The sequence below is a fragment of the Carassius gibelio genome, chromosome A15, assembly GCF_023724105.1.
Source record: "Carassius gibelio isolate Cgi1373 ecotype wild population from Czech Republic chromosome A15, carGib1.2-hapl.c, whole genome shotgun sequence".
Taxonomy (NCBI): domain Eukaryota; kingdom Metazoa; phylum Chordata; class Actinopteri; order Cypriniformes; family Cyprinidae; genus Carassius; species Carassius gibelio.
In genome coordinates this window covers 15,455,608-15,696,353 of record NC_068385.1, presented here as the reverse complement: position 1 = coordinate 15,696,353, position 240,746 = coordinate 15,455,608, and the positions used below count along the sequence as shown (strand labels likewise).

General features: G+C 37.5%; 15 protein-coding genes, 1 long non-coding RNA gene and 1 other non-coding gene across 48 annotated transcripts in view; 10 read left to right on the top strand and 7 right to left on the bottom strand.

The window, feature by feature from the left end:
* The first annotated feature begins 5,473 nt into the window (after positions 1–5,473).
* On the top strand, positions 5,474–11,966 carry LOC128029333 (lysophospholipase D GDPD1). 2 transcript variants are annotated; one of them, XM_052617077.1, is made up of 10 exons: positions 5,474–5,939; positions 6,408–6,450; positions 6,690–6,825; positions 6,954–6,999; positions 7,518–7,639; positions 7,750–7,839; positions 7,929–8,062; positions 9,748–9,807; positions 10,018–10,069; positions 10,242–11,966. In XM_052617077.1, exons 1-10 carry the CDS (start codon positions 5,804–5,806, stop codon positions 10,368–10,370), a joined length of 948 nt encoding a protein of 315 aa, XP_052473037.1. In that variant the 5' UTR covers positions 5,474–5,803; the 3' UTR covers positions 10,371–11,966. The 2 variants fall into 2 exon arrangements, with proteins under 2 accessions (XP_052473037.1, XP_052473038.1); XM_052617078.1 differs by lacking the exon at positions 9,748–9,807 and having other exon boundaries at positions 5,523–5,939.
* Positions 11,967–12,683: 717 nt separating this feature from the next.
* LOC128029332 (protein yippee-like 2) lies at positions 12,684–23,504 on the top strand. 2 transcript variants are annotated; one of them, XM_052617076.1, is made up of 5 exons: positions 12,684–12,850; positions 18,027–18,256; positions 18,498–18,541; positions 19,005–19,113; positions 20,920–23,504. In XM_052617076.1, the coding sequence occupies exons 2-5, from the start codon at positions 18,140–18,142 to the stop codon at positions 21,007–21,009; spliced, it is 360 nt and encodes a 119-aa protein (XP_052473036.1). In that variant the 5' UTR covers positions 12,684–12,850; positions 18,027–18,139; the 3' UTR covers positions 21,010–23,504. The 2 variants fall into 2 exon arrangements, with proteins under 2 accessions (XP_052473036.1, XP_052473035.1); XM_052617075.1 differs by lacking the exon at positions 12,684–12,850 and adding an exon at positions 12,956–13,160.
* A 10,060-nt stretch (positions 23,505–33,564) lies between these two features.
* Positions 33,565–77,867, bottom strand: LOC128029331 (huntingtin-interacting protein 1-like). 2 transcript variants are annotated; one of them, XM_052617073.1, is made up of 31 exons: positions 77,471–77,867; positions 61,185–61,248; positions 60,257–60,399; positions 59,107–59,163; positions 57,226–57,306; positions 54,061–54,137; positions 53,875–53,936; positions 51,985–52,125; positions 50,574–50,631; positions 50,379–50,454; positions 49,888–50,025; positions 49,706–49,803; positions 49,527–49,599; positions 48,761–48,944; positions 47,815–47,903; positions 46,990–47,106; positions 46,798–46,899; positions 42,920–43,114; positions 42,637–42,784; positions 42,442–42,528; positions 41,611–41,718; positions 40,974–41,110; positions 39,786–39,896; positions 39,619–39,677; positions 39,255–39,348; positions 39,076–39,176; positions 37,314–37,419; positions 37,106–37,229; positions 36,567–36,628; positions 36,373–36,490; positions 33,565–36,173 (listed from the first exon to the last, which is right to left on the bottom strand). In XM_052617073.1, exons 1-31 carry the CDS (start codon positions 77,588–77,590, stop codon positions 36,163–36,165), a joined length of 3,141 nt encoding a protein of 1,046 aa, XP_052473033.1. In that variant the 5' UTR covers positions 77,591–77,867; the 3' UTR covers positions 33,565–36,162. The 2 variants fall into 2 exon arrangements, with proteins under 2 accessions (XP_052473033.1, XP_052473034.1); XM_052617074.1 differs by lacking the exon at positions 77,471–77,867 and adding an exon at positions 69,699–70,066.
* A 4,403-nt stretch (positions 77,868–82,270) lies between these two features.
* On the top strand, positions 82,271–86,008 carry LOC128029329 (perilipin-2). Its single transcript, XM_052617070.1, has 8 exons — positions 82,271–82,364; positions 82,487–82,549; positions 82,672–82,867; positions 82,954–83,036; positions 83,331–83,604; positions 84,219–84,391; positions 84,520–84,597; positions 85,386–86,008. The coding sequence occupies exons 2-8, from the start codon at positions 82,520–82,522 to the stop codon at positions 85,737–85,739; spliced, it is 1,188 nt and encodes a 395-aa protein (XP_052473030.1). The 5' UTR covers positions 82,271–82,364; positions 82,487–82,519; the 3' UTR covers positions 85,740–86,008.
* Positions 86,009–86,116: 108 nt separating this feature from the next.
* Positions 86,117–99,792, bottom strand: LOC128029330 (uncharacterized). Its single transcript, XM_052617072.1, has 6 exons — positions 99,666–99,792; positions 93,289–93,329; positions 92,834–93,181; positions 91,332–91,601; positions 86,594–86,644; positions 86,117–86,445 (listed from the first exon to the last, which is right to left on the bottom strand). The coding sequence occupies exons 1-6, from the start codon at positions 99,680–99,682 to the stop codon at positions 86,366–86,368; spliced, it is 807 nt and encodes a 268-aa protein (XP_052473032.1). The 5' UTR covers positions 99,683–99,792; the 3' UTR covers positions 86,117–86,365.
* A 773-nt stretch (positions 99,793–100,565) lies between these two features.
* On the top strand, positions 100,566–109,901 carry LOC128029327 (putative lipid scramblase CLPTM1). Its single transcript, XM_052617069.1, has 14 exons — positions 100,566–100,715; positions 102,571–102,704; positions 103,422–103,545; positions 104,618–104,776; positions 104,958–105,075; positions 105,260–105,345; positions 105,449–105,569; positions 105,679–105,923; positions 106,849–106,942; positions 107,014–107,204; positions 107,304–107,399; positions 107,498–107,633; positions 108,410–108,577; positions 108,694–109,901. Exons 1-14 carry the CDS (start codon positions 100,662–100,664, stop codon positions 108,870–108,872), a joined length of 1,905 nt encoding a protein of 634 aa, XP_052473029.1. The 5' UTR covers positions 100,566–100,661; the 3' UTR covers positions 108,873–109,901.
* Positions 109,902–112,121: 2,220 nt separating this feature from the next.
* LOC128029328 (uncharacterized) lies at positions 112,122–118,476 on the top strand. Of its 2 annotated transcripts, XR_008187362.1 has the most exons (7): positions 112,122–112,697; positions 113,258–113,290; positions 113,384–113,477; positions 113,559–113,666; positions 113,752–113,780; positions 116,120–116,205; positions 117,238–118,476. It is a non-coding gene; the product is annotated as an uncharacterized LOC128029328 (long non-coding RNA). The 2 variants fall into 2 exon arrangements; XR_008187361.1 differs by lacking the exons at positions 113,752–113,780; positions 116,120–116,205; positions 117,238–118,476 and having other exon boundaries at positions 112,468–112,697; positions 113,559–113,703.
* Positions 118,477–120,811: 2,335 nt separating this feature from the next.
* On the top strand, positions 120,812–129,140 carry LOC128029326 (transcription factor RelB-like). The gene is made up of 11 exons (XM_052617068.1): positions 120,812–121,214; positions 121,776–121,790; positions 122,119–122,282; positions 123,936–124,241; positions 124,861–125,021; positions 125,134–125,225; positions 125,397–125,528; positions 125,626–125,730; positions 125,822–126,037; positions 126,997–127,071; positions 127,156–129,140. The coding sequence occupies exons 1-11, from the start codon at positions 121,178–121,180 to the stop codon at positions 127,635–127,637; spliced, it is 1,785 nt and encodes a 594-aa protein (XP_052473028.1). The 5' UTR covers positions 120,812–121,177; the 3' UTR covers positions 127,638–129,140.
* Positions 129,141–130,511: 1,371 nt separating this feature from the next.
* Positions 130,512–134,449, bottom strand: mrpl28 (mitochondrial ribosomal protein L28). 4 transcript variants are annotated; one of them, XM_052617063.1, is made up of 6 exons: positions 134,294–134,449; positions 132,389–132,691; positions 132,130–132,282; positions 131,026–131,163; positions 130,832–130,921; positions 130,512–130,754 (listed from the first exon to the last, which is right to left on the bottom strand). In XM_052617063.1, exons 2-6 carry the CDS (start codon positions 132,674–132,676, stop codon positions 130,659–130,661), a joined length of 765 nt encoding a protein of 254 aa, XP_052473023.1. In that variant the 5' UTR covers positions 132,677–132,691; positions 134,294–134,449; the 3' UTR covers positions 130,512–130,658. The 4 variants fall into 4 exon arrangements, with proteins under 4 accessions (XP_052473023.1, XP_052473025.1, XP_052473026.1 ...); XM_052617065.1 differs by having other exon boundaries at positions 131,026–131,160; XM_052617066.1 differs by having other exon boundaries at positions 130,832–130,918; positions 131,026–131,160.
* An 87-nt stretch (positions 134,450–134,536) lies between these two features.
* On the bottom strand, positions 134,537–134,623 carry trnastop-uca (transfer RNA opal suppressor (anticodon UCA)). Its single transcript has one exon. It is a non-coding gene; the product is annotated as a tRNA-Sec (tRNA).
* Positions 134,624–136,413: 1,790 nt separating this feature from the next.
* cul5a (cullin 5a) lies at positions 136,414–148,380 on the bottom strand. Its single transcript, XM_052617062.1, has 19 exons — positions 148,225–148,380; positions 146,656–146,765; positions 146,462–146,561; positions 146,193–146,369; positions 145,967–146,108; positions 145,743–145,888; positions 145,520–145,600; positions 145,242–145,335; positions 144,363–144,493; positions 144,064–144,171; positions 143,752–143,816; positions 142,342–142,474; positions 142,123–142,254; positions 141,905–142,028; positions 141,585–141,760; positions 141,315–141,476; positions 140,410–140,528; positions 140,178–140,301; positions 136,414–139,802 (listed from the first exon to the last, which is right to left on the bottom strand). Exons 1-19 carry the CDS (start codon positions 148,240–148,242, stop codon positions 139,608–139,610), a joined length of 2,337 nt encoding a protein of 778 aa, XP_052473022.1. The 5' UTR covers positions 148,243–148,380; the 3' UTR covers positions 136,414–139,607.
* A 1,567-nt stretch (positions 148,381–149,947) lies between these two features.
* LOC128029322 (integrin alpha-E) lies at positions 149,948–210,704 on the bottom strand. Of its 19 annotated transcripts, none has more exons than XM_052617043.1 (42): positions 165,477–165,615; positions 165,214–165,316; positions 165,024–165,103; positions 164,808–164,881; positions 164,009–164,120; positions 163,873–163,926; positions 163,710–163,778; positions 163,443–163,564; positions 163,187–163,338; positions 162,907–163,060; positions 162,498–162,642; positions 161,979–162,100; positions 161,721–161,872; positions 161,450–161,603; positions 161,038–161,182; positions 159,754–159,891; positions 159,304–159,375; positions 159,059–159,180; positions 158,796–158,947; positions 158,508–158,661; positions 158,141–158,285; positions 157,416–157,486; positions 157,062–157,182; positions 156,805–156,935; positions 156,339–156,476; positions 156,044–156,241; positions 155,478–155,605; positions 155,203–155,333; positions 154,970–155,112; positions 154,620–154,736; positions 154,059–154,129; positions 153,826–153,949; positions 153,643–153,729; positions 152,645–152,724; positions 152,290–152,370; positions 152,109–152,184; positions 151,932–152,036; positions 151,800–151,832; positions 151,620–151,700; positions 151,452–151,538; positions 151,264–151,374; positions 149,948–150,995 (listed from the first exon to the last, which is right to left on the bottom strand). In XM_052617043.1, the coding sequence occupies exons 1-42, from the start codon at positions 165,502–165,504 to the stop codon at positions 150,942–150,944; spliced, it is 4,617 nt and encodes a 1,538-aa protein (XP_052473003.1). In that variant the 5' UTR covers positions 165,505–165,615; the 3' UTR covers positions 149,948–150,941. The 19 variants fall into 19 exon arrangements, with proteins under 19 accessions (XP_052473003.1, XP_052473004.1, XP_052473005.1 ...); XM_052617044.1 differs by having other exon boundaries at positions 159,772–159,891; XM_052617045.1 differs by having other exon boundaries at positions 163,891–163,926.
* LOC128029325 (uncharacterized) lies at positions 201,757–203,869 on the top strand. Its single transcript, XM_052617067.1, has 7 exons — positions 201,757–201,963; positions 202,050–202,382; positions 202,503–202,598; positions 202,701–202,784; positions 203,243–203,284; positions 203,404–203,454; positions 203,564–203,869. The coding sequence occupies exons 1-7, from the start codon at positions 201,912–201,914 to the stop codon at positions 203,575–203,577; spliced, it is 672 nt and encodes a 223-aa protein (XP_052473027.1). The 5' UTR covers positions 201,757–201,911; the 3' UTR covers positions 203,578–203,869.
* A 3,966-nt stretch (positions 210,705–214,670) lies between the features above and the next one.
* Positions 214,671–217,799, top strand: LOC128029321 (uncharacterized). Its single transcript, XM_052617042.1, has 10 exons — positions 214,671–214,798; positions 215,088–215,420; positions 215,852–215,947; positions 216,085–216,141; positions 216,224–216,289; positions 217,052–217,081; positions 217,199–217,261; positions 217,340–217,399; positions 217,489–217,548; positions 217,663–217,799. Exons 1-10 carry the CDS (start codon positions 214,747–214,749, stop codon positions 217,686–217,688), a joined length of 843 nt encoding a protein of 280 aa, XP_052473002.1. The 5' UTR covers positions 214,671–214,746; the 3' UTR covers positions 217,689–217,799.
* A 3,465-nt stretch (positions 217,800–221,264) lies between these two features.
* dhx40 (DEAH (Asp-Glu-Ala-His) box polypeptide 40) lies at positions 221,265–228,336 on the top strand. Of its 2 annotated transcripts, none has more exons than XM_052617035.1 (17): positions 221,265–221,681; positions 221,853–221,998; positions 222,535–222,654; positions 223,666–223,893; positions 223,980–224,046; positions 224,226–224,357; positions 224,467–224,566; positions 224,697–224,783; positions 225,055–225,237; positions 225,327–225,407; positions 225,747–225,904; positions 226,758–226,872; positions 226,974–227,082; positions 227,163–227,254; positions 227,331–227,400; positions 227,516–227,744; positions 227,824–228,336. In XM_052617035.1, the coding sequence occupies exons 1-17, from the start codon at positions 221,504–221,506 to the stop codon at positions 227,940–227,942; spliced, it is 2,214 nt and encodes a 737-aa protein (XP_052472995.1). In that variant the 5' UTR covers positions 221,265–221,503; the 3' UTR covers positions 227,943–228,336. The 2 variants fall into 2 exon arrangements, with proteins under 2 accessions (XP_052472995.1, XP_052472994.1); XM_052617034.1 differs by having other exon boundaries at positions 221,266–221,681; positions 227,160–227,254.
* LOC128029320 (uncharacterized) lies at positions 228,335–237,343 on the bottom strand. Of its 5 annotated transcripts, none has more exons than XM_052617036.1 (11): positions 236,948–237,343; positions 232,355–232,487; positions 232,048–232,258; positions 231,558–231,834; positions 231,291–231,468; positions 230,679–230,755; positions 230,407–230,587; positions 229,541–229,789; positions 229,234–229,405; positions 228,997–229,145; positions 228,335–228,851 (listed from the first exon to the last, which is right to left on the bottom strand). In XM_052617036.1, the coding sequence occupies exons 1-11, from the start codon at positions 237,251–237,253 to the stop codon at positions 228,742–228,744; spliced, it is 2,043 nt and encodes a 680-aa protein (XP_052472996.1). In that variant the 5' UTR covers positions 237,254–237,343; the 3' UTR covers positions 228,335–228,741. The 5 variants fall into 5 exon arrangements, with proteins under 5 accessions (XP_052472996.1, XP_052472997.1, XP_052473001.1 ...); XM_052617037.1 differs by having other exon boundaries at positions 232,048–232,246; XM_052617041.1 differs by lacking the exon at positions 236,948–237,343 and adding an exon at positions 235,506–235,547.
* The window catches only part of cltcb (clathrin, heavy chain b (Hc)), a 24,568-nt gene continuing 19,768 nt past the window's right edge, over positions 235,947–240,746 (top strand). Inside the window, exons 1-2 of one of the 2 annotated variants that reach the window (XM_052617032.1) lie at positions 235,947–236,511; positions 238,888–239,095. In XM_052617032.1, coding sequence (XP_052472992.1) covers positions 236,470–236,511; positions 238,888–239,095 — 250 coding nt within the window. In that variant the 5' untranslated portion in view covers positions 235,947–236,469. The remainder of the gene's footprint in view (positions 236,512–238,887; positions 239,096–240,746) is intronic. The other variant, XM_052617033.1, reaches the window with a different exon arrangement.

Sequence of the window (240,746 nt, the reverse complement as noted above, 5' to 3'; positions counted from 1 at the left end):
CTTGACCATTACTGTTCTTAATATTTAAAACAGAGTAAACATCTCAAATAAACCATGCTATAAGCAGGGTTGTTATCGTAATCTAAAACCATTTTTTTTTATTGCAATAAATAAAATAAAAAAATAAAATAACTACAAAAAAAATTAATAAAATTATTGAAATATCAAACGTATTAGATATTTAAAAAAAATCTAATTGAGCATTTTTTTCTTAGTTTAGTGTTAATGTAATTTTGCATTCTGCCTTTGTCTGGTGCTACAGAAGTCGTTTAAGGAAACAAAATAGCAAAATAGCCTTAGAGTATGCAATTAATGCAAAATCCCATCCAGGTAATTTGTCATTTATGCTCAAAGAATGAATATTTTTTTAACAACAGGTACTTTGAGATCTGAGAGGTGATATTAGTGAAGGTTTTGTTTACTGATAAACTTTTCTGACTGTTTCTGATATCAGATGGCCACTTTGCATAACCAGGATGAAGCATACTTGCTTGGAAGCAAGGACGAATCTTAAACAGGTTGTAAGCTTCTGTCCGTTGGCGATGTTCTTCAAGTATGTCAGCACTGAATGGCATGAAGCATGAAGCACCAGTGCAGACCATGAAGGAGGTCCAAGACTTTTGGGAAAAGGCCTGCATTCCCATAAGTTGTTTTCAGCATGTGGTGAAGAAGCTCAAAGACCTTGTAAGAAAATAAGAGGCCATGAAGAAGAACAAAAGGCGAAGGACCAAAACAACTGCAGAATGAAGAAGAATTCAGGAAGACCTTGAATGATCTTTTTGACATTACTCACCAAGACGCACTGAAGATGATTAAGATCACTGAAGATGGGCCATTTTTGGAGGCACAGTGTGAAAAGGGAAAATGGGAAAGCATGGTGGGAGCTAATGTAAAGCTGGCCAAGCAGAAAGAGATGAAAGCAAAGCATGAACAGATGATGATGAAGTGGATTGAGAATAATGTCATGCTGGAGGCCTCTGCTTCTAGTTCCTCTGCCGGAGAAAGAGAGGGGAAAGGAGCTGCTGCAGCAGCTATGAGGAACTGTACGAGGGGAAGGAAGAACATTCTCAGTCTGGACGTCCTTTCAGCAATAGATCAAACCAAAATTAAAACGATGGTTACACAGTATATACACTGTCTGCTGTGCTCCATGCTTCTGGTCAGCGGGTTGAGGAGTTCAATATTAACCACTCTGCTGTTCAGCCAGCTCCTCATCAGTACCCTAAGGATCGCTTTGCGGAGCTCACGTCAGGTTTGGAGAACTGGATTCGGTCTATTTACTTCGACACAACCTCAAGCAATCCAGGCAGGAAGAAGGGAGCTTGCAGTTGTTTGAGTGGATACTGGGAAAAGATCTACTGCACTTGGCTTGCCGCCACCATATTCATGAGATCATGTTGGAGGAAGTCTTTCCCATAACCATGGGTCCATCAACCAGTCCAGCTTCACTGATTTATTCCCTGAAGATTTTTGCCTTGAGTCATCTTCCCGCTCACACGAGCTAAAAGGAATGAAGGAACTATGTGTCTTTGGGGTGAAGGACTATGTAAAGTCTTGGTTCTGCTTCCGCCTCCCAATCGTTGCACCCAAAAAAAGTCAATGGCTGCTTCAAATGACAGAGCGGCAAAGCGTGCCTCGATAAAGCTGGTGAACCACCTCTGTTATTTCAAGGAGGAATTGGTTGCACTGGCCCTGTTTGATCCAGATGTCACAGTGCAGGAAAAAACACAATGGTAGCTGCAATGGAGACAGGAGCAAGAGAAAAGAGTGCACGTACACCTACAAAGCATTGGAATGAAGGATTTGAGCAACTTGATCTCAGCTTGATCTCCATCAGGACTTCCTACATGAAGATCATGTTACCTGAGCACACGATGCAACCTACATCACAGCTGAGGTGATTGCCGAGAGCCTGACGGTCCTACTAATGGTCTTGTACAATGCTTTTATGGTCATTAAGACCAAATTTTGTTGAGCACACCCCAAACATAGTCCAATATGAGAGAAATTAGGTTTGTTTCCATTTCGCATGAAGGGGAGCTGACTGGGCGGGTGAGAGCGGAAGATTTCAAAAGTCCAAAATAAGGGCCACCCTTATGTCAGTGAAAATGTTTGCAATTAAAACAGCCTAGACATGCATTTTAGCCTGTAAATGTTATCAGAGTAAGTGGTAATTAAAAGATATGAATCTCATAGTTATTCATGTGATATTCTTAATACTAAAAAAGTGAAATACTCATGCAAGCATGACAGATCCTGGAGCTTAAACCATCCAAAATCCAAAAAATTCTGAAGAAGTTATAATCAGCCTGTATGGGGCCAGTGAAGCACATGCTACGCTCACCTCCTCAGCTAGTCTGTCCTCGGGGTCGTACTCTTTCATATCTATAACTTCACACTGGATCCCCTGAGTACTGACGTCTCCAGCAAAGCTCTTTTGCAAAACCCTAGGCAGAGTTGAAAATAGTAGTTTACAACCACATCCCACAGTTGCATGTAATTTGCGCTAATTTATTAAATATATATATATTATAATAATTAATTTGAAGGTCAAAAATTTGAAATACAATTTTTATGGTTTTGAAATAATTTAACATTTAAAAAAAAAAAAATTCTTTGATGAATAGAAAGTTTAACAGAAAAGCATTTATTTGAAATAGAAATCTTTTAACATGAACATTATACCATTTAACATTTTTAACACTTTTTATAAATTAAATGCATCCTTACTGAATTTTCTAAATATATATTTTTTTTTTATCTTACTCCACACTTTTGAATGGTAGCATATGAAAATTAAAAATATTGACCAACACAGCCGTTTTCAACATTGATAATAATAATAATAATAATAATAAATGTTGCTTGAGCATCAAATCAGCATTTTAGAATGATTTTTGAAGGATCATGTGACACTGAAGACTTGCATAATAATGCTGAAGATCAGCTTCGTATCAAAGGAATAAATTACATTTTAAAGTATACTGAAATAGAAAGGTTATTTCAAATTGTAAAAATATTTCTGTTTTAATCAAATAAATGCAGAACTAGTGAGCACAAAACATTTCTTTCAAAAACATCCCTATTATTCCAGTCTTTTGATCAGCAATGTATACAAACCTTTCCTGTTCCTGTCTGTGATCATGTGATTCTTCAACACTTTGACCCCAGAAACATGAATGACTTTTTCTGTTTCAGCTGAAAGCTCCTGCTTTCTTGCAGATTTATAAAGCCAAGGGCTTACAGGGTTGACCGTATTTTTCTATAAAGCACATTTCAATCTTATAAGTAGGTTGTGTGCTTATCATTTATAAGCAACCAAAAAAAAAAACTAACAAATATTTTAAATAGCAGAGAGGCTTTAAGAGTAAACATGCTTAATTACCTTTTTGAAAAGCATGTTCACAGTAAAGCAGACTCCTATGAGAAAAGCAGCAGCAGTGAACACATATAACCTGTTCTGCCACACAGTCAGCAGGTAGCTCTCAGTGAAATCCCACACATCATTCAAAGCACCTGTAAAGAAAGACGAGGGAATAAAGTTTGCACACTTGACTTGTTGGGAACAATGTAAACAAACAATAAGTGACGTCAGCTATTGATGAGATTGACCATCGCTATAGAACAATACTGTCTCACAACTTCGAGAGCTGCCTAGAAAGAAGGTTTACTATGACAGCAGCGTTTAAACACTGGAGAGGTGCCTGGGTTGTCCAAGAACGCTGTCTAGGTAGGATGCTCACTAGGTTTTGAAACACAGCATAACCGAGAAAAGTACGATATGCGTGCATGTGCAATTAAAGCACAGCCGTAATGTTAAACGATGATCTATGATTAGCAGTTTTAATTTAACTCGGTTCTGATGCTCACTTATCAGCTATGCATTGATATATTGTCCTACCTGACATTTCTGCGCCGTCTGACAACGATAACATCGTTAAAAACAACATCTTCTGCAATTAAACAGAAGCAACTGTTTATAAAATCCTCTGCCGAGGATCTTACTTCATAATGTCGCAAATAAATAACAGGCTAACTTTACGATTGCATGTCGAAGGCCGCTGCCAAATTGTTATGACAGGAATGCTGGGAAAATGAGTTCTTCTTTACTAAACACAAAATGCATTCTGAATGTTTTCTGAATGACAAAAAACACATTTAGTATGGATTGTTATGTAAGACACCTTATTAACTTAAATCTGCATATTTTGTAAAAAAGAAAAAGAAAAAGAAAGATTTATATATTTATACAAATATACTGTAAACTACTGTTAAATATGACTTAAAGAAGTCTATAATGCTCATCAAGGCTGCATTTACTTGATGAAAACACAGAAAAAAATACAGAAATCTTGCAAAATGTTATTACAATATAAAAGAATGGTTTCTATTTTAATATCCTTTAAATTGTAATTTATTTATGTGATGCAAAGCTGAATTTCAATCAGACATTACCATAAAGTGTCACATGATTCTCAAGAAATCATTTTAATATGCTGATTTATTATTAGAATTATCAATGTTGGCAACAGTTGTGCTGCCAAATGTTTTTTTTTTTTTTTCAGGATTCCTTGATGAATGAAAACAGCATTTATTTAAAATGTAAATCTTCTTTAACAATATAAATCTTTGTTATCACTTCTTATCAATATAACACATCCCAGTTGAATAAAAGTTGTAGTTTCTTTCAAAAAAAAAAAGAATAAAAATTTACTGACCCCAAACTTTTGATTTGTAGTATATATTGTTAGAAAAGATTTAGATTTAAAATAAATGCTCTTCTTTTAACGTTTATTCATCAAGGAATCCTGATAAAAATATATCACAGGTTCCAAAAAAATATTAAGCAGAACAACTTTTTCCAGCACTGATAATAAATTAGCATATTAGAATGATTTCTGAAGGATCATGTTGATCCTGAAAATTCAACTTTGCATCACATGAATAAATTACATTTTAATGCATATATAATTTTTTCATGCAGCCTTGATGAGCATAAGAAACTTCTGTAAAAAAAAGTATAAAAAATCATTCTGATCCCAAGTTTTGAACAGTAGTATATATATATATATATATATATATATATATATATATATATATATATATATATGTATGTGTGTGTGTGTGTGTGTGTGTGTGTGTGTGTGTGTGTGTGTGTGTGTGTGTGCATTAGTTAAAAGAATTATAGAAAATTTTGGTGTTTTATATATTTAAAGCTAGTGGGGAAAAAAAGAAGATTAAATTAATTTTTATATTTTTTATTTCTATTTAAAAGGCATAATTCAAATGATAAGCAGGAATTCCATTTTTGGATTAACTACCCCTTTAATCACCTTCTTTCACTGACCATTTGTTGTCAAATTAATTTGTTTAAAGCGGAATGGATATGACATGAAGGATTTCAGATATTTAATATTTGTCCGTGAGCATCCTCTTGCGTTCAGTCGCGTCATCAGACGCATGTAGCGCGCATGCGCGTTCCTGCGACTTTAGTTTTATTATTGACACAAGCAATATGTCAACTGCGCAGAGGGGTGGGTAGCGTTGGCCCATGGGTGGGTTTACCGATAAATCCATGACGAGTCATTTAAAGGAGGATCTAATCAGACTGACACACGGCATATTCTTTGGTTAAAGCTTCGCTCGGCTGTCTTCTGACCCCTGTTACAGTGCGGCAGCGGCGGATGGCCAGCGGTGCTGATGATACCGGCCGGTGTGTTGACTTCAGAAGAGACACGGTGGCCTGTCACAACGCTTTTCAATGACTTGTAGTTAAATAAGTGGCTTTACAGTAAAAGTAAAAATGAGCGTCGCGGTGTATGTTATATCCACGGTTACCGGATATGTGCTCTCCTCGGCATTACTGCTCAAGTATCCGTCTCTGCTGCACCGGCGAAAGAGAGAAGCCTTCCGGAGCAAACACATCTCACACCGCGGCGGTGAGTGAACCGAGCTACATCAACTGTACAGCAGCCCGAGGCTTCCTTCACTGTTTCTCCTTGTAGTTCAATAGAAACCTTGTGAGCTGTAATGTACAAAATGCTGACTAGGTAGGAAGCTCGCTAGGTTTTGACACACAGGCGATGAATCTTACAGGGTTACATTCATAAGATTGCTGACTGAAGCCTGAAGTCATCCATTTTTTTCTTTTATGTAATGAAAAGCCTGTTTATTTTTTTTTAGGTCATATTTCATAATCCTTCCACGTTGTTGGTTCAGAGGGTCCATCATTGACTTTATTGACTGGAGTGTGGACTGTGAACCCAGAATACTGTAGAAGCTACATACAGTCTTTAAGATAAACACCAGCTGAAGTAGTTAGTTGACTGACAAAAGTAAATACCAAGCATTGCTATAACATGCATTTTGTCCTGGTTCTTATTATTGTGTTCTTTCTTCATCTCCAGGAGCTGGTGAGAACTTGGAGAACACAATGGCAGCCTTCAGGCAGTGAGTTTCTAAATGGGGCGCTGTTTTATTGCTTGGATTTGCATTGATGATTGTGAATGTGCTTAAACCTAACATGATTGGTTAACTTTGTATGCGTGATCTTGACGAATTCAGAGTGTGTCTCTTAATGCAAGTGACATCATCAGTCATACATTTTACGAGCATCTGGATGAAAATGATCACGACTTATGGACAGATGCTTCCTTAACTCATCTGTTGTACATCCTCTTCTTCCTCAGCGCTGTTCAGCTTGGCACTGACATGCTGGAGCTGGACTGTCATTTGACCAAGGATGAGCAGGTGGTGGTGTTGCATGATTCAAACCTGAAGCGGTCGACTGGAATTAACGCGTACATCTCTGATGTGGCTTACGCTGTGAGTGGAGAAACTCCAGACATCCTGTATTCACAATCGCCGTCCATATGTTTCAAGCCTTGACTAATTTGAAGAAGGGCTAAAACTCTGACGTCTGTATGTAAGTGTTTGTGTGTTTGTCTTCTTAGGATCTTCCACCTTACCTTTGTAAGCTTGGGGTGACTTTCACACGGGGTGAGTGTACAGTCCAGGTAATGTTCAGATATAATCAAGAAAAAAATGGCTTTGCTTATAAATTGCTAGTAAGTTTGATGAATAATAACAAGGAAATAACACATTTAATTAATCATTACATTTTATGTAGAAATACTGAAATCGTATTGTCTTACATTCAATCATTTTTCTTAATTTGTTTCTTTTCTTTTTTTATAGTGTAATTGAATCATGAAAACAAGTTGTAGTATTCGGAAAACATTTTTTATTTTAAATAAGTTGCCATAATGTAAATTGAATAAGATAAAACTTTTTCTGAGCTCTATAATCAAATGAAAGTAGATTGTTAACACCGATCACGTGAACAGAAGTGCATGCACTTCTATAGTGAAATTAATTTTCTCGACTTTTCAGTTCATCTTTCACTCAAATTTCAGTTCATCTTTTCACTAAATTAAAATCCAAAACCGATGCAAACGTGTTTTTCAAGCCACTGTATATGTTTCAAATATATATTTTGTATTCCTGATGTGTTTCAGAGTGCTACTGTGAAGGAGGAGACGACAAACGCATGCCTCTGCTACGAGACGTGTTTGAATCCTTCCCAAACACCCCTGTAAACATCGACATCAAGGTCAACAATGACACTCTAATCAAGAAGGTTTGTGAGGCCCATTCATTTCCTCGAATCCTCTGTCTGTGCTCAAATGAACCAGGTTGGTGAGAAGAGTTCAACAGACGCAAAATAGAGTTTTTCCTTTGTCCTGTCAGGTGTCCGAGCTGGTGGTCCAGTACAACAGGGAGCACCTGACCGTCTGGGGAAACTCCAGAAACGAAATCGTTAAGAAATGTTACAAAGAGGTGATACGCTGGTTATTAGTAAACAACGGACTTGAACAATTAATTGCCCAAAGTATGCAAAATGTCCAGTTTTTCTGTTTGTTTTGTAGAATCCACAAATCCCGATCTTGTTCAGTTTGCCCAGAGTGCTGCTGTTGCTCGGTCTTTTCTACACGGGACTCCTGCCCTTCGTCCCGCTTAAGGAACAGTTCCTGGAGATTCCCATGCCTTCAATCATTTCCAAGTGAGGAACATATGTGACCCTGGACCACAAAACCAGCCATAAGGGGTCCATTTTTCGAAATTGAGATTAATACATCATCTGAAAGCTGAATAAATAAGCTTTCCACTGATGTATGGTTTGTTAGGAAAGATTAATATTGCAACCGAGATATAAATATTGGAAATTCCAAAATTTGAAAATTCAAAATATTGAGTAAATCGCCTTTAAGGTTTTCCAAATGAATTCTTAGCAATGCATATTACAAATCCAAAATTACCTTTTAATATATTTACTGTAGGCAATTTACAAAATATCTTCATGGAACACAATCTTTACTTAATATCCCAATGATTTTTGGCATTAAAGGGGGGGTGAAATGCTATTTCATGCATACTGAGTTTTTTACACTGTTAAAGAGTTGGATTCCCATGCTAAACATGGACAAAGTTTCAAAAATTAAGTTGTACGTTTGAAGGAGTATTTTTGTTCCAAAAAAACCTCTTCCGGTTTGTCACAAGTTTCGGAAAGTTTTTTTCGAGTATGGCTCTGTGTGACGTTAGATGGAGCGGAATTTCCTTATATGGGTCCTGAGGCACTTCTGCCGGAAGAGCACGCGCTCCCGTATAGCAGAGCACTGAGAGGCTGAGCACAGCCTGATCAGAGCGAGAGCGTCGCGAAAAGTCACAAAAGAAGTGTGTTTTTGGTTGCCAGGGCAAGACAACCCTGCACAGATTACCAAAAGAGAAACAGCATTAAGGGACCAGTGGATGGAGTTTATTTTTACAGAGCATCAACGGAGTTGTGCAAGTGTTTTTGTTTGTTCCCTGCATTTCGGATTTGCGTATCGTTTATTTCTGAAGGATAATGCAGTCCCAACGGAAAAGGGTCACGATTGTGTGTTGGAACCACATGCGGTGAGTAAAACTGCTTCAAATATCTCTGTTGTTAACTTAGCTATCAGCGCGTAAGCACATCAAGTAAACAACATGCGATGTTGTCATCAAACTGCACTTTCCACATGTACAGCTTAAAAAAAAAAAAAAAAAAAAAAAAAAGACGACATAAAGTGGAACTTAGTCATTTTCCAAAACCGCTAAGCAAATATATACAGTTTCAGTACATACCACATAGCATACCGCCTTTGCTGATGCTGCTCTTGTTAAATTTCAGCCTCTGGATCTGTGTCACAGCTTCCACATGCTCTCAACTCAAAAGCCTACTGGCGCTCGTGATTCTTTAGCTCCGCCCACACGTCACGCCTCTAGGCGCTCGTGTTTTTCCGGGAAAAATCGGTACAGACTATCTTTCTCTTATAAATATAATAAAAATAAAGACTTTTTGGAGTTATGAAGGATGCAGTACTACTCTATAGGTACTCAAGATTAACAGGATATTGAGTGAAAACGAGCATTTCACCCCCCCTTTAAAGAAAAATTGATCATTTTGACCCATACAATGTATTTGTGGCTATTGCTACAAATATACCCCGGCGACTGGTTTTGTGGTCCAGGGTCACAAATGCATTTTAGTCACGCTTACATGCTCCTATATTTTTTCTCCTTCCAGTATAAAAAATAAATAAAATTGATTTGGTCCTTCGTAGATTCAGGCTCATCAGATGAACGTTGTATGCTCACAGAACTAGACATTCTCTCTAAAGATTTAGTTGGAAATCTAAAAAGTGATAAAGATTTCGTCTCTTGCAGACTTAAAGATCCCGAGCGTCATAAACGAAGTCAGCGTTTCATAACATGGCTAGCAGACACGTAAGTTTATGTGCAATCTGGCCTCAATAAACCTTTTACCCAAATATTTACTAAACATGCTTTAAGTGTTTCTTATGGGACAGTAGTTAACTGCCTGCTTTAGCGTTTTTGCACATTCTGGCCTTATTGATGGAAGTAATTACAACCATTACAAGGCTTAAACTTAGCCCATGTTATTCTAATACTTACTAGAGTCGGATGTGTTTTCAGGCTCCTCATGAGAAAAGCATTATTCGATCATCTGACAAGCAGAGGAATACAAGTGAGTATGAGATTTAGGTCATACGACACATGCTCTTGATGGGTAAGCGTCGCTTTGAGTGCTATGATGTGCATGAGCAGATGGCAGGAGCTTTGAATGGAATTTCGCTCTTGACTGAAATGTCATCATGGAACTTTTCCACTGGTCTTTGTTTTTTCCTTTCTAACCGCAGGTGTATGTCTGGGTGCTGAACGACGAGGAGGACTTCAAACGTGCCTTTGACCTTGGGGCTACAGGGATAATGACAGACTTTCCCACCAAGCTAAAAGAGTTCATGGAGAAAAACAACTACACTAAATAAGACTTGGCAGCCAAAGTAATGATCAATTAGATATCCCGCTGATATTTGGCCTCTAAATGGGCCTTTGAATTACCCAGCATTCTTCGATGTTTATGGTTATGAGTGTAGGTGTGGCAGCTATCAGTTTTGCGTTTATCAGCATCAGAGCCGTTTTAGAGCGTACAGGATGTCTTGAAATCCTTCTGTAGTTTAAAGTTCATAGCAATACACATGAGCCATAAAAGGTTATGATGAAATATCAGTCATGTAGGGGTGATGTCATGATCGTCATGACGTGTCTGTGACTTTTACTCGACAGGCACTTTCATTGTTTCATTGACTTGCAGTTGATTGGTTTATTACAGTGCATCTGTTTCTGCAATTATAACACTGAACTCACTAAAGAGTGTATTGTCTAAATGACTAGACGGAAGCTGCATATGTTTTTCCAAGACACTAAAAATAAAAGTTAGTTTCAGGGGGGTGTACCGTGGAATTGTTGAGAGACCAATAATAAGAAAATATTAGAGATTTTTACATTTATTGTCATGTGTATATTTTGTTTTGTACATTTGTTTCTTTGTCAATTTTATGACGAGTTGTGGCTTAAAAGATGCTGAACTACTGCTTGAACCTTTATATTTAGTTTAATACATGACCAGTCAGAATTTTGACACACCAACTCAACTATGTCAACATAACATCTTTATAATATTACAGTAATCAAAATAAAATAAAATAAAACTTTAATTTAATACCATTAAAAACATGTTATACAAGTGAAATTGCATGTTATACCTATTGCATTGTAAGGTATGCAATGAAATTGCTTTGCATTTCTTACAATGCAACCTGTTTGTAATTGTAAGAAATGGTTTTTAAATTGCTTTAAAACCTATTTCTGCTTTTCCTTTAATATCCACTCCAACTCATCCATATATAATAATCAAAATACATATAGGTACAATTAGTGAACAAAATTATGCATAGGGACATTTTTGTTTGTCTTTAAAACCAATTTAATGTATTTAAGCAATAGCGTTTAGATCAAAAGGTTTTGTGATCATGAAAAACAATGTCAGTCAAGTGTGTCCAAGCTCTTGACTGGTTGTGTATATTGTACACTTGATGAATGAAGTCGTGGTGGAGTGTAACTGGGTCACAAACAAGTGTAGCATGTAGGGGTCATGTGACATTTGATTGTTCTTTTGCAATAACAGGAAAAGATTTTAACTTAAAAATGTTGGTGGTTTTGTTGTATTGAAAGGGAAAGGTAAACAGAAACATTTTCTCACTTTTTTAAGGATTTCCTATGAAAAACAGATGGCATTCAAAATTGGCATGACATTAACTCGCTCCTGAATAGAGGTGATCTTAAGACTTTGGATAATCAAGCATGAGTGGAGTTTAGATGTTCCCCATCTTTTGTGAAGTGTATATGGATACAGTAACTTTGTGCTGTGTTTAGTTTTGTCTAAACTGTGTTTAGTTTAAATGTAAATGATAGTCCTGTTATTCAAAGATGAGTTATTATAGAGAGAAGAGATTTGCTATCAGCAGCACAGTTCTGTTTATATTTGTGAATATACATGCCATTAAATCTATTTTATAAATTCATTTAAACCGACTTATGTTTTGCCTTTGTGTTTCTATGGGCTATCAAACCAATTAAAAAACCTCCATAAAACTCTTTTGGGCCTGTGGACTTTTACGATATCTCTTCAAGCACACTTTCCAAATTCCCATAGTTTAAAACTTATAACAGTGGATAAAAATGTGTTACTTTAAAAATTAACCCCTTGTACATGAAAGTGACCCTAACTGGAGCAGTTTTGGCCAGAAGGGGGCGCTCTAAGATAACCAAAACTTGCTCTAAGCAATCAATCATGTATGAAATATAAGCACTGTTTTTGAACGTATATCATTTTACACATATACGTAATATAACACAATATAAATAATGCATTGAACATGAAATCTTCTTTAATCTTACATTTAATTCCTCGAAATAGATTATATACGCCTTCTTGCTCTTTCCTAATGAGTTATTACTTCAAGCTTAAAATATTTACATAGACGTATTTAGTAGGACCTTTAAACAATTTAATCACCTAATGAACATAATGAAGTAGCTTGTACCTTCAACCCCAAAATAAAATAAATACTCAACTAAATACTGAGTTTTGCCTTAACTCAGCTCTGCAGGTTAAATACCAGCCTAAACGATGATTGGTTGTTTTTTGCACGCTCTGACCGATCGACGTAGTGTTGCTGTGCGTTTGCCCCTCAGTGATTGGTGGAAACAGCTGTCATTCGTGTTGTAGGTGATGTACAGTGAGATCGTGCCCAGACAAAACTTGGTTTACATGCGCCACTTCCACACTGACCGCGAGAGAAACTGGTCGTAATGCACGCGCAAAGTTTACCGTGAATCGTGCTTGACTGTCACGGAAGAGGAGCACTTGCTATTATCTCACAACCTCGATTTCTTCTTTCCAAAGGTAAGCGCTAGACATTTTAACGAGTGGTCAAATGTGAAAGTTTGCTGAAGTCGTCTGCTTTGTGTAAAGATGTGAACTGCTGTTTACAGTGAGCTGTGTGAGCGCGTCAGGTCATGATGACAGTGTTGTGTTAGATCTGTGCTGGAGATGCTGGATGGTGTGATGTGCCGCAGGTCCGCAGTGGTACTGCTCATGATGATGCGTGTTTATCTCACACCTCCGCTGTCACTTCCACCAGCAGCATCAGCATCACTGCAGCAGTGGAGCATTTCTGACAGTGAGCTCCTTAATCGCTCTGTTTGCATGACATGTAAGTGTTATCAGTCATGAACCAAGACATTTCTGCATTTAGAGCGGCATTAGTGCGCACTTTATCCATTCTGCGTCATGTCTGAGTCATCCGCGAGATAAACATTGCAGTATTTGATTTGATTAGAGACCAAATTTTATATATATATATATATATACATATACATATATATATATATATATATATATATATATATATAATTTTTTTTTAATTTAATTTAATTTTTTATTTACAAAATATGTCATTATGAATTTATCAACATTCAGTAACATTCAATACTTAGAATATTTCGTGCAGTATTCAGTATTTAGAATATCAATATAAGATTTTCAGAATACGTAATAAAATGTTATACAACATTCAGCATAAGATGTATAATTAAATAGAACTGAATAACATTTTTATATTTATATAAACATTTTTAAAATAAAATTTCAGTAGAAGGTTCAGTATAAACAGAATTGATTATTTGATAGAATAACATAACCAAAATATTTTATATTTAGAATTTTTTTGATTGAATGTTATCTAATTTAATAAAACTGAATACAATTTGTATACGCAAATTTTTTATATTTATGTAGCACATTTTTTAAAATCTAATTTTTATAAAATATTCACTATAAACAGAACTGATTATCTGATAGAATAGCATACGCAAAAAAAAAAAAATCATATTTAGCATTTTTTGACCAGATGTTATCTTATATTCAGAAAAATTAAAACACATTTAATAGAATATTTAGTTTAACTAACCCACGCCACTATAACATTACACTTCATGACCACACATATTTAGCACTTTTTTGCTATAAAGGACTTATACTATGTTGGCTGTGTTTCAATACTTAGTAAGATCCCTAACTAGACAGCATTGATGGGTTTGAATTAACAGTACTTGATGACAGTTATACTGCAGCACTGACCAGTAGGTTCAATTATTTTTTTGTGTGTGTTGATTTGCTGTAGTATGTTGTAATAAACTCAAAAAAAGATTCATTTTAAATGCTGTTAATGGTTCTGTTCTCAGGGGTCAAATTTGAAAGCATGCTTGAGCTGCCATGAGGAAACAGTGCCAGTAGTGCAGTGTGGCTGAAATCCAGTCCCACATACTGTCTGCTGTCAGTACATGAGGTTTAGTACAGCACAGCACTCAATCAGTCAGTTATTACATAAAACAATAAGAAGAATTGATTACTGTTTTATATTCAACAATCTCTCTCACTCTTACACCATTGAGTTCAGAGAGCGTTTTATGTCATTTCTGAAATGCTGTCAAATTCAATCCGGTCTGCAGAGATTACATTTTTTAATAGTATTTCCTGCGTGACCTTAAGCTACTGTACTATACTTTGACACTCCGTGCATAATAAACGTGCATTTATGAATGCAAATACAAGCCCTCAGAAATGAATGATCACAAAAAGCGGAACATTTTATTTTTCATTTAGGAAAATACAAGGGCTGTTTAATCATTGCGATATGATGTAACATCATATTACACCATTTTCCAAAATGATTAAAGTATGGTTGTGGGGAGGAGGTTGAGTTAATGCATCACAAAAAAAGATGCTAGAGGCTGGACAGCCAGTAAAGGATGGGATGCCACACGAGGACACACATTTTCCCATCTTCTATAGCTGCTGTTATCCCCATCAGCGCTGTTTCGGGTTATATAAGGAAGGTCCTTATGTTGCACAGACCTTGAAGTGATGATTGCTACAGCCCTCTGTCACAACAAATGCATCAGGGCACTTAGCAGTAGAAGGTAAAGGGGAAATTAACAAAATGAAAGGTACGGTTAAAAAAAAAGAGAGAGAGAGCGAGAGAGAGCGAGAGAGAGAGAGAGAGAGAGAGATGTCAGACATAAATTCCGGTATTTTTTCCATGGAATGCAGAATTAAACATCCTAATGCACTTTTTCTACTAGTTTAATAATGCTTTGGCCATTGCTGCATCTAAATGTGTCTACGTCCATACTATTTAGTATGCAAAAAGAGTGAATGAGTTTTTCCAAATTGATTCTAAGTTTTCGAAAAACAGTGGGCGAAAAGTAGTATGCATTCTGTGAACACTTTATTATCCCATGAGGCCACAGGAGAGGAGTTGTGAATAGTAGCTGGTCATGTGACAAGTGATGACATCGTGGATAATGTTTTTCTGGATTTCAGACATATATAGAATGTTTTTTTTTTTTAAATGGTACTGAAGTTAAGTTTTGAACAAATGTTGAGCATTGCAGAAAGCAGAAAAAAAACACTTAGAACATCTGAAAATAAACCTTTATGACTTTCTAAATAAATAAAGTCATACATTTTTATAAAAACTTGAGGAGGAATAAATGGTGACAGCATTTCCACTTTGGTATGAACTATACCTTTACACTTGATAAAAATGATTAAAAAGCATCTTATAAGATGTGAGGCTTTCCATCTAGCTTGTGTCCAGCTCTGTGATCTGTAGCACAGTTTATGTGTTGCTTCAGTGGTCAGTATTTGAACTGGTTGAGCCTGTAGCTTCATCAGTGTTCACGGTTCAGAGCTCATCTGATGTGTTTTTGTCATGACTCTCTCCCTTCGCTTTAATCGATCCGCCTGTTTTGGCAATACAAAACCAGGATTTTGTTTACAGCTGCGTGAATAAAATGAGTGAAAGTGATGTGAGATGTAACCAATGATGGTTTCTCATGCTTGGAATTTGTGCTCTGCATTTATCCCATCCAACTGCACACACACAGCAGTGAGTAGTGAACACACACAAGCACACACACAAATAAACACACACCCAGAGTAGTCACTACCTGATTCCCCTTTGTTGTAATTTATTGATGTTTTCATACAAAATAGCTTATATTTCAGTTTAAATATAATATTGAGACCGAATCCAGTATGAACTTTGAACAAGTAAAAGCCACTTAGTCTCTCCCAAAGCTTCTGTGAGAGAAAGAGAAATCCATTATCTCATCTATTATGTAGTTATCATACCATTGTCACCAAATGCATCGTTTGGTTTGGAGCAAACTGTAAGAGAACACCACGGGGTCCTGAGCAAACTCCTAAAATACCAAAACAGGTCAGGGTGTGGAACTGGGGCGAGACCGGGTCACCAGAATGCTAGATGGTTTATTTGTGGATGTGTCGCAGTATGTGTGCGTTTGCCCCAGCCCACGGTTGTGTGTTTGTGTGGGAAAGTGCTTCGATCTGTCAGTAGACTCTTTATTGTCCAACCCCACGCTTTGGCGGGGAAACAATGGACAGAACATAAGAGCTGCTTTTTGCTTTGGACTCTTAAGACAGGCTCACCCCAGCCTTAACAAAGCCTTCTGACTGAATGAGTAACATGACCATAAAGCAGACTGGTGCATGCAAACACACGTGCTGACCGCTGGACATTCTTGAAGGTGAAGTGTGCAATATCTGCATTACTAGTGAACAAAATGGAAAGAGGGTTTGATCATGCAGAAACGGCCACCATTAAGTTAGGGTGTGGTGGGTGGCTGTCAGGGCATTGGCCCAAACTTAAAGAGCCTACACCAAAATATCTAGATATCTACTGTATATCAAACATCATTCTACATCTATATCCCTTTTATTAAAAAAGTAATAGCACAACTTTCTTCAACAAGACACACAATTAAGTAGTAGTATTATTATACTAATATTAATTAATGTTTTGACTAATTAGCTTTTATTTTTATGTTTAAAATTTTAAAAATTTCTTGTAATTTAAGTACTTCAACTTTATTTCAGTTAGCTGCCAATGCAACTTATCCAATTTTCTGTTTTTTAATCTTAAATTTACATTTGATTTTATTTCAGCATTTAATAACAGAAATTATTTTAGTTTTAGTTAACAAAAAATACTGAATTTGAGGCATTGTTGATACTGTGTAAATTTTGTGGGACAAGTTTTGTGTATACAAAGTTTAGCGGAAGTTTTAAGAAATTAAATGTTTCCAGTTTGCTCTTTAATATTTACAAGGTATTTGCAGATAATAAATAAATAAAAACAATTAAAATTGCTAAATTATATGCATTTTGCCTGCTCCATAATTTTTCTATCTGTTTATTATTTTTGTTATCTGAAGTGTTGAGATTTCTAGAATGCACATTGGCTTGTTTTCAATCAACTTACAAAAGAAATTCTGTCATTTTTTTGCATTGGTCTGAACAAAGCAGCAGACCAGCAGAATGAAAATGTAAATCCACTCTCTGTCAGCAGGTGGCGCTTATCGAACAGCAGAAATAGAGCTGTTTCCCTGGTAACCACTGTAAACAAAGCAGGAGTGTGTTTATAAAAACTACCTTATCATCACGGCTAACATAAATTATACTTAATAATTATATTTCAGATAGCCCAAGCAAAACTAAAACATATACAAATACAAATAATATATGGTAACATATATCATTGATTCATTTATTTGATAAAATATTACTGACAAAATTTTTATATTTATATTTATCTACATATGAGCAATCAATTAATAACTACACTGATTTAAATCTTGGTGGTTGTAAGCTGTATGTGTTTGATTTACTTAAAGAAACCTGACTCATTTGTTAGGTAATCATTTGGACTACAATGGCTGCACCTTCTTATAAGATTATTTCTTTTAGGAATTGTATGATTCACTCTGTAAATTCATTGGTATTATAGAAACTAAATAATAATAGTTTCTTGGTTCCTAATCTTAACAAAGTACTAAGTTATAGCGATAGTAATATAACCTTGTTCAATAGATAGTCCCGTCCCAAACTCAAACTGGTTGACTCAGAGGTCACTCAAACAAACAATGCATCAGATGTGATACTCACCCCAGGATATCCTGTGTGTGTGTGTGTATGTGTGTGTGTGTGTGTGCAGGTGTATACCTCCCACCCCGCCCCACCACGGCCCTAACCTGTGTGTTGCGGTGCTTCCCTTGTGAGCCGACCTGGGCCGGCAGCCCCTTCTTGCACCGCCCGCCGACCCGGCCCATGGTCACCATGACGCGCTCCAAAACTTTCCAGGCATACCTGCCCAGCTGCCACCGCACCTACAGCTGCATCCACTGCAGAGCACACCTCGCCAACCACGACGAGCTCATCTCCAAGGTAATTAATGAGCCCAAAATTAACGACCTGGCAGCATGTGCAGGAACAGGACACGAACAAACATGCTTGTTAAGAACATAAAGCTCACAGATTAGAAGATCAACACGTGCTGTTTAATGTCACTTCAGTTCTGCCCGGATGAAAAGCTGCTCTTTAGTACAGTACAGATACTGTAGTTTCAGATTAAAATTTGAATGTGATATTACATGCAACTCTCTATGCATTTTTTTTCTTCTTTTAGTCCTTTCAAGGAAGTCAAGGCAGAGCATATCTGTTCAACTCGGTGTAAGTTGTTTTTATACAGGTGTTTGATTGTGCATTTCTGGTATTAGAAGGAGTTTGATATGTAAGTGGTATGTTACACACACACTACTATTCAAAATTTTGGGGTTGTGTTTTTGAAAGAAGTCTCCTATGCTCACCAAAGCTGCATTTATCTGATTTAAAATACAGACAACATTGTGAAATATTTTTAAAAAAGAACTGTTCTCTATTTGAATATATTTTAAAATGTAATTTATTCCTTAGATGGCAAAGCTGCATCATTACTCCAGTCTTCAGTGCCACGTGAGCCTACAGAAATCATTCTAATATTTTGTGGCAATGTAAGTCTTAATCAATTTAACGGAATAAAAGTATTAATTTCCTCCTGACCCCAAGCTTTTGAATCTTAGTGTATAAACTCTGTTCATGTCTACTGTGCTTCCACAACCTAATACCTAATTGTAGCTTCCTGTGGTTTTGTCAGGGTGAACGTAGGATGTGGTCCTGCAGAGGAGAGGGTTCTGCTCACGGGCCTTCATGCAGTGGCAGACATCTACTGCGAAAACTGCAAAACCACCCTGGGGTGGAAATATGTAAGGAAACACTCACAACACATGGAAAGTTCAAGTACATGTAGAAAAAAAGTGACGTCACATCATAACCCAAGTCATTTACATAAAGTAGTCTTAAAGGTACAGTAGCAAAAAAAACACTTTGAGAAAATAGCACCATGGCTTTGCGAGTTAAAGCTTGCTCATAAAGGCTTGTCTAAGCAGGACACATTGCTTGCATGCCATCCATTATTAATCAGCAGCTGTGCCGCATGCCAATAGTTTTTTTGGTACTAGTGGATTTCCGGTCGCCCTTGACATGGAGTCTTGACCGATGCAAACACCAATAAGCACACAAACAAGTATACGTTCCCATAGTGGCCTGGTTATTTATAAGCACATCAGATATTTATGTCAGTATGAATGCAGACGTTTCAGAGTAGCAGAGAAGTTTGACCCAGTGCCCTTCTCCAGAAATCTGATGAGTGCTCCCTGCTGCCTGCATCCGTCAGCCAGAAAAAGAAAAGACAGAAGGGGTCATAAATGCATTAGTGAAACTTGTTTGTCCTATCTATTAATTGATTGGAAAATACACTAGAATGCAATTTATAAAAACATGACTTGAATACACTGCTTCTATGCGTGTTGTAGCGGCAGCCAGTAAACGCTAAGAGACTGAGTAGAGGGAGTAAATGATGAAGCGTTTCCACTGCAAATCCTATGATATATAGAAACATCAAATAACAGTAAAGTAAACAAAACAATGAAATGAAATGAAATGAAATGAAATGAAAACGGTCAACAGAAAGTGAGCATCCCAGCTACCCACCCCCTTCCTACCTCCTAACCACACGCAAACTAACAGATAATATGCACCTGTGTCAAGTGACATCACAAATTGAAAGAGAATTTCAAAATAAAAGACATCAATCCAGAACTGGCACCTACACGTTTTTTTTTTTCTTAATAAAGATTTTTATATTTTGGTGAAGGGGAATAACATCATAGATGTCAGAGATAAAACTGTCCTGATATAAAAAATTAAGGAAAAAAAAGGTAACTGTTTAAGTTGAGGTTCCATTTGTTAACATAAGTTAACTACATTAATTAACATAAATAAACTTCTAAAGCATTTATTAATTGTAGTTCATGTTGACTTCAACATTTACTCATTCTGTACATAATTAAAATCAAAAATCATATCTATTCATGTTATTTAATGGACCTGGGCTAAAATGACCTAACAATGATCAGTATTAACTAGCATTCAAAGATTCATAAATATTGCAAAAAATATATTGCCCATTGTTAATGTTATTTAATACACTGAAATATAATTAACAAATAAAACCTTATTGTAAAGTGTTACCAAATAACATATATAACACCTGCAGACATACTTGACATAATTTTATGTTTTATGATAAGGCAAGGCAAGTTCAGGTTGTAAAAATGTCATGTGCTGCGACTCTCCATAAAACATTATAATATTTTAATTTAATAATTCATGATATTTGAAAAATTAAAATTAGCCTTAAAAAATATATTTATTTTTTTGAAAATAATGATTAACATGTTTACACTCAATTGTATGGTGGAATGAAAATAATGTTATTACTTTTATTTGATGGTTTACACCCCGTGGCATTTTTAGTCATTAAATCGTAACTTTTCTAGAAAATGGCATTGAAAAAAAAACCGAAACTATATGAAATTAAAATGATTTTTTTTATTTATATATATTTTCTTACCATGGACCGTCTATTACTGACCTACAAATGATGACAAGTTTCACATCCAAGTTTGTTCTTCAGTCAATATGGTTTCTGGCTTTCCTCCTGCCCCCAGGAACATGCCTTTGAGAGCAGTCAGAAGTACAAGGAAGGCAAGTTCATTATCGAGCTCGCCCACATGATCAAGGACAACGGCTGGGACTGAGCGGGCGTCCTGGAGAGAGCGGCGGGTGGATGGTGAATGTGTGGGTGAAGGACTCACTTTGGTTCGCCATTACACTCTTAAACCCTCTTCTACCCTCCATCTCCTGCTGACACACACACCCTTAGCCGGAAACGAAACCAGGAGAGCGGGCCGCCCCGGGGGGCTTTGTGTGTCTGGAGGAGAGCGTGTGCATGTGTGTGTGTGTCCGCTCCAGCACATGGGAGCACACTGAGATACATGAATGCATACACAAAGTGTACAGACATAGGTATGTTAAAACAACAGCATATCGCATGTCACGCTCATCTCAGCCTGATGGTTTAAACTACAAGCGGCTCTATTCATACTTGTATATGACATACGGCAGGGCTCAGAGGGCGCATTGTGCTTGGAAGGATCTAGGTCACGAGTTTGCTGAGCTGATAGGGCTTTCTCCACTTTGTGTCAGTGAGAAACTACCAGGCTGACCTTTCCAAATTCAGATTGGTGCCAGAGAGGAGGACTGGCATGGAGAAATCTCTGAATGGAGCTCTGATGGACCAACAAACAGGGCTTGAAGGAGTAGTTTATCCAGAAAACTAAATTAATTTCTTTCAAAATGGGGATGAGTTTGTTTCTTCATCGGAACAGATTTGGATAAATTTAGCATTATGTCACTTGCTCCCCAATGTATTCTCTGCAGTGAATGGGTGCCGTCAGAGTGAGAGTCCCAACAGCTGATAAAAACATCACAATATTCCACAAGTCATTTGTGGGGGGATTTGCTTTGATGGATTTGTTTCTTAGAAACACACAGCTTTTCACTTCACAAGATGTTAAATAATGGACTGGAGTCGTGTGGATTATTTGTGGATTATTGTGATGTTTTTATCAGCTGTTTGGACTCTCATTCTGACGGCACCCTTTCATTGCAGAGGATTCACTTGGTGAGCAAGTGATGTGATGTGATGCTCAATTTCTCCAAATCTGTTTTGATGAAAAAACAAACTCATTTAGATTCTGGGTGGCCTGAGGGTGAGTAAATTTTCAGCAAATTTTCATTTTTGAGTGGATTATATGAGAATTATTTCTTTAAAGTGCTCCTATTATGCCATTTTTACAGTTCCTAATATTGTTTTGGGAGTCTCCTACAATAGGATTACATGGTCAAAAAAACATTGAAATTTTCTCAAAATTTGCATTTAATATCACCTCATTTTCCAACGATTCTTAAATGATTCGTTCGGTTCAAAGATTCGGACTCTCTAAACCGCTCCTTACCTTGAGCCTGCTCTGCTCTGATTGGTCAGATGGCCTAGTCTGTTGTGATTGGTATACCGCGTACAGCGCGTGTTGTAAACAATACATCTATTTCAGTAGTTCTGTATTTTGAACAGTCTATAGAAAATGTAAACATCTATTATTTATAATACTTACAGGTGGGTTGTGATTCGGTGGAGCAGCTGGTCCAAATAAACCAGATACTGATCCGTCTTTCAACAGCAAGCATTTTGTGAATCCATCATTGAACTCCCTGAAATTAAAATTAGGAATTAGAATTAGGCGTGCATTATGCATGGAGACGTCACGGAAGTGGGATTCAAATTACTAATGACTCGTTTCAGCTATACAGAGCCGATTCTGTGTTGAGGGAGGCAATAACTTTATTTAACATGCACTTTCAGCTTCACAACATTACAGATCGCTTACATTCACATAAAGCTACATTACACACTGCATGAAAGGCAATATTGGAAATGGCACAATAGGGGCACTTTAAACCATCTAAGAAAGGTCAAGTTTACCATCATGCTTTCTGCATAAAACTACCATCTTACTGATTTTGGATGAAACATGAATTAAATGAATGTAAACCTTTGTGTATAGCAGTTTACAAGGTGTTGCATCTGAACATCTTTGTGTCTGCGTTCCATGTTCCAACAGTTTGTGCTGTTCTCAGTCTCACTGTGTTCATTTGTACTGACTGTTCTTGCTTGTTAGTGGACTCCTTGGGGTAATAAGGACATAAGGACAAAAGATGAGACTGTACACTGCCTACCCATTAGGTTCTTTAAAATAAATACAGAATTCATCATAGCTCCTCTCAATCTCCAAAAATCACCAAAGATCCAACTGCAAATTAATTGACTTAACAAAACTGGCTTTTTTGTTTTATTGGAGTGCAGAGAATGGTATCCTGTGGGATTGTGTGTAGTTGAAAAACAAGCTTCTTGACATGTTTTACCGACACATAATTTAAATTACATATGGTGATATATATGTGCATTAACATATTTATTCACCATAACTGATTGTTATCTGTGTCAAGGATTAAATTGTTGCATTTGTTATCTGAGCATTATCATACTATATGTCTGGACACCAAACTTTACTACTTTTGTATTCCAGTTAGAAGTTTCAGCTGTAGTGTATTTTATACATGGATGAGAAGAGGATAATGTTACTGGAACTCCAATCAACATTGATATAAAATGTCAATAAAACTAAAAAAAATATTGCTTTGCCTGATGTTTTTATTTTTGTAGACACTTCTTATCAAAACTACATGCTCTCTGTAAAGAATACACTCAAAAATCAACATTTTGACTTCTTTAATCTAAATGTGATACTACACAAAAGGAGATATTTAGCCTATCCAAGCCGCTCTTTTCAGTATACCGAAAGTGGAGCAGGGCTAAAATGTACAGTACACCAAAATGTTAAAGGTGTTATTTGTAAAAAAAAAAAAATAAAAAAAAAAGTCCTATTCACAATAATAATTAACAAAATGTTCCACAGAAGAAAGTTGTACAGTTTTGGAATAGGCTTTTTGTTTTTTTAAATTGTATGGAAAAGAGCAGCTTTGACATTTTGCTAAACTTCTCTTTTTATGTTCTACAGAAGAAAAGATTATCTAACAAGTTTGGAATGAGATTAGTTTAACTAACCTAAAGGGTACATACAGAGTTTCACCTAATCTCATGTTAATCTTGAGTACATATAGAGTAGTACTGCATCCTTCATATCTTTTTAGTTTTATCATATTTATAAAGAAAAATACACCTTTACGATTCTCTCTGGAAAAAGCCGAGCTCCTGGAGGACTGCCATGGGAGGAGCTATAATATTGATGTTTCATGTTGTTTCCATTCACATATATTCACTATGTGCTAATTTCCATGTTTTTTGTTTTGTTTTGTTTTTATCACTGGGACCACTTCCACTCCATTTTTAACAGCAAATGATGTGCAAATACATCATCGACCTGGGCCTTGTTTATGAAACATTCATCAGTAAAATGACCAGAACACACAAAGGCACTTGATACAGTCCTTTGCTGCCTCGGAAAAAACAAACTGCATCCACTGTTCGTGTAACGCTGGGTTCTTGTGGAAGCTGAACACCATAAACTTTACCTTACATCCAAAAACACACTTATTTGGAAACATCTATATCACTAAACTGCTTCGATTGAACTCTCTCTCACAACAGACACAGAAAAGAAGACAATGCTGAATAAAGTCGTAGTTTTTGCTATTTTTGGACTGAAATGTATTTTCGATGCTTTAACAAATTCTAACTGACCCTCTGATGTCACATGGACTACTTTGATGATGTTTTTCTTACCTTTCTGGACATGGACAGTATACCGTACACACAGCTTCAATGGAGGGACTGAGAGCTCTCGGACTAAATCTAAAATATCTTAAACTGTGTTCGGAAGTTAAACAGTGGTCTCACAGGTTTGGAACGACATGAGGGTGAGTCATTAATGACATAAGTTGGATTTTTCGATGAACTAACCCTTTAAGTAAATCATTTTCATTTTGTGTGAAATATTGCTCGAAGGACTTCTATGTTTTGTCTTTAAACTAAAAGTTTAACATTTTAAATTCAGGCTTTACTAGATTAGCAGATTAGCACACTTAAGTCCTTCAACACTGCAATTGTGTTAAAAATCCAGATGCGGGCTCACTCTTGCAAACAGAGCGTTATTTCATTATGGACAAGCTTAAAATACAAGATGGTGGCTGCTCTCCATTCCTCTGTTGTTCCAGGGAGTGTGCCAACCTTTCAGTTGCCCTTCGTCTCCGCTTTACACAGACAGATGGCTCTGTGTTTGCACTGGGGGCGTGTCTCCTAGCAACTGGCTCTCTCTCTCTCCTCAAGTTGCGTTGGAGGCAGTGCAAGTGTGTGTCTGTGGAGGGCTCGTGTCTTTCAGTGTCTGGGCCCGTGTTTATCTGACGGAGCCCACTGCCTAAGGTTATTTAAGGTCTGGCAGGGGCTGGGTGTTGCTCTGCTGGGTGTGTGGGCGAATAATATCACCTTCAGTTGATTGCCCAGCTCTCTGGTGGTTGATGGATGAATATGCGGAGGTGGAAAGCAACTAATTACAAATACTTTCGTTACATAACTCGAGTAAAAAAAAAATTTACTCTTAAATACATTTTAGACTAAATACACTTTTCAAACTGTTAGGGTTCAAACCACGCTACTGCAAAATAAAAATAGTTTTTTTTAAAACACTATTTCTGTAAAATGGGTTGTTATATATAACTTTGTTTTTCTAACTTTCCTTTTGTATTCCACAGAAGAGAGGAAATCAGAGGTATGGGACAAAGGGAGATGAGTTAATGATGATGCATTTTTTTTTTTTAAGCGAATAAATGCAGGAATATGAGCAGCACACAGAAGCAGAGGTGCTGTATCCAGCCCTAGGATGAAGTGTGTAGTGACTCAGCAGAAAATCAAACAAAGAACATCAAGTGCTCATGTTTCTGAAACGCCAGACTGCAGCAAGGAATGATGGCGCTCCGAACAGATCGGGTTCAGTTTATTGGCTTATGAATGTGCAGTCCTCATGGGAGAACCGTCTTCTTTTGGACAATGACCTCACATCTGCATCTGCCTCCTTGTCCAGCAGCAGCGCTTTTGTGTAACATTTACTCTGAACATAAGACTGTGGGCAAAAGCAAACTCTTAAAGAAATAGTTCCCTCAAACATAAAAATGAAAGTGAATGGTGACCAATGGCTGTCAAACAAGATTTTCAATGAATAACACTTTAAATGTCAGCATGTTTCTCTATTATGCTTATTTTTGTCCCTTTTAGAGTTTGTCAGCCCCAGTTCCCATCCACTTTCATTATATGGAACTGAGCAGCATGAACATTCTTCAAAACTTGTATTTTTGTCTGTTTTGTGTTGATCATTAATTATAACGGTGCATAAATGCTTTTTTGGTGAACTATCCCTTTAAAATGCCAGAGCTTGGCATAGTCTGATATTTTTACGGTAGGTTGACTGTTTTGAGTGACCACCCATCCCCACCCTTCCTATTTAACAAAGACAACATTCACAAGCATCTTTCCGTAAGCAATCCTTTCTTCTCGTTTCGGCGTTCAGCTTTTGTGGTGAAGGCAAGGCTCGCTGTAACCTGATGGAGTGTGAGCTGCAGAGGCTAAAAATAGCCGAGCTGTTCAGTGAGTCAAAACTCTGCAGCAGAGACTCACACAGACTTGTGCATTGACACAGTGAACAGAGAAAGCACAAGAGACTCAAAGACTGACATGAGATCAGCAAGTGGCAAATTGCAGTTATACTAACTCGCTGAGATCTGATTGTGGGCATTCAAGAGGACTTTATCTTGAACCTCGGAGATACGCTAATGTCATGTTTTTATTTCAATAACTTAGATCAGAAAATCTCAAATATCTCTGGGCCCTGAAGCAAAACCAGTGTTCACTAAACCATATACTTCAGCCAAGTCTGTTGTAAACAAGCTCACTGGGAGGCATAGAAATAAACAGGGCCGAACTATATTTTCCCTGTGGATTAAGGATTGTGGTAATCTCTGTATTTGTTTAAGATTATAGGCCTACAGATTGATTTATTCCTGTGGTCTACACTGAGTGCTGTGGAGAGTGAATGTGATCGATGGATAGACAGACAGACAGACTTTACATTTCATGTTCAGAATAGTGTAAAGACTGGCATAAGCATAGCAGGATCCTTTTTTTGTAACCCTTCAGATCTTGGGTCTCGGCACTATTACAGATTCTTCACTCATGGTAGAAGTAAGTAGGTACTTTATACATAAGTATACGGACCGAGACTGTGAGCCACGAATCCTTAAAACTGATTCCTAACCAGCCCATCATTGTCACTAAACCATCTCTTGTTTGTCAGCAATGATGGCATTCTAGAAATGAAAGACTTAAACACTTAAGAAGATGAAAGATTTTAAACACTTTCCAGTTAAGAAATATAAGAATTTACTCACGATACATAATAACGCACTACCAATAATGTCCAAAAGATGGCACGATTTCCTCACAATGTGGCATTATTTTTTCAGTATATGTACAATAAATGTATATTCCTGAGAGAAAACGTATTGTCGTGAATAAGGTTAAATATAATTTTCTGATTTTCATTAAAGAACATGTATTTATTTCAAATGATTAGCAAAAGGCAGTGATTTTTTAGGAAAGATTGCATGTGTCAGTAATTTTATAGACAGCTGCAAAACAAAATCAAAGCTCTCTTCAGTCTTTAGTCTATAGCTGTCTGACAGGCCATTAGGACAGCAAATTACAGCAGTCATTATACTTCTTCCCTTTTGTATCACTTTTACTTTCAAGAGCATCTGCCAAATGTCTTGAATGCAAAGACCATTATGCTTGGATGCTTTATACGGAACAGAAAATAATTAATCAAATTAATAATAATAATAAATAACAGGTGGCTACAGCACTGACATTAATTATTAAAGGAGAGTCCAGGCCTAGTATCAATCACACCTGGTTGATACATGCTATATGTTTTTATTTTTCCAGTGTTTTCTTATTTGAGTGTAAATAAGAACCATAATTATTCTTATTTGAGCACACAGTCAATAAGGAAAGCAGAAGCAGATGCAGTCTATCACGGATAACTCTTCTCATTCAATTGATATCAATGCCATTGATCTGTCCTCTCACCTCCTTCATGTTTATTTGAACACCCAGGTTCAAATTAATTACTAATTTAAATCATGTATGTAAATTAGTAATTTAACACCTTAGTATATTAAATCATAAATCATATAAATCAAGTTTTTCATTGAAATTGTGACAGATATTTCATTAAAATAAATCTTAATGATCAGAATCAGAATCAGAATCAGAAAGAGCTTTATTGCCAAGTATGTTTGCGCATACAAGGAATTTGTTTTAGTGACATAAGCTTCCAGTACACAGAGACACCAACACACAGACAAAAAAAAAAAAATGTAATGTAGCCAAATAAATAAGTGTATAAACAATTGTGCTATAAATGATAATGGGATAGGATTGAAAAAGATGCAGGGATGTACTAGGATGGAGGGGTAACAAATAAATATAAGGATGTTGCACTTTTGTTTGCATAAGCATAAGTGGGGAACATTTAACTGTTCATGAGGTAGATTGCCTGGGGGAAGAAACTGTTCTTGTGCCTTGCTGTTCTGGTATTTGCGGCTCTGAGACGCCGGCCAGATGGCAAAAGTTCAAAAATGGGGTGACTTGGATGTGAGGGATCTAGAGTGATTTTATGAGCCCTTTTCCTCACTCTGGATGTATACAGTTCTTGAAGGGTGGGCAGGGGAGCACCAATAATCCTTTCAGCAGTCCGAACAGTTCTCTGTAGTCTTCTGATGTCCGATTTTGTTGCTGAGCCAAACCAGACAGTTATAGAAGTACACAGTACAGACTCAATGACGGCTGAGTAGAACTGTTTCAGCAGCTCCTGTGGCAAGTTAAACTTCCTCAGCTGGCGAAGGAAATACAACCTTTGTTGGGTCTTTTTTACAATGGAGTCAATGTGATTGTCCCACTTCAGGTCCTGAGAGATGGTGGTTCCCAGGAATCTGAATGACTCCACTGCAGTCACAGGGCTGTTCATGATGGTGAGTGGGGAAAGTGCAGGGGGGTTTCTCCTGAAGTCCACGATCATCTCCACTGTTTTGAGCGTGTTCAGCTCCAGGTTGTTAAGACTGCACCAGACAGCCAGCTGCTCAACCTCTTGTCTGTAAGCAGACTCATCACCGTCCTGGATGAGGCCGATGACTGTAGTGTCATCTGCAAACTTCAGGAGCTTGACAGAGGGGTCTTTAGAGGTGCAGTCGTTGGTGTAAAGGGAGAAGAGCAGAGGGGAGAGAACACATCCCTGAGGGGCACCAGTGTTGGTGGAGCAGCTGTTTGATGTGAATTTCCCCAGTCTCACTAACTGTTGCCTATCTGTCAGAAAGCTGGTGATCCACCGACAGATAGAGCTAGGAACAGAGAGCTGGGCCAGTTTGGTCTGGAGGGTTGTTGGGATGATGGTGTTGAAAGCCTAACTAAAGTCCACAAACAGGATCCTCACATAAGTCCCTGTTTTGTCCAGATGTTGCAGGATGAAGTGCAATCCTATGTTGATTGCATCATCCACGGACCTGTTTGCTCGGTAAGCAAACTGCAGGGGGTCCAGTAGGGGTCCAGTGATGTCCTTCAGATAACCCAGAACCAGTTTTTCAAACGACTTCATGACGACAGACGTTAGAGCCACAGGTCTGTAGTCGTTAAGTCCTGTTATCTTGGGTTTCTTAGGGATGGGGATGATGGTGGAGCGTTTGAAGCAGGAAGGTACTTCACACAACTCCAGGGATCTGTTGAAGATCTGTGAAAAGATGGGGGCCAGCTGGTCAGCACAGATTTTCAGACAGGCTGGTGTAACACCATCTGGGCCTGGTGCTTTTCTTCTTTTGTTCTTCTTGAAGACCTGGCGCACATCATCTTCACAGATTTGAAGAGCAGTAGGTGTGGAACGGGGGATTGCAGGAGGTGTTAATGGTTGTGCAGGGAGATGGTCAGAATGGGTGTTGGGGGTTTCAAATCTGCAATAAAACTCATTCAGGTCGTTAGCAAGCCGTTGATTAGCCTCAGTGCAAGGGGATGGTGTCTTGTAGTTTGTGATGGCCCTCAGTCCTCTCCAAACTGCAGTTGAGTCGTTGGAAGAAAACTGGTCTTCCAACTTTTTAGAGTAGGTCTTTTTAGCCACTCTGATCTCTTTGTTCAGTGTGTTCCTGGCCTGATTGTACAAGACCCTGTCCCCATTTCTGTAGGCATCCTCTTTGGCCTGACGAAGATGTCTGAGTTTTACTGTAAACCATGGCTTATCGTTGTTGAATGTTAAATAAGTCCTGGTAGGAATGCAAACATCCTCACAGAAACTAATATAGGATGTTACAGTCTCTGTGAGTTCGTCCAGATCGGTGGTAGCAGCTTCAAAAACACTCCAATCAGTGAGGTCAAAACAAGATTGTAAATCCTGCTCCGTTTCGCTGGTCCATCTCTTCACAGTCCTTACTACAGGTTTAGCAGAAGTTTCTGTTTGTAGGATGGTATAAGATGAATCAGACAGTGATCAGAATTTCCCAAAGCTGCTCGTGGAACAGAGTGATATGCGTCCTTTATTGTGGTGTAGCAGTGATCCAATATATTACTGTCTCTGGTGGGACATGTAACATGCTGTCTGTATTTTGGCAGTTCACGGGAGAGATTGGCTTTATTAAAGTCCCCCAGAATGATTAAAACAGAGTCCGGGTGTTGTTGTTCTGTCTCTGTGATCTGATCAGCAAGTTTCTGTAAAGCTGAGCTCACATGTGCTTGCGGAGGGATGTAAACACTGACCAGAATGAACGAGTGAAACTCCCGCAGCGAATAGAACGGCTTATGCATTTCTAGATCAGGACAGCACATCTTCTTTAACACAGTTACATCTCTACACCACCGTTCATTGATGTAAAAGCATGTCCCGCCGCCGCGCGATTTCCCCGTGGATTCTGATTCGCGATCCGCTCTGAACAGCTGAAAGCCCGGCAGATGGAGCGCGCTGTCTGGTATGGCGTCATTCAGCAAGGTTTCCGTGAAACACAGAGCAGCAGAGTGAGAGAAATCCTTATTTGTCCGAGAGAGCAGAAGGAGTTCGTCTGTTTTGTTAGGTAGAGAGCGGAGATTTGCCAGATGGATGCTAGGCGTTCGAAATATGCGCTTCCTGAGTCTGACGAGCGCTCCCGCTCGTTTCCCCCGTCTGCGCGTCCTGAAGCGTTTGATCAGCGCCGCCGCTCCTCCGATAACAACGTTCAGTAAAACGTCTGAATAATTTAAATCTGGTAAAAGATCTTGTGGTGTGTTCTGCCGAATGTTCAGCAGTTCATCCCTGGTGAAACTGATAGTGTTTGTTAAACAAAAAACAGGAAAAACGAACAAAAACAGTACAAACACTGGAGAGCCAAGCACTGAAGCAGCCATGCGCGGCGCCATCGAGTACTTATCTTCTATACTATTAATATTAACAAAATTACAAATTATTTTCAGATGACAAGTGCAAACAAAAACACAAATACTAAAAACAAATAGTATAAAAATGGTAAAATACTTTCTCTAAGTATGAGCCTGCCAGAAAGCTGAGGACCAATCATGAACAGGGGTCTGTCCAAAGGCTTGGGCCTGACTGGAAGCAGAAGGCTGGGTTGAGTCTCATTACTCAAACTCATCTTCTGGAAGGTTGAAGTCAGTTCATCAATGGAGGATGATGGGTTTTTAAACCCACAGTGCACAGTTAACCCACCACTCTGACCAAAAGCAGCAGTTAGGCCAAAGAAAACCTGCCTTGATTGCTGGATAAAGGCAATCTGACTGAAGTCAGGTAGTCGTCTGAAGATTACTCATTGCACTTTGCTGGGAAAAGATGCGGCTATAAATTACTGCACTGGGAGATTTACTCAATAGTTATTCGTTCTCAGTACTCCACTTCATTGTCCTTCTTTATTCCATACAACATACTAGCAATCTGCATAAGCGAAGATTCTATTTTAGAACTGTCAGTAGGCTATATTTATTGATTGAGGCTTCATGTTAAGCAGTCACAAGTAAAACCTCTGCCATATTGGGATTTCCACACAAATAAGTATTTTTTTTTCTTTCTGAAAAACATTAGCATACCTAACCAGTCAGTAATTTGTATTTCAGGTTTCCCTTCTTACAACACAAACATCCTAAGCATGTGATATTTAACTTAAAAGTGAGAGCGAGTAAAGTTACATTTTTTCTTTATTATTATTTTATTACAGTAGCGAACATCAGATCAGCAAATGAACACTTTTATGTGTATTACATTTACATGAGAAAGTTTTATTCCAAGACCCAATTCTTATGCAAAGTTATGCTAGGTACAACATATTGCGTTGTAGATCTTGAATTTTAAGTACAATTATTAATTATAATGCAATAATGAAATAGAGACGTGCATTGAAATATTAATTGAAATCTATTTCGTCTAATAATCCCAGATATGTGTTCATATTAAACATCTTACATTTTGTGTGGGGTATCCGTGTCGGCAGTAGGCCTAGACATATTAACTATTTCTAAACATCGCTTATACTGCACAAAAAGACCATACAAATAAATTCCAAATAGCATCCAAAGTAAACCCTGCGAAAGAGGTCATTAGTCGAGCTTTTGGCTGTCAGTCAATGTTGCCCTCTGGTGGTTGGGAATCGAAATATTATATATAATTTAAGAAAATGTCTAAGTTTTGAACTAATCAATATACTACGTAGGCGAAAATTAAAACAAAACATATTTGTACTCTCTGGTTGTCAAACATCCCTGTTGAAAACCCCTCCCAGCATATTCTGGTTAGGTATGTTTTGAAGCTGGTTTGAGCTGGTCTTAAACTGGTCCAACCATCTTAAGACAAGCACATGACCAGCAAAAACCAGCTTCAAAACATACCTAACCAGAATATACTGGGGTTTTTTCAACAGGGATGTCTGATGTTCATGTAATGCACCACTACAGTGCATGATAAACAACTCCCTTGACTTGATCTGGTGTGTGTAAAAAAATATATATATATTATATATATAGGCTATATGACTTATTCTAACTTAAATTGCCTTTTTAAGAATGGTCCAGGGACAATAGATTAAATATTGGGCTTACAGTCCACTTTCTGATGAGGACAATGTACAAAACTGTAATTGAGGTAGTATCGTTTCAGAGGAAGCTACTTTGTAAAAAACAATAATATGTACTTTGAAGGTAAAAATACGGTTTAAGAGTAAATAAGCAACAAAGATGTACAGTAGGCATATGTTAGCTAGTAGAAATCAAACGAACAAGCACATATGCATCTATGCTTTTCTTAATTACATGCTGCTTTTACCTGCTGTTCTGATATTCACATGTGAGAGAGGACACAGAAAATCCGAGTTGAAGAATGTGTTACAGTGTAGCTTTAGACTAGACTTCTCTGAGCTGTATGAACTCAGGCGGCATTATTTCCTGACACCTGGTGGGATAATCTACAAGTCAACAGGTTCAGTCGTTGCTCGAACAAATCATTTTACATAACTGAATAACTCAGCGGTTGCTTAATCTGAATAATTACACAAATTTACGTCAAAGAATTTTCCCTCTGGCCCCCAAACACCTCAACAAGGCAGACTGTAATATCAATTATTATGACATAACACACACATCTACGCAAGCGGAATCAAGACAAACCAACTAGCATTGATATTTATTTAAAAACTGAAAAATAAAACAAACCCACACAGTTTTAGTAGGCCATATATCATACAATGATATTCTCCAAAATGTTACGGCGCGGTCTTGTGTGTGTGTGTGTGTGTTTCCATTAACAAAAGTGAGAGGCAGTTTAGAGGCTGGCCGAGCTGGTAAGACTAGACAACCGAATCGAAACGGTGAAATAAACCATTACCAGAGGTGATGAAGACACTCCAAAAAAAAAAAAAAAGCAAATTAAATACCCAGTGTCGCAACTTAACATAACAGCTAAAGCAGTGTAATGAGTGAAACAATATGAGGGCAGTAAGACATAACAACAAATGGGATATACATTATATATAATATCTCAGTCACACAGCATCCACCCAAACACACACACGTTATATTAGTATTAAAGGACACAAACGCACACAGTTTAGTCAACGTATGTTCAGACGGAGTCCACTCAATCATTTTCTCTTTTGTAGTTACAGACTGGTAGTTTGTGGAGAAGTTGAGGTAACCCTGCTGAGAGCTGTGCTGCTGGCAGACAGTGCTGGTCTACAAGGCTCTGTGGTGGTCTACATTGCTTTGACAGAAGTGGACAGACTTCTTGAGCCCAACACATTTTACTTAACATTCTTCATGCATTTTGTGCTAATCTCATGAAACCGGTCAAGAAATGTCCAAAAATCCCCCAAAATGACTTCTAGTTTGCAAAAGAAAATTACTGTATAAAAATTACTGCATACTGTATATATTTTAATTTCACATGAATTTAAGCATGTGCGTGTGTATATATACACACACACACACACAATTCTCCCTTTAGTTCATGTGAAATTTAAATATTAGTATAAATAAAATTACAAAATTGAAACTGTAAAGTACACTTGTAAGTAGCTACACATCATGGTAATATTTGTACTGTATATCATGATAAATATCTATAATTCTAAAACCGCTTTAATTTAATGTTTTATTATTAATTTCTACCCATGTTATGGAGAAAACTTGCTTCGCTTGACTCCGCTTCTTATAGAAACTGCACTTCTTTACAAAACATTTGCATTTCCTAGAGAAACGTTTTGTGTTTGTGTTGTGATGGGAGTAATATGAGGTGGATGGAAAAACTATATTTCTGTTATTTTGCAAGTGAACGCAACAGATTCGCAAGCGAAGGCAGTTTCCCAGGGGAATTCAACCCTTTTATCAGAGAACAGTGAAATGTCATTTTTCCTCCAATCATATTTTTCTCATCACCATGTCCCCTTTAGGAGCCCCGTACCATTTCTTCTTTCTTTTAGATATCCAGTTGTAAAAGGGAAGCTCAAAAATCCCAATGAAACACACCAGAGTTGAACACAGGGGTGGCTACATCTGTTCTCACATCACACTCTACTGATCTCATGATCTCAGTTCACAATACCAGACTACAACTTTAGAAACACTGTCCTAATGCTACTCAGATCACCATTTTAAATGTTTTTTGAGGGAATGTGACCCTTTTTCCCTTTTGAAAGGCACAGATGTCTCTCCTCGCTGCAGTGTGAAGAGGTGCGCGTATGTGGAGCTGGAAGAAGACAACAGGAATTAACAGATATTGTCGTATTAACAGCATGTAAACCGTACAGGACCATTCTATGGACCGTTACGAATACAATATGGTGCCATATCTATCTGTGCTGAACTATGACCTTAATAAAGCTATTACGACAAAAACAATGAGCTTCAGCCTCACAAAAACAGTCAGTTCATATTCAGTCATGGACTTGAAACTGGTGAATCGCATCAGGACACAGTTTTGCTGAAATATCATATGTTAGATGAGCAGTTTGTCCTAGAAGACAACATGGTGGAACAGTAAAAAGCCAGTGGATTAAATGTGTTCAGGGTTTCTTATAAAGTGAATTTCCCTTCAGAACAATCAAAGGAAAGCTTAAGAAGAAAAGTGAGCCTCGGTTGAATTTGCTAGTGCTTTAAGGTGTTAGTCCACAGTAGGTCTTCAGCTGTTATGTCCAAAGCACTCTTTTTAGTCCAGTGACCACTGCTAAGGGACTTGTGAAATATGGACCCAGACATTAAGGAATGCATTTGAGAGCTGGATGTCGCACACTGCTGCTGTTTATAAAAGTCGAGTCCGGAAGAATCACAGCACAGTGTCATATCCTGCAAAACGGGGTGAGTCACCCTTGTGCAATGCATCATGGGATGTTTCACGGATAGACAGGATTGTTCTAAATGGTTGGGGATGGGAAAGATTCTCCATTCCGTATGAAGAGGACACGAAATACTCAGACAGTTCAGTGAGCCTGCACATCCCTCTCTGTCCACTATGTGGTGTCTCATCCTTCCTTCCTTTATCTCCCTCTCGCTTCGTCACACAATACAGTCACACTCCTCACGTCTCCAGACTCCACAGGCCGGGGGAAGGAGCAGGTTAGAAAAAAAAGTACCTTTTATTTGGCTTTAATGTACAATAAAGAAATCAAAAAGAGTTAAAAAGTACAATAAAAGGGAGAAGGGAAAGATACTGTGTGTGTACAAAGACGTCAAGCATCCCCCGTTTGTAGGGCTGCTGCACAGAACACCATGAGTCTCAACCCGTTCCTGCGGACAAACACAAAAGAAAGACGAATTATGTACAAGCAAACACGACACCCCATCTGCAACACTAATTCACTTGATACTCCATTGTAAGCCTGAAAACTTTCAATCCACTCCATTTGCTAGGGAATTCTGGGATGATTTCTGAGGAGGAAGATGGTCAGACGGTATTGTGTTGTTGTGCTGTTATTGGGGGTCTTACCCTCTTCCTCTCCTCCCCAGCCCTCTGCGACGCCAGCGAGCTCGTAATGCTTCTTCCTCAGTTCTCCCAGTCGCTCCCTCTCTTTCTGCAGTCGGGTCTCCAGCTCCAGCACCAGCACCTGACACACGTTTAAACGGTCAGATTTCTTCACATCCTCGCACAAATACATGAGGAACAGAGGAATACACTCTCACCTGTGCGTCCATCTCTTGCCTCTTGATCTGAGTCAGTGTCATTGCGGAGAAGTCCATCGTTTCTGAAACAGAGAGAATTGAGCGTCGAAAATGAAATTTTATGGCTTTTAATTCATGTCTAACAGCTGGTCTGGATATAAAAGGACACACAATGTCCCTGACTCCATGTGACTGGTCAATGTTGTTTAAATGTCTTGCCTCCAGAGAAGAGCGTCAGCATGAGAGAGGCTGACTGTATAGACCTGCTAATTTCTGTATCTCTGGAGGGCACCATAAACCAGTTCTCATAGCTATAGTTAAATATGAAATGGGGCAATGTGACTGTGGAGGTCAATGAGAAGTGAAATGAGGCTGCTGCCACTTTTAATACTTTCTTCAGGCTCTCATTTAATGAGTAATGGAGAAATGACAAGAAATTATGGGGGAAATGTTGCAAGCATAATCTGAACCTGAATTTCCCAAATGAGCAGCAATGTTAAACGTTTCTGAGGATGTTGAGTCAGGAGGGTGAGCTGAAAAGGCTGTGCTGTAAACCTCACCTGTGTCCTCGATCTGAGACTTGCCAGACTTGGTTGATGCCACGACTCCCGCAGTGGCCTGGGTGACTCCTTTGGAGGCCTGCCGAAGACGGGAAAGGTTTGGACTGTCCTTGTCAGCTTTTACCTGAAGAGATCAAATGGATTATATATATCATCCTTAACATCATAGTGCTTCAAAGTGAATTCAAGTGCCAATTGGTTGTTGTACCTTAGATGCAGCGACCAGCTGAGCCGTGCTGGCAGCGATCTCATGTGAACACACCATCAGCTCCTCAAACTTGCCCGTGCCTTGCACCATCTGATCAGCTGCATCACTGCAGAAAGAAAAAACTCTTTAATGGAAGCAGCACAATGGGGATAGTTCATAGATCAACTAGTTTAGGATTCAAACCGTAGGGCCCAGTGTGGAAAATGCTAAATCCAGTCATTTAAATGGAATTTACCGTATACTGTGAAATGTCACAGAACTGTGCAATTCTTGGACACACCTGGATATGCACTAATGTCTTTGATTATAAAATCGCAAAAAGAAATATAAAGTAGTGGTCGACCGATATTGATTTTTTTTTGACAGATGCCGATTCCGTTCTTGGAAAGCAGGGGGGGCGATATAAAGCTGATATTTACATTTTTTTTTTTATTAATATTTAAGAAATTTTAAATCAACTGACAATAGATTATGAAATAAATGTGTAAAATAAACATACTTATACTTCATATGACAAAGTATTTTTCACAAATAAATAAATATTTAACACTAATATAATTAAAAAGGAAGTAAACACTGTAACAGGGCACTCAGTGTTCTGGGAAGTTTGTGTGAACTGTGATCACATTTTTTAAATAAAGCCAGGGTAACACTCATTTTACATACAACACACAGTGGAAATTACATGAATATGACTGTGGGCAAATGCATAAAGTGCAGCATAATTTTAAAACACAAATGTAAAGTTTAAAGTAGTCAATTCACAAGGACTGACCATCACACAGAGAACACGTGATCATGCTGGATATAAAAATGCACACTTCACAAGATCTCACAGCTGGATTCGAATAAGTTTATAAGGTTTGTGAAATTAAATTTTCATTAGTTTGCATTTCTATTACTAATAATATAAAAGCAATCGTTATAATATTTTTGTATACATTAATTCCTTTGCTTAACAGTTCGATCTGATTATCAGACAGACTTCTATTTGTATTAGACAGAACTGTTAATGATGACAGTGAACAAGAGGGAGGCACTGTCTGCACTCAGGTGATGCTGTTCTCAGCACCATCAAAATAAAAGTCCCGCCTCGAAAACACTGACCAAGCAGAAAAACTTATCGGCCAATGACGACATTTGAAGAATGCCAAATATCGGCCGATATATCGACTTTGGCAATATATCGGTCGACCACTAATATAAAGTCTACATTTTCTATGCAACAGAGTGAATGAACTGAAATTTAATTTAAATTTATATAGTAAACCTCTGTTGTGCAGCACTTCATTTGTCCAAAATAAAAATGCTATGTTTTGTTATATATTATTTTTTTCATATTTTCATCTGATTACAAGTTTTATAGATTAATTTGAAGGCCACATTTTTTTTATTACACATTTGCTTAAAACATCTTAAAACATATCTATAAAATATATAAAAAGTAAAGCAAAATATTTTTATTTTCTTATTTTTAATAGGGTCCTGTTATTAAATGTTTTATACATTTATTTAATTGTTAAACTTTTATGATTTAAATTCAAAATGAAGAACACAGAATTTGAGAAGAAATAAAAACAGAATTTCTATATATAAAAACAAACAAACACAAATAAATAAATAAAATGGAAACATAAAACTTATTTTATAGGGTCCTAAAACCTATAAGGTTTCTGTAACCCACTGAGATTTTTTTATAATTATGTAATAGCATCCCCCAAAAATGACGCATTTTTATTTTTTCTCCGTCTAAAATACTCACACCAACATGGTTGCACCCCAACCCACAGCCTTGGAGGCGGAAATGAGACCCTCTGTCCATCGGGAATTCTTGACGTAGAACTCCTTCATTGATGCGGCCCCCTGTGAACACTTCATTAACACCTGTTTCTGCTAATTTAAGCTCGAGGTTTCTTAAAACTTCTAGATACGTTGACTCACCCTGCCGCTCTCCACGATGTCCCTCTGCAGGTCTTTGGAGGACAGCACCAGCACTTTGATGGCCTGCATGAGATCTGTGCAGGACGCCAAGATCCTGCAGGGGGCGACGGAGAGCAACATTTAAATACTCACAGGCCTGTTTTGTATGCACCTGGGTGGGTCTGCTAATGCGTCTGGGTGAATGCAAACGTGCAACGCTATCCAAGTGAAATAAGCTCAGCATGGAGACATTTTGATCACTGAATACCCAAATCCACTGAGGAACATCAACTAAATAGAACCTGTAAAATCGCTTTTGTAACTGTAACAGTAATCTTAAAAACATAATTTATATGAAAAACACATTTGGCTTAGTCTGTCTGACCTTTCATTGACTTCCATTTTGATTCCAGTGTCAACCGCCCTGGACTTATTGAGCATTTCCTGTTTTGAGAGCAAAGGGGAAAAACATTAGAGGAGTAGATTGGAGCGCTTCATGTTTTATTAAGTATCTGTCTGTAGGACAGGGAGAGCAGGGAGCCGTCTGATTACCTCAATCCTGGCGGCGGCTGACTCCACAGCTGCCGATGTGGCTGCCATCTCCTGCTCCACCAGATCTCCCAGCTCCCCTTGCTGCAGTTCCAGACCCCGAGGACGCAACTTCTGCTCAGAGAAAACAAAATAGCATACTACTATTTCTGCATTATGAAATATGAATACTCATGGAATACCTGGTGGATACATTCTGAGTGCTAAAATGTGCAGCATGTAACCAGAGCACACTGTGTGGATTACAGTATCCCACAATGCAATATGCTTGACCTTCCATCTGCAGCATAGCCAATAATCATCTGTGATATTAAAATCCCTTTCTTGACTCTTAATTGTTCGGAGTGCCAACTATTAAGACAAATTAGACATGACTTTCTATTTCTAATGGAAAAAATTAATCTGAATACCAGTTCAGATCAGATGGCAACTTGGTGAATTAAGTATATAATGTGCCATAATATTCTCACTGATGTTTATTATTGTATAATGTTGTTAGCTAAAACGGTTACAAATTTGTGTTAACTGAAATCACATAAAATATTAAAATAAAATAAAAACGTACAATTAGATGAAAAACTTAGAAATGTTGCATTGGCAACCAAGTGAAAATAATTTACAGTACTAATAAATTACTAGGATAATTAAGAAATATTTCAAATTAATAATAATTTTTTTTTTTACAAAAGCACATAAAATTACTAAAATTAACAAGAAAACTGAAAATAAAATAAAAAACTGGTAACACTTTATTTTGCAGTGTCCTTGTTAGTAGCTACAGTAACAATAATAAATTATGCATAATTACATGCAACTATAAATCAAACCCTAATCCTAACCAAATAGTTAGATCATCTTATTAATTAATATCACTCAGAATTTAAATGTATAATTACACTGCAAAAAAAAAGTGCATCCTAAAAGCCAATTCACAATATAAATAAATACTATAATAATATATAAATAATACTAAAATAACACCAGGTAGTACACAGAATATAACATACATTATGTAGTAAACACAAAACAAGTATTCCATATTAGTTTTGGCTTAATTCAAATGACTCGGAAATAAATAATAATTAAAATAATAATAAAAAGAGATTCTCTCTGCCAATTACATGCTGTTTTTTTTTCAGTCCACAGTGTTACTATACTAAAACAAGGACCATCTCTCAGTGTCTCGCTCACCTCGCCCAAGACCATCACAGTATCCAGAGCCGCCCTCAGCCGGCTGCAGTCTGCCGTCCCCACAGACTCCTGCTCCTTGAGCTGGCAGAGCAGCGCCAGGGCCTCCGCGCCACACTCCTTCACATTGTCTGCCAAAGCTGCCCACACACAGACAAAGACAAAGAGAGAACGTAGAGAGCAGTCAGACGAGCCATCTGTCACCTGCAGACACTCCACATACGCTCGGACTGACACACATTTCCTGCCATGTCCGGCTGTGACGTGATCGCTCATGTGCACGGGAACCACACATTTAGCCGGTTTGAGTTACGTCAAGTTCCTTTAATACAGCTCTACTGAAAACATCAGACCTCCAGGGAAGGAGTTAATAACAGAACCGAAGTGACACTAATGACCTTCCTGATGTATGGAGACCAACTCAAACAGAAAGTCATATTCTTGGACGGCTCTCTATATGTGGATACAGTTTAATAATAGAAATGACATTTATGCTGCCTATATCAATCAGATAGTTCTGGATGCTGATTGGTCAGTACAGTGTCAATATATGTGTCTTTAAAGAAGTATTAACATCGAGCTGCATCAGCTGTGCTGTTATGAATATGTAGTGTTGGGGTGATTGGCGTCTTGTGCTCACCGTCAGCTTGCTCCACCGGCACCATGTGGGAAGTGGCGCTGCCCTGCACGATGACATCGCCCACCAGGTGAGCGAACTGAGTCACCGCCCGCACCAGTCCAGACACATCTATCAAACACATAAAGGGAAATCAGTGAGAAATATATGACCGCCTCTCATCTCAATAGACTGAGTGTTAACAAAAGTGATGGAAAAGTCTCCATGCATTCACGTTGAATCATTTTTGGTAATGGATTTTTTAAAAGGTACATCCTTAGTTGAATTGTGTGGGGTTTTTTATTTTTGAACTTGTGCATTTTGAGTGTAGAACAGTGATGGAATAAAAATAAAAGTTTTCAATACTGTTAAAAGTAGCTCCGCTGCCTTTAAAATTGTGTAGATTTGACTCAGTACGGAGTTTTTCCAACATTTAGCAGAGTAGCATGACAAATCAATACATTATGGATGTGTCACAATATATTGTGCAGCCTCGGTACTATCATCTCAGTGTTGGATCAGATATGGTTTTAATGTTTCAGTTTCAATAATAAAAAAAAACTAGACTCCACATATATATGGTGAAAAAAAAATCACAATAACTGTTACCATTGTATTTTACTTTATACTTTTAATAAATGCAGACTTTTTGAAAATAAGGAACTTACTGACCCCAAAATATGTGAATGTTAATATATAGTTTGTCTTTGCTGTTCTTCAACTACTTTAAATGACGTGTTACTTGTATCTTGTAAAACTACAGTTTCAAAGCAACACTGCTGGAGTCAATGGTACATTGATGAATACTAGTTGTAAATGAGTGTGTGTGTGTGTGTGTGTAACGTAGTAATTCACCTGTGTTATCTGATACAAAGCCGTCTCTGGCTGACTGCAGCCTCTCCACGCAGTCCAGAGCCACCTGGCACCTGCACACCAGGTAATCTACACACACAAGAAGGTCTTTTAATATATATTACGCTCTCGTAGGGCTATTCCTGCTGTGTGTATAATCAGTGGGAGGGTTTAGGGTCATTTGAGCTGGTCGCTGACCGGCTGAACTGGTGCAGCTTATGTGTGCGGGGTCCTCTAGCTGATTCAGGCAGTCCTGTACGATCCTTCCCGCCTCCTCCAGAGCTGCTCGCAGAGCCACCCAGCGCAGAGAGACCAGCTCGCTCTCCAGAGACTGCTCACGACTCTCCTACAGATAGAAAGACAATGAAAACAGGCATTTTAGACACCATGTTTATTATATTTACAGCATTCTTCTGGTATAATGAATCTGAATGCTGCAAAGCCACTATTGTAAAATGACAGTAAACAAAGAATATTTCACCTTCTCATTGAGTTGGTTCTGCAGGGCCTCAGTAGCTTTCACACCACTCTCCCTCTCATTGGTCAGACTGCTCTGCACACGCTTTAACTCCACCCCCAAACTGGCCAGCTCCGCCTCCTTCTGAGAAACAGTCTCTATAAGCCCCGCCTTCTCAGCCTCTAGAGCAGACAGCTGAGTACTGAGCTGCTCAGTCGACTATACGAAGAGAGTGAATAAAGTTGTCAGTTACAAGATTTAATGTGACATTTTACTGAAAACAGAAATCATGAAATCACAAAAAACTAATGTTACTGTTAACTATAACTATTAAAAATAATTTTCATTCATTGAAAAAGCTGAAATAGAAATTACTAAATTACTAAAACTAAAATGAAAACCTAAAAATAGAAGCTAAATCAAGATATTCATATTTATTATAATAGTATATAAATAATACTAAAATAGAAAAAGAGAATGAGGGTTAGGCATGAAAAAAATCAGATACTGAAAATAATAGTGTTAGGGACCATTTATACAGATCGCATCTTTCCATCTAAAAACGCAAATGGTTTTTAAAAAGCACAGCATGACGCCTCCATCATGTTGCAGTCAAATTAAACTGTTGCCATGCTAACTTTCTAATGTGAACAAAACTTCACAACACTTGCCCCACGTGGGATCTTCTGATCTTTTGGCAATGACATTGATGAGCTGCACTGCATGTAAAAGCTGAAATTATTTTTGACTTGACACGGTGCATTAATAACACGGACGTTGCAAAAAATGTGAGACACTGCTAAAGGTGTGACATACACATCCGTCATAGTTATACCATTAAAGCACTGCATTGTTGACATACTTGCATGCGCCTTCCCAGCTCACCCTGGTTCCCTCAACAAAATCCCCCAAAAATAAGCTCCGCGACCAACAATATTTTATGAATCATACATATTTTGCTCATCAAGATAAACTCCACAAATGAACTTTTGGAATTTTGAAGTCTAGATAAAATCTCCAGAAGTCGTGGCCTAATGGTTAGAGAGGCGGACTCCCAATCGAAAGGTTGTGAGTTCGAGTCCCGGGCCGAAAGGAATTGTAGGTGGGAGGAGGGCATGTACAGTTCTCTCTCCACCTTCAATACCATGACTTAGGTGCCCTTGAGCAAGGCATCGAACCCCAAACTGCTCCCCGGGCGCCACAGCATAAATGGCTGCCCACTGCTCCGGGTGTGTGTTCACAGTGTGTGTGTGTGTGTGTGTGTTCACTGCTCTGTGTGTGTGCACTTCGGATGGGTTAAATGCAGAGCACAAATTCTGAGTATGGGTCACCATACTTGGCTGAATGTCACGTCACTTTCACTTTCACTTTCAAGTAAAAAGTTAAATACCGAATATAAACAAACTACATCATGGTCACGAGACATCAACATCATTCACCATTAAACATTAATTTTGATTGGCATGATCATGTTTAATTACAGCGATTTAATTAATTAATTACCGATACAGATATTAAGGAGTACAAAAAGGCAGATATCGATATCGGACGATATTCTTTGTATATATTACAGAACAGTACCAGTCAAAAATTTGGACACTTTCCCATTCGAGTGGTACAATATATAGAATACAGTATATACATACAAATAATATATATATACACACACACACAAACACATTTTTTGCAGTGATCACTCAAATATGGTAATCAAACACTTAATGGAGGCAGGGCAGTTAACAATTTATCAATAAACTTTATTATCCAAAATGGAACTGACATCAGCGCACTGAACAGTAAAGTTGAAGTTAATTCAACTTTAATTCAATTCTATTCAACTTTATTCTGTTGTAGTTTATTTCACTTCGGAACATTCATTCACAGATTTGCGCTACTGCCTTCACACACAGATGAAACTTATTAGAGAAGTTATAATATACCTTTGTAAATAAATACAATATAAACCCACGTCTCGTGCACTTTAATAATGCCCTTTGAATGTAACGTGTACGTTCCCTTGGATCTGGAATCATGGTGGAATTTCTGAAGTTATCCTCCGAATTTGGTGCAGATTCGCAGCGCCTTCACGGAGGTATGGCAATTTCAATGGTTTTCCATAGACTTAAGCCTTTAAAGCTTTTCATCCAGGTCACCAGTAGCAAACAATGGAGCGTGATCTGGTGGACAATCTAAGTAATTACACCATTTAAAGCATTTTATCTGCATTATATGTTAGTGTGACGAGTGGGGCGGGGCCGAGGGATGTGGGAACGAGGAGTGAGGCCGGTGGAGTGATTGGGAAATGAGCTACACCTGCGACCCACCACCGGTCTCGAGTCCCACATAGGAGATGGAAGGATATAAAACTAGAGCGACGACAGTGAAGGACGAGAGAGGACCAGGCCTGGGCTTTAGTTTATGTTTTACTATTTGTGTGCATCAGTTGTCCGTGAGGGGCAGATGCGCTGTTGTGTGTTTATTTTTGTAATTAAAGTTTAATTTTGATTGTTCGCCGGTTCCCGCCTCCTTCTTCCCAATGATTAGGAAGGTTTTATTATTACAGTTAGTAAAAAAAAAATCAAATTGGCGGCATATTCACTGATTACCGATATATCGGCTTTACATTTAATGTCACCGACAATCTCTCTCTGTAGTCCCATTTAGCGGCTTTTTTTCAAAACAGCTTGTTAACCACAGACCACAGAAGAATTAACCACATTAACCACAAATATTTCATGCATTTAACCGAAAACCCACTGACTTCAGAATGATAGAACTGGAAGTGCTAGATTGCTACTTTTCTCGGGTTTTGACCTACAAAACTACATCATCCCTGCAACACTCTATAAAGTTTATTAAAAGTGAAACTGATACAGTCATGCTATAGATGTTAACCATGTTTTGAGGACAGATGCCTTGAGCTGAGTCAGCTGCTAGAGGCAGCAGTGGAGGTGCTGCAGCAGGTGACAGAAGGAAGAGGGATGGAGGGGGCCGGCGGGGGGACATATCGAATCCCACATGCAGTCTGGACACATTAACTTAGGTAATTCAGCACAGAATCACCATGTCCACCTGCACTAGACTAACCGCAGAGACAGTGATACATGAAACCTGTGCTGGGCTGAGCTCTGAACGGGTGTGTATGGAAGAGCGTTAAGATTCAATATTTCTTTATAGGGGTCATGAACTGAGAAATGAAACTGTAAGAGTTTATTGTACTACAAAAACATCTCGTAAGTTTCAAAACTCAACACTTCCTTGTCAGTCCAAAAACAGCTTGTATTGAAACCAAGCTGATAAAACAGCAATTAATTTCATATTTCACTTCAATATGATGTCATAGAGTGACAAAAGAACGCCTCTGAAGAAGGTCAATGTCTACGTCTACATTTCTGCCTCTTGTTTATTGTGTTTGAAATGGTTTCTTGGCATTTCTCAAGGATCTGGTAATGTCACAAGTCTGAGTAACACTGTTTTTTTCCATATGTCTCTATTGCTTTGTCTGTTACAGATTGTTTGATATGCACTGAGTATTTATACAATTTTAAACAAAATGATTCATATTGTTTTCAGAGTACATAACAGCAGTGTCCATCTATTATTTTAATATGCAAAACTGTTAGCTAATCATAGCCACGGGCATTCACTTCCAAGCGTGGAATGCAGCATGTGATCAAAACGGCGTGCATCAAAGAGAGGGTCAAAAATAGAATCGAATATTAACCCATTATGCTGATTTTTAATTTATAAATCTTCCTAACATTATAAGTTGACCTCAGAGGAACATTAAACAATTAAAAAAATGCAGTTCATTACCTCTTTATACACGATTAGGGCAAAGAATGGAGATGGATTCATGAGGTGAAGAGGAAGAGAAAGATGGGTAGAGGGTGAGGTCCCACCTGTTGGGAGGAGGTGATGGTACTCTTCAGGGTCTCTAGTTCAGATCTGCTGGACATGAGCTCGGCTTGTAGAGCTTGAAGCTGCTCTAACTGAGTCTTCTCCTACTCGTGTATATACATGAGGAAAGGGAAGTGTAAGACAAGCATACTAAGGTTACATCAAGCAGAGGGAGTGTGTGTGTGTGTGTCCACCTGCTGACTGGTAGCATCCTGAGCAGCCTTCAATCTGTCCTGCATCTCTTTTTTTACATTCTCCACCTCATCCTGGGCAGCACAGGCCACCGTCATCTGACGCGTCACCTCGGCATTCTGAGAAACACATAGACATGTACAGTTTAGCACAGAGCCAAGACTGTTGGCTGACCCAGATCTTTTCCCAAGGACGTGGCAGCCACTGTCGGATGTCTCTGTGGTGGGATCAGAGCATGCTGCTGAATGGCAGTGAGTGTGATGACAGCTTCTAAGCATGAAGGCAGAAGACCAGAGTGCCAAGTTTCATCTGTGTAAGAAATAGAGCAGAGTCTGCGGAGAAAAAAGTCTGGTGAAGAAGCTAAACCACCTGCAGGTATACTGAGAGGCCTGACACTGGAGCTCAAGTGAGCAGTATAAAGTGCGCACACTGTGTCTGTGCAGAATGCAAATTTCTCCATCTACTATTTACAAGGAAGACACAGAACACCAACTGCATTTGCCAAAACAAGCACGCTGAGTAACATACTGTATCCCACAACCCAATGTGCTAAACCTTCCATTTCCAGTGTGAAGGAAATGTGGAAAAAATGAAATACAAACACACACACATATATTGTTTTCCTGTCCCTTCCCTTTTTAATTGAAACTTTTATTTGGCAAGGATGCATTTAATTAAACTTTTGAATGGTGGTGGTAAATATATATAAATTTGCATTAAACACTTTTTAATGCTTTAATTGCATGCATTAATGTGATCATTTGCCCTTGAAAAATATACATATACAGGCAGTGTGTGAACTAAATGTAGGTGTAACATCAATTCACCTTCCTCAGCAGGTCAGCGTGGCTCTGGACCAGCTCTGTGTATTTCTCCTTTAACTTGGTGTAGCGTTGCTCATTAGCTTGTGCTTTTCCTACAAAAAACACACACCCGAAATACCTACATTAACTATCAAAAAACCCAAGTCTTGATATGCCTCAGACCATGCTCTCTGCATCACAGAACAGTTAGCACCACTGAGAGCCTCAGCACAGGCCTGCATGCTGGTGAATTGGACTGTGCACTATATGGTTTATTAGCATATGATTAGAGGCTGCAGTGAACTGGCTGTGTTCCTCGACTCCAGAGTGTAAACAGACTGTCTAATGAGTATCCATTACTGTCCTGCATCTGAACTGACTCAGCACAGACCTTTAAAGGCATAGTTCACCCTAAAATGAAAATTCTGTCATCATTTTCAAGTTGTTCCAAACCTTCAATGTTGGTAACCCAACAGTTGACGGTAGCCATTGACTTCCACAATATAGACAAACAATACAATGGAAGTCAATGGCTAACAGTAACTGTTTGATTACCGACATTCTTTAAAATAACTTCTTTTGTTTTACACCGATAAAGGAAAACTTGAGGGCAAGTAAATTGCAACAGAATTATTATTTTTAGGTGAAATATCTCTTTAATATCCTGGCTATAACACTGTATTTATGCCATTATTTATGCTGATTTATGAAAGGATAACTCGTGTTCCAAAAAAAGCAACAGTTTGGGGTGAACCACTGAGTGTAAATTAACCAAAAAGGAAGAAAAGCCTGTTTCTTTTATTTGCAAAAGAGGAACAGGTCAGTCTTGAAGCCCTAACTTACAGCTGTCAGTCCAAGTTCTCTAAATATTAACAGGGTCGTGAATATCTTATATAATAATTGAAATAAAAAAAAAAAGTAGATTTGTACTCTGAAAATATTGTAAATCGGTCCAACAACAAACTCTTACTCTCGATTTCGCTCAGGCTGCGCTGCTCTTTCTCAGTGTCTTCTTTGACCCTGCGCAGGTCGTCTAGCTCCACCCTCAGGAACTCGCTCTCACCCAACGCCTGCTGCTTCAGGTGAGTCTGCTCCGCAAGCTCCGCCTCCAGCTCGTTCACACGCCCCCGGAGCGCTTGACACAGACGGCCACTCTGAGAAAGACCAAAAGTTTGTTAAGTGGCATATAGCTTTCATTTCCACTTCTCTTCCACTCTACAGGACCCTTTAAAAGGTTGGCGGCAGTAAAATATTTTAAAAGAAGTCTCTTATCAAAAATACAGTAGAAAATATTGTTAATCGTAATTGTTAATAATCCTAACTAAAATATTGTGAAATATTATTACAATTTAAAATAATTGTTTTCTTTTAAAATAATTGATTCCTTTGATGGTAAAGCTGAAATTTCAGCATCATTACTCCGGTCCTTCAGAAATCATTCTAATACGCTGAGCTGATGCTCAAGAAACATTTCTGATTATCAATGCTGAAAACAGTTGTGCTGCTTAATTTTGTGGAAACCATGATTCTTTCTTCAAACATTTTTTAAAGAACATAATTTATTTGAAATAGAACTCCTTTGTAACATTATAAATGTATTTGCAATTACTTTTGATCAATTTAACACATCCTTACTGAATAAAAATATGAATTACTTAAAAAAAAAACATTTCTGACTGCAAACTTTTAAGCGGTATCTTATCAGATTTGGCCTCCTCTCATCTCCCTCTCTTTACCTCCAATCTGAAGGACTCCAGCTCCTCTTTCACGGCCTGCAGCTCCGCTGTGAGCTGCTCAATCAAACGGTCTCTGAGATGAGAGATACATATTCCTTTGTTATAATTTGTTCTAATAAACTCAAAGAGCTTCCTATAACGTATTTATTCTATTCTCCAACAGTCTTTCCAAGTCTTACTTCTCGTCTTTGCGCATGCCGTTCTGATTGTTGAAGTTGAATGGGTCTGTAGCAGCCGAGGTGCCAAAAAGGTCGTCGAATTTGCTGTCCACAGTACTCTAATGGAGAAAAAAAATATTCAAAAACTTGAGATGGAAGGAAAGTATACGGACAAATTTGGAAAGTGAGATTTTGTGTGGTACCGCTAAAGGTGGGATGTCCGTGTCCACCAGGTCTTCTGTCTCTACTACATGTTCACTCTCAGGGGACTCCGCTGGAATCACCACCACTGGACTGATGTGTTCGGAGAGGGCTGACGCCCGCAGGAAGTTTGGCGGATTCTGAAGAGAGATGTGAAGAAAGGAAGCTACTAAAATATGCTTTCACGCAGGTTTCCCTCGTATGCTATTGGTGAAGAAAACGGATAGCCCTGTCCTAGTCTCACACCATTGGTTGAGCTGATGTCACAATGTTGTAAACATGATGCTCAAACAAATTAAAAATAGCTCGCTGTGCCTTTAAATGTTGTTTTATAGGGCAGCCTGCAGTAATTTTTCAGCAGAGTCCAGTTGAGAATCCTAATGCTAGAAAACGAAGCAGGCAGATATGCAAATGAGTTACATAATTTCTTTCCACTAGCAGCATTTTTGGACTTGGGTCAGGCAGGAATCTGTTTGGTATGCAGGAGTCTCACCTCAGGAAGTTGAGGGATCTGAATCAGTCTCTTGAAATACTGCAGGTTACTGGAGCGATAGAACAGACTCTTCAGCCTGGAAAGAGAGGGGCACGGAGCGAAGAGAAAAGATTGAGAGAGTGAGAAATACAAAAGAATAAACTAGTATCAGTCTGCGTGACTCTGTCCTGACTGGATAGTGACTGACAGACTCACTTCTTAAACTGCTCCTGGAAGCGATCCCTGTGACCCTGCAGAGTATCTGCTGGCAGACCTGGAGGAGAGCACACTATTTTCAGCTCTATTTTTATTACATTTCAGTATAATATTCAAAGGACCAATGCCAAATACAGAACAATGACAACTTTCCTAACAGAAAACATCAATAAAATTATTAAAAATATTAATATTAGTGTTTTCAAATGTGTCCGCGTGTTACAGCGTTATAAATATTTAACACTATTAACGCAGGGGCGGAGCTAGGGTTGACCACCCCACTTATATCTGCTGCTTTGGTCTCTTTTTCTTTACAAGAATTGTGTGTTTATTAAGATGCAGGTCGTCTTTAAGAACGAATCAAACAGGAGGCTTTTCAGACGCACAATCCAGCTTCGCCTTAGCATCAGGCACTAGTCAAATGAGTGAGGAAAAGCTACAGATGACGAGGAGCTCAGTAGAACAACAGTGAACTGTGGTCAGATGAGATGCCTCCAGGTCATATATCAGTAAAATCTAGTTTTCCTGTCCTGACAGCCAGTATACTCTGTTCGTAGCATGTGCTCTTCAATTTCACACACAAATATCATCAGATCTGCATCAGATCTGCGTCATGTTCAGTTCATGTTCGAATTTAGTGTTTGATAACTTTATTCAATTTCCTACATGCTGAAGGGCACAGGTAAATATGACATTACAATGGGTTTATGTGAAGATTGTTTTAAGTTCACTTAAATAAGAAGCTGCTATTTTTTAAAAGTCTAATAATGTTAAAATTGACAGCTAACAATTATACTGTAATGTTAAATGTTCAATTTAAACAATGGTTAAATATTAGAAAAAGAAAGAAAAAAAACTTTCATAGACATCAGTAGTATTGGTTTCAGTCATACTCACCGTCAGTCAAAAAAAATATGCCATTAAACAATATTAAAAACATACTGTCTGTGTTGTTTCTACACTGATTTGAGGACGATTGCAATATAAAAGAAGATTAATTTTTTTTTATTCATTTAAAAATTAATTTATATTTAATGTTAGGTGGGTTTAATAGCGACTGTTCACATTTTATGAACAGAAAAAAGCAGATTTGGTCCACTTTTGTCTGCAGTCTGAACGTAGCCTTTGATGGTGAGCGTGATTTCACCAAGTACAACATCCTTGTTGATGCTGGAACAACATTCCAATCAACCAATCAGAACTGAGATATAACTTTTCAGGAAATGTCCGTTTTAGGCTTAAAATCAGGGTTAGGTGCTTCTACACTCTTGTTAATCAGTCTTCATTACCCACTGATTTTAGGAATAAATTATGATCCAGGATCATCAAAACATATTTATCCAGGAACATGTCTTACTTGGCAAAATCACGATACTCCTTTGTGTGAGAGAGATGTGATTTATGGACTCACATGAGTGGAGTTTGAAGAGCAGTTTGACGGTGTAGTCGTACAAATGACTAGAGTCCAGAATGACCTGGATAAGAGGAGCCAGACGACACTGACCCGCTGCTGTCACTGACACGGAGCGAGACATATCCAACGAGCTGAACACTGTGAAGAAACAAACACCAAATAAAGCCATCATTTCAGAGATACTAAAACCCCTTATAACATAAGTATCTTTTCTCACGCTCTAATACAAAATTATAATTATATTATATTGTTATAAATTGTGCATATAAATAATTTATATTATCCATTTATAATAATAATAATAATGATAAATTATTATAAATAGTTTTGTGTAAATGTTATAATATGCATATATTCATTTACAATAATGTATATCCAAACATTTTGGACATTTTTTTTCTTTAGAAACTCTGTGCATTATATATCAATAACTTATAAGATATTTTCTTTTCTTTTTTCTCAAGCAAAATATATATATCTAAAACAAAATAAATGTGTTGCAACATTTACGCATTTAGCAGAAGCTTTTATCCAAAGCGACTTGAGTAAATAGACAAATAGAAACATTTGTGGTTTACAAGCCAGCCAAATATGACTCATAAAAAATGCCAAGTAAATAAAATAATTTTCAAAATCTTGAAAAAACGAGCAGTATTCTCTGCTCCCAAATGCTGGGGGTGTGTCCGCTGAAACCACGCCCACTTGTGGGAAAGCTGCCACCTCTCTCATCGGTCAAATACTTCTACAGACTGAATGGATGCTCTTTAGCAGCTTAATTTAAAAAGACCAAGCTTTTTTGTAAATAATCGCAACCAGGTAATATGCATTTACGTGTCAAAGGCATAGCTAGTATGTAGTAACTAACTGTAATAAAAGTAACTCACGACAGCACTGCATAGACCGATCAATACATCACATCAAAGTACCACGAGAGCGATTTGAAAGCATAAGGCACTATCTGATCTCTATAGCTCTCGTGGTACTTCAAGATGTCCTACAAAAATCCATCAAATCGAACACACCTCTTTATAGTGTGAGCAGAGGGGCCATGCTCACTGACTCCAGTGCATGACTGAGACATGATTTCAGCCCCACCCAAAAAAACCTCTGAACACAAAAATAGGGAAAAACTATTTAACGCTCTAATTTATACTGAAATATATACTTATTTATATGCTTTGGTTATTAATAATATATTTTCCCTACTACCTAAATACATTTGTTTAAAATACTCTAAAAAGCATCAATTCTCAATTGGCAAGATGTTTGCTTTCATTTTATGAATCCTTCTTTCATGCCATTCCCTTCAACGTGCTGTTTTTCTCAATCAATCCCTTTCATTGCCCATTTCCTCATTCACATTCATCCCCACACTCCCTCCCTGCCTCCGTCCGTCCGTCTCTCTGGTGATCAGTGATGCAGGCTCCTGTGAGACCCCGTCTTCTCAGCACACAGAGAGGTGTGGTTTCCTGTGCCAGGGAGCTGCATTTCAGCCAACAACACTTGCATTAACTTCTCCCTAATGCTTTCAGCACAGGCACACTGATCTATCAGTGTTTCAGCTTGATTTCACTGCCTTTTTCAGCAGAAATATCTATCCCCATGGAGGTGTCATTTGTTTTTTTTTTGCTCTAGAATACACATTACTATTTCTTTCCTGCAGCTTTGAAGTTTAATAAATGACACATTTTATTGACCTTACTCAAAAAGAGTCTTGAAAAAGAGATTTTAGCCTTTCTCTGTTCAAGTAGATTGAAGCTGTATTTATCTGGCTACTATCTACTTAGAAAACAGCTGCTCTGTGGCATAACCAAAATGACCATCAGGTGAACTAACTAAAGGGACTTTTCTGGGGTCTCAGGCACCTGCACTCCACTTTAAACTTACCGCCCAAGAAAAGGTTCAGCTCACAATCCAAGTAATCAAACATCTCCACTGTCAGCTGGAAGCTACATGTGTTGAGAGGAGAGGAAACATGATTAAGTCACATCCCACAAACACACAGAGCAATTTTGGAGCTTTTTTTAATAATAAAAAAAGAATAAAAAAAAAAAAACACAAAGCAAAACTCACAAATTATTGACGTCGTTCTCACCCGCCTCATCAAGCTGTCTGTTTGACATCTGAAGGTTGCCTGGGAAACGAGGATTCTGGAAAAGCAAGTGGGGTAAATGTTATTTTTGTGAGAGTCTGACAGCATATCCTTTTAAAATACCCATGAAATGGCTTGAAAAATGTAATTTTCAAGTATTGATGCATTTCATATTGACACAGGAAGCTATAAATATATAATATAATATATATTATAATCTAGGTAATAGGCTATATTTACACCTACGATCAAAAAATGATTATTTATTATTATTATTTCAAATGTTTATTTATTTTAATTTTGATGATTATAACTGACAACTAAGGAAAATCCCAAATTCAGTATCTCAGATAATTTGAATATTGTGAAAAGGTTCAATATTGAAGACACCTGGTGCCACACTCTAATCAGCTAATTAACTCAAAACACCTGCAAAGCCTTTAAATGGTCTCTCAGTCTAGTTCTGTAGGCTACACAATCATGGGGAAGAGTGCTGACCTAACAGTTGTCCAAAAGATGACCATTGACACCTTGCACAAGGAGGGCAAGACACAAAAGGTCATTGCAAAAGAGGATGGCTGTTCACAGAGCTCTGTGTCCAAGCACATTAATAGAGAGGTGAAGGGAAAGAAAATATGTGGTAGAAAAAAAAAAGTGTACAAGCAATAAGGATAACCACACCCTGGAGAGGATTGTGAAACAAAACCCATTCAAAAATGTGGGGGAGATTCACGAAGAGTGGACTGCAGCTGGAGTCAGTGCTTCAAGAACCACTGCACACAGACGTATGCAAGACATGGGTTTCAGCTGTCGCATTCCTTGTGTCAAGACACTCTTAAACAACAGACAGCATCAGAAGCGTCTCGCTTCAAAAAGAACTGGACTGCTGCTGAGTGGTCTGAAGTTATGTTCTCTGATGAAAGTAAACTTTGCATTTCCTTTGGAAATCAGGGTCCCAGAGTCTGGAAAAGAGAGGAGAGGCAAACAATCCATAGCCGCGTTTCCACTGGCGACCTTAAGCCGGGCATGCTAGTGCGTGCCAGGGCCAGTCGTGTTTCCACTGTCACTTCCGGGGCTTGATCGTGCCTCGCTGGGGCTTCCTCGGGGCCAACGGCCAGGGTTTTTTGGCCCGACGAAAACCTTGGGCCAAAGCGGGCCAGCTGGGGCTAGAGGAGGGGTTATAAACATAGGCGGAGTTTCTTCGCGTCTAAAGAGCTCAGCGCTGTGGATCATTTCAGAAAGATAACAGCTTTAACACCGGTTTTAAAGACTTTTTAAAATAAGTTAAGTTCAAAACTCACTTTCAGTCAGCAACGAGTGTTTGAAATAACTTGATCCAATGTGTATTATAATCACCATACAAGGCAGAAATATTTATAAGCGATGCAAATGTCTGTGCACGCTAGGCAATAACATTACCATAGTAAACATGGTAAATATCACCGTTTGAAGAAATCAGACGCCAGCTTCGTCTCATAAAAAAATATAATAATGTTTTTGTTCGGGAGCTTTTATAAAAATAGAGATATTATCATTCAATCTAAATGTGACGGCTACTGTGGCTAATAAACAGAAACAGACTGGACTGAATAAGCAGGCTATTTTCATAAGCGTTTTTATAGAGTGATTATAGAGTGACGCATTTATGTGTGATTAATTTTTAGTCCTGATAAATTAAATCAATATGATCAATGTATAACTTATTCTACATTGATGCTTTTGAATTTGAATATATAACAAAGCATGCACACAAACGGCTGCTTTTATCATGTTAGTTTTGTGATCGCGCATGTTCCAGTGACTTATTTCTTAATTTTTTGATAACTTCTCTTTGTTGGTGAAATGATGAGGTTGCATGACGTTGTTCTGAGAGGCGTGTAAAGGTCGTGTTTTAGTGATGGGCAGTGGAGCTTCAGGCTCCACTGTGGAAACCCTGCGCTATTCTGGCCTTGGTGCTACTGGCCCGGGGCTATGAGCCCCGCCCAGCCTGCTTTAAGCCCTGGCTCGCACTGGCCCGACAGTGGAAATGCGGCTCACATTGCTTGAGGTCCAGTGTAAAGTTTCCATAGTCAGTGATGGTTTGGGGTGCCATGTCATCTGCTAGTGTTGGTCCATTGTGTTTTCTGAGGTCCAAGGTCAACACAGCCATATACAAGGAAGTTTTAGAGCACTTCATGCTTCCTGCTGCTAACCAAAATTAGGCAGATGCAGATTTTATTTTCCAACAAGACTTGGCACCTGCACACAGTGCCAAAGCTACCAGTACCTGGTTTAAGGACCATGGTATCCCTGTTCTTAATTGGCCAGCAAAACCCATAGAAAATCTATGGGGTGTTGGGAAGAGGAAGATGTGATATGTCAGACCCAACAATGCAGAAGAGCTGAAGGCCACTATCAGAGCAACCTGGGCTCTCATAACACCTGAGCAGTGCCACAGACTGATCGAATCCATGCCACGCCGCATTGCTGCAGTAACTCAGGCAAAACTAATTCAACTAAGTATTGAGTGCTGTACATGATCATACTTTTCATTTTCATAATTTTTTTAAATCTTGGCCAACTTAAAAGTATGAAAATTAAAAGTATGAGCATGTACAGCACTTAATACTTAGTTAGGGGTCCTTTTGCCTGAGTTACTGCAGCAATGCAGCGTGGCATGGAGTCGATCAGTCTGTGGCACTGCTCAGGTGTTATGAGAGCTATATATACATACAACAATTCAAATTGTTTTATTAAATTATTCTTTATAATTATATTAGAATTATATTATTATATACTTTATCTAAATTCTAGATTCTTTATCTAAATTGTATATATTTATTATTTAAATACCTAAAATAACTAATGTATATTTAATATAAACAGCATTCATTTTCATATTATTATACAATTTATATATATATATATATATATATATATATATATATATATATATATATATATATATATATATATATATATATATATATATATATATATATAATGTTTGTGAATTTTCTTTTTTCTTTCTTTTTTTTTCTTTAGGATTAAAAAAACCCAAACAATTGTCATGGGGTCACAAAATAACTGAATAAAGACTGGAAAGTCTGGGAATTAAGATCCGAGGAGGCGAGTTCGAAGACAGATGTTCTGCTTCAGTCACTCACTTTGATGTGAAACTCCATTTTGGTTATGAGCAGTTTGAGGTAGATGCTGCACAACTTGCCGTAGCCTTCACTCAAATGACCCTGAGAAAAAAAGAGAGGAGCATGAGGGCGAGAAAAACACTCAACGCTTCAAAAGGAAATTACACCTTTGCCCTTCCATAGCATCAGTAGCAGCAAATGAGTCCTCGTCTCATTCTCAGCTCATCAGCTCACTTCACAGTCCAAAGTGTGAGTCACTGTGGGTAGATTAAGGTCATGTTTGATGCTTATTAACATGTCTGGTGTACACACATAATAGAACCAGCTGCAGGTCAAGTTAATGATCTTTTTCTGTCACTTCCTGTTCCATTCACCACTTACTGTGACATCATAACAGGAAGGGGGCGGAGCTGTTTGCATGAAATGTGTCTCGAGTTTAATCGTGCAGCACGCTCTCAGCAAATACTCAGGAGGGATGCAAACTAAAGTCTTTCCAGTAAACAAAAGTTGCAGCTCAGCATGTTGCATCTGACCCTTCATGTTTGCTAGCGATACACAGCTAATTGTAAACGGCATTAGAAACACTTCCATTGTTGACAATAATGCTAAAGTCAACATGTAATGGCATCCACAAGTTACTGTATTAGAGCTACTCTATTAATATAAATAAATCTGAAATCCAAATATGGTTTAGTGTGATTATCAAATCACAACGTCTATGATTAATTAATGCGAATACATAGCGTGTTTCACAGCGAAGTGCAGCACTGTGTTATACACGTTCTTGTGATCCTGTGTTTTCAGTGACTCAGATCAGCTCGGTTTACAGTAAATTCTGCTCTATATAATCTCATCTATGCATCTCTGCATCTGGTCTTAGTTTGTGATGCTTATAACATGCATTCAGAAACTTCCCATCTTCCCAAACTTGAAAAATGAGAAGCGTTAATAAACAGACTGTTGACAAGCTTTAAGGATTTACAATGATTTCACACCAAAATAAAAGTTTGCAGGTAAAACTTTTGGAAGTAAATAAATAAAGATGGTCATAAACATTTAGTATTGTTGCATAATAATGTTGCATTTGTATAATAAAATAAAAATATTAATACTTTAATTATTTAACTTTATAGACGATTTGCTTATTTGATAGTGAAATATTACAACAATATCCCTTATTTTATTTAGTAACAACAACAATTATTTTTTAATTATTGTAAATCAGCACATTAATATATAATCACAAAATATTCTGCTAAACTAAGTTTTCACCCCAAATCTGTAATGCGACAGCTAAAGATTTTCTTTCTTATATAAACACCCATTTATTCTATGTAAGAAAAACAATTAAAAAAAAACTTTTACACTGTATTTAATAAAGAAAAAATATAATCTGAATATTTTGCAATCAATTTGTCTTTAGTATTAAATGTCAATATATCAATCAAAAAAATCTAAAATTTATAAAGCACAATATAAACAACATTATTTGACCATCGTGCTGAACATCAAATATAAGTTCTAGATAAAAGACCAAAAAAAATAAAAACATCCAACAAAACGCACTTCATAAAAGCATTTGATAAGATTTCAGGGATGTCTGACTGCTACACTCATAACAAGCTCCTCCAGAGTGACACACGCTCACGTCATCGTCAGATAATTACAGATCATCTCTGCGCTGAGGTTAGTGTGTCTGACTCATACACAGAACGCCAAGCTATTTAGTTGTCAATCAGCAGTAACGAAATGGCTTGCTGACTGACACACTGACAGTTTCCACAATGAGATGAGAACTCCACAAGGCCTCATTCAATACGACACAGAGTTATATTGAGCGAGCCTCAGTTTTAGTGGGAAATCATTCAAACCAGCAGCAGAAACTCGTGTTCACATGCTTACCCACATCCTGCTCATGTCGTTCAGGTCAGCCTTGTGCCGCATGGAGTCCTTAATGACCTGAGACAGAGAGACAGAGACAGCATTCTAGATACCTCCAATTCTCTCCTTTAAACCTCATCAAATAAGAGACCTCATTTTACCCTCAAATTAGATCAAATAAAATACATACCTCATATAAGATACCTCAAAATCAAATTAAATACAAACCTCTAATTACCATCAAATAAGATAAAGTCTCAAAATAGAAAAAGATACTGCATATTAACCATAAATAACCCCAAATAAAATAAAATAAAAACAAGTTTAAAATTCCTTCAAGTTTAAAATACAATAAAAATGCCTCATATTATCCTCAAATAAGATACCTCAAAATCTAATTCAATAGAAACCTCTAATTACTATCAAATAACATCTCAAAATAAAAAAAGATACCGCATATTAACCTAAAAATAAAACAAAAAATAAGCTTAAAATAAAAATGCCACAAATTATCATCAAGTAAGATACCTCAGAATAAATCAATTAAGATAAAATAAAATAGGTACCTTGTATCTCAGAATGATTTATCTAAAAATAGGCCAGTTATTGGCCAAAAATGTATTTAAATAAATGTAAATTCGTTTAAAATGTCTTAAAATATACATAAAATAAAATAGTCCAAAGAGCAGGGTGTTTTATGGCCAATATTTGATACAGTTTAAACATAGTACACACAAATATTGGGTAAAACAGCTTCTTATTATTTAAGCTGAATTGTTGTTATTGATCATTTTCTGTATGAAAGGAAATTTCCGAATGTACTTTGGGACTGCCCACTCTGCATAGGTTATATACAGCACACCCCTTGAACAGATTTTGGGTAAGGATACAGCATATGGCACCTAAAGATGCTGTCTAAGTAGACAGCTGATTAGTAGATAACTCTCACAGGGCTTGTGAGAGTTGATGTGGAATTGCTTAATATGGATCACACACACACACACATTGTGTGTTGCTGATGCATACAGCGTTTACTATGGGGAGCTGATTTGAGTGTGTGAGAAAAACTAATTTATCAAAGGGAGAAGCAGATATCAAGAAACTAAGCGCTTGAGAGATAGTGAGGATGAGGTGCAATTAGATGTTTAAGAGATAATTTGGCTGTACTCACATTTGGATGGCCATCCCTCAGCAGCTTGTGGAAGACATGACAAAATTTCCAGCAGAGCACTGCATTGCTGGAAAGGGGAAGGCGGTTGACAGCAAGCCAGAATGTGTGAGCCCCCTTCTCATGGTGCGTGCCCAATATGCACGGTGAAGACGCCAGTCAAGGACAAAACTGAGGGGTGTGGGATTTAAAGTCTGCATCTCGGAGATTTCCGCATTTTATTCCAGATACTCTAGATACCTGAACCAACCTTATGGGAGAAGGACTAACCGAACCACATCCTTTCAATGAATATTAAGTAATATAAACCCGATAGCCAATGAATGATACAATTAATTGCATATATTATAATACAATTAATGGGGGATCCAAATAAACAATTGCCAATTATCGGCAGATTAATTGGTATGTCTGGCATATGGGAACATAATATCTGAGGTATCAAATATTTGGCAATAATAATACAAATAAATAAATAAAGCAAGTTTAAATGCTCAAGTTTGTAAAAATAAATGACCCATATTACTCTCAAATTAGATACTTAAATTACATAAAATTAAATAAATTAATTATAGCATGTTTATAAAATAATATACCCTCAATTTAGATTCTTCAATATATTTAATAGAAATTTAATAAACAAAAACAAAAAAAGCTAATTTAAAAGCTCTTCAAGTTTAAAAGCAGGCTATTCATGGCCAATACAAAACAAAAACCTAAATAAAATATAAATAAATACAAACAGGTTTAAATGCTCAAGTTTCGATGACCAGAATAAATTGAAACAATGGTTATTTGGTTATTTAGTAATGCCGACGATATCAAGTTGATTTGAATTTTGTCTATCGTTTATCGGGTGATTGCCAAATGCTTATAAAATAAGCATCATAATTCGCATTTCTCTTTCAGGGCAACACAACCAAAAGGATATTCCTGGCATGCTTCTCTTTAACAGCAACCTCCTGTGTGTTGATGGCTTTGTTGATGCTCACCGCCTGTAGAAGAGGAAAAGAGAAGACTATTTATTTTCTGGGCCCTTCGTTTAGCCTTTCTAGAGAGATTAAAGATTAAAAACCAGCTCATTGCAGAAGAGTCTTTCTGTGTGCTGAGCGAAACAGTGAGTTTTAGTGTTTCACTGCAGCCTTATTGGGCAATTTTAACCACCGCTGTGCAACCGCCGCTGAATACTAATGAAGTTGAGCTCAAGGAGTGTATGACAGGCAGCATGACCTTAAACACTACTAGCGCTTGGGCTACATCCTCATAATAGTTTATGATTAATCTCTCAACCAAATACATACTGACAATACTGAGAGCTCTGAAGCAGAACAAACTTGTGAGAGACATCGAAAAAGCATAAGCCATATGTTTTCTTTCCAGTTTCTGTCACAGATGCCAAACCTCCATCAGTTCTCGGTACCTTCACAACGTAAACAGTGTTCCTGTTTAATCAGCCATCTCATTTTCAGCATGGTCAGCTGAATGTAATGAACTCTTATTCGTCCATCAGATAATGCACATGGTTGCATGAGCCAGTTGAGGTGTGGCAGGACAAAAAGCCAAATTATAACCAAATTCTAATGGCATTGCACATATGAGTCATAAAGCAGACAATCCCATGAAGCAATTGCAAATAATGAAGTTTAAAAAAAAAATGTGCAAGATGGCAGACAAGTCAAGCTAAATGACTATTATAAATATTTTTGGTAACACTTTACAATAATTTGTTAGTATAATTAGTTAACTACACAAGTTAACATGAACTAACATTAACACTATACAAAAATATAATATCACAATAACAATAAAAGTTCCGTAGCATTTATTAAATCTAAATGTTAATATCAGCATTTATTAAAATGGTCAGATATTGTACACCTTTCAGGAGTTTTATTTTAGGTTTTGATGTTCTTCAGAATATATATTTGCGGCATTAGTACCAAAAATCATCTCATTATATTTTTACAGCTCCTTTCTCAGGAGGTATGCTAAGAACAGGTCGATTTTAGCCTGTGTAATTAATATTCATGAGCCTCTCTTCTGATTGGCCTGTTGTTTCCTGAGTGACGCATGGCCAGACCAACCACAGGTAACTAGGGTCAGCTGATGTCACTGCGCTAGCTGGAGGCGGCCCACTCAAACCAGCACAGATTCGGCTACGTAAGGAGCTTAAAATATCATCTTGTTGTGATGTTGGGTGACAGAATCAACATAATACAGCCTCAAATTAGAAATTTGATCGCGTATCTGCTGCCACTGCCAGACAAAAAACTGGTGACCGCTGTGGTTAAACACGATAAAACGAGCAGAAAGGACAGAAACTATCGTCAAAAATGCTCGTGTTTGCAGTGCACACTTATCGAAAAGGTTCAATAAAGTACTTCCTTTTGTTATTAAGGACGAGTCTACAGATTTTTTGCCATATGTTTCTTGCATCTCACGACAAAAAATGTTTGTTCATGTGTGTAAAACAACAAGCTGATGATTTATATATAATCATTTGTAATTGTATATACATTGTATATAGTTTAATTGTGGCTGGAACAATAATGTAGATGTAAAAATAGTTGCCTGCTGAAATTGAAATGTATATAAATCTTCAACATGATGTGCTAGAGAGACACAATGAGTTTGTATTTACGGTACTATACACATTAGATGTGATCCACCTCATAGTAACAATCCTGTCAGATCGTCCATCCATACTTTGAGTGAAAGTATAACGTTACAGGTCGGCCGATCTGGTTTTGTGGTTGGAGTTAACCTTTTCGACATGTTTCAGTGCTGTTGTTGCTCAATGCTCAGCAATGGCACGGACGCGATGTTGTCTGAGGGTTTGACAGTAGGAGAGTGGGACGGTGGGCGGTGCTTGGGGTGGTGACTGAAGGAGTGACTGTAGTTCTGACGTCAAATTTTTACAGAAGTCACAACGGTTCGAGAAAAATCACAGAACTTTAAGCAGGCTGTGTGCATTTTACTGTGGACTGACTGTTTTGATATGTATGTAGTAGTTAAATAGCCCCTAGACCTCAATTATCGTGAAAAAAAACACCAAATTTCATGAGACATTTAATACATTTTTGACTACTTTTTAACTGATATTTGCATCGGTCATGTGTTTTCTATGCTTAGAACAGCACTCGAGCTTAGCAGTATGCTAAACTACAATACTGTTCAAAAGTCTGGTTTTAGTAAGAATATTTTCCTTGAAAGAAATAAATACTTTTATTCACCAGGACACATTAAATTGATCCAAACTGGTAATAAAGACAGCTGTTTTCAACATAGATAAAAAATGTTTCTTGAGCAGCAAATCAGCAGATCAGAATGATTTCTGAAGGATCATGTGACACTGAAAATTCAGCCTTGCATCACAGAAATAAATTACATTTAAAAAAATATTTAAAATACAAACCCGTAATAATATTTAACAACTGGTATATTTACTGGTAGATTAGGTTTTGAAACAATACTTTATTTGAATACTTTAATCATTTGAAGCAATACTGCTGCATATTCCACTTTAGACCAAAAATAAATCTGAAACGTTTTGTTGAAGAGGCCAGGGATCATCATGACAAGAAATTCTTGCAAGGATGCTGAGAGAATGCTGCTGTAGGGTGTATAAAGGTGGAGTTCAGTCTTCATCCCTGACACACTGTTAAATGTGACAAGGCACGACTTTGTTTAGACAGAGTCACAGCTGTGATCTCAAACATGAAGACAAAGGTAAAGAAAGGACAGCAGATTGGAAAAATCCATCCAGGTTTCTTATGGTCCAACCCAACAATAATTTTAGCCAATGCTCTTCCTCCAAAAACAGCACCTGTCCTTGAGTCGTCGGTTTCTTCCATCCCTCACCAACAACCAATGATGCATTCTGAGCGAATATATGACTAAAACCTTCCATGAACCATCAAGTCTATAAAAAGATCATCAGTAGAAACGACGTCAACAAATTTCCATCAAAACATAGGAAATGAAGACCTTTCCAAATGAAGGAGCAGAAGAGATCGGGATGCTGATGTGAGGAGAGATGTGACCCAATTTGTCCACACTAGGACTCTGTCGTCTGTGTGAATGAGTTGTGCCAGCTGCCCAGGCCTTTTGGCACTGCTGAGTGAATTTACTGGCATCCCGGCCCATTACCTCTCTCACTAACACAGGCAAATGATAAGATGAAGTGATAACGCTTCTTAAAGGAAGAAGAGAGAAATAAACTGGGAAAGATTACAAGCAGAGATTAGCATAATGTAATCACATACTTAACTCTGTAAAGCCTGACTTATGAAATAATATTCTGAATTTAAATAAATAGAAAAATTCAGACAAACTGTACAGCTAATTTAGTCTGGATAGAGAGCTCATAATTCAAGGAGGAAAAAATAAATAAAATAAGCGAGCAAAAAAAAAATTGTGGCAATTTGGTGCTTACATAAAATGCATCTCTCTCTCTCTATATATATATAAATGCAGCCTTGATGAACATAAGACACTTCGTTAAAAAGTATATATCTTTCATATTTAAATATGGACATTCAAGTAAAATTCAGTTGCTTCAGTCCAGTAATTATTCATCTTGAAATATTACTAACAACATAAGTTATTCTTACATTTTATAAAAATCCTTAAAGATTTCACAGAATATAGTCACATGACCTGAATTGCTTAATTGCTTTATTTCTTCTTGTAAAAACAAGAATGAGTTACTCAATTTCCTACTTCTACATTTCAAAGAAAGCTCCCCAAACAGCTGGTTATGCCACTATTAGTTAATATAATCCCTCGCCTTACAGCAATATCAACCCATTAGACACTTAATTACTGTGGCACTTTTTCTATATTGAACGGACGTAAACTTATGAAGCACAGTCTGTGTGACTGATGATCTGCAAACATCTGTGTTGCAAACCATTCTGACGGTCATGTTGTACAGATCTGCCAAATGCACAGCATCAGTCAAATCGATGAGAGATAGGAGTAATGCACTACAGGGATATTGAGGCCAGCTGTCCTCACGTGACCCATCTGCCTGGAGAGAGACTGTAAGAAAACAGCTCTATTCTTTAACCCATGATGCTCCACAGTTGCATAGGGTGGGAAGCTATTATTTAGAAATAATCAGTGGGCAACAAGTTGAAACCGAACTCTTTTATTTGGGGGTGGGTGAATGTATGCTTGAATGGGGATGAATAGAAAATAAGAGTGTCCAAAATAAAGGAAAGAAAACAGATCACTCTAAATTTTAATGTAGAAGCATGTATTTTCTGTAAAGCTGTTTTGATACTATCTATATTCTGAAAAGTGCTATACAAAACAATCTGAATTGAATTTTCAAAATCTAGTTTTGAGAAAAAAAATAAATAAAAATAAATAAATTAAAAAAAAAAAAAAAAAAAAAAAAAAAAAAAATCACACACACACTATCAACTTGCAAAACAATAAAAAATACTTTAATAGCAACGTTTCGATCGTATGATCGTATGATCTTCATAATGAAGATCATATGATTGAAACGTTGCTTAACCACTTAATATGGAATATAAAACCTAACAAATACTGAATCATTCTGAACAAAAATGGGGTCATTGCCACATCCAGTCAAATCCTGATGCTTGATGTGAGATGATCATCTTAATGTGGACATGTCCATACACTCTCTCGTCTCACAGGGGTCTCCTGATGTCTCTTCTCAATCTTCCCATCTCGGATCATCCTGTCCTGGCCACATCCGGTTGACTGAAGAATGCAGACTCTACCCACAGCCCTCCACAGGGCACTGCGGCCAACACAAACAACTTTCCAAGCTTCCCATTTTGGGTAAACTTACTACTTTGAAGTGGTTCAGAGAATAGTCTAGGAAAAGGATGGCTTGCAGGAGCACTGCTGATAGTGAGCAATGAATGAGGCCTTGGTCTGAGGAGTGGGTGTAAAAACTAAAGTTGAAACAACTAAAAATACCTCTCGACTTCCTGAAGTGGGCCTCTGTTTACACAGGTAGGTCTGAACACCCAGAAAAACACCCTCCAAGAACATACACAGATGTCTCTTTTCCCGATGCCCACACTTAGCCACTTCTGTTTTTTCAGCTAACACAGTCTCCCACACAGCACACCACTCCACCTCTCTTAAAGGTCACAGCAGTGACGCCCCATTCACATGGGGAGTCAGCATCAACGCCTCTCATTTACTTTGAATGGAGTGACATCAAGCATTGCCGGAATTAATTGTGGGTCTGTCGCGTCAGCACAATTGCTTGTGGCAGAAATGTAAAACTTTTCAAGCACCAATGAAGGCATCAGCCAATAAGATCACCTTATGCAAACACCCTGGTGCAGACGCTAGCCAACCATGTTCATGCAACACCAGAAAACGAATGTGATTGGCTGTTGTCACCATGACAGTCGCGTCAGCACCAGGCTTCAGAAACGCCCTTCGTCAAGTGTCCACGCACCATGTGAGTGTATACTGGGAAAGGCAAAAGTGTACTGGGTTATGAAATTACATTTTCTTCCTTTTTTTGATTTGACTCATGTATGATTCAAACTTCCTCTTTCAGGGAACATTCAGTCAACACATAGGGCTCTGGAATGGAAAAAACAACCACCACCATGTCATAACATCACCAGGAAAGTTTTTATAAAAAAAACCAATACCTAGCCAGCAGAATATAGGTCTATTTTTTATATTTATGAGGGTATTTTTTTTTTATATTTTCACTCTGACCAAATACAGCTAATTAACATCAAATGCAAACATATCGTTCATTACTGACGAACAGGTAATTCACACACACTTTATATATCTCTCCAATAACTGCATGTCTGCATTAACAGCTGGCTCAAGCCTCCGTTATGAGCTCTAAAATAATGTTTTGGAATTGAGGCTTGAGATGAGATGCATAAGAAATTAGTCCTACACGCAAGAAAGCCAAGGACGAAAATCTGACAAACATCGAAATACAACGTCTGATCAATATCTTAAGGTGTGGTAACTTACTAGTGTAAGCAGAATAACTGACTTCAGGCTATTGAATTATTGAAAAATAATGGGTGTACATCACATTTTTTCAAATAATTTGATGCTCATGATCAATTATACCTTACAAATTAACACAATAAATGCAATACAACAATTCAACAACACTCATCTTTGAGACAGCAGTTACAGATATCAGACATGCCATGGTCTAAAAGTAAATGTTGTCCATACAATTTAATTTTTTCAATAAAACATTAATATTATTTCCATAATAAATATATATATATATTTGGGCTGTCAAAAATAGCGCGTTAACGACGTTAATTAGTTGTTTGTTGTTAATTACGTCAAATTTTTTAACGCATTTCACGCATGCACAGTGTGACAAATTATTCAGGTCAGGAAAGTCTCGTCGAACTCTGACGATTTCAGCGGAGAGTGCCGCGACAAAAACACCGAAGAAGCTTAAGGTTTTATCCCAGTTACTCTCAAATACATTCATGCCAAGCTCGATAAACAGAGACGACTTTGGTAGTTGATACGCTGGAGCTTCTTCCTGTTATAGCGTCCTGTGTTTCACACTGCGCATGCGCACAACGCCTACATGCAATGCAGCGAAAATTACAGCTGTTTGGAAAAGCATATGCATTTTTACTTGGTTTTACTGGCACTTGAAGCCTTCAGAACGTGAAAATATCGATCCTAAAGTATTGTGGCAGAGCAAATGAACACCTCCCAAAAACAAGAGAGCCCAGAGTGCTGCTTATGTGATGGTGGCGCATGTTTGTGTTTCTGAGTTCATTCTTTCAAGTTTCTCTATGCATAATTTCATAGATATGTGGCTATATTTAACCACTGGTTCACCTAAAACTCTTACACTATCTTTAGTTAAATGGCATGGTTTGATATAGTGCTCAGGTAAATTTTACCTAAGTAAATGTTAAACTTTTAAAATTCAGAAAAAAAGAACCATATATTGATGAATCAATACATGAAAATTATGTATCTGTGTCCTGTTATTTATCTTTTGGTATGCATTTAAGAAAAAAAAATGGTTAGGACTGATTAATCCTGATTAATCCACTGAAAATTATGATTAATTTGATTAAAAAATTTTATCATTTGACAGACCTAATATATATATACATACATACATACAGACATACAAACACACACTTACTTTTACCCTAAAATCTGGTTTAATCTTGCTAAAGGAAACAAGGCTTGTGTTCTAATTTGTCACAGACCAAAAACATCTGCGATGAAGTGGAGCAGGTTTCTGGAAGGGCCTCACAGGCCTTTTAATTTAAGCAAAGGAGCTGAAGATCTCTGACAACAGCACAGCTGAAAGAAACCTTGAGTTTTACGAGCTTGCTGTAAACCTCAAATCCTCTCAAGAAGACAAAGCTCAAAACCAAGAACTGCTCCTGCTTCAGAGCAAATTACATCAATCATTGGCCTTCCAGAAAGCTTGATTTAGCCTCGTGGTCTGTACAAACTATCCCCAGTGGGGCTTCCAGGTCCCCACTCAAGTAAAGACATGTTTTCATGCCATTGTCAAACAGAGCGTGAGGGATTTGAGAACAAGCAGATATCACACACAGAATGTTGATAGCGGACTGAAAGTCAAAGCAAAGAGAAGGACGCAGTGATTCATGTCAAAACAGTGAATCGAGTGTCCAAAAACAGCCTATGTCTCAGATCTCACAAGACCCTAAAGAGACCAACATTAAAGTCCACACTTTAAGTGCTGTGACCCAAAACCCCAGAGTTTGCATTAACTGCACATTTAAAGTGACAGTTCACCCTTAAAAAATAAATAAATAAACCTTATTAAGCGGGCTTTGTTTACTAACCCTATTAACCCTGACTTAAGTTCTTCTACAAAACACAAAAGGTGATGTTAGGGATGATATTCAGGTCTCAGTCACCATTCACGTTCATTGAGTATTTTCTCATGTAATGAAAGTGAATGGTGACTTATTCTGGCTAGCATCTGTTTTTGAAACGCAAATAAACAGTGAGCAAAGTTAGTGAGTAAACAGTGGGTTTAAACGCAATTTATAACTTACTATCCATTTAAGTTGATAAAAACTGTTTTTGTGTCTCTGCTGTTTAAACGCTCAGACATCAGCGGTCCATTTAAACGCATTTTCCCTCCACCAAGGCATATGCTTATATTAGCATTCCTGAAATCCGGGAATGTTGTGGGAAAAGCCTAGTCGAGGAGCCCAAACAATCTAATACTTGCTCAAATGTGCTTTCATATATTTAGCGAGATGCAACTCGCTTAAATGTAACGGTCCAGGGAGTAAACGCTCTAGATCTGAAGTAAATAAACAACAAAACCGTTCCTTCATATCACTCGATACACAACAACCCCTCGAACGGGCACGCGCCAGCCCCCAATACCGCATGAATGCACGAACACCCGCTAAACTTAAAAATTTCGTCGATCACCTACCATTTTATTCGAGTCCATGGTTCAAACGGGGTTACGGACGCGAGGGTGAACCGGTTCCCAGCTCGGGAAGCAGAAGCAGACTGCGAATCCGAGGAGGACGCAGGAACGGTCCGTTAACTCAACATGTGTCCGGTTCAGTATCGAACAGCCCCTCTCTCCTTTCTCCTGATTCCCCCCTCGATTGGCGGATGGCTCGACTCTCAAGAACGCTCTGGAAGAGCCACTGCATGAAGAGCGTTTGTCATAATCGTTTAAGACTCAATATTATGTGACAGGTTCTGAATATAACGCTAGAGGAGGAGTTCTTCGTGCATTGATGTCATTTGCCACAAAAAGCGAGAGCTGAATTATATCAAACGTTACATCACTGAAAAAGAAACAGAAGTGGAAGTGTTTGTATCGCAAGGATGGTGCAACGTCCAGTGAGACGAAAATATCATGATGAATGCTTCTGAAGACAAACAAACTGCACTGGAACTAAATTGCAATAGTACAAACCTCCCATGAGACCCACTGCTGAGGCAAATGCGTTTACGGATGCATTATCTACAGCTGTTTGTTTACTAAATGAGTCGATATATGTAGTTTAACCATCAATGTGCAGAATAGAAGACGTGATTGATGACATCCCAGTGAGGTGCTCTTAAAATACGTGTGCAATGTTAGTGAATGGCTCCCTCATCTGGTTGTGTTTGATGTTGAGGTGAAGCAGCATTATTAAACCAACAGGTGCATGTGTGTAACAGATCTAAAGACACAGGCTTTTAATTCAGAATAGTAAGGATAGAAATAAGTGAGCAAATAATAAATCATTATTAGAAACTTAGTCACTGTATAAAACTTCCCACTTGCACTTTATAAGTGACAAGAACTGTAAATGTAAATTCTGTTCATACTAAATATGCAATGCAGTTTTGTTTCTTTTATTAAAGATCATGTTATCTAATGTTCTCATGGCTCTTTTATATTAAAATGAATTGAAACTAAATTTAAATATAATTTAATGTTTAAAAAAAAAAAGTAAACCAATACAAAAAAAAAATCACAGATGTTTCCGCTATCATATACTAGTATTCGAAATAAATCTCACAAAATGTTTCCACAAAAATATTAAGCATCGCAACCGTTTTCAACATTGATAATAACAAGAAATGTTTCTTGAGCAGCACATCATCATATCAGAATGATTTCTGAAGGATCATGTGACACAGAAGACTGGAGTCATGATGCTTAAAATACAGCTTTGAAATCACAGGAATAAATTATATTTTAAAATATATTAAAATAGAAAACAGTTATTTGAAATAGTAGTAATATTTCACAATATACCGTATTTTCTAGACTATAAGTCGCACTTTTTTTCATAGTTTGGCTATATAAAATACACACATGTATATATTAAAGAAAAATATGTTTTATATTAAATGGATTTATATATAATATAAATTATATGAATATAAAATTTGTAATTATAAATGCATGTAAATATTTTTAAAAAATATATACCGTATGTGTGCATATTTATATATAAATAGTAAATATACAGAGTATACATAAATATATTATGTAGACAAAAACTTTTATAATCATTTGACAGCACTACTAAATACATTTATATTATATTCTCAGAGATGCTGTTCTCTTACATAAATCGCAAATATAAAATCTACTGCAAAATAGATGCCCCAAAAAAGGACACAAGATCAAATGATCTGAACATGATAATGTTTACATAAACTATTCACACCCAAATCACTGAAAAAGGAAAATGGTGGCAGTGGGAAGGGGGGTGTTCTCCAAACAAAGCTTGCTCTAAAGGGCAATCACCTCCTGGTACTATGTGATAGGCCCATCGAGACGGTTTACACTGCCGTGCTTCATTGGTCAAGAATATTCCACCCAGAGAGATGCTATGGCATTGTATATATCTGTGCAGCTCATACTAACCACAAGCCTGGAAACTACAAGCTTACACTCGCCAGTCAATGACAAACCAGTTACTGCCCACTTATATAATGATAATGAACAAAAATAATAAAGTTCCAGTGGATCTGAGCATGCTCGGTCAACCACACCCACAGGACTCTCAAATCTTTTGACCAAGGGATTTTCAGGACTTCTCAAAGACTTCATAAAAAACAGCCATTTCAAATTGCTGAATCATTTTAGCGCTCAAATACCAATTAAAATGCATCATAAAATTATTAAGATCTTAAAAAGTTACTGTAATTTCTGACGACTCAACAAAAAAACAGAAGATAAATGTTTTACAGAAGAAAAAAAACTGTAAGGGGCCATTCACACAGAACACATATTTGTGTCTAAAAATGCGAAATGCAGTGCTCAGGAATGTTTTTTAAAAAGCCCAGCACAGAATGGCTCCTCTGCTATGTTGCCGTCAAATAAAAGGTGCCATGCCAACTTGCTACTGTAAAGAAAACATCACAACACTAGCCGCACATCTGGGATCTCCTGATTGGTCCGCTGTTTTGTAACAGACATTGATGGGTGGCACTGCATGCAGAAGTGGAAATTCGTTTAACTTAAAATGGTGTCTTAAAAATGTGACGCTCATGTGCGAGATGCTAGCCTGTTAATACCAGACTCTGCTACTTCACTTTGCTTCGTAGACAGTACAGAAGCGAAATGAAATTGAGCAGAAGTAGCAAGTCTGACGTAGGCTAGCGAGATGCTGCAAAAGACGCAAACGCAACAGTCATACATCTGCAGCTACATAGAAAAACAATGGAAAGGTAGCACATTAGAATGGAAAAACACTTTCTGTATGAACGGCCCATAAAACACAAACACACACACATGTCAGGTCAAGCATCAAGCTAGGTTTTTCCCATTTGTCAGCTAGAAGTTTTTAATCAGTTAAAATACATTTTAGAATAATCACTTATTCTTTGAGAGTTTGTTGTTCATTTTTACATAAATATATCTGAAATGCTCAATGACGATGGAACATTATGTCCGCCATATTTTTACACTTTATTTTTTACAAGTGATTAGAAATGTTACAGCAGACATTAAGCAGTTATTAAAATCACAAATAAATAAAATCTATTTAGTAAATTTTATTTGGTGCAGACACCAAAACGGGATGTCACATCTTATATACTTACAAAACTTTTTTTTTCTTACTATTTAGCTGAATCAGTAATTAGCACAAATATGGCACTAATGCTTTGGAACAAGATTTATTGTCTTTTATATTATTTATTTTTACTTATCTGATTTACTTGGATTAAGTGAAAATATATTTTTTCCAAAAAATTGCTTTAATTTGAATAACTATAATGCTAAAAAAAAAATTCTCATACAGTATAAATGGGCCTGACTACATTAAAATATACATTTGCCTTTATACTATGGGGATTCATCATAAAGGGGACATATTTAAAGTTAGGCTATGTTTCTGTACACACAATTTGTCACAAAACTAGAAAAGCAACCAACAATCTGCATCTAATTTGACCACATTCCCTGCAGTTATGCATTAATGGTCAGTTTGATAGCAGTATGACACAAACACCGTTTCTAGCACAGACTCTTGGCGGCCCGCCAAACTGCATAGGATTTTTAATCCACAGCGAGCGAATGGAGGCCACATGCCAGGGCCAGTGTTTTCTGCTGTCTCAGGGCTTTTCATACATGCCCTCCTGCTCTCAATGACCCCAACAAACCCTCGTCGTCCTCTGGGCCGCAGGGGGAGCTACAGTAAATGTGCACGTATGAGATAGAAAAAGTTACTTTAACAAGCAAAGAAACAGTCAAATACTAACTTCTGAAAAAAGAAAAACACTAAAAGCTGGTAGGACACTGAAACTACTGAACATAGAAAAAGTGAAATGCTAAAAGTAGAGATTGGCTGCTTAGAGGAAGGTGAGATTACGAGATTGTCTGACTCTGTGAGGGAAAGTCAGAGGGGGGCAAGATTAGGCCCCTCCCAAGAATTCTTCCATGGGCACAGTACCAGCAAAGGAAGGGACACAAGCACCAGAGATGGAGGGTCCTACACTTAACTGCTTTAAAGTGGGATAGATTTGTATAACAAGAAAAGGAAGAGGAGCTATAATGGGACAAACCGTGATGGACCTAAAATAGCATTAAAGCAATAGTTCACTCAAAAAAAAAAAAAAAGAGAGAGAGAGAGATTTGGAGAAATTTAACATTTACTTGCTCACCAGAGGATCCTCTACAGTAAATGGGTGCCGTCAGAATGACAGTCCAAACAGCTAATAAAAACATTACAATAATCCACAAGTAATCCACATTACCCCAGTACATCAATGAACGTTTTGTAAAGCGAAAGGCTGCATGTTTGTAAGAGACAAAACATTAAGGCATTTCTGACTTCTAACCACTGCTTTCAGTCTATTTATAATATTGCTTTCTCGGTCATCTTGTCTGATTCAGGAGAGAAATAAGCACTCTTTACCAGTGAAAACAGTCTAAAACTGTTTTTAACAAATATGTCACTGAATGTTAAGGTGAGGACAACAGGGCTTGTCTTTTTCACTAGAGGAAGTGTTATTATGGATGACAGAAGCATCGTAATGATGGGTTGGTTTCTTACAAACACGCAACTTTTTGCTTCACAAGATGATAGAAGAAGATTCACATAAATGATAGACTGGAGTCGTGTGGATTATTGTGATGTTTTTATCCACAGTTTGGACTCTCAGTCTGACGGCACCCATTCACTGCAGAGGATCCACTGGTGAACAAGTGATGTAATGCTAAATTTATACAATTCTGTTCCGAAGAAGAAACAAACTCATCTACATCTTCGATGGCCTGAGGGTGAGTTGATTTTCAGCTAACTTTTTATGAAAAATTTGAGACCTGAAAAAATGCAAATGACGATGGCCACCTTACAACCTTTTTCACAACTCATTTGACTATGTGATGTGACATATTTCCAAGTGAAACAGGATATTTCGTATTTGGCTTTTAAAAATGTAAGATGGGAAATGTGAATTAATTCGTTTAGCACGTAAAAAGTGCCTACCTACATTGATTTGACTGATCATCTCAAACATTTTGACACAGATGAGCACGATGGCCAGCGTTTTCTTCCACCCTCAATACCACGACTGAGGAGAGACCCTTGAGCAAGGCACCTAACCCCCAACTGCTTCCTGGGTGCAAATATTAAACCATCAAGCTTTCATTTGGACAGAAAAAAACCCCGGAAACAAAGGAAAAACTAATTACTACATTCTGACTGAACGGTTTTATTTGGAAAAACATGCACCAGTGAACAAACTAAATGGGAGCAGTTTTACTTTCACATTGACGGTCTTGAACTTTGCCTGATACGGGATGTTTATAGTGCTTCAGTCTGATTATCAAATGACTTATTCTGGCAACACTCACTTAACATGTTATTTCATCTGTGTGGATTCAGACAGAGGCTGGCCAGAAGTCCCTCTCCTAGACTCCGACCACAACAAAGGTTCCCCGCTTAGATTTCCTCCATATGAAACTCAAGTTAAGAAGACGCTAGTCTCCTAACACCCAGCCACAAGGCAAACCATGCTCATGTCATTACAGAGCACCACACTAACATCCTCTCATTTAAAACAGACTGAACTCACACCACAGAAGGCCTATCAATCTAAACATAGCATTCCAAGTGCAGAAAAGAGACGGGATATTATGGGATCAGACTTCCTCCAGTCAAACTAGCTGATAAGGACCGCTCACAATGGCATTTCCTTCTGAGACCTAATCAGTTTGAGCTGTTTGAAGTGTTATTTTTAGATGTGAACATTCATTTTACGCTTCATAGTTCAACTTTAGCACTCAATGTTTTTGGTTGAATTACAAATCGATCGAATCAATTCGAAAAATAGGAAGAGTCACTGACCCGGTGATCGGTCCTAAAGGAGTTCAAGAGCGCATGCGTCACATGAGTCCCGCTAATCCATGTCACTGTCCTAGTTGTAAACAGGAGGACTGAATATTGCACAAACATGATGCTGCAGATTGCTGACATTGCTATCAAACCAGAAATTAAGTGCATTTTAGTTGCCGCCACAACGTCTAACTCAAGAAACCTTGGCAAGAACGAGGTCATGCTGTTTTTTCAAACACTCTGAAACCCAGCAGTAGGGCAGTCGGCTACAGCTTCATTCGTGTGACCTACTTTTCCTGATTGCGGTGTCTGGATGGGGAGGGGAAAGACCCCCAGAGAAGTGAGAAGAGTGCATGAACAATGAGAATGCATTTCTCTATACTTCACAACGCACTTTGAGCATCAAGCACCCAGATAATGACTGCGTAATTCAATGCATGTGCACTTCAGAAAGGTCACAATAAACAAGAATACACCAAGAATCATAATGCATGACCATCAAACCCAGTGCATTGGTTTTAGTGCTGCATTTCTGAGCTTTTAGATCTGCTCGATGCATGGCCATCAGTTTGGAAACGCAAGACTAAGTGAAACGGGCTTGTATTAATGAGGTAAACCTTTCATATTGCACATTAATGTCATATTATGAAAAACGTCAGCATGTAATTGAATTCTTAATGTCACTTTGTAAAGCATTATCAACATTAGCTTATGCTGACAGGTGCCAGGTAGAACTTTGCTCCTGTCCTGAATCGATGACATTAGACTGTGTGGACTGATAAAATAAAGGTGTGATATGGCCAAAGGTTCATTGAACTGAAAACTGAATTGAACAGGCCATCAGTTATTGTACTGTAAACATGACAGCTTTTATGGTGGAAATAAAAATTATTTTTTTATGGTCTTGAAAATATAAACACACATTATTAGGTGCTTCAGGCACCACACGAAGTGCAGATATTAAGGTAATTTGATGGCAAAAATTGTGCACCTATCAGGTAACCACTATGGGATCCGCTCTGATTTTTGAACACAAAGTGAGAAATCACTTCCAATAGGGTCACATTTTACAAATACATTAAATTAAAAACAAATAATGTCCTTTAACTACCTACTTCATTCCATAGTTTGTCTCTGAGTGCAAGATTTTTTTTTTTTAAAGATGTGGCCAACTGTTTAATATGTATTCCTTTAATAATTAATTTTGTGTTGCTCATAAATTTTAGTATAAAATAAAAAATTAGAAGTAACAGTCTACTAGAGACTACTTTTTCAATTCTGTTAGTATTTATTGGATACCATTACACTGACAAAAATGGTGTAAAAAAATTACTTTGAAACCATTTTTTTGTCAGAAACTGCTACTTAATGTCACAAATAATTACAAAGAAATGGCAAGTAACATTGATTTAAAAAAAAAACAACATTTTGAAGCAGAAAGAATTTATATTTTTTATATTTATATAAAAAAAATCTCCAATAATGTTTTATTTACAAATTTTGGGAAAAAAAAAACTAAAATGTATAGTATTTATTTTTATCTGCAGTATTTATTCCAAAATTGACAAGTATGTGCTAGTATACTATTAGTCACTAGTAAAAACTCCTATACTAGTCATTGTTCAGTCTATACTTGTAACAAATGGCAAACTTGTAAGATTTGAATTGAACTATAAACTACTAAAAATGCATTTGTGACTATTGAGATAAGAAATAATAGCTGATTGTAAAATGTTAACTTTACCACTAGTAAATAAAAGGAATAATAAGTAGCTAGTATCTAACGACTAATAATTGTAGGAATAGACAAAACGTGGCTTGTGGCATACAATGGCATACAATGAGCTTGTTGGCGATGAACTGGCTACATGAAATAACTTGCCCTGTGGTGTTTAGAGTTTCTTACCTGACTACGCTCGAAGTTTTCCTTTTCAGCTTCCAAACTGTTGGCACCGCCAGCGCGACGGCTGAGCACTTTGGGAATGGGGTTGGGGACTTGCTGCATGGAACTCTTGACGCGGTCCATTCTGGAAAGAACATCCAAACTGAGCGAGCGACGGAGACTTCTTAAATTAACATAAATAGAGTGTAGTAAAAAGAGATGAGCACGAAAATTCCAAGCCCTCGTCGTAATCACAAAAGGTCATTTTCTACGTCTGCCGCCCATGAATATCATTCCAGCGCTGTCCGCTGCCTGCGCGAGCACGCAAAACGTGCGTTTCTGCGTACAGATCTGAGAGCGAAGCACAGCAGCGTCAGTTCGCGCGATATACTATAGAAATCAACTCAAGCCCAAAGAGCAGGCTGTCAAAGACTCCTCCCTGAGCTTCAGCACTCTGACTGGAGGAAAACCATTAGCTCCCGCCCTTCAAAACAGTTGTTCTGATTCACACGGTTTACTACAGTCAATATTTCTCAGGGCTGTTTTATTTGATGTTTTTGGTTCAATTTTATTGAACATTAAATAGCATAAGTATAATAAAGTATACTGTGTGTGTGTGTGTGTGTGCGTGTGTGTGTGTGTGTGTGTGTGTGTGTGTGTGTGTGTGTGTATGTGTGTGTGTGTATAAGTAGGCTTAGGCTACAATAAAAATGTTTCTCACTTTGAAAAATTTTAATTGACAAAAAGTTACATTTTTAAAAAAAAGTTAAGATTTTTTTATGATTTTTGGCATTGCCTCAAATTGTTCCAAACCTGTATGAGTGTCTTTTTCCTCTGTTGAACAACAAAAATGTTGGTAGCCAAATAGGTGATGGTAGTCATTTGTTTTCATATATATTTTATTTACATACTGGAAGTCAATGGCTACCGGCAACCGTTTGCTAACATTCTTCAAAATCTTTTGTGTATAACAGAAGAAAAACAAATAATACTTGCAATTCATTATTCAACTTTAGATTGAGTAAAAGATGACAAAATGTTAATTTTGGGGTGAACTATTGCTTTAAGCAGATTGTATGATCTTGCAGATGCATTTATGTTATCACTCGTGACATATAATCATAAGCAATTGCTAACCTTAGAACGATGCTATTGTTTGTTATTTCTCCCTTGACTTTAGACTTATGAGATCTCACTTCTATTCTCTTTGTATTTGCTTCACCAATTAATCAATCACATTGTAATTTTATAAACAAATATGACTGCCGGTTTATTGTCTGCTGATTCCACTTGCATAACTATATTAGCACAGGCACATGAGATCTCTAACTGTGTCCTATCTCTAAATGGGCAGAAGCCAGATTCAATTTCCCTGCGAAGCATATTCTGTCGGATGGCTGAGTCCGAGTTTTGTTTCAATGATTCAGTAGAATGATAGAGTGAAGTCATTTCGGTCTTTGTCCTGAGTGATCATGATCTTTTCAGTTTGTCAGCACAAGATGCCAACAGATCTAAATGATTGCTTTATTATATATACACTGTTCTACATTATGCTAATGTCCCACTTAAAGGAATAGTTCCCCCAAAAATGAATGTATGTTGATAATTTACTCACCCACAGTCCATTCAAGATGAAGATGAGTTTTTTTTTTTTATATAGAAACAGATTTGGGGAAATTTAGCATTACATAACTTACTCACCAAAGGATCATCGGCAGTGAATGGGTGCCGTCAGAATGAGAGTCCAGACAGCTGATAAATAATCCCTAAATAGCCTTTGCTTTCTTTCAGTCAGTGAGCGTCACTGTGTGTCTTTCCAACAACTACAGAACATCATATTTGCTTTTATGGTGTATTATAAAATAGATTCTCCTACATGTACCATCCAGTATAAATAATATAATTTGGTGGCATGATTTGGATGAATGAGGGTAATTCCATATGTTATAGCATTTCTGGTAATTCCTTCTTTACAAATCACTATAATTTTGGGACGTGGAGAGGCTGGCACCGGCTTAATTACTGTTCACTGGATGCTGTTACCGAAATAAAACATCTAAATGTTTGCCCTCTTGTTATTTTCCAACCTGTCAAGGATCCACAATAATCATAGGCTATTTATCATTAAAATATGAAAACAAATTCTGGTTGGTTGTAGACGTCAGTCATAAATTCAGGAAGTATACTGTGGTATGTTTTCTGAAGCACTTAAGTATTCATCATACATTAAATGTATTAATGTTTGTTCCACCAGAGATATTCTTCAAAGAATAAGAAATTGTCAACCAACCTTAGTCTAGCTAGCAGGATACTTACAGAAAATTTCCTTTCTTTTAATTTAGCTACACCTAGTGTTTATACAACGCTACAACACTTATATGACGCACCTATTTCTTGATATGTGTAGGCCTGTTTACAACATAAAAATATAACAAAAGTTTAAGTGTATCAAAAAATTCTGTAGTGAAATTAGGAAATGCTTGCGATCTACAAGCACACCAAACATGATGGAAATGATGGAATTAGTTTTATGTGTCACCAAAGTGCATTCGTGTCCTGCTCAAATACAACAGATAAGATATATTATGATTCTCCAAAAACAAAAACTTTATTCATACGAACATATTTCAGTCAACACACTCTATTACTACAAAGTAAGTGCAAAATACTGCATCCCAGCACACATGACACGATGATGCAATGTGTCTCTCAGTATCTGGTTGACATGACTGTGCATGAAATGTGGTATAACTTTTGTGTCCATGGTGAAAACAAGATGTTCATGCATTGAGTAGTTGGTGTCCTCATGTAATCAACGACACTGTGGTGTTTTATTGGCAGGCATGGTGTACTGGTGTGGTCACTGTGCAGACTCACTGGTTTGATTGAGAGCCAGTGTGAGAGGTCACAGGCCTACAGCAGGGTGTGGCCAAGTGGAAAATAAAGAATCTCAAAAAAATCGCTAGTTTTATTTAAATATAGCTAAAATAGCTCCTTGTCACACACAAAAAAAGTTGCAGCTACAATGAAAAAGTATCTAAGTTTGGTGACATAAATCCCCAAATTGGCAACACTGCTAATAAGGAGAAAAGTTATAGGCTAATTTAATACCTGAATAAATGAATAAATAAATACAAACATGTTAATACATTGATTGTATGACTAATACTGGAAAAGTTGTTTCAATAAATAACATTTTTTTAAACCAGGAGATGAATTTTAGTGTAAATTATACTTAAGAGACAATCTAATAATCACCCATTTAATTACATTTTCTGTAGGTTTTAGGTATTTTATATTCTTCGGGACTGATTTTACCTTAATTTTCCATGTGTTTACACTAAAAGAGCGATGTTGACTTCTTGGGCTGTAACGATGCACCAACAGCCGGCTGAAACTGGATACAAATATGTGACGATTCAAATCGATTGAGATATTAAACTAATCATGATACAACTGGGGTAGACGTTTATATGAATGTATTTCTGATGGGGACTGACTGTCTTTAGAAAAGCAGGTTATTAGATGATATTTTCTTTTGATCTTGTCTCTGTATAATGCATATTAAAGCAGACTTTATAAGTGCAGCACTGCTTTGTTTACAGCAAGGAAATGCTGGATGCTGCTGTTCCATAAGAGCCACCTGCAGTTGGAGAGTGAGTCATTCAGCTGTCTGCTGTTTTTTTCTTGTTAAGATATTTTATATTTTACAGTAATTAAATTAAATTAAATTAAATTAAATTAAATTAAATTAAATTAAATTAAATTAAATTAAATTAAATTAACAGTATTTCAAAAAAATCACTTGTTCTCCTAATTAAAAAAAAAAAATTAGGTACATCTTCTTGTCAATAATCAGACATTCTGATCAAAAAATAGCCTTCTGTAATACGAGGTGATATTTGACTCCTTAAAGTGATTTACAGGTGCGTTTTCTTATTACCTTTGTAATGGTATTTGTTTTATCTTATTTTATTAAAAGTATGTCATCTATGTCAAATTCAAAAATGTATTTAATTAAAACAATATAATAAATAAAAAAATAAGACCAACATATATAATTAGTATAAAAAAATATTTTGTACTACAGAGAAGAACACAAAAGTGGCTTATAGGTACATTTTCAGACATTTAATGAGGCTTAAAAGTGGCATGAGTGCAATAAAATTCATGTTGAGATATTATAGATATAAAATTTGGAGGAAAAACCAACCCAGTCATTCTTTCAGTTGATTCATTTGAACGGCTGATTCATTCAGGAATTAATGACTTTATGAATGGGTTATTTAATACTTTAGTATTAGTAGTGAGAATGAAGCGCAAACAATGATCTTGGCACTCAGCATCTTGGTTAAAATACAGTGGTTGCCAACTTAATTGAAAGAGCACAAAAAGCCTAAGTTTGTTTACATGAAGAGATTTATTCTATTTGTGTTATTTATTTAATTTGTCAGACAGATGACAAAATTTCACAATAACAAAGTCGTTTGTGACGATGGGCTCCTGATAGGGCAAACGTTCAGACTTGTTTGCCCCCCTTCACCTGAACTGACTCTCTGTGTGATCTTTCACGTACATCACTCAGTTATTAAGTCAGTAGAACGGAAGTTGCTGCAATATGTCAGATGCTAATTTTCAGTAATTCTTCACAAGTCACAAGTTTCAGGCGTGAATCGGCTACACAAGCGGCAAGCTGTGAATTCTTTCAACTTAAGTACCAAGAGAATTGTGCATAACCGCTGAATGATCCTTGTAAACACTTTTTATGCCATATCCTACAGTGAAATCCCCGACCTTTGGACTACATCAGTCCTCATGACTCCTATAAAGCCCGGATCCTGCGCTCAATCCTCAACAGAGCACAGAACCTTAAGAGTCAGCTCCTCGATTTAGTTTGCAACCTCAGACAGCACCGCAGGTAAAGAGTTGTTTCTTTATTATTATACTGATATTTAAACCTTTCTTCTTTTCTGAGATGTTATTTACTGGAAATAAAGTCATCTCTATTTTTGTTATGACAGTTTGAATGATCTTTTGCAGATTTTCTGATAACTATACATTACAAAAAGTGACATGGATTCTGTGGACAGTGTGAATAACCAGGTGTGCCATTTTAATCCTCATTTATACAATTTAGACCGTAAAATTAATTGTTAATAGTTCTAAATGGTTATTGTTGGTTAGAATGTCAGTTAATCTGTTCATTCCTGTTTGTTCCTTTCTAGAATGTGTTTGAACGGATAGTTCACCTTCCCTTGTTTATTTCTTCCTATGACTTGGTGTCAAATGTGTACTGTAACACCAAGAACACCCATCCGTACTTGAAGTCTGTGTGTGAGGTGGCTGAGAGTGGTGTGAAATCCATAACCTCAGCTGCTTTTCACGGTGCTTTCCAAATCATCGGCCAGCTAGAGCCTCAGAGTAAGTCGAATGTTGTTTGCAGGTTAAGATCGGGGCTGATTTTAGTGTAAATATGTATTTATCAAAGTTCCTGTGTCTCTCTGTAGTCTCTATGGCAAATGACATGGCATGCAAAGGACTGGATAAGATAGAGAAGACTCTGCCGATCCTACACAAGCCGTCTGATCAGGTATTACATCAACTCTGCTTTTATATGGTCTAAATGTCAAAGTCAGCATGAAAAGTTGCAATCATATTTTCTTCATTTCTTGTGACATATATCCAAATTAAATGGATTCCCAAACAAGAACAGATGTAGGGCAGGGCCTGATCTTGACCATTGGGAGTTGATAGGATCATTGTCAAAGGGAACCAACTAGTCTTATGACTGCAGCACTGTATAGACAGTTTTGATGTCATGTTGACTTTAAGCTTCAATGGTCACCACTCTCCAAGCACTGCTTTAATGGTTCTTCTCTTTAAGATCTTGGCCAGTGCCAAAGAGGCAGTGACAGGAGCAAAGGTAGCTGTCAGCGGTAGCATGAACTGTGCCAAGGAGTCTGTCTCCTTCACCCTCAGTGAAGTGACAGACAGAACACGAGGAGCCGTGGAAAAGACCAAGACCGCGGTGACTGGTGGAGTCCAATCAGTGATGGAGAGCAGGGTGGTCAAACTGATGAGCAGCAGTGTGAACACAGCACTGAGCACATCTGAGACGCTCCTGGAGCAGTACTTACCTGAAACAGAGGAGGACAGAGGTGAGGAGAAGGGAGGGATGGACCGTGTTTACTGGCACTGGGATATTCTGCTGATTTTTAGACTGTGTCTTAAAGTTGCTCAGTTTAAATTCAGCATGAAACAGAAGTTAAAATAGTCTTTTCTTCCCTATTTTGACATATATCCTAGTGAAACAGTTCTTCAAATGAGAAAAAAATATGCATATAAAATTGCTATATATATATATATATAGCCATTTTCAGAGAGTTCAAATAGTGTATGGAATGACATGGGTGTGACTAAATACATTTTTTGGTCTACTATTCCATGAATTGCCCGTAAAAGCCTGTTGAGAACTGCTTGTGATATTCTTGTGATATGCTTCTTGTGAGGTATGGCTTTTTAAGTTACACTGAAAGAATCTGCATACTGTGTGCTCCATTATTAGCATCAAATAGTTCTTGGAAATATTGAATTTTCTGGAAAAGAAATATCAATCCCATTCATGTGTGGAACATCAGATTTAAGCGCATCTCAAAGAGACTGTTGAATAGCAATCTGAAATTAAACGCAACAATAATATTTATAAAATGCCCTTGGAAAATTCTCAAATCTAACAGTTTCTCTGCTTGTCCCTGATTGTAATCTCTCTCAGAAAGTGAAGAGAAGAATTCCAGAGGATTGGAAAATAACAGTGATGCACCCAGTTACTACGTGCGGCTGGGGTCTCTGTCCAGCAGAGTCCGGGACAGGGCTTACCAGAGGGCTGTAGATCAAGTTCATAATGCCAAAGTGTCCATATCTCAGCTGAACCACACGATGGATCTAGTAGGTTCATGAGATCAATTTGGAGATCTTTAATAACAGTCAGAACACTGTCTTCTAATGTAATGTTTTTTATTATGATTTTGTTATTAGATTGAATATAACTGCATAATTTTGATGTGTTTACCCAGAAGCTACATGACAAACTGAGTTCGCTGATGGGCTGGAAGAGTCAGGAAGAAGATGAGATGGTCACACATGAGGCTGAGGTATCCAAGATATCATGTGACTGAAAACTAGGGCTGCACAATAGTGGGGAAAAATGACTTTGCAATATATATATATATATATATATATTTTATACATTTTCACCAGAATGATGTTAATACTTATACTATAGAGGTTTTGTTGTGAAGTGCAAAATAAAAATAATTTTTATGCTGGAAAATTCCTTTTTACGACTTTTTTATTGGCAAAATCCTTTTAGGGCTTAATGATTTAGGAAACTAAAACAAAGATTAGAGTACATTTTACAAGAAAATACTATTTCAGTCATCCTACTTACTTAAACATTTTCTGTTTCTTGCCGTTTTTTGTAATTTTTTGTGAAATGTACAAAATAAAATTAAAGTAAAGCCAACATACAGCAAAAATATTTAGTAAAAAAAATAAAATAAAAAAATAAAGATTTCTTAGGCTACTTTCCCACCAATTCAGTATTTTTCCTTCCTCATATTTTATTTTTATTTTTTAGTTTTTATTGTGATTATTATTAAAACCAAAAGTATTAAACAAAATAAGAAATATATTTTAATTACACAATTGTAGTGTAAAATAATATTTATTTTTACTGTAAAATTACAAAAATATTTATTTATTTATTTTTATTTTGTGGCCAGTCTTGGCGATTTGAAAGTTGCACTATATCATGCAGCCCTACTGAAAGCTATCTCAAAGATACAGGCTGAATTTCTTGTTTTTAGAGACGTGAAGTTCAGTTGCATGGTTGAGTATTTCTCATTCTCTCTTTTGCAAATGTTTTTTTTTTTTCAATCAGCAAATTGAATCACACACATTGACCATTGCCCACTTCCTCAGCCAGCAACTCAAGAGCACATGTGTGGTCTTGGTGTCCAGTCTCAAAGGTCTCCCTCAGCACATCCAGGTTCGGGTCCAGATCTACAGCAGCTTCAGTAAGGTTGCCGCCCTAGAAGGTTTGTCCAACAGCGTTCTCGCCAGCAGTCGATCCCAGCTGAGCAGAATAAGAGATTCCACAGATAACGTCATGGACTACCTGGTCAACAATACACCTCTCAATTGGCTGGTAGGTCCATTTTACCTACGTGTGGAACACGGGAGTGCAGACAGCCCCGAATGTGACAAACCAAGGACCCTTCGAGTCACTGAATAAAGACCGATGAAATTTCAGAATATTAACCATTTGATTCTATCTTAGAAATATATGTGCAATCACACATTCCTGCCAGTAAAAACCTTTTCTTCTTTGAAAGCAGTGATATTTACTGTGATAACAGTCATAATGAATAATATATGTGTCTTTGCTTTCCTATTTTAAACCCGCATATGCCTAATCATTTTAGGTATAAATAGTGCCTTTTTACACACTGTTATCCTTTTATTGTTTGTGTATACATTTCTAATAAAACAATTAACTTATAACATTTTTTTTTTTGTTATATTTCGTTTTCGATAAATCTTTATCAGGAGAGTTGAAATGTTCAGATTTTAAAATGAAAAAATGAAAAAGGTAATTTTTTTGTTGCTGTATTTGTTTATTTATAATCAGTACATTTATTATGCCTTAATTCTATAATTTAAAATTATTTGAATAATTCAGTGTACAGTAAACTATCCACTAGTATCCACACACAGGTTTCAGGTATTCACACATTAGTGAGCTTTCATAGATGCCAAGTCCGAGAACACCAGACTTATGAAATTCAGTATATGAAACAACTTGTCCCATAATATAGTCTAAAATAGTTTCAAGTAATATGGAAAATATAATTTAAAACCTTAATTCATTTGAAGCATTAGATTAAATGTGAGGAAAAGAGTAATGAGGCTTAGAGGAGGCATACTCATTGTAGCTTGACCTAAAGCAAAAAAGTGGGAGGGAAAAATCTATAAATATCAAAACTGAAGGAAACAGTAATTTCTTCCTTCACAGTCAAAGTATGTTTAATCCAAATATGTTTTTATTAGCTTGTGAAGAAATGTTTACACTATTTGTGTACAGCTTACCTAATGCAGACTGCTTTTCCAGAGCCTCTGTTTCTTTTGTGAGCACAGGTTCTACAATTGAGAAAAAGACTGAGATGAACAATTTCGGTCAGAAATACGTTTTGAAATGTTTTTTTTTTTGCTTGACACTTAGTGATTTTTGTGTGGCATTAGCTATGTGAACACAGAAATCATTATTTGGATATGTTAAAGGGTCAAAAAAATAAATAAATCACACTCTACTCCTTCATGGTCAAAAATGACTGACACAGTAAATGAATGGGAAATGCAGGTTATCTAAAGGCTAAAATATAGAAGAGCGTACTGGCCCACTTCAAGCACTGCTTTTTAACCTAAACCCAACCGTCACGGAAAACTTTCTGCATTTTTACAATTTCAGAAAAACTTTTGTTTACTAGTTTAAAAAAAATGAGGACGTCCCCAAATAAAGGTTTTGGTTGTTTTTGTCAGGTTTTGAACACTTTTGGGTACAAATTTGTCCCCAAAATTTGGTTAAATAGGTACACACACACACACACACACACACACACACAGAGGTGCACTCAAGTGCTATAACATTACAACAAAACTGTGACGGTTGGGTTTTGGGAAAAACACAAAGTGAGGGCAGGATCCAATTGCAAGTACGGGTTTATTTACAGAAGGGAAAAAATACAAAATAAACAGTCGTGAGAGACAAAACCAAACAAAAGAGGGAACCGGATGAAACGGATAGGAAACTCGGAGGAACAAGAGGGTAAGGGAAAACTCGGGAGACGAGCACAACTCACACATAGGGTAAGGACTCCATACAGATGACAGAGAAAGACAGCTATACATAGGGAGACTAATGACAGAGGATTGTCAACACCTGTGCGATTCTAATTGGAGTGCAATTACTGTGAAGACACAACCAGACTAGAGGAATTAAAGTGCCTATGGTGAAGTGCCTAAGGAGAAGTGAGCTCACTAGGGAACACCCAGGAAAACAGAGACTGAGAGCGTGACATTACCCCCTCCCCTACGGAGCAGCTCCCAGATGCTCCACCTGAAACCCAAGAAAACCCAACAGAAAGAGGTAGGAGGGAGGTGAAGCGGCGGCGGACTAGGGGGAGGGACGGAGGGTCAGAAAACAGGGACAGGAGAACCAGATAGAGTGGACAGAGACAAACAACCAGGTGGAATGGAGAGACAAAAGACAGGACAACCAGGTAAAAATGGAAAAAACAGAGACTGAACAACCAGATGGGATGGAAAGGCAGAGACAGGAAGGTGTAACACAAAACAAGGAGTCCAGGAGGGTGGTGGACCGGCGGAGGGAAAAAGGGGAGGGACGGAGGGCCAGGTCCAAAGGAGGAAATAGACAAACAAATGCAAACAAAAACATGGGTAAAAGGAGGACATTAGGTGATGCCCACCCGGGCGGAACAGAGGGCCATCACATTCATGTGGTCAAGGCAGAAGCCCCCCCAGGGCGGAGCGGAAGACCACCACATCCTCGCAGTCAAGGCCGGAGACCCCCAGGGCGGAGCGGAAGACCACCACGTCCTCGCGGTCGAGGACGGAGTTCCCCAGGGCGGAGCGGAAGACCACCACATTCTTGTGGCCGACCCCATGGGAGGACGAAGATCACCGGTGACTTGACTCAGTCCTCGAAGATCACCGGTGACTAGCCTTGTCTCTGGAAGGCCATTTATGACTAGCCCTGACTCTGGAACGGCCTCGGCCTCCGGAACAACAGCGGGCACCGCCTCGGCCTCGGGAACAGCATCGGGCTCGGCCTCGGGAACAACAGCGGGCACCGCCTCGGCCTCGGGAACTGCATCGTGATCGGGCTCCGCCTCGGGAACTGCATCGGGCACCGCCTCGGCCTCGGGAACTGCATCGGGCTCCGCCTCGGGAACAGCATCGGGCACCGCCTCGGCCTCGGGAACTGCATCGGGCTCCGCCTCGGGAATTGCATCGTGCTCCGCCTCGGGAACTGCATCGGGCACCGCCTCGGGAACTGCATCGGCCACAGCATCGGGCACCGCCTCGACCTCGGGAACTGCATCGGGCTCGGGAACTGCATCGGGAACTGCGTCGGGCTCCGCCTCGGGAACTGCGTCGGGCCCCGCCTCGGGAACTGCGTCGGGCCCCGCCTCGGGAACTGCGTCGGGCCCCGCCTCGGGAACTGCATCGGGCCCCGCCTCGGGAACTGCATCGGGCACCGCCTCGGGCACCGCCACCGCCTCGGGCACCGCCTCGGCCTCTGCATCGGGCACCGCCTCGGGAACTGCATCGGGCACCGCCTCGGCCTCGGGAACTGCATCGGGCACCGCCTCGGGAACTGCATCGGGCACCGCCTCGGGAACGGCATCGGGCACCGCCTCGGGAACTGCATCGGGCACCGCCTCGGGCACCGCCTCGGCCTCGGGAACAGCGTCGGGCACCGCCTCGGGAACTGCGTCGGGCACCGCCTCGGCCTCGGGAACTGCATCGGGCACCGCCTCGGCCTCGGGAACTGCATCGGGCACCGCCTCGGGAACTGCATCGGGCACCGCCTCGGGAACTGCATCGGGCACCGCCTCGGGAACTGCATCGGGCACCGCCTCGGGCACCGCCTCGGCCTCGGGAACAGCGTCGGGCACCGCCTCGGGAACTGCGTCGGGCACCGCCTCGGGAACTGCGTCGGGCACCGCCTCGGGAACTGCGTCGGGCACCGCCTCGGGAACTGCGTCGGGCACCGCCTCGGGAACTGCGTCGGGCACCGCCTCGGGCACCGCCTCGGCCTCGGGAACAGCATCGGGCACCGCCTCGGGAACAGCATCGGGCACCGCCTCGGGAACAGCATCGGGCACCGCCTCGGGAACAGCGTCGGGCACCACCTCGGGAACTGCGTCGGGCACCGCCTCGGGAACTGCATCGGGCACCGCCTCGGGAACTGCATCGGGCACCGCCTCGGGAACTGCATCAGGAACGGCATCGGGCACCGCCTCGGGAACGGCATCGGGCACCGCCTCGGGAACAGCATCGGGCACCGCCTCGGGCACCGCCTCGGGCACCGCCTCGGGAACAGCATCGGGAACAGCATCGGGCACCGCCTCGGGAACTGCATCGGGCACCGCCTCGGGAACTGCATCGGGCACCGCCTCGGGAACTGCATCGGGCACCGTCTCGGGAACTGCATCGGGCACCGTCTCGGGAATGTCCACCTGGACGGCAGCGGCCCGCTCGGGAACGTCCTCCTGGACGGCAGCGGCCCGCTCGGGAACGTCCTCTGGACCTTGAGGAACGGCAGACGCCCGTCTCCTCCTCCGTCCTTTATGATGGCGAGTCGGTGGCACCTTATCAGGAGACTCAGCCGTTGAATTGGTCATCTTGTACTGTGGCGCTGGACTGGCGGCCATCTTGTACTGTGGCGCTGGACTGGCGGCCATCTTGTACTGTGGCGCTGGACTGGCGGCCATCTTGTACTGTGGCGCTGGACTGGCGGCCATCTTGTACTGTGGCGCTGGACTGGCGGCCATCTTGTACTGTGGCGCTGGACTGGTGGCCATCTTGTGCTGTGGTGCTGGGTTGGCGGCCATTTTGTGCCGATGCACAGGACTGGCGGCCATCTGGTTCCACGGCGCTGGCTCGGCCGACCTGCGTCTCCCCTCTCCTCTCGGGACAAACTGGGGAACTGGCAGCCCCCAACCGAATCCCGGGTCAACGGTTGCCCACAGTGGAGATCGCTGCCGGACCTCCTCCCGGCTGTTTGTTCCGGAGCGACCTCCCCTGGTTCCCCGGAACACCACTAGGCGAGAGCCCTCGAAGCCACCCTTCTCCCGCTTGCTGGCTGGGGAGAACATGGCAGCAGACAAACCGCTGGATCCTTGTTTGATGGAGTCCTTCTGTGACGGTTGGGTTTTGGGAAAAACACAAAGTGAGGGCAGGATCCAATTGCAAGTACGGGTTTATTTACAGAAGGGAAAAAATACAAAATAAACAGTCGTGAGAGACAAAACCAAACAAAAGAGGGAACCGGATGAAACGGATAGGAAACTCGGAGGAACAAGAGGGTAAGGGAAAACTCGGGAGACGAGCACAACTCACACATAGGGTAAGGACTCCATACAGATGACAGAGAAAGACAGCTATACATAGGGAGACTAATGACAGAGGATTGTCAACGCCTGTGCGATTCTAATTGGAGTGCAATTACTGTGAAGACACAACCAGACTAGAGGAATTAAAGTGCCTATGGTGAAGTGCCTAAGGAGAAGTGAGCTCACTAGGGAACACCCAGGAAAACAGAGACTGAGAGCGTGACAAAAACTGATACAGAAAAACCTGACACTTTAAAATAACATTTCAAGCAAAAAAAATAAAAATAATAATAAAATAATCTTGGAGAGTGTCTAAATACAGTATATATCCAAATCCACAATTTAATAAAAATCAGAAGTAATTATGTCTAAAAAAAAAAACACTAGAGAATGTTTGCCTTTTATGTATCTAGTGGTCAAACCATGGCATTACATATGGATTTCCTTTACCTCCCACCACAGATGACACTAATCTGCTTTCTAAAATGTAATTATTCTGTAACAAATATACTATTTTCAAATTGAAAAATTATCATAATTATTTTAATAAATATTGTGTAAATACTATAAAATTATCTTAAAAATATATATATATTGAGCAAAAAAAACCTATTACACTGTAATAAAAAAAAGTTACATTTCACTGCTAAATGTACATAACATGTAAAGACTCAACAAAGGTTTTCTACCTGTAACTTTGACCTTCACTGTGCTGAGAGCCAAACCCTCCAAGTCAAGAACTTTGTATGTTCCAGAGTTGCTGTTCGTAACCTTCCTTAGAATCAGCTTGTTGTCTCTCTTTTTCAGATAATCTTTGTTGTTTATGAGTCCATCTTTCTCCCACAGGACTGTCCAGTTGGTTTCAGTACTGTTTTGAAAAATCACTTGCTCAGCTTGATGTGTATACAGATCCAGGATCAGGTCTGCCCCAGTCTCCACAGATTTGATGGCCTTGTGATCTACCATGGGAAGAGCATCAGTTTAGAGTTAATCATTATAGATAACAAAAATAAGTATATAGAATTATTATACTTAACTAAAACTAAAATCGCAAAACAGAATTTTCGTTACTAGAAATAAAATAAACATTAACTTGAATAAAATAAAATATTTTAACTTTTTATTCACTTTTATTTTGCTTCAGCAAGTTGCAATGGCAACATTTCTCATGTACGTATATTTAACTTATTGTACTTACATTTTTTTTTATTAAAAATAAATAAAAAATAAAAACAAAACAATATTACTAAAACTTTAACTAAAAAAATATTATAATTCTAAATATTAATATAAATTAATAATAATATATATATATATATATATATATATATATATATATATATATATATATATATATATATATATATATATATATATATATATATATATATATATATATATATATATATATATGGATTGTGATTTATACTGATCTATTTATTCCAGGTTCAATACAAAAGAAACTCAACAACATTGTGACATACTGTCAATTACCAAAAAAAAAGAAAAGAAAAGAAAATCCAACTTAACCTGTGCTTTCGTTGAAACTTGCAAAAAAGCTAAACTTGAGGTAATGATGAGGCACTTACATTGGTAGTTAAAGGGACCACATTTTGGAGGATTTAGCACAAATGCACATCATAATTTTATAAAAGAACTTTAATTCTTCAGCTAAAACATGCATTATGTGAGCTGAAAATATTTTAAATATTTTAGGTGTTAAGTTATCATGCCAATTCACTTTCCATTCACTAGTGTCTCACTCTAACCTAGATTTTTGCTATATTTATTAAAGAAAAGGAAGAACAGTCTAAATATTTTTTTCTCCTAGTAATAAATATACATTGTAATGATTAGTAAATCAAAGATTATTGGAGTATGTTTTGTGAGAAAATACATTTCAGTTTTTCTACTTCAACATTTTTTATTCAATGTTTTTTGTAACTGATTGTCAAATTTACTACACATTTCTAAGTGAAAATTTTTTCTACTTCATTTTTTTGTCAGTCTTATATAATACAAGTGATGTCGATTGAGCTTAACTTTTACCAAACACAGAATATTTATTTAAAACTGCTATGAATATAGATTATTTATATCTTTGTTTGTGTTTTCTGAACACACACATGTGAATGTTTTGCCTTTGATATACTTTGAACAGTGCTGTGTTCAAGTGTTAAAGTGCCCTCACCAATAACTGCAAGATGGACACTCTGAATGAAAATTCGGTTCTTGATATTGGATTCACCATACACCAAGTAACTCTCATAAATGCCTGCATCACTGAATCTGACATCCTGCAAGAACAAAGAGCAGTTTCCTCTCACAAGCAGTTCCTCTGGGACATCTGCCCGGTCTCTATAAGCCTCCCCCTGAAACTGATCCTGTCCCATCCTCTCCAACACTGAATAGCTTATGGTATGCCATTGAATGTGAGGCGTGTGATCAGACTCCAGGTGTGATGCCACAGAACATGGCAGGACGGCTGGCAGACCAACTTTTGATGACGTATGTACAACCCCTGAGAAGGGAGAGGAGCCTATAAGCACAAGTTCAATGAAATAAAAATTATTATTTGACATTGAAATAAAGAGCAAAATGATTATAAATAATAAAGTTGTCATATTTTTGTCATTGGCTACTTACTGGCACAAATGATAAGCCATAGCATCAGAAAGGCTGAAATCCTAAGAAGAAATGTTATAAAATATAATTACTGAGAACAGAACCATGAGAACAAAATTTAATTTCACAGCATTGTGTTCTATTAAGTGCTTCCTATGGCAAGCCCTATTAGCTTTTAATGTAACTGCATTTTTACTAGTAACAATTCAGTTTGACAGCTCTTCAATTCAATTGTTACTAGTAACAATTCCCATTAAAGAGCTGTATAAGTCCCGATTGCATTAGAGATCTCTGTAATTGAATTAGAGTAATTGAATTGAATATTTACTCTCCATATCCAGCCATATGCAAGCTGGGAACTAACAATCACTGCCAAAATAAAACTGTAAAATTGAGCTAATTCTATTAAATAAATTAGATAAATTTTTTCAGTGTGCAAAGCTTTAGAAATATATATATAAAATGCAACTACAACCAGCAATGCTGGGTTTATTTAAAGTGCCCATATTATGCCATTTTTAAAGTTCCTAATATTGTTTTGAGGCTCAAAGTTTACATGCATGCAAGGTCAAAAAGCACTTTTGTTTTAATTTCACTGCATTTCTCAATGATTTGTAAATGATTCGTACAAAGCAGCTCTTAAGCCAAGCTCACGCAGTGCCATTTTTAATAGTCCTTTGTGATTGTTGCTTGTCACAGTATACAAACATGATCCCCAGGACACAATAAAATGGATGTTCACAAAAAGACTTGTCTGGGGTTTTATGTCATCAGTCCATGACCTGCATTCTCTCACTATGTTAGCTGGCAAACAAAAGCAACATGTAGCTTTAGTTTTGTTAATTACATGCCATGATTAAATAAAGAATTAAAAATAAATAAATAAATGAAGATGACGTGTGGAGCAAGTCATGGCTGGGCAAAAGGGGACTTTATGGACTTCCAGTTCAACAGAGAGAACTTGAGGAAATGTTGTTATTAAAGTTTAAACTCAATACATTTTTCTTCTTCTTGTACTGTCCACCTGACTCATTTCCACTGAGTTGGTTTGAAGTTGTCGTGCTGTAAGGATAAAAGAAACTCAGAACTTTGATCTCCTGAGAAACAGGCAATACAAACATACACAGGCATCTTCGAGACACCCCACAGAGTAGAGGTGCAGGAAACACCTCTCTCACATTATGTTATCAGTTCCTTTTCATCCCCTTCCTTTCCCATCCCCCCTCCACTCAGTTCACTCAGAATGGTCAATAGTGTAATGTTCTACATGAATGCAAGTAATATTTTCAGTCATGTCTGGTATCGTTTGAATAGTGTCAGGGTGAGTGGTACAATGGTCTCAATCTTACAAACGTAGACTAAAAGATCCTAAGATATTTTGTTTACTGTAACGGGAGTGCCATTTTTTCAGGGTCTTCCATGTAAATTACATTCTGTTCCCTTTGAGTTGTAAACTACCCTGGTCTGGGACCTTGGTTAATGCAAATTCCAATTGTTTGTACGTGCCTTCATGTACGGGATGTTTTATTATGTTTTTGTATTTAAAGGATTGCGGCAAAAGGATCAGGGCCTTCTGTAGCAAGAATGAGCCCATAGCATGAAGTGTGTCCACACATGTTATATTATGTATTTTTCCAAAAGTCAGGAATGAATCTTTTATTCTTAGATTAATCTTTGAGAATTTGATGTCTTGTATTGATTTGATATCTCTGAATTGGCTTTGTAATTGGCATACTTACCTGACTCATAATAAATTGTTACATTTGATTTACTCTGAAATTATTTTCTCAAGTAGATTAAGTGAAGGCGTATGTTACCGCAAATCTGCGTCCAGGGTTAGTACATACTAAATCTCAGGTTTGATGGCGAACAAGGCACATCAGGTGAAATTATAGCTTCCTGACTAACTGCTTGACTTTAGTTAAGTTGTTATGCAGTTGCATTAATTATGGGGGGCTAGAGAAAATTCTATTGAAGTATTAGCATGGTTTGGGCATATTTATAGTACTAGCCATAAACTCTGGTTATTGTCTCACTATATTCAAGTTGTTATATAATTAGATTAATTATGGGGGCTAGGTAAAACACGATTGGAATAGCATATTTCACAGTGCTAGCCATAACCTCTGATTATTGTTTGAGCTTTAACTAAGTTGTTACAAAGGTGACTGTAGGGGGCTAAACAGAACCACTATTTAAAGAATGACAAGCATTAGGCGGTCTATTAAATAGTTAGTCATAACCTCTGACTAATGATCAGAGTGGAGGGTTTGGGATCATGGGGTACATGTATACTGTACATTGGCCGGCATGATACACCCTGAGTGACATAGATTCCTAATGAACGAGTAAATATAAAGTAAAGAGTTAACTAGAATAATCAAATGTCAGAATAACAAGTTTGCTTTAGTTTATGTAGGTGCACTTGTGGAACTGTATCAGAATGCCAAGTGAAGGTGAAAACCTCTGCTGCGACAAAGTACGACAGGTATTAGTATTATTTTTCTGCATTTGGGTCATTCTCACGAAACAGTTGAAACGCCATGTCACTAGTGATTTTAGATATTAAACATGCAATTTAGTAATATATAAAACACCATAATAAAGACAATACTGTTCTCTACCTTGCACAAAGAGTAATTTCAAAAGAGGAATTAATTATTTTTGCATTTTATTGCATTTTCTGCTGAAATTCTCATTACCGCAATGCGTCCAGCTGTATCTTAACTTATGTTATGTTGTCATTTAAACAAACTACAATTAAATATTCTGAAAAAAGTAAATGGATATGCTTCTATAATTGTTCACATAACAGAAAAATGACAGACTGAATATTCATGTATAATAATAATGATACAATAGTGGAAATATAAAGTGTCCATGACTAATGTTCTCATCCTCCGCAATATTTTTTGAGGGTCATTTACGCACACAAATTTTTTTAAATATAAATCTTGATTTTAAATTAAGCAACACATGAGGCAGAACCTTCAAAATACCAACAAGATAGGCAGATATCTTCATATTGTTCAAGTTAAAAGTGTAAAATTCTCTTGTCAGAACGTGTACACGACAAATTGATTATCATCACCGAAACGGGTAGTTTTCCACATTTAGAAAAATATTAGATTACAAATTTTCTATGAAAATATACTTCATTAATGACTGATTATATACACAGAGTAAAAATTTAGCTAAATTATCATGGCTTCTCTGTTGTTAGCAAAACATGCTAAGACACCTCATCCTCCGCAACACCATTTTCACTCACCGCAACAATTTAAGGCCAGTTGCGGTAGAGAGAACCTCTTTTTCGGTAATGAGAATTTAATCATACAGACTATTGTTAAATATATATAATGAGTTATTAAATTAAATATTATTTAAAAACAAAACAAAAAAACTTAAGCAAAGGCTAGGGTGACCAATTTCAGAGAAAACGTTTATACCAACCCACCAAACCCCAGGAAGGAGAGCGACATTATGGGTTAGAGGTTACAGCAGGAGTAGTTATCAAAAATTGTTGGGAAGCCTACACAAATGTTGGTGCATCTATCATTATGAGGACTTTCTATAAGTGTAATGATTTTTATACTGAGCAACAGAACTTGATGAGCAGAAGAGGCTTTAAAAAAACTTTTTTTTATTTTTTATTATTGATGCTAAACTTTTGAATGGCAGTGTATTTAAATATGGAAAAATGCAGCAGTTTTAAATTCTAATTCAAAAACAATTATTATAGAATGGTTAGGGTTAAATTGAATGAGAAAAAGAAAAATATATTGTGAATCATCTTTTTAGGAATGAGCAATTTTGGAAAAACTTTAGGTTCACACTTGGGTATACTCTTTACCAGAACCAACTCTTTCAGTAGAAAGAAAAAAATCCACTTGAGTTATCATAGACTACATTCCCACTGTCAATGACTATTAATAAATAGTTATTACATAATTATATGATTATTACATAAAATATAAAATAAAATAAGAAACATTATTTTGTAATAATGTATTGTGAATAATTTTTTAATAATAAAACTAAAATTACAAAACTAATATTAGTCTTTTTTGTTTTCTAACATTACACTATTAAGTATTTATTTTTGCGGAAAACCACAGGGTACCCTTTAAACTGCTTCTCATAAAACCTATTCATAAAGCAGCTGTGACAGAATTTTACTAAGGAATGGGGAGAAATCTTAAGCTAAGAAAAAGAGTGAGGATGACCTTTTTGGTATGGATGATGTCAGCATGATTACTAACTACACCCACAGTGATTGGCTGATAAGGGATGGGTCTCTGTCAGTTATTTTATAATAGAAATATTGTCGAATGAGATATCATGTTGCCATAATCAAATAAAGATTTCAAAATAAAAATGTTGCAATATTCAAAGTTTGAACTAGAGTGTCACTAATTAAACAAGCATATGTTCAGCTAATTGTCAGCTTCTACATGTCTGCATCTTATAAATAATTGTTATATGTATAAGCAGCCTTTTAATTAACAGACTAGAATTATTATGGCTGATATGACAGTAAGATTTAGTACAAAGGTAAAAGAAATCCAAACTGGATTGCTGTGGAAACAGCCATTTTAGGATTGTTTAGGATTTGGTCTTTGTGATTTAGGTGTCCTCTTGACTACCACTAACTTTTCACAGATTTAAGAGCTGATTTTTACATAAAAACACTTTATGAAGTACTCGAAGAAGAAGCGAAGAGTCCTAAAGATGTAGAGTTAGGAGCAACATTTAGTTTCACTTAAAATATTTTGTGAAAATGGCCCCTGGTGTTTATACCCTATGTTATCTAGTTATGAAGCACTGCAAAATAATTTATGCCAATATTATCTAATTTATTTTCTACATTAAATATTATTTGTTTGACTATACCAGCAGGTATTGCGGTAATGAGAGAAATAATTGAAAATGACATAAAAATGTTATTATAAAAATATATTTTATTCCAGAGTTTCAAGTAACTGTGCATGACTGTTAATAAACCATTTTTAAAAATGTGAAAATGTATTATTTTTCCCCACATCACTGGACTTTTCAGAGTGTTACGGTAATGAGATTTTTAAGGACATGTTTTGGAAAATATGTTCAAAAAGTTGTTAAATTGTCAGTAAAACTTTTTTAAATTTATGGTCACTGACACTTCAGACCCGGCTCTTAATGCTTAAAAAGAAAATTTGTTGATACAAACATTTTTTTAAATGTCATGTATGAAATCTTTGAAACTACAATTTCGTGAGAATCACCCATTTGCTGAGCATTAGATGCCCCTTTTATGATGAATAAAATGTAAAATGAAGGTCAACCACTGATTCTTTGGAGCCTCATCATTTGGAAGTGAAAATAAAACAAATTTACTTTCACATTGTAGCACACACTTAGTCTGGTAATACCAAACTCTGCTACTTCGCTTTGCTTTATAGACAGAGTCTTCTTGTTCGGGCTTCTGTTTGCAAATGCCGGGAATATTCTCCACAACAGAGTGAATAGCATCCCGTGTCTTCATGTCCGCTGTCGTTTTCGATTTCCCTAACCTAAACTACAATCCTAAATTCGGCGCTTAGCGTCTACGTCACGGCTCTCAGTCCGCCCTCTGTTCGTTGATTGGCCGGCTGGTTTGGAGCCGGAGGAAAACTGGGAGATGGTTTGCTATCTCAGACGGAGTTCAGAAGCGAACTAAAATTGAGCTGAAGTACAAAGTACGTAGTCAGGCTAGGACGCAGTGTCTTCTCAACATAATTGTAACACACAGAAATGCTATTTCAGAGCGGGTCAAGTTGTTTGAGGGCGCACAACATAGAACATAGGCAGGCATTATACAATGTATTGCCGAGTGACATTTAGCCATCACGTGGGATTCAAACTTGCTGGCAACTCCTTTAGTTGATTTGAGTAGATTTTTTTTTAAAGAAATAATAACTTTATTTACCGTCCACTGTCGGGCTTATAACTTTGCATATAGTTTACATTCACAGACACCTACATTACACACTGCATGAAAGTCATTATTAGAAGTGGCACAATAGGGGCATTTTAACGCTAAGTCGGCTTGCCATACGCTCCGCATGCGTTTGAACGCGATTTGCGCCCAGTTTCAGATTCCTGGAGCAGCAGCTGCGTTGATGACGGACGAAACGAAATTTACACTCAATCTAGACCTCAGCCTAAAAGCAAACCAGCAAAACCAGAATATATCTGATAACAATCCGTTGGCATGAATATTCGGAGGAAGAAGCAAATGGCAAATAAATTGTTTTCATGATTATATATCCATTCTCTTCAACGTTTATATCGATAAACCTATTTTATTCATTAAAAAATTAACACAGATTTCCTCAGAATATCATGTAGTCTTCTACTGCTATAAAGACGTTTCTTACCAGTTACTTCCGTCCATCTCGCATTTGTGTCCTGTTTCTGGCAGGGATGTAAATGAGTGTAAATGGACCAGAAGCGAATATAGGCTAGGCTATAAATCTCTCTATTCCCCAAAAACGAAACTTACACGTGTGATTCAGTCAAAACGGTTTTGAGACTATAATTTGATCTAATTTCGTGCCTCTGGAAAAACATTGTGACATTGTATTAAAGTCGAACTAAATAAGGATTTAGATTTGTGTGGAGTGTGGAGTTTTTATTTGAAGTGAAAAAAAGAGAATGTTTTTATTTAATGGTATTTTTTATAGAATAATGCTTTGTCAAGCCAACATAGCCTAATTAAACAATATATTATTTAAGATTAATCTTCTTCTTCTTCTTCTTCTTCTTATTATTATTATTATTATTATTATTAATACTAGCTATATTGAAACGCCAATAATGTATTGCATGCATGCAGGACTTGACTGGGATTCAAATTTGGCCCTTGACAAATAGGCTACAGCCCATCTTGCCGACAAGTTGCCCGTGAATGTTTTGCTTCGTTATAGGGCCTTCAATCGGAGTAAATAAATGAATAAATAAAACTGAGGAAGACTAAAATAATTAAAGACATTAGGCCCACTAAATTAAATGCACATCAAGTTAATAATGCAAATAAAATGCACTTGACAGTGAAGCATTGATTTTTAGCAAGAATGCATAACATTTAATTTGTCATCATTTCCTCACCCTCATTCACAAAAACAGCGCTTTTCTCGTTTGCCTCGGCTGTTTCAATATAAACTGACTTAATTGGTTTAATATCACATTGCTATTCAAAAATAAAGGGATGCAAATGTAAACTAAATAATAATTTAAAATAAATAAGAAAAAATATTTATAAAAAAAAACGTTTCAGCGTTTTTGAGACGAGATGTTTGAAACAGAAAATCTCGCGATATATCAGATTACAAAACCACACTGAACCACATCAGTGTGCGATAGAGACAGGTAAGATGGCGGCGCAGGAGACTCAAGCAGCACAACAGCCGTCCGTGAGCAACGGAGAGGTAAGAATAGACGTGTCAACGGACAGCTTTAATATAACAGTTAGTCCACACGTTCACGAAAGCAAATACTTGTTTCGTGTCAATTTAAGAAAGAAATCCAGATTGCCGGTCTGAATCAGCGACCGTTTCAATTCGGCTTGCTTTGGGGCAGAAATGCTACGTTACCTGAGTCACGAAGGGTCTGTCAGATTGTAGGGCTCATTTTTACCGGCACATGCCATTTTTACAAAACAGATCTCAGTTTATACCACTGATCTACGACAGAGAACGTATATATATTTATATATATATATAAATATATAGGCCAGTGGTTTATACCATCAATCTATTTCACAGGCTGTATGTCAAAGCCTAGTTAACTGCTTTATTGGGGCATCACCATTTTTAAACGCGCGTGTGTTGTCCTTAAACGCTGGTAGACAGCTGACGAGGCTTTGAGAAAAAGCATATGTTATAGACTGCTGTTCTTATATTTATCTACGTAGTGTTATTAGCTGATGTCTGTGAGTTTATTAGTGTTAGCATGCTGGCTAACTAGCTGCTTCGCTCCTCTGTTAGCTTCACATGTCAAAGCAGTTTAGAGATGGCAGTATTGTGCCACCCTGGTCATTAATCCGCCAGTTAGACCTTATTGTGACAAAATAGCACGTGTCTTGGTGTAGATAGAGGAACTGTAAGTGGTGGTGAGACGTTTTGTAATGATTGTAGCGTGTTGTGTGCAGTCAGCTCTTTGGGTAATTGGTTTAGGTCAGGGGTGATCAGTCCTGTTACTGGAGATTTGCTTTCATATAGAGATTTATTGGAGTCGTGTTCCTGTTGATATTTTCTAAACAGATGTGAGCTACCAAATGTAAACGAGTGGATAACAGTTTCTCAGAATTTATTTTGTAATCTCATGCTTGTTAATTTTATGGAAAATGCAGAAAACTGTTCTGATGTCCTTCCATGACCACGAAGCATCAGGTTCTCCACGTTTTCCAGATAGGCCTTTCCAACACCTGGGATTGGGTTGACCTCAGCCACTTCATCAGAAAGCTACAATGGATTTTTGTTTTGGGTGCATATGGTAAACAATAGAGGTCTCAGGACAGAGCCCTGGGGTACCTCATATTCAGAATTAGGAATGGCAGTGATTGACTGTCCACATTCACTGTTTGAGGGTTCAAACAGTAAGTTCAAGACTCACTAATACCGGGTTTTAGGAAAATATACTCCACTCCAGTGCATAAACACAAACAGTGATAGCAACCAAAGGTCGATTATACATGTTGTTGCCTTCGTACTAGGGCTGTAGAATTAATTGAATTTCTAATTGTGATTACAGATACAGATGCTACAATTATGAAATCGTTCAAAGTGGCAATTAATTGTTAAAAGTCTACTTATGTTATTCTGCATGCTTTAGTGTTTTTTCTTGCTAAAGGTTATTTTAAAGGGTTTTCCATTGGTTTAATTTTCAGTTTTAGTATAACATTATAATAACATTCATATTTTAACTTTTTTTATTTAAAGAAACCAGTCGAATGTATACTTGACATTTGAGGCTTAAGACTATAAAAAGCAATACAAGTTTTTTGAGTTAAAGTGTTTTAAGCTTATTTTCATATAAAAAATATGGCATGCAGTTTCTTCAAACAATGGTATATAAGTATCATTCAGAGTAAATTGTGATAATCGTAATTAGCTAATAATCACAATTCATAAAAATGCCAAGAATAATTTAAAGCAGAAAGATAAAACTATCAACTTGTGGTTAAAAACAAATCAAGGATCAGAGCTCTGAAACTGACATGGTCTTTATATTACAAAGAATACTAAATCTTTATATATAGTAAATCACAAATTCTCTGTGCAGGTGAGCAGTAATGGGACAGCTGCCTCAGGTCAGGTAGCTCTGACAGATGCGACTGCAGAGGACCCCCAACAACAACAACAACAGCAGCAACAGCAGCCCAATGCCTGGCAGGTGATCAAAGGTGTCCTCTTCAGGTGAGTCCTCAATGATGTGCATTTAAATGTTTAATCAAACGTCATAATTGTTTTTTTCCTGTCTTAATGTGTACTTCAAGAACTCCCTGAACTTTGGTCTTTATTTGCCGGAGGTGATTTGTTTTTGACCGTTGTAAAACTGTGATGTGCTTGGTACTTTTAATAATCATATGGTAGTGTTCAAGCTAGGTGTGCTGTTTGCCAGTGCATTTGAAGAGTTTATTTGGTAACAATTATTAATGACGACATCTGGGTTTCTGTAGAATCAAACTAGGTTTGAGAATTGTCAACTTTGACTGGAATTGCCTACTGAAGTTTTGATATTGTTACAAGCCCAGCATGAGCCCTGAGGGAGCTGTATTACTAAACCGATATCCCGTGAGAGGAAAGCAACTGAACTCCTGAGCTGTTCCGGGTGCTTTAATTGATGTCAGGGGGGTTTGTTAACTTGTGTTAAAATCTATACATGCAATGCATTAAGTTTGTCACAATTACAGTATTTACCTTCTCCAGCGATGTTTTTATAAATTAACTTTTCTCTTATTTAAGGTGGGGTGCTACATGCTGTATTTCACACACACAAAAAACTCAAATCTGTTTCATATCATTGATGATAGTGTGTGGCAACAGCATTGCATCATGAGTTTGGGGATTATGCTTTCAGAACATCATAGTACAAGTCTAATGTGAGTCTGCTCTTGTGTTTGTATCATCCAGGATTTTTATCATCTGGGCTATAAGCAGCTGGTTCCGCAGTGGTCCATCAACTCCAGATCCTAACACTCCTGCTGGAGCTGCACGACTGCCCAGCCGAAACCTCTTCCCCAAGGACACCCTTATGGTATTCATAATCCAGACTAGGGTTGTGACAGTGATGAAATTTTCCCACCGGTTAATCAACGTGTGACAGCACCCCTAATACCGGTATCAGCAGGGCTGGTGGTGGGGGCTTGTGTTCGTTGGACTTTTCTCTCTTTTCCTTGCTTTCCTTCACTTATTAATGGCTTATAAATGCTTGTGCACATTTTACTTCCAAATCAATTGCTTGAACGGACGACAACAGAACAATGCAATGCCAAACTCTCTTTTAAGGCTTTATGAAACATAGAACTATATTAAAGGGGTCATCGGATGCCAGTTTTCCACAAGTTGATATGATTATTTAGGGTCTTAATAAAAAGTCTGTATCATAGTTTGGTTAAAATTTCTCAATGGTAGTGTAAAAAAGTAGTGTTTTTTTTTTTTTTTTTACCCTGTCAAAAACAGCTCTTTTCAGAGCAAGTAATTTTGTAGCATTTTCCTTTAAATGTTAATGAGCTCTGCCGACTCCGCCCCAACCAATGACCCCTTTAACAAAACAAATAAAAATATACCATGCTATAGGCCTAATAAAAAATAACTTAGACAAAGTTGAAAAAAATTGAAAATCAGCAAACACAGTGGAACCAAATAAATAAGAAATATATAGCGCTTATTAGCAAAACGAATAAGAAAGCTTGGAGGCACAGCATACACTTTAAAAAATAAAATAAATAAATTGCACAAACTTTAAATAAAGTAAAAATCAACAATAGACTGTAGAACCAAATAAATAAGAAATTAATATATATTTTAAAAAAATCCACAATCACCTTGGTTAAACGGGAAAACTCAACAGGCTTTTTAAAATCCCAAATATCGCCAAAGCAGCGCTTTTGCATTGCATTATGAAATGCCGCGATGGGCAAGTGACGTAACCATTGTTGCAGCTTAACACCAGTAACAGTGTCAACGTCCACTATCTCAGCAAGCCTAATCAAGACCTTTCCCATCTGCCTTTAACATGTATAACATGAGCAGGATCTCTAATCAAGCATTTAACCAAATTCTCAGGTTTGTAGCTGCTTTGGTAATTATTACCTGTCTTTTCACAGGATTTATATGTATATATCTCTGAGAATGAGATATTTACAGATTTTAACAATACAGAAGCCCTGTTCTGGTACCAGCCAGATCTGGTTTATGGAGATTGGACCACAGGGGAGTCGGGGGATGGCTGCTTCGAGCGTTACCAAGAGCTGGACATCTCTGAGGTGAGACGCAAATGCTTTCTAGAATTATGAACGGATTCGATCTGAGACTTGCATGGTTGTTTAAGAAGTAACATTGATTTTTGATTTGTACATGTTTAGTGGCAGTGTCGAAATCCAAGAATACGCTTCTCTTTTTTTTTTTGACATGATTTGCTTATAGTGTGCCTGTTTGTTTGCTCAGAGTGTGAAGCAGAATGGCTCTATATACATCCACATTTACTTCACCAAGAGTGGCTTCCACCCAGACCCCAAACGCAAGGGCCAGTACCGCAGGCTATCCACGGTCCATGCCACTCGAAGTGAGTGTGTCCAGTTGTTGCTTAAGTTACTTGTGTTTCATGATCTCTCACTCACCTCTGTTACACTTGTGTTTTTGCTGCGGACACATTTGACTATCAAAAGGCCTTAAATAACACATTATCAGTGCATGGTGAACCCTCTTTAAAGCCTAGAGCTTGTTTTCACACACTCCCTCTTCAACAGTGCTCAACAAGTACAAGAGGAGGAAGTTCCTCAAGACCAAGAACCTGTTGACGGGAGAAACTGAAGCTGATCCAGAAATGATCAAGGTAGGTAGATTGCTCTTGGCTTGTCTACCACCATATTTTTCGGCGCTGGGATTGCCTTCTCAGTGATTGACATGTATCTAAAGTTCTGTTTGTAATTTCTCAGCGGGCTGAGAGTCATGGGCCTGTGGAGATCATATCCCATTGGCATCCCAATCTCACCATCAACATGGTGGACGATCACACAGCTTGGGTGAAAGGGTCTGTTCCCCCACCTCTTGACCAGCGTAGGTTTTTTTTGCTGCTAAACTTCCTTATATTATTGAAACAATTTACCGGGCCGTAGATGAATCCAGAATCGCCTCTGGTTAACCTGGGCACTTCTTTTCCTCTCAGATGTAAAGTTTGATGCAGTGAGTGGAGACTACTATCCCATTGTTTATTTCAATGACTACTGGAACCTGCAGAAGGACCACCACCCTATAAACGAGACCCTGCAGAGTCTGCCCCTTCGGCTCACCTACTGCCCCCTCTCCTTGTGGCGCTGGCAGTTATACGCCGCCCAGAACGCCCGCTCCCCCTGGAACTTCCTGGGAGAGGACACTTACGAGCAGTCAGATGACGATCAGGATTCTGTGAAGGTCTGTTCTGCACTTCAAGAGAATATTTTTTATCGTTTTATAGATGCCAAGTTTCTTTTACCAGATATGTTTATAGCTGTATGTTTATGGATATTGGAATGTATAAAATGTGAACCTGATTTAGATTTTTCACAAATGTCAAATATAAAAATGAAATCTTATTTGAATTGATTGCTAATTGGATAATTTGTATTTAAATAATTTTTTTTTGTAAGTATAGATACATGACACAATTTGGTTGGTGTCAAAAGAATAGTAACCCACTGTTAAAACCCATTAAATCACAATTATTTAATAATTTGATTAAAATTGTTGATTTGGACCATTTAGATCACAATGGAAAAATGAAAAAGAAAAATCATTATTATAATAAGATTAGAATATTTAGCATATTAAATAATGATTATTATAATTATGGTTTTGGCTATTATGGTAAAATGCAGAAATAAAGTTCATTTTGGCTATTGGAAGCATTTGGAATCAGTTGATTGGTTGTCATAATGCATAACCATTTCCGGGTCCAGACCTGTATCTGATGCCAAAACTGCTGCTAATATACATTCCTAGTTTGCTGAAATACTATCAAAAAGTCACGATCCTACCCTTTATTTCCATAGTGAAATTTCAAATAGCTAGACGGTAATTCATCTTTCATGAAATATTAATTAATCAAAATATTGGTGTCCAGGATGCAGTGTACCCAGAGGCAGTAGTGCACACTGTGAGTTTTTAAAAGCTTGAATGTGCAATATGTATAAATAGTTTGCTCCTGTATTTTCAGTTCAGACATGAAAGAATCCCAATAAGCAGAAAATCTTCTCAGCCTGGATCATGAATGTTAATAAGATGATGTAATGTTAAAACTACAAGCAGAGTAACTTCTTTGAGAATTGGCTTAAAAGTATCTTGCTTGTTGTCTCAACAGGTGGCTCTGCTTGAGACCAACCCCTACCTCCTGGGAGTGACTATTGTTGTTTCCATCGTCCACAGCATTTTTGAGTTCTTGGCCTTCAAGAATGGTAAATGAATGCTGATGTATGTGTGTGGTAATCGACTTGAGGCTTGTGGGTTCATATCTATTTCTCTGCAGATATCCAGTTCTGGAACAGCCGTCAGTCTCTGGAGGGGCTCTCTGTGCGCTCCATCATATTCGGGGTGTTCCAGTCTCTGGTAGTGCTGCTCTATATCCTGGACAATGAGACCAACTTTGTCGTCCAGGTCAGCGTATTCATCGGTCTGCTCATCGACTTCTGGAAGATTACCAAAGTCATGGATGTCAGGGTGAGTTGATGCCGCCGCCAGGCATTTTAAATCGCTTCAATTAAACGGCTAGGCTTGAATTCTTGGATCTGGATGTTGATTTTTGTTTTCTTTTCCTAGCTGGACAGAGAGAACAGGATTGCTGGAATTTTCCCACGATTGACATTCAAAGACAAGTCCACGTATGTGGAGTCTTCAACCAAAATCTATGATGACGTAAGAGATCTTCCAGCTGCAGTTTAGAGGCGATTCATCAAATATACATCATTTATACCAGTGTTACGATTAATGTCTGTTTTGCTTTTCCCCCCTAGATGGCGTTTAAGTACCTGTCCTGGCTGTTGTACCCTCTCTTTGGGTGCTATGCAGTTTATAGCTTATTATATGTGGAACATAAAGGCTGGTACTCTTGGGTGCTCAGTATGCTTTATGGGTTCTTGTTAACCTTCGGTAAGTATAACTTTACTTTTCTAATGGCTGCATTCAACTGCATTTCTCACAATCGCAAAAATGCTCAGTCTGTAGCAACTTGTGTGACTAGTGACTAGATGCTTGAGGAAAAGGTCACAAAGGGGAATTCCACTTTTGCACCTTCAAGGCCCGAAGGATTTTCTACAGCTCTGTAAATCGAATAAGAGACCGTGCTGTCGTGTGTGAAATCCACTCATTAGCCTGAGGGGTGTGAATGCATGTTGACACATTCATATTTAATGGGTTTCAAAGTGAAATTAACAGGAAAACTTTTAGTCTTAATCCTCCGATGTAGCTTTTTGCCATGTTCCGAGTTAGTTTGTACTTTACGTTCATGCAGTTGGCAGATGCTTTTATCAGGATTTCTGTGGGTCATACATCTTAATTCACCCTTGCTTAAATCAGAATAGAAGGTCTTAAATTCATACATTTTTGGCATTAAATGTTGCATGCATTGCAACATGCATTAAAAGTTATAAAAAATTATATATTTTAATATATTTGAGCACAGCCATTAAAGCTATACTCCCATCAGGAGCATTGGATTTTTCTGTTGGCATGTGACGTTAAAAAGTGGTTTAGTTATTTCCTCAAGTCCTTTAGTTCTAGTCCTCAAGACTGACTAGTTGTTCAGGCGTCCCACTGATTTTACATTTGTTTCACACATTCATATTTTTCATTAGTTTTTATGAAGTGTCCAACTGTAAAAATTCAACTTGCCTATAATTCAAATGATAAATGTTTTTTTTCTAAAGGGTTCATCACAATGACACCACAGCTCTTCATCAACTACAAGATGAAGTCAGTGGCCCATCTTCCCTGGAGGATGCTCACCTACAAGGCCCTGAATACCTTCATAGATGACTTGTTTGCCTTCGTCATCAAGATGCCAATGATGTACAGAATAGGTTGTCTCAGAGATGGTGCGTGCTTATAAGTTTCCCTCCGACACTTTGGATTTCTCAATGTGATTGCTTCAGTTTAGTGTTATGTTAAACGATATGTAGTGTTAATTGGATGTCCCACCATTTCCCTACAGATGTGGTGTTCTTCATCTATCTGTACCAGCGCTGGATTTATAGAGTGGATCCCAACCGTGTGAATGAGTTCGGGACCAGCGGAGTGCAGCAAAGCAAGGACAGCCCAGGCCAGCCAGCAGCTGGCGACACAACCGCTGCCATCACAGATAAACCAGAGGGGGAGAAGAAGAATGATTAACCCCTTCCAACCCCCTCCCTTGCCCTCTGGTCTTGTGAAGGTGTGATAAGGCATCTTCAAGGCTGAGTTTATGTTTAATTGTCAGGGAAGGGAACTGGATTCATGGTATTACGTAAAAGACTGCAGGAAAAAAAAAGTTCAGTTCAGCGTTACTCCTTTGTGTGGAATCCACAGGGGGAAAAATATTTAATGTTGACTTCCTAAAATCATTCTTTTTCAGTCTCCCATATTTTTGCAGTCAAAGTGAAGTAAAATGTGATGTACTGTTTTGTATATTTTTGGGTTGGTAACACTAATCATTTGAAGGGTTAGGTGGTCCGTAATTAAATCCTATTGGCTGGAGTGAATAGGGCGATTGCAGTACATATCATTTAGTTTTTTGAAGTACAAGAGCGAGGAAAAGAGGCCAAATGCAGCCTCGCCAGTCTCCTGATTCTGTGTACTTATTTTCTGTTCATTCCATGTGTGAAGGGGGACCAGGAAGCCCTTGTGTAGTGTAGGACGGAGGTGGCCAAGAAAAAAAGAAGCCAATTCTGTTCAAATGCTACGCATGCGCGACGGAGACTTTCCGTGTTTTTAAAACAAGAATTGATGTTGCAAACTTGAACAAAAAATAAAGAAATAACAGCCTTGTAGGTATTAATATATAATTATATTAATATTATTAATAACTATGATGATTTCTTTTTTCTCTTAAGCCTCTGAATTTTCTTTAACCTGTCCTAAAACTGTATAGCATCTCAGCTTGTAAAACTTAATCATCCTGACATCAACTTGTCTAGCAATAGCTGAATTGCCAGTCTTCTCAATGCGAGCTAGTTCCATTACATTCACACTCCACGGCCGGACCACCATGAGTCACATCCTGGTTCTGCAACACATTGACAGTCCGATGCGTGAGATAAAATGTCTGGTTTGTCCTAATTTTCTTTGGTGCCGTACTTCTGAATTGATTGGGCTTTCTTTTTTGGTACGTTCCAAAATTAAATCACTCATGTTTATAGTAAAGCGTAAGTGCAGTTCAAATTTTGACATTGTTTTATTCATGTCTCAAGAGTTGTTAATTTGTATATTTGTCTTTTAAAAGGTGTGACATTGATCTCATTTTATATATATATATATATATATATATATATATATATATATATATATATATATAAATACCTAGGGAATAGTTAAAGTTTTGTTTACACCATATGAAGTGCATATTTGCTTCTCTGGTTTAGCATGAATCTCTGCCTTAAAACAAATGTTTTGTGGTTTCCAATGCAAATACTTTTGCTAACGTAATTACTTTTTTATATTTAAATAATATTAAATATTAAATAGTGTTCAATAATACTAAAATTGCTTGAACAGGTTGGTTTTGGTATAAACTAGCAGATTTACATTTTGTTGGACAAAAACAAAGCTCACGTTGTGAATTAATTGCCTATTTGTAGTGTTTTTACAACTTTGAAGAACGTGGACCATAAAAATAATTTCTGCAAGGCTTTGGCAGAATTTTGGATGATACACAGTCACCAGTCATGTGTTCTGCATTCTCACCTACTGAAGGATATAATCTAAAAATGGTCCAGGGAGCTGCAGAAAGCCAATTATGTTTTATAGAGCTGTTTTAATATTCACAAATGTAATCATGTTTAATATGCACTTAGATATTTAAGTTGTCTTAAAAAGGCAATTTACTGAAATCCTATTTAAACTTCTTCTGATACTAAATTTTAAAATGTATCTCCTCCTAAAGCTTTCAAGCTAGAACCACCAAACTCGGGTCAGACCTTCAGACTGGTCTGACTCTGGTTGCTATATATTTTCTAACTGATCCGGCTTACGGTTTTCGTAAACCAGACTATCAAATCCACCGAAAATCCCATAGACTTTCATTGAGAGGGTGAAAATTTTATAAGACTTATAATGTATTTTAGCTGTCTACTACCATGGCAAACCTGAAAAACCCTCTACTGAGAATACAGCTAAAACCAGCCTAAGCTGATCGGTTTCTTTGGCTGGTCTCCCAAGCTGGTGGTTTTAAATTGGTTTTGGCTGCTTTCACGCTGGTCTTAGCTGTTTTTTTTACTGAACCAACTGGTTTTAGACTACCATCACACTTGCTAGTCATGCTAGCAAAATGCTAGAGACATGCTAGTCATACTAGCATCATGCTAGTCACTTGCTAATTTTGCTAGCAACATGCTAAAGACATGCTAACAACATGTTAGAGACGTGCTAGCAACATGCTAACAACATGTTAGAGACATGCTAGTCATTGCTAATCATGTTAGCAACATGTTCGTCACTTGTTGTAATGTTAACAGCATTCTAGTCACTTGCTAATCTTACTAACAACATTCTAGTCACTTGCTAATCATGCTTACAACATGCTAGTCACTTGCTAATCATGCTAACAACATGTTAGTAACTTTGCTAATCATGCTTGCAACATGCTAGTCACTTGCTAATGACATGCTAGACACTTTCTATTCACATGCTAACTTCAATCTTTCTGGCTAGGCTTTTTCATGCCAACTTAAAGTTTGACCACAAACTTTACTATCTAGTTTTATTTGGTGTAATAACACCTGGTGACATAAATGCAGTATCACGTAAAAGTTTTCAGTCACCGATGTCATACGAAATGCTCTCTTTGCACTCTATTTGTATTGGTTAATTTATTCTGCTGTCAAGATGGTCCATTAACAAAGCAGTTTCCGAGATAAAGTGAATAATATTCAACTGTTCAATATGGTGGCCCCTTTAAGGCTACCTGCTTTATGTAAAATTAGTCATCATGCATCATAATTGTCAAATGATTTGCTCCTTACTTTGTGGTTAAAACGTGCTTATTTCAGAACAAAACAACTTTAACAACTTTTTACTAATAAATTTAAGTTAAACAAACTCTTATTTGAAAATCAAATGTTCACCTCATAGTACACAAAGCAATATTTATTACGTTATACTACATATTATACCTGTATATTATTAAGAAATATTCCAAATCACAGAAAAGGCCCACTTTAAACAAGAAAACGTTTAATTAAAGTTCTTTTGACATTTAAAATTAATTTTGCTTCTGACAACAAAAGGTGACACAATTAAACTTACAAAACATAATAATAATAATAATAATAATAATAAGACATCAAGACATTTCGTGAGTCTGGAGGGTCAATATGGTGCAAATTCAGATTAAAATGGAGAGTTCAGTTCATTGAGCTGATCTGGGTCTCAGCACAGGCTGCTCCCCAGCAAACACAGAACGTTGTGAGGACGTTGCCAGTTAGTCGTCATTTGGTCAGCGCGACATTACTTTATGGCAACGTTGTGAGGACGTCGTGGTAAAGTTCCATTTTTTTAAATCTTGGCTAACTTCCCAGAAACGTCGTGGGCACGTACTCAAAAGACGTCGCTAGTTAGTCCCATTGGGGACGTTGTAGCGACGTGGTCAGCTGGTCTTCAGATAACTTTTAATATTATTGCACTAGATGTATTATTATTATTAAGATACCATTTGAACAGCATATTCTTTGGGAAATATACAAAAAAATTAATCAAGCATGTTAAAATAATTATATATATATATATATATATATATATATATATATATATATATATATATATATGCCATCAGTTTAAGAACAATAAAATAAACAATTTACTTAGCAAATGGTGATAATGTTTGTTAATGAAAGAGAGTACGGGACAAATTAACATTTAAACCTTAAACTAGCAGCGCACGTCACTTTCTGAGTGAAGTGCGCGACGTGCGCGTGCCCGTCATTTTGTAACGGTCAACTTCCAGCAGACGGACACGGAGCAAAGGTAAGTCCTATAAATCTACTTTTATTCATAGATTTTAACTGATTTAACGTTAAATGCCATCAAAGAGGAGTAGTGTTTTGTATTTTTGTAGGTTTTCTCTTTCAATTTAATAAATAAATGCTCTGTTTGGTTAATTAGCTCAAAAGCAGTCTCAGAGGTGGTCTAAGGTAACGGTAACTGTTAAAATCGAATATAACCTTACCTGTTTTAAATTATTTGAAATTTATAACTATAAACTATACAGTATTAACTTTCTAATAATTAAATTTTTAACCGTAGTAACGTTAATTAGTTTGTTTGAATACCTGCTGCTCGAGCTTGATGATGCTCATGCTAGCCATGCTGTGAACTTGAATATAAACCGATATAACGTTAAATATAAAGTTTAACTTTAATTAGACCGAGGCTGCCGAAATCATGTTCAGTGTAACGTTATGTGGGATTAATAATTTCCCCTTTTCTCCCTCAAGTGGCAGGCTTGTAAATTCTGTCATCTGTCATCTCAAATTGATCTGATACTTTCGTTTCACAAAAAGTAAACAAATTGTTCACTTTCTTAGGGCCTGACAACCACCAGTTGAGTCCATGATTCAGTGAGTTCCTTATAAGGAAATATATTTGTTACCACCTAGTAATTTAAATGTATTATTTATTGCTTTAAAATGAACACATATATTTATCATCAGGGGAAGAGACAGTCTGGGCAGCAGCAACAAGACAACTATTACAAGTAGAGATGGGTTTCAAGAACTGGTACTAATTTGGTTCCTGACTTGTTCGGTACTGAAAACATTTACATAAGTTACAGGATCAATAGTGCTGCTATCAGTATTCTTGTAACATTGATTCATTACCCTTTAGACACAACCACATATCCTCCAAATCATCTCTGCGTGGATGGCAGCAAGGATCCAGGATCAAGAGATCATTCTTCATGGAGACTGTTCCACAGGAAGCAGTTTCTCCTGGGTGAAAAACTAAACCTGGTTGTTTCAGCATCACTCAGGCAAGACTAAATACTTTTAAATTGATTTCAGTTGGTTATGTGTTTCAGGTCATCCTGACCATTCTGCTGTCCTGGATGTAAGTCCGTGCAGGAACTACATTTCTAGTTGTTGAAAGATTTGTGCAGCAGTATCCAGACATATAACGCCCCATCACACGGGGCGTCAACGCCTCTCGTTTACTTTTAAATGAAGTGACGTCAAGGATGGTGAAATTAATTCTAAATAGAAGTTGAAGACTTCTCAAGCGCCAATGCAGCCGTCCTCCAGTCAGAACATCTTATGCAAATACCCAAGCGCAGACGCAAGCCAATCAAGTGCATGCAATACCAGAAAACTAATGTGATTGGCTGTCACTATGAGAAGAGACAGTAATTCTGATCCGATATCAGTGTCGTGTTTTGCAAAAAAATTTTTAAATCAATGTAGAATTTTCTATACTTCTGTGTAGGGATGTCAATTTTCAATCATTTCCATGATTGATCGTCGTTTAAATTAATGATCAAATAATCGATTAATCGTTAACCTTAATGCTGCAAAGTCTATTGCAGTAACACCCAGTCACTGGTATGACAGGATGTGCAAAAGTGTGTGTGTGTGTGTGTGTGTTTGTTTGTGTATATATATATATATATATATATATATATAAAAAAAACTGTAAAATATATATTTTACAGTAAAGACCAAAAGTTTGGACACACCTTCTCATTCAAAGAGTTTTCTTTATTTTTATGACTATGAAAATTGTAGATTCACACTGAAGGCATCAAGGGCTATTTGACCAAGAAGGAGAGTGATGGGGTGCTGCACCAGATGACCTGGCCTCCACAGTCACCGGACCTGAACCCAATCCAGATGGTTTAGGGGTGAGCTGGACCGCAGACAGAAGGCAAAAGGGCCAACAAGTGCTAAGCATCTCTCGGGGAACTCCTTCAAGACTGTTGGAAGACCATTTCAGGTGACTACCTCTTGAAGCTCATCAAGAGAATGCCAAGAGTGTGCAAAGCAGTAATCAAAGCAAAAGGTGGCTACTTTGAAGAACCTACAATATGACATATTTTCAGTTGTTTCACACTTTTTTGTTATGTATATAATTCCATATATAATTCCACATGTGTTAATTCATAGTTTTGATGCCTTCAGTGTGAATCTACAATTTTCATAGTCATGAAAATAAAGAAAACTCTGAATGAGAAGGTGTGTCCAAACCTTTGGTCTCAAACTGATATATATATAAATATATATATTAGACAGTTTCATCGGATGCACGCGCCTGGACCTAAGTTAACTTCCGGTCTGTGTTGTGTATATCGGTCTGGCTGCGGTGCCATCTACAAACGCAGTTAAAGGCAAGGTGATGAGTAGACTGAAGTTGGGCTCAGGTGGTTGTGCTGCTTCGTTGAATAAACATGAGTAACGTTACGTACTGCACGTTTAATAATTCCTAACATTTATATGTTTAAATATCAAAACGAGGCACAGGTGTTTTTATATCGCTGTATTTCTGAAGAAAGACTTGCATGTTATATGCCTGATAAAGCAGCGTGTGAGCGTAGCAGCTCTGCTTTGTTTACAGCTGTTACTGGGGAAACCTCTATTTCTCGCACTTTATGTCTATGCTTTAAAACATCTCCTGCTGGCAAAGGATGAATTTGCATTTTCATTAAGTCCGCCTGATCCACGCAGCAAACATATTTTGTTTGTTATCAAAAAATATCTACTCTAGAGGGACTTGGCTGTTGTTATTGATTCTATTTGGAAGTCTACCGGTTAGGTTAGGTCCACAAAAGCGCGCATGCGCAGTAACGTTTGTTTATGTTGTTGCCGTTGAAACCGTCTATATATATGTGTGTGTGTGTGTGTGTGTGTGTGTATAATGTATGTGTGTGTAAAATACATTTCTTTTAAATTTATAGCACAGTAATGAAGGCAGCAACATGTGGTAGATGGGACAGAACAAGAATCTATCATTGTGCTAATGTATTATAATACGAAAGGGAATGGCTCCTATACAGCGTGCAGCACGTAAACACAACCAGTGCTCAGAATGATGCACTTGAAGCAACACAGAGTCACAGCGTGTAGCATTACTCACAGAAATGTTCAAAACACCAAAGGAAGAAATATTGTTGTGTATTATATGTGTGCAATATTTTGAGCCTTTTCTTTTAACAGTTTTAAATATCAGTTATTGTGCGCTCTTGAAGAGAGTTTCATTGTTTTGACTGTAGTAACTAGGGCTGGGATGATATGCTAATCTGCCAATTCAATACTATCCCGATACTTGTGTGCCGATTCAATATATATTTATATATATATATATATATATATATAATTTAGCATTGTGATTATAGTTATATAACTATTGCAATTCGTGACTTATCCAAATTGTCTGTAAAATGATGTTTGTTTCTGTAGATTTGAGGGAAAGATTAAAAACAAGGAGGTCTGGGAATGACTGAAGGGAACTGACAGCAGTGAGGGAAGGAAGTTATCACCAGAATGTAAGTTCTTTGAGAATGTGTGCTTTGTTTATTACAAGTTGAGTTTTCATTTAAATGTGGCAATGTACACAACTGGTCAAACGTTTTAAATATATTTTAAAAGTTTAATTTATTTCTATAATGCACAGCTATATTTTCAGCATTAATTACTCCAGTCTTCAGTGTCACATGATCTTCAGAAATCATTCTAATATGATGATTTACTGCTCAATACATTTTTCTGATTATTATCAGTGTTGGAAACAGTGGTGCTGCCCAAACATTTTGTCTACACTACAGTTATATTTATTTATTATTTATTTTATTTATTTATTTTATTTGGGGGTGGTTGGCTAATAGCAAGAATGCATAAAATTGAAAACCAGTGGTAGAGAAGACTTTTGTAATTTTACAAAAGATTACCTTTTTTTCAATGTTTTGAACTTTGTGTTTTATAAAATAATAATGAAGAAAAAATTCAACTTTCCAGAAATGCTAAGTTTTCTTCCCCATCATTTCTAATATGGGGTGCGTTTCCCTAAAACCAACTTTGGTCACAAGTTCCTTCTTTACCAATAGAGTTCAGTGGAACTAACAACCGTAGTAAGCTAACTGCAGATGTGATTTACATCATGTATGTCATGAGCAGATGTACACTTTGATCTTAGCGGCAATAATGCGATTGGGTGCATGTAAATGCACTGATTTGTGATAATCAGCAATGTTTCCCGATCAGCAAATCAGTATATGAAAAAGATCATGTGACACTGCAGACTGGAGTAAAGTTACTGAAAAATTCAGCTTTGCCTCATAATTATTTCAATAAATATGTTTAAGTATATTCAAAAAAGAGTATGAAAACTGTTATTTCTTTCTTTCTGTTTTCTTTTTTTTTTTTTTTTACAATTACTTTAAAAAAAATTTTTTATCAAATTAATCTAGCCTTGGTGAGTAGAAGAGACTTCTCTTGAAAACCATAAAGAAAAGATTCCAGATTTTTGACTGGTTGTGAACATACATGAGCAACATTAACAAGATGATCCTCCCTTTCAGCTCAGAGAAGGATGTTGACAGTGCAGGTCCAGGATGAAGAAGAGGAGGAAGAACACGTTTAACAATTTTCTCATAAGCTTGCCATGTGTTATAATAAAAACAATGAACATGGCTACAATAATATGCTAAATGTTATTAAAAGATTCCAGTTTGCAAGAAGTCTGAGTGTCTGACTCTACACTAGAGGAACTCTTTTCTGAAGAAGATCAGGTGCTGAGAAGAAGCCTTGTTCTACAGCACAACACTGCAAGCATCCTGTCCTTCCCTCAGAAGAGCCTGTCTTCTGCTGCTGGGGTAAGAAACACCCTCTTCCTCTTCTCTATCAGCTGTCCAGCACCTAACTCTGCCTCCTCAGCACTGTCTGAAAGAGTCTTCTCCACAGTCAGTAATCACAGATCCTTCTGAGAAAGTCGATATGCTCATTTTCTTAAAAAACTTTGTTTTTTCGGGTGGGACAAATAATACAGGAGAGATGCTAGAAATCTCTATATTGTTCATTTTTCATATCTTTACGCTTTATGAATGTTTTTCTTCTGAGAAGCTCAAAAATTATGGTTCTTTGGTAATTGTTATATTGTTTAGTTTTATCCTCTGATAGTGAGCACAGAGCCCTGATCATGACATGCAAGAAAAAGAAAGAAATCATGTCCATGATTTACTAATTCGTTCCCTCTATGTACTAAACGTGCACGATTACTTTTACATTTCATTGATTTGCTAAATCGTATGCACAATTTACTAATTCGTTCTCTTGATGTATAAATAGTGTACACGTTTTAGCAAATCGAGGGAATGAAATAGAAAATCGTGCGCATGAATTAGCCTAAATTTTTTCCTGCATGTCGTGTAATTAAAGCACATCACCATCAGACATTTATACCAGGAGCCTCATATATGACGCTCACAGTTTTACTTTGTGCAGTATCTCGGTGCAGTATCTGCTGAATTGTTTCATATCTATTTATCATGTATTTTTTGTTGCACTAAATTATGTTGTATCAATAAGTTTAATGATAATTATTTTTAATTTTCACTAATAACGTCATTAACCATCTCCCCATCTTTAAGACAAAAAATTTCTATTGTTTATATTGTGTAATCTATGAATTGATGTGTTTAGTTTTCTGTGCTCATAACTTAGTAACATTTTGCATGTTTAAAGAACAGGTGCGATGTTCAAAATGTTTTGGCTTCGTATTTGTACAAAGTAGTGCTGAATAAATATTGATTTGTGAATGACTGCAGTGTGTTTTTGTCTATTTTATATTAGAATGTAATGTTTTTGTATTTGTTTGCATTGCATGTATGTAATTAATGTATTAACTATGAATCCCCTATAATTAGATTACAATTAGATTTCATAAGGTTTATTTTTTGCACCAGAGATGGATTGAGTTTATTAGTTCTTTATGTATTTCAAGGTAATGGTGAGGTGAAAATATGAATTACCAATATGATCCTGTAATGTCACGTCCTCATAACGTGCCAGTTTGGTCGTCAGGACATACTCATCACGTTCCAGCGACGTTCCACTATAACGTCGCCATGACGGATATGGGAATCACAAAGTTACGTCACTGGAACGTTATGTGGTACGTCGCTGAGACCAATATGGTATTTTATAGGAACGTCCTCATAACGTGACAGTTTGGTCGTTGGGACGTACTCATCACGTTCCAGCGACGTTCCACTATAACGTCGCCACGACGGATATGGGAATCACAAAGTTACGTCACTGGAACGTTATATGGTACGTCGCTGCGACCAATATGGTACTTTATAGTAACGTTCTCATAACGTGCCAGTTTGGTCGCTGGGACGTACTCCTCACGTTCCAGCGACGTTCCACTATAACGTCTCCACGACGGATATGGGAATCACAAAGTTACGTCGCTGGAACGTTATTTGGGATGTCGCTGCAACGAATATGGTCTGGTCCAGTTACGTCGTCACAACGTAACTGTGTTAGCTGGGTCAGTTTTTGACACTTCTGTCCAAGAGCAGACTGAATAAAAACATCCCCAGGGATGGAACGAGCCACTGATTCCACTCAGGTGCGTCACAGTATTGCATTTACTTGATCGTTTGAAAGAGCACCCAAAATCTGCGAGCGTATAAACATCCTTTTCTGATACTAAAGCATTCGCAGGTTTTAAATCCGGAGTTCGCTGTGCGCGTGCGAGGTCCACTTAATATTTTACGCACTTGTCCACAGGCTAAGGGTCCGTGAGTCCGACCGTAAATGACTATCACCGGCTGTAAGTTTAGCACGGCGGCGAACTTATTACAATCGTCTCAATCAAAATGTTGTCTTTGGTACTGCGGTGCGTAGGAGTGCACGTGGTAGCCGACCGTGGGCTTCTGCGCGTGCCAAACTCCAGCCCAAATTCCCAAACCGTGACGTGAACCCAAAACAGCTGTCTTCTAAATTTTGGTCTCTGCTTCGCGTGGGAGAATTCACGTGCTCGTTTTATGCATGTCCGTCATATGACTATCACGGGCAAAATGTCAGGCGTTTAATTTGTATGTTTATGAAACTGTGCTCTCGGTGTGTAGGCGGCATATTTACATACTCCATCCTTTTAAATAAAACAAGGTAGTTTAACCAGTACTGTAAATCACCCGAGTGATTTGCGGCTCAGATGTAAATCTCTTTTCTGCCTTACTAATGCTGTATTATCAAAGGCTGACGCAATGCTGAAACCAACAGCTCGGTGTGCACTCATTACACCCATTTACTAGAGATCACGTGACTATTTCAGACCGCTCACTCTCCAAACAAGTACTCCGTTTATATGGGTAAATGTATAAGGACTGCACAATTAATCAGATTTCTAATCGCGATTACAATTACGGATGCCATAATTACGTAATCATTCAAAGTGGCAAATAATCGTTCAAAGTCGACTAATGTCATTCTGCACGCTTTAATTTTTTTTCCCTACGTATTATCTTGAGTCCCCCAATGTTTTAGTATAACATTATAATACCATTCATCATTTTATTTTTATTTTTAATATAATTTAAAGAAGAAACCAGTCCGATGTATATTTTACATTTGTGGATTAATACTCTTAATAGAAAAGCACTTAAGTTATTTTCATATAAAAATACGGCATGCAGTTCCAAGAGGAAAAAAAAACAATGGTATAAACCATTCAATGCAAATAATGCTAATCGTAATTAATAATCGCAATAACGATTTCAAGGGATAGACAATTATGTTTTTTTTTTCATAATCGAGCAGCCCTAATATGTATATGTGTGTGTGTAGCTTATATAAAATAAAAATATTATAATTAGAATTGTTTTATATATATATATATATATATATATATATATATATATATATATATATATATATATATATAAAATAAACATCCAGTAGTACATTTTAATTCGATTTCGATTTTATATAATGGAATTTATTTATTACTATCTATTATTACTTCATCGTATCGGTTATTTTAGGCTGTTTGTGTGTTTGTAAGTTACTTGTTATTGTTGCGCTTTCTTGAAACTCACCTGTTGTTAGTCGTTGTCATGGTGATGAATCTTGGGGTTTCCCCAGTTGTGACGTAGGGGGATTTCCACCCACCCGATCAGACCTCTAGTACCCAGAAAAAAAAGGGTGGAAGAAATACGCAGCGAAGGTGTTTCTGTTTGTCATGTCACAGTCGTCTAGTGGCTGAGGAACAGCTAAGCGGTCTCGCATTTTATCTCGGGATTTATTTTTCAAAAAATCTTCCGTTAAATTCAGGTTTCCAAAAAAAAACAAAAAACAGGCGAAGCACCCGGAAATGAGTCCATAACGCGGGACTGATGATCTGATCGCTGTTTAGGAGGATTGCGATTCAACACAAGAGCGTGTAGGAACCAAGAGACTCCTTTAAATAATTTGTTCTTCTTCTTCATCATCATCATCATCATCGTCCCAGCAATGAGAAACATGAGCGCTCGGAACGGCACAGCGGGAGGTCAGTACAGTTCTCACTCGTTCACCTCGGCCCTGTTGTCTCTGATTCAGCAGGTTTTAAGAATATTTGCTCCACATTACTCCTTAGCGATACATTATGTACCCATTATGCACTAAACTCGAACGGCAGATTTCACCACATCACTTTATATTACGTTTTATGACACAAAAGTCCACGGGGTCATCAAAACTAAGTTGTTTTCTTAGAGAAGTGGGTGTTTTCTAAAGTTACAGGCCTGTGTTGAAACAATAATACAGGCCCGCGAAAGTCTTTCCTGTTTTACTGTCGCAAAAAAAATATATATTTTAGGATGTTTAGTATGTGTTGAGAAGTATGTTTATCATATGATCATGTTTCATGACTCGTTTTAGCGCATTTGTTTATTAGCTGATAGCTGATGAAGTCGAGCTGCCGCAGACACGTTTATCAAACGACGTTGTCATCAACTGCTCGTTTTGTGTTAAATAAACAAATAAAAAGTTGCTTTCAGTTTCGTTTTCCGGAAATGCGCATATGTTTAACTGGTTTTCTCTCTATTTCTCCCATCATGCCTCCCATCAGCAGACCTTTATCTAGGTGAGTGCAGGTGTGACGTCACCTTGGTTGTCCACATTGTTTCTTTTTTCATACATTGCATGTTTTATAGTTTTTAAGGGATAATTCAACAAAACATTTGGTCATTATTTAGTCACCTTTAAAACCCAGTGGCTTCCCATGGAACACAAAAGGAGATGTTGTGCAGTCCAGCAGTCACCATGTTGTTTTCCATGCAGTAAAAGTACACAATACTGCCATTCTGCCTAACATCTGATTTTGTGTTACATGGGGGGGGGGGGGGGTATATTTTAAAATGTGATGTCTTTAACAAGAGCTCTTGTTTATATTGATTAAAACTGTCCCTCAGATATTATAGATGAATACCTCACAGAGAAAACGGTCAAAGAGCGGACCGTAACGCTCCCTGGTCCTCCTCCTCCACCGGTGGACCAGGACGTCCAGCCAGCTGGTCCTCCGTCTAGAGGCAGGAGAAGCGCACCGGTGCTGGTCTCCAGAGGAACAGCTCCACATGTGAGTCTTTCTGCTGTCACACTAAATTGAACCAAAAGAGCAGTTGTTGTATCAGCTGCTAAAGCAGGCAGGCATTACTAATATTACTGTACATACTTTCTGAAACCCTTAAAAGGATATTTCACCGTCTCAACGTTATGTCATTCCAAACCTATATGAATGACTTTCTTCTGTGGAACATGAAAGAATATATTGAAGAATGCTGGTAACCAGATGACCATTGACTTCCAAACACAGAGACATTTCTCTAAGTATCTTCCTGTGTGTTCCAGAAAGTCATTTTATATTTAGATTACAATTTTAATTTTGGGGTAAATTGTCCCTTTAACACTAACGCTATTAGGTGCGTAACTCATCCTGCATTGTTTGTGCTATGGACAAGATTGATGCCTCATATTCTGTGGCATATTGATTGTATTTGCTCTAACAGCTCACTAGACTTGTTTTTTTTTTTTTTTTTTGGTAGATATCGAAACTTGTTATTCATGACATCAGGCTTTTTTTTTTACTCTCAGAAGGGTGATTGTAATTCGATGCCTACGTTCAGTTGGCGTTCTCTCCCCTATACAAAAGAGAGTCAGGCACATACCCTCCTCTCTGCTTCTCTCTTTCTCATTGGCTGATATTTCGTCCAGTGATGTGAGCTTCCTGTTTCTTCACCATGCTTCTTCTGGCTCTTCTCAGCGGCTCTTTGTGTAAGCGATCTGAGTCCATCCTCAGGCATGTCCAGACTTGGTGTTTGTCTGTTGTCTTCTCAAAAATGCAACATTCTGATACTTTTTATTCCTCTGTTATTATAATTGTGCTCTTTGTGTTCAATATCTGCATGTCTCAAACAAACTGTTACTCACTCTCTTTCTCCCTCTTTTACCACACGCTCACTTTCTCTTTCTCTCTTGCTGTTTTTTTTTTTTTTTTTGTGGTGGCATAGATTTTTTTAATGCAGAGAGTGAGCTGAAGATGAATCGTTTGTCTTTCCATTAATGATTTCAAATACTGGAAAGTCAGAGAGGGAACGTGTGATTTCAGCTTAGTAATAAAACAAGCTAATGTGGTTTTTCTCAATTCTTGGTGTTGCTGCTTCATTACGTGGGGGTTTGAAAATAAATGATTCAGTGACTGCCTTTAAAAAAAAAAAATCTTAAACATGTAAACCCTTTTGGCGGATCTTCATCAATCTTTTTGTTGAAATATTTTGTCTCTTGCTCTATTCAGTTGTTTGTTCATTTATTTGTTATCTGAAAATCTAGCTGCCAAAGTTTTAATATTCATTCTATAACTATATTGATAATTATGCCAATAATGACCCAGAGGAATTATAGCGTTAGGATCACTTTTTGGCATCACTTTTTTTAATAAACAACAACAATGAAGCTAATAAAAATTCACCCGACTTTAAAGAGCTACATCAATTAGAGTGGCACACAACAAAGCACATAGTGCAACCATGCAATTGAACGATGGATGTGCTAAAAATCTGTCAAAACACTTTATCAACTCCCTGGAAACCTTTAGGACACTATAGATCCTGTATAGCATTTGCTAAAAGTGATCAGAAATATTTGCAACTGTATACCAATGAACTTTTCTACAGATGAGCACCATTTATTTTCTTCATATTTTCAAATGTAGCTTGCATCTCCCTTTTCACAGAACCCATACATCCTTGACCAGACCCCAACGGTGCACACTGATGGTATGGCACCAATGCATTCCATGCGAGGCCAAAAAGTGGCTTCTCAGCGACGTGGACAGTCATCTGTAGCGCAACACAGACTTCATCCAACGCAGACTGGAACAGAACATCTGGAGCGCTTCCTGGAAAAGCCAGAGCTGGTGGTGGTGGAGCAGCCAAAGGAGCGCGGCATGCGATTTCGCTATGAGTGTGAGGGACGATCCGCGGGCAGCATACTTGGAGCCTCCAGCACTGACTCCAGCAAGACTCTGCCTGCCATTGAAGTGAGTCAGAGGAAGAAGGTTTGGGATGGATGCTAATGAATGAGTCAACGTCTATTTTTAGAAGTTAACTAATGTAACTCTCTAAAACGCTTCCTTTTTAAAATGAGTCTTTAAAAAAGTCAAAAAAATAGTTGTGTTTTCTTGTTGAGTATCATACTTGATATATATCAGGCTTTTCTGGCTCATATAGTATGATATAGAAGAAAATGGAGCTCATACTATAGGAGAACAAACCCCCAGTTTTATTCATGTTTCAATTCACGTTTTTAGATGCCATAGAAATCAGTGTTGTTAAAACAGTAGGGTTAAGAAATGTTCATCAGTTAAACCTTGTGAAACTCTCATTTCATTTCCATTGTGTCATATTTTTCCACTTACATGAATTACAAATTTATTTGCCCTCCTTAGAGTGGGCGTGTCTGGAATGCACCGACTATCCCATAACAGTGGGGCATCCCCCATCAACTCAAACTTTTAATTGCAGTTAAAAATGAAAGTTCCCTGGGGAGTTGTGCGACGTGTGGGCAGACAAACAAACATGTTCAACCACAAAGAACCGATTTCAGCAGTGTTAAGAAAACAAAAGTAAAACTGTATTTTGTCTTTTCACCTGTTTTAGATTCAAGGCCCCATTGATAATATCAAGAAAGTGATGGTCACCGTGTCTCTTGTGACGAAGGACATCCCGTACCGCCCACATCCACACTGCTTAGTCGGGAAAGACTGTGCGGATGGCATCTGTGTCATCCACATCAATCCCCACAGCGCTCGTCGACACAGGTTTGTTTCTGACAACGTCAATGTTTTGGGCAATATGGGACAGTATGGTCAGTAGAACATGATCGGAGAGTAAAAATGTTATTTCCTGCCTGAGTGTGTTGGTGTTTTCCAGCTTTGCGAATCTGGGCATCCAATGTGTGCGGAGGAAGGAACTTGATGCCTCACTGCAGAAGAGGAGGAATAAGAATATCGATCCGTTTAACAGTGAGTTGTTGAATGATATTGCAGACCGAATGACTCTGTTCTGAAGTCTTTGAAAACCTATGATTCCTCCATAAGCTGCGCATTAGGTTTTGTAGCAGGTTCTTATTAATACTCTTCCACTGTAGCAGAGTATGGGCATTTTTTGAATGTTTTTGGCTTGTTCTCCACCAGCGGGTCACTCTAAGAGCATCGAGGACATGGATATGAACGTGGTGAGACTGTGTTTTCAGTGTGAGCTGGAACGAAAGGATGGCGACCGAATTCCCCTCGCCCCTGTGGTTTCCAGCCCCATTTATGACAAGAGTAAGAGCAAGATATATGTTGGGCAAGAAACTTACTCTACTCAAGTACACAGAGTCCTGGTAGATAATGTTTGGATTGTTTCTATTTGTCTGAATAGAGGCGACCACAACAGCAGAGCTGAAGATCAATCGGCTTAATGTTGTCAGAGGCCCCTGCACAGGAAAGACTGAAATTTACATGCTCTGTGACAAAGTGCAGAAAGGTAACTGGACTCCTATTTAGTTCACAGCATCTCATTTTGCCAATACAGCTGGGCTGAAATAACTCATGTGTGTATCTGGAAACCTCCATAGATGACATTGAGATAATCTTCAGCAAGGACGACTGGGAGGCCAAGGCGGAGTTTGCTCAGACTGATGTCCATCGACAAATCGCCATCGTCTTCAAGTCCCCACCCTTCAGGGAGCAGAACATAACCGAGGAGGTGGAGGTCAGCGTGTGTCTACGCCGCATCTCTGACCGGATAGACAGCGAGCCGGTCAATTTCACGTATGTTCCAGACAATGCAGGTGAGTTATCAGACACCATAAAGACAAGATTATTAGATAACATAAGGTGACAGATGTGAGGGAATATCTGGGGTTTATTTTACTCTAAAATCAAAGGATACAAGTATTATAAATCTTAAATGAATAAAATATTATGGTGTTAGAGAGGAAGTTTGAAGAATAGATAGGTGAAAGGATTATAGTGTATAAAAGAAGTAATTATATAAATCGTTTACAAAGTATATATATCCATCCATTCAAAAATTTTGTGTCAGTTTTGAGATCATTAAATAATAAATAAAATAACTCTATTTTAATATATTTTAAAATGCTGTTTATTCCTGTGATGGCAAAGTTGAATTTTCAGCGTCATTACTCCAATTTTAAGTGTCACGTGATCCTTCAGAAATCATATCACTATATGCTTGATTTACACAATGCATTTATTCCAGGAATCTTTAAAGAAACAAAGTTCAAAAGAACAGCATTTGAAACCGAAATTTAAAAGTCTTGATTCTTTATCAACATTTATAAGCCATTTAGTGCATCCTTCCTGAAGAAAAGTATAGAAATATATAAATAAAAAAGGTGTAATGGTCCCAAAAATGTTAAATATGTGTCACTTTCAGGTTTCTTGAGTTTAAAAGTGATTTCATACAAAAGAAGACCAGTAGAACGGTTAACTGAAGCAAAACGCCTCACATCCTAGAAATGAATCAGCTTTTCTCTTGCTAGTTTCTAAAATATTATAAAAAGAGGGTGTGTCACCATGTCAGTTTTTCATTATAAATGGCAGCATTATAATCGTTTAAACTGAAAGTATGCATGAGGAAACTGATGCTTTATAATAGGTCTTCTGTTGTCACCAAACACAAACCATTCTGTTGCAATCAGTGCCTTTTTAGTCAGCCCCATCACATGCTTCTGTCACCCTGTAACATGAAAGGAAGGTTAATCTGAGTGGCTCTTTTGATCTGCAGATCCCTACGAAGTGAACCGCAAGAGGAAAATGAAATCTGATGTTAAGTTCAGCGAGCCATGCAGCGTTCCTCAAAGTAAGGATGTTTGTAAATTAAAAAGACCTTAATATTCTATCAAACTTTGACTACATTAATTAAGTAAAATCCCTCCTCTCTCAGATCAAGACACTGTGAATGAACTCAGCATGCCACAGCATTTTGAAAACCCATTCTACAACACTCCCGATTTTAACATTCCGGGTGCTTCCATGGCAGTCCCTGTTATGGATGCGGGCGCCCACGTGCCATCCCAGGTTATGGAGGGAATCCATTATAATGAAGACTTCAAACAAGAGGACGGTTGTGTTAGCATGGACCAGGACACTTTAGATACTGTCCTCCAAGGCATCAGCAAATGCTTGGCTCAGCCAGGTTCAGACCAGCTTCTTAATCAGTTGTTTTTTCCCGGCGATCTCAACTTTGGGTTAGATAGCACAGATATGAAATTGAACGTCAACCAACCGATGATGAACATGTCGTCTATAAACGACGTGCACTTCAGTCAGATGGTGAATGAGAATCAGGTCTATCCAGCAGATCTGGAGAACATCGACGGCCTCATTTTCTCCTCTGTGAAGAACGAGAACAACCTGGACCACTGAATGCCACTGGGACTTTGTACTTACAGTCAATGTTGACTGTAAAATAATTTTGGACTAGGAAAAGACACTGACTTCAGAAGTCAAACTTGCTGTTGACTGCCAAACCTGTTCATCTGGCACTATCTGACTTCCTGTTTGGTAGTATGAACATACTAATGAAGTAAATATCCTGCTCAGCCGCTGGTCTTATGGATGGACAAGACACTGAGGCAAATGAAAAGTAGAAAAGATGTAGCCATTGTGTACTTTAGTAAAAAGGGAGCAACAGCTGCTGCTCAACTGCTTGTGATGTGCCAGTTCTGAAATGTGATCTGTCATGCATTCGCTAATTTATTGTGTGGGTTTCAGAGCAGAACCTATTAGTATTGTGTAGATGGTCCCAGACCCAAATTCACTTCATATTTAAGTGTTATATAACACAACATTTCAGAATAGTTCATCCACACAGGGATTTCAGTTCACAGCATTAAGGGGAGAAAATCAGACGTTTAAACATAATTCATAAAACATAGTTGGATTCATTCATACCAATCTGATACCATGATCAAGCTAGGTGTGACAAAACGGTAGAAGCCATCTAATCGACAACAATAAAATCCTGCATTGAATTATCTGCCCGCTGGTTGAAGTTTGTAACTCCTGATTAAACAAATAATACAAATAGTGCGTTATTGTGATATTTGGTTAACCAGGCTTTTAGGAGCTGTTCACACATAACACGTTCTTCAACTTCACTGTGACGCTTTTCCATTGTCTTTCTATTTTATCATGCACAAGACGGATGTGTTTGATCTGTTGCACTTGTGTCTTGTGCATGACATAATGTTTTTTTTTTAAACTTGAGTTAAAAGAGTTCCGCTTTTTAAATCGCGTCTCTAGTCCTTGTGCTTTTGATTTAGTTTTTTCATTCTACTGCCTGTGTCTCGTGTTTTTAAACACTAGGAAATCTGTGTGAATGGCTTCTAAGCTTGCAAATTCTAACTGAATTGCAAATTAAGTGGAAATTTTTAATTTCTTTGGCCTTGGTAATATGTTTATGCAATTTAAAGTACATTAATTAACACATTTTATAGTGTTATTATAGTGAAATTTGGATTTGAGCCCCACCCACAAAGAAATCTCATTGGTCTTAAGTTGTATATTAAACAAGTTCAGATTGGCTACTTTGCACAGGATTTTATTTATCCTGGAAACTTGACCTGTCACGCCTGGTCATGATGTGAGGTTATGGGAAACTGAAAAGGATGTAGTTGAGTCAGTGGCAAAAGGATTTTAGTGACTTTTATCTGTCATATCAATGTTTGAAGGAAGCTTGGTTCACGATCATAACCATTAGAAAGCATTTTGTTCAAGTATACACATATAATGTCTGTAATACTGCTGTGAATTTTTAATGTGCTGTGTAAAAATCATTTAATTGCATTCAAATATCATCCCATTCTGCTTCTTATCGTGTGTTGTTGCTGTCGATATTAAAATCATGTGTTCTGGAAAATGACTAAATTTTGTCTTCCCTTAGTTTTCTTCATTAGTCACCATCTAATTCATAATCCCTGTCATGGCTCCAGTGTTGGGGAAAGTTACTTTTAAAAATAATGTATTACAATATCACGTTACTCCCTAAAAAATAACTAATTACATTACTTGGTTACTTTTTATGAAAAATAATGCGTTACACTACTTTTGCGTTACTTTTTTAAATGAGCAGATCTTGATTGTTTTTAATAAAATAAGTTTATACTGTAGCAAATATAAAAGCTCATACTGTAGCAAATATAAAAGCTCTTTCATGCCCAAAAGTGCAATGAAACCTCAGACTGAAGGAAAATAAATTCACGTATGTACAGTAGAACACAGGAGAAGGTTCAACACTCTTCAGCAATAAAACAATGAAGCACAATTGTTAGTTTATTTAAAGTCATTTCAAATGTCCATCGGTCTGAAAGGAATTCAAACCTTGATTTTATGCCATTTATGTTTTTGTATTTAAGAGCTACAGGGGAATCAGTCACTTCCTCATTCACTACAGCTATTGTTGTGCTTTGTTGCACTTCTGTGATACTATATATAGAGTTCAGAGCTGTCGCTACACGCATTCAACATGCCACAATCTCTGACAGATCGACTTCCAGTCTTTCGTCAGATTTTAAGAATTATGCTTAAATTGTTGCTTTAAGTTATTTTATTCAAGCTTTCATTATTACCAACTAGCCTAATTTCAGTTACTTTAAACAAAAGTTATTTTTATGTGTGTGTGTGTGTGTGTTGTGGCTCCCGTGAGAAGTGATTTCACACCTCGGTTCACATGACTCAAGATGACAATGTGGACAACATCTCTCTGTCTGTATGTGTGTGTGTGTGTGTGTGTGTGTGTTGCAATGCTGTAAAGCCTCAAAGAAAGTCCAGTATTGTGCAATGGGACTGTATGCTGCCAAAAGGAAGGCTTTTAGACACCACATTTGAACTCCTAAAAAACTACTTGCTTTAATTATTTTGCAATGTGAATTCATGATTTTGAAGTTATTTTTTTCTATAACATACAAAACACTATATAGTTTACTACTACTAAAAAAAAAAAAAAAAGCACTATGGGAAATAAAACCATCTCAATTTGTAAATCGTAATAATAAACATCCTCATTACATGCTGCATCAAGCTAACAGTTTATAATTCCCACAGCCAGAACCTTCCGGGAAAGTTCTGATAGTTATAAATAAAGAAATCTATAATGAACCTTTTCTGAAATTCTGAGAACATTAGAGAACATTCCTAGAAAGTCCAGATTTGGTTTCTAAAGGGTAACGGAATGGGAACCAATGTTAGTAGGACATTCCGGTTTCCAAACAGCCAGAAAATAAGGAAATTCCAGTCAGATTAGCTGATGCAATTTATTCTGAAATAAAAATGCCATATGTACAGAAAATAAGCATGTTGTTGGTGATGTTAGTACAAAATAAATACATTATTGTTTACTCTTCAGTCTGTGTGACTGACATGGAGGATGGAAGAGAAGAGAACAGATCATTTTTTCTCCACAATCTGAGGCTCTGAGAGCTTCTTAATGGTGAGCTCCTCCACAAGCTTCTTCACCAAACTGTGGTGAAGAGGCTCTGGATCCTGAGAACGAGAAAACGGAGTATTATTTAACTGATCAGACAGCGATCGGACATGCAGTGACCATCTTTCATATTCACCTTCTTTTCCAGTAGCCTCTGTTTCTCTACGGCTTCCTCTAGACTCAAGCCGACCCATTCAGCCTCCTCCTCCGGGATCTCAAACTGCTGCTTGTAAGAATTGAGAGAAAGGAAGAAAACACACAGGAGGATCATCAACAACATATGGCTGCAAATATACATACAGAACCACATAATAAATAAACTCATCTCACTTTGTAGCGGTTGTAGATTTTTTCCCTGCGAGACGGATCATCGGGGTACAAATCCGTGTCTTTCCGGGCCAGACGTAACAGCATTGCACGTTTTAGATCCATTCCAAACTTGGAGTTCAAATCTTGTTTTGGGGTCTGCTTTAAAAGAGATACACAATATATATGGACCACATTTTGCTATAAGATTTTTTCGTATAAATTACAAATATTTATTATTATATTAATGGTTACAACACACTGAAGCGAGTGACCCTTTACACATAAGAATATTAAATGTATTCTATATTTAGTAAATTACATTTTACACAACAATGTAATAATTAAATAAAATTAAAAATTAAATTAAATTAAATTAAATTCATGCATTAAGCAGACGCTTTTATCCAAAACGACTTACAGTGCATTCAGGCTATCAATTTTTACTTATAATTTTTACTTAATTTTTAATTCCTTACCTCTACCACTTGAGCTACAGGAACACTAATAATAATAAATATGATAAAAATATATATATCTATATAAATATAAAACTATTTAAATTCATCCAAAATAATAAAACATTAATAGCCAAAGACTTGTGAGGACTTGGAATAGTTAAAATAATTTTATGCAAGATACATGAATATATATAAAAATATATATATATATATTTTTTTTTTTTTTTTCTTTTTTTTTTTTCTATCTATCTATATATATATATATATAGTTTTGTAAAATAATAAGACTTACTAAATGCCACAGATATGTGTACTTCATTTTTTATAAAATAAAATTATATACAATTAAATACATTTTATACAGTATATTCCATAAGCACATATTATTATATAAATTTTTGTATGTATTTTTGTAATGCCAAATACCACTTTCTTGTATATAATAATAAATACACAATTAAAAATGTATATAAAATAATATTACTATCATAAACATCAAACTTAAATTTTAAATTTGTGAAATTTTAATTTTTTTAAAATGATAAAACACATTTTAAAAAAACTTTTTTCTGAGGACCTCTCAAAAAATAAAAAAATTAAATTAAAATAAAATAAAAACTTTTATAGTAAACCAACTTTTGAGGAATGCTCCCCAGATGAGCCTCACCTTCAGAATGTAGAAGTCAAAGCCAAAAGCAGCGTCAATAAGGTCCAGTGTGCGAGCGGTGACTGTTACAGTGAACTTTTGGTCGAGGATCTCACTGTACAGCTCTCTGTTAAACAGCTGCGGCTTCCAGGTTTTGCGCAGTCTTGTAGAAAGCTGGTGTGAAAAGTACATAATACATTCTGAGATGTCGTCTTCAGAAAACATTCAGATTTATCCACTATTCAAATCAATATTCAGTATTACTGTCGTACAATATTACCTTGTCATCTTTGGCATATCTGAAGCCAGATATCCAGCCTTCTCCCCCCCAGAGTCCGCTCTGTGATTCAGGCGGATAATAAACAGGGACAGGCACATCCTGGACTCGCTCTCTGTTTCCAGTTTTAGGACTGAGTCTGTATTTGACACCCAGTGGTTTCCAGTGCACAGGAGTAGGAGGGGTGGTGTCCTGCAGAGAACGCAGGTAGTGCTGGGGTAAACGGGCGTAGATGCCCTTCTGCAGCTTCAGGACTTCCCAGATTTTTGGTGGATACTTGTGTAGAGGCATTTTATTGGACAAAACCTTACAAAGAAGGGTAGAGTAGGTACATAAATCACACACATCCATGCATTGCATATATATATATATATATATATATATATATATATATATACACACACACACACACACACACATAGATATATATACGCATATATGTACATATAAAAAATAATAAGAATTTGTGTACACAAATTGTATAATATCCAAGGTACATATTTATAGTAACTGTGCAGTTAATTCTCATATTGTATTTTCAGAATGTTTTGGAATATTTGTCCTCTCCACAAATTTGTCACTACTGAAACACAGTAATAATAATTTAATTATTATTTCAGTTATATTATTGACCTATTAAGAGTTCGCTTACATCTACATTGCAACTTTTTTTTTTTTTTGCTATTTACATTTTTTCAGAGGTAAATCAATAATTATATTTTTAACAATATTTCAAGTTTAATTTATGAGATTTGTTGTATTTTTTTTAATCTAATTTTCTTTGTAAAAGGCAAAAGTTGATCAGACTGATTTTAAAGTTAAGGATTCATTCGTTTGAATTTACATTGAACCAAGTCATATCACCTTAGTTGATAATTCAGTATACTTGACAAAGCATCCCATGTTTCAGTAGTGACAGTAATGCTTTGGTAGTGAACACATCACATTACAGAATTTTAACTTGCATACAAAAATTTAAGTTAAAAAATACAAAAACTTCCCCCAAATATGACGATTGTGTGTTCCCTTGCGTCACTCCTGAAAAAATGATGACAATGTTTCGGTCCTGGCTGTTTCGGTGGTGACAATTTTATGGGATAACAACCCCCCCAGAAAAAAACAAAAACAAAGATGTCACTACCAAAACTTTAGATACTTTTGATCTCAAAGATGCTAATCAGCACATGGTTAACTAGCACGGTTCTGATCAGTTGTAAATTCATAAAAATTGTATTATAACAATAACTCCCCAAAAAAGTGTGCCTAACTGCAGGAAAAAGGTGTTCGGTAGTTATGCTCATTAGATTTACACACATATTTTTCAGACTTCTGAACAAATTTAGCTCAAAATGATGGGGTCTATATCTACTCCCCTGTAGCTATAAGAGAGATGGACACACGAATATGTCCTGATCATAAACGTAGGAGTGTAACTTAGTTCATTTTAGTCTCAGCCAATGGACTAAAACATACACTGTTTCGGTAGTGACATGGAAAATGCAGGACACTTTTTTATTTAATTTACAAAGAATTCATTTGAATAAATATTTGTTTTGAGCTTGTTTATATGTTTAAAAAGAACAAAGGAAAAAAAAAATGACTTCAATTTAATAAAGTTGAAAGTACCCAATACATTGTTTTACAGGTTCTATATTAAGCTTAGTGATATTTTAAATATTATAGTATTTTTCAATAGATAATAGAAGGATCTTAGTAAATATCTAAGATTTGAATACGCTTTTTTAATGTGTTTTTTGGTTGTGGGATAGCAGTTGTAGAATGGCCCATTTATGATAAGCTAACTGTTACAGCCAGATATGAAAATATACACTTTATAATATAACAAATCTAAAGATTAAAAACTAATAACGATAAGGGAAAGGCATGTATACAGTTCAGCATTCTTACCGTGCAAAGACGCGAACGGAGAATAATTGATTAATTTTACATGCTCAGTGTTAGCCTGCTAGCCTCTCAGTGCAGCACGCGCTGTCAAGCTAACCAAGGACAGCTCACGTCATTTCCTGTGACACACTGGAGGTTGGTGGCTCGGCTGAGCTTCCGGAGGTTTGCCAGCAGGGGTCTACACATAGGGTCTACAACATTAGCATTTTACCAAAAACACACGTGAGAGACGCTTCTTTCCCAGCACGCCCGAAAGGTGGAATTGAACCACTCTGCCGCTAGGCAGCTACAGGTTTGAAGCCTGCACCCCGGACCACCGAGGTTCATCCGGGCATTTTACACAGGTGAGTCCGCGTCAATATAAAGCTCGCTGCTGCGCAGTTTGTTACAACCACGGTGAGAGAATACTGTGAACCTGTATTTAACAGCATATCATAATTACTTTATCATATGTTGATGCCTTCTGTAGTATGAAGTTTAAAGAAGTGCGGAATGTGCAGAAATTCTACATTAAAACCAGTTGCAGCACATGCTAATTTATTACTTTCTATTGGTTCAGGAGTTGGGCGGAGATTTACACACTTCCCTTGTTTTGGTTAATCATTCTTTGCTGTGAATTAAAACCAAAACAAATATTTTTCATTATATAATGTTATTTTTAGATTTAAGAAAAGATAAAATAAAATACAAAAAATTAAATTTTACTAAAATAATAAAATAATTACATTCAATTAAAAGATAAAATAAAAGCATTTTAGCATCAGCAAATGTGTATTAGGGTGAATAAGGATGATGGGACATAAGGTCAAATGGGACAGTAGAACTATATAGAATTTATTTTCTCAAATAATAAGTGAAAAATAAAAAGGTTTTTCTTTTCTTTTATCTTTTCTGAGCCCTAGTTGTAAGACCACATAATTAAAATGGGATGCCCTCATAGAGATGGGCGAGGCTGGCATCAAACAAAAGTTGAACTTGAAATGAAGGAACTGAGGAAAGTGACATAATCTTTAGCTATTTTCCATAAGGTCCTAAAATTGTCATAGCTATAACATACAAACTTTAGTTGGAAACATAAATATGATGCCCAACTTCTACTAAACTAGTACAAAATGTGCTAATATCATGTTTTATTTTCAGAATTAGCTTGTTTTTAATTTTGTCCCATCCAAAGGTTTTGCTAATTAAGAAAATGATTGACCTTGTAATAGTGAACCATTGTATATGCTTTGTATGCTCTAAATAATGGTTCAACCGTTTTTTTTGTGCAAACCCTAATCAACAACAAAAATATTAACAAACTAACTGGATTTTGCTAAAATAAAAATTCAGAATTTGAAACCTTCTAAAAATAAAAGAATTGTGTGTATATACATATATAACACGTGTTAAACGTGTTAATTGGTGATGGGGCCACCCAATTTTTTTTTTTTTTTTTTTTGCTTGTCTATTTGATTTGTAAAAGTTTTCAGTGACTCTTGTACCACTTGCATGTGTTGTATTGTATGAACTGTGGATGGATTAATGAATTAAGAGATAAAAGTTTAACCGAAATAAACATAGACTCGTAATGATGATGACCAGAAAAGGAAATATTGCATATAAAATTATATCAAGGTATAAACTATAAATTCTTATAAGAATATTTACTGAATTGCACAAGTTAGTGTATACACTACCCTAAGTCAATGACAAAATGTGCTGTCCCAATCACCCAAATGTTACCTAAAAAAGATTTTATGGCTCAGTTTACAGAAAGGTGTCCGTCGCACATCTTTTCATTATAATTTAACATTGTTTCCTCCTTAAATGGCTAGTTAACATCTTCTACATAACTGAAATGTATCATGTGTTGGGCTGATATTTTTAATTTATGGCAAGAAACCATGCACAAGATAACTGATTAAGACTCAAAAGAGCATTTAGTTCAATTTGAAACTATCAACTCATTCACAGTCAAATGCTGTTGTTTCTAAATATGCTATATTCAATTTTGTCAGTTTTTAAGAAAAAAAAAACCTTTAATTGATCATGAACTAATTTGACTCGCTAAAACATTCTAACATCTAAACATGCTTTAAATTATTTGTTTAGGGTATAGTGAAAAAAAACTCATATTGGCCTCATTCAAATGGTTTATTTCTTCAGTAAATAAATTATGCAACATTACAAAAAAACAAAAATAAATAAAATGAAAATAAAATGGAAAAATCCATTGCATGAAAATGGTTCACTCACACTGCAAGAAACAGCATCCATTCCAGATATTGGCTGTACAATGGCACACATTCACCTCATACTTATCATTAATTCCCAAATATTCTTGAAGCTTTCAAAGCTCCAGGCAAGAAATCTTGAAAACACAGTCACAGGCAGAGCATACGCTCCTTCTCAGAACTACACTCACATTTGACTTGTTGAAACAGCAGTGTGTCACACTACAGGGAACTAGTGTGTTCAGTTTTCTACTGAACCGTTTACCAGAAAGTGTTTGTGGGAAGTTACCGCGGAACTGTCTTCATCTGTAATACATATTAATACTTCTAACTGTCCAGTTCACTATGAATATTAACCATCACCAGAACATATCTGTATAAGTATAAAGTGACCTGATTAATGATGATGTTTCTAAAAATAAAAACAAAGACAAACCTTTACATTTTAGTCTGTTTGGATCAGCTGTAATGAAATAAAATTCTTAGACTGTGACAAAGATAGAATACACGCTACAAAACAGCAGTGATAAATAAGACACAAACGACTCTGACAGAAGGCAATACTGTTGTTACTCATGAAATAAAATTTCAGTATAATATAATCAATAGTGTGTTTGCAACTTTATTAGAGAAAATTCCATCAACATATTTAAATAAAAAAAATCTTCTTTCACGCTCACTTATTGCATTATACCACTAATGTTGTGCACACCGACTTTATTACTGGAACATACCATGTGCAACAGAGAATATGTATACATTTGCAAACAATAAAGTATAATTCATAATTTCATGTAGCATTCCCCGCAAGGTCATTCACAACATTTTATTCAGTTTCATCATCTTCCACTACAATGAACTGAAATTTCAGCTTTTGGGACTGGATTTCATTTGATGGCTTACACAGAAAACCCCAGCTGTCTTAAGAATAACACAAGCACCCACAAAACTCCAACTGTTATTGATAAATATGAAAATCATAGTGCTTGTCCTAATAAAATTATATGTATTTACCTAGAGAATTTGCTGGAGGAAAACATACATCCAGAAGAAACATTGATTTTAAATTCCAAAAATTAAAATGCATAAACGTAACAGGATATGACAGCACCCTGTTGTAAAAGGCTCCTAAACGCGCGCACACACACACAGACACACACTCTCAAACATGCTTAAGTTATCAATAAATAAAGTGGAAAATCAAATAACACAATGTTCTCAAACACTGTTGTACATCCGGATCTTATAAAGAACAGCTTTTCAATACAATCGAAGGGAATCTTTTCACCATTTTGAATTACAATGTGAAATTAAACAATTAGGATACAAATGAGTGGCTGTGCGGCATTAAAAACAGACAAAAACAAACATAATTGACAGAAAATGCCATAGTGGAGATGGACAGTTGAACTGCAGCAATGTTATAATAACATCAGTGAGCATTTTATTGGGAGCCATCATGTTCTCCTCATTATTCACCTCATTAGATTGAGTGTTTTGAGGTTGGATATGAATGTTCAATCATATCTAGACGTCTAAATTATATTTTTGTTGTTCCTTTTTATTGAGGATACACTGGCAGGCTGATGTATAGTAAACACATTGGTTTTTGATTGAACCATGACCCTAAACCCAATGGAAAAACTACATCTCAGACTGACCAGACATATCAATATATGAAATCTGCCTGCAAAATAAGAGTTAATACTTTTTTGCACTTATTTAAATGCTAATAATCAGGAGACCGTTCATTTGATTATAATAAACAGCTGATCAGTAATTGCACAAGCTTTTGTTCATACTCGGTCACAATAGGGTAATAATGAGTAAAGAAAACAATGACTTTAATAGATCCAACGTTATTTGATTTTGAGATCAGCACTCTTGTGCTTTGCTTTGGCAATATGTGATTAGCAAGAACCGCAAGGCAAATTAAAGTTAACACAACCTACTTTTAAAATAACGCTGCTCCACTTTACCTGAGGTTGAAGCAGTGCTTGCTTTATTCGGACTCCTGTAACCGTGCTTTACTGCTCGTTTACAGTCAGCCATGATGGGGCGATGAGAATAAATCAGAGTTGTGGCTAAAATTCATCAGGTTTGATGAGTAGGCAATGTTACAGGACCTTAGTGGGGCCACCTCATCACAAGCTCATTATACAATCAGTTGGCATCTCAGTCGCTATTTGAAACCGATAACGGAAAATTTGAAAATGATCTAAAAGTGTAGTAAACACAAAAAAGAAACTGCAACTGTTACACTGATGTTTTGACCAGGTGCACAAAAATAAAGCATGAACACTGAAAAAAACAAAACATGGCAAACCCCACAGATTTTCTCCACAGACGTTGACCCTTTGTGACACCTGAGTGCCAAGTTGACTTTTCCTGGCATTCTAAAGAGTAACAATGTCGTCTAAACCGATCAAATCTTTCATTTGCGGTATTTTGACAAAGAAAATTAAAACAATGTGAAAAACAACCCAAATAAATCCATGCTGACATGTTGTGGCGGAGAGTGTGAAAAGTGCTAATGCTAGTCCACCACCCCGGCCCGTGCTCCTCAGAGACTCCAGTGTCGTCATGCAAGGCCAGGTGTTTGCGGATGCGATGGTGGGACGGCGTTCACTTCCGGTTGCACAGTGAAGATGGGACAGGGCGAGGTCCAGACGGAAGATGTGGGAGGGGGAAAAAAAACACTCGTAGCACAGCACACACAAATAAGTCCTGGGATGAATGTGACATTCTCACTGACCGCATGCTGCTGGAGATGTACACTTACAAAATGCAAACGGCCCACCATGCATACTGACTACCAATGGCAAAAATAGAATCCTTTTGTCACTTTTCCCATTTTTTTAAGTCTCCTATCCCACTTGTCTTCACTGTAAGGTAAGGCAGGGATTATATTATTTTTTTGTTTTAAATAAATTTTTTTTATCTGATGTGTGACTGTCTGTCGTTAAAACAAGCTCATGACTACACCACCAGAACAGCAGCCGAAGCAGTATCTTCATCACCACCCCTCCCCCGCTGCTGATCCTCGACAGGTACGCCGTCCTCCAGAACGGTCACGGATCATCTCCGAAGTTATTTCTGTGTTACGCCATGTAGATGAACGTGTTAATGTCCGTTTCGTCTCTCTTGATGTACTTGTGCTCAATGAGCCACTCGATCTGTTCCTTGATCATTTTCTTCTGAGGGAGGAACATGTTCTTCAGGATCTCCACCAGCTCGGTCTGCAGCTGAGCGTTTGTGATCTTCTTGCGCATCTTCATGATCTGAATGATGGCCTCCTGAGATGTTGCAGTAGAAGAAACAAACGCATTAAGTGGAAAGTACACATTAAAGTACCATTGTTTATAGTTGAAAAAGAAATGAAGGACATGTAACAATAGCGCAAAGCCATTTTTATCGGCATAACTTCTGTAGAGAATTAGCACAGACGCTGAACAAGGAAACTTTCTAGATTTTCATCTCGAGTGCCTCTGTTCGCGCACACAGCCTACGATCAAATAGAGTAAATTTAGAAAGGCTACACATTAGGCTGTATGCTTACGCTAAGCATTCACATCAAAACTGAAGTATACTTTGGATAAATTTTGGGAAGTATACAAGTGACTACTGTTCATGAAAAAAGAGGACTAGTAATGTTTTTTGATGTTTCATACCTGTGTTCTTAATATTCTAAGTTGGACGATGCCTTCGTTCTCCTCTTCTTTCATTCGCTCAGTCGTCAGCTGTAATCGGCCAATTAGGTTTATTTTCCCCCTCTTTTGAACCTTGGTGTTTTTTCTGAGGAGAAACCAAAATATTATTATTATTATCATCATCATTATTTCCAAATAAAAGAACAACTTCTAAGTAAATGAAAGAGCAAGCAAGGAGAGGATATGTTCTTACATCAAGGAGAATTCCTGGTTAACGAAAAACAATGTACTGTCTGTGAAGTCTTTGGGAGAGCTCACTTGAGGTTCATATAACAGCACTTGGCGTTTGAGCTTTGGGAAGGCAACGAGAGACTGTACAAAAAGACAGAAAAAAACAAAGCTAGACAGCTTTGACAGTACCGTAAGGTTGTCAAAAGTACCGACTTCGGTACCAGTCGGTACTGAAATGTATCATATTTTCCGCACTATAAGGCGCACCGGATTATAAGGCGTACCTTCAATGAATGGCCTATTTTAGAACCTTTTTCATATATAGGGCGCACCGGATTATAAGGCGCATAGAATAGAAGATACTGCAGTGAAACGTTTGACTGGGTTTGCGTTATGCATCCACTGGATGGAGCTGTGCTAAAGGGGGTGTCAACATTTTGTCATATTTTGAGAAAATTAAAGGCTTTTAAGTGTGCCTTATAGTGCGGTAAATACGGTAAACAATGTGATAATACCAGCATTTCCAGCTAGCATTTTGAGCGGATTCTTAAACGCCTCTGATTGGCCATTGGCTACAGTGATCAGCGTTTTACGCTTTTCACCATCTTATCAGCTGATCCCTAATAGATTATCCCTGCTTATAAACGGATTTGCTGATAGACGCGGCTTTCAAACTCTCCTGTGTGTATCTTTGTGAGCGCTCGGTGAAGAGTGTGAAGCGCTGATCTTCGTAGCCAATCACAGCCAAATCTGTTAAGCATGTGAACACAATGGCCAATCAGAGGTGTTAAAGAATCCACTCACCAGCGCTAGCGGGAAATGCTGGTACTGTCACATTTTTTAAAAGTCTGTACTTCTGACAACACTACAACAAATATCATAAATATCTAATGGAATAAAACACAATATATCCAGTCATAATCCTACCCAGAGAGTTCGTCTCAGTTCAGCATCAGGCAGCTCAGTGGCAAGTTTCAGGTTCTCAAAACTGATCTTCTCTCGTGGTCTTTGGTTCCAGGCAAAAAGTACAGCCAGCTGAAAGGTCGTGACCTCCAGGTCGTACTGCCCTACTTCATTCTTGAAAGTGATCTACCGGAGAGCACACAGACTGATTAGATGCAAGCCACTACATATCACTACTAAGCATTTAACTTAATGCTTAAACTTAACTTAAGTTTATGCATAAAATAAACCCACAATGCCATTGGACATGAGGTGGTGCCAGTGGAGTTTGCGGCCGCTGTGGTTCTTCTTGTAGAAGTCTTCCACCTCAGGAATGAGGTCTTCCAGCTCGGTGGGCAGAGACACAAACACTTTCTCTGAGCTGCGCGACCACGCTCCAGCATTTAAGATCTTTATGTTGACCGAGTCCGCTGGGTAACCGAAGGGGTGTGAAAGAAACCACTTTTGATATATTTAATGCATCCTTGCTGAATATAAATATTAATTTATTTTAAACCCAGGTTAAAAAGCTAGTGTAAATCATAAATAGAGAGACAAATGGGCTTGTAGGTCACCTGGTAAAGCCAGCTTGTTGTGTTTGTGCATTTCCTTGAAAACCTGGTTAAGATCTTCGGACACTTTGATGTCCTGGAACATTCTAGCTAGCTTGTTCACATAGTCAGCAGGCATCCCAACTTCCTGAAACACACCAGAATGAAGCAAACAGTCAACCATTTGAGCATAAATAATTCAAACTGAACTTCAGTCAAGCTTATTTCTCTTTTATTCTTACCCTGAGCCACTCGACCATGTTCTCCTCAATCTCACTGTCCGCTGAGATGTCCAGGATCAGACGTCTGGTCAGGTGGGCTTTGTGGTACCTCATGAACACATCCTTATTCTGGACGTATTTTAGCACGAGTAGCTATAGGAAGAAAGATTTCAAAACACTTGAGGACAATAACACAAGCACGAAGTCAACAACATGTGACTTTTTACAACAACCCCTTACCACTTCCTTCAGTTTGAGCTCGATCTCTTCTGAGGTCAGCTTTTTGCTGAGTGGCGTCTTTCTTAGCAGCATGTCACAATAGTTAGCCAGCAGCTCCGGACACTTCGATTCTGGTTGTGTTTTCAGGCCCACTCTGCATTTAAAAACATCAAACACAAGTTGATACAATACAGAAATATGAACCACTAACCCTCACCTGCAGGATGATTATATTTAATACTAAGACCAAAAAATAATTTGTTACTGGAAATAAAATTTACTTTAACTTAAATATGAAAAAACAGCTCATCTTATTTCAGCTAGTTACCACAGCAACTTCTCATTTTCATTTAGTTTATGGTCATGTACTAAAATAACTAACTAAAATAAAATAATGTAACTAAAATAAAAATGAACTGAAATAAAAGTGGAATAATGAAAACCATAAGATGTAAGATGTAAACAAAACATAAAAATTTAAACCAATTCAAAATATTAATAAAAACTACATTATTATATCAATGATACTAAAATAAACTGTTAACTTACAAAGGGTGAAGACATATTTCCACAATTAATTTAGTAAATGTAATGTTTTCTTATTCTTTCTATTTTTTTTTAAGTTTAATATAAATTTATAACAATACAGTTTGTATTATATTTAACTTTGCATTACATTACAGAAAACTGGTTTAGAGGCCGTTCGCATATCGCGTCTTTTGTACGCTCAAGTTCGTTATTTCCAACGTAGGCGTGTGGTATGCGCGCTCATAATGGAAGCGACGCGACGCGCTCGTTTTTTCCAGCCGCGTCCACACTGCGTCGAGTTAAAAAAAAAACATCTCAACTTTTCAGAATGCCGCAAGTGCACCGCAGGTCACGTGACAAGAACTAACCAATCAGCTTCATTCTTTCCCGTATCAACGTTGAAAGCTCAGCCAAGATGAAGGAACAGCTGATCATAGCTGTATATGGATTGCCATTTTGAAATAAATTTAGTAGCAGAGCTACTGCAAGCGATTTTTAGTGCTGCAAATCAATTTATCCTTTGCTGAAATATCATGGAGAGAGCACGTCATGGTTGCTTAGCAACAGCAGACGCCTCAGGAGCGCAACTGCCCAAGAGCTTTGGAAAGCGGCGTGCCTAACGTTTTCCACGCGTTTTTAGGCGCGATATGTGAACGGCCCCTTATTCTGCTTCAAGAGTATTTCTAAAACAACGGTTGAGGGACTGACAGCAAATCTGATATCTCTCTCCATATTTTCTCCTATTTTGTTAATATATTTGTAGAGTAAACCTCTCCGCCAACTTTGACTTCAGCTTCTGAGCTGCCTGTTAGTGTGTCTATCAGTTAAGCAGAAATAAGGTTATTCTGCGCATCTCCCTTCAATGGACGGTCAACAGAAGCCCAGAAGGCAGCTGTTACTCACCCCTTCTGTTTCATTGGCAGCTCCAACTTAAATATTGTGGCATCATTCACAACTGCTTTGTACGCCTGCAGAGAAATGTAAAACTATATGTTAAACATCATTTAAAGATACAAAAACTTCTTTCGTTCAAAATAATAAACTCTATTCATTACAACATTTCAAATGGAGTTATTGTTATATAACCTTCCACTGTATTCCTGTGCCATCGCAGATCTCTAGTAACCATCTGCGGTGTGATCTAGTCATGCAGGCTCCTTACTGAGACCAACTGTAAGACAGTGAGAATGAATACGGAAAGGGTGGCATGCTCACTTTGTCTCTGGCTGTAAGGAACCGAGGATCATCGTGGAACGCTTCCTTCACTAATTTACTAAATCGATTGAACAGAGTCAGGAGCTGCTCCACATACTTCTCAGAGTCCTGAGGAGAAACATCAGCACAAACCTCAACACCAGATGGGAATAAATCAAGTAAAACCAGGACCATTAATCAAATATTCATCTCATCAACAGTTCTCCTTTATTAATATTGTGAATAACAAGAGCCAGCTGATGCTTTAAAATTCATAAAACTCACAAATTGCATAATAATTCTGCAAATGTTGTGCTCACAGTTGTGATGGTCTCGGCAGCGGCCACCATGTCTGCCAGTCCAGCACTGATGATGTGCTCCTCCAAGTCTTTCAACATGGGTTCAATCCCATTGGGCACTTTATCCATGAGAGAGAACATGAGGTGCAGCTCTGTGGAAGAGGAGTTCACAGAGGTAGAAAAGATTATATTTAGAGATATTATACACCTACGCAGTATGCAAATTAGGAATGCAAAGTCTATTTTTGTGGAAAGCACAGGACCATTTAAAAGCTTTGGGCCATTAAGTTTTTGTGATGAAAGAAATGGATGTTTTTATTCTGCAAGAACATTTAAATTGATCACAAGAGACTTATATATTTTTCAAATAATTGCTGTTCTTTTGCAATTTCTATTCATCAAAAAAAAAAAAAAAAAAAAAAAAAAAATTATATATATATATATATATATATATATATATATATATATATTGTATTTTATATACATATATATATATATATATATATATATATACATATATATATCAGTTGCCCACAAAAATATGAAATAGCACATGTTTTCAGATTACTCTTGAACAGCAAATCAGCGTATTAAAATGATTTCTGAAGGATCATGTGACACTGAAGACTGGAGTCATGATGTTGAAAAATGAGCTTTGCCATCATAGGAATACATTACATTTTAAAATATATTCAAATTCAAAACAGCTATTTTAATTGGTCTATTTTAAACCTCACAATATTAGTGTTTTTACTGTATTTTTGATCAAGTAAATGCAGCCTAATTGAGCATAAGAGACCCTAAGGACCCCCAAATTTGGAAGGGTAGTGCATCTAAAGCCCAAAAAGGTCATTTTAGATATCGATCTAATATAAGATTTCAAAGTAGTCTCATACTCACTGTCAGTCTCATTTCGTTTGATCATGCCTGGACATTCAGCCAAAATAGTTTCTTTAAATGATGTCACCAGTGCATTCACACAACATTCCATAAGCTGAGGGAAAAAGAAAAAAATACATATTAAACATTAAAAATAATGTTACTTTTTACTTATTTTTACACGGAAAAACTGTAAAATATTTTAATGACCGAAGCCCTATTTTATGCAAAAGTGTTTAATTCACTTACTTATTTCTACACACAATCTACCATCATATAAAAGCCAATCATATACTCACTGCTTGTACAGAGTTACATTCACGTCTTGTCTCTAAATATCGTAGTGCACGTTTCTCCTCTTCTCTTAATTTAGCGTCTGCCTGTAAACAGAGACATGAGAATACATGGCAGTGAACACAAAAGCAGAGTGTTAGCATAACTCTCCTCTCGGCTATGCAATCGGATCCAGTCTGATTGGCAGAAGATCATGTATTCTTAAATCTGAAGTCTGGCAGGCCGTACATATTTCATGTAGTTCTGTACTCCGTTCTGCTGCAGGTAGGACGGCGCCTGGGTCCTGTAGAACCTCTCAGTGGAGTCTAGGTAGGCTTTCTCGAAGTTATCCCTGTAGATCTGCAGCTTATCATCAGGATTGGAGCACAGGTTCACTGAGAAAGAGATTCTTTTCAGTTTTCACGAATACAAAGATTCACTGGAGCCAGTTAAAAATGCGGAGTGGATCTCACCATATGATTCTCTGACTCCAATGACCAGCTGCGAGTCGAAAGCTTCTCCCAGCCGCTCGGCATGGACCAACTTCATCGCACTATCCTGCAATCTATTCTTGATGTTGGAGAATATCGATTCGTTCCAAGTATCCAGCATCAGCTTTGAAAACATAAAAAGGCAGAACAGGCCGATGAATCCCATTCAAGGAAATCAACCTAAAAATCCCGCTTTTGTCTCACTCACCTTCCTAACAATGCTGTCCTCCACATTGGACTTCTTGTTGCTGCCCTGTTTGCCCATCAGGGTGATCTCCAGCTGGCAGAACGGTTTGGGCAGAATGTCACACTGCGTGAAGAACTTCCTCCACTCCACGATGTAAGCCTTGAGGAGCGCCGTGTCATCTTGGTGACTGAGCACTCGCTAAACACCAACGTTCAAGAATATGATTATATGAAGAGACATGATTCTGCTGAAGAACATCAAGAGGTGGCTTACCCCTGAACCTCTCTTACCGCTTGAGCTTGTTTAATAAAATCTAAGATGTCCTCTTTGAGGGCCTGGTGGATCTTTGCCGGTCCTTTGTCATCCCATAGACAAACTGCATGAACATCTCTGTGAGAACCAAAGAGAACAGAGGACTGACTTGAGCATTCAGACTGCAGTTAATGTGCAGGATATAAAAAGATCTGAATTCATAGGGCCTTACGAGAAAAGATCAAACCACTGCTGCTTCGTTACAGACTCTTGGCGGAGCAATTTAAGGACAATGGGGCGCATAAGATCCCACTTGTCCTCAAACTGGAGGGAACCCTTGTTCTAAGCAAAAGGACATGGAAGAGGACACAGACAGTTAGAGAAAAACAGTGCGAGTGCATTCACATATAACACAATGAACCAGACATAATGGAAGACCTCTCTGTCTAAACATGACCAGGAAATCAGAAGCCTGGTTGGAAATGCTTCTCAAAAAATAGAATTAGACAATTCTTCTAATGTCTCTAAGAAACGTTTGTCTTAAGAGTTGTTTTTATTTTTTTGTTATTTAAATTAAATGTACTAAAACTTAAAATAATTTTTGTATTATTATTTGTAATTTTAACTTTTATTTATTTATTTCTTTATTTTCATTACTTTCTTATTAAGCTTTCAACATACATAAAAAGAAAAAAGTAAAATAATTCAAATTCACATGATTTCATTAACAAATAACAAACACCTCAACTGTGGTTTAATATCCTAAATACTGCCACTAATATTTTTTTTTTCTTTTTAAATATTGTACTTGTTTACCAAGGAGACGGAGAAGAGCTTGAAATGAATTATGAGATATGACAACGACAAAACAAAACAAAAATGGATAAATATCACTTGTGAACAGAATATTTTAGTGTGCAGAATTTCCAGTTACATTAAAAGTGAACAATTATTTTATTTTACCTATACAAGATGAATCAATGCTAGCTAATTAGTTTTAGCAAGAAAAATAAGTCTATGTTTTTTTAAAATGTCAAGCCCAACACAGACAGATAGTAAGTAAGCAAATTATCAAAAGACAGAAAGGTTTTTAATAAAAGCTTATGACTTAATTTTTACAGATCTGCACAAATAGACAGCATTTTGGACATGGTGCATTTGAAAACATCTATGATGCAAACAATGTTGTCTAGGTAGGCAGCTCACTGGGTTTTAAGTCAAAGCCACTGTATTGAACTGCATAAAATCACACTTCAACTATACGAATGGAATGACTCTAATCTTTATTCATACTCCCTGAATGATTTCTTGACATATTTTAAGTACTTATAATATCTGACACTAGTGATATGACATGCGCATCTCTTCTTGGCTTACTACAACATGAAACTCTACACAGTAACGGCACAGATTCACATTATATTAGCTCAACTGTTAGACTCAGTGTCATTTAATCATTGGCCAAGCTAACAACATGCGCGCTAACTGTCATCGGGAACATGCCCCTTTATCATATATATATTTATAAACAACATAACAGCAAAGTTCAACACCCACTGGAGTGATCGTGACTTTAACTCGTCTGCATGCAGTGCAATATTATTGTGATTATTAGCTTTATTAATCTCAGCTAGCTCACAGCCTGCTAGCTAAACGCAGACTCTCTTATAAACTCATTGGACGTGCTCATCCGAGTCCGAGCAAGCCGCTAAATCACAGTGGTAACAACATAAACATTTGAAAGATATAGGCATGACTGTTAATGGAGAATTCGGAGGCAACGATCTTAAGTGTTTCTTACCTTTAACAAATTAGACATCGCCGTGTTTCCTTAACTTATCCCCTCGCCCGTTCTCGCGAGATTTGGTTCGGTATCAGAACTGATGGGATCTCCAATTCATTTCTGCGATTGGACACTGTCTATGGTCTCAATGTGCCTACTTATACTACGCTCCTAAAGTATGTATTCTCTCGGTGAATAAAAAGTACACACTTTTGAGTGTGTAGTAGAAGAGTAGGAAAGCTTTGGGACATACTATCACGTCACGCACCCTGTCACCGTAAACTGACCTGTCAATCATCTTGTAACGTTTTACATCCTTCACGTCATTTCATTTAACCTCCTACAGTACTGGAGAGAGAAAAGAAGTAGCCACTGATCTATAATCAGTGGAAGTAGCTAACTTAGTTAAAAACATATGTCGTGAAAGTATTTTTTGCATAATGATGCATTTATATACATACAATATAGTTCACTTTGCAGATTAAATATGATACTGATTACAATAAACAAATATACAGTCTACATATATTTTTTAACAGGTTAAATGTTGATTATTATTAGTAACCCCTGTAAACTTGTAAATTTCTCTACTTAATCGTCGATCGCGCGCATCCGCCACATTTGTAGTTTTTCTTTGTAGTTCTGGACCGAATCCTTTGCATGTTTCCACACAACAAATGATGTGATAAAAACAAAAATAGTTAATTTGTAATAAAATTTAATCCTGAATTTATATTTTAAATTACTGTTTTCCTTTATGTTATTATTTTACATTTATTTTTATTCTTTTAAACGTTTATTTACTTATACTTTCCACAAGGACCGCCTCCCTCATTTCAATGTTGCACATGGAAAAGTAAAAATTAATAAACAAATCTGGAAATAAATACATGTGGGAATAAATAAATAGCCTACATATAATAAATAAATAAATGCATGAATAAATACATTTTAAAATAAATAAGTAAATTAAATAAATATAAAAATGAATGAAAGTATAAGTAAATAAAAGTTAAAAAGAATAAAAATCAGTGTAAAATGAATACATAAAGGAAAAAGTAAGTTTAAATGTAATTCAGGATTACATTTGATTTCAAATTAACTATTTTTGTTTTTATCACATCATTTAGTTAATTTTTTTCCTTTTATTTATTTATTTTTAATTTCTGCAGGTTTGGTCCTCCATTGTGACATTCAGTAGTCAGATGCAAGACTAAACATAGCCATACATGTGAGAGCTTGAGCATATCACATGACCACGTGTATGTACGTGTGACTGTTTATGTATATGTGTGTGAGTGTGTTTACACCATGTGGAGGTGAATGACCAGTTAAAAGACTTAATTTCCAGTGTCAAAAGTGCATAGTGTCTCTTCTGGTCTCTCAGCCTGGGCAAGTCAGTTAGTATGTTTTGTTTGGTTTTAAAAAGAGATTGAGAAGTTATCAGCACTGCTAGTCTTCTTGTTAAACTGGGAAATTATCTCAAACCAGCCGCTGGTTCAAGCCATAGACAGTAAAAGAAAGCTCAAACTGGTGCGCAACGTTTGCTACGGTTTCCGGTTTGAACGACATGTTTCCTGGAAACAGTGCAACAGGGTTTGAGATATGTTTTATCTGGCTTGGTTTACAAAAATGTAAGCACAATCAGCGGCAGGATGAAACGTTATATAAACCACGCGGTTTTAAAGAGACAGCTGCACAATTTAATTAACATCAAAATAAAAACTCACGAGAGCAAGTATATTGTTTACACGTTTATTAATATTAAAGGCAACACAACTGAAATAAGAGCACATGTATAGATCTGAAACTGCTTTAAGGCTGTCTAAATATAATTTAGTAATTGCAATGTCTTCTGGTCCATATCCTTTCCTTAGGAAGGTGTGCAAGACACTGATTAATAATGTCATATAGTTAGTAATAATAACAATAATAAGGTCATATAGATCATAACTGTCTCTGATGTAAGAAGTGGATTATGCTTCACCTGAATTGTTTGTTTTTTCATCCTGAAATGCGAGGCAAGTGTTGGCTCACAATAATTAGGAACCACAGTTTCCACAGATCCATTCACTCGATTGAGATTTTCTCTTTTATTCTGGATGACAAGGGCAGTGACTGTAACATTGATTCATATTTTGCAGTATTAAACACTTATTAATATCGATTTCATCTGGCTCCGAAAATTCAGAACACAAAGGCCTTCTCGGCTGCTATAGCTGCAACTCTTGCGTCATCACAAAAGGCTGGTCAATGCACCACCGTTACCATTTTAAAAACGTTTTGCACCATTTTGTCAGGGCTGAACGCAGCCCAGATAAAACTAACCATGAAAATAGGCTACCTTTTTGTCATGCAACCAAATTGGTTTACAGATGTGTCTTGCCATAGATGTTATATTGTAAATCATGAATCATAATATCAACAATGTCTTGGTTGACCGTATTGTAAGTTAGTCATAAAATGATATGTGACTTTTGGTTGTGGAGTTTGGTGTGTCATCAAATCTTGAACAAATAACTTCCATCCAAGGAAATAGCTGTAAGCCCCTTGATGTGGGATATTTGTTATGATTTAGAAACAGATTTATTTTTGTCTTTCATTCTTTCTGCATATACAATATACTATTAAATAAATCATTAAAAAGCTGCTTCTTAATACTACTTTTTTATGCAAACTTAAGCAAGATATATATTATATAGTAATAAATGGTCCCTCCAAGGCTTTGCCAGTCTTCAGTTTGCACTCTGTGCTTGGTCCATTTTATGGCGGCGACGGAAAAAGCCACACTGAAAAGAGATCACACAGAGTCAGTGCATGCAGAGGTATGTCTGAAATAGCATAGAACCATACAACCTTACAACTCTCACTAATTCTGCAGTATATAGTATGCACAGAATGCAAATTGTATCATAATATACTCAAATGACTAATTATATACACCAAAATTTGCAGTACACAATTACATGCTCCTGCAAGGAATACAATATCCCACAATAGAATGTGCTTGACTTGATCTTCCTTGTTACATCAAATGTGGAGACAGAGATTTTTTACCTTAATGAGAATGATGATGATGATGAAAAGGAGCAGAAATCCTCCTATGGATCCTCCAATGATGGGACCTATAGATTTGGTCACCTGCAGCTTCGCAACTATCACCTCCACCTGCATGGCATGATTAAATCTATCAGTAACTAAATACGTGATGACACGTTTGCATGCCTGAAAGGACGGTCGCTCACCGGAAAAGTTCTGGAAAAATGCTTCGCAGTATAGATGGACTCATCAAAGCTGTATGTTGCTACGGCAGTGATCTTTTCTGTGCTTTCCTATCAGTTTGAAAAGAATTATTGTATAAACAGTTCATTGATGCATATGATTATCAGTATACCTGAATTAGATAACTATACCTGAACGTCATGTATCAAAACTTTGGCATCAATGATGATTTTCTTCAGCGTTGTCAAGCTACATGTGATCATATATAATCCCTACATGCATAAAAATATAAAACATGTATATATTTGATTTAAAATACTTTTATTCAACGTTTTTGAAAGCATGGCCATTGTTTTAAGGTAATATCTTACCTCCACTTTAGTATTTTTGGGTAAGACACACTCCTAATACAAAATGAGCAATTAATGTTAGTTTGAAAGCTGTCATGCTGTTTCTCGTCGATATAACTTAATATTTAATAGATATTTAATTTCATATGATACCTCCTGTGGTGTGACATTAGTGATGTCCAAATCAGTTTTGAAGGTGTCCTTTGTTATGTTTACAACTACTTTGATTGTAGCGCCATACTTATTTTCACCTGCAAACTAAGAATACAGGAGAATATATTTAATGTATGACATAAATATTTTGTGAGATTAGATTTTAAAATACTGTACCTGAAATTCGAAATTCATTTCTTGAATCTTTACTTTTTGCCCCTCTTCAATACGGAGTCTGTTTGTGCTGGCTTTGCTGTTGTTGAAAAATAAATGAATTATAATAATAATCATAAATAAGCTTAAATATTACAAAATCAAAATGTTTCATTTGAAATATTTAAACTGTTTGTTCACTTACCCAGATAGCTGGATTGGTAGGGAATACATCACCTCAAATGGATATGTTTTAGTGGCCAGAATTTCAGAGCCAAGATTCTGACTAAAAACCAAATAATTGTTTTTTAAATGCACATTTAAAAAAATAAGAAGGTGAAGCTTTAAACGCAAAAAAAAGGAAAGATTTGTAATTAAAAAGTATTTAATAAAAAGATTATTGAAACACATTTTATGAGAAAGTACGTTTAATTAAATTAAATGTGTGTTAAGTTTTTCTATATTTAATTGCAAACTTTACTAGCAATTTCTGAGTGAAAATAGTCTCTACACCAAATTCTTTTCATTATATAAAAAGTTTGGAAAAGTAGCTCTCAAACCTGGATAGATTAGCAGTAATCTCATATTTCTTCAGATCAGATTTGGTTTCACTGAGCTGCCATGAGATGAAAAGGGTGGTCTGGAAGATAAAAAAAAAAATACTTTCAGGTTTTTTGTACCCCCGATCAGATCCGAGTCATAGAATAATAAGTATCTGCCGATACGGAGTACCGATCCTATACTTGTACATACAGGAATGTGTGTTTGGTGCACACTTCAAGTATATTATAGTTCTTAAAATCAGAGTTGTGCAGAGAGTAAAAATAATACATTTATGATGTATGTATATATATTACAAAATACACTCTCTCTATATGTGTATAGAAATGCACACACTGTATTGGCAGATGTACACAATTACATATAGATGTGGTCACGATTAGGAAGATGGCACTGATATTAAGTTCTTTTATTTTATATGTTAAATAAGCTGAATAATTGCAACTTTTCTAAGGTCACTTAGGTCAGTGTCGGATTGTTAGTCAAGTCTGAATCAAGATGCAACCTACAGCAACACGTTATGACAAAAACGTCTAATTTAGTCTGATGACTAGAAGTAAATGATAAATAAATGAGTGATTGTTACAAAGTGTGCATCAAAAACATTAAACATGGAAGCTAAAATGTATATTTGGCACAACAGAACAGTCCTTAAGTTGATGCAACTTTTTGAGCAATGTTGCCGTCAGTGGGCAACCTAGTAACATGCAGGGCCCATGACTGATCTAAAGTATCCAGATAGAAATGTGTTGCCCATTCTCAATGGGAAAGTGCCCAAGCAACATTGGGTTTCAAGTCCAACTCTTTATTAGCTCACAACTGCCTAATGGCTTGGACTGAGGAGAAACGATATCGATCAGTTAAAAAAAGCTTGATCGGTCCCAATCCCGATCCTTGAGATCACCTCGGGACATCATACTTTTCATTACTGAAAAATATCAGGTGCAAAAGAGATCAGAATTCTAACGTTTTTCAAATGTGTGTGATCGATTCATACCTGTGCGCCTCTTTTGAAAATAGGGTGTTGAATATTACATTGTATTTGATTTTCATTCTTCACAGGACAGGTGGCACCTTCTATTTTCTGTAAGTGAGACACCAAACCAGGCTTTCACGTATCTACTAAATGTATCAACAGCAGATGTAATTGGCATTTGAAGGTGAAGTCATGTTTTTTTACCCTCTGACTGAGAATGCTGGGGAAGGTCAAAGTCAGGGTGGTCATATAGGAAGGGTCTTCAGTGTTTGTAAGATTGAAATTGATATTCAAGCTTTGAGTTTCTCCGATAATGATCAAATCTTCACTAAAACATAAATTATTGTAGTTACAAAAAACACAGAACTGTATTTTTACAATTCTTTTAAAAAGCCCCCTTTTAAAGCTGAAATGGAGTACATTTCATCAGTACCTACCTAATTTTTGAATCAGATAATACAATACTTGGTTTACAATCTGCAGTCTTGCATTCTTTTTCAAAGGAAATCTAAAAATGAAAAAAAAAAAAACATTATAAAGTCATTTAAAGTCATTTAATGAAACATTTCACAAAATGGATGATGACTAGCTGATGGATAATAAATATATTCAATTTTTTTTTTTCCACAAATCAGCGTATTAGAATGATCTCAGAAGGATTGATCTGAGTAATGATGCTGAAAATTCAGCTTTACATTACAGGAATAAATTATATATGTAAAATAAATTCATAGAGAAAACAGTTATTTTAAATGGAAATAAAAAAAAAAAATAGTGTTTTTACTGTATTTTTGATCAAATAAATGCAGCCTTGATAAATACAAAACATGGCTTTTAAAACATTCTAAAACATTCATAACTTTCATAACTTTCAAAACATTCATAACTTACCCGACCCCAAGTTTTTGAACAGTAGTGAGTAAATGGTGAAAGATGACTTCATGTTTACAAGTGCATGAGAAATCTTTATGTTATGATTATGCTTAAACATATTTTACCTCATGTACAACCTCTTGTGGACTAAATTTGTCAAGAATTCGTATTGGGGCTTCTTTGTTTTGATCCAATGAAAAAGTCAGCTTGATTTTAATCGGTGAAAAACAGTCAAAACAGACCTGAAAGGAAGACACAGTTCTTCTCAGTCAACATCATAAAGAATGAGTCCTAGCTGTCAAAGGATTTTTTTATAATAATTTAAATTAATACTATCCATTTTTTTTTTTTTTTTACATACTGTAGTAATAGTACTAGGTTTATGCTGAATGTCTGTTCCAACCGTAACATGTTTTATTTTCTTATAAACTTGACAAGTGGTTTAGGAAAAAAGAATCAAACAGAACCAACGTACCGAATATTTGAGGTTGATAGATGTACACTCTACGTCTGGTGTCAAGGTGAAAGATTTTTCTAAGAGATCTTTGCCTTCATAAGTGAGGCGTTTTTTGTTTACATCAGAATCCAAGTCAATTTTGTACTTAATTGGAAGTTTAACTTAAAATGACAGAAAGTGAATTTGGTTAAAGTAATCATGAGGATTGTTTTGGATCAAAAATACTCACTGAACTGAAAGAGAATACTTACTTTTAAGCTTTTCATTCATCACATTAAAGCATGTGTGGTAGTTTATGGATAAATCACTCATCTGTTGATCTATTTTAATGATGCTTGGAGTAATTGTTATAGATGGTTTGATAACAATAACAGGGATAGTCCTGAAAAAAAAAAGTATAAACATTAAACAACATCTAAAGAAAAGGTTCCCCCAACCATTAATGGAACAGAAGGTGCACTGAAATATAATATGAAAAAAGAAAAAACTTTGAACTTTGAACAATATAACAATTATTTATACTCACTCAAAAACAAGCACTCCTCCTTGACTTCCAACAGTAATGGAGGCCTTATTTGACTCTCTATCAGGTGCACTGCTTACTGACTGACCAAAGTGGACAAGTTTAATGCCAAAATCTGAGGGGGAAATTTTCTAGGGAGGAAATGGCAAAAAAAAAACAAAAAAAAAACAAAATCATTTTTAGAATGAAAGATACATTTTGTATCTATGAAAGGAACATGGTCATAACTGTCATAAAGAAATACTTTTTTCTTTCTTTTTTCTGTTTTGCATTGTTTTGTTTTTTATACTGAAAGAATTTCTGGTATGATGGGATTTAACTGTTTTATTATATTGTATTATATTCTATATAGTTTTACATTTTATTTCATTAATTTAGTTGAAATAAAATGTAAATAATTAATATAAAACGTTGTATATTCAGATATTATAATAATACATAATATAATACATAAACTATAATGAATATAAAAACTTTAGTCTATCAAAACATGCACACACTCTAACAAAGATTTATTAAAATGCTCAAATATAATGTATAATATATAAATAATATATGCTGAAACTCACTTGTGAAAACGTAAGTCCATCTTTGAATCCATTGTAAATGTAAATGCTTCCAGCAGAATCTGATTCCAGTGGAGCTCCCACTGCTATATCATTGAACTTATTCCCATCAATATCTCCTATTGATGCAATGGCTGCGCCAAACCTCGCAAAGGTCTGTTCGCCCTTAAGCTCCATAGCCACACTCTCAAACCTGTCCTCCTTTAGCATGATTTAAAAATAGCCCCATGAGACACAAATCATGTTAAACTATTGTCCACATATTTATTTAAAAGGTGAAAGGAGAGTATGATCTTACCTGATTCAGTCTGTACATAAGCACTTTGCCTTCTTCCCCACTTTGATGGAAATGTGGAGCTCCAACTAAAAGATAATCTGTGTATTGATTTCTATCAATGTCCAAGGCACAAAGAACTGATCCAAAGTAAGATCCAACCTATGACAATTATACATTACTTCATTATTGTCATATTAGCAAATGCATAAACTGGGGCTTGATTGTGAGCCCCAAATCAATCAGAAGAAAAAACAACAATCATTTCTAATGCAATAAATGGTTTAAATTAATGTATTTAACATATTTAATTTTATTATTTCACAGTTATTATGAATTTAAATAATGCATACCATTTAAAGATTGCACTATTGAATTTGGTGGAAACCGGTCATACATTTATGATGTGCAAATAATAATAAAAAAAACTTTCAAAAAGCAAACAGTCTCATGTGTTAATGTAGTGTGCAATAGTATTAACTACAAATACCTGATCTCCCTGGAGCACATACTTTTCAGAGCCACTGAAAATAAATACTCCACCAGTCAAGTTATACCGTGGTGCACCAGATATGTAGAGTGTTTTACTTGGGTTTAGTTTAGCAGAAGCGACACTGTAACCTGTGATCAGGAAGGAGATTCAACAAACATGAACCTGAGATTACTTTCATTTATCCAGGTGTTCAATATATATATCCTTAATCCATTTTCTTTTATTTACTTTTTCGGGTTCCAACCATCACTCACCTAAATAGGAAAATTTGGGTCCATCATTAGAGTCGTTAAATAATGTCACGGTTTTACCAGATTGCAAAATGACTGCACCACTCCAGCCAAAGGCTCCAACTGCTCCAAAAAGAATAGAATTCTACACACACACACACACACACACACACACACACACACACACACACACACACACACACACACACACACACACACACACACACACACACAAAATATAAAAAAATGAGTGTTATTAGTATATCAGCTAATCATCTTGGGAAAAGTTGGTGCAAACATCCACACATTCTTAATAGTGTTTGATAGATAGGATAGTTTCTAAAATAAAAGGTATCGGAAAGCAGAAATCCTCCTTACGTCCTGCATGAGATGGGAGCTGAAACCAGCTTCAGCGAGCTGGAACTGAAATCCTGCACCTTGCTGACTGTCTGAGACACAAATTGTTTAGATAATAGCATGAATCTCATTTGTTGAATTCACATTAATAGTATACTGCATATTCAATTACAATACAGTCAAAGCGGTTTTCAGATATTTCATTGTCCACTTGCACACCCCTGACAGACTGTCAGTTTACTGTATGCATTGGTAGTGGGGATTTTTCAGTGACCTGAACACTGAATGATGAATGAGTAGATGGTAACAGGTGAATTCATCTTCATGAGTTCAACTTCAACTGATTCATTGAAACGTTCAGACACTCAACAAATAGATTTTTATGGGGGAGTTACTGAATCATTCACTTAACCAATTCTTTCAAGTACATAGATTCATCCATGAAAAACACAACACTTGATTCTACTTTTTCTTGTCATGTCTGCTGGTGGTATGTAAATAGTTACTGGGAATACTGTATTTAAAATCTTATACTCAATATTTACTTTTTGATCACTGAAATGTTAAATTAAAGCAATTATACTCTGAAATGTGTGTGGTTTGTGTGATTATCAGCAAGGCTTAGTTTTACAATGGCTGTTTATCAGCTCATCCAATCAGATTTTAGCATAGAAACTATCTACAGAACTGCCTCTTTTCTCTTTTTAGATATAGTGTAGACTAATGTGTGATGAAAACACTCTTACCTTCAATTCCTGTTAAATTCTGTTGCAGTGATGACAGAATGTCATTTAATGCTGCATAATTGGAAACCTTGTAAAATTTATCAGGATCTGCTATTTGTGTCATCTCTTCTATAGCTTCAGGTTTATCCAGAATGCCACTACCAACCTAAAGATAACATGATGTTAGTGCAAGGGTTTGGGTTTTATGATTTATTTTGTTAAACCAAACTATGAGTAATATCGCAGAAATGAGTGTCAAACCTAGAAGTGTCTTTAACAACAGATTAAAATAAATCATAGTAATCAGTATATGTAGCTCCAGCATAAGAAGGCCTTCTAAAGATATAAAAAAAATGCTGCTGTAATAAGCAGTTAACAGGACACTTACTCCTATGGAATAGCGAGTGACACCTTTCATTTGTGGCATGTTCAAAACATCTGTAAGATTCATTGAGTCTCCTGACATTTTCCCATCAGACAATACAATCATAATTTTTCTGGAGTTATTTTTTGATCCATTCTCAGGGATGAAAATATCTGTGCTGTAAACAACCAATGAAACCAGTGAGACAATGATATTAATGTATCATCAACAAAAGAGCTGCATGTCAATCAAACACTTAAGGTGTCAAGGTGTAAAATGTCAAGTATTTCATATCATAATCTGTAAACTCACAGGACATGATGGATGGCTGAGGCGGTCTTGGTGATCTTGCCAAGTTGCTGTATATCTTTGACCTTTTGCAAAGCTTTGGCACTTTCCTCATTGTCTAACAGTGACAGCTCTGTCCTGACCTCTTGACCAAATTGCACTATTGCAAAGTTACACTAAAGGGAGAGTTTTTTTTTTTTTAACAAATATTAAATACCTTTTAATTTGTACTTAAAAACAAAATGGCTGTAAAAGTGTCTCATTAAAATGCTTTAGTTTATACTTGCATCGAAACATGTGTTCCAAACTTTGAACATGACATCGTGCATGAAGTCTTTAGCTCTCTGAAAGTCGTCATGGTCAATGCTACCAGAGCCGTCCAGCACAAAAGCAATCTCTGTCCCAGCATCTTAAACATCGGTATAGATATTATGTTTCATTAAAGGCATTGATCTATGCATCTGAAGTACAACACCTTAATATGTATGACATAATTAATGTTTGATTGCAAAGGCTGAACAAAGATTAGTACCTTCCTCTTCCTCGTCTTCACCTGCGTTTGTTTCACTATCCAACTGGGTGTCTCTTCTCATCCTCTGCTTAACTTGTGATAAGATTGAAAGAGATGTAAATTATCAATCAGATTCCTTAAATGAGTCACACTAAGGCAACAGCTCATTTCATTGTCAGGTGTGCTCCAATATCGCTTAAGCATATTTTAATAGATAGTGTGGATTTAACTATACTCTTATCATTTCAATTCTTATGAAAAGGTTTTTAATGAAGTGAATCAAAATTTTGTTTTAGAATTCCAGTCAAAGATAAACAATTTTTTTTTTTTAATCTTTCATTTGTAGTCCATATCTTTTGTTTTTATTATTATGATAAGAATGGTTTATTTAACTTTTTCTATTTTCTCTTGCCTCTCACCATGAATATAGTCATGGTAACTGGTATGACACTAAACTGTAAACAAACTAACCCTCATCGAATCCCCCACCTCGGTAATGATTGTTGTTGTTGTTGTTGTTGTTGTTGTTGCTGTTGAGTTTTTCGTTGATCATTTGATTTGTAACAGCAGACAGAAATCTTGAAGATCTTGATGGTAGTGGCACATTCACTGTGACAGAAGAAAATGTCAAATCTTTGTTATATCTTCATTCAGTACTTTAGTAGTTACAATACATAGAAATGTTTCACTCAAGTGTTAACTGCACAAACAGGATTCACATGTATTCTCTGTGATTGCATTCATATTCGATAATTAATTGCAACTTTGACAACCATCCCTTACTGAATCCATGTACTTTGTGAAATGTATTTCTTTATAATGTTGTCTTATAATAATTAGTTAATGAACAATTATAACCTTCCACCCACCACCACCCCCCTCCTGGCACTACTAATGTTACATCAAATAAATGTCCTTAAACACTCGTCACAGCAATATCTTCCATTAAGTTGTCAGAATGTAAAAAAAGATCATTGGCTTTATTTGTGTGGCTTAATTAAGAGTGCCATTTCAAGATCCCCATTCATAACATGAAAAGACCTCTTGAATTCAATTCTTAGTAGTAAAAATTAAGGTCACACTTTATTTTAGGGTCCAATTTTCACTATTAAATAACCATTAACTATGACTTTTGCCTCAATTAACTTCTATTTTCTGCTTATTAATAGTTTATAAGGTAGTTGTTAAGTTTAGGGTATTGGATTATGTATGTTATGCATTATTTATACTTTATAAGCACTAATAAACAGCCAATATGTTAATAATAGACACGCTAATAAGCAACTAGTTATTAGTGTGAATTGGACCCTATACTAAAGTGTTACCAAAATTAAATTGCGAGAAACACTGAGAATAATTAAAGCTTATAAGACAGATATATTGCTTTTGTAAGTGGACCTGGCAAACTGTTTCTTCTTATGAATGACTTGACTTGAGAAATGAAGTCAATCTCTCATTCTTCTATACAGTACACATGCTCATCTTCTGTAACAATAATGTCACTGAAGCAGCTAGTTGCACAAAAGACAAAAGCTATGGGAGTATGGCTCTGATCACCTGTGGCCTTGTGTCTATAGCCGAATCACAGCCAGGATGATATAGAGCCGTATCACACTCCTTTGAACCTGTCTAGAGCACGCTGGCTGTGTTGTGAGTTTTTCAATCAGATTTTAGAATGGGACCTCTCCAGTGTATAACAGAAAACAATAGCTTTTCTCTGTTATATAGTGTAATGTTTGATGAAAACGTTCTTACCTTTAGCTCCAGTTAAACTTTGTTCCAGTGAGGACTGAATGTCATCTAATTCTGCATAATTGGAAACCTTGTAAAACTTCTCAGGATCTGCTATTTGTGTCATCTCTTCTATTGCTTCAGGTTTATCCAGAATGCCGCTACCAACCTAAAGATAACACAATGTTAGTGCAAGTGCTTGGGTTTTATGATTAACTCTGATAAGCCATAATAAAATTCAATAAAATGTAATTTATAACCACACTGATATTAATGTTATAGTAGGACTGGGGAACCTAGAAATGTCTTCAAGATTAAAATAAATGACAGTAATGTGCAATTGTAATTCTAACAGAAGATGTACCTTTTAAAAACATCTTAAGTGTGATTTAATATCTAAAATGTTGCTGAAATAAGCAGTTAACAGGACACTTACTCCTATGGAATAGCGAGTGACACCTTTCATTTGTGGCATGTTCAAAACATCTGTAAGACTCATTGAGTCTCCTGCCATTTTCCCGTCAGACAATACAATTATTGATTTTTTGGAGTTATTTTTTGATCCATTCTCAGGGATGAAAATGTCTGTGCTGTAAACAACCAGTGAAACAATGAAATCAGTTTATCATCAACAAAAGAGCTGCATGTCAATCAAACACTTAAGGTGTAAAATGTCTAGTATTTCACATCATAATCTGTAAACTCACAGGACATGATGGATGGCTGAGGCGGTCTTGGTGATCTTGCCAAGTTGCTGTATATCTTTGACTTTTAGCAAAGCTCTGACATGATCCTTACTGTCTAACAGTGACAGCTCTGTCCTGATCTCTGCACCAAACTGCACTATCGCAAAGTCACACTGAAGACAGAAGGGTTTTAAAATATATAATATAACTTTTACATTTTATTTAAACACAAAATGGCTGTAAATGTGTGTTTCATAAAATGTTTTAGTTTATACTTGCATTGAAACATGTTTTCCAAACATTGGACATGACATTGTGGATGAAGTCTTTAGCTCTCTGAAAGTCCTCCTGTTCAATGCTACCAGAGCCGTCCAGCACAAAAGCAATCTCTCTCCCAGCATCTACAAAATATGTATAGAAATGATATCTTGAAATTACTGTTTTTTTTGTTTTGTTTTTAAATTTTTTTGTTCAAGCCATTAATTGCTGCTTTAGTGTTGATGTCGAGCTATTAGCAGTGACTTGGATGGTTGCTTAAACAGTGTGAGAATATACATCTAAAAACTTTAGAGGCTAAAGCCTAATTTAAAAAAAAAAATGGACATATCTATACCTAACATCACCTCTGTGATTTCATTCATTTTTGATATTTCAATGCAATCTTGAAAACAATCTTTTACTGAATCCATGTACTATGGTAATTTTTCTTTTTAATGTTGTCTTATAAAGCCCTCTCTGATCAGTGCCTTTGAAATCACCCAAACCTTCCAGAGAAAGTTTTGATGAAAATGTTCTTACCTTGAGCTCCAGTTAAACTTTGTTCCAGTGAGGACTGAATGTCATCTAATGCGGCATAATTAGAAACCTTGTAAAACTTCTCAGGATCTGCTATTTGTGTCATCTCTTCTATTGCTTCAGGTTTATCCAGAATGCCGCTACCAACCTAAAGATAACATGATGTTAGTGTTTGGGTTTTATGATTTATTCTATTAAACCATAATAAAATTAAATAAAATTTAATTTAAATAACCACACTGATATGAATGTTTTTTGTAGGACTGGTGGACCTAGAAGTGTCTTCAAGATTAAAATAAATGTCAGTAATGTGCAACTGTAATTCTAACAGAGGATGTACCTTTTAAAAACATCTTAAGTGTGATTTATTATCTAAAATGCTGCTGTAATAAGCAGTTAACAGGAAACTTACTCCTATGGAATAGCGAGTGACACCTTTCATTTGTGGCATGTTCAAAACATCTGAAAGATTCATTGGGTCTCCTAACATTTTCCCGTCAGACATTACAATTATTGATTTTTTGGAGTTCTTTTTTGATCCATTCTCAGGGATGAAAATATCTGTGCTGTAAACAACCAATGAAACCAGTGAAACCATGACATCAGTTTATCACCAACAAAAGAGCTGCATGTCAATCAAACACTTAAGGTGTGAAATGTCAAGTATTTCACATCATAATCTGTAAACTCACAGGACATGATGGATGGCTGAGGCGGTCTTGGTGATCTTGCCAAGTTGCTGTATTTCTTTGACCTTTAGCAAAGCTTTGGCATGATCCTTACTGTCTAACAGTGACAGCTCTGTCCTGATCTCTGCACCAAACTGCACTATCGCAAAGTCACACTGAAGACAGAAGGGTTTTAAAATATATAATATAACTTTTACATTTTATTTAAACACAAAATTGCTATAAATGTATATCATAAAATGTTTTAGTTTATACTTGCATTGAAACATGTTTTCCAAACATTGGACATGACATTGTAGATGAAGTCTTTGGCTCTCTGAAAGTCGTCATGGTCAATGCTACCAGAGCCGTCCAGCACAAAAGCAGTCTCTCTCCCAGCATCTACAAAATATGTATAGAAAATATAGCTTGAATTGCTTTTTTTTCTTTTTCTTTTGGTATCTGTTGTGCGACCATCAGCATGGCATAATGAAGTATGATGTTATTTTTTATTTGTAATATTTATTTTAAAGTCTAAACAAAGTACCATCATAATCCTCATCTTTATCTTTTGTGTCACTCTCTGACTGGGCATCTCTTCTCATTCTCCGTTGATCTGATGTTGATAGAAATGTAAATTAGCAATCAGATTCTTTAAAAGAGTCACACTAAGACAACAGTTTATTTCATTTTCTCTCAGATGGGCTCACCTTGACCAATCCACCGACCTTGATAATGATTGTTGTTGTTATTGTTGTTGTTGACTGAGGTGAAAGAGGTTTTGAAAATGGTTAGGGTTTTATCTGTTTGAATCTGAAATACTATTATAAAACCATCCATTCTTACCTAATGTGACAGGATTCATTTTTTTAATGACTGTTCCAGTGGAGTACATGAGTTTGCATTCTCCATTCAAATCCTCAGATGATGACTCCCTTACACGAATTTGATTACACATCTTACAGAAAGAAAAAAAAAATACACATCTAAATATTTCATTTTGTCTTGAGAAAAGTCATTCCCTTTCATTTTCACTTCTGTATCATTTTCATTCTAACAAAACGAACAAAGTTGACCTATTTTATGTCCTATTTAAATGATAATTTAAATAACTCATAGACAGACTGAGGCTTAAATAAGACTATATTGTTTTCACTGAGGAAGTGGTGTCCCTATGGTTTTGTTTGACATCACAGTTGACTCACAATGCTGATGACTTACTCCTGATAGTCACATCATCCTGAACGATTAGCCAATGCCCCAATAAATAAAGCAAATACAACTCCCCAGAAATAACTGTGGTACCATCCAGACATTTCTAGTTACCTTTCACAAAAACAAAAAAAAAATTTCTCACCAATTTCCAGCTCTCTTAAAGACTATTTCCTGTTTTCTGAAGGAGAACTGATACATTTCTGTCTGTCACGTATGTGAAGGGGAAACCACACTCCGCGGTTTTACTGTGAAAATGCTATGCGACAGACTGAAAGACTTGTGCAAACTCAAACTATCTGATTATGAACAGTTTACTTCTCGTTTGGTACAGCTTTCAAAAGCTCAACCTTTTGTAAGTGAAATCAGGTTAAATATAAAACAACCGTCGGCCTTATCTAACATCCCTGTATTTAAGGATCTTTATACATACCATAACATGTTGTTCCTCTTCTAATGTCAGGCTAGATAATGATGCTACTGGTCTCAGGCCTTTAGGTTTTACATCTTCAAAAGAGATATTGATGTAAAAAGACTTTTAGAGTGAAACAAGGTATTCACTCTAAAATCAGTGAGGACATTATTGTGAAATTAACAATGTAAAGTTTCCTTGGAAATCTTCACTATGAATAGACAAAGACAAACTTACCATCAGACTTTACTTCGACGCATTCATTCTCTGCAGTGCATTTAAACAGTTTCCCAAGTTTTGGTGAAGGAACAAAAACTCTAGAATAGAACAAATTAAGACAACTTGACTAAAATAGATCAATAAATGTTCTTTATAAAATATATATTCATATATTTAGAATGATCTAAAACTCTTATAAAGGACCAACCCATCTGTTGATTGAATAATGGATTGACCAAAGAGTGGATCACCATTTTTGAAATGCTTCACAGGAGATATCTTAATGTTGAAGCAGGTTGCACTGTATATCGCTATAACATAAAAATTGTTTTAATAATATTGTTTCTACTTTTGCCCAGAAATTTTCAGATTCAGATAAATAAGAGTTTAAAACATGTTCAAACACAAATCGTTGTTATCATTAATTAGAAAAATTAGAGTCATCATGACAAGTGTTAAATAATTACATACCAATTATAAATAGCAGTCCTCTGTACATTTTGTGAATTTGATAAACTCCACGCTTTTAAAAAAACATATCGGCACAGTTGAGACAGAAAGCAACTCACTGTGGTCTTGAAAAAGTAGAACAGCACACAGTTGCTGCTGACAGTAAACCCGCCCCCTCCATACACTTCAGACCAAACACTTTTTCTTTACAGTGAAGCTGAATTTTTAAATATTAGCATAATTTTCAAATATTTTCATTGTTTAAATGGTATAAACTTTCAAATAATGTTAAATACACGTGTTTGACAGCACTATCAGAACATAACTAGAAACTGGATACTTGGGCAGGATCAAAACAAGCGTTAGCAAGGCAGTAGAAGTCTAACTTGTCTGTATAGTAATGTAGTTACAGTTAATAAAGACCTTACATTACACGGACAGTAACACTGACTAAAAAAAGTCTAAATTAAAATGTAAAAAGTCAGTGTTCCGTTTTTAAAGTGGTTACAATAGACATTGTCCTCTCAAAGAAACTCTGTGGTTGACTGGTTCTCATGGTGTGGTTCTCATACGGATCTGAAAAGCAATTTGTTAACGAAGGCTATTGGCTAAACATATTCTGACTGATTTAAACAAAACAATATATTGTCTATTAAGAAAACTGACCACTGAACAAATTACCCTTTTATTTAAATCTGCCAATTGAGTAAAATTAGTAAGACATCCATTAATTATCTTCACTGCAATACTACAGGTACGCACTAGTTTAGCAAAAAAGCTTGTTTCTAAAGGCCATGCTGCCTTTCTCACAGGATGTGGTGAACATGAAAAACCTGCATCTCTTAACTGAACATTAACCAATCTACTCTCAGCCCTCATTTTTCAAACAGACCTCAAATCATTTTTTTTAATCACCCGTCTCTCTTGAATACTTGATTCTTGTAAAGAGAACTGATAAAACAATCTGACAGCACTTCCCTTGACTATTCACTATTTATGTCACTCTCCTTGTCTGTGTTTGCATGTTTTACAATAGACTGTCAGAAGCTGTTCCTGAAGGCCTCCACAGGGCTTTTCATACTGTGCTTAAAGGGATAGTTCACTCAAAAATGAAAATTTCTCCATGGTTTACTCACCCTCAAGCCATGGTGTATAAGATTTTCTTCTTTCAGACGAATACAGTCGGAGTTATTTATAAAAACAATGTCCTTGCTCTTCCAAGCTTTATAATGGCAGTGAAAAGGGATTGAGATTTTAAAGCAGAAAAAAAGTGCATCTGTCCATCATAAAAAGTACTCCACATGGCTCTGGAGGGTTAACAAAGGCCTCCTGAAGTGAAAAAATTCAATTTCTTCCATGATTTCAGTTCTCGACTTTATTCATTCTAAAATGCTGATTTGCTGCTCAAGAAACATCCCTTATTATTATCATAGTTGAAAAAGGTTATAATGCTTAATGAATTGTGGAAACCATTATACTTTGATGAATAGAAGGTTCAGAAGAACAGAAATCTTTTTTTAACATTATAAATATCTGCACTGTCATTTTTCTTAAATATATATTTTTATGTATATATATTATATATCTTTATTTTTGATCTTAGATTTATTTTATACAGCAGATTCAACAAGGATGTTTACATCACATTCTCGTCTCCTATATGTTGTCTTGTTTTTGTGCATAAATTCTTGTCTGTAACAAGAATTCAATAGTGATTCATCCTCAACATTCTGGAAAACTTTACTTTATTAATCACTTCCTCTTTTGTGAGTGAATCACTACTGAATTCATATTATTAAAGGGGTCATATGATGTGATTTATATTTTTCAGTGTTACAGCTATTAGTGTTACAAGCTCTTGGTGCATAAAGAAGATCATTAAAGTTGCAAAGACTAAAGTCTCAAATCCAAAGAGATATTCTTTATGAGTCAAAGTTATCTGTTGCACAAAAGCAAAAATAATAACTAATATTAACCTTAAAATGATTGACGTGAGCAAGCTAGTCATAGTTTCTATTTATAACACGTGTTCAAAGGGTTGCTCAATGTAGCCAATCACAGACTCAGCTGTTGATTTCTGCAACGCAATGGCGTAAAATATTGTTATAACTGAGTTTTATGAGATTGCAATTAACTGAGATGTCAGCTTTTAGTAATAATAAAGGAAGTGCTGCTCGCATAATGCCATGTCAAACCATGTACACAGCAGACCATGCTCGCTTTTCTGCTAAAAATAACAGTGGTTTGTGAATGTTGATGCTTAGCCTAAATAACAAATATTTTATCGGGAGTGTTTATTCTGAGATGTTGTGAAGTTTAGAAGATGTTACAGAACCATTTCATGTAAATTTCTTTTTATGTAGCCTACTGAAAAAAATCGATAAACATTAGTGTTATGCAGGCTTTTGTGGACAGGAGCGGGAAACATAAAACATAAATTGGCTGCATACCTCGGTTGTAATGAGTGGTTATTTCAGTCAAAGGTGTTCTTCTATCAGCCTGAATCAGTCGGCCCATTCTCCTATGACCTCCAGCATCAACAAGGCATTTTCTCCTACAGGACTGCCGCATACTGATGTTTTTCCCTTTTCACACCATTCTTTGTAAACCCTAGAAATGGTTGTGTGTGAAAATCCCAGTAACTGAGCAGATTGTGAAATACTCAGACCGGCCCGTCTGGCACCAACAACCATGCCACACTCAAAATTGCCATTCTGACATTCAGTTTGGAGTTCAGGAGATTGTCCAGGACCACACCCCTAAATGCATTGAAGCAGCTGCCATGTGATTGGTTGATTAGATAATTGCATTAATGAGAAATTGAACAGGTGTTACTATTAATCCTTTAGGTGAGTGTATGTCCCCACTGGATGCAAAAAATGCCTAGTTTGTAATGGGTTACATTGGTTTTATCTTGTTGAGCCAGGACACATGGCATCACAGTATGTTAAGGGGCATAACATTTCCATCACACACTTGAGGTATTCGGCCAATCACAATACACTGGATAGCCGGCCAATCAGCGTACATCTCACTTTTCAGAATGATGAGCTTTGTAAAAATCAACATGTTTCAGAAAGGCGGGTCATAGAGGAGCAACAATAATGTACATGATGTGGAAAAATAGTGTGTTTTTTGGACCTTAAACCACATAAACAAAAATTGCATTACACCAAATACACAAAATAATGTTCTTTTAAGCTACATCATATGACCTCTTAAAAGCAATATGTCATTGACTCACATAAGTATTTAAAGTTGTAAATATGGACGGGTGCACCGTTCATCCACGTTCATTTTCAGCGTTTATTTGCGCATCTTCTCAGTTAACAACAGCTCTGTGTAGTGTGACGAGCACTCCCAGAGGAATCAGCGTCACCTTGGCAACCAACAGAAAACACCTGCACGTCCTCGTCACTGGCTGATTGGTCACAGCTGCTCCCCATCAGCCTGCACACTCTTAAGGAGCACACGCTGCACTCAAACGTCAGTCTCGAACCGAATGCAATGCTGGTCTAATCCCTGTCTCATCTCTTCACAGAAAGCAACGAGTGACCGACAGCCACTTTGGAACACGTCAGGACACCCACTTTCACCTTAACCGGACCCGAAAAGCACGGAGAGCACACAGGAAGCACCGGCCACCAGAAAGCAGAGCAGCACATTTCACCAGGCACCCCACAACACTCAATAAATCCACCCTCCGGGGCATTTGATTTCATGCACCTCTTGTCGAGTATTTCTTCACCCCGTGACAGTAGTAACAGCTGCTCTATGTGAAATCACGCACCTGATGGAATTTACCGCTGATTAGAGAACCGGCTTTACTGACGAGATGCGCATTAACGATCGGCCGATCGTGATCGGTGCACTCCTAATACAAATTCTTCACTTCAGGAAGCCTTTATTACCCTTCCAGAGTAATTTGGATTACTTTTTATGATGGATGGATAAATAAGTATAGTTTAGTGGATAAATTAACTCTACTTGATTCTGGTACCCAACTCTGATAAATATGTTTCTGATCTGCACAGCTCGGTTTACTTCACCTGAATGTCACACATCTCATTGGAGAACAATTGAGCAATTCACTCTCCTCAACTTATAATCAGAGGGAAAAGTTTTTCACTATACAAAGTTAATTGCTGATTTCAAAGCTTATTGTAGTTTAAATTATTTGAATATCTACAGTTCTAAGTATAAATACACAACATAAGATTGGCCCCTCTGTATTAATTGTGGCTCCTCTTGTGCTCATCAGTTAAAAAATCCTAATGATGACAAGTGCTTATACCTGTTTGATGACGAGTGCTTATCAGGATCAACTAAACTCTGGATTTTCAAAAGTATGTGAAATGTTTAAAGTTCACGGCATAGAATCTTTAAAATACATCCAAGAGTTTTGCACACCCGTCTGTTACTGTGGCGAAATTTCAAAATCAGTCTGAAGACCATAGTAGTAGTAGCACAACAAAAATAGCAAATTAATGGATATTTTTATAATTAATAAAATAAATACTATTTAATTGTTACCATTGTTGTGTTTGGTGTACTGAATGTTGAAGTCTGTGTGTGACTTTGTGTGGACTATGTGAGCATGGTTGATTACAAGATACTGCCGTAGACATTAAAGGAACATATAAACCCAAACAGAAGCATCACAAGGTTTTTGTGGAAAAACGAAAATTGTAAACGATCATTAACACTTGAACCGCTAGAAGTGACTGCAATACCTATAAGCACCAGCAGGTAAAATTTACCCACACACATGACAGCTGTTTTTATATTGCTAAATAACATATTATTTCATTATATTATTGTTACTGTCTTCACAAAGAAGTGTCTAGAGTCATGAAATGATTATGTCTAGTCATCAACTATATATTTGTCCTGTTGTTTTATGTTCAAGGCTTTTTTATGCAGGCTACACTATTCACTTTTCATAACGTCAGTATTAAGCTAACCAAGCCTGCACTGACAACGAGAATTAGAAGGAAGTAAATACATATTTGGGTGGTGTAATAATACAATGTCATTAATCAATATATTAATATAACCTATGTTATTTAAATGACTAAAATAGCCTATGAGCAATAAATAATTCACCACATTGCATAAGATGATACCATGACAAATTAAAGCACACAGCTTCACCTAATTTTGTTTATTCATAGCATTTATAATCTGAATTATCTTTGGGTAAAAGAGAGAGAGAGAGAGAGAGAGAGAGAGAGAGAGAAATGTTTTATTTAACACATAAAATCAGATTTTTCTACTACAGGAAACAGGCAGATAGGAATAAATAGCAACACAGAAGCGAAAAATAAACGATAGAAATGGCAAAATAAATTTTTTATAATTAATCAAAATGTTGAACAATTATGAGTAACATTAGGATAAAACATCTAAATATGAAATATTAAACGCCGTCAGATGCTGAGCTGACAGGATGCTTTACTTATCTCTCCATAGTGCTTCTTATACCTCGTCAGCATTCATAAATCGCCTTCTTTTACTAGTTTTGTCTTTATTTATGAAACTGATAATTACTAATTCAGTAAAGGCATTGCCTAGCAATGTACTGTTTAAAACACAAGCTGCACGAAAACAACGTTTGTGAGTATTGTGAGCATTTGTGACGGGGTGAGGAAGTACACGACACGAGGATGCAGGTAAGTTCCCCGAAGGGTGGATTTTATTAACCAGTAAGTGGGGGAAATAGCCAACATGAGGGATTTTCCAGTGCTCTGACCTCTCTCTTTCTTTCTCTCTCCGTGGGCAGTGCTGTGCGGGTCAGTGAAGTCTGTGCGTAGTGGGGGCTGGCAGTCACACACTGCTATCTGGTGAAAAATTACAGCGGTAGGTTAGCCGAGTCTTTGGAGACATCTCTCACCTTTGTGTTCTTCTGTGAGGCTTATGAAGTCGGCGCTTGATGGGGCACAGGTGTGGCTATTCAGCCCGTGATGAGCAGGTGCAGGTGTGCCTGCCCTATTTCCAGGGCGACGTTGACGAGAGCTCGGGACACGTGTCACACTCCACATCCCCCCCCCCCACCCAAAAGTCATCCTATCCCTGTAGAGAAGTGGGGAGATTGGGGGAGGGCGGGGAGTGGAGCCTGACAGACCTGCCAAAGCTGCCCATATCCTTGAGAGACCATCGGCGTTCGTATTGGGCGTCCCCACCCGGTGTTGTAAGGTGAAATGGAAGTCCTGGAGCACAAGGAACCACAGAGTCACCCTGGCATCTGTGTCCTTGGCTTAGGCTGTCCACTGTAGAGGGGCGTGATCAGTGATCAGGGTGAACTGGTGGCCGAGGAGGTAAAAGTGGAGCTCCAGGACCACCCACTTGATGGCCAAAGCCTCCCTCTCGACGTTCGTGTACCGTCGCTCCGCTGGGGTCAGCTTTCGGCTGATATAAATAACCGGGTGTTCCTCGCCATCTAGGACCTAGGAGAGAAAGGCTCCCAACCCGGTATCGGACTCATTCATTTGCAACAGGAATGGGCAGTTGAAGTCAGGGGTTCTGAGCACAGGCGCCAATGTGAGGGCTGCTTTTATCCATTGGAACGCATTCTGTAGCTGTGTCCAAATTCAGGGTCTACATCCTTCGGAGGACGCATTTGAAGGATGTTACATCACAGCGCCGCGACGAAGGCTGTCCAAATTCGTAGGATCCTTCAAATGCGGCCCACAAATGCGTCCTCCTTTTCCCCGAATTGGAAGGATGGGTGTGGTGGATCCTTTCGCGTCCTACCTATCCCACAATTCTTTTCGGCAGGACGAAGCGAGCGGTAGCGGAGTGGGGGAGGAGTATTATTTTCGATGTTTTTTAAAAACTGGCTTTTCAAAAATATATATTTTCAGTGGTTTTCTAGTTAGGCATTTTGTTTTAGCGTTAAGCATTTTTTTTTACATTTGTACGTGTATATGTAAAAAAAAAAAAAAGTTTACTTTCGTAAACTAGCTTCTTCCTTACTGCCTGTGTGAATATCCCCTTACACACAGCTTATTTGTTAGTGATTGAAGCTGTTTTTAACGCTTCAATGGACGAAAGAGCAGACAGAAGTGTTTATAAAGCTCCAGGGAGAGAAGGATGAGCTCTTCACCCGCGTCTTGCTTGGCGCTGTCACAGTTGCTAGGCGACAGGATATGAGCAACGGTTAAGGGAGGGAACTGAAAGTAGGGTAGGCTGTCCAAATTCACAAACACCGACGTCCGGTTTTTGCGGTCGTCGGAGGACCCATCCTCCTTCAACCGGGTAGGAAGGATCCTAAGGAGGATGCAGACCCTGAATTTGGACACAGCATATGTCTCCGGGTTCCAGTTGCCCCTTCCTGGTCAAGGTCTGTCAGGGGAGAGGCTAAGAAAAAAAAGTTAAGGATAGAACAGCGGTAGTATCCCACCAATCCCAAAAAGGCCAGTACCTGTGTCTTGGTGGCGGGCCGTGGTGCAGAGAGGATAGCTGCCATCTTCTTCTCCTGGGGCCGGATGAGGCCGTGGCCCACTTGATAGCCCAGATACTTGGCCTCGGCGAGGGCCAAGTGACACTTATTGGGGTTGGTGGTCAGCCCAGCCCGGTGGAGTTCCAACAGCACCTTCCGCAGCTGCTCCAGGTGGTCCTCCAAAGTCTCAGAGTGAATGATGACATTGTTGAGGTAGGCGGCTGTATAGAGCTGGTGGGGCCTTAAGAGGACCTCCATCAGGCATTGGAAGGTGGCGGGGGGACCTACAGGCTGAAGGGAAGGAGGCGGTACTGCCAGTGGCCACTTGGGGTTGAGAACGCTGTCTTCAGCTTGGCCTGCTCGGTTAAGGGGACCTGCCAGTGGCCCTTGGTGAGGTCAAGGGTCAAGATGAACCGGGCCCTTCCCAGGCAATACAAGAGCTAGTCAACCCGCGGCATTGGGTAGCTGTTGACTTCTTCACTGCAATGCCCGCATTCTCGACCAATGTGACAGGGTGAAGAAGTACACGACACAAGGATGCAGGTAAGTTCCCCGAAGGGTGGATTTTATTAACCAGTTAGTGGGGAAAATAGCCAACGTGAGGGGTTTTTCGGTGCTCGTCCCTCTCTCTCTCTTTTTCTCTCTCTCTCTGTGCGCAGTGTTCTGTGGGTCCATGAAGTCCATTCATAGTGGGGGCTGGCAGTCACACACTGCTGTCTGGGGATAATAACAAAGGTAGGTTAGCCGAGCCTTTGGAGACATCTGTCACCTCTGTGTTTGTCTGTGAGGCTTATGAAGCCAGTGCTTGATTGGGCGTAGGTGTGGCCACTCAGACCGTAATGAGCAGGTGAGCTCGGGACACATGAGCTCGGGACAAGTGAACACATTATATGGCGGAGAAATTTGACCTGCGCTGGCGCTTGTAGGTATAAATACAAGTTTTTCCATCTGGTTTTATCTAAACCATTTTAGACAACAGGGGTTCCAAAAATACACAATTTTAGTTAATGTCAGTGACTGGGATACTTGAATTTTTTGTTAAAAATATTATATGTACATTTTAAAAATGTACCTCGTGGTGGTTCTAGTGTTAATCAACATGAAAAATATGCTAACTAATGATTTAATTGGAAGTTAGGTAACCTTCTAAAAGTAGCCTATTAGTTACTTCCATTCCTTTGAAACCAAATAACTTAATGTTGTGCCATTACGAAGAATATAACGTAAATGAAGTTTCAAGTGCCCAAACAAAGAGAGCACTAATCACTATAATGGTGACTTAAAAAAAATAAGTCAGCTTATGTGATCTTCACTTACATTTTTCAGTTGTATTGACAATTCAACATTCAAGATGACTTTGGGAAACAAGTGAATGCAACTAGAGAAAGAGAACTGCAGAAGTGGAGGAAATGAGCGAAAAGTCTATAAGAATTGCCCTGTCTCAAAAACTCTTCCTCCTTCTGCTTCTGTTGCTTTGTTGTACATTAGCAATATATTAGTGCCTCTTACTGGTTAATTTAAGTCATTGATTCCATTGTGGCTACTTGAATATTTTTAACTTAAGTAACAATCATTCAAAGCAGTAAGTAAATTGTTTTATTTGCCTTGAAATAAGCTGTAACTAAACCGTAGATGCTTCCCATAGTTTAAAATGCTGTGGGGTTGTAAGAAAAAAGATTGATAGTATTTGTGAAAAACATGATTGAGGCTGGTAGTATGTTTGAATTTCACAATTAATTTGGACAAAATACTCTTGGTGTACTGTTTTTTGCATACTATGTAGTAAGGATATATTCAATTTTTGGATGCAGTATTTTAATAGTATTTCATGATCACAAACAAATGAAGCTTTATAAAAATATTCATAATATACCATTTATAAAACCACAAAACTGGCACAGTGGTATGTATAAGCCATTATCGTTATTGTTATTATTTTCTAAAGAAAGCTAAATGTAAGATAAAAGTAAATACTGTAGATAAAATGTGCCTTCTATCTTCAATATTACATCTTTCCACCTTGACACTTTGGTACTGTATAAGCCCTAAACTTAAAACAGACAGTTAAATGTCTGTCAGTGAAGCCACTTTTCTAACTATAACAACTAATGCCTAAATATACTTTCCTAATCATATAAAAAGAAGAGTAAATGGTTTTCCACGTCTATTTGAAGAAGGAATCTACTTCATCTTCATCCATGTTCTGGAGCCTTCAGACTTTGACACATATTTTTAGGAGCTGAGCAGGAGGGTTAAAATCAGTCCCTGCATGGAAAATAATTTCAAATTAAACTTAGAACAGGAATTACATAATTTATTATAGACAAATAGTAAATTATTAAGGAAAAATCTATTGGATCATTTAAGATTTATTAGTGTTTCTTGAAGTTGAATCACAACTTGAATCAAAACGTTCTTACCACTTAGGTCCATTAAGGAAAGAAAGTCTTCTAATGCAGCATAATTGGAAACATTAAAAAACCTATTAGGATCTGCTATTTCCCTCATCTCTTGTATTGCTTTGGGGTTAGACAGAATGCCTTTACCAACCTAAAGATAACATGATGTAAGTGCAGTTGTCTGGGTTCTGATTTATTTTGATAAACCATAATAAATGTATTAACTATTCAGTAACAAACTGTAAGTAATATATTTGATATGCATGTTGAACTAGGACAAGATTAAATAAATTACAGTAATCTATAATTGTAGCTTTAAATCTTTAAAATGAGATTATCTTAAATGCTACTGCAGTAAACTGGATACTTACTCCTATGGAATAGCGAGTGACACCTTTCATTTGTGGCATGTTCAAAACATCTGAAAGATTCATTGGATCTCCCAGCATTTGTCCATCAGACAATACAATTATAATTTTTTTATTATTTTTTGATCCATTCTCAGGCATGAAAATATCTGTGCTGTAAACAATGAAACCAGTATTGACCATATTAATATATCACCAACAAAAGTGCTGCATGCCAGTCAAACACTTGAGGTGGAAAATCTTTAATTTGTTTTAAATCATAATCTGTGAACTTACAGGACATGATGGATGGCTGAGGCGGTCTTTCTGATACTGAATATTTGCTGTATTTCTTTGACCTTTTGAAAGGCTCTAGCATGATTCTTACTGTCTAGCAGTGAGAGTTCGGTCCTGATCTCTACACCATATTGCACCATATCGCAAAGTCACACTGAAGAGAAGAGATAGTTAGTTTTTTTGTACTTGGAAACAAAATGGCTGTAAATGTGTGTTTCATAAAATGTTTTAGTTTATACTCGCATTGAAACATGTTTTCCAAACATTGGACATGACTTTGTAGATGAAGTCTTTGGCTCTCTGAAAGTCATCATGTTCAATGCTACCAGAGCCATCCAGCACAAAAGCAATCTCTGTCCCAGCATCTACAAAAGACACACAATTTGATTCTGTGGTGGCTTTGTTTGAAGCAATTTTTTGTTTAAAAGTGAAAGTAAAGTGACATACAGTATATTGACCCATACTCAGAATTTGTGCTCTGCATTTCACCCATCCAAAGTGCACACACACATACACTGTGAGCACACACCCGGAGCAGTGGCCAGCCAAATTTATGCTGCCGCGCCCAGGAAGCAGTTGGGGGTTCAGTGCCTTGCTCAGGGGCACCTCAGTCATGGTATTGCGGGTGGAGAGAGCAAATATAGGTCCGAATCTCTAACCATTAGGCCACGACTCCCTTTCTTAAATAGAAAATGCTCTCTGACTAAATATAAAATGTCTTAAACTGTGTTCCGAAGATGAACTGAGGTCTCATGGGTTTGGAACAACATGATGGTGAGTTATTAATGACATAATTTTGATTTATAACCCTTTAAGGATTCATATATGTTTAGTATGTGTGTTTGAATCTTCTTGCTTGAAACGTTTCTGACAACCAATTATTTGTCAAATGTATCATATTCTTGTTTTAGGAATCATGTCCAAAATTATACCCTGCATCTATCTATGGGGGTGGAGAAACATCGCAACACCCCACGAGAAGACAGTTTATAATTGGTCAAGACAACATTTGAGTCTAAATACCCAGGACACCATCAAATTTTGCTCTTAGCTTTTGCTTTTAGTCATCACTTTTAGCCATGTTTTTTGCCATTACTTTTTGCATTCTTTGAGTGCCATTCCAGCGTGCTTCAGCCACTGCTACTTAGCCACGATGAGAAGAAACACCACATAGTCTCATCAGACTTTACTTCTGTTCTTTTACTTTAGTTTCTTTGCTTTTCCGTTGAGAGTTTCATGTTCTGAGTTAAGTTTTGCCAAACACTGTGACTGCACTGGTGTATCTAATATAATTTTAACTTCCTTGAGGAACTCAATGCGAGGGTGTCACAGTCTTCTGTCTTTCCGTCACTGTCTTCTGTGAGTGTTGTGTTTGTTTGGTGCCATGTGCTCTCTCCTGTCTTTTTCTGACCCCGCCCACCTTGTGACCTCATTATTGTTTGGTTGCACCTGTGTTTCTCCCTTGCTCCCGGACTCATTACCTTCACTTCGCACACCTGTTTCACTCACTCACACACACCTGGTGCCCATTGCCCTTGGCTATATATTCTCCTCTCTCACACCACTCTGTCTGGCTGGATTAATGTTTATTGTGATTTGTTGGTTGCTTCTGCTCATGTCCCTGTTGTTTGGTTCTGTTTTGTTTTTGCATTGTTGTTCTCATTTATTAAAAATAAGTTTCTTCCCTGCATTTGGACCCAGACCCCGTTCCTTCCGCACCGTGACAGAGGGTTAATTAAGTGATTGATGGCTGTTCATGTCCATGCAATTTCAGGTATTGCTGTAAACTTGGGATTTCATATTTTCATTCTCTTAAACTCATTCTTTCCTAACTTTCTCTCTTCCTGCAACTTGTGTGAATGTGTGTGTGCGTGTGCATTGTGTTAGATTAGTTTATATGCCTTAAACTTATCTAAAACCTTATTCATATTGAAAAGTATCTTGTGTTTTGTGCTTACAAGTTAATGTCTTAAACTGCAGATCTTGTTACTCTACTAATTAAGTGTTTTCCCTATACTTTGGATATTAATATCCAATGCAGATTTGATGTTCTATGACTATGGGCATCTCAGTGACCAGCCGTAAAACATTGATTCTGTCCAAATTCCCTTTAAAATCTTAAATGATTCCCTTTGAGCTAAATTTACCTGTTTCCCTTACACTAATCATCAGCTAATACAACTAAACGTTAACATATTATAACCAAGGAGAAAGGCTGAAAGACTGTTGGCATGGCATATCAAGGCTCAACAAAATGAAAATGTGAAGTTAATGGTGTTTGTGTCACAGTTTCATTCGCGGATCCTTTGTCAGATATGACTGACTAGCCTTGGATAAGATTCCAAAAAGTTTCACACATACAGAACACATTACAGTCATTGATGCACAAACACGGATATGTTCTACATGTCTACAGTATAAAGACTGAATAAACCTTAGAAACTCCAAAGGTGAAGTTTCTCCTTGAGATGAAGCAGCCAGCACGCTCGCACACTTCACTTTTTTTTGTTTAGAGTTAATCATTGTGCACAGATTAGTTTGTAATTGCTTCCCTAGTTGTATAATCGGGGGTTAAAATGTAAAGAAGAAAGGAAAAGAAAAATTGATAGACCATCCTGAAAAACTTGTTCTGTCTATTGGGGGCCTAATGCAGTTAATAATTCAGTTATTAGAGAGAGAGAGAGAGAGAGAGAGAGAGAGAGAGAGAGATTAAGCATGTGTGATTTACACATGTACATGTGAGTCTGAGCATCTCTCATATAAGTGTTTGGCAGCAGTGTCTTAAGAAGTAGTGAGACTATAAGTTCATCTGCTCCAACAAGAGTGCCGTTATTACCTTACTAGTGAGAAATGTCATGTAACTTTTAAGTTGCTAAACTATTTTACTGATAAAATTGTCATAGTACTGCTTACTACAGGTTTCTGTGTGCCCGTACTGTATGTGTGTGCCCTTGTAAAGAGGAGAGAGTAGGAGAAAGAGATTATGTGCTTTCCATGTGGCAAAAACATGGAAAGAATTTCTTGCTTTTATCCAATTGTTTACTATATTTATTTGCTAGGTCAGTGTCATTGTGGGTTTTGGTTATTTTGCTGCTGTAGCCTGTGAGGACTTTTGAAAAACTGAAGTCATTTGGCGAAATGATACTTTAGCTGTAATTGCATGGCTTAGAACCTTCGTCAGCCAAGATAAGTTAAAAACATTAGACACTCATTCATGGGTTCACGTTTACAAATCACATTTTTGTATTTTGCAGTTTTGTAGCTCTTTTTTTATTTTGTTGAAGACTCTTTTGATGTTTCTCATGTCTGTTCTATGCTTGATAAAGCTATGATTAATTTCATAATGTCAGATTTTAGAATGGGAACTATCCAATATATAAGACAAAACTGCCTTTCTCTACTATATAATGTAATGTTTGATGAAAACATTCTTACCATCAATTAAACTTTGTTCCAGTGAGGACTCAATGTCACCTAATTTTGCATAATTGGAAACCTTGTAAAACTTCTCAGGATCTGCTATTTGTGTCATCTCTTCTATTGCTTCAGGTTTATCCAGAATGCCGCTACCAACCTAAAAATAACACAATGTTAGTGCAAGAGTGTGGATTTTTAGGTTTATTTTGTTAAACCACAATAAAATCAATAACTATAGATTAACAAATGTAATATAACTGATATGAATGTTTTAGTTGGACTCGTGAACCTAGAAGTGTCTTCAAGATTAAAATAAATGTCAGTAATGTGCAATTGTAATTCTAACAGAGGATGTACCTTTTAAAAACATCTTAAGTGTGATTTATTATCTAAAATGCGGCTGTAATAAACAGTAAACCGGACACTTACTCCTATGGAATAGCGAGTGACACCTTTCATTTGTGGCATGTTCAAAACATCTGTAAGACTCATTGAGTCTCCTAACATTTTCCCGTCAGACAATACAATTATAGATTTTTTGGAGTTCTTTTTTGATCCATTCTCAGGGATGAAAATATCTGTGCTGTAAACAACCAATGAAACCAGTGAAACAATGAAATCAATGTATCACCAACAAAAGAGCTGCATGTCAATCAAACACTTAAGGTGTTAAGGTGTAAAATGTCTAGTATTTCATATCATAATCTGTAAACTCACAGGACATGATGGATGGCTGAGGCGGTCTTTGTGATATTGCCAAGTTGCTGTATATCTTTGACTTTTAGCAAAGCTCTGACATGATCCTTACTGTCTAACAGTGACAGCTCTGTCCTGATCTCTTGACCAAATTGCACTATTGCAAAGTTACACTGAAGACAGAGGGGTTTTAAAATATATATTATACCTTTTAAATTTTATAAACAAAACTTATTAATAAACTTAAAACAACTTAGCTTAAAAACAAAAATGACTATAAATGTGTCTCATTTAAATGCTTCAGTTTATACTTGCATTGAAACATGTTTTCCAAACAATGGACATGACATCGTGGATGAAGTCTTTAGCTCTCTGAAAGTCCTCCTGTTCAATGCTACCAGAGCCGTCCAGCACAAAAGCAATCTCTGTCCCAGCATCTACAAAATATGCACAGAAATGATGGTTTCTTGTTTTTCTTTGTTTTCCATGCCACCATCCTGATGTAATGAAGTAATTTATTTTTAAAGGCTGAACAAAGATTAGTACCATCATAATCCTTAACTTTATCTTTTGTGTCACTGTCTCTCCCAGATCTTTTAGAAGAGTCAAACTAAGATATTCTCTCAGATGGGCTCACCTTGACCAATCCATTGATCTTGATAATGATTGTTGTTGTTGTTTTTGTTGTTGACTGAGATGAAAGAGATTTAACAAAATCAGGTTAGTATTTCATCTGTTTGAAATTCCATCTGAAAAACCATTATAAATCATCCAATCTTACCGAATTCAGCCTGATTCATTTCATCTTTCCCAGTGGGATTTCCCATCAGTTTGCTATCTCCATTTAAATCCTCAATTACCGACTTCTTTATACAAACTTCATTACACATCTTGAGATAAAAACAGACACAGATCTAAATATTTAGTTTAATCTTCACAAAAGTCATTCCCTTTCATATTCCACTGTAATGTTCATCAAATAAATTTTAATGTCTTTTTAATGTTTTTTTTTTATTAACTCACAGAGACAGAATCACTTTGATTGAGACATAACTAAGAGAAAAGTGTTATTTTAAGAACAGTTTTCACTGGGGAAGTGCTGTCATTATGGTTTTGAGTGGAAATCAATGATCTTTATAAATGACTGAATTGCTCATTTCATCCTAAATGTCATCAAGTGGTGAGGCCACAGGAAGTGGTGGAGCAGTCATATTGCTCTTCCCTACTGACAGAGTGCATCATTACATAGACTGTAAGAAAAGTTGAATGACACTTCTCCACTTCCTTTCACTGCAGAAAGTGAAGCCAAAACGTCCCAGGTGACTCTCATCTTGTTCTGATTAAAGTTGTTAATTTGGAGCCTGAGTCTTCATGATTGTGAGCTGGAGCTGCGTGTTAAAGTCCCACCCAAACTCCTGCAGGCCCAATTGGAAGAACACAATCATGGCACTATGTGGACTAAGTGTATTCGCTACAATAATTTATTTTTAATTAAGTGGAACAGATTGCTAATTCGTTTGCATTGATGTTACACCTTTGGACACCTAACACACCGTTATAAAGTTATAAAGCGGCACTATGTTTGGGGCTAGAAGGGATACAGCTACGGCCAGATTGTCCTACTGTGTATGCACACATTAATATGGGTTCATTTTTGTTATGCAAAACAACAACAATTAATTACTGTATTTTTATTATTGTAAGGGTAGGTTTAGGGTTGGGGTAGGTGTAGATGCTAATAAAACACAATCTAATAAGTAGCAAATTAAATGTATTGATATTAATGTAAGGATTTTGAATCTCTTAAGGACCATAGTTGTATCCCTTCTAGACACAACCCACCAGAATCTCGAACAACACGTAACTGATAATAGCTGCTTTGCAAATGCTTGTGTGACAAGTTACTTGTGATTTCAAATGTCCAGAAGAAGAAATTTGAACTGGAAGGTATTTGTTCTGTGAAACTTACATCCACCGGTCTGATTAATCACAACCCGTGGCTGTGGTAAAAGTGTGTGATATTAAACACTATGAAACGTGATGGACAGGTTAGGATGAAAAAATAAATGAGCTAGGGTGTGCCATATTTATCCTTTACTATAATAAAGTAATTGTTGTTTTAACAATGTATGAGCTGACATTACGTAACTCATGTTGCAAAAAACAAAAACACATCCTGATAGTTTTTACTGCTGGATGAAATCTATTAGAATGCAGTTATAACAATTCAAGATATGTTATAAGAGTTCTTAGTTTTATAGTGGCATTCCTTAATGCTAGTATTTCCTGTCGATGTTTAAGTACAGAGATGAAGACTGCTATCTAGTGGTCGGGATATGAACTCAAAACGAAACAACTGCCATGAATCTATAATGTCATGAATGCCATGATTTTTTATTTATTTTTTTTATATTCCATTTTTGAGAATCGATACGGTATCACCAAACAGAATATTGTGATACGTGTATCGATATTTTCTTTTTTTCTCAGAATGGGAATGGTAATTTTCACTGCTCAATTTACTTTTCAAAGCAGCAAGATGCCCTGGCTCACGATTGGCCCAGCATTAACTTGTACTCCTTCCCCCTGGTTACCCTCAGGACATCAGATGGGTCAGGGAAGTCAGATTTTCAGTCCTCCTTTTGCCCCACTCTGGAGGAATCACAAATGGTTCCCCAAGTTGATTCTGCTGAAGACAGACCTCCTTTCTCAAGCAAGAAGCATGATTTGGCATTCCCGGCCAGAGCTATGGAGACTTCAAGTTTGGTCCTTTTGAAAGGAGTCTTTACAATTCCCCGCCAGTTTGACCAATACCATTTTGGAGCCTAGAGCCCTATCTACGATACACCTCTATACCCTCGAATGTTCAATCTCTTCTGACTGGTGTGCAGCACGGGACAAGGACCCGTCCTCTTGTAACGTGTCCTAAGTGCTTTCTTCAAGAGCTGCTGGACAAGGGGCATACCCTTCCACGTTAAAAGTATATGTGGCAGGCATCACGCTGCATCAGGACCTCTGGCCCATTTCACTACTCAGAGCAGCTTTTTGTGTCCTGGCAAATGCCTCACAGGCTTACAGTGTCCTGTAGGAGTAGGAGCCCACTCCAGCAGTGGAATGGCCTACATCTAGGCTTGGTTCAGTGAGATTTCTATTGGTGATTATCTGTGCGTCCGCCAACTGATCGTTTGCATCACAAGGTTTTATCATCTGGATGTCCCCGCCTTGCAGGTATGAATTTTGTCCACTTAAGTTTACCTAATTCCCTCTCTAAGTGGAGAAGGTTTTATTATATAGTCCTCGGCCTTGGGTCTCATTATTAGCTCATGCTTACAGGAGCCCTCAGTACAGGTGTGTGGCGAATGGGGCGGGGCCGAGAGGCGTGGGAACGAGGAGTGAGGCCAGGTGTAGTGATTGGAGATGAGCTACACCTGCGCCCCACCACCAGTATCGAGTCCCACGTAGGAGATGGAAGGATATAAAACTGGAGCGACTATAGTGAAGGACGAGAGAGGACCAGGCCTGGGACATTATTTTATGTGTTTGCTTTTTATTTGTGCACGTCAGTCGCCGTGAGGGGCTGACGCGCTGTTTTGTTTATTTTTGAATATTAAAGTGTTATTGATTGTGCGCCGGTTCCCGCCTCCCTCTTCCCGATGTATATGGAGTTTTAATATCGTTACAAGGTGCTCCATGGCTGGGCTCACAGAGCGACTTCATTCTGCACTTAGATAACCTTTATAGCATGGTGCTATTGGATGCGTTCCCCATTAGCGTGTAATGCAACAGAAGAGATCATTCAAAAGGGAATGCTCTTGTTACTAATGTAATCTTAGTTTCTTTAGATAAGGGAACAAGCATTGTGTAAGTTGCCATGCTATAAGGCTGCATGAGAGTCAATGACTGTCACTATCATTTGAAAAATTCTGACGAAATGGCTCTCAGGGTCAACTTATATGCTGTCAGCTCCACCCCATTTGGTGGGTTGAAGCTCCGTTGGTTTGTGCAGCCACACAAAATTAAACAAATCTGGCTTCAGTATCAGATTAAACAGGAGTTTATATAAATATATAGTTTGGTATATATAACTAGTTTGGAATATATTAATGCCTACATGTCATAATGGATAGTCATCGCATGTATCAGAATTAGGCTATCTATTTGCTCGCACACGAGCAGCTCCGTTTCATCTCTGAGACGCTTTCTGTCTTTTTGCTTGCCAAATTCCGCCATGTAACTCAGTGACTCGTGTGACTCAGTGTATCTCAGTGTGGAATGAGAACAGCTCCAGTCAACACTGTAAAGCCCTGCAGAGAGTTGTGTGCTTAGCAGAGCGCATCTCCGGGTCTACTCTCCCCTCTCTGCAGGACATCTACCTCAAACGTTGCAGAAGCAGAGCTGCTAAAATCATCAAAGACTCCACCCACCCCAGTAACCATCTTTTCACTTTGCTGCCATCTGGTAAGCGCTTCCGTAGCCTGATGGCAAAAACAGAGAGACTCAGGAGGGGTTTCTTCCTTCAGGCCATCAGGCTCTTAAACTCGAAACCAGCCTCTTAACATCTTCACGTCTCCAATTAATATTCACTTATTAGTAAGATATTCACCATTCTCTACCTCACATTGACACACCGGAAGTGTCAACCTGTTTGCACATTTGCCTCTTGTACATCCCGGTGTATCTTAATATTTAAGACTACAGTATAATGCACATATGCACACTGCCTCTTGTACATCCCTGGGTATCTTAATATTTAAGACTACAGTTTACTTTCATGCACATTATTTCCATTCTATGTTTAATTCTACAGTATACATCTTTTTTTAATATGTTATTCTTATATTTTTATTGTTTACTTTTATTTCAATCTTTCATAGCTATATTTATGTATATTTTCATCTGTGTTGTATTCTTAAATAATTTTATTCACAATAGAATATATAGCTGACATATCATTTGTTGAAAGTGAGACTTTTTGAAATGTCATGCCAAATATTGGCTCATTTTGGATTTCATGAGAGCTACACAGTTAAAAAACATACACAATGCTACACATTCCCCCAATGCTGCGGCGAAAAATAGTGGAGCAATATCAGAAAGGAGTTTTTCAGAGAAAAATTGCAAAGAGTTTGAAGTTCTCATCATCTACAGTGCATAATATCATCCAGATATTCAGAGAATCTGGAACAATCTCTGTGTGTAAGGATCAAGGCAGGAAAACCATACTGGATGGCCGTGATCTTCAAAATCTAAAGTTCTTTTTGGAAAACTGGGACGCCATGTCATCCAGACTAAAGAGGACAAGGACAACCCAAGTTGTTATCAGTGCTCAGTTCAGAAACATGCATCTCTGATGGTATGGGGCTGCATGAGTGCGTGTGGCCTGGGCAGCTTACACATCTGGAAAGGCACCATCAGTGCTGAAAGGTATATCCAAGTTCCAGAACAACATATGCTCCCATCCAGACGTCGTCTCTTTAAGGGAGATCTTGCATTTTCCAACATGACAATGCCAGACCACATGCTGCATCAATTTCAACATCATGGCTGCCCAGAAGAAGGATCCGGGTACTGAAATGGCCAGCCTGCAGTCCAGATCTTTCACCCATAGAAAACATTTAACACATCATAAAGAGGAAGATGCGACAAAGAAGACCTAAGACAGTAGAGCAACTAGAAGCCTGTATTAGACAAGAATGGGACAACATTCCTATTCCTAAACTTGAGCAACTTGTCTCCTCAGTCCCCAGACGTTTACAGACTGTTATAAAAAGAAGAGGGGATGCCACACAGTGGTAAACATGGCCTTGTCCCAACTTTTTGAGATGTGTTGATACCATGAAATTTAAAATCAACTTATTTTTCCCTTAAAATTATACATTTTCTCAGTTTAAACATTTGATATGTCATCTATGTTGTATTCTGAATAAAATATTGAAATTTGAAACTTCCGCATCATTTCATTGTGTTTTTATTCACAATTTGTACAGTGTCCCAACTTTTTTGTAATCGGGTTGTAAAAATAGATCAATAAACGTTCGGTAACACTTTAGAAAACTGTTTCTTACTTACTGCATAACTAATAAGGAATTATTGAAGAACTAACAGGTGATTATTCATTAACACTTAACTCACTACTGTTAACTACTAAGGAAGATGTGTTAACTAATCAGTATGTAATATAATTTTACGATTGTGTTAAGTAACAGTTAGCTAATCGATAACTAATGAATTCTGTTATACCTACTGAAGAACTACTATTAATTATCTACTAGTTAGGGCTCAAGATAAATAACTATGAAGTAACTTCTAATGAACTGTTATATGCAAATAATCACTATAATAATCAGGCTGTGGCCCACAAATCAAGTACTTGAGTAAAAGTACAGATACCCCAGTAAAATATTACTCCAGTAAAATTATAAGTAGGCCTGGTTATTTTCAACATTACTTGAGTAAAAGGACAAGTACAAAGTACTTATTAGCCTATAATGGAAATTAAATATGCATTCTGTTTGCTTCTAAATGTTTAAGTTTTGATTATAGAATGTTTGTTAAACTAGTTTAAATCTGGGAAGTATACATGTTAAAATGGAATAAAATATGAATCCTTTGGTAATTCTTTATTAATTACTAAAGGGTTCCCAATATTTTAACTTTATAATAGACGTAATGTTTCAGGTTCGAAATAAGTCCTGCAGAATTATATGATAATTCTTTATTAATTACTAATTGGTTACCTGTATTTTCACTTTTCCTCAGGCTTTGCCTTACATAAAAAAATTGAATCAATTTATTGGTATTGTGGTATATGCTGATGAGGCACACATACAGTACTGTATATAAAATATAAAAACTAAGGTAATTATCGCAAGGCACTGGAGTCTTGGTGGGGTTCCTACTAGTGTTGTCACGATACCAAAATCATTGTTTCGATACTGATACCTAGTCAAGAATTGCGATTTTGATACTTTTTCGATACTTTTCCTGAAAAGGGAAAATACACTCAAATATCATTGCTGTGCTTTATTTTAAAACCGGGACAACATTCTAATCATATAACACACAAATAAATTAACATATGAACAGCAGATATATTAAACATTTGAACAAAATATGAATTATCAAAATATAAAAAATAAAACAGAGCAATGACATTCAAGGTAAAGAAAGAATAAATTTTGCAGCATTATCTGTTATCATAAGAAACTTAAGAGTAATACATTTATCTTGATTCTGAACTTTGAATAAAAATATGAACAGCGATTATATTATAATCTTCTGAACTCAGAAGATTAAATGTCAAAAGATTTTCAATTTAAGCAATGGCATTCAAGTAAAAAACTAAATAAAACAAATAAAATTTAGCAGCAATATCTCAGATATTGTAACTTATTCTGTCAGTTGTGCAACCTTTTCTTTCAGAGGAGAAAACTCAGCCAGTGAGCTTTAAAGGTGCCATATGCAAAAATTGAGGTAAAAATATCTATAACATGACCTACACGCATCAAAAGAATGAGAAGAAATAAGGGCGATGATGTCAAGTTATAGTGATGCAGAGATATCAACCTTAATTAGCATTAGCATTACTAGCCCCGGCCCGACAGGTGTCCTAATACCAGTTTCGGCCATGGGAGGTGGTATGTGGGCAACATAACCACCAGCCAACCTGCAATGCACGAATAACTCGGGCGGCTTGTCGGCGTGCCTGAACCTGATGTCAATCATGTGGAAAGTACAGCCCACTACTTCATTCAGGGAAGAGAGAGAAATGATGGCTCAAGCCCTTGGCAAGAGACCACCATCCACTACAGGGAAACAACCGCGCTCGGAATCACAAATCAAATCCGATAAGAAAAGGAGCCGAACCAGAGTCAACATCAGCACTGCTTTTAATCGCTGGAGACAACTGATGGACCTGAAAGAAATGAGGTTCGACTCCGAACTTGCAACATTTCTTTTGGATTGGTAAGTAAGATGCTGTTTGTATTTCGCTAGAAGTTTGTTTTATATGTTTGTGTATTTGTTTTCGGGAAGTTATAACATAGAAATGTATCGAAGGCTGTTCGATAAACGTGCTAATGTTAGTGATGGCTAACTGTAGCTGCGCTTGATAATTAGCTAGCTATAACTTAACGTTACCCATTTTATTATATCATAACTAACCTGCTCTGTCTAGTCTGTTGGTCTCCATGTCCTCTTTGCTTCGTGGTTTTTCTGTGCGTGAAAAAATTGATGTGTGGCGTGAAAGCGTGTGAAAAGAGTCAATTGCGTGTGTCTCACGGTGAATGTTTGAGAGTTGGCACATTAGTTCCCAAGCAGAATAAAGGACAGGTTGATTATTGCTGTTTAGCGTATGTATTAATCTATGATGTGTCCCTGTTTGCGTACAGGGACATAAAAAATTAATTAAAAGTGATACGTGGACCAAGGTGTCTGAGATTTTTCATTTTAAGTTAAGGATCATAATATTTAGTCCACAACAATATTTAATGAGGTTAACTTATAACTCCTTGTGGTTAGTCTGCACGAGATCAACAAGCTTGTTTGCTTTGCGGCCGCTTTAAATACAGAATAAGCATTCGATCTACGTTAGAGCGTCTGAGCACTCACAAATCTTTCTGCAGCATCGTGAGCAGAGCGGCAAGATCGATTTTTGACGCTCTAGACTCCGGCGGTGTGAACGCACAGTTAGGCTTCGGCTATGGCTGTGTAGTGTTGTTGTGAAAGTAGGGGCGGAGCATAGAGACTATGCTGTTTCTCGTTTGTTACTCTAGAGTAGACCAATTCACTTTATTGAGGCATACTGCCCCCATCTGGTATGGAATGTGGAGTATGACTTGATTTTTTTTGCCAAACATTACAGATGGCACCTTTAATAAGCGTCATCTTTATTGAGCATCATATTTTTCTACCAGTCGTTGACCGGCGGCCACAGTATCACTTGTGCTCGCACATACAGCCTAGTGATGCGCGGGTCGGGTTTTTTTCCAACCCACGGGTCCCGCTTTTATGAAATTATTTGGCCCGCCTCAGCCCGCAAATAAAGTAAAATTTCTTTACCCACCCCGACCCGTGTATCGGGGACATCATGGAAGATACGTTGCTACTAGACTCATATTTCTTGTTCACTGAAGTTCCTCCCTCCACAGTAGCGCGCGAGCACGGCGCTATTAGCAGCGCATGCTCAGCTCGTGAACAGCTCTGTGAACTGTTTCATCCTGTCAAAGAGTTACTCAAGATGTGACGGAGCATGTGATTTGTTGAATGTAGTGAACGAATCCGGCCTTAACTGAATGAGATCGAGAGATCTTCTCATTCGTGAATGAGTTAAATGAATTGATATACATCTCGTTTATGAACGAAATGAATGATACAGGGTCAGTAAGCCAAGCATGTAAATCTCTATCAGCAATCAGCAGATACAAAGCGCAGTTATAGGTGCTGTGCAGATACGCTCATATTTAGCATACAGAACATAACTCCAAGTTTAATCCCCGATTAATGTGAATATTAGCCTATATATGAACTGTCTGACCAAACAAATCGCTGTAGTGCTTTTTTGCTGCTTGCATGAGGAGAAAAACACAGATGTCCATAGGGAGGCACTGGAAGCGTGCGTTGCACACACCAACATAAAATACGTCTCTTACAAATCTGGAATGCAGTCATTCTTTAAAGTATCGATACTAATAAATTTAGGAATTGTGATGTTTTTTAATTTCCAAGAATCGTGATACTTTTGAAGTATCAGTGCACCGTGCAACACTAGTTCCTACTGGAAGCTGATTTCTTACAAAACACACTCACAAAACAATTCACTACACAGGCAAAACATCTGTAAAATGTATTGCATTTATTAATATTGCATTTTCATACTACTACTACTACTACTACTACTACTACTGCTTATAACTTTTATATGAAAGCGTTACAAAATTGTGTATAACTTTTCATTAGTAGATGATTAATATTAGTTCTTCAATAGGTATGACAGTATTCATTAGTTATTGATTAGCTTGCTGTTACTTAACACAATCATAAAATTGTATTACATACTGATTAATTTACATATCTTCCTTAGTTAACAGTATTGAGTTAAGTGTTAATTAAAAATCACCTGTTAGTTCTTCAATAATTCCTTATTAGTTATGTAGTAAGTAAGAAACAGTATTCTAAAGTTTAACCAAATGTTCTTTATGATGATCTTTCTCTCTCTCTATTTATGCGACAATGAAGAGAAACTCGAGCTCTGTCTCCAACCCCTCGGCCCCGTGCGCTGCCCTTGGTAAACCACTACGCTCGCCAAGAGTCATCAAGGGTGACGACGCCTGCCCATATGCGTTTCGTCACGCCCACTCCGAACGGGAGGAGTAAAGCTCACAAAAGTCCCCTCGGTCCACCAATAACCACAAGCCCAATCAAGGCAATGTCTTACTCATGCCTCCATCTGAAAAGTTGTAGAAAAACTAATATAAATAAAAGAGCCTTTTAAAGAAATCCCTCATTCCGAGGTCACCGTAGCCTCCTGGATCCAGTCAGTATCCAGATCAGTGGGCCACTGCAGTCACCCGGATCCAATCAGTATCCAGACCAGATGGTGGAAGGACCTCCATGGCCCTGAAACACAGCGGAGAGCGGGACAACTAAAAAAAAAAAAGCGGCGGCTGTACGAGCCAGCATAAACGGATCGTCTGTGCAGGACCCTTGAATCGCCCCTCGATTTCTGAAAGCTGGATTACGCAGAATGTCTGAGGGAACGTTTGGCATTACAGCCCGATCCAATGCTGCTCGAAGCGATGTTTGCTGCGAGACAGTCAATGTTAGAGCGTGGGGACTGCAGTGAGAGTGTTGGATGTGCATTAGCAGTGCAACAGCACTCTCTAGTGGAGGGCACAGTCCCTGGCAAACATGAAGGAAAGCGTATGCGTAAAACTCACTGCGTTTCGTTGTGTATAATCCTGAAGCGTATCCACGGCAGGATTTAATCCAACAAGATAAAAATCGGGCCATGCCGCTAGCGAGAACGCTCAGCTGTGTGAGCCGTCATAAACTGGCCATCTTTGCCAGGCTCTTGTGCCGTCCCTCAAACTCTGAAGGCTGGATTGTACAGAGTGTCTGAGGGGGCTCTCAAATGATAGCTCAATCCAATGATGCTCGAGGTGCCTTTGCTGTGAGACAGTCAATGTTAGAACGTGGTGACTGCAGTGAGAGGGTTGGATGTGCATTAGCAGTCCGACAGCACTCTCTAGTGGAGGGCACTGTCCCTGGCAAACATTGAAGGAAAGCGCATGCGTCAAACTCGCTGCGCTTTGTTGTGTATAATCCTGAAGCATGTCCACGGCAGGATTTAATCCAACAAGATAACATTCGGCCACGCCGCTAGCGAGAACGTGGCAGCTGTGTGAGCCGTCATAAACTGGCCATATTCGCCAGTCTCTCGTGGCGTCCCTCAGACTCTGAAGACTGGATTGTGCAGAGTGTCTGAGGGGGCGCGCAAATGATAGCTCAATCCAATGACGCTCGAGGTGCCTTTGCTCCGAGACAGTCAATGTTAGAGCGTGGGGGTTGAGGACGAGAGGCTTCTCGTAAGAACCGCCATAAAGAGAAGTAAATTTGCCAAAATTATACACGACTCGATACGCCTTTGACGAGACTTAGCCCGCGGCCGAGTTCGGCGCGATCCGTTCGGCTAGAGAGGTAGTCAAACGGCATCGCTGTATAATAGCAGTCCGCCATGTCAGTCAATCGTGGCGAAACCCGCGGCGTTCGTGACGTGCGCTGATTAAGGCTGCTTCCAGGACCTCGAAACCTCTTGGTGGAGGTCCGTGAGAAGGGTAGCGGCTCACGCGAGTGGGGGGGGGGGGTTACCCACCACGCAGGTAGTCACATAAATTGCTCATGGAGGAAGGGGAGGCGCGTTTCTCCTGTCCGCTCGGAGGGAGAGAACCGCGTATGGCGGCCAGAGCCTACTCTGAGTTCGAAGCCGCAGTTATGACAAACATAGTTAGAAAAGCAAATCTGCTCTGATTAACACGCTCGAGTGGGGGAGAGTGAGCAAGTGGAAAACTCCAGTGCATTACTGTATTAATAGTCAAGCCGCACATATCGTCCCTAACCAACACCTCGTGCAGGGCCTCGGCGACCGCAGAAGCGAACGGTGGGGGTTAGACGTGAAGCGACTTAAGAAATACACTCCAGAGCGCGGATTCTTTTCTTTTTTTTACAATAGCCATAGGCTATCACGGAGAGAACATGTAGAGAGGCTGCTAACAAACCTCTCATGAGTGCCTCCTGATAAACCCATTATACGGCTCTTACCTTTCGTTGACTCATTGTGTCCCCGAAGAGGAGTTAAACACTACTCGTAGAAACCGCTGGAGAACGCGGGATGTATCGTAGAGCAAAGAAGATATATCCCTGAAGGAATGAAATCTGAGCGAAATGGCGCGCGGCACCCAGGTATATGATGCGTACGCATGCGTAGGGCGGTGCAAAGCGCTATTTGGCCAATAGGATTGGCGGGATGGTATAGGGCTTCAGACATTCGTCACACCGAAGGTGTTCCCATATGTGGTGACGTCACCGCAGCATTGAAGTGACCTATGAAATGGAATCTGAGATTTTTGCACAAGTCTGCATGAATGAGTCCATTGCAAATAGCTTTTATCCACAGGCTATCTAGCTTTCATTATTCTGCACAAGACTTCTTATTTTGCACATGCACAGTTTCACTGTAAAAAATTAACTGTTGAGAATACTTCAAGAAGGTTCAAGTAAACTTGAAGCAGTAAGACTTTTGAGTTTTCTCAACAACAGATTTTTAGTTCTGCTCAATACTTTGTTGAGCCCATGTAAATTTGTTTATTCATGCAATGCTGATTTTCTATTTTACTAATAGAAAAATTATTGTCACAGCAGCTAAAACAAATTACTGTCATTGGGGTAGTTAATTTTCTTCTGTTTCCTGGAACACTAAAAGAAAGTTTAAAAGTCACCATATTATTACATTTGTTTGTTTACAAATGACAAATGTAAAAGGCTAAGCTCAGTGGCGGATCTAGAGATTTTTTCCTGGGGTGGCAAAGGGGTGGCATGAGGTTTCAAGAGGGGGGCCATGGACATTATTCATAATGTAAAATGCTACGGTTTTCATTGAAAGTGTTTTGTTCTCTACACTACATTACACAAGGCGAGACTCAAATCAGAGATGTAGCTAGGTTTTTGGATGGTGTGGGTCTTAATTTGTGAATTGTGGACCCTTTCTCTTTGTTAATCACTCACAACAGTCTGTGTAGTCTGGCCTTAGCTTTCTGTTGGTTCATCTACCTGTTGGGGGACATGGTGACACAGTCTTCAGCTGGTGTTCCCAGGATGGCCACCAGATGACACTGTTTTTCTGTGAGCACAGCACATGGCTTGAAGTGAAGTGAAGTGGATTGAAATGACGTGACATTCAGCCAAGTATGGTGACCCATACTCAGAATTCGTACTCTGCATTTAACCCATCCAAAGTGCACACACACAGAGCAGTGAACACACACCCGGAGCAGTGGGCAGCCATTTATTGTCATGGCTCGAAATAACAGTCAATGATTCAATAGCAAGTGAATAGTGTTTATTGACACAAAAGAACAGAGGTAGAGTAGGTCCAAAGACCGCAGGCAGAATCCAATACCCGGGCTCGGCAACGCAGGACTCAGGGGCAGACAGCTAGCAGGAGACCAGCACACAATCCTCCGAACAAGGCAGAAATCCAAACGGACACCAGGAACTGGGACTAGGAGAAATGACGGAGCATGCCGACCAGAGAACCTCCACAACCATCTGACAAAGACAAGACGGAGTGACAAACAATATATAGGACATACTCATTCAAAACAGCTGGCGCTGATCAGCTCATCAGCGGAATCCGAGCTGATGAGCCGCACCCATTCAACCGGGGCAGGCGGATTAAGGTGAGAATGAAATACAGGTTTTATTTTAGACACATGAAAAACGGGATGAGCTCTCCTGTACGCTGGATGAAGGTTGAGGCGGACTGATAATTTTGGTGACAGTGAACGGGCCAATGAATTTGGGAGCAAGTTTATTAGAAAGGAGAGGAATGTCCTTGGTTGAAAACCACACTTTTTGACCAGCGACGTATGCAGGAGGCTTAGACCAATGGCGATCGGCTTCAGTCTTGGTGTGCACCCCCACTTGGAGTAGAGTCTCACGTAGGCTTGGGCGGTAATACGGTAATATGGTATACCGCGGGATCTAAAAATAGCAACGGTATCAGTTCCAATACCGTCATACCGTTAATAAAAATAAAATAAAATAAAAATGCACTTATATAGGAGACAGGATTAAATATTAAATATAATTTATTTAATGCCTAAAAATGTGTATGCGTGGTTGTCATCGCGTGACAACGAGACGAGGAGAAAGAGAGAGGAGGGCAAAAGATGGCGAGTTGCGCACCGAGTGACCTGGTCTCAAAGAAAGAACATAAATTCTGCAGTTTGCCAGTATTTCGGGTTTCAACCGAACCAGAAGGGAGAGGTGGTAAATAAGGACGAGGCTATTTGCAAATTATGCCCTCACGAAAAAAGATGACTCTGGGAATATGCTGCAAAAAAAAAAAAAAAAGCCGATGCAATGGCAGGTCCTGTCGGCATCGGCAACGTAGAGGACCGAATCGGAGCTGAAATAACAGCATACTGTTTAGAGCCAGTTATTCAAGGAGACGAGGACCCACTTCATTCATGGAAAAATGCTTACTGGTGTTTTCCCCAGATGTCGCGAGTGGCGCGAAAGTAGGCGTCTGTGCCACAAGCACACCATCGAAGCAGGTTTTCAGCACCGCAGGTAAAGTTGTCGGTCCACAACGTGCCCTAGAGAAAAATCTTGACTAGATTGTATGCCACTTGCCATTCGTTCCTATTGGCACGGTTTATTTCTTATTTATTTAATGGATTCGGGTATTTTTATTTGGTTTTCATTAAAAACTATTTTGGAAAAGAAGCCTGGAAAGAAGTTGTTTTTATTTAAACATATTGCTTTTCAATAATTTTATATATATATATATATATATATATATATATATATATATATATTTTTTTTTTTTTTTTTTTTATTCAACTCTGGTTGAGTGTTGTGGGTCTATTCGCTCTTTTTTCATAAGCTGCTCTTTGTTATTAAAAGTTGTACGTGCAGTGTGATTTTTATGGATGGTCGTTTTTCCGCAAATATCACATTCGAATAATTTTGAGCTAACAAAAAACGAATATTCGAATATTCGTTTATTTAAATTAAGTTTAATGAGACAGACGTTATTTTTCAGCAACATTTAGTTTTCTGTCATTTGGAACAAGCTTACACACAATAAGCTTGAACATTACACATTGTGTTTTGTAGCTGAAAACTTTAACAACGCAAACAAACAAAAGTAGCCTACAGATTAAAAGCAAAAAATAAAATAAAAAATTAACAAAGAAAAAACGTAAAGCAGCCTGCAGCAATTATGCCATTGTACAGAATGTAGCTTACACTTAACTTTGAAACTGTCTGCAAATCTTTTTTTTTTTTTTTTATTGTTTTAGCCTACATGTTCTTGTTAAGAAACATGGGCATGTAAACATGATCGGGGGAAAGTCGGCTCCTTAGTCTGTTAAAAATAAGTCCGGTGTTCTGTCGATTTGTCCTACGCTGTCAGATTTTCCTACCTCCCACCAAAACAGTGGGTAGTACAATTCCAAAACGAAAATTTTACTGTAAAGTTATGGTTTATTAACGTCTACACCTACCACAACCCTAATCCTACCCTTACAGTACTGCAAATACAGTAATTATGTGTTATATTCGCGGTTGCAGCTAGAAGGGATACAGTTACAGGAAACCAACAATAAATATTATTTTCTACCAATTAGATTGCGTTTTTATTAAAGTCTACAACTACCCCAGCCCTAAAACTACCCTTACAGTAATGCAGATACATTAAATATCGTTGTTTAGCATGAGACAAAGGACGCGATATTGATGTGCGCGTGCGCAGTAAACCTGCGTAGGAAAATCTGACAGGGTAGGATAAAATGTCAGGACACCGGCCGCGGAGAAAACGCGCTCTGACGGCACAGATGTTGGCGGGACTCACAAATAACGGTGTGCTAAGCGAATAAGTTTTGTGAAGCGCTTCGTGTTTTCGTTTCACCACTGAATGGGATCCTCATCTGGTGGAGTACATGGCTCCAGCAAGAACTGTTCCCACTCGTCTCGGCTGGACTCTCTGTAATCATCGCTGAAGAACTAGAGAAGAATAAGATCTTTTCCGACGAGTGGGCATTGCATCCTCTTCATTGTTGGTGACGCACCACTTGTCTCGCATCAAGGAAAATGTTCTGATAATGTTCAAAAAAGTTTTTTTTTTTCCTACTTCTCTCATGTTTTCATCGAGAAACCTGAGATCTTTGGGCCGAGGGTCTAGGGCAGATGCGAGAAGAGGAGTTTTCACTGCATTCTCCAAGTTAGCGGTGTTTATTCGTTGCTTGAGAGACGCTGGAACAATGTTCTTGAATGCGGTCACTTTCTGTGATTATCCACGGCATATTTGAATTAGGTTTTAATGTGGACTTTTTTTCTCTTTTTTTTTTTTCTTTATGGCAAGCAAAAATATGTCGAAATTCGAATATCATTTTTATTTATCGAATAATTAGAGCCGAACGAATATAATAATAATAATATCTGTGCACACCCCTAGTGATTTTATTGATTTATGTGCGCATCTCTTCGCAAAAACGGTTCTGTACGTTTATGTTTGACTATTGCTATTTGTTACTAATAAATGTTGTTAATATTGTTGTGCATGTCATTTTGTTATTGTTTCAGTATTAGTGTTTGGTATTCAGTTTCTGAATGGTTTAGGCACAAGCCAACAGTTTGGTGATGCTGTCTCAGCCTTACGTCATATTTTTTTAATTATTCACGGTAATACCGTATACCGAGGTAAAATAGGGAGGAGGTTTGACGGTATCAAAATTTGGATACTGCCCAAGCCTAGTCTCACGGGCTCTAGTCCATGTGCGGTGACACTTCTGGATGAAGGTGTGGGCGGAGGGGACCGCGACTTCAGATTCCAGACTAGGAAAAATTGGTGGCTGGTAACCTAAACTACATTCAAACGGAGATAGGCCCGTGGACGACACTGGTAATGTATTGTGAGCGTACTCCACTATTGAAAATTGTTGACTCCATGAGGAAGGATTCTTGGAGACCCAACATCGCAACACCCTTTCCAAATCTTGGTTGGCTCTCTCGGTTTGGCCATTACTCTGGGGGTGAAACTCTGAGGACAGACTGACAGTCGCTCCCAGTAATTTACAATTACTCCGTTGCTAGAGAATCAGAAATATATTTCTCCATAGCCTCCCTTTCTTGAACAGAAAGTTAATATAACTTGCCCTTAGGCGGAGACGTATCTGGCAGTAAATCTATAGCACAGTCATAGGGATGATGCGGAGGAAGAGAAGCAGCCCGGGACTTTCCTCAGGTCGACATACTTTGGTGGCACATTGGTCAGATTCACTGGCTCCTCCTGCAACACAGAACAAGAAACAGACAGAACAGCAGACGAAAGATATGAGGCATAACATTGAATACTCCAACTGAGCAACTGAGCCCGGTAGTAACACATAGTTCTGACCCCACTCTATCCTGGGTCCATGTCTAGCCAACCATGGATGACCCAGGACAATGGGGGCATGAGGTGAATGGGTGAGGTAGAGTGAGGTCCTCTCAGTGTGATTACCCAAGGTGATGAGTGTGATAAGCCCAGTGGTGTGAGTAATGCCCGGGAGTTCTTGTCCATTTAGTGCGTGAATGGTGATGGGGTGTTCCAGTGCTGTGATGGGGAGGTGAAGTTTGCGAGCCAAAGAAAAGTCCATCAAGTTACCTTCCGCTCCCGAATCCACCAGCGCCTGGCCGTTAAAAGAGCTACCTGCCCACAGGAGTCTCACCAGGAGGAGGGTGGCATTCGAGGGTCTGGTCATGGAAATCCCGCCTGACAGTATCCTCCCTTCTACCGCCGTGCTTGGTCTTTTAAAGGACAGGTAGAAATGAAATGGCCGGCCTCTCCACAGTAGAGACACAGACCCCCTCAAGCAGCGATGTTCTCTCTCCTCCCGGGAGAGCCGAGCTCGACCCACCTGCATGGGTTCAGGATCGTTTAAGGGGTTGACTGTGTTCCCCCTCCTGTAACTGGAGAACTCAGCAAAATCACCCACAGGAGTATGATATGGTCGAGTCTCTCTCTGTTGTAGACATGCATCGACTCGTAGTACAAGTTCGACCAGTCCATCAAGCATCTTGGGGAGCTCCAACGTGTAAATCTCCTTTTGAACACGGTCAGCCAACCCCTGCAGGAACATGTCCCACTGCGCCTCCTCGTTCCATTTGCACTCGGCGGCCAGCATCTGAAACTCGATGATATAGTCAGAAACAGAGTTGTCGTTCTGTCAGAGATCGGCAAGTTGGCAGGCTGCCTCGCGTCTTGCGACTCTGCTGTCGAACACGCGCCCCATCTCCTGCTTGAGTGCTTGGAATGAGGAGCAGCAGTGGTGTTGATTCTGCCACACCAATGTTCCCCACAGAGCCGCGCGTCCAGACAGCAGCGTCATAACTAGTGCCACCTTACTCTCCTCAGAAGAAAATGTCATGGGCTGAAGAGAGAAGTAAATCGAACACTTGGCCGCTTGAAGTTAGGTTTCTCCGGGAAAACAGGCAGGGGGCAGTGCTGGTGCAGTGGGACCTCTCAGATGTTGTAATTGAGAGGTGAGCTCGGTCACCTGCGTTACCAGAGCCTGTATCACCCAACCCGAGCCTCCAATCTGTTCATCTTGACGATTCATGCGGGTGTGGTTACCGGACTGGCTGCACTCGCTGAATCCATGGTGTGGTCAGATGGTTCTGTCATGGCTAGAAAGAACAGTCAAGGATTCACTAGCAAGTGAATAGTGTTTATTGACACAAAAGAACAGAGGTAGAGTAGGTCCAAAGACTGCAGGCAGAATCCAATACCCGGGCTCGGCAACGCAGGACTCAGGGGCAGACAGCTAGCAGGAGACCAGCACATGATCCTCCGAACAAGGCAGAAATCCAAACGGACACCAGGAACTGGGGCAAGGAGAAATGAGGAGCGTGCCGACCAGAGAACCTCCACAACCATCTAACAAAGACAAGACAAAGTGACAAACAATGTATAGGACATACTCATTCAAAATTGTTGGCGCTGATCAGCTCATCAGTGGAATCCGAGCCGCGCTGATGAGCCGCACCCATTCAACCCACATGCATCCACTGTCACTGTTCATGAATTCACTCTCTCTCTCTGGTCTAGCGTGCTGTTGTGTGTGTGTCTGTGGGCGTGGTCACTGATCAGCATTGATCAGCAGCGCCAGCTGGTTTCAATTGTTTGTTCCCTTTATAAGTTCAGTAACCTGTGTTTCATGTTGTCAGATCGTTGTTCTCCCCCGGTGTGCTCCCGTACCTGTTCCCGTGTCTATAGTTCCTGCCAGAGTCTCCTTGTTGTCGTCGTTTGTTCTTGGGTCTTCACTCAGCATTGGATTACCGAGCACCGTCACGAGGATTTCACGCACCGGAATTCGAGGGATCATCACTGGACTGAGCACCACCATCTGTTTATCTATAAATATGCCTTGCATTTACATCCTGTTTCTGTCATACGTAACACCCACATAGGGAGGGCGAGTCAATGAATCCATGAACCGTGATATTTATACTGCGGCGCCCGGGGAGCAGTTGGGGGTTCGATGCCTTGCTCAAAGGCACCTAAGTCGTGGTATTGAGGGTGGAGAGAGCACTGTACATGCACTCCCCCCACCCACAATTCCTGCCGACCCAAGACGTGAACTCACAACCCTTCGATTGCAAGTCCGACTCTCTAACCATTAGGCCACGACTTCCCCACATATTGTTGTTCAATGCTATGTCTTAGAGCAGGGGTGCTCAACCCTGCTCCTGGCGATCGACTGTCCTGCAAAGTTTGGCTGCAATCCTAATCAAACACACCTGAAGCAACTAATTAAGGTCTTCAGGCTCACTTAAAAATTAAAGGCAGGTGTGTTTGATTAGTGTTGGAGCCAAACTTTGCAGGACAGTCGATCGCCAGGAACAGGGTTGGGCATCCCTGTCTTAGAGCAAGGATCCTCAAATCTGGCCCACGAGATCCACTTTCCTGCAGAGTTAAGCTCTAACCCTAATCAAACACACCTGAGCATGCTAATCAATGTCTTCAGGATCATTAAGAAAATCACAGGTAGGTGAATTTGATCAAGGTTGGAGCTAAACTCTGCAGCGCATTGGCCCTCCAGAGCAAGATTTGAGGAACCCTGTCTCAGGGGGTTTTTACACTGGGCTCGTTTGCTGCGGTCCGAAGTGCGATTGTTTCCGGTGTCACCCGCAGCGTTGGTCTGCTTTCACACTTAATAGTTGTATCGAACCCAGGTGCGTTTGCAGTCAACTTACGTCAAACGCACACCGAAACCGCATGTAGAACGGAACGCAACTGAGCATAGTTGTAATTTCTTTTGTTATTTTGGTGTTATTATGCACAGCATAGTGAATGACAACTGCATTTATGTTCATTGCATGGTGTAATTCACCACATATCCAGCACATATCAATGTTCCCCTGCCACTCATGGGTCTCGTGTGTTGAGGAAACAATGATATTGACAATGTTACGCATGCGCGGGATACTTTACTTCCTGAACAAGTGCACACCCGCGTACGTGTTGCTTGCACATTCACGTGAACTGAGCCACACTTTGGGAGCAACTGAAATCAGACCACCTTCTCCAGGTAGTCTCTGGTTCGATACCCCAGTGCACACCAGGGTCCGATAACCACGTTCACATTAGAGATTTTTCATGCGAACCGTGCCCCGTTCCGCACTAAACTGCCAGTGTGAAATCCCCTTTAGAGTATTGCCATATGTGTGTATGTTCCCCTTGCCTTGCCGTGCTGTGCCCTGTCTTGGCCTGCCTGCCTGTTCTTCCCCCTCGGGGTAGTTTTTGTTGTGTTTTTGTTTATTTTGGTGAGTTATAAGTAAATGCTCTTATCTTCCTGCATTCGAGTCCTCACCTCATCCCTTCACCCAACCGTGACACATGGCACATGGGTTTGTGGGACTCCTAACACAGAAGTGAATCTCAAGAGTGCTTAAAGGAAACTCTGTGGTTAGCCAGTTTCAAAACTGTCACATGCTTTGTGTCACCTGCAAATAAAAATTCACTTGAGAAAGGCAACTTGGCTTTAACTGGGGCGGGGTAGATGTGTTTGAGACCGTTGTGGCCATTCCAACCGCAATTAGTTCAGATAGATTTGCATGCCTTTGTGTCTTTGTATATGTGTTTAAGTTTCATTCATTCATTCATTTCTTTCTTTCTAATTGGATAGTACACCCCAAAATGCAATTCTGTCATCGTTTACTCACCCTCATGTCATTCCAAACTTTTATGGCTTTATTTATTCTGTGGGACATTAAAAGAAGATATTTTGAAGAACACTGCCTATCAGTGTATCAACACACATTTCTTAAAAAAAAAAAAAAAAAGTAAAGAAAAAAAAAGGGACTATTCTTGTGAGGTGAGGGTGAATGCTATATTAACAGATAACTATAGGTCTTTTGCAGAACAAAGAGTTGGTGGATATTGCATGATATATCATGAAGAGCTGTGTGTGTCTATATGCGCTTTTACAGGAAATAGCACGTGACTATTTGTGTGACTTTTTGACTACTACTTTGACTTACGCTTCTATTAGTTCTTGGTGAATGTCACTGGCATTCTTACTTCATAAGAGTGATGTACATTTCACAGCTTTGGTTATTTTTTGGTGCTCTGATTTCTTCAAACAGTAAGTTATAGATAGAAATATGTCTTCTGTCTCAATAACTGTGAGAGATTGGATCAATAACATTTTGATGCTGTTGTTCTGTTTAGCTCTGGACCTCAGGAATACAAGATGCACAGATGTTACCATCAGAGCCTCTCTGAAATCTGAAGTCTCTCTCCCATGTCACTTTAATATAAGCCATTACAATAAAACAGAGGAAATAAAATGGAGCCACCATTACAGTCTTGTAACGATCAAAAACAATGGCATTATCTACTTCCATAGTCCTAGTGAAGGACGAGTGAGCTCTTTTCCTAATCTGGCCAAAGGAGGAAACTTCTCCATCCTCATCCATGACCTGCAGTCTTCAGACATTGGCACCTACTTCTGTGAGCTGAACAGTGAATGCTGGAGGGTGAAGATCATGGAATTGCCAGAAAGTAAGATTAGTTATTTCAAATTTAGCGGAAATCATATAATGGTCTATAATTCATTGGAAACAAATAATAAATTATTAAGACATCAGCTGAATTATTTACAACATTAATTGCCTTTTTCAGAAACTGAAAAGCTGAACTCTAATCACAACTCCTGGTTTTACTTTTTTGCTGGAGCTGGAATTTTCACTCTTCTTTTTTGTATATTCAACCGCATTGGTTAGCAGTACTTTTCATTCACTATCCACAGCAAAATTCCAAGAACCAGTATTAGCCAAATAATAAATCCTCCTGTTTATTTGTTTTTAAAATAATATTCAGGCTTACAAAACCGTTTACAGTCTTCAACAGAAAAATGCATGAGATCATCCAAATCTAGCTCTGCGAATGAAGAACGCCAAGAAGGTAAGTTCAGTAAAACATAATTATTCAAGATTTTAAGATTTATTATTATTTTAATTCTGAATAAAGTATAAACAGGTTTATTATTTTGATTACAAAACCTATCCTAAGTAAATGCATATTTAATTTAATTTAATTAGATTGCTGATTATTGTTTGAAAGCTTATAATGCATTGAAACATTCCTGCTAATAGGTTATTAATATTATGTGATATCAAAATATAACATACACTCTTAACATATGCTTTTTTTTTGTCCATCTCAAAGAACATTTTTTTTCTCAGTGTGAAGGAACTTTTAAAAATCTAAAGAAACATTTTCCACTCGTAAGGTGGAACTGAGATTTGATGTTAAAGGTTCTTTGTGGAACCAGAGATGCTAATAAAGAAACATTTTATAGTGTGTAATATGTGATATCAGCAAATATATAATTTTGTGCTATAAATATTTTGCTTTTCAAGAACATGGTTCTTCAAGTCAAACATCTAATATCAAACAGCGAGGTGATTTTCTATTTCCATTATATATTATAATATAAGATACGTGTTTAGTATGACAATAAATTAAGCTCAAATAATAAAATTAGCAAACCAATATTTTTTTTTTTTTTTTTTTTTAACAGCATTCAGAACTCCAGATCCAAATGATTTTACGACATCTACAATATACTATGGTAAGACACAATTTGTATGTGGATGTTTGGAAAATGTGTTTTTAATTATAAAGCTGAGAATATCTATAATGACAAAAGAATAACAAAATATCTGTTTGATATGTTTTAGTGGTCCAGGCATAATACTTCAGTTTAGAGGGTGCCGTCAAGAGAGGAAAATAAAAATCATGATTTCCTATTTCAGATTATAAATCTGTAATTTTGTCTATTAGTAAACACTGTTGTCCTTTAATAATCATGTGTTTTGAAATGTCTTCTATTATCATTCATTGATTTTTAGTGTTTAAAATGGGTTGATTCTCAAATAACTGAATACTTTTGTAAACCACAAACTGTATGTGAATTTATGTTCACATTTTCATTGTACATTGATTTTAATTAACTTTTCTTTTGAAATTCTTTGTCATTATTTGTAATGTGCACAAATGATATTAATACAAATAAACAAAAAGAGTATTATGAATATAATATCTCTTTTAATCATTCTCATATACCATTTCTGAAAAGGGTAATTTGAGGGAGCTTTGAAATTTTTTATAAAAGCCAAATTCTTATATTTATAATAAATTTATATATATATTTCTACATTTAGTAGCCTATATATTCTGCAGGTATTAATAAAGTGTGTATTTAAAGGTCCCATGACATGGATTATTTCCTTTTCTTTAAATGCTTTTTAATGTTTCCTTAGGTGTACTTATATTGTTAGTATGATTTTTACATTTAAAATTTGGAAATAAAAAGCATTTTTAGATCCTGATATTAGCCCTCTGGCTTGAAAGCTCTGTTTGAAGGGGTGTGTCTGCTGTGAGACTCGAGTAAACCACAACTTTTGTGATTGGCTGACATCTTTGCATTCAAAATGCGTTCATGTGGAACCCCTCTCAAATATATATATATATATATTTACTATTACAGCTGTCGAGATTAACGAATCATGAAAGTGTTGATTATATAATTATTTTTTCGATCTTTTCCCCATCACATGAAAGGCTGCTCTGATGAGCATTGAGTAGACAGAGTCTGTTTATCGCATGGATGCAAGTGATATCGTCATTATTGCAACATATTTTCTCACAAAATGCTTTCACCACTATGGAAGGCCAAAAGGGTCAAATTCACGTGAATTTTAACGCGTCAACAACACGTTAAATACGTGTATTTGTGTTAAAAATCAGCGCGTATTTAACGTGTATTTAACATGTATTTCACGTGTTAAATACACATGAAGTACACATGAAGTAGGCTTTAAAAATCAGTTTGAACGGGTCCATGTCATTGGCTGCTGAGGACTTGGGTCAAACCACTTCTGTGAGCTTAGTGGGGTGTACCATTCACAGACAGGCAACCATCATTTAACATGCTATAGATCAGCTTATTCAGCCTTATTATTTTGTATTTTTTTGTATAGACTATAGAAATAATATAATTTAATTGCAGTTTTATGAAATATTTATTTTTTAATAAATATTAATTAACATTTTGTGGTGATAGTATAATGTTTATAAAAGTTACAGTATTTTGTAATGAAACAGGACTTTTTGTTTAGCTTTTGACTCACCAAAATATACTATTTAAATACTGTTGCTTTCTGAGTGCCATACACAAAAATACCAACTCATAACTCCACGAATATAGCAAGGAGAGTCAAAAGAGTGCTGTGATGCAGGTGTGGAAAATTGATTGTGAATAACCATGCTGCCTATAAGATGCTGGCTTTCTTACCCTTTGGAGGGAAGGAGATTGGGGCTTGGTCTCTGCTGGTCTTGCTGTTTGGTGGTCAGGCGGATTTTCTCACGCTCTCAGTCCAAGGCTTGATGTTGTGTTTTTGTATCTTTATATTTTTTTTTATGTTTCACCTCAATGTGGTTATGGCTGTTTTCTGATTAAAACACATATTTGTGCAAATTTGATTATGTTGTATGGGCTCTCTATTCATGTTGCTACTCCTTGATCCAAGGGGTTGTAACACTACATTCTGTCAAATGTTTAAAAGAGCTCTCCAACTGATTCATGGGTTTAGATATTTTTTTACATATAAAAGATCGTAATGGATTGTTTTGATTTTGGACTCATTTCAATCTTGAGAATCGGCTGTAAATAATGATATGCCATTTTTCACAATCAGAGCATGTTTCATGAAGTTATAAAGGTAAAACCATGAGAATATTGTAGCATGTGTGCATTTGGAGTTTTTTTCTTGTTTTGTTATAATTCGATGACGGATATCTTCAAATCTAAATGACAGATTATTGTATAATTGGGCTCATTTTAATTGAGAGAATTTTAAATTTTCCAATATTATTAAAATAACTAAATTACTAGTAACTACTTACTGCTCAACTCTGACTTTCAGTAAATAAAAATATATATTTGCACATTCTCCTGCTGAGAAATAACTGACAAAAATGTAAGAAAAAATATAGTGTTCAAGATAAATTATTTATATCCATCTTATTTGATATTCAATATCTCCGGACATACATACGTTTAGTTAAAGTATCGGTTTCAAATGTTTTGTGATAGTATAAGACTTAAGTTAGCATCGAGCATTAACATTTGTGTGGGGGAAAAAGTTAAAATGGAGGTAAGCAATCAATTCAGGTTTAAGATACAAACCATTGAAATCAATATCTATCTTTAGAAAACAATCATCTTAGGAATCAACAGCTTTTATTGTGCTTACATTTACAGCTATCGCCAAGCAGGTGGCACTTATTGAAACCTTTTTTGTTCAGCAATTCTGCACTTTTTGTTCAGCGATGCACTCATCAGACAATCAGTAATTAGGTACACAGGTGATGTTATAAGACATAAGCATTTAAGACTTTCAGGATTAGAATGAAAACTTGTACTAGGGTCAGGACAACAGAAGTATTCTACTGCTACCACCGTCAACCCCCCCCCCCCCCCCCCACCCAACACATCAATATTACTAATCATATTTTTCAAACTGCTGAATTAAAATCAATAAAAAATAGAAATCATTTGAAAGCTTAGAGTCTGAGCATTACAATGCATATATCATGTTGATCAACTCCAAAATAGTGCTGAGAAAAAATAATAATAATCATCATTTTGCCATGTACTCTAATATTTATAAAAATATCACACAACTCGGATACACATGTGCCATATGTCATCTGAAAGGTCTCATGAAGTAGAATAAAACAACAGGGCTCTAGGCTCATTTTTTTTCACTTGTTACACTAGTGCGCCTAACTATTATTCTTACAAGTCCACTTTTTTTTTTAATCGCTGTCCATATAAACAATATTGACTTGTAGCCTAAAAGATTAACTAACAATCTGGTCAACATAATGTATTTGAAGCACATTTCTACAAGAAAGGTAACTTACTGAAAAAGTTTTGGTGCTTAAAGTGTTTCACTGAGGTGAAATTTAAACCTAAAACATCTCAAGATATATGAAATAAAAAGAAAATCTAAATTAAGGTTTTAAGGGCTTCAAACTGAACATATCATGGCTCAATGTCTTATGGACTATCCTCCACTGCAGTCACATGCCCCTCAGATGGACAACTCCTGTAGTTTGGCCTTCTTGATCTTTGGCCTTTGCTAATCCAGCTGGCCACACTCTCTCTAGCATCAAAATCTTCCAGACTTGGCCCTCTACACTGATTCTTATCAGATCTTCCACTGTGTCTGAACAAAATGGGGCAAATCAGACAAACCTGTCTGATTTGAACAGGTGAACAGTCCCTAAACAGCTTACACTTATTGTATCAGCTATTAAAATAGTTCAGTTTTATATGTAATAGCAAAGTGATTATATTTTGTTAATATAATATATTTTATTAAGTGAAGTTAGAAAAGCATTTGGAGCATTTTATGTTTGTTAAATATAAGTTTTAGTTTTTATTTAAGTAACGACCAAGCTGCCAGTGGCAGACAGTGAGCCTTATATGTTTGATCAATTTAGCCTTCTCAAATCATCACGACTTGCCTAAAATAAAATCTATAGATATAAAACTGTTGAAGCATATGACAGTGTTTGTTAGACCCAGATAAATGTAAGCTATCCAATCATTTGTGAGGAGATGCTTCAGGACAGGGAGACGGCAGCATGATCACTTGCAATTTTTTCCTTGGATATGCCATCATTTTTCTCATAAAAGGTAAAAGTAATACATTATTCGTAACTGTACTCGAGGGGTTCCCCTTGAATGGCTCATTGCACCGGTGCGACCTCAGAGTTTTTTTTAGTCGCACCATTGAGAAATAGTTTGAGGCTTTGAATAAACTAGAGCGAGTTTTGTACAAGAAGTCAACCCCAGACCCATATAATAATAATAATAGGCCTATTGATGTCACCGTTTTACTTGTAACTTCATAAAACAAGATTATGCACCAGCATTTAGAGTATATTCTCCTGATTAAAAGAGCCCAAAACTATCTGTCATTTATATCTAAAGATTTTCCTCATAAATTTATGACGCACATAAAACTGCACAGAGAGCATGTAGTTTAGCCAAAAATCTATGGTAGCTGTCATGTAGGCTTTCCATTGATAACTTCATGAAAAAAGCATAGGCTATATCATAAAAAAGACAAGTCACTATTTGCAGATTAAACACTGTCGAAACTCACCATAAAACATCACTTAGATCTAAATATATATTTCATAAAGATATAACACATAGAAAAAAACTTAGGTAATATATCTTAGAAAAAATAAATAAATAAAAAAATCAGAGGTTTCAGTCCCGTGCCACTTTACCTCTTAACTTCACCAAACATGCATAGATCCTTTGATCAGATCGAAAGATTTCGTTCATAGAGCTGTGACACATGAAAGCAGACTGGCGCACTGAGGCTGCAAAGAAAAACAGCTCGATACTTCACGTTTTGTTTTCATTCATAGCTTCAAGAATCATGCATAGATCATTATTTTCAGAAAATTATCCCAATTAAAATGAGCCCAGAGATACTGTAATCCATGGATGAGATCCAAATATATTGCTATAACAAATAAAACCCAACAGGAACAGCACAACAAATAACTTTAGTTTCACTTTGCGCTTTTATTAATAACTTCATGAAACATTCATAGTAGATCATGCAAAATCATGTCATTTTTTCAGAAAATTCTCCAGATTAAAAGGATTCATGGTAATTTGTTCACTTGATCTAAATATATTACTTACGATATTAATCACACACATGGAACCATTCAATTGAGAAAAAAAACATAGGTTACATTTCCAACTTCATGAAACATGCATAGCCCGTGGAAAATTTTAAATTCTCTCAATTAAAATGAGCCTAATTATACAATAATCTGTCATTTAGATTTGAAGATATTTGTCATCGAATTATAACAAAAAAACAAAACAAAACAAAAACTCAAAATGCACACATGCTGCAATATTCTCATGGTTTTACCTTTATAACTTCATGAAACATGCTCTGATTGTGAAAAATGGCATATCATTATTTACAGCAGATTGTCAAGATTGAAATGAGTCCAAAATCAAAACAATCCATTACGATCTTTCATATGTAAATAATACCTAAACCCATGAATCAGTTGGAGAGCTCTATTAAACATTTTAACAGAACGTAGTGTTACAACCCCTTGGATCAAGGAGTAGCAACATGAATAGAGAGTCCATACAACATAATCAAATTTGCACAAATATGTGTTTTAATCAGAAAACAGACATAACTACATTGAGGTAAAACATAAAAAATATAAAGATACAAAAACACAACATCAAGCCTTGGACTGAGAGCGTGAGAAAATCCGCCTGACCACCAAACAGCAAGACCAGCAGAGACCAAGCCCCAATCTCCTTCCCTCCAAAGGGTAAGAAAGCCAGCATCTTATAGGCAGCATGGTTATTCACAATCAATTTTCCACACCTGCATCACAGCACTTAACCTAAAGACACAAAAAGTGTTACCCCATGACACCTGCTGGGCAAAATAAAATACTACAGCCCTTTGGATCGTCACAGTAGAATCAGACTATAACTTTTGACTCTCCTTGCTATATTCGTGGAGTTATGAGTTGGTATTTTTGTGTATGGCACTCAGAAAGCAACAGTATTTAAATAGTATACTTCGGCGAGTCAAGAGCTAAACAAAAAGTCCTGTTTCATTACAAAATACTGTAACTTTTATAAACATTATACTATCACCACAAAATTTTAATTAATATTTATAAAAAAATAAATATTTCATAAAACTGCAATTTAAATATATTATTTCTATAGGCTATACAAAAAAGACTAAATAATAAGGCTGAATAAGCTGATCTATAGCATGTTAAATGATGGTTGCCTGTCTGTGAATGGTACCCCTCTAAGCTCACATAAGTGGTTTGACCCAAGTCCTCAGCAGCCAATGACATTGACCCGTTCAAACTAATTTTTAATGCTTACTTCAGGTGTATTTAACACGTGAAATACACGTTAAATACACGTTAAATACGCGCTGATTTTTAACACATAAACAACACGTATTTAACGCGTTAAATACGTGTTGTTTACGCGTGAAATACACGTATTTAACGTGTTGTTGACGCGTTAAAATTCACGTGAATTTGACCCTTTTGGCCTTCCATACACCACAGCTAACACCAAACACATGAATACAGTAAGAGCTCCGTTGTGCAGCATAACAGCGTCATTCATTGTAACGGCAGTTTGGGCAAGTGTGCAGATATACTCGCGATGTGTAACAGCTCCGGAAAAAAGCGAGCGTTCTTTGATCGCTCTCTGTAGTTAAATCACAATTTAAATAACAGATTTGTTTCATGCTACTAGGAGAAACAACGTGAAGTTGATCGTTTGATTCACTGATGCATAAACAGTATTAAACGATTTAGAAAGAAAGTCTGTGTGAACTTGATTGATTAGCTACCCATCAGAAATCACTGATCACAGATCAGGCATTAATGAACACTGTTACTCACTGTTTGTGGCGGTGCTGTCGAATCCATATCATAAAAGTCTGTTTGAAACGCCTGTGCTGACATTGCTACTGAATTATATGTAAATATTTGGGCGGGCAAAGCAGAGAAAGGGGAGGTAACAATTCTCGTTGCAACGTCACAACTAGGAGATTCAAGATCAGCCCGTTTGAGCTTCCATTTTCTCAAAGGCAGAGAAAGATAGAAAAATCTCGATTTACACCGATTCAAATTTCTAGAAACTTGGGGACCATATACAGGCTAGGGGAACTCATATTAAACTTAAAAAACCTCAGAAAGTGAAATTTTCATGTCATAGGACCTTTAATATAATTAAAAATATCCATCTTTAGTTTATACCTCACAGATGTTGCTAGACCATGTAACCATTATAAAAGGGGTCATATGATGCTGCCAAAAATAACATTATTTGATGTAATGCAATGTGTTTATGTGGTTTAAGGTTAAAAAAATAATAATTTCCCACATGATGCACATTATTGTTTCTCCTCTATGCCCCGCCTTCTGAATCGCGTAAATTTTTAAAGGCTTATCGGTCTGAAAAAGCGAGTAGTCCTCTGATTGGCCAGCTATCCAGTCCGTTGTGATTGGCCGAATGCTTCAAGTGTGTGACGGAAATGTTAAGCCCCTTCACAGTTCAGTCAGTGTACTGTTAGGAGTAACTGAATAACACGGGATATTGGTTTATTTCACATGAGAGGGAGTGTTTATAAAAGACAGGTTTATAAACCAAATAACGTAAGTAATGTGTGGATTAGTGCGTACTGGAGACGCGAACCCTTTCAAACGATCCAGTTCAATTTGGTGAACAGGTTCGATATCTGGCTAAATAGAAAGAGTCGTTTGATCCGGACATCACTAAATGAGACAAAACTAATAAAACCCATTAAAATTATGCAGTTGTTGCATCCAGTGGGGACATAATTACTCATTATAATGACTAATACTCTCTTTTTATGCGTTGAGTTGTGTATCATGCTGTGTAAACATAAAACTAGGGATGCACCGAAATGAAAATTCTTGGCCGAAACCGAAAAAGTTTCAAAGATAATTACAATTACATAACTTATTTAAAAAAAAAAAACATAATTACAAATGATGCAAATATTTATTAAGCACATTGCAACAATGCACAGTAGAAAATAAAATTCAAACTAAAAATTTATCCCACTCATGTGTATATTTAATAATAATGTACAGGCCTACTGGCCTGCAGAAAGGTTTTAAAATGAACAGTTCTCTCATAAAAACAAAGTGCATTGAGGTGAAGTGCATTTGAAATTGTTCTCTGTAGGACTAGAAAGTGCATTACTTCTCCAGTTGGCAAGACTGTTATCACTTCTGGGGATGGGGACTTCAGACAGATAACCATCTAGCTGTTGAGCAGTTGAGCTTGTCATCTGCCTGACATTTGAGAAATATTTGAGAGAGTGTATTTAAATAGGGCCAGGGCATAAATGAACATTTTTATCAAATTAAAGCAGAAATCTAGCAGAAAATCTAACATAAATATGGCTACAATCTGATATTATGTATGTATATATGTTTGTGTGTGTGTATATATAGTAGCCTAAGAACAAAATAGCCAACGTATTATTATTATTTGAGGCACTTTCTTGCAGAATTCCACTGAACATATCAGACAATGATGGTGCATGCCACTCATCTGGTGCAAAGACCAGTCTTTTTTTCTGCGCTCTGATCTGTCTCCTGCGCTCCAGCGCGGCCTGGATCATTTCTCATGCGCGCTGCCTTATTTCCGCATCCAAGTAATGTTCTTTATAACGCGGATCAAGCACATTCGCGATGAAGTGCAGAGGATCCGAAAAGATCTCAGTGAGACGTGTGCTAACAGACTCTATAAGACTGTACTTTTCTTTGTTTTTAGTTCGTGGTCCGTCTTAATCTCTTTGTTACGAGACGTTTTAGTGCTGCGAATAAAGGAATACGAAGAGAGAGAATGTTCTCACTGCTGTTAAGTGAATGTCGCGTGGAGCTCGTGGTCTGCGCTATGCAGGTGCACGTGCAGGTCGCGGTTTCTGTTTGCGTCATCACAACATTTCGGCCGTGTTGTTTCAGTGATAAAAGTCTATCGGCCGAAAACCGAAAAGGCCATTTTTTTGCGCCGAAATTTCGGTGCATCCCTACATAAAACCATGTCTTTATTTGTGATCTGAGGCCGGTGACACACTGGCTGCGTGGCGTCAGCGTGGCGTTTCTGCTGCGACACAGGAGCGTGGCGGCTGCCTCGTGTTTTCTGTGTCTTTACACTACACACCAGAATCGTGCCTGACGCGGCGCTGGCGTGCTGCTGCTACTGTAGGTGACATAGAGGGAGACCGCCGACAGACCAGGATCTTTTCTTCATGACAACAATATCTATACTTCATGTTGAGCATAAATATAAAGCCTACTGATAAAGGACACAGTCAACAGTATTGACGGCAAAATAGACTATGTTTGACAGGTACAATATTTGAAAATCGATTATTATTTATTTATTTTTTAAATTACATTTATATCTGAATTTATGTCAACCTATAGACTTTCAAACATCAAAATGTCATGAATTTATATGTATCTGTGTACAAAATGACATATAAACATATTTTCCTATTCTATTTTGCAAATTTCATACATCATGACGTAGACATGTGGGGCGTTTTAGAATGAGCCGTTTTAGGGGGTGTGTGGTTAACAGTTAACTTTTATAAAGAATATCTCTTTGTGTTTGAGACATTAGTCTTTGCAAATTTACAGATCTTCTTTATGCACCAAGAGCGTGTAACACTCCAAAGAGAAAGGAAAAATTTAAATATCATTTAAATCTTTTCAAAGACAAAATTATGATCTCTCTTTCTTTCGCTCTCTCTATAAATCCCTCATTTGATGAGATTGAAACAACTTATTTGGACTTAAATTTATTTATTTATTTTATTTTTTTAAACATTTATGTTTATTCTGTTTAAAGGCCTTCAGCATATTCCCTTCTGTTCTTCTGACACTATAGTACAATAACATAAACACTCACTAAAAGATGTTTTTTATATATATATTAACCAAAATAATTTAGATGATAAGAAAAAGCTTAAAGCTTTAAACTGTGTGAAAATATACAAAAGCTGTCACTGGGGTGGTACCTTTTATTGACTAATATAATATGTACACTTTATAATATGAATCTTTAAGTGACCAATATGAACCCTTTAGGTACAAAGGTATATCTTTTGAAAAGGTACCGCCCAAGTGACATTTTGTCTACCTCTCTTTCTGAGAGTGAGCCTCCAGTGTTACTTTAAAGCAAGGCTCCTCAAATCTCACTCTGGTTAGCCAATGCGCTGCAGCGTTTAGCTCCAACCCTGATCAACCTCACCTACCTGTGATTTTCTAATGATCCTGAACTGATTAACATCTTCAGATGGTTTTGATTAGGGTTAGACCTGAACTCTGCAGGAAAGTGGATGTCGTGGGCCAGATTTGAGGATCCCTGCTTTAAAGCCATTTAGAGGAAACACTGGTTACCAATTCTCAATCTCAACACATATGCTAATGTTGTGATTGTTGCAAGCAGATCTTAAAATAACTATGCAGTATGGCGGATCTGTTATGCAAAGAAACTGTGTGCCACCTAATTAAATGCTATGTGAGTGAGTTCAAGAATAATTTTTGGCAATACTATACTCACTAGTTTTATAACAATGATCTCACATTGACTTTGCTACAGGATGTGGTAAAACTGGAAACCTGTTGTTTGAAAGGTAAGTAACCTCAGAATACATTAATCCAAACGTGAATCTACCTTCAGCCTTTAATGTTATCAAATCTATCACAAATCACATTTTTGCAGTAGAGAAACATGTCAGCCACGGGCAGCTAAAAGACAAGTCTGTGAAATTGCAGCCCCAGCCTGTTCCAATTTGACAACTTAACATATAGTGTGACAACATGCCAAGCAATATCTTTCGAGAGGTTCAAAAACATTATGAAGAATTATTATTATTATTTTTATATTTAGTATTTAAGTGCATGTAGGCAAATTAATATCTACAAAATTACAATTATGTATACATGTACATTTTGCAGACACATTTTTCACTGTTTGGTCATAGCTGCATCACTAATCTTGCAGTAGAAAAACACTTCAGCCACAGGCAGCTAAAAGACAACGCACTATACGCTGTGAAATCGCAGCTCCAGGCTGCCACATGTAAGAGGTGTGTGTGTGTGTGTGTGTGTGTGTGTGTGTGTGTGTATTTACAGGAAATAACTTGTGGAGGTCGTCAGCCACTTTCTCTTTCTTGGTCTTGCAGCTTTGACATCTTGAGTGTCATGCATCATGTACATTTCACATTTTTGGATATTTTTTGGTGCTTTGGTGTCTTCAAATGGTAGGTTCAAAATACCAGTATTTATTGTCAATTATAATGTAGTTTATTTGAAATTGGGGATGAAATAAATAGTGATAATTTTGACTAAACTATTATTTATAAAAGTATTAATAAAAGAACGCAAAATAATAATATAATATTGTCTCTGTGTTAGCAGTTCTGATTCTGATATTTATTTATTTATTACATTGTTGTGTTTAAAGCTAACAGACTAAATTTCTTTAACATTATGTAATATTTGGAGTAAATGACTTAATAAAAAATTTTTTTAAATCCCTGTCAATCTAAGCTCTGGACCAGTTGAATACAAGATGTATAGATGTCACCGTCAATGCCTCTCTGAAATCTGAAGTCTTTCTCCCATGTCACTTCAATATAAACCATTACAATGGAACACTGACAGTGAATTGGAGCCACTCTTCCGCTACTGACCGTCTTGTAACGATCAAGACTGATGGCAAAATCATCTTCCATAATCCTAGTGAAGGACGAGTGAATGTTTTTCCCCTTCTGTCTAAACATGGAAACTTCTCCATCTTCATCCATGACCTGCAGTCTTCAGACATTGGCACCTACTTCTGTGAGCTGAACAGTGAATGCTGGAGGGTGACGATCATTAAACGTCCGTACAGCAAGTTTAGGGGTCTTATTGTCATTAGTACTATATAGAACTGCACAAGCGTGCATTCACGTTAAAGTAAATGTATAAAATATATTACAAAAATATTTTATTACCTTTTACATTCTCGCAGATGCATGACCTTTTGTTTAACAATTATATGTACTAATTCACAGAAATGTGATGTTTAAAAGCATGTTCCAATTTGACAACTTAACTTATATAGTGTGACAACATGCCAAGAAATAACTTTGGAGATGTTGAAATATACAGAATTATTCTATGTATATTTTCGTATTTAGTATTTAAGTGCATGTACAGACATTAATTTCTACAAAATTACAGTTGTACATGTACATTTTGCAGACACCATGGTTATTAATCAAAACTGTATGATATTGAAACTGTTACATTATAACTAATTTTCTTTGTAGGATTCAGTGAGTCAAACCCCTGGTTCTACTTTGCAGCTGGAGCTGGATTATTTATTCTCCTTTTTATTGCATTCAGCCTGTTGTCAAAGTTCTGTGGTGAGCATTGTTTCTTTACACTTCTTAGATAGTATAATTTTAACAGAATCTAGAAAATAAATAAAAAATAATAATTTATTATTATTATCATTGTAATTACTAAAATATATGAAAATAAATAAATCAATTGTATACAGGAAAGTGTGTAAATACATCATCCAATTCGAATCCAGTTAATGGAGTACAGCATGAAGGTGAGCAGTATAACACACCTGATAACTGCTTGATGTTCTGTAACATTCTGTGAGTTTCTTGACATCTGAAAATCATTTTTAGGTGCTAATTCCCCCGAAGAAACACAGAATACAGAAAGCAGTGAGCATAGAAACAAAAACAGGAGAGGTAAGAAACATATCTTAATTGCTTTTCTTACCACTATATGGTCTTCATGGTGATCATAAAAATGCATGTCATTGCATTTCATACAAAATATGATTCCAAGAATATTTGACAGAGAGAGAGAGAGATTGGAAAATCTGTTATGTGAAATAAAAAACAAAAATGCAGATTGTTTTCTTGGGTGAAAAAGATTATTGCATTTATTTAATTAAAAATACATTAAAAACATTAAAATTGTAAAATATTTATAATTATAAATATTTATTATTTATTTATTTTATAAGTGTTTACTTGTATTATACTTGTATTATATTTATCCAGTATTTAGTGTCAGTGTAAAATAAAAAAAGAAAGAAAGAAATTACTACTTTTTTTTGCACAAAATGTATAAGAATGTGGCAAAAAGACATTCATATCATTACACAAGTTTTTTTTATTATTGTTTTTTATTTCAAATAAATGCTGAATTAAATTTTTTCAATTACATTTATTAATTTAAAATATGCTTTTATCCAAAGCGACTTGCGTGATAGAGAGGTAAAATAAACTGAAGAAGTGTTTTGTTCTTCAAAGTTTCAGACATCGATTAGAATAGTATTTCTAGAACATGGAGGGATTATCATGTCACCATATTATACATTGTTCCTGGTTTCATATGTGCTATGCATTCCATTTCAGAATATATATATATATATCAATGTTATGATATGGTTTAGATTACATCAGAATAAACATTTTATTTGTCTGTTGATCTTATTTCTGAAGGTGTGATGAGGGGCCCTACAACTGTTTATGGTATGAATGATGTATTTTGACTATTTTCACTGTGAACTTAACATAAATGTTTATATAAATAAAAGAATAAAACAAATTTCTATGATTTTGGGTAAAATTTTAAATGTATATCTGTAGAAAATGACATACACGCTCCAAATCAAAGTTCTGCTGTGCAGCTGGGGCAACATCCTCAGAGAGGTGAACCATCATTTTTCTTATTTTTTTATTTTATCACTTTACTTGATAAATGATGCAAATCTAATTTTGAAAAATAAGCCTTCAGAGCCATTCCCGACCCAACAAAAAGTCATGCTTTGGATGCAAAACCATACTACGGTAAACCAATATTTGTGCTTGGAAACAAATTTGTTAACTGTATATGCTACAATTAGAAATAATCTGAACATCTGTTTGAAATATTTCAGTCAACCAGGCAGAGCTCTCCATTCCAGTAAATGAAGGCAAAAAACGGAAAAAACAAAAATGTAACTACTTTTCATTGTTCTGCATTAAATGTCATTTTATTTTGTATATGAAAGAATGTTTATTACATGGCACATTTTCAAACAATTTACTGTTTTCTTTCATTTATCTGACAGATTATCAGTTTAATAATCCAATATAAGTGAGACTTTGACAGCAGAATCCAGTTCCACAGAATCCATGTTTCAGTCTGCATTACATAATTGTTAATTATAAACAGTTCAACATCTCAATAAATTCTTATGTTTAACAATGATTCATGTGAATAATTCATATACATAAAGAAAAAATCTGTTTGTAAAGTGATGTGCATAAAACAATGAATGAAAAATGAATGCTTCCAAATTATTATTATCCTTCTGCCTCCTTTGTTTAGCATATTACAAACAGTAATTAACTAATATTAGTTGGTTAGCAAACATATGGTGAGAACTTTCAGTTTGTCACAAGTTGACAAGTTTTCAGAAATTAGCAAATACATTGTTTGAGACTTTGATCTGGAGGCCACTCGTTTTCTGAACATAATTATCCATTAAATGTTCTCTTTTAAATAAATATTATTTTAACTTGTTTAAATGTACATCTGGCAATTAGCATTTATTTACAGGAAGTAGCCTAAAGAACTATATGGTTCTAAAGGGCTGAATATTTAAATGTATTGTATTTATTTTGAACATATATATAATGTAATGCACTCCAAACCGGAATACACATTTTATACAGTCTTATGATTTTTACACAACAGCTGCTACCGTTGAACACATTGACATACACTCACCTAAAGGATTATTAGGAACACCTGTTCAATTTCTCATTAATGCAATTATCTAATCAACCAATCACATGGCAGTTGCTTCAATGCATTTAGAGGTGTGGTCCTGGTCAAGACAATCTCCTGAACTCCAAACTGAATGTCAGAATGGGAAAGCAATTTTGAGCGTGGCATGGTTGTTGGTGCCAGACGGGCCGGTCTGAGTAATTCACAATCTGCTCAGTTAATGGGATTTTCATGCACAACCATTTACAAAGAATGGTGTGAAAAGGGAAAAACATCCAGTATGTGGCAGTCCTGTGGGTGAAAATGCCTTGTTGATGCTAGAGGTCAGAGGAGAATGGGTCGACTGATTCAAGCTGATAAAAGAGCAACTTTGACTGAAATAACCACTACAACCGAGGTATGCAGCAAAGAATTTGTGAAGCCACAACACGCACAACCTTGAGGCAGATGGGCTACAACAGCAGAACACCCCACCGGGGAAAACTCATCTCCACTACAAATAGGAAGAAGAGGCTACAATTTGCACGAGCTCACCAAAATTGGACAGCTGAAGACTGGAAAAATGTTGCCTGGTCTGATGAGTCTTGATTTCTGTTGAGACATTCAGATTGTAGAGTCAGAATTTGGCGTAAACAGAATGAGAACGTGGATCCATCATGCCTTGTTACCACTGTGCAGGCTGCTGGTGGTGGTGTATTGGTGTGGGGGATGTTTTCTTTGCACACTTTAGGCCCCTTAGTGCCAATTGGGCATCGTTTGAATGTCACGGCCTACCTGAGCATTGTTTCTGACCATGTCAATCCCTTTATGACCACCATGTACCCATCCTCTGATGGCTACTTCCAGCAGGATAATGCATAATGTCACAAAGCTTGAATCATTTCAAATTGGTTTCTTGAACATGACAATGAGTTCACTGTACTAAAATGTCCCCCACTGTCACCAGATCTCAACCCAATAGAAAGAGCATCTTTGGGATGTGGTGGAACGGGAGCTTCGTGCCCTGGATGTGCATCCCACAAATCTCCATCAACTGCAAGATGCTATCCTATCAATATGGGCCAACATTTCTAAAGAATGCTTTCAGCACCTTGTTGAATTAATACCACATAGAATTAAGGCAGTTCTGAAGGCGAAAGGGGATCAAACACAGTATTAGTATGGTGTTCCTAATAATCCTTTAGGTGAGTGTATATACGGTTGAACCATAGACTGCATAAAAACAGGTTGAACACCTGCAGTGAACGGAGCAGCCACATGTCCTCCAGTGCTGCTGGTGGCGCTAATGTGTTTTCGCGAGCTGTGTGCGTAAGAAGAGACGAGGGTTCAAACCAGGCGGCAAGGAAGTCGACCGGAAGTTGAAGTCGGCTGCGTGCTGCCATCTTGTAGCAGAACTTCACTTGCGTTAGCATTCCCATTGACTCCCATTCATTTAGGCGTCACTTTGACAGCGAATAACTTTACATCTGAGGCGTTTAAAGACTCGGTTTGTCCATTATTTATTTCTAAAGATACACGACAATGTATAAAGGGCTCCATTACCTTCTATGTTACATTATGGCCCCGTAGAAACAGTTTTTGTAAAAAATAGGCTAACGATTGCGTCATAACCACTCGACTATCTGTCGCATTACCGTACATACAGGAGGAGAAGCTCGTAGGCAATTAACTTAATATGGCGTAACATTTTAAAATACTATACAAAATAATTAATCAGAATACTTACTACTGCTCACTCACGACAAAGAACTCCCCGCTCAAGCTTGCCGTCTCTGCAAGATTAACGATGGCAGTTTGCACGCACAGCTACTAGAAGATTTACATCTGTCAGACAGGTTGCTGACGTCGTCAAGCTTCGTTTGAGTCAGAAACGGAAGTGCTAAAAAACGCTAAAAATGGGCTTCAATTGTCTCAGTTGAGTTCCAATCAAGGGGCAAGGAACTCGACCGGAAGTTGAAGTCGGGTGGGGGCTGCCATCTTTTAGCAGAACTTCACTTGCGTTAGCATTCCCATTGACTCCCATTCATTTTGGCGTCACTTTGACAGCGAATAACTTTACATCTGAGGCGTTTAAAGACTCTGTTTGTCCATTATTTATTTCTAAAGATACACGACAATGTATAAAGGGCTCCATTACCTTCTATGTTACATTATGGCCCCGTATAAACAGTTTTTGTAAAAAATAGGCTAACGATTGCGTCATAACCACTGGGCTCTCTGTCGCATTACCGTACAGACAGGAGGAGAAGCTCGCAGGCAATTAACTTAATATGGCGTACTGGCGTTATATTTTAAAACACTATACAAAATTATTAATCAGAATACTTACTCCTGCTCACTCACGACAAAGTACTCCCCGCTCAAGTTCGCCGTCTCTGCAAGATTAACGATGGCAGTTTGCACGCACAGCTACTAGAAGATATACATCTGTCAGACAGGTTGCTGACGTCGTCAAGCTTCGTTTGAGTCTGCGCGTCAGAAACGGAAGTGCTAAAAAACGCTAAAACGGGGCTTCATTTGTCTCAATTGAGTTCCAATGGGGTCGCTGTGTCCATTTCTTTTACTGTCTATGGTTCCAATGGGGTCGCTGTGTCCATTTCTTTTACTGTCTATGGTTCAAACCATAGACACAATGGTTCAAACGCTAATGTAAATAAAAGTAGGGGAATGATCCGAAACCTTAGAATGGAAAGAATAAATTTTGATGTAACAGAAATTATTAGAAAAAATTCAGGAGATAAGAGCTATGGAATTGTTTTTAATTTTCTTAGAATAATCAATATGATTCAGAAGATTTGAGTCTTAATTTTTGTTTTGTTGATTCGGTTTATAGTTTTATAGTTTTATTTTGTTTGGAATAGAGAGAATATAGTTTTATTTTGTTTGGAATAAAAAAGTAGCAGACATTCAGATCCACGCTCCATATCAGTTGGTGGCGGTAATGCACATTTTCGTCGTGTGCCAACCGCCAAGAAAAACTCCAGAAAAGACGAAGAAGAACGCTGACGTAAACTAGCGAACAACTTGTAAACAGCATGGTATAATGTCTTCTTATAACGCCAGATAACGTGTGATTATGACTTATTAATATTCAGCTGAGCTTTAAGAAATCGCAAGAGGTGAAAAATACCGCTGAGCAACGTTGGGAAGTGATAAACGGCACACGAACGGTCATAGACATGTCAAAATCAGAGAAGAGCAGAGAAACAGAGCACAGTAGTGAATCAAGAAAGCTGCCTATTTATCTGCACAAAGACAAACTCATTCAGGCAGTGAAGGAAAACACCTTCTTGATCGTAACGGGTGAAACTGGCTGCGGAAAGACCACTCAGCTGCCTCAGTACTTGTTTAAAGCAGGTATGAATGAACATTACTAACGTTAACGTACTAATGAACTGCAGGTCTGTTCGTTTCCTGTGTGTGGGATCCATTCATTTTCTGCAGCATCTCTCTCTGTGTGTGCGCGTGTGTGTTCTCGTGTGTGTGTGTGTGTGTATATGTGTGTGTGTCTGTGTGTGTTTTCGTCAGGTCTTTGCAGGAATGGTAGGATCGGTGTGACTCAGCCCAGGAGGGTTGCAGCCATCACTGTTGCCCAGAGGGTGTCCCATGAGATGGGGGTCCGGCTGGGTGAGGAGGTGGGGTACCAAGTGCGTTTCGATGACTGCTCAACAAAGGTACGAGATTACACTCTTATTTAACATTTCAACGTTTGTATCGACATTCTCAGAAAAATAGATCCAAAAGCTGTAACTGGGGCAGTACCTTTTTAAAAGTTAAACGTATGTATACATTTTGTTTTCTTTTTCTAAGTACCTTAAAAGTACACATCACTACCTAAAATGTTCACATTACTACCTAAATGTTATATATTAGTACGTTCCGAAAAGTGAGAGCTTTTGTACCTTGAATTTTTGCAATATTCTATGCCGAAAATTTCTATAATATACACTACCATTCAGTAGTTTGTGTACGATTTGTTCTTAAAAGAAAATTAATGGTTTTATTTAGCAAGGATGCTTGAAATAGATCAAAAGCAACATTTACATTTTATAATGTTACAAAAAATATATTTTAAATAAACGCTGTTTTTTTTAAATCTTCTATACATCAAGGGCCCTGAAAAAAGTATCATGCTTTCAACATTCTAGCCTATTTCAAAATTATGCATTTAGTGTACTTTTTAATGTCTTTTGCATTTTTCTCATGTCAGGACACTATGATTAAATACATGACAGATGGCTGTATGCTGAGGGAGATTCTCGCAGACCCCAGTTTATCACAGTACAGCATTGTGATCCTGGATGAAGCCCATGAGAGGAGCCTGAATACAGTATGTGGACTATATATTTGAAATTTGTGGTTTTACTTGGGAAATTACCGTAGTTACATTTTTGGAAGATGTTATCATTTCTTTTTTATTTTGTAGTTTCCTTGTATAAAAAAGCTTATTCGCTTGTTAAGTCTGACGTCATGTAGCAGCGCTTCCGTGTCCAAACGCTCTATCAGTTACCATGAGAAAACAACAAAAGGTGCTAATATAAACTCACAATGTGATAGAATATTAGTGAAAAAGTTATAATCTTAACCTTTAACTCCATACCGAAGTCCCAGATAGCCAGACAATGAAAATATAAATATAAAAAAAAAATATATAAAAATTATTTGTGTTTGGGACGCTGTGAGCAGCTGTGTATACCGTAAGTTTGAAAGCGTTTAGCTTAAATGATCAATATGAATAAACAGTGCTCATAAATGTCTGCTGAGGTCGTATTCTCAAGTGAAGTGAGTTGAGGCTTGGACCAGGAAACAGCGCTTCTTACGTCATCACTTAACAACCGAATAGGCTTGTATCAGATGGTAATAACATGTAAATCCAATGTGCTTAATAATATATATATATATATATATATATATATATATATATATATATATATATATATATATATATATATATATATATATATATATATATATATATATATATGAAGAGTTCAGATGCAAAAGCCTCTAAGTGCCATCTGAAATTTTCATCTAAAATTAGGATTTTTATCAAGCTCCTATGCTTAGGATGAGTCATTTTACATTAATGGCAATGTGCAGGTCCTTTTCCAGGCTATTAAAGTGAAATAACTGAACATAAATATAGGAGCCTGATAAAAATCCTAATTTTAGATGAAAATTTCAGATGGCATTTAGAGGCTTTTGCATCTGAACTCTTCATATATATATATATATATAATATCCACAAACACCTTGGTAATACTGTGGTGTGTATGTGTGTGTGTATATATATATATATATATGTATGCATACATCTTTAATAAGAGGGTTTGTTTTGCAGGATGTCTTGCTTGGGTTACTCAAGAAAACTCTGTCAAAAAGGTCATGTGGTAGTAACCCCCCCTTCAAAGTGGTTGTGATGTCAGCAACATTAGAAACGGAAAAGCTCAGCTCTTTTTATGAGAACTGTCCAGTATTCACGATTCCTGGGCGTACATATCCAGTCAAGGAGAAATTCTGTAATCTTATTGGCCCAAAAGACAAAGATAGTTCGGTCTATGTCAAAGAGGTGTGTGGGGACAATATACATTATCATAAACTTTACTTCACTACAAAACTCCCAGACTGTAAATGTGTTCTGTCTGATATCCATAGGTGGTAAAGGTGGCTTTAGATGTGCACACAAATGAAGCAGCCGGTGATATTTTGGTCTTCCTGACAGGTAAATACTCCATTGTTCAAATCTTTAGGGTCAGCAAGAAATTATTACTTTTATTCAGCACAGACATATTATATGACCATAAGTGGCAGCAAAGTCATGTATAGTTACAAGATGTTTCAGTTTTACAGTAGTTTGCAGATTTTCTGTTGTTTTTAGCCCTGTGCTTGTGTTTTGAACAGGGCAGTCTGAAATCGAGAAAGCCTGTGATCTGCTCTTTGATAAGGCTGAGATCTTAGACTACCGTTATGATGTCCATGACCAAACTGTTGAAGGGCTTCTTATCCTGCCTTTATATGGGTCCATGCCAACAGGTTAGCCTGCCTTTAGATTTGTCTTAAAAGACGTAACGGAGTGAAATTTCGTGCTTAATCACGGAGTACTCAATACATGTTTTGTGATATTTCATGTTTTTTTTTACAGATCAGCAAAGGCAAATATTCCAGCCTCCACCGAAAGGGGTGAGAAAGTGTGTGGTAGCGACGAATATTGCTGCAACTTCACTCACAATTGATGGAATCAGGTAGATACAAGTCGTACGATATTAAACAACCATCATTTGCTCAATGACTAAATATGCAGATATAAAAAATGATGTATTTATGCCCAGAGGAACTCTTGTAGTGTTATTATTTTCTCTCTCTGTGTTGTAGATACATCGTTGACAGTGGATTTGTGAAACAACTGAATCACAACTCAAATGTTGGTTTGGATATTTTGGAAGTGGTACCTATATCAAAGTGAGTATCCTGTGAAAATCTTGATTTAAAAAAAAAAAAAAATGTATATAATTTTTATATATACCTTTTATTGTTTGTTGAATTTTTTTTATTATACTTTTTTTTTATTACTATATGTTTCTGTGACTATTGTGATCAAAAAGTGTGTTATGCTAATTGTACAGTACTATTTTAACTGTTTAGTGAGGAATTAACTAGCTTATCCAAACAATATATATATTTTTTTCATTTATTGTATTTTAACAAAGGTTCTGATGATGTTTCCACACAGGTGCGAGGCACAGCAGAGAGCAGGCAGGGCTGGACGAACCGCTGCAGGAAAATGCTTCAGGATTTACAGTAAAGACTTCTGGGACACATGCATGCCCGAGTACACCATTCCAGAGATCCAGCGGACCAGTCTAACGTCTGTCATTCTCACGCTGAAATGTCTCGGTATCCATGATGTGATTAGGTATTGCCAGTCTCCATTCCTTTTGGATTGTTTAATTGGTTTGTTAATAATTTAAATTTGAACACTTTTTTCCAATTACGTTATTTTAGATTTCCTTACCTGGACAGTCCAGAGGAACGGTTTATCCTGACCGCTCTGAAACAGCTGTATCAGTATGATGCTATTGACAGGTGAGTGACATGCGTTCCACAAACTGTTGCCTGTTATGTGAGAAAAAAGCTGAGAATACTGTAGAATACTGCCAGCTGCATCTTGCCCCCGGTCCTGCTGATGTTCACAGTACATCAATATGAACATCAGTGTTCCTGTGGCTCAGTGGTAGAGCATTGCGTTAGCAGTGCAAAAGGTCGTGGGTTCAATTCCCAGAGTACACATTTTAGCGTGAATGCACTGTAAGTCGCTTTGGAAAAAAAGTGCATAAATGTAATTACATTTTTTTTATTTAATGGCACATATTGTTCACTGTTTCAGTTCTTAATTTAAGTGCTAATATCGTCTTTTTGTTGCAGGAGGGGTGACGTGACCAGGTTGGGGAGGTTGATGGTGGAGTTTCCTCTTCCTCCTAATCTTACTCGTGCTTTGCTCAAAGCAGCCGCTCTCGGCTGTGAAGACATCATGCTGCCTGCGGCCGCCATGCTCTCAGTGGAGAACATCTTCATTCGACCAGGTAATCATTTCTGTTTGTCATCACACGTCTATTACATAAAGTCGGCATGAAATAAATATTAGTGTTTAATTTTGACACTTTTTGAGCTCCTGTAATATAAAATGAGACAATTCTCTCTGGAATTGTATGCAGGACATCTTCAATCATTTTATCCTCTTATGCATGATTTCAGCAATCTTATAAGAGCATTACACATCACACTGTGTGACATGGATCTGATAAACTTGGATACAAATATGTATGCAGACTATACAATAATGACACCTAGTGACTTGTGCAGTGTGTTGAAGGCTTAAAACTTAACATCTCGAAATCTAATCAACAACTGATGAATACAGCCAAGTCCCTGCCCTTACATTTTTCTTCTTTTACGACACTTGATGTGCCACAGTACAAAAAAATTATAAATTGTTGCTCCTTCGGATTCATTGCAACTTTAAGGTAGTTACTCCATGTCACATAATCGGTTTTAACTGAGCACATCCTGTTAATATATTTAAAAAATCCTGTTAATGTACTGGTAAAAATAAGGATTCACTGATAATACATTTCTGAAATTATTTTAACATTATGGCCTGAAAACTGATAAATGGCCTATTGTAAAATATTCTCGACTGCATTGTGTAAGTATATGAGAAATAAGACAAACCTAAAACTGTTATAAACGAAACTGGCCATTACAACATTATAATTTATTGTTTATATGCAGACATTCACTATAAGTTAAATGGTAACTGATACTTTTTTCCACAATATTAATATTTTAACAGTATTTTACATTAAAATAAAATGTCACTTCCTGTTAAATCTAATGTATTAGATAAATAAAATGTTGCTTCTTGTTGTTTTTTAGGTAAACCAGAAGGACAAAAGGAAGCAGAGATCAGACATAAAGAAATAGCAGCTTGTGCTGGCAGCTCCAATGATTTCCTCATGCTGCTCTGTGTGTTTGAGAAGTGCAGAGCGAGGTAGACCATAAAGACTGACCAAATGACTAAATAAGTCCACAGCTCTTTATGGAAATCATGTGAAATGTTGCCATTCATTCGTTCTTTGGTTCTTCTAATAGTGACAATCCATCGGCCTGGTGCAAAGAGCACTGGATCCACTGGCGAGCAGTGAAGTCAGCCTTCAGCGTTGAGACTCAACTGAGAGAGATTCTCCTACGCCTAAAGCAGGTAAGAGTTTCTCTACAACTCTATTTGCTTTTACTGTTATTAGTTGAATCTGTACTAGTTCTTGACTGTTTATGTAGCAGAACGACTTTCCACATGAGACGTTTGAAGGCAGCCGGAGTGAACTGCTGCGGCAGTGCCTTTGCCTGGGTTATTTCACCAATGTAGCCAGGAGGTGAGCACCACGCTGTTATTTCATCACATAAAGTCTATTCATTAAAGCCAGTATTAAACTGTACGGTTTTCCTCAGATCTATTGGGAAATCTTTTTGCACCATGGATGGACATGGGTCCAGCGTTCTCATTCACCCCTCATCATGTGTAAGGAAATAAAGCCTTGCAAAAGTTTTATTTTTCTCACATTCATGTAATTTCTAAGTCTGTTTTCCTTTTCGATTGTTTTAACCTAACACCTACTGTAACTACTTTTATTCAGCTCTTTGGTCAAGAATTGCATCTGGATTGGATCATCTTCCATGACGTGTTGGTCACCTCACGGGTGTACGTGAGAACAGTTTGTCCCATCCGTTACGAGTGGGTGCAGGACCTGTTGCCGAAGCTGCATGAAATCGACGTCTATGAGCTGAGTAGTGTCGCTAGGGAAGAAGTAACCGATGAAGAGATGGCCCAGTGGGAGAAGAAAGAGGCAGCAAAAAGACAAGCAGGTGCGTTTGAAGAGGCTGAGCATTTTGAGGAAGTCAAATTGTCATATTTTTGTAACACATTTTTTTTGTGTTGAAACAGAAGCCACAGAGGATGCAGCAAAGAAATTGGAAAAGAGAAACGATGAAAGCTCAATAACAGAGGCTCGAGCTCGCTACTTGGAGCGAAAACAGCATCGGCTACAAAGAAAGGGCACATGAGAGGATCAAATATTCACCACAGATTCTGCAGCTGCGGAATACAAATATGAAAGATTTTTATTATCTCAGATTTGAGAACTTAATCACCTTTTACTGCCACAGCACCGGTCCCAGTGGATTTTGAATATGGCTCAAGTCACAATATGTAATAAACACATTTTATATCTTTCATGTAAATAAACTTTTTTTTTTTTTGATACTGAGATTTTTACGTCTTACGAGAAGACTACGGGAGGTCAAAGAACAGCTCACACGTTTGGTTGACCATCCTGGATCGTATCCTGTCTGCTCTCTGCAGATACACCGAGCTGATTACGGTCCTCTACATTTGAGAGGAATACACCAGTAAGCTGTGCTTGGTTACTGAAGTTAATAAAATAAGAAATACGGTCTTGTTTTGAGTCTTGACTGTTTATTCCAACAACCAACCTTGTGTCTAATTTTCATTCAGTAGTGTAGACAGTGTCAATATTTATTTACAACAGAGAAAAAAAAAAACTTGAAAAATGTTACAAAACAAGCATTGAATATGATCCATAGGAGCAAAGGAATATTTGTATAATAACACAAACAATGTTAGATCTCTGCCAGACTAAATATCAATTGTTCAGTGGCTACAGATATCTCTCCTATCGTTCGTTTGTGAGCTGGTGCTGAGGACTCCTGGGACGCAGAATCCGGGTCATTATTCCAGCTTGTGTGAATTTCCTGATGAAGAAAGGCCACTACGTATGGTTTAAACTGTCCTCCACAGAAAACAAAGCTGGCAATGACCTCCTCCTCATCGAGCTTCTCAAACTCAGGGACTCAGGTCCTCTGGGAGAGGGATGGCCAACAGCGCATCGGTGTATGGCACAGGGTTAACAAAGACTTTCTCAAAAATGAGGTCCATCGTGTCAGCAACATAACCTGTATCATAAAACACAAGCACAAACTTTTTTTTTCTTTTTAATTGGTTGGGTTTTGTTTTTGTATTTAATTGATTCTTCATCAAGATAAATACATTTTTTAATTCCAGAAAAGATGTGTTGTTTGAATCGATCTGAACCCTTACCAAAGGTCGGCTGTGTCTTTTGAGGTTTAACTCTGCACTCTTCCTTCCTAGCCTTCGGAAATGAGATTTTGAAGACAGGTACACCTTCCTCCGTTTCGGCCTGTGGTCGGTCCGCATTTTCATTATAATGCATAGCAGCCAGGTATAGTCTGTAAGTACAAGACAAAACGTGTTAATATTGAAATATATTTTAGGCTACAATTCCCAAAATTATCGAGTAAACAAACTTTCTTTTACCTGCACAACATCCCAATAAAAGGAAAGACAACATTCTTTGGGGCAAAGCGAAGGATGACGGCACGGAAAGCCTCTAAAGATGAAGTTTGGTGGTGGGGGCTCAGTTTTACAACATCCTTCAGCGTTCTTTTTTTTGTCAGCAACTTCTCCAACTTGTAAAAAGCTAGAGTATCTGCAGACAATTAGAAAATATCATATTAGAAAACAATACAGTAGAGAATATTACAACGATGATCTCTGGTCAATTTCTGAAAGTGACTAAATAACTGTATTGTTTTGACGTTTAGCCTGTATATTGATTAAATACCTGCTTGGAGCCATTTACTCTTGTCAGTTGTCTTGCGGATCACATGCTCACACTTGGGGTAAAGAGGATCCTCATGTGTATGAACATCTCGAACATGGTTCAGGATCGTGGTCCACTTAGCAATCCTCTCTGGTTCGGAGGTTGAGCTAGCTGCAGTCCAGTATATGTGATTGATGATGCTTTTCATCCACTTCTTGAGTTTCTCACAGTCTTTCTGCTTACTGATTGCTTCCAGTTTCTTGGAAATTCCTTACAATTAAAGCAAAATACATTCCACTTAGTTAAGATACTCATAAACTGAGTGATTACTCTATTGTAGCATAAGGACAAGTCTTTTTACCGAATAGGATATTTACACAAACTAAATCTAACATCAGGTCCTTCTCACCAGTATCATTATAAACTAGGGCTGGGATAAACTATTATTTTTTAAACGATTAATCTAGCGATTATTTTTTCGATGAATCGATTAATCTAACGATTAGAGAGAGAGCAAGAAGCGCTCATGTTGTTTGAAGACTGTTAGAGCACGCGCGCAGCCGGGGCTCTCTCTCGTACGCGCCCTGTCAGGCACAACAGTCACTCTATTCTACATCACTCATCCATCAAATAAGGCTTTGAGAGCCGCCAAAAAACAAAGATCAATGCAGAAAAACCCCTGGATTGGTTATATAACGTTGGACAGAATGTTGATCTGGCCATCGCGTATATTCAGCGCACATAAGGTAAACGTTTTGTAAACGTTTTTTAGAGAAATAAAAACCGGTCGATGAACATTGTCCCAGCCCTACTATAAACTCAAAGAAAGGAAAGTATGGTGTACAAATTTTGTATGGTGTAATGGACTATTGACACTGACAATGTACCTTTTGCCATGTGCCAGACATCGTAGTAATGGGTTATGTTTCTCTCTCTGAGGAACTTCTGTACTTGTGGATGGCGATCAGTGACGATGCAATCAAGATTGATGCCACGCGACTCCAGTAAAGCTAGACTCCTTTTCAGGCCCTCTTTTTCCATGTGGCAGCTACCACCAACCTCGTTGCTCTGTTAACACAGAAAAACAATAAATTAAAAGAACTTTGCTTTTAAAATTAAAACCAATAACCACTTTTCGAAATAATTTTTTAAGGCTCACCTGAACCAACTGAATGTCCACAACGGTGTTAGTACGGAGATCCATCGTTGCATAACTGCCGTACTTTGCAGAGTGGCCTGTTTTAGATCAAATAGTTACATTAGTGATCAACATTCAATACTTTGGTATTATGTCTAGCATTTTATTTAGGTCACTCATTTTAACTTCAAACAATACGTAACCCCTGTATTAGGGGTGTAACGTGTATTCGTACCGGACCGTTTCGGTACAGGGCTTTCTGTACGGTGCACGTGTGTACCGAATGAGGGAATGCAATATTTTGTGCGCGGAAAATAAGTACATTTTGGTGTTTCCAAACGAACATATTAAACGGAGGAAGTCTTCGCATTCAGCGCAAATCCCGCCCTGCAGCTGATTCAGGCCGATGAATCACTGGATGCGTGGTGCAAGCGTCTCAGCTGCGTGGCGTGTCTGTTTTTAATTCTACTCCCATGTTAACAGGTTAGAGCTTGCAGTTTAATATTTGCATTTCTCTCCCTTACTGTACCGAAAAGTGACTTTAAAACCGAGGTATGTACCGAACCGTGATTTTTGCGTACCGTTACACCCATACCCTGTATAAAATACACTATTTCAGTAAAGTATCAATACCTGGAGAGTCAGCTCTCATGTCACCACCAACTATCACTTTTTCCTCCTGACTCAGCGACTGCAGAATCACATCCTGTGTGGCTTTCCAGTGGTGAATTACTGCCGGCTCAATGAAAGCTCTGGCGTGGCGTTGAAACGTTTCATACCTAAACAACTGTAGCTTCATTGCCTTGAAGACCTGTTGGTGTGGGGGATAAATAATACATGTAATTTGATCCAAATTTAAGTAATTCACAGTCAAAGTAACTACAGTTGCACATGATTTACCTTTTCGATTTGTATGAAAGATGCACCACTCAGATACACGGCGGCAGAAAGGTGCAGATTTCCAGACGGCACGCTCCCAATGACAGGCTGGCTATTCCAGTGTCTTGTAAATGTGCAGCGGGGACACCACTGCTTCACAGACAGGAATGTCCCCAGCCTTTGGGTCCTCACATCACATGCCCGGGTGCAGACTGGACATACATTAAACAACTCCATGATGCAGCTCTCGTACACTATGTACTTTTTGCTGTTGTGGGTGGGAGTGGATGAATCTGCTCTATATCAAACCAGAATGAAAGGAAAACTCATTTTGAGTTAAACAGATTGAGTTTTCATTTGGACTATAATTTAAACCAGCACCCTGTTTGCATCTGGTTAAATAATATTTATGCACATAAACAATCCTAAAAGTAATGCTATAAACAACAACAGACTAATTCTTTATGTTAGAATGAAAGCCACGCATATATCTTCACACTCAGTAACTTACGACTTAAGTGTAGAGTCTAACGAAGCGGAATCCTGTCCCTTTAAAGCTTCCTCTAAAGAGCTGTGCTCCAATGCATCGTCCTCCAGCTGTTCATCGAGGTCTAGACGAGGTCTCTTCACAGGTGTCGATGACAGGCCCAAAGGGTCTGCATTGGATGTCCCAACACCAAAATCTTTGCAGGAGACATTTGCCTGGACACCTGTGGCCGAGTCTAATGAAACAACAATTAATGAAAGCAAAGAGAAATGCCAGAAAATGTTTACTAACTAGATCAAAAGTAAATGTCGTGAAGATGGCGGGTACATACCTTCACTTCTAAAGTGGGGCAGCAGAGTCTTTAAGGGGAGCTGTGTGCCTACAGTATGTGTTTCCAGGGGGTCTGTCTGACAGGAAACATCCCTTGACAGAGGCAGCTGAATACAAGCACTTGATGTGCTGGCCTGTGTAGAGACAGTGAGGTCAAATTAGTACTCGATTTATTACTTTGCATATATTCCAGGTGCAAGTCATAATAAGATAGAAGATAAGCATGTTTACTGAATAACAATACTGAAATTATATCTATGAAATTATTAAAGAACATTATTTTTTTGTATACATATCTCCTCCTATTAGAAGATTTTAAATATCTTCTACAGAATGACTCATGCAACATTGAAACAAGATAACCGAGTTAATTTTTATAATTTAAATGAACAGTCTTTTTAAAATGGACACATTTTTCTTTGTTTTATTTAGTTAAGTTGAATACAGAGCTTAACGGTTTAGAGAATCTGAGAAAGAACTACTAATAAATACTATAATAATGAATATCATATCTAAGCATACATTGTGTTTGTTCTTTGACCATAGGCACTGAAAAACAACCTCTTCATGTCATGTTTAAGAATAGAGAATAGTGATCCACTGTGTAAATAATGTTTAACATTTGAACATCTTCTTCAAAATCGTTTTCACATTTTTATAACCATTTCATACATTGAAACCCAAATGTGTTTTTTCAGCCAAACTCTGTTCTCTTGTCGCCTACTGAGATTAATATCCTCTGTGAGTAATTAAAGTTAAATAAATATGTAATTAAATATTTCACTAATTTAATAACACACTTTAATGTTGACAGTTCTATCATGTGTATTAATAGTAACATGACATGCAGATTAACAAATAACATACTATCTTTAAAGTGTTTTAATTTTACAGTTTAAAATTATACTCAATGATATTGTAGATCACATAGATATTATATAAATTAAATGTTACTATGATAAGTATGGAAGTAATTGCTTTATGAATATAACTCAAATTGAAAATACAAGAAGAGTTGTGTGAATGTTTGCATGAGGAATGAAGCAATGCAAAATTAAGTCAGTGTCTGAGATATTTATTTTCTCTCGATGAGAACAGCATCCATAAATGTCCAGTTCATAAAATGATCAACTATTGTACCAGTGACTTCAGCTCTCTCATCCAATCTAAAACAGACAGTGGCTTTACATAATGATCAATATATGTGGAAACATCACAAAAACAAATCAAAGCAATATTATAACATTGTTTATAAGACATATGATTTCTTATCCAAATGTAAAAATAATATTCTTAGAGTAGCTGCTGACTTATGTCCAAAAAGGCCACTTCAGAACAATGCTTTAAGGTTTATGAACTGTTTTATATAATCAGTTACAAATTAGAATGATTACAATATTAGCATTTTCACTGCAAGAAAATTTGTTTTCAGTGTGTATGTAGCTTATTAGGTGACAGAAACACTGGCTACATACATACAAACTAAACAAGAGTTTATAAATGACACAAGGATAGCTAGGCTTATATTTAATAAACAGATAGGCTACATTTGTTTCAAGCATAGTTGTGAACACACTGCATTAATAGTCACCAGTAGCCTAATTATAGGCTAATAAAACTATTCAAAAAGCAATTAATGCCCCACAAATTAAATGTATAAAAAGCTAAACACATCCAGAAAATTATAAACTATATCACCCAAGGTTAGCATAGGTTATTCGCTTGTTGTTTTGCAGTGTGCCTGGAATCAAACAAGCAAAACAGCTTACAGACGATTTATCATATATTACACAATAATAAAACTTTTGACACTGTTGAAATGCTTCAATGCTTAAAACTTACACCTCATTATCTGTTCAAAGTAATCAATCAAACAAGTAGCGATTTGAGGAGCGTGCACTGATGATATTTTCAGTTCCATTTGTTTGCACGTTGTTTCAAGGACACGCCCACAACAAGGGAACTAATGACGTAAACTCCACCCACGGGAACAAACCAAACTATTAAAAATAAAGCATATATGAAATATATAAAAAGCAAAATACACCAAATAGTAAAAACTATATTACGTAAGATAGATTATTCGCTTATTGATTGTTTTGCTGTGTGTCTGTGATTAATCAAGCAAAACATTAGACAATTTATCATAGTACACAAACTATTCATTGTGTTGGTACTGTTGCAGTTAATGCTACATAATGTAGAACACGGAAACTTCATTAACTGTTCAAAATAATCCATTAAACAAGTAAGAGCGTGCACTGATATTTCCATTTGTTTGCAAGGTTTCAAGGACACGCCCACAACAAGGGAACTAATGATTATTCATGTAAACTCCACCCACAGGAACAGTTTTTCCACGGGAACACAACACCTGCCCGTTTGTCGACCCCAGAGGCTTAACTTTTGACAAATCATAAATTGTATATATGATCACTCACCCCGGGGCGCCGCTGCGGTCGTGGAGTCCTTGCAGGAGGAGTAACGTTAGCGTAAGGCACTGCGTCGCTTTTCAGCATGAGCTGTGAGGAGAAGCCCATTTCCACCTGCATTGCGTTGGAGAAGCAATCTCGCGTAAAATGCAGTTTGCACACTCCAGCTCTAGGCGGGAACTCGCGGTCTTCCAGGCCAAGTGCATGCAACCACTGGCGCCTAATTTTCAAGTCTGCTGGAAAACTATGCAGTCCAGCAGTGTTGTTGCAACCAGCAACGCTACACTTACGTACCATCCTGACCACTGTACTAAATAAAGCCAAATCTACGCTAACTAAGCTATCCTAACTGATGCAATACTATAACTATGCTTCTAGTCGCTTTGGATAAAAGCGTCTGCTAAATGAATAATTGTAAATGTACTAACGTTACACTAACAACTATGCTAATTTACTACATAGGCTACACGAAATATTCTAAATAACTTTATAAATGCTATGCTAAATAGACGCTTAACACATTATATCCTCCTGATTGTTTTCAATACTCGCAATTCCAACTCTTGACTCACTACACTGACTTTCTTCTTCTTCTTGCTTTTTTTTTTTTTTACGGCGGATCGCAGACAAATATGTGCATTACCGCCATCTATCTTGAAATGGACCATTGACACTTCCTATTCTATAACCTCTCAACCAACATAAATTCTCCTTATTTACCCGCACCAAGGCTTCATACAGTTTCATCCGGCGCTGCGAGTTCAGCTCCTCCCTACACTGACTTTGACGGAACAAGATGATTTTATACTGCCAAGGGCGTGGAGAGCTGGAAACTGCTTACGTCACCTGTCACTCCTTACGTTACGTCCCACCGCAGCCACCGTTCAACCGGAAGATGGCAGCACTCAGACGTTTTTATAACATATATTGTAATGAAAAAAAAGGAGACGTTACTCGAATCAATGCTGGTGGAAATCATATTAATGATGAAAAAAACTCAAAAGTAAAATGTTCATGCCATGGGACCTTTAAGTGCTTCAGAAATGTGACGTTATTTCCGGTAAGGGAGCGCAGGAAGCGGACGCTCCCAGTGCACTGGAAGGATTTCGCGATTGAGACAGCTCTTAAAATAGCCGACTCCCTGATCAGTGCCCTTACTACTGAACAAGGGAGCTGATTGAGACGCAGCCGGAACTGACGTACATAGAGTATGAAGAACTGAATGATGTGGCAAAAATGAAACGAATGATATAATACCGACTAGACTACTTATACCTGCGCTCATTAATCACATCTAAAACATCAGCAACCCGAGCGCTCACACACATCGAATCAGAGCTTCGCGCATCGCCCGCTTGATTGACAAAAGCGCTGAAATCGCGAATGTCCTTCCGCCGCTGCTTCCGGATGTTCAGTCTGAGCTGTTTCCGCCGCCATTGCGGGTTTGAGTGAGTCCCATCCGCGCAGAGAGGGGAGAAGAAAAAACACACCGACCATCTGGCGGATTGGCTTGACACGACGACAGCACGACGGTTGATTTCTCTGTCTAATCAAGCCGACAGACCCGCCTTTGATCGGTTTTGACTCGGGGGTGTCCGCGGAGAGGAGGTCGTCGCGCGCTAAAGCCAGGCAGAAATTTTTCGAGGAGTCCGGCCGGGAGGATTGAGAACAGAAAGCCCAAACCATGGCTCAAATCCTGCCTATCCGCTTCCAGGAGCACCTGCAGGTGGGTTTTTACTCGGTCACAGCGTTAATAATCGGCGGCTCTGCTGTAACAGAGCTCGTTAGCTTTAGCGCTAGCTTAATGAATGACCTCCCAGCCATTTCAACGACTCTGTACCAAAAAACTCGCGAGCTGTCGATCAGCATCTTTTAAACCAGCGAATGTAATGCGTGTATGATTCTGAAAACTGCTGGGTGTTTGAATTTAAAAGTTCGTAACCGCCGTTCAGACAGAGAATACGAAACGTCCGATGTTCGAATCGAACCAGCTCATGATGCTGAAGATAAGCAGCCTGAGTAACGTCAGGCAGGTCACTAGGATTTTGGACACAGCCTGTGCAGGTACATGCAGTGATCAGTAGTAAGGTTATATTACATTAGCATGGCACTGTTACAGTATGGCTAATGTTAGTCATCTCAAAACATAACGGAACACTTACCGCAACAACAGGTGATCCAATTTGTCCTGTCTTTATTATCGATGGGATGGCTGTATCCTTTAGCACACGTTTCATGGTCCGTGTGGCAACTTGCATTTTTTCAAAATAGTCGTCCACAGTAAAATGTTCAGAGCAAACGAAATACTTCGTGATGGTGTTTACAGGTGTGTTTGGAACTATACCCAGAACAAGTAGCCATCGATTCATCAGGTCAGCGTTTTTGGTTGGAATTCTATGAAACATCATAGTATTACCTGGTCTCCCCTGTTTATTGTCGCAGCTCTTTACAATACAGCGAACACCCATGTTTGTAAACTATAAATTTACTGTCTAGTAATTGCTGACTATTACTCCAACTCTGAGTGAACTGTCTGCTCCTCGCCGCGTCTCGGGTGCTGCGCTAATCACTCCGCCCAAGTAACATTAGCTGTGCTCCTACGCCTAGTGAGAATATAGTTCCCAGTATTTATAAGATTAAAAATGGTATCTGTCTCATATAGCCTTGTTATTTGTACACGCTGTGACTATACAGATCACAACATGTAAATAGGAAAATGTTTGCATTATTTTGTTACTTATTGGGATTACTATGCTACCATTATCCATTTACATCCAGTCTTTGTGCTAAGCTAGGCTAACGGTGGGTGCGTCAAATAACACTTATTACAGAACGCACAGAAATGAAAAAGGTATGTATGGGCTTATCTAACTCTGGGGGATACTGTGAATAAGCTAAAGTCCCAATGACGCAAAAATTATATGTAAAATATATGAGTGTGTATTCGCATATTTAACTAGTCGATTCAGATCTTAATTCGATTTTGATGCATATCAGATACAGAAGTTAAAAAATAAAAATAAAAAATCAGTCTACTAGTGTTGTAAACTGTACAGGAAACTTATCCAAACATTTTACATTTATTAGTGGTATACTTATGTTTCTACAGCAGTTGTTTTTCCCCCTAACTTATATTAAATGAGACCTCCCTCACAGGTCAAGTATAAATATGTTGCATATATTTAGCAGAATTCTTCTCTTTAGAATTATTTTTCTACCTAACAAACAAGTTATGGACATTAAATGGCTTTTCTGAGTTAAATTTTTCTTGATATTGTTTTCAAGCTGTTTTAGTCTTTTTGTGGTTGAAACGCCAGCGATTACATGTTTCTTTCAACACACCTTCTGATGTTCATTCATGTCTATTTCATGCTATAACTAGTATTGAAGAGAAATACTAGTCGCCACATTACACATTAAAGAGAATTACAATCAAATATGTTACTTCGTGATAAAATGGACAGAATTTTGAAAGCTGAGACTTCATTTCAAAAGTAAAGCATAAAACTTATTGTTCTGATCATGCGTCAAATATAAACTGCATATGCTAAATGATTGATTTTGGAACTTAAGAATTTATATTACATTAAAATCAATTATTTGAAATGGCCAACCCAGCCCTTTTGGTTAAAAAAAAATGTGTATATATGCATAGGGCAGGGCAGTAAATCTGGTTCCGTGATTACCGCTAAATCGACATCAACTGCTATCAAATGGAGCGGCATTTAATAGACAGAGCCGTAGATCACTGACAAGCTACGCAATATCGCATTCATTATCGAAGGTGATTCATCTGGGATAGTTAATGTAATCAACAGGCCCGACCTGAGTCATTATAGTGTACTGTGTCATTTTCGCAGCCTCATAACAGGAGGATGATGGGGCTTGTGAGATTGGACCCGTAGATCCCTATTTTTATCTCAAAACATCCCATAATCATTGAAATAGACTCAGAGCAGACACATTTATGACCTCTAGGCAGTGTATTAAAAATAAAGCCTAACTAGAGAGCATTTTAATGCCAAAAATAAGTCACATGAATATTAAAAAATACTATTGTCATATTTAACAATGGTAAATGATTCCTATCAACCTCTTACAGCTCCAAAACCTGGGTATAAACCCAGCGAACATTGGGTTCAGCACCCTCACGATGGAGTCGGATAAGTTCATCTGCATCCGGGAGAAGGTGGGCGAACAGGCCCAGGTGGTGATCATCGACATGAGTGATCCGAATACCCCCATCCGCAGGCCCATCTCTGCAGACAGTGCCATCATGAACCCAGCCAGCAAAGTCATTGCTCTTAAAGGTAAGACACAGGGGCACTGAAGCCATTTGGAAAATGGGGGGACACATTAAGGCATGGCATTAATGAAATGTTATGATAATTTTTGGCATGAATATAGAAATTTCCATAAGGGCGTGTGTTCCTGCAACCTCCTCCCTCCCACCCCCTCAATGTATAAGATGAATACAGTATCTTTGACTGACTATATTTCTCAACGAGACAGTTTAGTGTAACATAGTATGAGACTTTTGTGATGTCAAATGACGTAATTATTTTAAAATACCCTTCATAATTCCAACAAGTTCGTTCATATTCTCAGCCATCTCTGTCTCGTTACGTATTAAAGCTTCTTGCTGTAATATTTGGGTTAAGAATAGCTTTTAAAATGCTTATTGGAAATGTCTTGCCATCATAAATGCTTTGTCTGTTCTTGCTTGTTTTTGTTCTTTTTTTATTTTTTTGTTTCTTACTGCTTTCTTATGTTTGCAGACGGTGAGTTGAATTTCATCTATCCTGAGTTGTGGGATTTTGAATCGTGAAATGTGGGGTCAATCTGAATGCTTTTGTTGAATGATAGGTTAGCCATGTACAGAGGGGGTTGAGATTGTGTAACATGCATGTAACATGGCAACAGCCTGATTTTCCATGTTTAGTGTAAAATTAAATACATTTTGTTGTTGTTAGTTGAAATAACACTATTTAGCACTTTATGTATTTTTGTTTTGGCGCTTGGCAGATTACTGTTTATGCAATGCAAAGTATGGATATGTCTGTAAACTGATAGATTTGCAAGGTAACTTCCTAAATATACTTCACTCCGCAAGTCAGCTGTAAGAGTGAAAAGTGGATTATGACCTCACATACCGAATGTTGTAAGATTGTTTTATAGTTGCAGTTCTGTTTTGTTTATGATTATAATAATTTTTTAAATCTTGAGTATTCAAAAGTTTGGGGTTAGTAAGAGTTGTTGTTTTAAGAAAGATATCAATACTTTAGAATGAATACATTAAATTGACCAAAATAATTACAGTAAAACATTTACCGTTTTACAAAAGATTTAAGTAAATGCTGTTCCTTTGAACTTTTATCTGAAGAAATCCTAAAAAACAAAAAATTAAGTAACATTTTTAACATTGATTATAATGAGAAATGTTTCTTGAGCAGCAAATCAGCTTTTTGGAATGATTTCTGAAGGATCATGTGAAAATTCAGCTTTGCATCACAGGAATAAATTCCTGCATTATGTGTTTTAGATAAGGCCCTATAGTTGTATATTGTATTTTAGTCTCTGTTTATTCATGCTTAAAGGGGTTTTCTTTATATAAATAGTGTTCTGTTGTGTGTGATTTTTGTGTTGTGTATGTGTGCCGTTCAGACAGATTTCTATTACTGGTTGATACAAAAAGTTTTTGATTCTTGAATCCTTAAATAGAAAACTATTTTTTTAAATTGTGGTTATTACTGTTTTTTTGTTTTGTTTTTTGAACAAATAAATGCAGTCTTGATAAGCACAAGAAACTTATTTAAAAAAAATTTTTTTTTTTACTGACCCTAAACTTTTAAATGCGTTCATATTTTTTTGAATCAATACTCTTTTTTTTTTTTTTAACCGTGAGATTATATAATAAATGCATTTCTTAATAATATTCAGAATTTATGGTGTTTCCCCCCG

Excerpts from the sequence above, each read along its gene's own strand:
- LOC128029331 (XM_052617073.1), bottom strand. The coding sequence starts at position 77,590 with ATGGACCGCGTCAAGAGTTCCATGCAGCAAGTCCCCAACCCCATTCCC. Across the intron at positions 59,164-60,256 it reads TGAGGGATGGCCATCCAAAT|GTCATTAAGGACTCCATGCG; the intron begins GTGAGTACAGCC and ends TCTCTGTCTCAG. Across the intron at positions 39,678-39,785 it reads CAGCCGCCGCCAGGATTGAG|GAAATGCTCAATAAGTCCAG; the intron begins GTAATCAGACGG and ends CTCTCAAAACAG.
- LOC128029322 (XM_052617043.1), bottom strand. The coding sequence starts at position 165,504 with ATGTACAGAGGACTGCTATTTATAATTG. Across the intron at positions 159,181-159,303 it reads TGAAGACGAGGAAGAGGAAG|ATGCTGGGACAGAGATTGCT; the intron begins GTACTAATCTTT and ends CCGATGTTTAAG. Across the intron at positions 154,737-154,969 it reads CTATCAACCTCAAATATTCG|GTCTGTTTTGACTGTTTTTC; the intron begins GTACGTTGGTTC and ends TCTTCCTTTCAG.
- LOC128029327 (XM_052617069.1), top strand. The coding sequence starts at position 100,662 with ATGGCGGCGCAGGAGACTCAAGCAGCACAACAGCCGTCCGTGAGCAAC. Across the intron at positions 105,076-105,259 it reads CACGGTCCATGCCACTCGAA|TGCTCAACAAGTACAAGAGG; the intron begins GTGAGTGTGTCC and ends CCTCTTCAACAG. Across the intron at positions 107,205-107,303 it reads CCAAAGTCATGGATGTCAGG|CTGGACAGAGAGAACAGGAT; the intron begins GTGAGTTGATGC and ends TTCTTTTCCTAG.
- LOC128029321 (XM_052617042.1), top strand. The coding sequence starts at position 214,747 with ATGTACATTTCACATTTTTGGATATTTTTTGGTGCTTTGGTGTCTTCA. Across the intron at positions 217,082-217,198 it reads GGGCCCTACAACTGTTTATG|AAAATGACATACACGCTCCA; the intron begins GTATGAATGATG and ends GTATATCTGTAG. Across the intron at positions 217,400-217,488 it reads GGATGCAAAACCATACTACG|TCAACCAGGCAGAGCTCTCC; the intron begins GTAAACCAATAT and ends GAAATATTTCAG.
- LOC128029325 (XM_052617067.1), top strand. The coding sequence starts at position 201,912 with ATGTACATTTCACAGCTTTGGTTATTTTTTGGTGCTCTGATTTCTTCA. Across the intron at positions 202,383-202,502 it reads GATCATGGAATTGCCAGAAA|AAACTGAAAAGCTGAACTCT; the intron begins GTAAGATTAGTT and ends TGCCTTTTTCAG. Across the intron at positions 203,285-203,403 it reads ATCTAATATCAAACAGCGAG|CATTCAGAACTCCAGATCCA; the intron begins GTGATTTTCTAT and ends TTTTTTTAACAG.
- LOC128029333 (XM_052617077.1), top strand. The coding sequence starts at position 5,804 with ATGAGCGTCGCGGTGTATGTTATATCCACGGTTACCGGATATGTGCTC. Across the intron at positions 6,451-6,689 it reads ACAATGGCAGCCTTCAGGCA|CGCTGTTCAGCTTGGCACTG; the intron begins GTGAGTTTCTAA and ends CTTCTTCCTCAG. Across the intron at positions 8,063-9,747 it reads ATGCCTTCAATCATTTCCAA|ACTTAAAGATCCCGAGCGTC; the intron begins GTGAGGAACATA and ends CGTCTCTTGCAG.
- LOC128029326 (XM_052617068.1), top strand. The coding sequence starts at position 121,178 with ATGAGAAACATGAGCGCTCGGAACGGCACAGCGGGAG. Across the intron at positions 125,226-125,396 it reads GAATATCGATCCGTTTAACA|CGGGTCACTCTAAGAGCATC; the intron begins GTGAGTTGTTGA and ends GTTCTCCACCAG. Across the intron at positions 125,731-125,821 it reads CTGTGACAAAGTGCAGAAAG|ATGACATTGAGATAATCTTC; the intron begins GTAACTGGACTC and ends AAACCTCCATAG.
- LOC128029332 (XM_052617075.1), top strand. The coding sequence starts at position 12,998 with ATGCTGGATGGTGTGATGTGCCGCAGGTCCGCAGTGGTACTGCTCATG. Across the intron at positions 13,161-18,026 it reads TCGCTCTGTTTGCATGACAT|GTGTATACCTCCCACCCCGC; the intron begins GTAAGTGTTATC and ends GTGTGTGTGCAG. Across the intron at positions 19,114-20,919 it reads CCACCCTGGGGTGGAAATAT|GAACATGCCTTTGAGAGCAG; the intron begins GTAAGGAAACAC and ends TCCTGCCCCCAG.
- LOC128029320 (XM_052617036.1), bottom strand. The coding sequence starts at position 237,253 with ATGGGTGTTCGCTGTATTGTAAAGAGCTGCGACAATAAACAGGGGAGA. Across the intron at positions 231,835-232,047 it reads TTAGACTCTACACTTAAGTC|AGCAGATTCATCCACTCCCA; the intron begins GTAAGTTACTGA and ends GGTTTGATATAG. Across the intron at positions 229,146-229,233 it reads TTTATTGGGATGTTGTGCAG|ACTATACCTGGCTGCTATGC; the intron begins GTAAAAGAAAGT and ends TTGTACTTACAG.
- dhx40 (XM_052617034.1), top strand. The coding sequence starts at position 221,504 with ATGTCAAAATCAGAGAAGAGCAGAGAAACAGAGCACAGTAGTGAATCA. Across the intron at positions 221,682-221,852 it reads TCAGTACTTGTTTAAAGCAG|GTCTTTGCAGGAATGGTAGG; the intron begins GTATGAATGAAC and ends TGTTTTCGTCAG. Across the intron at positions 227,083-227,159 it reads TTCTCCTACGCCTAAAGCAG|CAGAACGACTTTCCACATGA; the intron begins GTAAGAGTTTCT and ends CTGTTTATGTAG.
- mrpl28 (XM_052617063.1), bottom strand. The coding sequence starts at position 132,676 with ATGCCTCTACACAAGTATCCACCAAAAATCTGGGAAGTCCTGAAGCTG. Across the intron at positions 132,283-132,388 it reads GATATGCCAAAGATGACAAG|CTTTCTACAAGACTGCGCAA; the intron begins GTAATATTGTAC and ends TTTTCACACCAG. Across the intron at positions 130,755-130,831 it reads AGAGGCTACTGGAAAAGAAG|GATCCAGAGCCTCTTCACCA; the intron begins GTGAATATGAAA and ends TCTCGTTCTCAG.
- cul5a (XM_052617062.1), bottom strand. Across the intron at positions 142,475-143,751 it reads CTGCCAATGAAACAGAAGGG|AGTGGGCCTGAAAACACAAC; the intron begins GTGAGTAACAGC and ends TTTTAAATGCAG. Across the intron at positions 140,302-140,409 it reads AACCAGGAATTCTCCTTGAT|AAAAAACACCAAGGTTCAAA; the intron begins GTAAGAACATAT and ends GTTTCTCCTCAG.
- LOC128029329 (XM_052617070.1), top strand. The coding sequence starts at position 82,520 with ATGGATTCTGTGGACAGTGTGAATAACCAG. Across the intron at positions 82,868-82,953 it reads CGGCCAGCTAGAGCCTCAGA|TCTCTATGGCAAATGACATG; the intron begins GTAAGTCGAATG and ends GTCTCTCTGTAG. Across the intron at positions 84,392-84,519 it reads TGAACCACACGATGGATCTA|AAGCTACATGACAAACTGAG; the intron begins GTAGGTTCATGA and ends GTGTTTACCCAG.
- LOC128029330 (XM_052617072.1), bottom strand. Across the intron at positions 93,182-93,288 it reads ATGGCTTATCATTTGTGCCA|GCTCCTCTCCCTTCTCAGGG; the intron begins GTAAGTAGCCAA and ends TTGTGCTTATAG. Across the intron at positions 86,645-91,331 it reads AGTGAAGGTCAAAGTTACAG|AACCTGTGCTCACAAAAGAA; the intron begins GTAGAAAACCTT and ends TCTCAATTGTAG.